Genomic DNA, 288,358 nt, shown 5'->3' with positions numbered 1-288,358 from the left:
AGGTGGCGCCTCTAGAGGGGGGAGGTACTGTCATGCCCTGATCTGTTTCACCTGTCTTTGTGATTGTCTCCACCCACCTCCACGGTCACCTGTTTTCCCCATTATTCCCAGGGTATTTATTCCTGCGTTCTGTCTGTCTGTTGCCAGTTTGTCTTGTCAAGTCAACCAACGTGTTTTTCTGTGCTCCTGCTTTTTCCAAGTCTCTGTTTTTCTAGTCCTTCCGGTTCTGACCTTTGCCTGCCCTGACACTGAGCCTGCGTGCCTGACTATTCAGCCTGCCCTGACCTCGAGCCTACCTGCCACTCTGTACCTCCTGGACTCTGACCTGGTTTATGATCTTTTGCCTGTGCACAACCTTTCTTTTGCCTGCCGATTGTTTTATAATAAATATCAGAGACTCGCACCATCTGCCTGCCGTGTCTGCATCTGGGTCTCGCCCTGTATCATTATAAGTAAAGGTTGTCTAGAGTTTTTTCCCTCTGGTTGCACATGTGACATGCTGGTAGAAATTAGGTTAAACGGATCAGTTTGTGGTGGTAAATAGACGGCTACGAATAATATAGATAGTGTGGTCTACAGCTTGAGCAATACCTCGAGACTATTAGACATCGCGCACCAGTAGTTATTGACAAATAGACGTAGCTGCTGTGTCCTGCCGATGCACGGAGGGTCCAGCCTGCTCTATATTATCCGTGTCGTCGTTTAGCCACGTCTCGGTGAAACATAAGATATTACAGCTTTTAATGTCCCATTGGTAGGATAGTCTTGATCGTACTGTAGATCGTCCAGTTTGTTTTCCAATGATTGCACGTTGGCCAATAATACAGAGGGTATTGGTGATTTACCTACTCGTCGGCAAAGTCTTACAAGGCACCCCACCCACTTTTTCTCCGTCTTTTCTTTGCATCTGACTCATTAAAGAAAAAATCTTCATCCAGTTCGAGGTGAGTAATCGCTGTTCTGATGTCCAGAAGCTATTTTCGGTCATAAGAGACGGTAACCAGATTATGTACAAAATGAGTTACAATCAATGCAAAAAAATATATATAAATAGCACAGTTGGTTAGGAGCCCGTAAAACAGCAGCCATCCCCTCTGGCGCCATTATAATATTTGTCCGAGTGTTAGTGCAAGAAAGACAAGTCTTCGTACATACGTCCCTATATTATCCAGCATTTAGTTTTGTGGAGAAATGGAGCATACGATTAGCAGCGTGCATTCGCCATACATTTAAGGAGTCGGGTTACACTGAGATTGTGCCCTTGAATCAAATGGTGCACTTTAACAGTTGTGTTTCTTTACCAGCTTTTCCCGCTAATCTGGTTTCAAGGGCTTGTCATCATCCACTCTGTTATCCAATATCCATGCTGTTTTCCAAAGCTTCAAAAAAATATGGTGTGAATTTGAAGCTCTCCGCAATTCTATCACAAGCCTTTTTGTTATGTTTTTTTCCCCCTAAAATATCTCTGCTAATATTTCCATTAACAACATTTTACAAATGTCCTGCTTTCTACTGTATGTTTGCTTCTTGGTGGATCGTTGCTACATGACCATCAACATCATGGGAGATCGCCTTTGTACTATCCCCACACCAATGCTGTCTAAGAAGGAACTGCAGAGGATGGATCAGTTGGCGATGGGGGAGGAATTGGAGATGATAGCCAGAGCCCTCAAAGTGATGTAGTTCATTAGGCAGGGATTCATTAGGATCCAAACGGAAGAAAAGGTATTGAAATATTAATTGACTACCTGGACATAAGAAATATATATATATTTTTTTAATTGCATGCCCTATTGAATACAAACCTAGGGTGACATTGTTTGTCCTCAAAACAGTATTTGCATGCAAAGTTTGCATGCAAAGAGATTGACTCTGTCAATCACCACATTCTTATCGGCAGACTCAACAGCCTTGGTTTCTCAAATGACTGCCTCGCCTGGTTCACCAACTACTTCTCAGACAGAGTTCAGTGTGTCAAATCGGAGTGCCTGTTGTCCGGACCTCCGGCAGTCTCTATGGGGGTGCCACAGGGTTCAATTCTCAGGCCGACTCTTTTCTCTGTAAACATCAATGATGTCACTCTTGCTGCTGGTGATTCTCTGATCCACCTCTAAGCAGACGACACCATTCTGTATACTTCTGGCCCTTCTTTGGACACTGTGTTAACTAACCTCCAGATGCGCTTCAATGCCATACAACTCTCCTTCCGTGGCCTCCAACTGCTCTTAAATCTAAGTAAAACTAAATGCATGCTCTTGAACCGATCGCTCTCCGCCTGTCCAGCATCACTACTCTAGACGGTTCTGACTTAGAATATGTGGACAACTACAAATACCTAGGTGTCTGGTTAGACTGTAAACTCTCCTTCCAGACTCGCATCAAACATCTCCAATCCAAAATTAAATCTAGAATTGGCTTCCTATTTCGCAACAAAGCATCCTTCACTCATGCTGCCAAACATACCCTCGTAAAACTGACTATCCTACCGATCCTTGACTTCGGCGATGTCATTTACATCTACTCAGCAAATTGGATGCAGTCTATCACAGTGCCATCCGTTTTGTCACCAAAGCCCCATATACTACCCACCACTGCAACCTGTATGCTCTCGTTGGCTGGCCCTCGCTTCACATTCGTTGCCAAACCCACTGGCTCCAGGTCATCTATAAGTCTTTGCTAGGTAAAGCCCCGCCTTATCTCAGCTCACTGGTCACCATAGCAACACCCACCCGTAGCACGCGCCCCAGGAGGTATATTTCACTTGTCACCCCCAAAGCCAATTCCTCTTTTGGCCACCTTTCCTTCCAGTTCTCTGCTGCCAATGACTGGAACGAATTGCAAAAATCACTGAAGCTGGAGACCCATATCTCCCTCACTAACTTTAAGCACCAGCTGTCAGAGCAGCTCACATATCACCGCACCTTAACATAGCCCATCTGTAAATAGCCCATCCAACTACCTCATCCCCATACTATTTTTGAAATTTGTTTTACTCCTTTGCACCCTAGTATCTCTACTTGCACATTCATCTTTTGCACGTCTATCACTCCCGTGTTTAATTGCTAAATTGTAATTATTTCGCCACTATGGCCTATTTATTGCCTACCTCCCTTATCTTACCTCATTTGCACACACTGTATATAGACTTTTTCTCTATTGTGTTATTGACTGTATGTTTGTTTATTTCATGTGTAACTCTGTTGTTTGTGTTGCACTGCTTTGCTTTATCTTGGCCAGGTCACAGTTGTAAATGAGAACTTGTTCTCAGCTAGCCTACCTGGTTAAATAAAGATTAAATAAAATAAGAAGTTGGAGCTAGTTATATTATCTGAGAACTAGAGATCCTAATTCTGCATATTCGGACTGTAATAATGTAATGGATATTTTCAATGACCAATAATGAGGAGAGACAAGGTCAGTCACCAATCAGGATATTCACTTTATTAAAAACTTATTGATAAGGGAGCTGGTCACACCACCCACAAAGTGAAAAGAGGGAGAGCCCACTGAGTGGAGTGAGCCTCTGGGTTACATACTATATAGGTGCAACATTAGAGATGACGTACAATGGTCCCAGACACCAACCCCACACATCCTGTGCCAGACCTTGGCCCCAAATACAAAGATATTGTTGTTTTGTTCAGTACTAAGAACTTAAAAGGACATTTGTTATTACTTAGTATCCACCTTGCTAAAAAGGGAACTAGGGGAGAGAATAATCTCCCCAAGGTGCAAGGAGGGGGTGACTGATGCACAGACATTGTGATTGGTGATTGGTTCCTTCACATGGTTTGCAATAGGTAAAGACATATGGAAACAATGTTTCCTTCTGACCTCCTTTGCCATATTCTCTTTCTGATATTCTGTACAGCAGCAGGGACATGTGATAGACAAGCCTGACTTCCCCCCTCTCTGGGCCCAGGTGACTGAGGCCATATGAGGAAGTGCAGCTGCTAACACCAGAGTCCAAAGGGAAACATTCTAACAAGAGTTCAATCATATAAGACATCTTAATTATCTATGTTACTTAGCTAATTCTGATACCACAAAGTCTCAATCTGAGTTCACCCCCAGTCACCTAACACCTCCTCAGAAGGAATCGGATCCTCCCATAGCGCCACAGGGAGCGAACGCAATAGACTCCACAACAGCCACACTGTCTGACACCCAGGTTTAAGCATTTTAGCAGACACTTTTATCCAGAGTGAGTGCATACATTTTCCCCCGTGGGAATAGAACCCACAACCCCAGCATTGCAAGCCCCATGCTCTACCAACTGAGCCACAGGCTACATAGCCCTGTTGGAACACTTCGTTATGGACGGGATATTAATATATGCTTATGCCATGTTTTTTTTAATCTATTTTGTGTACAGATTTAACAGCTTATCACTGCCTATCCTCTTCCGAACTTATTAAATGTCATTATATATATTGTACTTCTCTGAATTCTGTATAAACTCCTCTAGGGATGGGGGAAAAAGAGAGAAAGTTAGTATTGCAATATTATTTTCAACGATATATCGATTCTATGACTCCAAGAACCGATTCTTTACAATTATTCAGTTGATTATTTTACGATGACATTCTGAATCGAACGAGTATTCAGACCCCTTGACTTTTTCCACATTTTGTTACGTTACAGCCTTATTCTAAAATGGATTATATATATTTTTTCCCTCATCAATCTACACACAATACCCCATAATGACAAAGCAAAAACAGTTTTTTTGATTTTTTTGCAAATGTATTAAAAAAAACCTGGAAATATTACATTTACATAAGTATTCAGACCCTTTACTCAGTACTTTGTTGAAGCACCTTTGGCAGCGATTACAGCCTCGAGTCTTCTTGGGTATGACACTACAAGCTTGGCACACCTGTAATTGGGGAGTTCTTCCCATTATTCTTTGCAGATCCTCTCATGCTCTGTCAGGTTGGATGGGGCAGTGTCGCTGCACAGCTATCCATTGATGTTAGATCAGGTTCAGGCTCTGGCTGGGCCACCCAAGGACATTCAGAGACTTGCCACTCCTGTGTTGTCTTGGCTGTGTGCTTAGGGTCATTGTCCTGTTGGAAGGTGAACCGTTGCCCCAGTCTGAGGTCCTGAGCGCTCTGGAGCAGGTTTTCATCAAGGATCTCTCTATACTTTGCTCCATTCATCTATCCCTCTATCCTGACTAGTTTCCCCAGTCCCTGCCGCTGAAAAACATCACCACAGCATAATGCTGCCACCACCATGTTTCACCGTAGGGATGGTGCAAGGTTTCCTCTAGACGTGGTGGTTGGCATTCAGGCCAAATAGTTCAATCTTGGTTTCATGAGACCAGAGAATCTTGTTCCTCATTGTCTGAGAGTCTGTAGGTGGCTTTTGGCAAACTCCAAGCAAGCTGTCATGTGCCTTTTACTGAAGAGTGGCTTCCGCCTGGCCACTCTACCATAAAGGCCTGATTGGCGGAGTGCTGCAGAGATGGTTGTCCTTCTGGAAGGTTCTCCCATCTCCACAGAGGAACTCTGGAGCTCTGTCAGAGTGACCATCGGGTTCTTGATCACCTCCCTGACCAAGGCCCTTCTCCCCTGATTGCTCAGTTTGGCCGGGCGGACAGCTCTAGGAAGAGTCTTGGTGGTTCCAAACTTCTTCCATTTAATAATTGTTGGCATGTGGACTAATATGTTGTTGAGTTGTGTTCTTACACTGGTACAGTCATGCCCTATGAGAGATGTATGACTGCGCATGTGCGAAAATAAATAAAGTGCATTTTCCCCCATTCTGGTTAAGACACCAATGATGAACATGTGTGTTTATTCCTCCCTTAAGTAAACCGGTATTCCTGTCCTGAAGATGTCAGCACCAACAATAATGATGGAGGCCATTTTGTTCTTGGGGACCTTCAATGCTGCGGACATATTTTGGTGCCTCCACACAATCCTGTCTTGGAGCGCCACAGACAATTCCTTCGACCTCATGGCTTGGTTTTTGCTCTGACATGGACTGTCAACTGTGGGACCTTATATAGACAGGTGTGTGCCTTTTTTAAATCTTGTCCAATCAATGGAATGTACCACAGGTGGACTCCAAGTTGTAGAAACATCTCAAGGTTGATCAATGGAAACAGGATGCACATGAGCTCAATTTTAAGTCTCATTACAAAGTGTCTGAATACTTATTTAAATAAGGTTTATTTTTATTTTTAATAAATGTGCAAAAATGGATAACCTGTTTTCGCTTTGTCATTATGGGGTATTGTGCGTAGATTGATAAGGAATAAGGCTGTAACGTAACAAAATGTGGAAAAAGTCAAGGGGTCTGAATACCTTCCGAATGTGCTGCATACTGAACAATGTTATGAAAAAATAAGGACAGCAGAATGTATGTTTAGAAATGAGTTATCTCCTCAATGTTCAATTAGAATGGTATTTCTATAAATGGGCATTTTTATTAAAGGATCTTGTGTTATATATTCTTATACAATGCATGTTGTGTGTTAGATAGTGTAAAGATTAGGTGCAGGTGTCTAAGGCACAGTAGGTGGCAGTATAGTTAAGGAATGGACACTGTGCGGGGCCAAATAGGCGATACAATAAAATCTCATCAGATAAGATTTGGTGCCTCCACACAATCCTGTCTTGAAGGGCTGACAGTTTGGAGTCCAAAACAAAACAGTTAACTACATTCATCCTAAAATTTGACATTAGAACAATTAATGCAAAAATAAAAATAAAACTGAATGGAAAGGCATTCCCATGAATCATACGACTCCTATGAACATTGAGTTAATCATTTGATAATACATGTCAGAAAAGACCCATACTTATCCATACATGTTTTACATGTTTCTTTCTGCTTTTAATGATCCATACATGTTTTACATGTTTCCTTATGCTTTTAATGATCCATACATGTTTTACATGTTTCTTTATGCTTTTAATGATCCATACATGTTTTACATGTTTCTTTATGCTTTTAATGATCCATGCATGTTTTACATGTTTCTTTATGCTTTTAATGATCCATACATGTTTTACATGTTTCCTTATGCTTTTAATGATCCATACATGTTTTACATGTTTCTTTATGCTTTTAATGATCCATGCATGTTTTACATGTTTCCTTATGCTTTTAATGATCCATGCATGTTTTACATGTTTCTTTATGCTTTTAATGATCCATGCATGTTTTACATGTTTCTTTATGCTTTTAATGATCGATACATGTTTTACATGTTTCTTTATGCTTTTAATGATCCATACATGTTTTACATGTTTCTTTATGCTTTTAATGATCCATACATGTTTTACATGTTTCTTTATGCTTTTAATGATCCATACATGTTTTACATGTTTCTTTATGCTTTTAATGATCCATGCATGTTTTACATGTTTCTTTATGCTTTTAATGATCCATGCATGTTTTACATGTTTCCTTATGCTTTTAATGATCCATGCATGTTTTACATGTTTCCTTATGCTTTTAATGATCCATGCATGTTTTACATGTTTCCTTATGCTTTTAATGATCCATGCATGTTTTACATGTTTCTTTATGCTTTTAATGATCCATACATGTTTTACATGTTTCTTTATGCTTTTAATGATCCATGCATGTTTTACATGTTTCTTTATGCTTTTAATGATCCATACATGTTTTACATGTTTCTTTATGCTTTTAATGATCCATGCATGTTTTACATGTTTCTTTATGCTTTTAAAGATCCATACATGTTTTACATGTTTCTTTATGCTTTTAATGATCCATGCATGTTTTACAGTTGTGAAACCAAGGATGCCCTTTGAAAAAGGTTTTTCATAGGCCATCTGTAACATCACTTGCACATCACTGCAAAATCTTTCCAATCCCTCCCAGAAATGGTTAACTGTCTGTGCGCATATGATACAGCAGTCAGCAGCCAGCCAAACAATATTGTGCCATTTCTCCCATAGCATACTAACTCTGTTAGGATACTACCCATGCATAGTAGGCTATTGCATACAGTGACTGTCTCTGGAGAATATATTTTTTTATCTCCTAGATGTAATGAAGGAGAAAGACCCCAGACTGAGCAGCTCTTGGGGTGTGTAGGTGGGCGTGTGTATGCGTGTAATGGTGGGGGGTTGGAGGTGACCCTATGGATAAAAATCTGGTGATGTATCTCCCCCTCTCATTCTCTCCGTCACACACACACTTTCTGCCTCACACAAACACAGAGACACACACACAGGAGGCGGTTCTCTCCAGTCCCTCTCCATCAGAAACAACTGACAGCCAGGCAGGCTAGCTGCATCCTCTGGTAGCTATAGCAGCAGCGCAGACAGCAACTAGCCGCCTCTACTGTCTGCTGCATCTGTCAGCTGGCCACCCGATACGTGGAGCCTTTTGTGTCTCCCGAGAGTCCCGACTCCCATTGTGCTCTCTATTGCGGGGGCTAAAGGAAACAACCAACAGCCACACCAATGGACATGATGGGGAAGAAAGAACGCAGGGGCTGGGACTTCAAAGGCTTGCTGAAGAGGAACTGGCTGCTTATTGCGACCATTGTGTCGGTGCTGTTAGGTAAGTGAAAGAGAAGCCCCCATAATGTCTGCGCTCTGCTTAACGTGAAGAAGCCTTGCTTGATGTCACACTTCCGCGAGGCTGCCCGTCTGTCTCCACTCTCTCCTTGCTCTGTCAGCGGTGGTGCATCCTACCAATTTCCCCTTCCCTCTGTCCTTTTTTCCAGCAATTTATTTTCTCCTGTTTTGCCATATTTGTCATTGCTTTCTCTCCTGATGTATTCCCCTGCTGCAGTCCAGGTTTGGAGTCATCCAGCAGCCTCTCTTGGTCATATAAGGATGCGTAGGGCTGGGGGCTGGTTGATTAGAATAGCAATGTGCACGCATGTGTGTGTTGTGTGCATAATGTCGGCTTGTGCATAATGTCGGCTTGTGCATGCTGCATACCAACCTGGTCTCAGAGCATTTCGTATGATTCTGTACGGAAATCTCGAGACACTACGTTTAGTATATGTTGCGTTTTGTATGTATTAATTGTATGTATTAATTCCGAATTACAATTTGTGTTATATGTTATGAATTTACTAAACGTACAATATGTTAACATTTTAAAAAATGTATGATATATTACGAATTCTGTCTAGGTGGGTTAAGGTTAGGGTTAAGTTTAGGAGTTAGGTTAAAGGGTTAAGGTTAGGGCAAGAGTTAGATAAAAGGGTTAGGGGAAAGGTGAGCTAACATGCTAAGTAGCTGCAAAGTAGCTAAAAAGTAGTAAGTAGTTGAAAAGGTGCAAATGAGCTAAAATGCTAAAGTTGTCCATGATGAGATTCGAACTCACAACCTTTAGGTTGCTAGATGTTTGCGTTTTTCGACCAATCACCCTACTTTCATTTTTGCCTTAAGTAATCACCTGTCTAATGTAAGCAAACTAAACGTAACATACTAATTTGGGTGTTCTGGATTTACGTTTACTATGTTACATCTAGTGCACGAGACCAGGCTGTGCATGCATCTGTGTGTGTGCTTATGCTGTGAGGATGTTAGAAGATGGATGCAAACAGTGTGTGACTGTGGCTGTTCATAATGAGTGTATCTGTGTGTGTGACTTATCATTATAGTGTGTGACTGTTCATAATTGTGCATGTGTGTGACTGATCATTATGCGTTCGCAGTTTCTGCTGCTGCTACGCCATTCGTTGCCCACTCTCCAACAGAGACAGGGTTCCCTGTGCTGAGCTTTGCTGCCTCCCAGAGCCTGTCTCACAGCCCCAGTCGAACGTGACTAGACTGAAGCGGCACACTCCACTGGTTCCTTCAGTCCAGTCAGTCGGTACAGCTGTTCTGCATGCAAGGTCCTGTCAATGTGATTCGCAAATAGTGTGATTCAGGGGCCATAAATGGCTGTGATATGGCCCAGCCCACCACAGCATTTCTGGCTTATGACATTTTTGTAATAGATATAAAATACATAAGGGATAATCAACCAGGGGCTGTGGAGTCCTGTGGAAATAACCTACGACACAGTCTAGCCGTGGTATAAACTATAATATGCTCCTTTGTTGTCATTCAAACTGCTAAAATGCAACGATGAGCTCACAGCAAAAGGCTAATGGTGGTGGTGGACAATTAATCAAAAAATGCATTGTTAATTATGGAACGTATTACTTTATTATGCAGAGAAGGCTATTATTTATTTAGATTTATTCACAATCCCCCTCTGAAGCTGCCTGCGACCCCTTGTTTTTAGAAAGAATTACACACCGATTTGTATGGCCCCTGTCACCGAATTGTCCTACCCTTTAACCATTTTTGGTGCTTGCTTGGCTTCTTAATGGTTGGTCATTTATCATTTTATGAACTAAATGGACTTAGTCTCAGTGGCAGTATTGTGTCTAATGTGTTTTAAAGGCTTTCGACCAAGTAAATGATAAATGCTGACTTTGAAGTGTCCTCCACAAGGATTACACCATCTCTGCTTAAGCAGAGTTTTAGAATGTCAACATAAACCTGTGTTGGTCCAAATGCACATGGCAAAATAGATAATCCATTCCTATTTTTATTGATCTTTCTTACGTTTTAAGAGCTACAGTGGAGAGGAGTGGGGGTTAAAAGCCAATTGGAAGCCGGGGACAAGGCATATGAGGGTGCAGTGAGATACCTGATGGGTTGGACGATACTTTTCTCATCAATCATCTTGGGAAAAAAACATATACTTAACTGGAAATCAACCAATCCTCCATCGTTAACACATTGGAACGGTCAAATGCTTTATTATCTGAATGTTGAAAGTGCGTGGGCGACTGAGAGAAACAAAATGGTGCAGTTTGAGGCCATATGGCGGAGTGATGCGGGCGCTGGAGATGAGGGTGAGTCTGGGCAGGGGTGATGTTGTGGATGTTTGTGTGCATCTGTATGTTGTTTGTATAATATATGTTTTGTGTAGTTAAAAAAAATCTTCAATAAAATCTTTCAAAAATATAAATAAGGAAGCTGGGGACTTTTAGGTGGCCATAGAAGTGTCCCATTTGAATTCTGGCCTAAGTTTGAGTGTTCTGATTGAGCCTTCATTTTTCGTGAATTTCATCTGAGAAATGGCAGAATATGCCTTTAATTAACACCCCTAATTAAGTGACATGGAATCTTGAGTGACAACAGAGAAGTCAGGACCTCGTTTGGATTACATGCTGAGATGAGCACTCTTGTCAGTGTGTAATTTGGTTGGATGCCATGGAACGCCTTAAACAGAAAAGTAGTTCCGTCATTGGATGCCAAAAGTTCACTACTCCACCATGTGGCCTCTATTGCTGACCACTACTCTTTAAGAGCAAGGCAGCCCCTTTCATGCCAGTTCTGTACTTAAGTAATTACATGGGCGGTATTGTTGGACGTCATCATGTATGTTTCATTCATAAGTAAGTAATTTAGCTTTGCCAATAACTGTCCTGTTGTGGCAGTATAAAAATGTATGCACTCACTACTGTAAGCCGCTCTGGATAAGAGTGTCTGCTAAATGACTAAAATGCAAATGCTGCAAGATTTCCATCTCCACATGACCTGTATTCTCAGAGTAGGAGTGCTGATCTAGGATCAGGTCCCCCCCATCCATATAATCATATTTATTAGGATCTAAAAGACAAAACTGATCCTAGCACACATACTCTAAGACGCTTTGTGAATACCGACCCAGATCTCAAGAGATGTGCCGACTCATCTTTTTAATTAAACCATGAAAACTGATCAGAAAACGGCATGGAGAGTGCGATTCGTCATTTTTGGAAGAAGCACATTATTTGACAGAAATTACCTGATATTTACATAGAAATTGCATGGCAAAATGCTAATTACAACATGAATCACTTGTTTGTTTCAGTAGTATTCGTCTAGGCTTGTGTAATGTCTATTTGGGCATATTTGCGTAGCCTAGTGGTTAGAGCGTTGGACTAATAACCGGAAAGGTTGCAAGATCGAATCCCCGAGCTGACAAGGTACAAATCTGTCGTTCTGCCCCTGAACAAGGCAGTTAACCCACTGTTCCTAGGCCGTCATTGAAAATAAGAATTTGTTCTTAACTGACTTGCCTAGTTAAATAAAGGTAAAAAATGTAATTAAATTTGGTTCTCAGCATGTCAACATGACCCATCCAGTAGCCCCCACAACAGTTTCTAACATTAACACTAAACCACTACTATACAGTATATTCATTATGAGAGGTTTTATTTTTCATTAGGAATGATGTAACTTGTTCAGTTACGATTCGCTGTGTCATCACCTTGCACAAGGTTATTTTATGGTGGCCTGTAATGGTTGATAACACACTCAGGGTGGGGTGGAGGGGGGGGGGGGGATTTGAGAAACTCACTGTATGTGGCATTTATGGGCGAAAACCCCCACAGCGATGCGCAATGAGCCTTATAAAAACGCTAAGACAGGCAGCCCGCTTGGCCAATAAACTAATGCTCTCCAAGGCCCTTGTTGCTGCGCAGGTCAGAAATAGCAATGCTACTCGAGCAGCTTATGGCTAAAGGAAGTGTTTTCCTCAATGTCACAACCTTGAGCCAGCGTCATGAAACCCAGAGCAAGGCAAAACTTATGCAACACCTTGGCCCGTAAAACTAAAAACAAGAAAATCACAAGGGCATAATATTGTGGTAGCTTACATGGCAGCTCTGAAATGATAATGATGTTTCCGTTTTAATTTGACGTGGCAGGCAGGTCAAATATCAATATTGTTCCTTTTTGTCATCATTGTCTCTCCCTTTCTCTGTTCTCCCACTTTAAATTTCCACCGTAAAAATGCCTCATGTTAAGTGTATGGCTAGTGTGGGACACGGTCTGCAATAATAGTGTGATGTATCGAACAAGCCACACATTGAACTAACCTGTGTGAACCAACCTCTTGAATTGGCTGTCTTATTTATGTCTTTCTTTCTCTCGCTCTCCCTCCTCTCTCTTCCTCTTTCTCTCTTCTTCCTTCCATCTCTCCCTCAGGGATAGGTCTTGGGGTGGTGGTCAGGGAATATGCCTCCCTCTCCCACCTTCATAAGCAGTATTTTGGCTTCCCGGGAGAGATCCTGATGCGGATGCTCAAGCTGGTCATCCTGCCCCTCATCATCTCCAGCATGATAACAGGTAACTTGGGATGAATTGCATCCCAGTCACTCAGCACTATGTTTAATGAAGAGGGCCATCAGAGAAGGTTAAGATATCTTACTTAAGTATTAATCCGCTTAGTTCCTAGAAGAACTTGAGCTGCTTTCTTTGCCTCAGGAAAGGGCAAGAGGGTCTTCTTGAGTTCAGCGTCTAGACACCTGCGACAGGTCATGGTTGCGCCAGATATCTTAGTTAAGGACAAATGAAATAGTCATTGTCATTGAGAGGACTTGTTGACAGACATGCCTCCTTTGGGTGAACAACAGGTTAATTGTCTTTCTGTCTTGTTTGTGGTCACAGGAGTCGCCGCCCTGGATTCGGAAGTTTCTGGAAAGATAGGTTTGAGGGCTGTGGTGTATTACTTCTCCACCACCATCATCGCAGTCATTCTGGGTGAGTTAACAGGATGACTGGCTTGGTCTCATTCTCATTCAGCTGCTCCCCATCTGTTATGAAGCACTGAACAAAATGTGTAGGGTTTCAGTGCATCACGCTTCAGATTAAGTGAGTGACAGACTAACTATGTAACATGTTGAAAGCTGAATATTGACTGATGATTAACATGTTTTCCAGGTATTGTATTGGTGATGACCATCAAACCTGGTGTCTCTCAGGAGGCCGAACATATCGACAGGACAGGGACCACACCAAACGTCACCACTGTCGACACTCTACTGGATCTTGTCAGGTGACAGCTACGCTTCATACCATCATATAGGAGAATAGTTTTATAGAATTTCTACAAAAGGTCCGTCCTCCATCAGTCAGAGGTGCAGTGTGTATAGCATTTCCACATTTGTCTCACATTGTTGCCATCTCAACATGTCTTATTCCGTCCGCAGAAACATGTTTCCTGAAAACCTACTGCAGGCTTGTTTCCAACAGGTAACCATCATTGTCTGATTTGTACATTAAAGCTTTCAGTTACTAGCCTGGTACCAGATGTGTTTGCGCTGTCTTGCCAATTCTCCTAAGAGTTGACAAGACAGCACAAACAGATCTGGGGCCTGGCTATACAATCACTGCACTTTGAGGAGAAAACATGATCCTACATTCAAATGTAACCATGTCAAATGTAACTATTTCAATTCAATCTATTCAATCATTCCAGTACAAGACAAAGCGCAAAGAGCTGGAACCACCTAAAGTGAAGGGGAACACTACAATTACAATGTTCCCTCCTCTCTCTACCACTGTCATGGCAACCATTTTCCCCCCAGAGGTAGGTGTCACTGTTTCCATGTGTTTATCCACCTGCGTGTCAAAAGCTGTGATTTGATAGGATCGAAGCTGCTAAGCCTGGTTTACTTTTAATCAGAAGTGGTTTACTTTCTATACCTGATTTGAGTTAATCAGATGTGGTTTACTTTTTATACCTGATTAGTTAATCAGATGTGGTTACTTTTTATTCCCGATTAGAGTTAATCAGATGACTATCTGTCCAATCACAATCTTTGTCTTTGTGGGTTGAAAATGTGGGTCTTCAACTTAGCCTTTGTGAATCTACACCTGACCACCCACATCTAATGTGATGGATATGACCACAAATCAACTTACATTATGATGCCACTGTGTAGACGGGTCAATATGTTGTGATCTGAGGAAAAAGCTCAAGACATGGATGTCAGCCCACTGTAACACAATACTTCACAAGTGGATCTTTAAAAAAAAAAATGTATACAATTTTTAGCCCCTTTTTCTCCCCAATTTCGTGATATCCAATTGGTAGTTACATTCTTGTCCCATCGCTGTAACTCCCGTACGGACTCGGGAGAGTCGAAGTTCGAGAACACGACCAAACACGACCCTACCAAGCCGTACTGCTTCTTGACACACTGCTCGGAAGTCAGCTGCAGCAATGTGTTGGAGAAATCACCGTCCAACTAGCGACCGGTTCAGCGTGCACAGAAGTCGCTATGGAGCGTGACTCCTGCGGACATCCCGGCCGGCCAAACCCTGCTCTAACCCGGACAATGCTGGGGAAATTGTGCGCGGCCTCATGGGTCTCCCAGTCATGGCTGGCTGTGACACAGCCCGGGATTGAACCCGATTCTGCAGTGATGCCTCTAGCACTGCGATGCAGTGCCTTAGACTGCTGCACCACTTGGGAGGCCCCACAAGTGGATCTTTTGACCAAAATCTATTTCGTACTTAAACTACTTTCTTCCTTATTTTTCCCCTCTGCAGAACATCACCAAGGACTATAAGATAGTCGGGTCATATTCTGATGGGATCAACGTGCTGGGTCTCATCGTGTTCTGTGTGGCGTTCGGGCTTGTCATCGGCAAGATGGGCGAAAGGGGACGCATTCTGCTGGAATTCTTTGACGCTTTAAACGAGGCCACCATGAGGCTAGTCCAGATTATTATGTGGTATGTAACAGCCTGTTAGACGACATACATCTCTCACTTACAGTACACAACAGCTGTTTAGGTGAATTCACCCGGTAGCTGTTTTCTATGCTATAATAGATGTTATGCTGCCATTTCTGTGGTGATGATGATGACAGTGATGATGATCATAACAATGGCATTAACACTACATTCTTAGAAAAAAAGTGGTAATCTAGAACCTAAAAGGGTCTTTGGCTGTCCCCATAGGAGAACCATTTGAAGAACCCTTTTTGGTTCCAGGTAGAACCCTTTTGGTTCCAGGTAGAACCGTGTTGGGTTCCGTATAGAACCCTTTCCACAGAGGCTTCTACATGGAACCAAAAATGGTTCTACCTGGAAGCCAAAATGGTTCTACCTGGAACTAAAACGGGTTCTCCTATGGGGACAGTCAAAGAACCCTTTCAGAAACCTTTTTTCTAAGAGTGTATTGTTGCAATTACAGCTACATGCCAGTGGGGATACTCTTCCTCATAGCTGCCAAGATCATCGAGGTAGAAGACTGGGAGATCTTCAGAAAGATGGGCCTGTACATGGTGACAGTGCTGAGTGGGTGAGTCTGAGCCAGCCATCTTAGTCCCTCTTTCTCTTTCTGATACTTCGCCACAACAATGCTAGATTTATAGCTGGCATTAGGGTCCAGGTTTCCTGCAAAGATACTGTAAAAGCCCAGCTCTGTCCCGGCACAGATAAGAACCAAGGACATTTAAAACTGCTCAACCTGCATTTGCGGTAATGAGGCCTTTGGCAAACGCCTGTCCAATCCGTAAATTTAGCCGACAGAATGATGCTTCTGGGTGACCAGCAAAAGGAAACTGAGTTTAGTGAGGGGGAACGCAGTCGTGAGGGGGAACGCAGTCATGTGTGTCCCAAATGGCTATATAGTGCACTACTTTTGACCAATGGCTTATGGGCCCTGGTCATAAAGTAGTAGACTATAAAGGGAATAAGATGCCATTTGGGACGCAACCCTGGTCATTGTGTTATTATAAGCTGGAGGAGGAGAGTTTTAGTCCCCAGTTAACACCAGGGGTTAGTCAGCTATTTCTTACAACGAGTCAAAACTTGTTTGATCATCACCATTTTTTAATCAGACACTTTTTTTTTCATGGCAATGTAATGTTTTATTTCTCTCCTTAGCCTAGCTATCCACTCCACCATTTGTCTGCCGCTGATCTACTTTGCCATTGTGAGGAAGAACCCGTATACCTTTACCTTAGGGATGGCCCAGGCACTGGTCACTGCTCTCATGATCTCTTCCAGGTAAGCCTCAGTCACTATTCAGGATCATACAGTCGTGGACAAAAGTTTTGAGAATGACACAAATATTCATTTTCACAAAGTCTGCTGCCTCAGTTTGTATGATGGCAATTTGCATATACTCCAGAATGTTATGAAGAGTGATCAGATTAATTGCAATTAATTGCAATTAATTGCAAAGTCCCAAAAATACATTTCCACTGCATTTCAGCCCTGCCACAAAAGGACCAGCTGACATCATGTCAGTGATTCTCTCGTTAACACAGGTGTGAGTGTTGATGAGGACAAGGCTGGAGATCACTCTGTCATGCTGATTGAGTTCGAATAACAGACTGGAAGCTTCAAAAGGAGGGTGGTGCTTGGAATCATTGTTCTTCCTCTGTCAATCATGGTTACCTGCAAGGAAACACATGCCATCATCATTGCTTTGCACAAAAAGGGCTTCACAGGCAAGGATATTGCTGCCAGTAAGATTGCACCTAAATCAACCATTTATCGGATCATCAAGAACTTCAAGAAGAGCGGTTCAATTGTTGTGAAGAAGGCTTCAGGGTGCCCAAGAAAGTCCAGCAAGCGCCAGGACCGTCTCCTAAAGTTGATTCAGCTGCGGGATCGGGGCACCACCAGTACAGAGCTTGCTCAGGAATGGCAGCAGGCAGGTGTGAGTGCATCTGCGAAGACTTTTGGAGGATGGCCTGGTGTCAAGAAGGGCAGTAAAGAAGCCACTTCTTTCCAAGAAAAACATCAGGGACAGACTGGTATTCTGCAAAAGGTACAGGGATTGGACTGCTGAGGACTGGGGTAAAGTCATTTTCTCTGATGAATCCCCTTTCCGATTGTTTGGGGCATTCGGAAAAAAGCTTGTCCGGAGAAGACAAGGTGAGCGCTACCATCAGTCCTGTGTCATGCTAACAGTAAAGCATCCTGAGACCATTCATGTGTGGGGTTGCTTCTCAGCCAAGGGAGTGGGCTCACAATTTTGCTTAAGAACACAGTCATGAATAAAGAATGGTGCCAACACATCCTCCGAGAGCAACTTCTCCCAACCATCCAGGAATAGTTTGGTGACGAACAATGCCTTTCCAGCATGATGGAGCACCTTGCCACAAGGAAAAAGTGATAACTAAGTGGCTCGGGGAACAAAACATCGATATTTTGGGTCCATGGCCAGGAAACTCCCCAGACCTTAATCCCATTGAGAACTTGTGGTCAATCCTCAAGAGGCGGGTGGACAAACAAAAACCCACAGATTCTGACAAACTCCAAGCATTGATTATGCAAGAATGGGCTGCCATCAGTCAGGATGTGGCCCAGAAGTTAATTGACAGCATGCCAGGGTGGATTGCAGAGGTCTTGAAAAAGAAGGGTCAACACTGCAAATATTGACTCTTTGCATCAACTTCATATAATTTTCAATAAAAGCTTTTGACCCTTATGAAATGCTTGTAATTATACTTCAGTATTCCATAGTAACATCTGACAAAAATATCTGAAGACAATGAAGCAGCAAACTTTGTGAAAATGTATATTTGTGAAATTCTCAAAACTTTTGGTCATGACTGTACAATCTGTTGTGTATTGCAAAACATAGATGTAATGGCTGACTTATCTATGTATCCATCCATCTATACAATCCACCCATCCGTGCATCCATCCTTCATTAAACTTAAATACGACCTCAAGCTCTGCCACCCTGCCGGTCACCTTCCGCTGTGCCGAAGAGAACCTCCGGATCGACAAGAGGATCACCCGCTTCGTGCTGCCTGTGGGCGCCACTATCAACATGGATGGCACGGCTCTCTACGAGGCGGTTGCTGCCATCTTCATTGCCCAGCTCAACGACTACTCTCTGGATGTGGGTCAGATTGTCACCATCAGGTAAATCACCAACAGCCTACGTCAAAATTAGATTTTATATTCTATGTACATAATTTGGGCAAGTTAAAGTGTCTTAGTATACTTGTGATCAGAACCCATAGCCTTTGGTGGCATTGGACTTCAGCTGCTCTGAATGAGTATGCCACTCAGTGATGTCAGAAGAAAACATATTTGAGCTTGACAAAACTGAAAAAACTCAATTGTAATCAGGTGAAATCTGATGTCACATCAATTTATAACATCTGTCGTGTCATTATGTTAGTATCATGTATCAAGCATCTGACCTAATAATATGTCAGGGTAAGGGAATTGTAAAGATGTTAACTTACTCCAATTTCAGTATAACAGCAACAGTAGCCAGCATCGGAGCTGCCGGTGTACCTAACGCTGGACTTGTCACCATGGTGATTGTGCTGACTGCCGTTGGACTACCTGCAAATGATGTCACTTTAATTGTTGCTGTGGATTGGCTACTGTGAGTAATACCTTGTTGAGCGTAATATTGTCAAGATAAATTATTATTTTAGTGATGAATACAACAGTGCGACGTGTTAAAGGTAGCAATATAACATCACCATTCGCAGTGGTGCGACTTCTTAAGAGAAAACAACAGAATTTCAATTTGTCAAGACTGCCACTACTTTCTCTTCCCGATTTGTGCCATCCCTTGAGCAATGCCCAAGAGGGCCAGTCTTGGCAGAATACATTTTGTTGTTGTTGATGTCTGTAAGCAGGGAGTTACCCAGCAATGTATGATGATGTGATATTGCAAAGTCTACAGTATCTTTAACTAACTCTTAATCAACAGACAATAGTCACTCACCATACCCCCTCTGGCTGTTTTAGAGACCGCTTCCGCACCATGATCAATGTGCTGGGGGATGCCTACGGAGCTGGCATCGTCCAGAAGCTGTCCAGGCGGGAGCTGGAGAGGATGGACGTCACCTCGGACGTGGACGTGACCAACCCCTTCGTCCTGGAGACCACGCTGGATGACGAGGAGTGTGAGAAAAAGTCCTATGTCAACGGCGGCTTCACCATCGACAAGACCGACGCCATCTCCTTCACCGAGACTTCCCAGTTTTAGGAAGGAGGGCGGGGAGCAAAGAAGTGCCATTGCTGCTAGATGTTAGCCTGGTGGTCCCATCCTGTTTGTAGCCTGTTTCTAGATCTGTTTGTGCTGTCTTGCCAACTGCTATGGTCATTGGCGTGACAACGACTATTGGAGTTGGCGAGACAACACAAACAGATCTGGTACCAGGCTAGTCTGTTTGTGATTTAGCCAACTCCTCTCTATGTTCGTTCATTGCCATGTATACAGTGTAGTACGGCTTGACAAGGATAGAAGAGTTGGCTATAGCCAGGGGTGAAAGTCAATTTAATTTCTTCCCGGTACGGGACCGCCTATGTGTGTACGCACTTCATCACAGAATTACATATAGAATCCCTATTCATTCATAATGATCTCTGTGGGCTTAGTTGTAAAGATTTGTAATTAAGGCCTCCCGAGTGGCGCAGCGGTCTAAAGCAATGCGGTGCTTGAGTTGTCACTACAGATCCGGGTTCAATCCCGGGCTGTGTCCCAGCCGGCTGCGACCGGGAGACCCATGAGGCGACGCACAATTGGCCCAGCGTCGTCCAGGCTAGGGGACAGTTAGGCTGGCCGGGATGTCCTTGTCCCATTGCGCTCTAGCGACTCCTGTGGAGGGCTGGGCGCAGTGCACGCTGACACGGTAGCCAGTTGGACAGTGTTTCCTCCGACACATTGGTGCGGCTGGCTTCCGGGTTAAGCAAACAGTGTGTCAAGAAGCAGTGCGGCTTGGCAGGGTCATGTTTCGGAAGACGCACGGCTTTCGACCTTCGCCTCTCTCAAGTCCGTACGGGAGTTGCAGCGAAGGGACAAGACTGTAACTACCAATTGGATATCACCGAAAAAGGGGTATAAAGTTTTAAAAAAGATTTGTCATTAAAAAATATAAATGTATTACCTTTTATTGTGGCATAAACACAACCAATCATGATGTTTTAATCTGATTGTGCAACAATCACTTCAAAAGGGCTCCTTTAGCCTATTAGTGTACTCGTGCACAATCATCCACTCAAAATATATTTCCAGCCTCCAAACAGTGGTGAAGGGAAAGAGACACAAAACACCACAAAATGTAATGACATTTTGGCGATTGTCATTAGGCCAGAATTTATGCACCCACTGCTGTTCGTTAGCGTCTCGGGTGTCGGCCATTCATCTCTGCCTTGGCAAAATTTCAGTGTTCTCGTCGAACCACATCGCATTTTTGGAGCATAGGCTATCCCACCCGTTCAAGTCCATTTGCTCATTTTTCATGCCTCTGACATGTGGTAGCCTATTGATAAATAATGGTGTAATGGTCCTTGACATTTTGTTTTAAATATTGTGACAGGCTCATGTTTTACCAGTACGGCGTAACCCCACTATTTATTTTGCTGGGACGCCATACTGGACCATACCGTCTTACTTTCATCCCTGGCTATAGCACATACAGTATACGACCAGACTTGGTAGAAATGTGAGGGGGGTTCGAAGCTATTCATAAAACCAGCGCTTGTAAAAGAGAGAAAAAACATGACATGAGACACTTTCATGCTCGAACGTTAACAACATTAGCCACCATGTGTTTTCTCTAAATACTATTCCCAGCACTGTCCCTGATGATCAGCCTGCTTTTTAACCTCGAGCGGAAATCCACAGCAGCCCTTAAAATGAGTTGGAAAGTGTCTGAATTGGCACCCTATTCCCTAAATAAGCCCTGGTCAAAAGTAGTGCACTATGTAGGGAATAATGTGCCCTTTCAGACAGACCCATGCTCTCCTTTACTAAAAGCGCTTCCATCGTTATGTTGACATAATGAACACAGTCACTTTTGAACGAATCAATACTTTTGTTATTGTTTTTACATAAAGGGAACTAGGATATGGGGACTACTAGGAGTCAGAGCTTTTGAAATTCATACCTCCACCGTGTGTGTGAAGGTATGTGTTCTGGTGGTCGTTTGTATGTTTGTGTCTTTGAGAAAACGTAAATAATATATCGCCGGGCTGAGCTGTGTAAATGTATTGCAAAAAAGAGCATGGAAGAAGAAATACAACTATATTCCAGACGTTCAATATACTGTGTATTGCAAAGATTCAAACAGACTTTCATAAACTACAGTGTTCCGCTTTGTTTGCCCTTCAGAAGATAACTACTCTTTACAAATGTCTTTTAATTTTTGTCAAAATTCTTGTAAATTTTGTGTGTAATGTTAATGTTATTAAGCTTCCTGTGTCCAACTGTAGATTTACAATATGTGCCAAACATCATATTCACTCATTCATTCATTCACTTTGTATCATTCCATGCAAATTTTTTCATTGCATGAAGCAATACGGCAAAGAAATACAGTGAAACTTGTAATGAACATAGACTTGCTATACAGTATGTATTTTTCAAGTGACAAATGGCCTTTAGTAAGACAATAGAGTTGATGGCACAATAACGAGGTTTTGGAGTTACGACTTAATTGAATACTGTTAAATATTTGGAAATATTTTCATAATGAATCGCTAGAGTTAACGCTTAACCCTTGTTAAGGGGGGCTATATGGATAACTTAAGTATTTGGTCTTAGCGACAAAGGCTTTCTGATAGTGAACGATAACTATAAAAGCTTCATGATAGTTTGTCAGAGAAACAATAAAAAATGGTGGGACCTCTGAAACAATGTTTCAGAAGACCCGGCAGTAGAATCCAGGAATTCCATTGAATGCAGTTGGTACAATTCCAACTTTAACCATGAAACCTTAGTTAAATGAGATTTTTTTTAAACTCAGAATTATGAGCTCCAAACAGCTCATAAATAGGCATTATGTACGTAATCACTTTGTGTGGTCCAACAAATGTATTATTTTACGTAGCCTTACTTTAGCGATATGACCCTTTCAGAGCCTTCACATCAGTTGCAATCAAGCTGTTAACATTTTTTTTTAATTATAATAATCTCCATCAATTTATTTCAATTTTTCATCCCTTGAGGCATGGGATTATTGAAACTGCCACTCAATGTTACAGCTCATTGCAATCCACCCTCTGTGACTTGTTTTTTTGCCACAACAGTGGCATAAGGGCCTAATTTGAGGTAGTAGACAACTTTAATATATAAAATCTCTGAAGCTGGCAAGATATTGGGTGCTGGAAAGCAAATTGAGGGCAATTTGTAACATTTGGTTAATCAGATGTGACTAAAAAAAGCTTGTGAATCAGGTTCTTCTGTACATTTCAAAAGCACATTATGATGATATTAACAACAAATCAATAAATGGCTATAGTGTGTACCATTCCCAAATCACCTCAGTATATGAATCAACATGTACTAGATGTATCTAACTGCAAGCTAATAAAGACAAATCTAACTTGGGTGTTTCTCTTTTGGAGGGGTTTCAAAAATGGTTGAGAATGGAGTATTACAGAGTTGTGGACATTACTTCTTTCATTTCCTTGTTTTTTCTGTCCAGCATTGATTATTGAATGTGCATATTTTTCCTTTTTCTACTGAGAATGGTTACTGTACACCGTTTGTTTTTATTATCTATGATCATTGCTTGACTTGGGCAGGAGATCACCTCACATTTTCTACTGCTTGAGCTCCTGTTCCTCTTATAGAATATTATCTCAAAAGTATTGTGGAGCTCCTGCACCCAAATATAAACAGTACCAGCACCCAACATGAGTACCGGCACCTATTTCAGTCCAAGTCAAGCACTGTCTATGAGAATGCCTTAGCACAGGGTTTCCCAAACTTTCTTGCTTCGTGACCGAACATACAGACCAAAGAATAAGTAAAAAATATCATCTTGGCAGGAGACAGAACATTTAGCAGTTTTCAAGGTAGACGGCGAATGACGTTGCCACGAGCAAGACTTCGCTCTCAAACAGTCACTCACACACAGTATGCGCATGTGCATGGGTTCGCTTCACGCTGTTCATAGCATGGTAGCCAGGGGACCAAAAGTTAATTAACCAGGGGACCAAAACAGCGGAGAAGTTGAACCTTGCGCTTGAAAGCTATTAGTTGTTGTGGAAACTGACCCACTATGCTGTTTACTTTCAGCATCTACCGTCATATCGCTGAGTCTACCTTTAAAGCTAATTTCCTGCAGTTCTACATATTTTGCCATGGAGCTGAAAGAAATGTTTGCAGTTTTAAAGCCAATTTCCTGCAACTCTATACATTTTGCCATGGAACTGAGAGTACATTTAGCAGTTTTTAAGCTATTCTTACGCATTTTGACATGGCTAATGATGTGTTCAGGGTTGGGAAAGTTACTTTCTAAATATAATCCATGAAAGTTACTAGTTACCTGTCCAAAATTGTAATTAGTAACGTAACTTTTGGATTACCCAAACTCAGTAACATAATCTGATTACTTTCAGGTACTTTTAGATTACGTTCTCTTTAAGAGGCATTAGAAGACAAACATCCATCAAACACATTTGGTGTGTCATCAAAGTGGTCTTTGGCTTGTGTTCAGACTCGCTCAGGTGGAACAAACTTAAACTTGCACCTTTTTTCAATGCTGCATTGAATGTCATTGAGAAAACAGAGAAGTGTCATAATTACTGTTTGGCAAACATCCTTTCTGAATTTAAAAGTAATCATGTAGTTTTTCAAAAGTATCTGTAATCTGATTACAATATTTTTGCTGGTAACGTAACTGACAACAGTAAAAGTTTTTTGTAATCAGTTACTCCCCAACCCAGGTTCTTATGCTCAGACGTTATAGCAAAATGAACGGGAGCCTGATTATCTAGCTTTTGTTTTGTTGATTGTGAATTCTCAAAGATTATAGGCTAGGTTACACCTTCAGATGTTCTAAATTGAATGAAATGCCTTTGTTCTCTCTCTTATCCTGTATCCCGTCCATGGAGGAAGGTTGTATGATCAATTCTCATTTCCTAGGCTTCTAGGTGTCTTGCCTAGTAGGCATTTCTTTGTTCATGTCTTGTAAGTTAACCTTAGGATCTATATGCTTGGAATAATGCCTTGTAATGCTTGTTAATGCTTTGTAACTTAATCTTTATGCCTTGTATGTGAATCCATTAATTTAACAAATAAATGAAATACACTTGTATTTAGAATTCCATTTCTGAGACATTTCTTGATTGCCGATTACTGTAACTCAACTATAGTGTTCTTACATATTGCTATTTATCCTATGGAGTCAGATAGTTCATTTAATGGGATAACTGCTTAGTCTTATTCAGAGTCACACGTGATGTAAATATAACATGCATATATCAAATAATAATGCCCCACTACAAAGGTATGGTGATGGAATAGAGCCAGATCCCAATGTTCCTGAAGCAGCCGGTCAGTGTATATAGTCACCTCGACGGCTATAGCGCTCGCCAGCTTGTAGTCCTAAATAACAGAAATGAGTTACCTCTGATTCGTTCAGCCATTCCTAATCGGGAAAATGAATGTGGAAAGAATAAGGTTTTGGGATGAACGCAGAAAATAAGGTCTGAGGTTAACACAGGCTTAGGAGATCTTATACGTTTTGTTCTATGAGATAATATCAGTCAGTTAACATGACCTTTATGAATTATGAAGCTTTTTATGTTCTTTTTTTTTATTACAAAAATGCTTCAACATTCACGAAAAGTGACCTTAGCTGCAGTTGCGTAGGCAGAAATCAGTTGATGGCAGGGCCAGCAACAATCTACATGTGCCATAATTTGGGCACTCAAATCATTCAATTATCATAAAAGCCTACCCTATACAGCAAATTATCCAGTGTTAAATCAACACCGACAGCATTCAATTTGACACTGGGCCAGTGTCTATACAGGTCCACACTTTTGAGTGTTAAATTAACATTGTGCTTAGTGCTGACGCTATTACACTTTGTAAGTGTTAGTGAATGAACAATTTCAGTGTTATGCAATAACACCTCATATAGTATTTTTAACACTAGGAAGTGTATGTAGTTTGCACCAATGGTGTTATGCAATAACACCTCATTTATTTAACCATTACATTTTTACATTTACATTTTTAGTCATTTAGCAGACACTCTTATCCAGAGCAACTGCATACATTTCATAAATTTTTTCTCCGTACTGGTCGCCCGTGGGAATCGAACCCACAAACCTGGCGTTGCAAACACCATGCTCTACCAACTGAGCCACACGGGACATTACACCAAGACATCTGCATCTCTTGACAAGGTCACTCAGTGTTGGGTTAAGGACATTACAATAATATTTACAAGTCTTTATTGCCACATGCACTTATGTAAGCGTTTATAAAGACTTCAGAATTGGAAGCAGAGTTCCACCCATGACTGTATTTGTTAGTGACAGAGACATGGTTGTTGAATTTGTTCATTTTCAGTCCTGTGGACTTCACCAAGTGAGTTCCTACTGTAGGAGAATGGTATCATTAAAATGTTACTGTTTATGACAATACATTACATATATCATAAGGCAGTGGTCACCAACACATCAGCACTGGGTTCACACCACATCACTAGCTTAATCCCATATCTGTTTGTGATATCTTGCCAACACTTGTCACTGTCAATCTTGCCAACACCTATGTCATTGTCAATCTTGCTAACAACTATGTCATTGTCAATCTTGCTAACAACTATGTCATTGTCAATCTTGCTAACACCTATGTCATTGTCAATCTTTGTAGAAAAACACAACAGCCAAAGAGAAAGAAGAGACAGAGACAGAGACAGAGGACAGAGACAGATAAAGGGAAAGAGGAGAGAAAATGAAAGGGTGAGGGGGGATGTTTGTCTTTCTGCTGGAGTTCAAGGTCCCCCCATGATCAATTCTATCTGGTGTATCCTCCCATCCATACCAAACTCTACGGTGGCTAATTGCTAATACTTTTAATTAAATGAGTGTGATGTGACCAGAGGATGAGGCAAGTTATGACATTGTCAAAACATTGGCTTTATAACAAAGTGTAGGGATCAGGCATGACTGCAGACCTGGGTTCAAATCCTAGGCTATATGTTTGTTCTAGCCTGCCCGGCGTGCCAGATGGGCGGGGTTTGCCGGTTTACAACTATGCTATTGGTTCCATTGCGCCAGGCAAGCTCAATGAAGCTGACAGAAAAAAGTAGCCTCTAAAGGTTTCAGCTGTTGAGAACGTAACTGGGTCAATTGAAGTTACAATCTTGTCAGGGTACATTTGGGGTCAATTGCTGTTGTGATTACTGTTATGCATTCCCATCCACCCACTGCAGATGATAGTGGTGTGTGTGTGTTACTCACATGGGAGAGTCTGTGCACTGCTCTTGGGGTGATAGGGAGTCCTCGGACGCGGCGATGTACCTCCTCCCATGTGCCCTGGGAACTTGGGCGTAACCTGTCCATAGAAATCGAAATAAGAATCAGGACAGGGTCAGGCCAGGCCTCAACTGGTGCCTCCTGGTAAAAACTTGCCCCGAACCAAGTGACATGGAGGACCTTTGTCAATGGCTCCTTATAGGAGTCAAGGGCTTACGTCAAGTTAAGTCAAATAGGCTAGACATACCCATTTTGGCTCAAGCTTTTCGTGTAGGAGCGCCAAAGCATGGAAGGGATGGGTGTGGGTGTAGGGGTGTTAGCCAGGGAACATTGCTGGCTTGGACCTGGGGGGGTAGTCCAGGAGATTGTCTGTGTCAGAGGACGGGGACCGTGGGAGACGAGGAGAGGAGCCGTTGGTCAGGGTGTGTCTGGCCATGACAGGGAAGAGATGAGGTGTGGGGGAGTTGCCAGTACCGAGCCAAGGGTCCCTCTTCTAGGGACAGGAGAACACAGCAAAAAACACAATAAAGTCTAAAACAATAAAGTGAGGTAACACGTCACTTGAAGGGGTATACATAAAATGACAGGCATGAACCAAATTGATTGAGTTGGGAGTCCAAAGCCTGAAATAACCCTATCATTTGCCAAACGGAATGAAGGGTTTTGTTTTATTTGGAACTGGTGTCCAAAAGTAGACACTAGTCTTTTACATGAATTGATGATGTGCTGCTTTTACTGTCTCCATGTCCTTTGTTGTTATTGTCTAATTATTGTTGTTGTAGTATGTATTGGCTTGTGCAATCAAAATTCACCTTTAGGGGATTGATAAAGTACTATCTAATCTTACCTTATTAGTTGAGTTCAATGTCCTATTTCCTTTATCAACAATGTCATCATCTCAATAAAAGCATGTTATGCCCAGTACAGGAAATCATTGCTACATGACTGAGCAGGGCCGTGGATAAAAGACACATCTGGGAATATTCCTCATCTCTACAAATAACAGTGAGCTATTCTCTGCCACCTGCTGGCTGTAATGCCACACGCACACACAAACACATAACTGCATGTGCGCACACCCACCCACAAGCGCACACAAACCAAATAAAATAACATGAACACACATCAATACAACTATCACTTGAGCCCACTGGCTTGTCGCTGGCTCGCTGGTATGACATAGCAGAAGTCATACTTTCATTTGTCACCATGACAACTCACACCACTAGAAGTTAAATATACTAACACGGCAAGGTCAAAACTCCTCATCTATATCCCAGCTTGAACCCAAACTGAGCTGTGCCAGTCGACCCATGTTTCCATGACAACCGTCCATCTGGCTGGCTTTATACGGGGGAGAGGGAGCACAATCTGGGCATTGCTGGTGCCCATCGGGCACTGTCCCAATCTCCTCCTCAATACCCATTTCGGGACCTTTTAGTGTGTTCCTTTGGCACCACCGTCCTCTGTGAACAAATGAACGAAGACAAGAAAAGAGCAAACTATTATGGAAGCCACATGTTTGACTCCATCTCATTTATTCCAGCCATTACAATGACCCTGTCCTCCTACAGCTCGTCCCACCAGCCTCCTCTGTGCTCAGTGTTTTCAATCTTGGTCCTTGGTCCAATGGGAATAAGTGGTTAAAATGATATTCTGCACATAGGCAGACAGCTCCTACCTTGGACCAGAGACACCTCGTGCTAGGGTAGGGGACAATAAAGTCTACAGAGAGTGATAGAAGTGCCGATGGTGTAGTGAAAACATTACCGTTGGAGAACTGAGATGGGTGTTGTTGACCTTGGCATTCACAGAGCACTCGCTGATGTTGTTTTGGTGGAGAACTCTAACCTTGGAGCAATACCCTAGGGAAGATGAAAGAGTGGATGACTTGAATGGATAGTGGCCCGATCCACTAGTTAGAAGAGCAGCTTAATGCGTCAACATAAATTGTGTCCTTTCAGTACATGTACGCTGTCTCTGTATCTTCCTACTGTGACCTATCAATTAGTGTCCAGTGAAACATCCTTGTCTTACACATCTCACTGTAGCAGGACTATAGCCTACATCTCCATGGTGATGGTGTAAGCTCTGTGATGTAAAAAGCTCCTAATTACAGGGAGGCTAATGGACCATGTCATGAGAACATTTCTGACCAATCCAGAGAAGAAAGGAAGCAGTTTGGGTTCTGGGAATAGGAAGCTTCTGGTGTCCTCCTCAAAGCAGGCCAGGGCCTTCCCCACTGCAGCAAAGCATACAGTGGTCAATCATTGTGGTCCTGTGTGGGTCAGTCGGTAGGAATATGGCGCTCACAATGCAAGGGCCATGGGTTCAATTCTCGCTGGGGTCATAGAGTATACTGAAGTGTTTGCACTCACTGTAAGTTGCTTGTAAATGGCGTATGATCAACTTGCTTATTGTCTATTAGGCTACCACGTTGCCATCATGTTAAACACTTAGCCGATTGTTGGACCAAAGTCACTTCTTAACATTTAGAAGACAAATTACAGCACCTGGAGGAATCAACTGTACCAATTCAACGTTGACGGTTTCACCTAGGGAAAAATAAGCTAACAAATAGCAGTTGAATATGAGCATACAATATCTAACATCGTAGTAGCAAAAGGTATCAAATAGGCTTGTCTACAGGCACAGGTATAGAAAATAGAACTTACTCTCCAGCACCTCTGCAACATCTCCTGGGCCAACAGCATAGTGGAACACCTGAATGGGAAGAGAAACTGAACAAATCTCATTTAGAAAATCTTGTTCATACACATTCTAGGATTTCTCTGTTACCAGTGTATGGGACAACTGCATGGCGCCAAACCTCCTGGCATCCAAGAGAGCTACAAGGTATACAGGCTTTTGTTCCAGCCCTGCTCAAACCCACCGGAGTAGGCAAATCAAGTCTGCTGATGAACAGCTGTGTATTCTAGTATCTACTGTGCAAGAGCTTGGCTGGAACAAAAGCATGCACACCTGATAGCTCTCCAGAAGAGTTGGTTGGCCACCCTTGGTTTAGAATAATCAGGAGACGTGTCACATTGAGCCACCTTCTCAAATCTCATCTTCTCTTGAAACAGGAGTGGGAAGACAGGGGAGACACTCCAACTTGTGGTATTGGCTCATGAAGCACCCACTGAGGTAGATGTCATCCTTGGCTGGCAAATGCACACCAGGGCATGATACCTGAAATGCATCATTATATTTAATAACTGGTTATGGTGTCATGCCATCAGCTTTGCAAACAGTTAGGATGTATGTTCCCCATTGATAATGTAGCAATTGAAAAGGAAGATCCAACCAAATTGGGGCTTATACCGTAACTCTCCAATGATGATGGCCATCTGTGCCATAAAAGCCCTGGCCTCACGGCAGAGGCAGTAGTGTCAGTACAGTACTCAAGGCTACACAATTACTGCAAATCAAAACGATGAAGTCCGGTAAAATCCAACACTGTGGATGGATCCCACACGTACCGTATATCGCCAATGTCATTATTGTTATGCATATCCTGCATGAAAACGTACAAACTTGCTAGATATGCTTGTGTTGCAACAGAGACAGTTTATTTTATTTTCCAGGTTGCTCAAGAGAACCGAAGGCATTAGTGATAAATGGAAGTGCTAGTTGAATGGGCTAGTTTCCGGGTAGATAACGTTAAATACAACACTGTGAACGACGCTCTTCACAAAAGTAAACTACTGGGAAGCAGGTACGTTAGCTAGCTAGTTGAATTAACAAAACGTTCTTACCACCCTGAGCTGTAATTAAACTACCACTTTCATTGTTTTTCTATTCTTTTGATGTTAGCTAGCTGCTAATGTAGTTTATCAAGCCATGTATATTTAGCAAGCAGAAGCAGCGCAGGTCAGCGTCATGCGTTTCCATGGCGTTTACGGTTTCAACCAGATTATTTTAGGTGTATCATCTTTCCTTGGCCACAAGAGGCAGTAGGTCCAAATGTGCAGTGCAGTGATTCTCCTGCAGAATTACCCATTACATTTAGTGCTCCAGTGCTAAATATACCAGGCAACTTTAATTGCACATAGATGTATGTAGGTTATTTTTCCTACAGAGACCCAATTTATACCAGTAATACAGTCTGTGTAAGTCAACATGTTTTTTTAATTTAATGAAAAGCATTAGACTTGCTACAAAGCACTAATAACAGGTCAAAAGGTATAACATAGATCTGCAAATGTGTGACTTGTTCACTTAATATATGCACTCCAAGTCAAATATTTTCCATAAAAAAGCATAAATCAATAGAAATCTGATAACATAACACTGACTAAAAATTACTATAATTTTGCAATCAAAAATAACTCAAACCCGCAATTCACTAAATCAACCATTTTGCAACAGATAACAATTCATATTAAGACCCAGAAGAACATGGTAGCATTTGGGGCTATGCTGCAGTCTGCTCTTTGGGAGCCTCTTTCAACTGCAGTGTCTCCTGTCCTCCCTGTCCTTTCTCCTGTTGGTCCTGTGTGTTCGTGGTGTTCTGTATGACTGTCTCTGCTGTGTCTGAGTCTCTGTCAGAATCCTCCTCTTCCTCATTCTCTTCCGTCGCTGTTCCCTCTTGGCCCAAGGGAATGGCCCCTTTCCTTAGAGGCAGGACGGTGAAGAAGGCCTCCTGCCAGTCCCTCTTCTCCAAGTACACCAGCATGATCTCAAACACTGTGGCAGGGAACATGCACACACAAACACAGTTATACATTAAGAATTGAATATTAAAAACCTTTATCACATACCACTCATGTTTTTATTCAAATTTCATAAGTCTGTCAATGCTACACGCTACATGAACAGGCTACGGTAAATGGAGGTGGTTTCTTATCTTGAGGTGTAAATCATTAGGATAGTTCCTCACCGTGGTTGACCGCCAGCACTTTGCGGCTGTTCATTTTGACGAAGCTGTTCAGTGGGAGCTGTGCGTGGTCGATCCCCAGCTCCTGAGCCCGCTCAAAGGTGATACCCTACAGGACAAGGTAAAAGGTCAAACATAACGCTCACCAACGACTGACATAAATGGGACCTGACGAGGGCTCCCATTTCAATGGCTCAGATCTAGGTGAAGTGTCTAGGGGTAGGGGGTCGATTTGGAATTGGTTGTCTTGACTTGCAGCTTAACATACACAACATGTTGAGTTAAAAAAAATACTTATAAGACCATATATTAATCTTCTAAATGTTCTAGGTCATTCTGTAGTCCTGACCTTGTGGTGGTTGTGATCCACCAGGCCTCCGATGACGTAGGCCTTGGTATCGTCCAGCTCCGTCAGAACGTTGGGAGAGTCAGAGGTCAGGTACACCAGCTGCTCCTTGGCCACCACCTCGTGGTACGCCTCTTCTTTCACCGTTATATCCTGCCCAGGACGGACACACACACACACAAACAAAAAGGTACCAGGTGTTAATGTAAGTTGCCACCTCCTAACCTTCATAACACCCAAGGCCTAACGACATATTACTCTTCCTTCTTCACTTACAGCCGTCTTAAACCACTCAGATTGCATCCCTAAGTAGTGGGGTATTTAATGGGTAATATGGTTGGCATCTGATGGAAAGTGTTGGCAAATGTTTGGGAGAGGTGTTGACTTGTGAATGTATCCAATTGCACCCAGCTCCAAAAATCTATTTTTTATTTTATTTAACCTTTTTTTTTAAACTAGGCAAGTCAGTTAAGAACAAATTCTTATTTATTTACAATGACGGCCTACCCCGGCCAAACCCTAACCCGGACAACTCTGGGCCAATTGTGTGCCACCCTATGGGACTCCCAATCACAGCCGGTTGTGATACAACCTGGAATCGAACCAGGGTCTGTAGTGACGCCACTAGCATTGAGATGCAGTGGCTTAGACCGCTGCACCACTTGTTCCACCAGACAAAAGTCTTGCCTACCTTTCACCAGAGCTTTAAATATGGAAACCCCCATGAGACATTACTCCCCATATGTATGCATACCCCTCAAGTCATTTCCTATCTTCTCAAACACAGTGTAACATGCGCAGTGCAACATGCGCAGTGCATCTCTGAAAAACACCCCCCTAACTATTTCCATTAGTAATTTCAACATGCATTGGCAGTGCGTATCCAAACTAACAGACAGGGTACACTCACCTTCCAGTTAACCCATCCTTCATCGGTCTTATCCATGTTTTGCTTCAGCTGTCCACCAAGGCTGGTTAGAAAAAACTGGGAGATGAAAAGAGAGAAAATACAGCACTAAGATGAATGAGTCTTGAATCACTTGAGTTCAGTGGTGGTTGATGGATGATTCTGCAACGGATGATGATGATGCAAGGGGTCCTGTGGGGCAGGTAGACTCACCTGAACAGGGTGCACCGCTCGCCTGTTCACTGCATAGCATCTCTGGATTTGCTTATGGAGCTTCCTAACATCCTTCACAGGGGAAACAATACATAAAGCATGAAACACAGGATTCAACACTGTGCCATCTTCTATGTACATGGAACGTTGCAGTCAGATAGAAATGCCATGAATAGAACTGCTGTGATTCGTTACTCTACATGTCTGAGATGAATGTTTGTTCTGCACAATATATTTACATCTGAACATTCCACAACGTTGTGCCCTACTGACCACGGGTGCCCTGACAGTCTAGCTACCTTAAACATCATGAGGTTGTCGAAGCTGCAGTCTATCACCAGTCTCAGGGGGCTGCTGGGCTTCACCTCTTTCCTCAAACGCTTCCGGCCAGCCACAAACTCCCCTCCCTCCTCCCCCTGGGTCTTCCTCTCAAGGCTCCTCTTCTGCCTCTTCTCCTTCCGCTTCTGCCTGTGAAGCACACACCATATACAAAGTTAGTCAAAGGGAACTTTAAAAAGGTAAGGCAATACACGACATGATCATCATACACAAAATGGTGCTTTCTGCTTCAGGATATCAACATCGTTACAATTTGTCATGTGGGCATTCTTCAAGTTACAACTTGCCATAAGTCAATAGTGGCAATCTTGGTAGATTTGAATTATGTTGTTGTTGTTGTTTGTAAGCAGGAAGTAGTATGATGATGTCATACCGTTGAGTTAATTATTGCCCAGTATGCCCATAATCACTAAGAAGTAGCCTAAGTGAATACAGGGGGCAGTTTAAATGTAAAACATCACTAATGTAAAACACAGTATACCTAGCTAGTTAACTAGCTACTTGCCTGGAAACCCGATGTTGAATTGCATTGAATTCTACGTCGGCACAAATGAGTGTTAGGATCAATAAAGTTTCCTCTCTCAACCTCTACAAGCCAGTATGTTGAATTAAATGAAATTTAAAACATACTCTACCAGTTGTTACAACTATTGGTCCTTTTGACAGTAGGAATGTGGGACAATATATACACAGGAAAGTATAAATAAATCACTTTATCAAAGCGCTGGCAGTGAATTCAGATTTCTATCTACTGAAGCATGAGCAGAACCATGTAAACATGTGCAGGAGCTCAGCAAGTATGCATCTCTGAGGTATAAATGCGTGGCGTGCATGCATTTGTATTTTAATCTTGTACGCAAGCTTCCGGACATAGAAACCTTTGAAAAGTTGATTTAATTGTACTTTCCTGTGGATATATTGTCTCACATTGCAAAAGCATCAACCGCACAGACAACCGGTAAGTAACAATTTAATTGTATTAAAGATTCTGGCTTGTAGAGGTCGTGAGAGTAAACTTTTCTGATTCAAAAGCACATTTCTGCCCGATGTAGACTTCAATGCAATTCAACGTCGGGTTTCCAGGAAAACTAGCTAACGTTACTTACTTGCGAAGGTTCCTTTCCTCCTCCCATTTCTGATGCCTCAGAAGCTTCTTCCTCTGGTTTTTTGAGAGAATCTCTGTTCCTCCGTTATTACCGATATGTGCATCCTTATTTTCAGTGGTAACATTGTTCTCCCGGTACGGTGTCAAATCTTGGACAGTGTCGCTGGACATTTGACGTGTATTTTTTCTTCTGTTGTAAACTGAATGCCGAGTGTCTTAGACTATGCTGCCTGGTTGTAACTACTAGCTAGCTAGTGTTCAAATATACGCACGTACTACGGGAAAGTAAAGCTTACCAACCTCATGCATATAATACTTCACACACACATTAGCTAACTATTGTTTTTAATCGGAAAGTACCATCTAAGAACCTAACAAAATTGCCAAAATGTTCCCTGTCAGTCTGGCCATTCCACATGTAGCTTTTTCGTTGTCGCACAGTGTGTCGTCATCAGAAAACACCTTATTCTTCTTAGGTGGGATTTAACGGAGGTTGGCATCCAATTTGTTGCATTACCGCCCCCAACTGGACTATAGTATAAACCCATTATACTTTATGATACAAAATGGGAAAAGGGGAAATAAAAAAAACACCCTTCCATCTAACCCTACACTCATCAAAAACACACTACCTCGTTCCACTACTTTGACAATATCTTCTCCTGCACCATGCCAACGGCCTGAGGAGATGGGGCACCACCACTCAACACAGCCAGGAACTCTTTTGAAGTCAAATCTCATACACCCAAGTACTTCTCTGCAGCTGCCACCACAACATCTATTTTCTGTGATTTAAGTTCCATTTCTGCAGTACAGTTGATAACCATTGCTCTGAACACTAAGAAGCCAGCCTTACTGAAGCATATATCACTCATTAGCCTATCCCTCTATGCTGGAACAGATCTACTACTCACAGGGATCCTCTCAGGATCCCTCACCCTTGACCCATCCTCCTCTGCTTTCCTCACTACCTCAGCATATGACACCTTCTGCACTACTCTGACTGGTCACCTAACCTACCTCTCTCGCACCAGACACTTCCGATCCCCAGCAACATGGGCACCCCTACAGTTGACACACACAACTTTTTACAGCCAATCTGCACAATCACAAAAGTGTGATCATAGAAAGTAAAGTGAAGGTTCTTCTTCAACTTATAAAACAAGTTGAACTTGTTTCAGTTAAAATGAGAGAGAAGTGATATCTGACATTTCTGAAACATGAAACTCTTCACTCCTCTGTTTAACTCCAGATGCAGGTAAATTATTTACATATTTTCTGTTATTATTATTATTTTTATTTTTTTCACCATTAAGGCTAACATTCATCTCTGTCTGTTTTCACACCCTTATGTCCAGGCTTGCTGGGATTCCTACAGGTGCAATGGCTGCCCTGTCAACTGATGGATGAGAATGTATGGACAAATGCTGAGGGACACATTGAAACTAAAGGCATCTACAGAGATGCTGTGGTGCAGTTTGGCAACTCAGGAGACAGAGTTTTGTAATGGAGGGTAAACTCAGTTTACCCAGTTTTCTTTTCATGAATTGGGTTTACCTACCTATCACACTGTTTTTTATTTTTTTGCATTAGGGTTTACCCAGAGCCATTAATATGATTATATGGCTCTGGGTTTTCAATCAAAAAATATCTACAAGTTAAAGGTGCAATATGCAGAAATCACTCTGGCATTTCCTGTTGCTAAAATGCTAATATTTTGCCTAATTTCAGTTTGTGACAAAACAAACAATGTATAGTGTAGAGAATAATGTACCATCTAAACTGCTGTGAAATATATTTTCATTAACCAAAAATATAGTATTTTCAACTGTTTGAAGCTGGTGTACAAAACCGAAAGTAAAAGAAGCAAAAATAACCTTAACGGGAAGCATAGAAATAGCATGCATAAAACAGATCTACCCCTTTTTATTGCTTTCAATAAGATTGACAGATCTATAACTCATATTTCTATATGCATTTGGTCAGGTCGCCCAACAAGTTACATATTGCAGCTTTAAATCTCATCTTGCACTGGTGGTGGTTCGGAATTTCAAGCTAGATGTGTGTCTCACTCAACATCTAAGATGGATATGAGGACGTTTGTGGATGGTCCGGTTCATCGGCTGCAGTGTGAAATCCACAGGTATAGCAAAAGGATGAGCCGTGTGCGTTGACCCAGCCTGGCAGGAAAGGAGCACGACATCTGGTTCACTTGCACACTGTGGCACAATGCAAGTCTCTTCACCATCACCTCCTTCCTCAGTCACCCCCCGCCACGACCATGTTCACCTACCAGCCAGACTTCCACATCTGGCACACCATCGGAGTTAAAGAAAAGCTATGCACTTCAGGTATGGTGCAGACCAATAGATTTAGTTTGTATTGTGGGCTTTCGTACAAATACCGGCACACATACTGTAATGTAACGTATTCTTACAGTGCACTCATGTGTCTACTGGTACACAGAATTATGGCCCAGTTTTTCCTGGTCAGTTTGTGGTCATGAACAACTTCTGGCCCTACTCATACTATGGGTGTCTCATTTGATATAGTTATGTCTGCCAGTGGTCCAACCTAAGATCTGTCTGTGTACCTCCCCCCCATTGCCCTTACCTTCCCCACACTCTTCCTGTAGCCCCTGTCTCTGTGTAGCTGTTATGGTGCTTATGACCCGCTCTCCATCAGTGCAGGTGGGCCTGCAGAAGGAGCCGATCCTGCACTGTCAGTTTGCCGTGGACCACAAGGCCCCTCACCTCACAGTGGAGTGGTATCTACAGAGGCACGGCGGGGACCAAACCAATCTGTCCAGCTACTCCAGCAGCTCAGGGCAGACAGAGGGCAGCGGGGTGGCAGTAAAGGGCATTGCCAGGGGTGACGCCTCCCTGACTGTGCCCGTTACCAGTGTGAGCACTGAGGGGACGTAGGTGTGTTCCATCCATGTACCCCTACTCAGTGGTAGCCTGGACATTGCCCTGCATGTCATGGGTGGGACCTCTGGGGGTGTGAGGGGGGTAGCTCACTGTGTTGGGGTAAATTCAGTTTTCAATTCAGTCAAATCAGGAAGTGATTTGAAATGATTTGTCAATCATAAATCGAGCTGTACAAAAGAGTACAATACTTTACTTGCAGAAGTATACGTAAAGGTTCACAACTTCACATAATCCCACGACAGACACTATTAAATGATACCTCACTAACCTCTCCATAATATTGCCCGTCTTTTGTGTTTCACCCTCAGAGCCTCCCCGTGTATTCTTGACCACAGAGCGGTTTTACCCCCAGGACATGGAGATTGACCTATTCAAGGAGACCAGTAGTGGTCAACGGCCTGAGTAGCTGGAGAATATCACTTACTACAGTCACCATAAAAACAACGATGGTACCTACTCTCTGTCAGCCTTTGTCAGGCTGCGGCCCTCCCCTGAGGAGTCAGAGTGTCAATGTATTCCTATAGAGTGTCTCCTTGCCGGGCCTGTACATCCACAAGAGCATTATTATAACTCCTACATATGTGTGACCTGTACCATTTTAAGCCCAGAGTTTTTAGCAGCTTCATGGTTAAGCATGTTTGTCATAGGAAGGAGACCAAAGCACAGCGTGGGTATCGTTCCACATCTTTTATTTTAATGTGAAACTATGCAAGACATACAATAAACTATAAACAAAACAACAAACCGTGACGAAGAGGTGCAACATGCACTAACTGAAAATAATCTCGCACAAACACGAGTGAGAAAAACAACTACTTAAATATGATCCCCAATTAGAGACAACGATGACCAGCTGCCTCTAATTGGGAATCATACGAAAACCCCAACATAGAAAAAAGAAACTAGAACACAACATAGAAAATTTTAACTAGACAAAACCCCCCAGTCACGCCCTGACCTACTCTACCATAGAAAAATACGAGCTCTCTATGGTCAGGATGTGACAATGTTACTGCTCTGCAATTTGCTGTTAGTGCATAGGGAAGATTGGAGCTAAATCCAACACGGGTCAATTGTAGGGTAATTTGGGGTAAAACGCAACCCTACCTCAAAATACATTTTTTGGGAGTGACTTAAAAAATTGTGATGACATTTTTAGTCGAGCAAGAGTAGTGGCAACCAGGGAAAGTGTTGGGGCGGAAATGCCAGACATTTCTCCAGAGGAAACAATGTGTGTGGTACTATGTTATTGTTTTTAAAATTAAATAAATGCTTTTATTTAAGAATTTCTGTACTGCTTCTGGATTGTGCATTGTTTTAACAGTTATGCTATACTTGCTTCTGTCTTTGTTAATCTGGAAGACATACATGTATAGCCTATATAGTCTGATGTAGACTATAGATTGTAGCAATAGAGGTAAAATCCATAAAGTCATATTATCATTTCCAAACAGGGAGACTGGAGGGAGGGACCTCAGGAGAAGGGAAATGGCCTCTGTCAGTATGTCTGGAATGTGTTGCTGGCCAACTGGGATTAAAGGGTCTCTTCCACATCAATTTGATCCTTCCGAAGTCTGGCCACAACACTGTGACCTTCCTCCGCCTGGGATTAGCCACGATATATAAATGCTGCTGGATCAGGTCTGTCGGGCATAAAATGAGATGACAAAAGTCACTGCTATTAACCTACCATAAAATGGTCTAATTGAACACACTTCAATGGCCATCGATAGCTTTCATAGACATTTTTTTCATAGACATGTCTCAATACCCTTACATGATTTGTCTTGATCATTACAGTGTACTATACTATCTCTGAATATGTCTGTCTATAAATAGTAATAAAAGAGGCAGGTTTTGTATCACCTGTATCTTTGATCTTATAATCTTACTTCCTTAGTGAAAGCTGGAATGTTCCGCTTCATAAACAGTCATTGTTGTTAGATGACAGGCATTCCATATCCAGAGTGGCTTGCATACCTTGTTTATTTATTTTCTTTATAGGGCTTATAAAGTATGTGGCATTGTGTGCTGGGCTTGTGCCCACTGTTGACTGCATTTGACCAGTGTGGACTGTAAACGTTTGATGTCAAAGCTCCATCAATAAAAGGACAGTAGATAAATTACAGGAGTCAGGACCACAACAGGTGGTGCAGTATTTGTGGCCTTTTTGCCTGGATGCATGCCTGGTGAAGGCAATGCTTCAACTCTAGATACAATGCTCTTAGGAAAGCAAAGCAACTCTGGATCATTCATGCTGTGGGTTTCAGAATGTAATGGATGTGTGATGAGGCATCAAAAGAAATAATTGAAACATTCTATGTAATAAAGTTTGAGTCCAACAGGCTGTGGACGGAGTAGGCTGGGGCCCCCTCGACGTCCAAGTGAGGTGGATGTGCAACGTGGGGTCCAGCAGCTGTAATCTGTACGTCACCTCATTGACTCTCCGCAGGACTTTGAATGGCCCCACAAACTGTGGGCTCAGCTTCCGGCGGGGCAGGTGGAGGGACAGGTCCTTCGTAGAAAGCCAGACCCTGTCACCGTGGGGAAAGACAGGGGCCACACTGCGGTGACGATCAGCCTGCGCCTTCTGCCGGAGGACGACACGCTGGAGACAGGTGTGCGCTGTGTTCCATACCTCCTTGGGGTGCCGGAACCAATCGTCCACCGCAGGAGCCTCGATCTGACTCTGGTACCAGGGTGCCAGGGCAAGGTGATAGCCTAGAACACACTGAATGGGTTTGAGGTTAGTGGAGGAGTGGCGGAGGGAGTTTTGTCCATATTCTGCCCAAGGCACTCCCCTGGCCGGTCCTGACAGTAACTACGAAGGTACCTACCCAGTTCCTGATTTACCCTTTCCGCCTGCCTATTTGATTGGGGATGGTACCAGGAGGTGAGACTGAAAGTCACCCCCAGTCGTTCCATGAAGGCCTTCCAGACACAGGAGGTGAACTGAGGACCACGGTCAGACACGATGTCCTCCGGGACAAGGGAATAATGGGTGTCACTTTCTCCCTCTGATCCTCTGTGTCATGCACCCGGGACAACGCATCGGCCTTGACGTTGTTAGATGCCAGTCGGTAGGAGAGGGTAAAGTCAAACCTGGCGAAGAATAGGGCCACCTGGACTGACACGTGTTCAGCCTCTTTGCTGCTCTAGGTTCAGGTGGGCAGTCCAAACAAGGAATGGGTGTTGAGCACCCTTCAGCCAGTGCCGCCATGTTTTCAGCACCTTCTTTTTATTATTTTTTAATATTGTATTATTATTTTACCCCTTTTTTCGCCCCAATTTCGTGGTATCCAATTGCTAGTGTCTACTGTCTTGTCTCATCGCTGCAACTCCCGTACGGACTCGGGAGAGGCGAAGGTTGAGAGCCATGCGTCCTCCGAAACACAACCCATCCAAGCCGCACTGCTTCTTGACACAACACACATCCGACCCGGAAGCCAGCCGCACCAATGTGTCGGAGGAAACACCGTACACCTAGCGACCTGGTCAGCGTGCACTGCGCCCGGCCCGCCACAGGAGTCGCTAGTGCGCGAGGAGACAAGGATATCCCTGCCGGTCAAACCCTCCCTAAACTGGACGACACTGGGCCAATTGTGCGCCGCCCCATGGGCCTCCCGGTCGCGGCTGGCTGCGGCAGAGCCTGGGCTCGAACCCAGAATCTCTGGTGGCACAGCTAGCTAGACCACTGCGACACCCGGGAGGCCCTTCAGCGCCTTTTTGTCGGCCAGCAATTCATGATCCCCACGTCATAATTCCACTCCGCGGGAGACAGCTTCCGTGAGTAGAAGGCACATGGATGGGGTTTAGGCGGCGATCCAGTGTGTTGGGAGAGAACAGCTCCTACTCCAACCTCGGAGGCGTCCACCTTCACTTCTACACAGACCATACATGAGAGTCATGTTGCTCGCCAGTAGTGGAGTATACCAAGATGTCGTCTATGTACACCACTACAGAGCAACCCAACATGTCTCGAAATACCTCATTAATGAAGGATTGAAACACAGAGGATGCATTTGTCAGGCCGTAGGGCATTACTCTGTATTCGTAGTGCCCGGTGCTGGTGCTGAAGGCGGTCTTCCATTCATCCCCCTTTCTGATGCACACGAGGTTCTAGGCACTGCGTAAATCCAATTTGGTAAAGTACTGAGCACCGTGCATCTGTTCGATCACAGTGGGTGTGAGAGGCAGGGGATAACTGAATTTAACAGTTGCCTTATTCAGTGTCCGGTAATCGATACAGGCTGGAGACCTCCATCCTTCTTCTTCATGAAAAAGAAGCTGGAGGAGGCCGGAGTGGTGGACGGACGGAGGAATCCTTGGGCAGCGCCTCCTGGACGTAGACTTCCATGGCTTCGGTCTCTGCATGCGAGAGAGGGTAGATGTGCCCCCGCGGGAGGGTAGAACCAGGCAGTAGGTTGAAAGTGCAGTCCCATGGGCAATGAGGGGTCAGGCACATGGCACGAGTCTTCAAAAAAGCCACCTGTAGGTCCCGGTATTCCACTGGAATAGGGACGTTGGTGGCCTGATCAGGACTTTCCACAGAGGTGGCACAGATAGACACAGAGAGACACCTCCCCTGACACGCCTGCAACCAACCCAACAACCTCCTCTCTGTCCACGATATCTTGGGGTTATGCAACTGTAACCAGGGGAAATCTAAAACTACGGGGTGTGCGGGAGAGTCTAAGATGAGGAAAGTGCGTTCATGGTGGTTGTGAGAAACTGTGAAGGAAATGGGAATCATGGTCTGGCACACTAGTCCTGTTCCTAGGGGACGGTTGTCTAGGGCATAGACTGGGATAGGGGGTTGTAAAGGGCCTAAAGGAATGCGTAATGATAAGGCCACTGACCGGTCTAGGAAATTGCCTGCAGAACCTTAGTCCACTAGGGCAGGACTAGGTGGGGGGCCAGGATAGTCCGGGAAGGTGACAGGAAGAAGGACGGGCTGGGTGGACAGAGAGGAGCAAGGCACGTCCACTCCTACCTGGGAAAGTACAAGAGCGCTCCTCGGGCATGTTGTTTCCTCGCCTGGTTCTCCTTCTGGGACAGGTGTTCCAGAGGTTGTCCGACTCCCAGCAGTAGGAGCAGAGACCCTGTTGACAGCTGCGTTGACGTTCCTCTGGGGGAAGGTGCGTCGTGCCCACCTCCATGGAATCAGTCTCGCTGGAGGTTCCTGGGAGAGACCCGAAGGGCGACGACAGGCTTGCAGGAGATTTTCCAGGCGGATCAATCAATCAAATGTATTTATAAAGCCCTTCTTACATCAGCTGATGTCACAAAGTGCTGTACAGAAACCCAGCCTAAAACCCCAAACAGCAAGCAATTCAGGTGTAGAAGCACGGTGGCTAGGAAAAACTCCCTTGAAAGGGCGGAACCTAGGAAGAAACCTAGAGAGGAACCAGGCTATGAGGGGTGGCCAGTCCTCTTCTGGCTGTGCCGGGTGAAGATTATAACAGTGCATGGTCAAGATGTTCAAATGTTCATAGATGACCAGCAGGGTCAGATAGTAATATTCACAGTGGTTATCGAGGCTGCAACAGGTCAGCACCTCAGGAGTAAATGTCAGTTGGCTTTTCATAGTCGATCATTCAGAGTATCTCTACCACACCTGCTGTCTCTAGTAACTTTAAAACAGCAGGTCTGTGACAAGGTAGCACGTCCGGTGAACAGGTCAGGGTTCCATAGCCGCAGGCAGAACAGTTGAAACTGGAGCAGCAGCACGACCAGGTGGACTGGGGACAGCAAGGAGTCATCAGGCCAGGTAGTCCTGAGGCATGGTCCTAGGGCTCAGGTCCTCCGAGAGAAAGAGAGACAGACAGAGAGAGAGACAGAGAGAGAGAATTAGAGAGAGCATACTTAAATTCGCACAGGACACAGGATAAGACAGGAGAAATACTCCAGATATAACAGACTGACCCTAGCCCCCTGACACATATACTATTGCAGCATAAATACTGGAGGCTGAGACAGGAGGGGTCGGGAGACACCGTGGCCCCGTCCGACGATACCCCCGGACAAGGCCAAACAGGCAGGATATAACCCCAACCACTTTGCCAAAGCACAGCCCCCACACCACTAGAGGGATATCTCCAACCACCAACTTACTATCCTAAGACAAGGCCGAGTATAGCCCACGAATATCTCCTCGACGGCACGAAGCCAAGGTACGGCGCCAACCCGGACAGGAAGATCACATCAGTGACTCAACCCACTCAAGTGATGCACCCCTCCTATGGATGGTATGGAAGAGCACCAGTAAGCCAGTGACTCAGCCCCCGTAATAGGGTTTGAGGCAGAGAATCCCAGTGGAGAGAGGGGAACTGGCCAGGCAGACAGCAAGGGCAGTTCGTTGCTCCAGTGCCTTTCCGTTCATCTTCACACTCCTGGGCCAGACTACACTCAATCATAGGACTTCCTGAAGAGATGAGTCTTCAATAAAGACTTCAAGGTTGAGACAGAGTCTGCGTCTCTCACATGGATAGGCAGACCATTCCATAAAAAATGGAGCTCTATAGGAGAAAGTCCTGCCTCCAGTTGTTTGCTTAGAAATTCTAGGGACAGTAAGGAGGCCTGCGTCTTGTGACCGTAGCGCACGTGTAGGTATGTACGGCAGGACCAAATCGGAATGATAGGTAGGAGCAAGCCCATGTAATGCTTTATAGGTTAGCAGTAAAACCTTGAAATCAGCCCTTGCCTTAACAGGAAGCCAGTATAGAGAGGCTAGCACTGGAGTAATATGATAAAAAATATTGGCTCTAGTCAAGATTCTAGCAGCCGTGTTTACCACTAACTGAAGTTTATTTAGTGCTTTAGCCGGAAAGTAGAGCATTGCAGTAGTCTAACCTAGAAGTGACAAAAGCATGGATACATTTTTCTGCATAACTTTTGGACAGAAAGTTTCTAATTTTTGCAATGTTACGTAGATGGAAAAAAGCTGTCCTTGAAACAGTCTTGATATGTTCATCAAAAGTGAGATCAGGGTCCAGAGTAACGCCAAGGTCCTTCACAGTTTTATTTGAGACGACTGTACAACCATCAAGATTAATTGTCAGATTCAACAGAAGATCTCTTTGTTTCTTGGGACCTGGAGCTAGCATCTCTGTTTTGTCTGATTGTAATAGTAGAACATTTGCAGCCATCCACTTCCTTATGTCTGAAACATAGGCTTCTAGGGAGGGCAATTTTGGGGCTTCACCATGTTTCATCGAAATGTACAGCTGTGTGTCGTCCGCATAGCAGTGAAACTTAACATTATGTTTCCGAATGACATCACCAAGAGGTAAAATATATAGTGAAAACAATAGTGGTCCTAAAACGGAGCCTTGAGGAACACCAAAATGTACAGTTGATTTGTCAGAGGACAAACCATCCACAGAGACAAACTGATATCTTTCCGACAGATAAGATCTAAACCAGGCCAGAACTTGTCCGTGTAGACCAATTTGGGTTTCCAATCTCTCCAAAAGAATGTGGTGATCGATGGTATCAAAAGCAGCACTAAGGTCTAGGAGCACGAGGATAGATGCAGAGCCTTGGTGTGACGCCATTTAAAGGTCATTTACGACCTTCACAAGTGCAGTGTCAGTACTATGATGGGGTCTAAAACCAGACTGAAGCGTTTCGTATACATTGTTTGTCTTCAGGAAGGCAGTGAGTTGCAGTGCAACAGCTTTTTCTAACATTTTTGAGAGGAATGGGAGATTCGATACAGGCCGATAGTTTTTTATATTTTCTGGGTCAAGGTTTGGCTTTTTCAAAAGAGGCTTTATTACTGCCACTTTTAGTGAGTTTGGTACACATCCGGTGGATAGAGAGCCGTTTATTATGTTCAACATAGGAGGGCCAAGCACAGGAAGCAGCTCTTTCAGTAGTTTAGTTGGAATAGGGTTCAGCATGCAGCGTGAAGGTTTAGAGGCCATGATTATTTTCATCAATGTGTAAAGAGATACAGTACTAAAAAAACTTGAGTGTCTCCCTTGATCCTAGGTCCTGGCAGAGTTGTGCAGACTCAGGACAACTGAGCTTTGGAGGAATACGCAGATTTAAAGAGGAGTCCGTAATTTGCTTTCTAATGATCATGATCTTTTCCTCAAAGAAGGTCATGAATTTATCACTGCTGAAGTGAAAGCCATGCTCTCTTGGGGAATGCTGCTTTTCAATCCCCCGACCTCAACCCAATTGAGATGGTTTGGGATGAGTTGGACCGCAGAGTGAAGGAAAGCAGCCAACAAGTGCTCAGCATATGTGGGAACTTCTTCAGGACTGTTGGAAAAGCATTCCAGGTGACTACCTCATGAAGCTGGTTGAGAGAATGCCAAGAGTGTGTAAAGTTGTCATCAAGGCAAAGGATGGCTACTTTGAAGAATCTAAAATCTAAAATATATTTTGATTTGTTTAACACTTTTTTGATTACTACATGATTCCATGTGTGTTATTTCATAGTTTTTCTTTTTTTTCACTATTATTCTACAATGTAGAAAATAGTCAAAATAAAGAAAAACCTTAAATGAGTAGGTGTGTCCAAACTTTTTACTGGTACTGTAGATTGAGTAAAACCAGCAGTTTTGATTGCGCTGGTTTTACTACTTCAATTGCATGCTTTTCCAGGAGAAAGGAGATTTCTGAGCAGAGTGTTTGCTTTTGAGCAGGGTTACAACCTGTTGTTTTCAAGACACCCCTGAAAAGTGGGGATCGATGACAAAATTGTAGTGTGTAGCCTTGTGTTAGAGTGCATAACACCCATTTGTTTGCCATTGACCTTTTCTAGCTGGAAAGGTAGTGCTCGAGAAAACGGTGTTGTGCTAGAGAGTCGGTCCCATCAGGACCGAGGTAGTGGTGCTGTGGTGCAGAGGGTATGCGGCCTGCATATGGTGCACCTCTGCCTCTTTGGCGATGCTGCGCTCCACCTCTTCGGTAGGGCTGAGTGTGTCTGTTCCTCCACTCCTGAGCAGGTGCAGCGTGAGTCTAAACCTGGCTTCTTGGCATCTCAGTTGGGGCCCTGGATCGGGTGTAATGGTTTGGTGGTTGATGCATTCTAGGCTTTGGAATGAGGCGCTGAAGCTCCACCTTTGCTTTCTGTCCTCCTTAGACACTTGGATGTTGGCCGCTGCTTGGCCAAATGTCTGGTCAGGTGATATTTGCACACCTAGTAGTGGAACCTTCTCTTCATCAGGGAGGTTTGACTGCGCTAACCATCAGCTAACCATGAAGGCATTGGATGAGCAGGTCTGTAACTGTAGACAGTTCTTTCATGGACTCAGCATAATAGATTGTGGAGAGGCATTCCTGCAGCTCTTTATGATAGAATTGCTGAATTGCTAACATAGCCTATTGGCTGAAGCAGTGCTGTCATGTGTGCTGCATGGTCGCAGTTGTAAATGAGAACTTGTTCTCAACTGGCCTACCTGGTTAAATAAAGGTGAAATATATATATATATTTGTTTAAATAAATAAAAAATAGGAAGTGATCAGATGCCTGCATCGTTTGTTAGGCAGCTCTTGGTCTGAACTGTGACAGAGAGAAGCAGACAGAAGCAATTGATTTGTCCATACGGGCCAAAACCATTCTCAACTGCACCGTGAACTGTAGGGGTTGGGTTTGGTACCGGCAAGGGAAACCTGTCCAGGATGTGCTCGAGGTCAGACTCAATGGTTGCTATATGACTGTCCAGTGACTTAATCTCTTTGCGTATCTCAGTGTTGAGATTTGTGCCCAGGCAATGATGAGTGATGCAGTTTATTGATCATTGATCTGTGTGATAAACTCATCTGATGAGAATCCAGCGGCTCAGCCCCCAAAGCACGCAAGTCGAGATTTCAATGCTCTTGGTTTGTGAGTGCAAGAGCTGCTACCCTGTGCAGCCGCTTGAGCATGTTCAGCTCCCGAGCAAAGAACGCAAAGTGTGTGCTCATCTGAGGCTAGGAGCTGTTTTTCACACTGCTGACATGGGGGATTAATAGCAATCTCATAATGTAAAACACGTACATGTGAAGAAAAGACAGTATGTCACGCCACACTGCCTTTTATAGGGACAGGTCACATGGGTACAGTACGGGTGTGGCGTGACTGTAAACATCTTTCATATTAAGCATCTCAATCACATCGCGTAAAGGAGTTCCCATAGGACGTTTGGCAACCCGTTACAAAAACAAAAGAGAACCGAAGCCATTTACAACCTTCTCTAAACACATCAATGGCTATGCATATATGGCAAGTGTCAAGTTGTATTTGTCAACATTTTAAGGGATGAGTAGATGGACATAACCTACTGCAATCATTCTGGTCGAAGACATTCAAATATTTTATGTGACTGTGTGTGTGTGTGTGTGAGTGAGAGAGAGAGAGAGAGAGAGAGAGAGAGAGAGAGGGAGAAGGACCCCTTTGGCCTTCCCGGTCTGAGTACATCCTTGGTGAGAATGTCTTTACAAATACGGCTGGTTGTCATCTCTGCCAGTGTGTATCATCAGGGTTTCAGGAGATAGGAAGCCCACCTGCCTACTCTGCCCCCCCCCCCCCCAGCACTGTGACACCATATTTTCTGAAACAGTAAAGCTGTTGCTTGACTCAATATTGTCAAAGCTGCTAGCCATCGGTATAGCTACACTGCATATTGACTTTTTCCTTGCCATGGTTGACTGGAAATTGAGAGGCATATTAGCCAATAACAGTGTTTAATTAGTTCATTGATTTGTCATGTCCAGGTAACACAGTTATTCTTGTCATTAGAATCACTGGTGTTCAAGAAACATGTCACAATTTACATAAAGCGTTGAACTATGTTTCCTTGATAATGGTTTCCAACATTCAATTGGCAAAACTTCACTGAAGAGCAATATTTGTTATTGTAATTCTAATAGCAGAATACTTAATTGTTTTGATTAGTTTCTGGTAACGGAGTGGCACTCTAAATTTGACTGAACACAGTTTAGCAACAATGGATGTCCATTTATAGGGCCTTCCTCTGAGCAAGAGGACAAGCACATTAGAGTGTCTAGTTTGAGAAACAGACGCCTCACAAGTCCTCAACTGGCAGCTTCATTAAATAGTTCCCGCAAACACCAGTCACAACCTCAACAGTGAAGAGGCGACTCCGGGATGCTGGCCTTCTAGGCAGAGTTCCTCTGTCCAGTGTCTGTGTTCTTTTGCCCATCTTAATCTTTTCTTTTTATTGGCCAGTCTGATATCCTCTTGGTGACCCTTTCGAGATAGGATCCCGTTAACGGGATTGCTTGACAAGATAGCATGGTGCAAATTCAAAACAGCAAAAATCTAATAATTTCAATTTCTCAAACAATCAACTATTTTACAGCATTTTAAAGATAAACTTCTCGTTAATCCAACCACATTGTCCGATTTCAAAAAGGCTTTACAGCGAAAGCAAAACATTAGATTATGTTAGGAGCGTACATAGACAAAAATAATCACACAGCCATTTTCCAAGCAAGCATATATGTCAATAAAACCCAAAACACAGCTAAATGAAGCACTAACCTTTGACGATCATCAGATGACACTCCTAGGACATTATGTTACACAATACATGCATGTTTTGTTCGATAAAGTTCATATTTATATCCAAAAACAGCATTTTACATTGGCGCGTGATGTTCAGAAAATATCTGAAAATGTTTAGCCTCCAGAACTACCGGTGAATGAGCACAATGAGCACACATATTACAGAGATACTCATCATAAACGTTGACAAAATACATAACAATTATTTTAAGAATTATAGATAGACTACTCCTGGATGCAAATGCTGTGTCAGATTTTAAAATAGCTTTTCGACGAAAGCACATTTTTCAATATTCTGAGTACATAGCTCAGCCATCACGGCTGACTATTCAGACACCCGCCAAGTTCGGGGCAAACTAAACTCAGAATTAGTATTAGAAATATTGTATTACCTTTGCTGATCTTCATCAGAATGCACTCCCAGGACTGCTACTTCCACAAGAAATGTTGTTTTTGTTCCAAATAATCCATGTCCAAATACATGTCCAAATACCTCCGTTTTGTTCGTGCGTTCAGAGCACTATCCAAAGGAATAATGCGCGAGTGCGGAACCAGAGACGAAAAGTCAAAATGTTCCATTACCGTATTTAGAAGCATGTCAAACGCTGTTTAAAATCAATCATAATGGTATTTTTCTTGTAGAAAAGCGATAATATTCCAACCGGACAATAGCGTATTCATTTCAGAAGAAAAATAAGCAAAGGCGCGCTCACGTGACCGTGCATTTCCAATCTCTTTGTCCTCCAGCAGTCCACTCAGTAACTGAGCTCCTACATTCTGCCCGGTTACTGGATACGTATGAAACAACTTTTGGAGGGCTTTTGACAGCCAATGGAAGCCTTAGGAAGTGCAACGTGACCCCTAAATATTTGTAGTTTCTCTAGGGATTCAAAAGTAGAACTACAGTTCTCAGACCTTGCACTTCCTGGTTGAAATGTTCTTAGGTTTTTGCCTGCCATATGAGTTCTGTTATACTCACAGACACCATTCAAACAGTTTTAGAAACTTCGGAGAGTTTTCTATCCAAATCTACTAATAATATGCATATTCTATTTCCTGGGCAAGAGTAGTAACCAGTTTAAATTGGGTACATTTTTCATCCAGACATGAAAATACTGCCCCCTAGCCCCAAGAGGATATGGCTTTTTCTTTGCAACTCTGCCTAGAAGGCCAGCATCCCGGAGTCACCTCTTCACTGTTGACGTTGAGAAGTGTTTTGCGGGTACTATTTAATGAAGCTGCCAGTTGCGGACTTGTGAGGCATCTGTTTCTCAACCTAGACACTCTAATGTACTTGTCCTCAGTATTTGCTCAGTTGTGCACCGGGGCCTCCCACTCCTCTTTCTATTTTGGTTAGAGACAGTTTGCGCTCTTCTGTGAGTAGTACACAGTGTTGTATGAGATCTACAGTTTCTTGGCAATTTCTGGCATTGGAATAGCCTTCATTTCTCAGAACAAGAATAGACTGGCAAGTTTCAGAAGAAAGTTATTTGTTTCTGGCCATTTTGAGCCTGTAATCGAACCCACAAATGCTCCAGATACTCAACTAGTCTAAAGAAGGCCAGTTTTATTGCTTCTTTAATCAGGACAGCAGTTTTCAGCTGTGCTAACATAATTGCAAAAGGGTTTTCTAATGATCAATTAGCCTTTTAAAATGATCAACTTGGATTAGCTAACACAATGTGCCATTGGAACACAGGAGTGATGGTTGCTGATAATGAGCCTCTGTACGCCTATGTACTGTCACGTCCTGACCAGTAAAGGGGTTATTTGTTATTATAGTTTGGTCAGGACGTGGCAGGGGGTATTTGTTTAGAGTGTTTCGGGGTTTGTTGGGCTATGTGTTTAGATAGAGGGGTGTTTGTTTAGAGTGTTCCGGGGTTTTTGGTTATGTTCTATGTTAGTATATTTCTATGTTCTGGTCTAGTCTTTTTAGTTCTATGTTTAGGGTTATTGGATGGACCTTCAATTGGAGGCAGCTGTTCCTCGTTGCCTTTGATTGAAGGTCCTATATAGAGGGGTGTTTTTGTAATGGGTTTTGTGGTAAGTTGTTTTTGCACGGCTATGTGTGTAGCCTGCATTACACAGGGATGCTGGCTAATGTTGACGCCAATGCGTCCCACAGTTGTGTCAAGTTGGTTAGATGTCCTTTTGGTGGTGGACCATTCTTGATACACATTGGAAACTGTTGAGCATAAAAAAAACAAGCAGCATTGCCGATCTTGACACGAAGCAGTGCGCCTGGCACCCACTAGAGCAGCAGCACTGTGAGCAGGAGTGGACTACTCTGGGACAGGAGGACCCAGAGCCCACACAGATTAAAGAGGAACAGGAGGAACTCAGGACCAGTCAGGAGGAAGAGCAGCTTCAACGGCTGGAAGCTGATGTCAAAGAGTTCATATTCACTCCTTCCTTTGTGAAAAGTGAATGTGATAAGGAGGACACACTTCAGTCCTTGACTCTTCCCCTATTCCAGACTGTCGAGAACAGAGAGAGTGACTCTAAGCCAGTGGATCTCAAACCTTTTGACATTGTAACCCATCTAAAGGGTCTCTGCATTCCCTGTAACCCTTTAGGTAATCAAAACAATGCCTCCAGCCACAGCTCAGCCGTAAGCAATGACCAATTAGGACTTACCAGCAGCCTACCATTGGATCCCAACCCACCAATGGAGAAACACCATTCCAAACCCAGCAACACATTTTAAAAAACTCACTACTGCTGTGACTGTGGCGGAACGTTTGCTCTGAAAACTGACCTACAAAGGCATTTGACTCTCGGCAAGAACAGACCCAGCAAATGCCTCTTCTGCAAAAAAACGCTACAACTCCACCTGTCAACTGAAGGTCCATGTCAAACTCTCTCATGTGGAGAAACTCTGCATCTGCCACGTTTGTGGCAAGACTTTTAAACTCAAAAGACATCTGACCAAGCACATGAAGGATCACACTGGAGAGAACCAATTATCTGTGGGGACCGCGGGAAAAGCTTCAATGTGAAGTCAAACCTAACAGTGCATAAACTGACTCACACAAGAGAGAAATCGTTTAGCTGTGATGACTGTGTGAAAAGCTTAATTCAGAAGAGGGACTTAAGGAAACATACTGACTCACACAGGAGTAAAACCATTTAGCTGTGGTGACTGCGGGAATAGCTTCTATGAGAAGGGACACCTAGCTGAACATATTGGGACCTACACAGGAGAGTATGGCTGATCGGTCTGTGGTGCAGGATTCAAACAGAAGGCACTTCTGCTGAAGCATGTGGATAACATCCACAAAGGAAAAAATTAAGAAAATGAAGCCAAGGTGATCTTCTGTCAGAGGATTGGGAATAAAAAGGAAGGATGTAGACAACACTATTAGGAAAGCAAAGCAACTCTGAATCATTCTTGCAGTGGATTTTAGATAAATATGTGTAATGCATTTACTTTTGTAAAACATTCTATGTAAATAAAGTTTGATTTGTTTTAATGATGATGTGATGATTAAACAGTGCAGATTATTGTCGGAAACTCACAGGTCTGCTGTTCAAAGTCTGTTGTTTTAGAAACCGGAAGTCCTGGTTTGTTTTGTAATGTCTCTCAGGGCAATGAGAGAAGGGTCTGACTTATGTTGTTGATACTTTAAAAATATACCTTCCAGAAAATACTCTCCTTCCATTTGTCCAGAGGTATTTCTCATTCATTGTGTTCGAGCACTGCTCATTCATGTTTTAATTTTGTGTGAAGTAATGATATACAGTCGACTCTGTGGGGGGTTTTCCAGTCCCAATAATATATGCCATATAGCAGAAGTTGTGGGACTTGAGTGCATACATTTTAGTCCGGCTCTATCTGTTCGGGGGTGCCAAGCAAGGTTTTATTGGGCCCCCTCAACCTCACAACCCATGCAACAAGCAGATTTTCATATGGGCCCAAAACATGACTCGCGATTACGTTAGTTCATCTCTATGCTTCATGGCTAGGTCTGTCTGTGACTGACATAAGAAGGAAAACTGCTGATACACTACCATATTTCAAAATTGCACCTTGTGTTTTCTCAACAATGAGACTGTTTTGTTTGTTTTTCATCAGGGGCCTGTCATCAGGAGCCCTACACATGGTGCGTGGTCCGCATATAGGGCAAGCCAGCCCTTATTTTAGGGTTGTATGTGTGACCCCAGCGGCAATCAAACCCTCAACCCTGGCATTGCTAGTGCCACATTCGTACCAACTGAGCCACATAGGACCACTAGCATGAACTTGCTAGCTTTAGTGGCCTTTTGAAATGAATCCAGAAAGAGTATCATCTTTCTAAATGAACACCTAGATACACAGATTAACATGATGATGCCATAGCTCTTTCACTTAAAGTTCAAGGTCCACCTCATCAGTCACGCATAAACACATACTGAATAACAGGAACACATACCATTTACTGAGGTCTAAGTATAACATTTCACATTTTCCACCTTCTCTTAAAAGTTCTTAAAAGTGCATCTATGGAAGCAGCAGCTTCGTTTGTTTGGGTGATAAAGAGAATACCATTTCTTCAATTTAAAATTGTAATCAATATTTCAAATTTTTCTGGAACTCACTACCACACCTGTGTTCTGTTCACTTCATATCAACGAAGAAATGTTATATAACATACAGTATCAAACAATGGTGTAAAGTAATTAAGTAAAAATACTTCAAAGTACTATTTAATCCGTTTTTGTTGGGTATCTGTACTTTACTATTTATATTTTTGACAACTTTTACTTTTACTTCACTACATTCTCAAAGAAAATAATGTACTTTTACCTCCATACATTTTCCTCCATACATTTTCCCTGACAAGTGGTCTAATTCACACACTTATCAAGAGAACATCCCTGGTCATCCCAACTGCCTCTCATTTGGCGGACTCACTAAACACAAATGCGTAGTTTGTAAATGATGTCTGAGTGTTGGAGTGTGCCCTGGCTATCCGTAAATGACAAAAACAATCAAATTGGTTTGCTTAATATAAAGAATTTGAAAAGATTTTTACTTTACTTTTGATACTTAAGCATATTTAAAACCAAATACTTGGGTTGACTTTCACTTGTGTCATTTTCTATTAAGGTATCTTAACATTTAATCAAGCGTCACGGATCCCGCCGACCACTGTGTCATTACGTACACCTGGTGCCCATTTCCTTGATTAGTAGCTGTATTTATGTGCCCTTTGTTTCCCCCATTTGGCTGTCCATTATTGTTCCCATGTCCGTTGGTCGTGTGAGTACCTATGCGTTGTCTCAGCCTGTGCGGCGTGTTTTATGGGTTGTGTATTCGGGCCTCGTCCGGTGTCGTTCTACGAGGTTTACCCACGCTCTTTTGTTTGGGTACATCCCAGTGTTTTGTATACATGTTTGTTTTGGGTGTATTAAAAACCCAGATGATGTATCCATGCGCCTGTCTCCAAATCCTTTATATCAGCGTGACATCAAGTATGAGAATTGGGTACTTTTTCCACCACTGGTATCAAATAAATTAGAAAAGGAGACCAAGTTCTGGAAAAGTATTTCAAATTTATTAAACAAGTCTCAATGTACATTTGCTTGCAAAAACACATTCATTCGCAGTAGCAATATATTTTACACCATAAAGAAGTCTTTGTTTGTTTCCTTCAACTGCTAGTTTTCTACACTTCCTGTGGCCAGTAGAGGCGTATTCAATTTCTTTGCTGTTTCACAAAAAAAATCTATATTTTCTTTTCCGTTAGGTCCATCCATATTGTCAGCGGTAAGGAGAGACCTCAATATCTAAAAGACACATGATTTTTTTCACTCACTTTCTCTTCCTCCTTTCAACCATTATTTTTAGACTTACTCATACCCTCACAACATTCTTTAGTCCTTCTGTCCAATATTTAGTATACACCTTTCAAAATGACGCCTCAAAGGTTAAACATTTTTCTGCTGCAATATTCATCAAATGTAGTGGATTACAAAAATTCCAACCCTGAAACAATCCACTTCTGCAAATATATTTTTTCATGAAGACCTGTGTGATTTATGAAAACAGGTAAAATTATGAAAGTAAATTGTGTAAGTGTATTATCCTGCATTAAAGTAACTGTCTAGTGTTTCCAGATTTTGATGAAATATGAGTGAAATAGTTTTCCTTAAAAAAAAATTTGTAATTAAGTATGTTTTTCTGTGTTGGAATGGTCTGTGCGTACCCCAACAACAGAATGGTGTGGTCATATACCGGCCATTAAAAATATGAATGCGAGTAGACCGCAGATTGGCCAGCTCATCCTCCTCAGGAAGGTGACATCATCCTCTGAGGAAATAGCAAGTATTTTTTAATCGGTCTGTTTGAGATACAAGTTTAAAGTGTTTTTTCTCCAATTGCAGCTTTGGCCACAAATACGAGTATTGGATAAGTCAACAACAAAACATAGTCATTAAATTTGATTTTCACTAGACAGTTACTTTAAAGGCCCAGTGCAGTCAATGTGATTTGCCTGTGATTTTCTATATTTCTACACTAGGTTGGAATAATACTGTGAAAATTATGATCGTGCTCTTTTAGTGTAAGAGACGTTTGAAAAGACCGCCTGAAATGTCAGCCTGTTTTGGTGGGATGGAGTTTTGGCCTGCCTGGTGACATCACCAGGCTGTAAATCTGTTAATAATAGACAATTCAAAAAGAGAGTTCCAAACCTCTCTGCCAGCTAGTTTTCAATTTTCCCCTCCCCACTCAGACCACTCCCAGACAGTCCTAGCAAAATTATTTTTTGAGAAATTTCTCTTTGCTAAGCAGCTATTTTTGTTTATTTTTGGACCTTTAAAATATCAAACAGCAATCCCAAAACATACTCATGAAGTGAGATGGATGGACTGGCCAGCAGTTCCGAAAGCATGTGGTTTGCTGTACACATCAATATAAAACAAATACGCTTGCACATATTGTATAGGGGGTCTGGAAAGAAAACATATTTTTTAAATACAGCGAAAGCCCTATCAGCTTGTCAAAAAAACAGACTTCAACTCATAAATGTGAGATTACTCTATCCCTGTTACTATAAAAACATCAACAATACTTTCCACACTGCAAATCTTCAGCTGTGTTTTTATGAAATCTTATGAAAATGTCTAAACACCCACCTCTTACTCACAGTGCTTGCTACCTGCATTAAGAGCACTTAAATGTGACAGGGCAAAATTGTCAACACTTAATGACATTGCAGTAATAACAATACCCAAGATAAACAGGCAACAACATACCAATTTCAGTAGAAGTATATCAAACCAAACCACATACTGCATAATTTGTATTCAAGACAAGCGCTCATTCATTTTCAATAGTAAAACAATAACAAGATTCAGAAAGGAAATAGAATGTCCACCATAATTGTTTTTAGTGCTAATATTGTTGGCAACATATAGTTTTTTAAACAATTAAAACAATACAAGATTATAGTGTACTGAACTGAACTCACCAACAGGGAGAAAGCAAACAGCAGGTGGCACCGTAACAGAGAGAAGGGAGGAAGCCAAGTACAGGTTCAGATCAAGGTCAATAAAGATACAAAGAGAGATATAAGCCCTCTTCCATTCTCCTGAGAATTTAGTTCAAGTGTGCTCTCCAAGTATGCTGTCATGCCTCATGTACTTGCTAAAGAAATAAATGGGACAACCTGCACCCTTCCGGAAGTTGTGCATTTTAGAACATAAACCTCTAGTGTGGAGAATGCGACAAAGAAAATGTCTACCACATGTTTCCCAATCCATACCTAGGAACCTCTCAGTGAGCACTTATTTTTAGCCCAGCACTTGCACACCTGATTTAACTCATCAACCCTTGATTTGTTGGCACAGGTGTGTTAATGCTGGGCTATAACAAAGGGGCAATGCTGGGGGTCCCACATGAATGGATTTGGAGCCTAATCTTATTAATAACCAATGGAGGGTGGGTTTGACAATCATGCTTTTCTTATGTGAAAATACATGATTACTATTATTAATTCAATGTCCTGATTAAATTGATTATCATGACAATGCCTGCGAGAACAATTGCATGAGGTTATATTGCATTGCATGAGTATTGCAATATGAAATCAAAATGACACAAAATCAAACATGTACATAAAATATACAGCACAAGGTAAAAAACGACATTAACTAGTGGATATTTTTTTTTTACAATTAAACATTTCTGCCAAACTCCCAAATTGAACACAGAGTTGTTAAGAAAAGAAAGGGGGATTGAGGGGTAGCCTACTTCAGAAAGGTGAGGCAATAACAATCGGTTGATTGTGTTGATTGAGATGACCAAACACCGTGATGACCATGACGACCGGCATTGATGACCATGAACCATAGAGTCCAGACGGTAGGATTAGCGGCACTGGAGGGCCCAGAACACATCAGGACACGTCAAAAGTCACTCCTGTGTGGGAAACAGAACACAAGATAATGGGAGATTAGGATTAGGAAACTGTTAACTTGTCATGGTTCCTACATAAAACGTTAACACTTTAGTTGAAGAAAAAAAGGTGCTATCTAGAACCTAAAAGGGTACTTCAGCTGTGCCTGTAGGAGAACCCTTTGAAGAACCCTTTTTGGTTCCAGGTAGAATCCTTTTGGGTTCCATGTAAAACCCTTTCCACAGTGGGTTCTACCTGGAACCAAAAAGGGTTCTATCGGAAACAAAAAAGGGTTTTACCTGGAACTAAAAAGAGTTATCCTATGGGGACAGACGAAGAACCATTTTGGAACCCTTTTTTTAAGAGTGTACCTAAAGAATCATGATTATTTACTGCTACAAATGAATGTGGCAGGTATGGAAATAAATATCCTTCAAATCTTCAAATAAAGTATTCCCACCCCCAAAAACAACTGCAGGAATTACAACACAACATTTTTCTGCAATTAATGTTAATAGTCCTTGTTGTATAACCATAACCAAGGTGTATGTGGACACCTGCTCGTCGAACATCTAATTCCAAAATCATGGGCAGTAATATGGAGATGGTCCTCCCTTTGCTGCTATAACAGCCTCCACTCTGCTGGGAAGGCTTTCCACTAGATGTTGGAACATTGCTGTGGGGACTTGCTTCCACTCAGTTACAAGAGAATTAGTGAGGTCGGGCACTGATGTTGGGCGATTAGACCTGGCTCGCAGTCGGCTTTCCAATTCATCGCAAAGGTTTTCAGTGGTGTTGAGGTCAGGGCTCTGTGCAGGCTAGTCAAGTTCCACACCGATCTCGACAATTTCTGTGTGGACCTCACCTTGTGCACGGGGGCATTTCATGCTGAAACAGGAAAGGGCCTTCCCAAAACTGTTGCCACAAAGTTGGAAGCCCAGAATCGCCTAGAATGTCATTGTATGGTGTAGCGTTAAGATTTCCCTTCACTGGAACTAAGGAGCCTTAACCATGATAAACAGCCCCAGACCATTATTCCTCCTCCACCAAACTCCACCAAACCCAGATTTGTCAAGTTGGACTGCCAGATGATGAAGCATGATTCATCACACCAGAGAACACGTTTCCACCTCTCCATAGTCCAATGGCGGTGAGCTTTACACCACGTGTGGCGACACTTGGCATTGCGCATGGTGGTCTTAGGCTGCTCGGCCATGGAAACCCATTTCATGAAGCTCCCGACGAACAGTTCTTGTGCTGACGTTGCTTTCAGAGGCCGTTTGGAACTCGGTAGTGAGTGTTGCAACCAAGGACAGATGATGTTTACCTGCATCAGCATTCGGCGGTCCCATTCTGTGAGCATGGGTGGCCTACCACTTCGCGGCTGAGCCGTTGTTGCTCCTAGAAGTTTCCACTTCACTTCACAAACAGCACTTACCGTTGACTGGGGCAGCTCTAGCAAGGCAGAAATTTGACGAACTGACTTGTTGGAACGGTGGCATCCAATGACGGTGCCACGTTAAAAATCACTGAGCTTTTCAGTACGGGCCATTCTACTGCCAATGTTTGTCTATTGAGATTGCATGGCTGTGTGCTCGATTTTATACACCTGTCAGCAATGGGTGTGGCTGAAATAGCCAAATCCCCTAATATGAAGGGGTGTCCACATACCTTTGGCCATGTAGTGTACTTGGTATAAAACTTTTTAGTTGGGTAGGGGAAGTCCCGATGTCTGCTGTGCTTGCCTCCCTACTGATACTGTATGTGCCCATGATTTGTTTATGTAATGGCTGAGTGCCGGAGATGCTGGTCCACTTCTCACTTTTTCCCTTCTGCGTGACTGTGTCCTATAAAAAGGTTGACGCCGTTGCAGCCCTGCGTTGCCACAGCCAAGAGCCTTGATTTCCAGCAGCAGCTGGCCTACCCCTGTATCAGCACAACAAGTGCCTTGCATTGCACTGACCTTTCCCTCCCTCCCCCGGCCCCCTAGCTATGCTGGCCTGGCCACGCCTCTTCCCCTTCCCCAGCAAACACCGACCAATGCCACTCTGGGCCAGCCCAGGTCTCCTATCCCTGATATCATCCTCGATACCTTTAATATGGCACATAATTCGGTTACTGGAAGCAGCTAGTATACATTGAGATGTGGGTAAACAGTGTTTCTTAACTCTGTCCCTTGAACACCCCACTCCCAAGGTTGCACATGTTTCAGCCAAGTTCAAGCACACCTGATTCAACATATAAAGGGCCTGGTGTTGAGTTCAGCAGTTGAATCAGGCGTGCTTGCGCAGGGCTAGCATACAAACGTGCAACCTAGGACTGGAGTTGAGAAACACTGCAAGAGAGGCATGTCTGCAGGTGAAATGAGCTCGCCTTAGCCGAATAGAACTGTATCCTTCATCCCAAACAGCATGCTTAAAAATAGCAGGGGGTTAATGTCACTTGTTTTAAACAGAGCTGTTTTGATACCAGGTCTGGAGAGAGGTTAAAGGTCAAAAGTTTGTGCATGCTAGAGTTGTGTTACTCAGGAGGGAGTTACCACCTATTCATTCCCTTTACTGGAATAAATAACTGTTGCAGAATGCCAACAGGCTCATAAACACGGGGATTCAGGTCACCTGCAACACCTTCTGTCTCTGTCTACACACGTTATTAGCTGCAGTAGTGATATGTTAATTAACTGGTTCTAAGGGCTCCCACCTGGGAAAATACTGTACCTCTTTCACTGTAAGGACATGTTTACACTGGAACTGGTTTGTACAAGACGTCTCGGCCTAGACACATATTTTTGTAGTTAAGAAGAGGAGTATTTTTGTAGTTAAGATGTTCTTCTATTCTATGATCCCGACTTATTCATTTGAAACAGCATTATTATGTTTTTTGGACTGAAATGTCACCCATCAATCCTCCCTTAAAATAGCCTAAGACTTGACACCAAAAATCACCTGGAACAATATCCATAGATGTTTTACTCCATTATAGTGGAGGGAAAGATACATTGGTGTGCAAGTGATTAAGATCAATTATACTGTCATAATTAGGATGTAAATTACGCTGATTAGTGAGAAGAAAGAAATATAAGAAGGTCTGTCTGTCTTAATGCAGCCATACTATATGATAGAGTACTCAAAAGAAATCACTTACGTATCATTTGACAGGTCCTGCCGTTTACCTGTGCTCCACCACAAAGCTCATGGTGGTCCCATCGAAAGAGGGCGGGGCGATGATGCGTGGCCCCTGCTGGGAGGTGATGCTGATCACTGGCTGCTTCCCGTTGGAAAAGCCCTGGACCCCCGGCCTGCCCTGCTGCTGGACGTGGCCCATACTGGAGCCTCCAGCCAAGGGAGACTTCCCAGACCCTGTGGCCATGTAGTAAGGACTCTCCATGTCCATGTAGTCTGGCAGGGAGGAACCGCCTTTGTCTCCGGAGTCTTCCTGCTCCGATGGCATGGAGAGCTGCGACTGCATTCTTGTGGGGATCAGGGTAGGCGTGCTGGGCATGGCGGGCATGAAGCCTGGGTAGATCATGTAGGTGGGGCCATAGGAGCCGGGGCTCAGGGCTAAAGGCGAGATGGGCATAGGCATGGACATGGACATGGGCATGGGCATTTGGGGCATGGACATGGACATGGGAGACATGGGCTGCTGGGACATGGGCACGTCCACATACTGGCCCGTCTCGGGGTCGAAGAGGCGGCGGGTGGCCTGCTGGACGGGGGTGTCCACCAGGTAGTAGTTCCCTGTGCTGGGGTCAAAGAGCATCTTTCTCTGGGTGCGCTGGTAGTGGTCAACCTGGGGGATGGCTTGTGGGGACATGGTTGGGGAGAAGCAGTACATCTGTGGTTGGGCAGACGCCATGCTCTGAGCCATGGGCATGTGGTAGATGGTGGCAGTTGGCGTGTCCTGGGCTCTAGTCTCCATGACGATGGTGGAGCGTTTCTGTGGGGACTGTCGGGTCTCTTCCTGCCTCCTGGTGCCGCAATAACCGGGTGGGCTGGCCATCTGGGTCTTGGTGCCCGTGGCGGGGAAGGTGTAAATTGCTGTCTTCTCGCATCCACCGCCAGCGGACGCAGCGGCTTGCTTGGTGCTGGTGGCATGAGACTTGACGGGCATGGTGAGGTAGTTTTCGTGCTCAGCTGAGGCTCTGCTGAACTGGAAGGGCATGTCTGCCTTCATACTGTTGGCCGTCTCCCTCTGTCTCTCCCTCTGTCTCTCCCTCTGTCTCTCCCTCTGTCTCTCCTCTGCCTTTCTGAGCTGCTGGGAGATCTTCACTGACACCGGAAGTTTAGGAGACACCGGGCTGAAGCCTTTGCAGTAAGGTGATTGTGATACAGCATGTGGCTGTGATGATGCCTTGTTATTGTTATTTGTGGGGGGGTTTCCTGAACCCATGGAGCTGACATTAAACACATTATTGGTGCCCATTGGTGTTCCACCTAGCTGAGCCAGGGATTTGGGCACATCCCGGCTGATGGGAATGTGAAAAGTCTTTGGGGGCTCTTTCGCCTCTCGTTTGGCTGGTGTCGTTTCGCAGACAGGCAGGGCGGTCGCAGCAGGCAGGGATTTGTCAGAGTTAGGGTATGAGTCTCTCCGGATGAGCTTGTCCATGTTAAATGTTGGCACGGCCACGGCATTGGCCACATTCACTCCCTCCTCCTCTGGCCCATGCTCCTCGCTGGATATGAGAGAGAGCACATGACTGTCTGATAATATGGAGTGTGGCTCTGATTTCCTCTTCCACTCATTTCTATCAAAAACATACAACTGCTCCATGGTTTTGACTGCAGCCTGTAATTTCTCGAAGGCACCCAGGTTGGACATTTTACACTCAGGTTTTGTCTTGTCACCGAACTCAGGTGTTTTATCCTGTTTTCTAGAAGCTGTTCTGGTTTCAATTACAAGTCCAATGGGACCTTCAGACGAATCACCTTTCAGTTGTTTTGTATTGCTTAATGGCTCTCTCCATGTCGGTTGGTGGATGCCGCTTTTGGTGCCCTCTTGCTGGGGTGATGACCTGTCAACTTCAAATGAATCCTCGATGAGCCTAGGTTTAGAATAATCAATTAGATTTCCAGATTGCTTCCCATTCCCATTCCCATTGGTATTCACAGACTGACACTTTATTATTATGGGGGAAAGCGACGCAGGGTTTCGATAAGACCCCTGTTTGAAAAGCTTTTGATCTGAGTTAAGGTCGCCGGCGGTGGCGTTATTATCCAACGACACAAAGTGATAAGAACTTTTAACCAATTTACGCACGTCTCTAACTTGGTGTATAGGTGTTTGCAGCTTGCCCCTGTGGTCTCGTATGTCTCTGACCGTGAAGTGTGGTACTTTTTCGGAGGACTCACCCTTCAACGCTGCGGCGAGCGCTTGACATCTGGACTCGTCGCCTGCCTTTATCAGGTTGACTGAGTTGCAGCCTATATTGGAAGGCACCAGCTTTGCAACGTTGAACGGGTCGCTTTTGTTTTCTTTTACACTCCGTAAACTAATTTTAATTTCCGGTGATTTGGATGTTACCACTCTCCTCGGACCAGCCACGTATAGGGTGTTGTTGGCGCGTAATTTCATACCTCCTCCCTCTCCTTGATCCGCGGCCGCGCGGGTCGAATAATTCATAGTCGGCAGCTGTTTTGAAACTTCTCTCTCATTGGACAGTTGTTGGATACTTGGCACAAACAAATGTAACATTTTAGTTAGCTCACTGTTGCCTGAATCGGTGTACAAGTCCGTTTCCCCCTGGTTGTCGTTGGACGAAGACGGTTTCCCCTCCGGAGTTTTATCGTTTATATGTTCCTTTTGAAACTCTAGCTCACCGTCCCTCCAGGATCTGAATGCGCTATTTTGGCTGCGTAGCAGTGTGTTGTTGGCCGCTTCGAATGCTCCTTTTTTAGTATCGAATCCTACTTCATTTGTCGACGCTAAATTCGTTTCTGGTGCAAGAGTTAAAGTGTCTTGTCTCCGACATTCGTCCTTGGCATCGCACGAGCTTGTGTCCACTAAGTCCCCTAGTTCATCGACACAAACAATAGTTAAGTCAGAACTCGCCTCTGAGTATTTCGGGCTTTGCCTTCGGAAATCCTTGGACTCTTTCGGTGTAGCCCTCTCCCTCTCCATGTGCGCAATTTCAGGCTCTTGTTGGAGAAGGCAGTGAGATGGAGCGTGATAAGACTCGCGTATCTCCCCCCTCTCCATTTTGCGCTCCTGCTCAAACTGCATTTTCTTAGAAATTACATTTTTAAGAAGGCTCGAGGCGAATATTGCTTTCTTGTGTGTGCCTTCCATGGTTTCCCCTGCATTACAGGGTTGCTTGCTGGCCTCATTCCCCTGGACGCTTGGCAAGGTGCTGGTAACTTCATCTGTGGAACGTGATCCTGTTGCGTTTTGTGCAAATTTCGAGCGCCTTTCGCTCCCAGGCAGCCCTGATTTGACATTACAACGAATATTTAATGTTTCTGTCAGCGTGATAACTCCACCATGCCCCGTCCCAAATTTTCCCATAAGCTCAAGTTTCTTTGCTGCAGAAGATGCGTTATAGGGACCAGAAAGAGCACCATTCAAAGCAAAGAGCTTGTTCGGGGGCGGTTTAGTATTAGCCAGTGCCAAACCCTTATATCCTTTATTGTCTTTATTCTTAGCAATTTCAGAGGATGACGTAGAACTTTTATTAGACCCTGTATTTGGTTCGCGTCCCTGAGACATGTTCATGTTGCCATATTTAAGGTCAACAAAAGTTGACCACCTGTTCAACCCCAGCTCGGAGGCGGAGGACTCGCTGGAGGTACTGAAATTGATGGCATCAAAATATGGGTATGCTAAACTCTTGAACGCTCTGGCAGTCAAGTTGCGCACTTCCTTATCCGCATCGTCAAGTTCACTGACGGCGCTGGACGCACCGCTGGAATAGTCGTTAACATCTTTCCCTTTTAATTTCTTGCCAAAGTGCAAGCGTCCGGGGGCGGCTATGAAACACTTAGCACTATCACAGACATTCTCCGTATTTGCATCACCAGCTCCTCTAAAAACATAGCGACTCATGTCTCCGGCGTGCTTGGCATGATAAATAATATTTTCATTTTCTTGGACGTTGCTAGGCTCATTTATAGCTCGAGAAGTCGTTTTGATTGACAGGTGGATCTGTCCTATAACATTATTTTGGTTCTTTGACAGACTTTCATCTGAGATGGCGCACTTGTCCCTGTCCCCGAGATCACTTTCCAGCTTAGTGCTGACTGCCGCTCCGCTATTAGCCTGACCCTGATTGCTTTTCACCCTCTTCTCTCTTCCTGCCATCGTTCCATCGCCGTCAAAAGCAGCATAATCTACAAAAGAGTAGATCTGGTTATCATCCCACCCCTGTCCGATATCATTATCGACATCGTGATCTGAAAGCTCGGAGAGCTGGATCTCGTGCGTGGTTATGTAATGAGGCTCATCCTCCTCGGTACTGCAAGGCACGCAATCTTCACAATCACCGGTCAGCACCAAGCTCACATCATCATCCGATTCACTTTGCCCGGTTAACATGTCGGTGTATTGTAAATCTTCATTGTCAACGGGCATATTTTCTACATCCTCAAATGCGTCCTTTTCCGGTGTCCACTCCGCAGTGACCTCCCTATTACCAACGTATCTAGGGGATTCGGGAGAGTCCATCATGTTTTCATTCAGGTTAGGAACCTCAGAGAAGCAGACCGTTCCAAGAAACCCTGATAGATAGCCCTTGGCACACTCCTTTGTGTTAATATCCCCCTTTAATTTGTCGCCGTTGATATGATCAGTCACCTTACTCATCAGGTCTCCGTCTCCAGAAGTTTTCTTTTCTGCTCTCGAGCCACCGTTGCCCTCGTCAATCGCCATTTGGCTCCCCTCACCGGTGACAGTGTTCGTGTCGTCTGTATCTATGTCAAGTAAATCATTCAATTCAACGTACTTCGACTCGTCTTGCGTCCCAGTGGTATCCTTGCTATCTGGCATGCGCTTTTTTAACACGACGGTGGACTTTGGGTAAGTTCGATTTTTGTCGGACGAGTCCATTGTTTCCATTGCATTATGCACGCCTTTTATGCTGTCTATTTTACATTTGGCATGGGATAGAAAAGAAACAATAGAGTTAGAGGTCCCCAGGATTCCCTACTTCACTCCCTGATGTCCAGAGAATCAACCACAGGATCCTAGTGGAGGTATTGCTGTGCGCTGCGCCGCTGGCCAACAGTGGCACTCCGGACTGTCACTTCGGATGCCATTGGACACGCCGGCACTACAGACATTCCATACTGGAAGCATAAAGCATCTAAAATGATTAGCTATTTCTGAACCGGTGCGCGCTTCCACAGGCGTGAACAAAATGAACGCATTAAGCTTTAGGCCTACTGTATAATGGATATGTTTAGTTGCTCCAACTCCAAGCCTGAACTTGGGAGATGAACAGAATAGGCATTGTGTGATGGGACGAACCCGTTGCAGCTAGTCTTAACAATACACAAATATAGAAATGGTGACGAAATGTTAAAACGGCTATTTTTAACTTTTGTTATGTGCAGCGTGTTTTGTTTCACACCGGAGACAAGGCTGTCTCACAGACATACCACCCAAGTGCAAACAACTCACTGGGCACATCCGTCAATTCAACGTCTATTCCACGTTGGTTCGATTTCAATTGAAATTACGTGGAAACAACGTTGATTCAACCAGTGTGTGCCCAGTGGGAATGATTGGGAGTGATTTAGAACTTAATGTAAATGCTTGTAAACGCCTAAGTGTATTATCACACTTTTATACACAGCATTTTAAGCCACGTGATAATTATTTGAAGACTAAAAGTGAGATGCGTGTCACTGGGTGGGAATATGATAGTCACGTTGTAAGCGTTGCTTGTAGGCATATGCCAATAGGACAGTCATGTTTTGCTGATACGCACAGGCAATGGTGAATATGCACGGTTGCATCTCAATGAACCTACTCAATTGTTTTATTCTCTACTTCCAGTATCAATGAATAGTTACTTGTGTTGAAAAATAATTACATTGCTTAGGCTAATGACAGTCATTACAGACAATTTATTAAATCATGAAATGAACACTCAATATCGTATTTTCCATAAAAGCACAATTCTAACTGATTTTGTACACAAATGTCTCTTGACATGTAATATGTATCAGATTAAGGCTAGATTTCAACATACTGATTTTCAGTATAACAAAAATGTTTTGCTGTGTTCTGCTCAAAAGTGACCTGTTTAGAACCATGTCAGGGCCACAGTGGTGGACAGCTCCTTAGGACCGCCTCCGTAAATTCAATTCGCACACAAATGAGCTAGCTCTGCACTATTGGTTTAGGCTGCTAAGCATACAGTCACCTGCAAACATATTGGCACCTGTCACGGCTGTTTGAAGGAGCGGACCAAAATGCAGCGTGTTCGTAGTTCCACATATTTATTAAAACGTGAAACTGAATGCAATACACTTAAATTACTTGAAAACACAAAACAACAAACCGTGACGCAGAAAGGAAAACACACTACTCAAAAAAGAATAACCCACAAAACAGGAAGAGAAAAACCCCTACTTAAATATGATCTCTAATCAGAGGCAATGAGGATCAGATGCCTCCAATTATAGACCAAACAATCCCAACATAGAAATAGAAAACTATAACTTAATAAACATAGAAATAGAAAACATAGAACAACCCAAAACACCCCCTGTCACGCCCTGCCCTACTCTACTATAGAAAATGACATCTTACTAGGGTCAGGACGTGACAGCACCCTTCATAAAGATGAGCAAAAAAGACTGTATAAAATAAATAATTCAAATACTGTGCTATATTGTATGCAAAAAAAAGGGGAATTATTTTATTTTATACTAGCACAATTGCTCTGAGAAATTGATTTTGTTTAACAAGTAATACAAATAAATACAAAAAAGATAGGTGTCAATATTATTGGCAGCTCTGTTTTTAATACTCTAGCAGCCTCCCCTTGTGAGGATAAAGACAGCCTTTTTCTAAAATGTTTTATGAGATTGGAGAACACATTGGGAGGGATCTTAGACCATTTCTCCATACAGATCTTTTCCATATCCTTGATATCCTTCGTCTGCGCTTATGGTCTGACCTCTTCAATTCCATCCATAGGGTTTCAATGGGGTTCAAGTCCAGAGACTGAGATTGCCATTGCTAAATGTTGATTTTGTGGTCAATTAACAATTTCTTTGTAGATTTGGATGTATGCTTGGGGTTATTGTCTTGCTGGAAGATTCACTTGTGGCCAAGTTTCAGCCTCCTGGCAGAGGCAACCAGGTTTTTGGCAAAAAAGTCCTGGTACTTGGTAAAGTTCATGATGCCGTTGACCTTAACAAGGGCCCCAAGACCAGTGGACGCAAAATAGACAAAGAGCTCTATTTCCATGTCATCTGACTATAGCACTGCCTGGAGTTTGCTAAACAGCATTGGCACTTGGATTGGAACTGGTGCTAGCGTCTGCTAAATGACGTAAATGTAAAATGTAAATGTAAATAGTATAATAATATAAATTATATGAGAGCAAAATAGTCCCATAACATCAAAGATCCACCACCATGGGCCTACAGAGTGGCGCAGGTTTTTGCTCTGACATGTACTGTCCACTATTGGGACCTTATATAAACAAACAGGTGTGTGCCTTTCCAAATCATGTCAAAACAATTGAATTTACCACAGGTGGACTCCAATCAAGTTGTAGAAACATCTCAAGGATAATCAATGGAAACAGGATACACCTGAGCTCAATTTCAAGTCCCATAGCAAAGGGTCTGAATACTTATGTAAATAAGGTATTTCTGTTTTTTTTATTTAAAAAATTTGCAAAAATGTCTAAAAACCTGTTTTCACATTGACATTATGGGGTATTGTGTGTAGACTGATAACGATTTTTTATTTATTTAATCCATTTTAGAATAAGGCTGAAACGTAACAAAATGTTGAAAAAGTCATGGCGTCGGAAACTTTCCGAAGGCACTGTACATTGTTATTTATGTCTGACAGTCAAACGCAAGTCACCATAAGTTGACATCAGCTGTTTATGACATATGTTATGACAGTATTATGACAGCATTCTTAAGGATTAACTCAAGTGTTATCAATCATACTTCTATATCCCTAAAGATGCCATTTCTCTGGGTGATAATGTGATTGGTAATGGTGATATCTACAACGTGATGGTCTATAACAGGGGTGGGCAAACTTTTTGGCTCGAGGGCGACATCGGGATTTTGAAATTCAACAGAGGGCCGCATTTTTTGGGGGACCAATTGTTTGTTAAAATCAATTTGTGGTGGCCTCCCGAGGGGCGCTATGGTCTAAGGCACTGCATCGCAGTGCTTGATGTGTCACTACAGACCCAGGTTTGATCCCAGGCTGTGTCACAGCTGGCCGTGACTGGGAGACCCATGAGGCGGCACACAATTGGTCCAGTGTCATCCGGGTTAGGAGAGAGTTTGGCAGGCCGAGATTTCCTTGTCCCATCGCGTTCTAGCGACTCCTGTGGCGGGCCAGGCGCATGCACGCTGACACGGTCGCCAGGTGTACGGTGTTTCTTCTGACACATTGGTGCGGTTGGCTTCCGGGTTAAGCGAACAGTGTGCCAAGAAGCAGTGCGGCTTAGCAGGGTCGTGTTTCGGAGGATGTACGGCTCTCGACCTTCACCTCTCCATACGGGAGTCGCAGTGATGAGACAAGACTGTAACTTCCAATTGGATACCATGAAATTGGGGAGATAAAAGGGGTTACAAAAAAATGTATTAGATTTTTTTTATATACATTTATTTTTTATGTCTGGAGGGATGGATTGAAGTGCCCGCCGTACTTTGCCCCCACTTGGTCTATAGGGCTCTAGGCATGAGCTATAGGCAGTCGCTGAGCAGCTGTTCACAGGGCAAATACAGACAGGGCTCCTGGCTGTACAAACAGGCCATGGTATAGACTAGCCATTAAGCACTTTATAACATCTCGATGTAAAACGGGTGTAAAACAGATGTAAAACCTCATTCCAACCGGTGTCTATTGCACAAGTTACCACCAGCTATATCTATGACAATAAAATGCCAGTTTACTCTGTTCCATCTAACTGTGCAATCCACTATCTATTTTAAAAAAAATGTTATTGTTTATTTAACTAGGCAAGTCAGGTAAGAACAAATTCTTATTTACAATGACGGCCTAGGTTCAGGGGCAGAACAACAGATATTTAGCTTGTCAGCTCGGGGATTCGATCTAGCAACCTTTCGGTTACTGGCCCAACGCTCTAACCCCTTGGCTACCTGCTGCCTCATCAGCCCAGCTCGGCAACTTCTAAACTTGATCTCCACTATAAAAAAGCACGAATCAGCTGGCTGTCACGTCTGCTCCCGCTCCCACTCTATGGCGCTCGAGGGCGCCAGGCTGCCCTTCATTACGCACACCTGCCACCATCATTACGCGCAGCTGCGTAATATTGGACTCACCTGGACTCCATTACTTTGTTGATTACCCCCTCTATATTACATTTACATTTAAGTCATTTAGCAGACGCTCTTATCCAGAGCGACTTACATCTTATATCTGGCTGCTCCTCAGTTTGTTCCCTGTGTCAGCATTGATGTCGTTATTTGTCCCCTGTCCAGACGCTGTTCCTGTTTTCATGGTTTATTAAATGTTCACTCCCTGTACCTGCTTCTCGTTTCCAGCGTCGATCCTCACACTGGCATCATTTTTATGAATATATAAAAATAATTGTTAATTGAAAAAAGGTAAAACGAAAAGAAGTGCAGCTAGTTTGCAGTCTTTTCAGCTTCAGTTTGAAGTGATTGTGTTAGCTGTGTTGTTGGCTAGCTCCTCTGAACAACAGTAAGCACATTTTCTATGCCATGCAAAATCATTAGCTCATTGTTATGGATGTATCCAAACAAATGTAACTAGAAAACAGCTTAAAGAAATGTAAATGCAGCTACTCTGCTGTTTTTCTGGCTTCACTTTTTGACATGGCTGTAAGTTAGCCGTAGTTGGCTAGCTAGCAAGCAAGGGATAAGAACGTTGCCATCCAGTATGGCAATCAAACATTTAGAACAAACGACTGGGTCGAGTCCAAAGATGCAGAACAAAAAGACTGAAAGACTGGGTTGTGTCTCTGGCAACCGAACCGATAAAATGAACGACCAGCTGGCTTGGGTAGCAACCCTAAATTTGTGTCGGGACTACATCTTGTGGAAGGATATCAAAATAACGTTTTTTATTAAAATATGTCAATCCTTATTTAAATATGTTGGTAAACAGTTGTATAAAAGTGATAATGCCCTCGAACCCGGTGTTTAGAGGATATATTGGCACTGTTTGCCAGCCCTGGACTTCCTCTCGGGCCTAACAACACCCCTGGCAATATATCCAACAAACATCGACTTCTCTGGCATTATCACTTAAATAATGGATTAGTAAATAGTTTATTCATAATTTACTAACCATTACTCGACTTATAAGATGTGTAAATTAGATTCTATAAACCATTTCCTATTCATTAATCATCATCGTCTGTTTTCGTGGCCTCATCTAAAGTGTGGGCTATTTCTACTTTATAACTACTTTATAAATGTTTTGACTGACCTGTGTAATTTCTCACAAAAAGATTGACATGCCATTGGTAGACATTCCAGTAGTACCAGACCTGATGCTTTATACAGGTATGAATAACTTTACAAATGTGGGAGTAATGATTAATAAATGATAAATAAACGATTCACTAATGCTTTATTACTTGGAGTTATTGTAAAGTGCTACCGACTAGCCTCCCGAAACACTTGTGCATTTCTCTTGTTCATATCAATCTGATTATCTGTTATCACTGTCTCATAAAAGTGCATGATGGGGAGTTTCCCCTAGACGCTGATCTTGGATCAGTTTTGCATTTCCCTCACTAATGGTTGAGTTTAAGATTGGAGGAGGAGAAGCTGATCCTAAATATGTACCTAGGGGAAACTTCACCCCAGGGCCGGCACCTGAACGAATCAGGACGGGCCTTTGATTTCCATATGCGAGCACGTTTGAGCACCAATGTGTGCACTTGAAAAAGTTTGTGAGTTTAAAGATTGGGAAAGCTTACAATTTATCGTACCATCTACCGATCTGCGGGCCAGTTATGATTATTTTTACAAGCGCATTTTCGTGGAACAGTTTAAAAAATAACGTTTTCTGTAAAAATGGCTAGCTGCAGCTCATCTGAGTGGTCAGCTGTGAATGCCCTCACCTGCTAGTACTTATTGCTGATTGTTAACATTCTGACTTGCTAAAGGCAGACTTGGCAGACTTGTCCATATCCAGAGTTGTATTGTCTCTTGGTCACCACCACACATTAGGACACACATACACACAGAAGAAGTGATCTTTGTGATACATAGGAGTGGACTTGTGTTTTTTTATGGATGAGGTCAATCCATAACGCAGACGAAGGACATCAATTATCTTCTATGTGTGTGTCATCTGCCGACAACGATAGCAACTCTGAGATAGTTGGATGGGCCAAAGTTAAAATGTGCATTCGGGCATTCTGATTGGTGGAAACCAGGAGGCTGTGATTGACAGCTGAGAAGGGTAGAAATCCCCCTAATGGGACTGTGGGGAAAGACACATGCACAGGCATGTCCTTTTTTTTACATTTTAGTTTCTCAAAATCATTGTCACGTGGTTAATCATACAAATCTGAAGTAGGATGATAAAATCTAAAAGTTAAAATGAAACTATGGTGAGAGCACCAGCCTCTGCCATATGGACACATTGACAGACTGTGATCCATTGGCGGCTAAAGAAATTAGAGCATATAACTCAGAGATAGCCTATAGGCCAATGCAGCAGTAGGCATATAACTTCCATCATCAACTAAGTAAAATACATAGGCCTAAAGCCGACAAAATAAAAACAGTATAAAATATCCTTATGAAAATTCTGGTCCTTTCAATAACATTCATCTCTCCACTTCGCCTGCCTGCCTCCCTCCCTTCCATCTGTCTTGACTTGGCTATTGCTAGTATGAAATCATCACTGGGTCCGGCCAGAAGCTGACACATGCGAACTTGCAACATTGCATCAAGTAGCCTATTCCATGCCCTCAGAGTTTCCTGTGCCAGTGAGCTTGGGACAGACAGCTGTTTTTTTAATGACGTTTCCACTGGATTTATGGGATAATCAGATCATTATATTTTGCTCTATCACACAGGCTCAGTGATTATCGAGCCCGGGAGTGTTGGAAAGATTTTACAAATACTGAGGAACTATCAATTGCAATGGATGTTCAGAAGACAGACCTTGTTGACTTGCGTGAGGTTAACAAATCATGCTCCCTGGTAAAATATTTTGAGTTATTTCATTTAGACAGGAGTAATTATATAATTATGTCGAAAAATCTATTTACTTTAGAGCAATCCAGCATCCTAACAGTGCACTGTGCACTTGCCAACTTTCCTTTCCAATTCGCAAGAGGCTGAAACCAGATCTGTACATAATGACTAGATGCTCATGTCCCTGCCCTTAACAATGGGAGTATGTGGACACCTGCTCATCAAACATCTCATTCCAAAATCATAGGCATTAATATGGAGTTGGTCCCCCCTTTGCTGCTATAACAGCCTCCACTCTTCTGGGAAGGATTCCACTAGATGTTGGAACATGGCAGAGGGGACTTGCTTCCATTCAGCCACAAGAGAATTTGGGCACTAAGGTCGGGCACTGATATTGGGCGATTAGGCCTGGCTCACAGTCAGCGTTCCAATTCATCCCAAAAGTGTTTGATGGGGTTGAGGCCAGGGCTCTGTGCAGGCTAGTCAGGTTCTGCCACACTGATCTCGACAAAGCCATTTCTGTAAGGACCTCGCTTTGTGTACAGGGGTATTGTCATGCTGAAACGGGAAAGGGCCTTCCCCAAACTGTTGCCACAAAGTTGGAAGCACAGAATTGTCTAGAATGTCATTGTATGCTGTAGCATTAAGATTTCCCTTCACTATAACTAAGGGGCCTAGCCCAAACCATGAAAAACAGCCCCAGACCATTATTCCTCATCCACCAAACTTTACAGTTGTCAGAAGTTAACGTACACTCAATTTGTATTTGGTAGCATTGCCTTTAAATTGTTTAACTTGGGTCAAACGTTTTGGGTAGCCTTCCACAAGCTTCCCACAATAAATTGGGTGAATTTTGGCCCATTCCTCCTGGCAGAGTTGGTGTAACTGAGTCAGGTTTGTAGGCCTCCTTGCTAGCACACACTTTTTCAGTTCTGCCCACAAATGTTCTATAGGGTTGAGGTCAGGGCTTTGTGATGGCCACTCCAATACCTTGACTTTGTTGTCCTTAAGCCATTTTGCCACAACTTTGGAAGTATGCTTGGGGTCATTGTCCATTTGGAAGACCAATTTGCGACCAAGCTTTAACTTCCTGACTGATGTCTTGAGATGTTGCTTCAATATATCCACATAACTTTCCATCCTCATGATGCCATTTATTTTGTGAAGTACACCAGTCCCTCCTGCAGCAAAGCACCCCCAACAACATGATGCTGCCACCCCCATGCTTCACGGTTGGGATGGTGTTCTTCGGCTTGCAAGCGCCCCCATTTTTCCTCCAAACATAACGATGGTCATTATGACCAAACAGTTCTGTTTTTGTTTCATCAGACCAGAGGACATTTCTCCAAAAAGTACTATCTTTGTCCCCTTGTGCAGTTGAAAACCGTAGTCTGGCTTTTTTATGGTGGTTTTGAAGCATTGGCTTCTTCCTTGCTGAGTGGTCTTTCAGGTTATGTTGATATAGGACTCGTTTTACTGTGGATATAGATACATTTGTACCTGTTTCCTTCAGCATCTTCACAAGGTCCTTTGCTGTTGTTCTGGGATTGATTTGCACTTTTCGCACCAAAGTACGTTCATCTCTAGGTGACAGAACGCGTCTCCTTCCTGAGCGGTATGACGGCTGCGTTGTCCCATGGTGTATATACTTGCGTACTATTATTTGTACAGATGAATGTGGTACCTTCAGGCGTTTGGAAATTGCTCCCAAGGACGAACCAGACTTGTGGAGGTCTACAATTATTTTCAGATTTTCCCATGATGTCAAGCAAAGAGGCACTGAGTTTGACAGTAGGCCTTGAAATACATCCACAGGTACACCTCCAATTGACTGAAATGATGTCCATTAGCCTATCAGAAGCTTCTAAAGCCATGACCACATTTTCTGGAATTTTCCAAGCGTTTTAAAGGCACAGTCAACTTAGTGTATGTAAACGTCTGACCCACTGGAATTGTGATACAGTGAATTATAAGTGAAATAATCTGTCTGTAAACAATTGTTGGAAAAATTACTTGTGTAAAGCATGAAGTAGATGTCCTAACCGACTTGCCAAAACTATAGTTTGTTAACAAGTTATTTGTGGAGTTGTTGAAAAAACGAGTTTTAATGACTCCAACCTAAGTGTATGTAAACTTCTGACTTCAACTGTAGTATATATCACAGGAGAAAACATCCGAGCGAGCGAAACAGCGCCCCTCTATATGTAGCCCATGTATATGATGCTGTCTGGACAGAAATAGTATGAGATGCCATACTCTTTTGGTCCAGACACATCAGATACATGGTCTACACATACTGAGACAGAATAGCAGTTTCGTTCGCTCAGATGCTTTACCTGAGATTGATGCGTCTTTCTGTCGGTGAGCGTCTCGGTCAAATAAATGATCAATATTTCAATATTTTATTTGGACTGGCAAGTAGGAGCAGTGACTGTTGCTCCAACATACCAGGAAAACATAAGGGTGTTGAGTTAGTGCTGCTGACTATAGAACAGTGTTCTCCAACTCCTATCCTGGAGAGCTACTGGATGTGCAGGCATTTGTTCCAGACCATCACTAACACACCTGATTCAAATAATATAACTAATCATGATCTTCTATCTACACCATGATAGCTGAATCGGGTGTGTTATTGCGGGGCTGAACACCCAGGGGCTTTCCAGGATCAGAGTAGGAGCCTCTGCAGAGTCTGCTCGGTTACGCATGGGGGCATGGGAGCGATTGAGTTCAGATGACTATCATAACTGAGTAATGATCCTAGTACGGTGTCCATGTTGCTGAGATTGAGGCTGTCCTAATATGGACACCGTATCTGAGAGCTAGGTAAAGATCTAAACCAAACATGTTCAGATGTAAGTGGTATATTTTCAAAACTCTAAGCACAGAACTCTAAACTGATAATCGATCAATCAAATGTATTTATAAAGCCCTTTTTACATCAGCAAATGTAACAGATGTCACAAAATGCTATACAGAAACCCAGCCTAAAACCCCAAACATAACTCTTGTAATACCCCCTATCTTATGTTCAGAACTGTTGATTGTGCATTTGTTGGGATTTCACACATCTTTCACCCCTGAGTCATTCATACAAAATACATGTTTCCTGTGAAATATGAGCACATTTTGTTTAGTCACCAATACATCAGATAATGATAGGCTCATCATTTAGTAATTTCAATTACCATTTAAAATACAAGATACACATTTCAAAACTGTTAGTTTTGAATGCTGAATAGAAAGAACAGTAGGTGGTAAATATAATTTTCCATACAGTATTTGACTATAACTTGACATGTAATATGGCATGTTGTGAGCATGTTGAGAAATATGTCAGTTTCATTACAGTTTCTTTTTATCGCTTTGGTGCAATCTTCACAAGTATGTGGTACATTTTCACAACTCTTAGTACAAAACTCTAAACAGAATATTCAAAAAGGCAGTTGTTTCAAAACTCTAGTACAACACTCAAAATCATAGTCCATTTTTCCCCAAACTTAATCAGTGTTTTATCTAGAAATAAATGTTTCACTTGCAATACATGTTCATGTAAAGTTATTTATTTTCACAATGCAATGCTCACATTACTTTAGATATGATTCTCTTCTCTTAAAATCCATTTTACTATTACTTAATTGACGATAACTTAAACTTTTAGTAAACCTATACATTTTACATTTAAACTGGTTTGTCTACCACATATTTTGAGAACTACATAATGAAAATGTACACTGAGTGCACAAAAAATTAGGAACACCTGCTCTTTCCATGACAAAGACTGACCAGGTGAATCCAGGTAAAAAGCTATGATCCCTTATTGATGTCACTTGTTAAATCTACTTAAATCAGTGTAGATGAAGGGGAGGGGAGACAGGTTAAAGAAGGATTTTTAGGCCTTGAGACAATTGAGACATGGATTGTGTATGTGTGCCATTCAGAGGGTGAATGGGCAAGACAAAAGATTGAAGTGCCTTTGAACGGGGTATGGTTGTAGGTGCCAGGCACACCGGTTTGAGTGTGTCAAGGGTTGTTTGGTTATTCACGCTCAACAGTTTCCCTTGTGTATCAAGAATGGTCCACCACCCAAAGGGCATCCGGCCAACTTGACACAACTGTGGGAAGCATTGGAGTCAACATGGGCCAGCATCCCTGTGGAACGCTTCGACACCTTGTAGAGTCCATGCCCCAATGAACTGAGACTGTTCTGAGGGAAAAAGTGCAACTCAATATTAGGAAGGTGTTCCTAATGTTTTGTACACTCAATGTATGTCTGAAGTAGAAACATAAAAAGTATGATATACACTGAACAAAAAATATAAACGCAACATGAAAAGTGTTGGTCCCATTTATCATGAACTGAAACAAAAGATCCCAGAAATGTTCCATGCACACAAAAAGCACATTTGTTTACATCCCTGTTAGTGAGCATTTCTCCTTTGCCAAGATAATCCATCCACCTGACAGGTGTGGAATGCCAAGGAGTTGATTAAACAGCATGATCATTACACAAGTGTTCCTTGTGCTGGGGACAATAAAGGGCCACTCTAAAATGTGCAGTTTTGTTACACAATACAATGCCACAGATATTTCAAGTTTTGAAGGAGCATGCTATTGGCATGCTGACTGCAGGAATGTCCACCAGAGATGTTTCCAGATAATTTATGTTAATTTCTCTACCATAAGCCAATGTTGTTTAAGAGAATTTGGCAGTACGTCCAACTGGCCTCACAACCGCAGACCACGTGTAACCACACCAGTCCAGGACCACCACATCCAGCTTCTTCGCACAGCCATTGAAGAGGAGTGGGACACCATTCAAAAGGCCACAATCAACAGCCTGATCAACTCGATGCGAAGGAGATATGTTGCATTGCATGAGGCAAATTGTGGTCACATCAGATACTGACTGGTTTTCTGATCCACTCCCCTACCTTTTTTTTAAAGGTGTCTGTGACCAACAGATGCATATCTGTATTCCCAGTCATGTGAAATCCATAGATTAGGGACTAATTCATTTATTTCAATTGACTGATTTCCTTATATGAACTGTAACTCAGTAAAATCGTTGAAATTGTTGCATGTTGCTTTTATATTTTTGTTCAGTGTAGACTTGAATGTACTATTATGATGATGATGACTATTATTTTACTTCACAGTACGTTAACAAAATAAGTCCGATATTGACAAGATCAGAGATGTACTGTATGTTACAAATCAAATTCACACTGCTTTAGTAAAATTGCATTGGCCAATAAAAGCAGACACTTTTATCCAAAGTGACAACTGTCCACACATTTTGGTATGTGACCCCAGTGGGAATCGAACCCACAACTGTGGTGTTGCTAGTGCCATGCTCCTGTAAACTGAGCCACATACAGGACCACTACAATACATACTGTAAGTACTATACAATACTGTCAAATACAGTAGACGATTACAATATAGGTGGAAGATGTCTGGTTGCCAGACCCATGAGCGTACCATCCTCCTTCAGGCCATGGATGAGGCATGTGATGACATCAACCCTGACCTACAGAATGTCGGGCTTGATTTCGCCATGCCAAAATGTTTTTCCCCGGGTTCATGAACAATGACGATATTTACTGCGATTTCGATGAGAACCTTAAGTATATCCAAAGGCTCAAGACATACTTGATGCAAACCAGTGCCTGCTAATCGTTATGTTTCTTTCATTTCTTTCATTTGATTACATTGTGAAAGATGTCTTCAATGATCACACCTTTTTTTATTTTATTTTACCTTTATTTATACAGGTTTTTCTCATTGAGGTAACATCTCTTTTCCAAGCGAGACCTGGTCCAATGGCAGCAGAGGGAACGACGTTTCAGACAAAACAACTTACATACACTAACACAACATTAAACAAAACGATAAAAACACACATACAGTCCAATAATTACATATTACGTTAAACACACGATAGTCTTGACTAAAAACAGCTGCCCTAAAGACAATTACACTCTTCTGTGATATATACATCGACCAAGTGTTTAAACTCCACCAACGGAACTTGATCATACATGGGATAGAAATTATGGAAATTTGATGTTCAGTCAATTTGAATGGATAGTGCAAATGTATTGCCTAACGTGAAAACAGGGTAATTTACAGTAGCCTTCTGTAGCATACTACATAATGAGGGAAATATATTGTTATATACAAGCCAGGTATTTCAGCAGTGCATTGTACACTACTCTATAATTCAAAATAGTAGCGCATCGAGTGACTCATTCCACTTTGACCTATTGAAGCACACTGGCTGATGGAGAATGGTGTAGTATTTACAGCCACATCCATATATGATTTGGTTTTACCTTCTAGCATACACTACACATACAAAAGTATGTGGACACCCCTTCAAGCGGATTTGTCTATTTCATCCACACCCATTGCAGACAGGTGTTTAAAATCAAGCATACAGCCATGCAATCAGGTCAATGGCCTTACTGAAGAGCTCAGTGACTTTCAATGTGACACCGTCATAAGATGCCACCTTTCCAACAAGTCAGTTCGTCAAATTTCTGCCCTGCTAGAGCTTCCCCGGACAACTGTAAGTGCTGTTATTGTGTTGTGGAAACGTCTAGGAGCAACAAAGGCTGGACAGTGGTAGGGCACACAATCTCACAGAGCAGGGCCGCCAAGTGCTGAAGCGCGTAGAGCGTATAAATTGTCTGTCCTCGGTTGCAACACTCGCTACAGAGTTACAAACTGCCTCTGGAAGCAACGTCAGCACAAGAACTGTTCGTCAGGAGCTTCATGAAATGGGTTTCCAAGGCCGAGCAGCCGCACACAAGCCTACGATCACCATGCGCAATGCCAAGCGTTGGCTGGAGTGGTGTAAAGCTCGCCGCCATTGGACTCTGGAGCAGTAGAGATGCGTTCTCTAGAGTGATGAATAACGTTTCACCATCTGGCAGTTTGACGGACAAATCTGGTTTTGCGGGATGCCAGGAGAACACTAACTGCCCCAATAAATAATGCCAACTGTAAAGTTTGGTGGAGGAGGAATAATGGTCTGGGGCTGTTTTTCATGGTTCGGGCTAGACCCCTTCGTTCCAGTAAAGGGAAACAACACTACAGCATACAATGACATTCCAGACGATTCTGTGCTTCCATCTTTGTGGCAACAGTTTGGGGAAGGCCCTTTCCTGTTTTAGTATGACAATGCTCCCGTGCACAAAGCGAGGTCCATACAGAAATGGTTTGTCAAGATGAGTGTGGAAAAACATAACTAGCCTGCACAGAGCCCTGACCTCAACCCCATTGAACACCTTTGAATTGGAACGCCTACTGCGAGCCAGGCCTAATCGCCCAACATCAGTGCCCAATGTCACTAATGCTCTTGTGGCTGAATGGAAGCAAGTTCCCGCAGCAATGTTCCAACATCTAGTGGAAAGCCTTCCCAAAAGAGTGGAGACTGTTATTACAGCATATTAATGCCTATGATTTTGGAATGAGATGTTCGACGAGCATGTGTCCACATACTTTTGGTCATGTAGTGTAAATTGATGTCAGATCGATACATTTATGTGGTGAAAATATACATATGTACAGTGTTCAGCAGTTATCAAACTATATACAGTGCATTCTGAAAGTATTCAGACCTCTTGCATTTTTTCACATTTTCTTACTTTACAACCTTATTCTAAAATTGATTACATACATTTTTTTCTTCATCAATCTACACACAATACCCCATAATGACAAAGCGAAAAAAGGTTTTGAGACATTTTAGCAGATGTATAAAAAAAAACAGAAATACCTTATTTACATAGATATTCAAACCCTTTGCTTTGAGACTCGAAATTGAACTCAGGTGCATCCTGTTTCCATTGATCATCCTTGAGATGTTTCTACAACTTGATTGGGGTCCATCTGTGGTAAATTCAATTGATTGGACATGATTTGGAAAGGCACACACCTGTCTATATAAGGTCCCACAGTTGACAGTGCATGTCAGAGCAAAAACCAAGCCATGAGGTCGAAGGAATTGTCCATAGAGCTCCTAGACAGGATTGTGTCGAGGCACAGATCTGGGGAAGGGTACCAAAACATTTCTGCAGCATTGAAGGTCCCCAAGAACACAGTGGCCTCCATCATTCTTAAATGGAAGAAGTTTGGAAGCACCAAGACTCTTCCTAGAGCTGGCCGCCTGGCCAAACTGAACAATCTAGGGAGAAGGGCCTTGGTCAGGGAGGTGACCAAGAACCCGATGGTCACTCTGACAGAGCTCCAGAAACCTGGCACCATGCTATGGTGAAACATGGTGGTGGCAGCATCATGCTGTGGGGATGTTTTTCAGCGGCAGGGACTGGATCGAGGGAAAGATGAACGGAGCAAAGTACAGAGAGATCCTTGATGAAAACCTGCTCCAGAGCGGGGCGAATATTCACCTTCCAACAGGACAACGACACTAAACACACAACTAAGAAAACGCAGGAGTGACTTTGGGACAAGTCTCTGAATTTCCTTGAGTGGCCCAGCCAGAGCCAGATTTGAACCCGGTCGAACATCTCTGAAGAGACCTGAAAATAGTTGTGCAGCAACGTTCCCCATCCAACCTGACAGAGCTTGAGAGGATCTGCAGAGAAGAATGGGAGAAACTCCCCAAATACAGGTGTGCCAAGCTTGTAGTGTCATATCCAAGAAGACTCGAGGCTGTAATCGCTGCCAAAGGTGCTTCAACAAAGTACTGAGTAAAGGGTCTGAATACTTATGTAAATGTGATATTGCAGTTTTTTATTTGTAATACATTTTCAAAAATGTCTAAACCTGTTTTTACTTTGTCATTATGGAGTATTGTGTGTAGATTGATGAGGGGAAAAAACAATTTAATCAATTTTAGAATAAGGCTGTGACGTAACAAAATGTGGATTAAGTCAAGGGGTCTGAATACTTTCCGAACGCACTACATCATTTTGGTTCAGTATCAGTTTTGAGCACTTTGATTAAGTGATAGTTAATTGTATTGTTAACAAATAACAAAACAATCATATCAAAAGTACAGTGAATATTGCATTTTGAAAAGCAGATACTTAGATTGAATATGTATCCAAATAGAAAGATTTATTTAAAAAAAATTGAAAATGTGCATAGTTTTGAAACATGAGCAATTTGGATTATCTGTTTAGATTTTTTGTGCTTAGAGTTGTGAAAATGTACCATATACTTGTGAAAATTGCACCAAAGTGATTGAAAAAACCCGTATTAGACAATAAACTAATATGATTCATATGGTTTTGAGATAATGCGCCATGTTTGTGACAGGTGACAGAATTCGTTTTTTTTACAGTAATATTAATTATTATTTTACATTTACGTCATTTAGCAGACGCTCTTATCCAGAGCGACTTACAAATTGGTGCATTCACCTTATGTCACGGTTGTCGTTGGTTAAGGAGGACCAAGGCGCAGCGCGATTGTGGACACTCATGTTTATTACTGATAAAAACATGTAAGGTATCCACTTGAGAAAACCAAACAACAAACAATACTCACAACAGCAACAGTGTGGCAGGCTCAAACAAACGCAGTGCACACAACAATTCCCCACAACCCCAAAGACAAACACACACACCTATATAGGACTTCCAATCAAAGGCAACTATACACACCTGCCTTCAATTGGAAGTCCCAATCATCCACCCAACATTAAACAAACACAAACCCCCTGCCACATCCTGACCTAGACAAAGCAATACGCCCTCTGCTGGTCAGGACGTGACAGTACCCCCCCCTCAAGGTGCAGACTCCAGGATGCACCTAAAAAGAAAAACACAAGAAAAACCCAAGAAAATCCCCAATACCCCAACAAAAACCAACAAACAATAACCCCTAAACCATAAGGGAGGGAAGGGAGGGTGGCTGCCGTCACCGACGGCACTGTGCTACACCCTCCCTCCCCAACCCACCTATCCTGGAGGTGGCTCCGGTTCTGGCCGTTCCAGGCAGTCGGGCCACTCTGGCAGTTCGGGGCAGTCGGGGCAGTCTGGCAGCTCGGGGCAGTCTGGCAACTCGGGGCAGTCTGGGCAGTCTGGAAACTCGGGACAGTCTGGGCAGTCTGGAAACTCGGGACAGTCTGGGCAGTCTGGAAACTCGGGACAGTCTGGGCAGTCTGGAAACTCGGGACAGTCTGGAAACTCGGGACAGTCTGGGCAGTCTGGCAACTCGGGACAGTCTGGGCAGTCTGGCAACTCGGGACAGTCTGGGCAGTCTGGCAACTCGGGCAGTTCAGGGCAGTCTGGCCACTCCGGCAGTTCAGGGCAGTCTGGCCACTCCGGCAGTTCAGGGCAGTCTGGCCACTCCGGCAGTTCAGGGCAGTCTGGCCACTCCGGCAGTTCAGCGCAGTCTGGCCACTCCGGCAGTTCAGCGCAGTCTGGCCACTCCGGCAGTTCAGCGCAGTCTGGCCACTCCGGCAGTTCAGCGCAGTCTGGCCACTCCGGCAGTTCAGCGCAGTCTGACCTCTCTGGCGACTGTTGACTGGCGGGCAGCTCTGATGACTGTTGACTGGCGGGCAGCTCTGACAACTGTTGACTGGCGGGCAGCTCTGACGACTGTTGACTGGCGGGCAGCTCTGACGACTGTTGACTGGCGGGCAGCTCTGGTGATGGTTGACTGGCGGGCAGCTCTGACGACTGTTGACTGGCGGGCAGCTCTGACGACTGTTGACTGGCGGGCAGCTCTGGTGATGGTTGACTGGCGGGCAGCTCTGACGACTGTTGACTGGCGGGCAGCTCTGACGACTGTTGACTGACGGGCAGCTCTGACGACTGTTGACTGGCGGGCAGCTCTGACGACTGTTGACTGGCGGGCAACTCTGGCGACTGTTGACTGGCGGGCAGCTCCTGCCCCGTCACACAGCCCTTGTGGCCCCCCCTAAAAAATTCTTGGGGGTGCCTCTCGGTCTCCCAGTCCTTGCCAGCCTTCTTCCGCTGCTTGGTCCTGTGTTGGTGGGGAATTCTGTCACGGTTGTCGTTGGTTAAGGAGGACCAAGGCGCAGCGGGATTGTGGACACTCATGTTTATTACTGATAAAAACATGTAAGGTATCCACTTAAGAAAAACAAAACAACAAACAATACTCACAACAGCAACAGTGTGGCAGGCTCAAACAAACGCAGTGCACACAACAATTCCCCACAACCCCAAAGACAAACACACACACCTATATAGGACTTCCAATCAAAGGCAACTATACACACCTGCCTTCAATTGGAAGTCCCAATCATCCACCCAACATTAAACAAACACAAACCCCTGCCACATCCTGACCTAGACAAAGCAATACGCCCTCTGCTGGTCAGGACGTGACACCTTATGATATCCAGTGGAACAACCACTTTACAATAGTGCATCTAAATCTTTTAGGGGGGGGGGATTAGAAGGTTTACTTTATCCTATCCCAGGTATTCCTTAAAGAGGTGGGGTTTCAGGTGTCTCCGGAAGGTGGTGATTGGCTCCGCTGTCCTGGCGTCGTGAGGGAGCTTGTTCCACCATTGGGGTGCCAGAGCAGCGAACAGTTTTGACTGGGCTGAGCGGGAACTGTGCTTCCGCAGAGGTAGGGGGGCCAGCAGGCCAGAGGTGGATGAACGCCTCTTAAATTATGTAACTCTATAAATTGAACCAGTGGGTCAGTTTGTAGATTTGCTTCATAAATAGTTTGATCACAGCACCGGTTTAAATTGAATAGTGCCGTGTGTGTGTGTGTCAGTGTTGACGACCAGACATGATCAACACTCCATTCCAAGATTCAACAGCTGCATACTCATATTGCGTACTCATCCCTGCCAAGAGTTACAGCACTGGTCATGTCACAGCCAGAGAGTGGCCCTACTCAGTATTACACAAATCTCACTGATCTGGTTTGTTACAAGTCATCGTTTGTTATATCCGATATCTGGATGACAGATTTAATGCAAAATTACTGAAACATGCACTCCTGGTTGCAAACTCCTGTTTGATCAGTGATAAGCTTAAGGTAAGTAAGGCATAGATTCCATCAGATCAAGCGGCATGACGGATGTTTTGGTGGTGTCAGAGGTGGAACTGCGTTGGAGCTCTCAAATTGTCGAGCAGCTGCTCTTGTGATCATTGTCACGAAGCCACACCCGTCCCACTCGCGTTAGAAGTTTCGAACAAAATAGTGTAACGTTTATAGAAATACATCGAAAATCATTCAACGAAATAATGAGGATTTAATCAGCCTGATCAAGGTGTAGATTACATCTCACAATCCAGTGTTCAAACTCATAAATAAAGGCTGCATGGGATTTGTCTTAATGCAATGGCAATGTCCGCTTTAGGTATAATGCCAGGAGCCGCTTGTGGATTTGACAGCTCTAAAGCAGTTTCACCTCTGACACCGTCAGCTATGCAGTTGTCGGCTAATGCCTATCTGATTGAATCCTAAGCCAGGAAGGAAGGAAGGAAGGAAGGAAGGAATACATTGAAAAGGCCCACGAGTGATCAGGGCAAAGCTGCCTTTGAGGAGTCCGTGTGGGCATCCAACAAGGAGGCAGAGTTGTAGAATCTCCATGGCTCTGCAAGGCAATGGTGGCCAACAGTGTAATGTACACTGGGTATCTAGGTAACCAGAGAGGCACCCAGCCGCCAGGGAAGAGAAGGAAAGTGGGCGAAGCCCCAGATATGTCAGGTCTGCATCTGAATAACTCCGGCCCCTGCTGCATAATCCAAATGATTTCTACCGTCTGTATATTTCTGTCTGTCTGCCTATCTGCCTGTCTGTATATCTGTCACTTGTATGCCTCGGCTGTCTAGTACCAAGTATATTTACCTGACCGTCTATCTATGCGGACCTCCTTCCATTAAAAAACACCATTCCATGCTGTGACCAAGGCTAAACCTTCCTTCCCCCACTGAAACAGGGTAAATTTAGAGGGCTATTTTAGACAGGCGGGCTGGTCTGTGCAAGTCTTGGAGAGTAGATACAGTTACTTTTGGAGTCAGCTTGTTAAAACAGCAGGTGGTAAATCATGTTGGCCATTAATCGTAAATGGTTTCAAGTCCTCTGCGGGTGGTTAACAAGGAACTGGTACCCTAGAATTCACACACACCCACCCACACCCACCCACCCACACACCCACCCACACACACACACACACACACACACACCCACACACACACACACACACACACTCACACCCACACACACAGTGCAGACTTTCACTGGATTAGTGATTTGTAATGATTTATAATTTTCTCATTTTTCTTCTCACAAAACCTCTCAAAACACAATATGTCTACATACAAACACTGCTTCAGTGTATTTTAACCGTACAATGCGTCTTCACTGTGTACAGCGTCACTATATACATTTCCAAGGTGATAATTATAGCCATTGCCTAATACCTCAAGGTATTCAACACAGCACTGTATTCCCCCAGTGAATTTAGTTAGAGCTCATAGGTCATACTCTGCTATGGGTCAGTACACGCTCTAAGATGTCTTGTGAAAAGCCCTGTAAAAGCTATCAGCTATCGGGAGGCAAGGCAAGACATCTTCTTTAGCAGCCAATAACGCGTCCTGTCATGAGGCTTCCTAGATGGGCCATATCTCTCATCTCAATTCATAGGCAAGGCACACATACAGTATATGGGGCTGTATTCAAATCCAAAAAAGCCTGATGGTTCATGATATGTCTGCGTCATTTTTTTGTATGCAATGAGAGAGCGAGAGACAGACAGATAGAGAAAGTGAAACAGCTGTAAGCTCAAATACAAAAGGCCTAGAACAAAGATAACAACCCAACACGCTGGGCTGCGGAGTGGGGCAGCGGTCTAAGGCGCAGCATCTCAGTGCTAGAGGTGTCACTACAGACCCTGGTTTGATTCCAGGCTGTATCACAACTGGCTGTGATTGGGAGTTTGATACGGCAGCGCACAGTTGGCCCAGCGTTGTCTGGGGGCCCAGTGTTCTCTGGGTTAGGGTTTGGCCGGGGTAGGCCGTCATTGTAAATAATAATTTGTTGTTAAATAAAATAAACAAAATGGATCCTGGACACAGGAGGTTGGTGGCACCTTAATTAGGGAGGCCGGGCTCGTGGTAATGGCTAGAGTGGAATAGTATCAAACACATGGTTTCTATGCGTTTGATGCCATTCCAGCCATTATTATGAGCCGTCCTCCCCTCAGCAGACTCCTCTGATCCTGGAGCTTTTCTCTACTAGGTCATGTTAGCAGTGGCTGTGGGTTCACACTTCACACACATAGGAGAGAACATAACAGGGATAGGAGTGTTTTACAGGCATGGAGGTGTTGGGTAACTGACGGATGGCCTCCGAACCCTGTACCTGTAACATCAGAATGGGCCGGTGGGAGCCTGACACCCTGCGAGGCTCCAGAGGAAGCCTGGTGAACAGGCATGATGAGTCTGACCGCTTTACCATCTGTCACTATGCATTTATCAGCTAGTCAGCCAATGGGGTCAAGGCTGGAGCTGGACAGGGGATTTCCAAAGGGAGGGTAGATACTAGGTGTAAAGGTTATCTGATATGGATCCTGGTATGTTTGTATGGGACCTGGTACTGGAGCCTATATTGTGTGGGTGGTAAGCGTAATGATACATGACATTTGCATGTCAATTGCTACTTGTATAGTGTTTGTATAATCATTTTTGTATACTTGTTTTATTCAAGAAATCAAATTCAACTTTTGTTTCGTTTTTTGTTAAATTTCACTTTGCCCACCTTACCCTCAAAAAGAACAACAGAACACTCCCCATTTCTCTAATGATAGTTACTTCAATCATCAATTTTGTCATGTCACTTCTCCATTCTTGAATTGGAATTTCAATTCATTTCTACCACCAGGCCATCAGACTCCTGAACAGCTAACCCTAGCTGTCTACTTGCTCAGATGCACACCTGAGACTATTTGCACCTTAAATGGCAATTCCATCACTTTTCAACCTCATATTCATCATCTCCAGTGCCAAACCAGTGTCTAAATATGTGAAAACAGCGCGTTTCTATGATCTGTTGTTAAAAAGAAATGAACTGTCCTAAAAAATGCTTCCCTGGCATCACAGGGTATGTTTAAAAGTAGAAAAGAGTGATTTTCAAAACTTACAATGAGTTTCTATCCAGAGGGAGGGTATTTTCCTGCTCCCCACGCCACCACGAATCTCATAGTGTTTGAAAATCACTGTTTGAAAATGTTTTCACTTTTGAAGATGTCATCGAGTAAAACTATGTAACTTTATATTTGTTTCTACAAATCCTAGAAATGCGCCGTTTTCACATATGTTTACACTGGTATTGTGCTGGAGGTACTGAAAATGAGGTTGAAAAGTGGTGGAGTTGCCCTTTAAAGCTGCCACGTCCTTGTGCCATATCACAACAACAAAGAACTTACTGCAAACAACAAACAAACACACATTATTGCACGCGCGATAGAAAAGAACAATATGTACTGCAATAACAACGATGTGGGGCGGCCAGTGACGCTGTTCCCCCCTACTGCGGATTCCATCTTTAAAGATGATCTACACCTAGACACTATTTGTACTGACTCTCCTCACATCCAAAACTTACACGCACAACTATGGCAGGTAGCCTAGGGTTAGCAGATGCGTAGGTCATCGATTTTTTTTTTCCAAAGATTGCACGTATAAGTTATGAAAGCAAGACTATTTGCATTGCGAGCGTTGGGCCAGTAACCGAAAGGTTGCTAGTTTGAATCCCTGTGCCGACAAAGTGAAACATTAGTTGATCTGCCCTTGAGCAAGGCACTTAACCATAATTGCTCCAGGGTCGCCGTCAATAATGGCTGATCTCTGGCTATGACCCCACTCTCCAAGGGTGTCTCAGGGGGAGTTGGGATATGAAAAAAAAAACATTTCCACCTCTCACTTGTACATGCTGTCACGTCCTGATCAGTAAAGGAGTATTTTGTTATTGTAGTTTGGTCAGGACGTGGCAGGGGGTGTTTGTTTAGAGTGTCTCGGGGTTTGTTGGTCTATGTGCTTACGTAAGAGGGGTGTTTGTTCAGAGTGTTCCGGGGTTTTTGGTCTATGTTAATGTATTTCTATGTTCAGTCTAGTCTTTCTATTTCTATGTTTAGGGTTTGTTGATTGACCTTCAATTGGAGGCAGCTGTTCCTCGTTGCCTCTGATTGAAGGTCCTATGAATAGGGGTGTTTGTGCTATGGGGGTTTGTGGGTAGTTGTTTCCTGTTTTGTGTCTGTACACCTGACAGGACTGTTTAGTGTCGTTCGTTGTTTTGTATACGTGATTTGTTTGTTTTTCCTTCTTTTGATGTAATAATGAAGATGAGTATACACGTTCCCGCTGCACCTTGGTCTAATCCTTACGACGCCCGTTAAACATGCAGTGAAACAGGACAAATATAAGCACCCCCTATTTGACACACTGACATTCAACGCTGCTTACCTAGTATATACTGTTGATTTAACTACACTACCCACTTTATATTTGTAAATACAGTTATACTTGACATAGCACATTCAGTATCTATTCTGTACATCCTATTATGTACATATCAGCTTATTACTTTCTTTGCATACTACCTTCTTCTAATTACTTGATATTTGACTTTTTTTTTATTATCAATATTCATTATTGTAATGTTGAAGGCGATAGCATGCAACCATTTCCCTGCACCTTTTATACATGCTGTAACTGTGCCGAATTGCCTGGGATTGACCCATTCCACCAAGGCAACATATCTCTAGGCCTGGGATTAAGTTGGGAAGCAATGGAAAACATTGGGATCGGTTTGGTTGGCTGACAAATCTGAGCAGACACTGGGCCTCTCTATAGTCAACTGCCCTGACAACAAGGAGCTCATTGGGTTGTATTTAACCAGGCCTCCTTGGGACACCAGGTCTGTTGAAGGGCTGTCCGTTAGCAAACAGGCTCCTTTGGTTGTCTACAGAGAACTATATTAAGGGCTGGTGCCTTGTGGTTGTAATGGGGCCCTGAAAACAGAATATGTTTTTACAGAAACATGATTCTCGCTTGGTCCGTCTAGCAATCCATTTGGATTAGAGTTTTTTTTTTCTAAGAATATGATGCTTGGGTGACCTTAGACTCTGGAGTCACGTTTTATGGATTTGTGACAAATGCAATACAGGCATGTGTTCATACTGTATACGGTCTCTGTAATGTCATACACTAAACTGCCAGTTGAGATACAGGTTGTTTGCCTAGTATTTACTAAAATACATAGTATCCTACTTTGAGGAATTCTAGACAGTTGGTAGCAATACCTGCTACCAAATGGTACTAAATATTAATTATTTGAATTCATCACAAACGAACAGAATAGTAAATACTAGATAGTTATTACATAATAAGTATCTTAACTATTTTTTCAAAGTAAACATCAGGTAAATAGTAAAGTGTAAGATAATCAATCACATTGTAGGCAGTCATATTGGCATGAAGCCGTTTGGTTTGGAATTGTGGCGAGCGTCCTAACGTCCCCCTTCAACAAGGCATTTCTTCATCCGTGCACTGTGGTAGAGCCAGCAGAGACACAGGCATCTAAAACCTGCAAACTTGGAATGGACTTGAGTACTTCTCTGGTGTCACTTTGACCTTCCTGTATGGTGGGAAACTCTACCCAGTCCCAACAGACAGTCTTACTTTACTAAAGCCCTGTCAATGAGACATTTGTGTGATCTGAAAAACAGAAATCGTTGGGTGCTACTTTTCTGCAGTAATAAAGGGCCTGTATCTTTAAGACATGCAATGCGAGCAAAAGTGAGCTGTCATCAATACTCTTAGCCAGGCATGCAGGGTCGCTCCCTACAAGCTCCACTGTTTATTTTCTACCACACACCATTAACCCGAACCCCCACCATCACCACCACTACCCCCACTACCCCATCCTGGTGTCTAATAGCTGTCTATTTACAAACCGATGCTGGCACTAAGACCGAAAAAAATATATATTATGAAATTTATGCATTCACTACTGTAAGTCGCTCTGGGTAAGAGCGTCTGCTAAATGACTAAAATGTAAAAAAATGTAAAGACCACACTCAATGAGCTGTATAGGGCCATAAGTAAACAAGGAAATGCTCATCCAGAGGCGGCGCTCCTAGTGGACAGTGATTTTATTGCAGGGAAACTGAATTCCGTCTTACCTCATTTCTACCAGCATGTCACCTGTGCAACTAGAGGCGACAAAACTCTAGATGACCTTTACTCCACACACAGAAATGCATACAAAGCTATCCCTTGCCCTCCATCTGGCAAATCTGACCATAACTCTATCCTCTTGATTCATGCTTACAAGCAAAAACTTAAACAGGAAGTACCAGTGATGCGATTAATACGGAAGCGGTCCGATGAAGTGGATAGTAAGCTACAAGACTGTTTCGCTAGCACAGACTGGAATATGTTCCGGGATTCATCCGATGGCATTGCGGAGTTTACCACATCAGTCACCGGCTTCATTAATAAGTGCATCGATGACGACGCACCCCCGCAACCATTAATACGTATCCCAACCAAAAGCCATGGATTACAGGGAACATCCTCACTAAGCTAACGCCAAGAGCTGCCGCTTTCACAGAGCGGGACACCAGTCCGAATGTTTATAAGAAATCCTGCTATGACCTCCGACGAGCCATCAAACAGGTAAAGTATCAATACAGGACTATGATTGAATCCTACTACGCCGGTCCTGATGTTCATCGGATGTGGCAGGGAAAACTATCACGGATTACAAAGAGAAACCCAGACATTAACTGCCCAGTGACACGGGCCTACCAGACGAGCTAAACGCCTTCAATGCTCAATTTGAGGCAAGCAACCCTGAACCATGCATGATAGCACCAGCTGTTCTGGATGACTGTGTGATCATGCTCTCCGTAGCGATGTGAGTAAGACCTTTAAACAGGTTAACATTCACAAGGCCGCAGGGCCAGACGGATTACCAGAATGCATACTAAGAGCATACGTTGACCAGCTGGCAAGTGTTTTCACTGACATTTTCAACCTCAACCTGACCCAGTCTGTAATACCTACATGTTTCAAGCAGACCACCACAGTTCCTGTGCCCAAGAACGCTAAAGTAACCTGTCTAAATGACAATCACCTCGTAGCACTCACATCTGTAGCCATGAAATGCTTTGAAAGGCTGGTCATGGCTCACATCAACACCATCAACACCATTATCCCAGACACCCTGGACCCACCCCAATTTGCATACCTCCCCATCAGATCCACAGATGATGCAATCTCCAACCTGCCCTCTCCCACCTGGACAAGAGGAACACATATGTGAGAATGCTGTTCAATGACTACAGCTCAGCATTCAACATCATAGTGTCCTCCAAGCTCATCACTAAGCAAAAAGACTCTGGGATTGAACACCTCCCTCTACAACTGGATCCTGGACTTCCTGACGGGCCGCCCCCATGTGGTGAGGGTAGGCAACAACAAATCCGCCACGCTGACCCTCAACATGGGGGTCCTCAGGGGTGCCTGCTTAGTCCCCTCCTGTAGTCTCTGTTCACCCACGACTGCTTGGCACAACTCCAACACCATCATTAAGTTTGCTGATTACTTGACGGTGGTAGGCCTGATCACTGACGAGAATGAGACAGCCTATAAGGAGGTCAGAGACCACAAGGCACTACATAGAGTAGTGTGTACGGCCCATTACATCACTGAGGCCGAGCTTCCTGCCATCTAGGACCTCTATATCAGGCAGTGTCAGAGGGAGGCCCAAACAACTGTCAAAGACTCCAGCCACCCAAGTCATAGACTGTTCTCTCTGCAACCGCATGGCAAGCAGTACCGATGCACCAAGTCTGGAACCAACAGGACCCTGAACAGCTTCTACCCCCAAGCCATAGGACTTTTAAAGAGTTAGTTAAATAGTTAACCAAATAGCTACCCGGACAATCTGCATAACTTTTTTGACTCATCACATATGCTGCTGTTACTGTTTATTATCTATCCTGTTGCCTAGTCACTTTATTCCTAGTTATATTTACATATCTACCTCAATTAGATAAATAGCCAAGTTATCGTTAGTCATTGTGTATTTATTATTACGTTTTTTATTACGTGTGATTACTTTTCTATTATTTATCTATGTCCTTTCTCTATGCATTGCTGGGAAGGGCCCATAAGTAAGCATTTTACTGTTAGTCTACAACTGTCCTTTACTAAGCATGTGACAAATAAAATTAGATTTGATTGGGTTGGACCCTATGGGTGCTGTTCGCACCCGAATCCTGAGGTGTCAGAGTGGCAGGCTGCAGCTATAAGCCAGACCCCTTGGCATGTCACGCTGCACGGCTTCTGTTACACCGACATTGGGGAAGCACAACATGTAGGTCACGTGGATTCATTCCATACACTATATTAGCCGAAAGTTGACTTTGTGGAAATGTCTGGATTACCTAGTCCTGTAATACCAAACAAATGACTAAGGTTGTTTAACGTTTTACTTCAAGTACTTTAAATCAAGTTAGATTGGGTTGGTTTACAGGGTATGGTTTAAAAACAGATTATGGAGTAAGGTTGAAAACCAGTGATGTGAAGACCTCAAGGACTGAGTTTGAATTCCCTTGTTCAAAATCAACCACTAGAGGGCATTAACCCCCATATCTGACAGATGGTCAAAAATCAGCAATTTAAACCACTGGGAAAAGATGCATAACAGGGTGCCAGGTTCCCTTAGGTAGGCTAGTGCGTTCCCAGACCTCAACATTCTCTCAAACCCCTTCATGGGTCTGCTCACTCTTCGGCCGTGCGGTGTCTTCCCACTTCTGACATCAGTGTAGTGAACTGGGCGGTGATCTGACTCTGAATATCCGGATTTATGATTATCCATGCAGCATTGTAACAAAGCACTGCAGGTATGATTGAATTCTAGTATAATTCATATTCATACAAAATGTGATCAATTGTTTGTTTTTATTTATCATATTTATGGACCTTTGATTTATATAATATTTTAGGTAGAGGTATAGATAACGTAACATATGCGAGCACGCGCCATAGTGCGCATACAGAATCGGCATCATAATCATTTTTTTAGGGGGAAAAAGCACCAAACGTGACTGAATATCCGACCAACCTCCTTGACGTCAGATAGCTGCACTTGCATGAGAGAGATGTCGACTTCCTCGAATTTGGGATTTGCAAAAGCACAGGAAACAACTTCAGTACATCATTTACTTTTTCGTCCGTCGTTTCCAGGTGAAATGAGGTAAGGACACAAAGCTTTGTCTTGCCCAATTTCGGAATGAAATAAGAATTTGCAGTGTGTGCATTGGCCGCAGAGACCTCTACTTGGAGAAACTTTAGGTTGTGTTTATGTAGGGAACTTCCCCTTATCACAAAACTGCATAGAAAATCACCAAATGGTTAAAAACACTAGACGAGGGGCTTTATGTGGCTGAACATTCCGTGACTGTTAACATTCTTTTCAGTAGTCTGCCTATTATACCAATTTATTCCAACAAGTCATTAACCACAACAGGATTTGTCAAGACTTGTTGAGGAGTTTTAGGAAAACACAAGACAAAGTTAAGATTTGAGCCGCTTAGTAGGCTGTATAATGATTTGTTTTATTGCCCAAAAAATACATATATATTATTCTTATAATTATTGTCTTAAAATAATGATAATTAATTATAATTTATGTTATGTTGTATTGTCATGAGCTATTATTATGTTAAATACTGTAAAAGATGCCTTTTTGTGGAAGGTATGCAGATCATAGGCCTTCCCTGTGGCTCAGTTGGTAGAGCATGGTGTTTGCAACGCCAGGGTTGTGGGTTCGATTCCCACGGGGGGCCAGTACAAAAAAAAAAAAAAGAATGCATGAAATGAAATGTATGCATTCACTACTATAAGTCGCTCTGGATAAGAGTGTCTACTAAAATGTAAATCATACTTTTTCGTATTAGTGTGTATTATTTTCTTTTCTAGGCTCAGCATTAGACTTGCTTACCTTTTCCTGTATAACCTGCTTCAGTTCTGTGGGCACACATGGATATTTGCAAACATGACAGCCAGGTTTCTCACGTTTGGTGGAGGTAAGTTGTCGAGATCAGAGTCAAAACAGCAGAGCTGGATAGTCTAGACCAGGGATGGGCAACTTCCACTGAACCCATAACGAGGCGCTGCAGGGGTCTGCTACGGGGGTGCTGATCTCGTTAATACTGTTATTCGTAAATTTTATCATGCTTGATACTCGTGATCGGAAAACCCGGAAGCGTGCTTTAAATGTCGGTAAAGCCTATACTTCAAATAGGCTACGCGTTACATTGCTATTACTCAGATCACATCTTTATGTTCCTTCATTCATTACGCACATGCAGTCAGAGCCGGCCTTAGCCTTTTGTCATCATTTCGTTGTTGGGCCCTCCCCACCACCTTTAGAGCAAAACATTTTCGCAGCCCCCCTCTTGACAGCTGAGAGAAATTGTTTTCGTTTTTGCAATTTAGCAATTTTAAAGCAAGTTTGCTGCATTTCTACACATTTTGCCATGGAGTGGAGAGAAGATTTTTGCAATTTTATAACCAATTTCATGCAACAATTATACCAAAGGGTTCCCCTATGGGGACAAACCGAAGAACCCTATATGGTTCTACTTAGCACCTTTGTTTCTAAGAGTGGAGACTACTCTAAAAATGTTTGGCAGACAGTCAGTGACTTACATAACGAGAAAAACTGCTGCAGGCTGCCAGTAGTTGCCCATCCCTTGTCTAGACTCAAGAGCCCATTCATAAATGCTTTATGAGACTGTATAATGCAGTATGAGTACAGGTAAGTATAAACCCGAACCTAATGTTCTTGTTTCCCAGACGCGCTTGCTGACACCTTCTATGCTGTGGGGGTTGTGATGAGTCTATGCCAGCTGTTGTCCGTGCTCGAGCTCTTCCACATCGCTGATGGGATCGAGAAGGCACGCCTTCTGCCACGGTTTGTTCAAGTGTGTGCCACTGCCAAGCTTAACAATGTGTTCTGTCTCTTTGGAGTCTGGGCCCTGTTCAAATGCTACAAAGTGTACCCTTCATCCATTAATTGAGGATTTTCACTTCACCGATCAGACAAAATAGGACCGGTTAGAGCAATTCATCTCTGATTAGTGGTCCTGTTTGGTGTGTACGTGACTGTGCAAGCAACAAATGGAGATAAGTGATGCACTATGTCATTTTGGAAAGCACAGTATGTCCGCAACGACTTCTGTGGTAGTAGTTCACGCCAATATCAAAGACCTCAAAAGTAGTCTAATGCCAACGTTTCCTTATCCAGGTTATGACCAGAAACTTCCTACTATTTATGGTGATAGTCAGTCAAGAGGAGGTCCAGAGTAAACCAGTTGTGTGTGCACAGTTTTACCTGTGGAATATTCTAGATCTGTTAAGGTATGTATATTTCATCGGAACAAAGACATAAAAAGGGTTTGGGTTGCATATTTTTGTCCTAACCCAGCACTAACATCTGATTCAACTATTCACCTAGCCCTTGATTAGTTAGGCTGGAACAGGTGTGTTGACCTGGCAGTATGGTGCCGTGACAACAACCTTTCCCTCAACGTCAGTAAAACCAAGGAGATGATCGTGGACTACAGGCACAGTCGTGAAGAAGGTGCGACAGTGTCTTTTCCCCCTCAGGGTCGCATGGCGCTACAGAGGGTGGTGCAGACAGCCCAGTAAATCACTGGGACCGAGCTCCCAGCCACCCACGACCTCTATATGAGGCGGCGTAAAAGGAAGGCCTGGAAAATCGTTAAAAACTCCAGCCACCTAAGCCATAGACTGTTCTCTCTGCTTCCGCATGGCAAGCGGTACCGGTGCATCAACTCTGACACCAACAGGCTCCTGAACAGCTTCTATCCCCAAGCGATAAGACTTTTAAATAGCTAACAGAATGTCTACACGCACTGTCTGAGTTGACCCTTGTATTTTATTTTTGCACTGTCTCTATGCACACTCACAGGACTCTACACATTCTCGCTCACTGACACGCCAACACACACATAACATGCACACATTAATACTGACTCTACACACACGCCCATATAATCATAATTTACGCTTCTGTTACTCTGTTCATCATATATCCGTATGCCTAGTCACCTTAGCTCTATACATATACAGTGGGGGAAAAAAGTATTTGATCCCCTGCTGGTTTTGTACGTTTGCCCACTTACAAAGAAATGATCAGTCTATACTTTTAATGGTAGGTTTATATGAACAGTGAGAGCCAGGATAACAACAAAAAAATCCAGAAAAACGCATGTCAAAAATGTTATAAATTGATTTGCATTTTAATGAGGGAAATAAGTATTTAACCCCCTCTGCAAAACATGACTTAGTACTTGGTGGCAAAACCCTTGTTGGCAATCACAGAGGTCAGATGTTTCTTGTAGTTAGCCACCAAGTTTGCACACATCTCAGGAGGGATTTTGTCCCACTCCTCTTTGCAGATCTTCTCCAAGTCATTAAGGTTTCGAGACTGACGTTTGGGAACTCGAACCTTCAGCTCCCTCCACAGATTTTCTATGGGATTAAGGTCTGGAGACTGGCTAGGCCACTCCAGGACCTTAATGTGCTTCTTCTTGAACCACTCCTTTGTTGCCTTGGCCGTGTGTTTTGGGTCATTGTCATGCTGGAATACCCATCCACGACCCATTTTCAATGCCCTGGCTGAGGGAAGGAGGTTCTCACCCAAGATTTCACAGTACATGGCCCCGTCAAATGATGCGGTGAAGTTGTCCTGTCCCCTTAGCAGAAAAACACCCCCAAAGCATAATGTTTCCACCTCCATGTTTGACGGTGGAGATGGTGTTCTTGGGGTCATAGGCAGCATTCCTCCTCCTCCAAACATGGCGAGTTGAGTTGATGCCAAAGAGCTCCATTTTGGTCTCATCTGACCACAACACTTTCACCAGTTGTCCTCTGAATCATTCAGATGTTCATTGGCAAACTTCAGATGGGCATGTATATGTATTCTTGAGCAGGGGGACCTTGCGGGTGCTGCAGGATTTCAGTCCTTCACGGCGTAGTGTGTTACCAATTGTTTTCTTGGTGACTATGGTCCCAGCTGCCTTGAGATCATTGACAAGATCCTCCCGTGTAGTTCTGGGCTGATTCCTCAACGTTCTCATGCTCATTGCAATTCCACGAGGTGAGATCTTGCATGGAGCCCCAGGCCGAGGGAGATTGACAGTTATTTTGTGTTTCTTCCATTTGCGAATAATCACACTAAATGTTGTCACCTTCTCACCAAGCTGCGTGGCGATGGTCTTGTAGCCCATTCCAGCCTTGTGTAGGTCTACAATCTTGTCCCTGACATCCTTGGAGAGCTCTTTGGTCTTGGCCATGGTGGAGAGTTTGGAATCTGATTGATTGATTGCTTCTGTGGACAGGTGTCTTTTATACAGGTAACAAGCTGCGGTTAGGAGCACTCCCTTTAAGAGTGTGCTCCTAATCTCAGCTCGTTACCTGTATAAAAGACACCTGGGAGCCAGAAATCTTTCTAATTGAGAGGGGGTCAAATACTTATTTCCCTCATTAAAATGCAAATCAATTTATAACATTTTTGACATGCGTTTTTCTCTATTTTTGTTGTTATTCTGTCTCTCACTGTTCAAATAAACCTACCATTAAAATTATAGACTGATCATTTCTTTGTCAGTGGGCAAACGTACAAAATCAGCAGGGGATAAAATACTTTTTTCCCCCACTGTATACCTTTATCACTCCAGTACAGTCGTGGCCAAAAGTTTTGAGAATGACACAAATACTAATTTTCACAAAGTTTGCTGCTTCAGTGCCTTTAGATATTTTTGTCAGATGTTACTATGAAATACTGAAGTATAATTACAAGCATTTCAGAAGTGTCAAAGGCTTTTATTGACAATTACATGAAGTTGATGCAAAGAGTCAATATTTGCAGTGTTGACCCTTCTTTTTCAAGACCTCTGCAATCCGCCCTGGCATGCTGTCAATTAATTTCAGGGCCACATCCTGACTGATGGCAGCCCATTCTTGCATAATCAATGCTTGGAGTTTGTCAGAATTTCTGGGGTTTTGTTTGTCCACCCGCCTCTGAGGATTGACCACAAGTTCTCAATGGAATTAAGGTCTGGGGAATTTCCTGGCCATGGACCCAAAATATCGATGTTTTGTTCCCCAAGCCACTTAGTTATCACTTTTGCCTTATGGCAAGGTGCTCCATCATGCTGGAAAAGGCATTGTTCGTCACCAAACTGTTCCTGGATGGTTGGGAGAAGTTGCTCTCGGAGAATGTGTTGGTACCATTCTTTATTCATGGCTGTGTTCTTAGGCAAAATTGTGAGTGAGCCCACTCCCTTGGATGAGAAGCAACCCCACACATGAATGGTCTCAGGATGCTTTACTGTTGGCATGACACAGGACTGATGGTAGCACTCACCTTGTCTTCTCCGGACAAGCATTTTTCCGGATACGCCTATTCAATCGGAAAGGGGATTCATCAGAGAAAATGACTTTACCCCAGTCCTCAGTAGTCCAATCCCTGTACCTTTTGCAGAATATCAGTCTGGCCCTGATGTTTTTCCTGGAGAGAAGTGGCTTCTTTGCTGCCCTTCTTGATACCAGGCCATCCTCCAAAAGTCTTCGCTTCACTGTGCGTGCAGATGCACTCACACCTGCCTGCTGCCATTCCTGAGCAAGCTCTGTACTGATGGTGCCCGATCCCGCAGCTGAATCAACGTTAGGAGACGGTCCTGGCGCTTCCTGGACTTTCTTGGGCGCCCTGAAGCCTTCTTCACAACAATTGAACCGCTCTTCTTGAAGTTCTTGATGATCCGATAAATGGTTGATTTAGGTGCTGTAACGGCCGTCGTCAGAATGAGACCAAGGTGCAGCGGAGGATGGGTTCATTAATGCAAAAATGAACACATTACAAATTAAACAAAAATGACAGCCGACAGTTCCGTCAGGTACTTACAACTAAACAGAAAGCATTCACCCACAAACCCCAAAGGAAAAACAGGCTGCCAATGTATGACTCCCAATCAGCAACAACGATCTACACCTGTTCCTGATTGAGAGCCATACACGGCCGAAACAAAGAAAAAGAAACCTAGAACGCCCACCCATGTCACACCCTGACCTAACCAAAAATAGAGAACAAAAAACCCTCTCTATGGCCAGGGCGTTACAGGTGCAATCTTACTGGCAGCAATATCCTTGCCTGTGAAGACTTTTTTGTGCAAAGCAATGATGACGGCACGTGTTTCCTTGCAGGTAACCATGTTTGACAGAGGAAGAGCAATGATTCCAAGCACCACCCTCCTTTTGAAGCTTCCAGTCTGTTATTCGAACTCAATCAGCATGACAGAGGGATCTCCAGCCTTGTCCTCGTCAACACTCACACCTGTGTTAACAAGAGAATCACTGACATGATGTCAGCGGGTCCTTTCGTGGCAGGGCTGAAATGCAGTGGAAATGTATTTTTGGGATTCAGTTCATTTGCATGGCAAAGAGGGACTTTGCAATTAATTGCAATTCATCTGATCACTCTTCATAACATTCTGGAGTATATGCAAATTGCCATCATACGAACTGAGGCAGCAGACTTTGTGAAAATGAATATTTGTGTTATTCTCAAAACTTTTGGCCACGACTGTACAGTATCCTTCAGAAAGTTCAGAAAGTATTCACACCCCTTGACTTTTTCCACATTTTGTTGTGTGACAAAGTGGGATTCAAATTGATTTAATTGTCATTTTTTTGTTAACAATCTACACAAAATACTCTGTAATGTCAAAGTGGAATAAAACTTCTAACATTTGTAAAAGAGTTATGAAAAATAAAACATGAATATATCTTGATTAGATACGTCTTCAACCCCCTGAGTCAATGTGTTAGAATCACCTTTGGTAGTGATTACAGCTGTGAGTCTTTCTGGGTAATATGTCTTTAAGAGCTTTTCACACCTTGATTGTACAACATTTCCATTACTCTTTTCACAATTCTTCAAGCTTTGTCAAATTGGTTGTTGATCATTACTGGACAACCATTTTCAGGTCTTGCCATAGATTTTCAAGCAGATTTATGTCAAAACTGTAACTCGCCCACTCAGGAACATTCACTGTCTTCTTGGTAAGCAACTCCAGTGTAGATTTGGCCTTCCGTTTTAGGTTATTGTACTGCTGAAAGGTAAATTCATCTCCCAGTGTCTGATGGAAAGCAGACTTAACCAGGTTTTCCTCTAGGATTTTGTCTGTGCTTAGCTCCATTCGGTTTCTTTTTTATCCTCAAAAAATTCCCAGTCCTTAACGATTACAAGCATACCCATAACATGATGCAGCCACCACTATGCTTGAAAATATAGAGTGGTACTCAGTAATGTGTCGGATTGGATTCGCCCCAAACATAACACTTTGTTTTCAAGAGAAAAAAGTAAATTGCTTTGCCAATTTCTTTTACAGTATAACTTTAGTGCCTTTTTGCAACAAGATGCATGTTTTGGAATATTTGTATTTTGCAAGGCTTACTTCTTTACTGACTCCTTTTCAGTTAGGTTAGTATTGTGGAGTAACTACAATGTTGTTGATCCATCCTCAGTTTTCTCCTATCACAGCCATTAAACTCTGTAACTGTTTTAAAGTCACCATTGGCTCATGGTGAAATCCCTGAGCGGTTTCCTTCCTTTCCGGCAACTGAGTTAGGAAGAACGCCTGTATCTTTGTAGTGTCTGGGTGTATTGATACACCATGCAAAGTGTGATTAATAACTTCACCATGCTTAAAGGGATATTTAATGTCTGCTTTTTTTTTACCCATCTACCAATAGGTGCCCTTCTTTGCAAAGCATTGGAAAACCTCCCTGGTCTTTGTGGTTGAATCTGTGTTTGAAATGCACTGCTCCACTGATAATTGTATGTGTGGGGTACAGAGATGAGGCAGTCATTCAAAAATTATGTTAAACACTATTATTGAACACAGTCGATGCAACTTATGTGACTTGTTTACTCCTGAACTTATTTAGACTTGCCATAACAAGGGGTTGAATACTTATTTTTCATTTTATTTGACCTTTATTTAACCAGGTAGGCTAGTTGAGAACAAGTTCTCATTTGCAACTGCGACCTGGCCAAGATAAAGCATAGCAATTCGACACATAGAACAACACAGAGTTACACATGGAATAAACAAAACATGCAGTCAATAATACAGTAGAACAAAAGAAAACAAAAAGTCTATATACAGTGAGTGCAAGAGGTAAGATAAGGGAGATAAGACAATAAATAGGCCATAGTGGCGAAGTAATTACAATATAGTAATTAAAAAACTGAAATGGTAGATGTGCAGAAGATGAATGTGCGAGTAGAGATACTGGGGTGCAAAGGAGCATGATAAATAAATAATACAGTATGGGGATGAGGTAGGTAGATAGATGGGCTGTTTACAGATGGGCTATGTACAGGTGCAGTGATCTGTGAGCTGCTCTGACAGCTGGTGCTTAAAGCTAGTGAGGGAGATATGAGACTCCAGCTTCAGACACTTCAGCTTCTCATTTGTAGTTCATTTGAAACATACAATTCCGCTTTGACATTATGGGGTAATGTCTTGTAGGCCAGTGACACAAACATTTCATCAATTTTACATTCAGGCTGTTACACAACAGAATGTGGAAAAATTCAAGGGGTGTGAATACTTTCTGAAGGCACTGTAGCTTCTCACTTTCTCTTTCTTATTTCTTGTGTGTTTTTGTTCTACCTTGTGTCATTTTTAGTGCTACATTGATATTGGTTACTGCATTGTTGGGTTTTGAGCTCACATGAAAGGCATTTCACTGTTCTTGTGCACGTGACATTAAAACTTGGAACTAATGTTAAGATGGAACAAAAATGTGCACCACTCCAATGGTTGCTAATGGGTTGACTTTTGGTTCTGTCTGGCATTTGCAGGTACCCCCATGTTCTCCTGTGTTTGATGGGCACGGATTCCTTTGGCATGCTGTGGGCTCGATACACCCTATCCATCCCCATCTACATAATGTCAGTCATCACAGAAGGTTCATACTTTACTATTATTTTACATAAGGTGCACTCAGTAAGATTTCATTGCCACAGCTCAGTGATTATTACAACTATTAGGGGTTTTATAGGTTGCTTGGAATGTTATTTTTCTCTCGCAGAATTTAGTTCCTGACCAACAGATTCATTAGACTCTTTATCTACAGACTCAGGGCTCGTTGCATCTTACGGAATGCCCCTTTAAAGGGCCAATCTGCAGTTGGAACAATAACAAAGCTTCTACCCCATCACTGTTTTAGTAAAGAGATGAGGGATAGAGTTTGAGAAATGTAACCACTCTCAAATGTATAGACAGAGCTATGGATAAAAGGACTGATCATCCATGATATCAAAACCATGTTTTGAGGCTATACAGTGTTTGTTTCCATTTATGTTGTTTACAAACATTGTAGTAAAACACGATTATATTTTGGGTTCTGATGGGGTACAACAGTTGAACTAAGCTCATGAGGCATTTCTAAGGTCTTTTTTTGAGGGGAGAGAAGATAGAGAAATGTATTAGTACACTTTCACTTGGTATGTTTTAATCTCCACTCACAGCGTCTTGTTTTATCCCGTTACAGTTGGTGATGATGTGTCAGGCATTGCAATATTTAGAGCAGACAGGAAGTGAGTTGGCACAGCAGGCTGACAAAGATATCAAAGTCAGGAAATGGGACGCATTCCAACTTCTTTAGGCGCCTGTGTGTGTTTTTTAGACAGTACAGAGTACATGCATTTTGCCTAAACAACTTCTGTGTTTTAACAGTAGACCGTAGACATTTTTGCAGTTTTGCCTTTCACTTGGTCTATTTTGTGTATCGAAGAGTGTGTGCGAAGAATCTTTCTGCTTTGGTCTTTTCCAGGCATTACCATTCACCAATCACTGCCTTACTTTGAGTCATTGGGAACATACTCATTCCAGCTCAGCCTGCCTGTGTCTGCAGACATTTACTTCCCTATCCTCCTGAAGGCATACTTACCTTTACTGGCTGTTGGTAAGTTAACAGATTTAGCTTCCTTAGCAGAGCCTAAAGGCGCAGGCTGAATGAAACTGGAAGAGCCATTTACAAAAAGGGAATGTTTCTGTAACTAATTCCTTAAATGAGTTCCACTATGTCTGACGGAAACAAAACACAGCGTTCCACAGTAAGAACCTTATACCAATGTTTAAGCATGGTGGTGGTAGTGTGATGGTTTGGGGATGCTTTGCTGCCTCAGGACCTGGATGACTTGAAGGAACCATGAATTGTGCTCTGTATCAGAGAATTCTACAGGAGAATGTCAGGCCATCTGTCCGTGAGCTGAAGCTGAAGCGTAGATGGGTCATGCAGCAAGACAATCATACAAAACACACAAGCAAGTCTACATCAGAATAGCTCAAAAGCAACACATTCCAAGTTCTGGAATGGCCTAGTCCAGGTGTTCCTAAACCTTTTTGTCCCACGACCCCATTTTGATATCTGAAAAATCTCACAACCATGTGAAACAAATTCTGTACATAACAGACAATGTTTACTTTTTTTATTTGGGGCTATGGCAGTCAATTGAAAAACATTCTAACAGTATTTCTGATTGTCTTCTCACGATCACATACTTTTAATGTGTGGCTATGCCAGTCAATTGGAAATTAGTCTGACAATGTATCTCATCTCACCCACCACTAATGAGATGGGTGTGCTTAATGCATGTCGCGTCGGAGCTTCTCAAAGTCAGGGGGCGTGGTCGACACCGCACTCCTCATCTCTGCTGTCACATCCAACCTGGATCGATATTTGGTTTTAATGCAGACGATTGCACTGAATACAGCTTCACACAGATATGAGCTAGCGAAGGGTACCATGAGTTTTATGGTGCTTTCAAGACAACTAGGATACAAGGTCAAATCATGACGTTGTGATCTTCATGTCGGGAAGTCGGGAGTTCTAAAAAGAGGCCAGAGTTCCTGAGTTGGAACTCCAAGTTGGATGACCGTTCAAAACGATTTTTTCCTCTTGGAGCTCGTTTTTTTCCCCCAGAGTTCCCAGTTGTCTTGAATGCAGTGAAGTCGGATGTCAGAGATTTCTGAGTTCCCAGTTGTTTTGAACGGTGATGATTTCTGTATTTTGAAAGTTACAAATCTTGAAAAGTTCATTGCTTACAAGCAAAACATTTTGGAATTATGTCAACAATGAACTAAAGAAACAAATACAAAAATAGATTTTGGGCGGAATCTTTCATTAATGCTCAGAGGCCTACCATAGGCCAACCCTGTTCCTGGAGAGCTACCATCCTGTAGGTTTTAACTCCAACCCTGTTCCTGGAGAGCTACCCTCCTGTAGGTTTTAACTCCAACCCTGTTCCTGGAGAGCTACCTTCCTGTAGGTTTTCACTCCAACCCTGTTCCTGGAGAGCTACCCTCCTGTAGGTTTTAACTCCAACCCTGTTCCTGGAGAGCTACCTTCCTGTAGGTTTTCACTCCAACCCTGTTCCTGGAGAGCTACCCTCCTGTAGGTTTTCACTCCAACCCTGTTCCTGGAGAGCTACCTTCCTGTAGGTTTTCACTCCAACCCTGTTCCTGGAGAGCTACCCTCCTGTAGGTTTTAACTCCAACCCTGTTCCTGGAGAGCTACCTTCCTGTAGGTTTTCACTCCAACCCTGTTCCTGGAGAGCTACCCTCCTGTAGGTTTTAACTCCAACCCTGTTCCTGGAAAGCTACCTTCCTGTAGGTTTTCACTCAAACCCCAGTTGTAACCAACCTGATTCAGCTTTTCAACCAGCTAATTATTAGAATCAGGTGCGCTAGATGAGGGATGGAGTGAAAACCTACAGGACAGTAGCTCTCCAGGAACAGGGTTCCTGACTCCCTTTGAGTCAGTAACCAAAACTCGTTCTTAGAGACCTGTGAATGCATTCGGTCACGATTTTACTTACGGGCATGTCAACTGAGCCAGGATCACAGTGAAACTTCCAAGTGTTGGGAGCTGAGCGGTCATCACTCGTGTGAGCCGAGGGAAGGGGGCATGGTTCGCTTTTGAAAGACTCTCTCCAATAAGAATTCTTTCATATGAATCCACCGATTCAGTCACTCATCTGTAGAATGTTTTTTAAAATTTTATTTCCCCTGCATGCTTGCGTTCAGTACATTCAGTTTCACAAGTGTCTGTTACATAGGCAAGGATGCATTTTATTTTCATTACACATTAAGTCGACTAAGTCTTTTTTTTTTTTTTTACACATCCATTGTGAATGACAACGGTTCCTCTCAATGCGAAAAATCTTTCCAACCAGGCCAGTGGTTTTTGGGAACCACTGGCCTAGTCAAAGTCCATACCTAAACCCAATTGAGATGTTGTGGCAGGACCTGAAACTAGCAGTTCATGTTCGAAAACCCACAAATATCATTGAGTTAAAGCAGTACTGCATGGAAGTGTGGGCCAAAATTCCTCAACAGGGATGTGAGAGACTGATCAGCAACTACAGGAAGAGTTTGGTTGCAGACATTGCAGCTAAAAGGTGGCACAAACAGTTGAGTGCAAGGGGGCAATTACTTTTTCACACAGGGGCATTGGGTGTTGCATAACCTTGTTAATTAAATAAATGAAATAAGTCTCAACATTTTGAGTCATTTGTTCACTCAGGTTCCCTTTATCTAATATTAGGTTTTGGTTGAAGACCTGATAACATTCAATGTCAGAAATACAAAAATAAAATAGAGAACATCAGAAAGTAAGCAAATACTTTTTCACAGCACTCTAGCTCCTGTACGGAATATTTTATATTCAACTACTTGCCCTGCCCATGAACGAACCTGCTAACTGTGACAACCTTTTGTCTTTCTAGGGGCTTGTGTAACAGTGTGGCATTCGCTGAGGGCGAGAGAACTGCGTCTTGAGAAGTGGAATAAGAAGATTAAAAGGAAATGAGGTGGATTTCTTATTTTAGGATATATCACTTTGGGAGTTACTTAAGAAGACATGAAGACATTATTACCCAACAGCAACATCTTCCTAAGAAGCCTTCTTTGCACAACATTGCTATGATGAGGTCACACTTTCAGAATAGTTGGATGAGCAAAATGTTTATAAATGTGTTCAGTTGAGAAACTTGCTGGTCTTTTCTTCCAAGGCTTGATGTCCAATCTAAGCACTACTCAGTCTAAAATGAACAAAACATCTGAAAATCAGTTTGTGTTAACATCTCAAGTGTTTTAATGAGGAACTCATGGTTGCACAAGCGTTTTTCTCAATAACGTTAGTAAAGCAAACAATTCCACAGTACAATTGGCAGGAATGATAAGCTTCCATATATATATATATATATATATATATATATATATATATATATATATTTATTTATTATCTTGTTATGGGGAAAATAGATTGTTTCATGGCCAAACCATCCCACTGTCGAAAGCCCACCTTAAAGCCAGGGCAGGCACAGGGGTGTCTAGACTATCTCCACAAGGCCTTTTCCACAGGGCAGGAGTTTTAAAGCTAGATTACTTAGTTGCTACATCCATTTTTTATATATACCAATTGATTCTTGAAGAATGTAACTTGCCTCATGAGCATAGTTCAATTGTTGTACTTCATCACAACCCAAAATATAAGCTTGTTTTACTCCAATGTAAAAAATAAATATAAATAAAGCAAACAAACACTGTATGGCCTCAAAACATAGTTCAAACTATAATTTTGATATAATAGATGGTCAGTCCTTGCATCCATAGCTCGGTCTATGAATTTGAGAGTGGTTACATTTCTTCAGGCCCATCCCTCAGCTTTTTACCAAAACAATCAAGGATTCTAGCTTTAAGCAGGACACCTCAGAGTGGGGGAATTATAATGCTCCTCCCTCTCAAATTCCATCCCTAACCCCCAAGTCACCTCTGCGGCTGCTGCCCTGGGATACCGCCCACAATACTGCCTTGGTCTGCTTGTAGCAGTGTGAGTGTTTGAAGCGTCAAAGCTGAAGAATGCCAGGCTGGGCCGAATGGCTGTGATGTCACTTCCTGTTAGCCCAGAGGAAAGCAGGAAGTTGGCCCAGGTCACCAACCGTACGCTCGCGTCCACACCGCTTTTTTCTTGAAATCCGTGGAGGACTTCAGAGCCAGCAAGGCAGCTGTACAGAAAGGGGAGAGAAATACCAATGGGGTGTGAGAAACCAGTACTTATTAAGAGAAGTCGAGAATGGTCAGTGGCCAAAATCATTTAATCAATATTAGTATTGAGGGATAAAAGCCAGTGTACTGACCCTTTTGCCATGAAATACTGCATGTACTTCCTATTTTGCCATATAAAAGTGTCTGCTAAATGACCATATTATGAATTGGATATTGAGCTTTGTGGCGCTGTGTCTCACCTTTGGCAGTGTTGATGGAAGTCTCTGACAGACCAGTTTCCGGACCTTCAGTGATGCTGAAAAGCCAATCTATGAACTAAGAAACACACAAAAATAGTTTTCTTATTGGTAACTGCTACCAATTCACTGACATTATTCATTTTTTATTTTGTTTAGAGCAGTGCGTAGTAGTGTCTTTTGTGATCTGTTTCCACATAGTAAACCTCATTGTCATCACACAAACAAAATGATTAACGTGTGGAGGTTGGGGACCTACCTTCTGTGACTGTTCCCTCCAGGGCTCTTTAGCCAATAGCTGCCTCAGGCTGTGGGGCAATCCCAACAGGCATAGCGAGACTGACTGCTCAGCCAGCACGGAGTCACCGTAGAGAGCATGAGGTAGACCGGGCGGCTCTGACCCCTGCTGCCATGGAAACCACTGGGTCCTAACGCCCAGGAGGAGGGGCATGGTGTGGTCGCCCCAGGAGATCACCGCCGCAGCGAATACCTGGAGCAGGAAGTCTGTGGCCTGCACAGGATGATGGGTAATGGAGTCCAGGTTATTCAGCCCAAGTATATGCAACACACAAATAGACTACCTGATTAAAAGACTACACACTGTGCACTTGGCAATTAAACGACTATAAAAGCATACCAATGCTAACAAATAGAAGTCAGAAATCATACCATTCCTTGAAATACCACAGCTACAACTTCACGAGGGTCGACATTCCAAAGTAATTACTGAATGATAGCCATTCAACCAGAATCCACCCACTACAAACCGGCAGTACATACAGTGAGATCCAAAAGTATTGGGACAGTGACAAATGTTTTGTTGTTTTGGCTATCTACTCCAGCATTTTGGATTTGAAAATATACAATGACAATGAGGTTAACATGCAGACTGTCAGCTTTAATTTGAGGGTATTTTCATCCATATCAGGTGAACCATTTAGAAATTACAACACTTTTTGTACACAGTCCCCCCCATTTTAGGGGACCAAAAGTATATACAGTGTATTCAGACTCCTTAACTTTTTCCACATTGTTACTTTACAGCCTTATTCTAAAATTGATTAAATTGTTTTACACACAATACCCCATAATGACAAAGCAAAAACAGGTTTTTAGAAATGTTAGAAAATTTATTGAAAATAAAAAACTGAAATATCACATTTACACAAGTATTCAGACCCTTTGGTCAGTACTTTGTTGAAGCACCTTTGGCAGTGATTACAGCCTCGAGTCTTATTGGGTATGACTCTACAAGCTTGGCACACCTGTATTTGGGGAGTTTCTCCCATTCTTCTCTGCGGATCCTCTCAAGCTCTGTCAGGTTTGATGGGGAGTGTTGCTGCACAGCTATTTTCAAGGCTCTCCAGAGATATTAAATCGGGTTCAAGTCCGGGCTCTGGCTGGGCCACTCAAGGACATTTGGAGACTTGTCCCGAAGCCACTCCTGCGTTGTCTTGGCTGTGTGCTTAAGGTCGTTGTTCTGTTGGAAGGTGAACCTTCGCCCCAGTATGAGGTCCTGAGCACCTTGGAGCAGGTTTTCATCAAGGATCTCTCTATAATTTGCTCCGTTCATCTTTCCCTCGATCCTGACCAGTTTCCCAGCCCCTGCTGCTGAAAAGCATCCCCACAGCATGATGCTGCCACTACCATGTTTCACCGTAGGGGATTGGTGCCAATTTTCCTCCAGATGTGACGCTTGGCATTCAGGCCAAAGAGTTCAATCTTGGTTTCATCAGACCAGAGAATCTTGTTTCTCATGGTCAATGTCCTTTAGGTTCCTTTTGGCAAACTCCAAGTGGGCTGGCATGTGCCTTTTACTGAGGAGTGGCTTCCGTTAAGGCCACTCTACCATAAATGCCTAATTGGTGGAGTGCTGCAGAGATGGTTGTCCTTCTGGAATGTTCCCCCATCGCCACAGAGGAACACAGCCTAGAGCTCTGTCAGAGTGACTAATGGGTTCTTGGTCACCTCCCTGACCAAGGCCCTTCTCCCCCGATTGCTCAGTTTGGCCGGGCGGCCAGCTCTAGGAAGAGTGTTAGTGGTTCCAAACATCTTCCGATTAAGAATGATGGAGGCCACTGTGTTCTTGTGGACCTTCAATACTGCATACATTTTTTGGTAGCCTTCACCAGATCTGTGCCTTCGACACAATCCTGTCTCGGAGCTCTACGGACAATTCCTTCAACCTCATGGCTTGGTTTTTGCACTGACATGCGCTGTCAACTGTGGGACCTTATATAGACAGCTGTGTGCCTTTCCAGATCATGTAAAATCAATTAAATTTACCACAGGTGGACTCCAATCAAGTTGTAAACATCTCAAGGATGATCAATGGAAACAGGATGCACCTGAGCTCAATGTAGAGTCTCATAGCAAAGGGTCTGAATGTAAATAAGATATTTCAGTTTTATATTTTTAATACATTTGCAAAATGTTTTTTCATTGTCATTATGGGGTAGTGTGTAGATGAGGATTTGTTTTTATTTAATCCATTTTAGAATATGGCTGTAACGTAACAAAATGTGGAAAAGGGAAGGGGTCTGAATACTTTCCGAATGCGCTGTATGTGTATTAAAGTAGTCAAACATTAAGTATTTGGCCCCATATTCATAGCACGCAATGACTACATAAAGCTTGTGACTCTACACATTTGTTGGATTCATTTGCTGTTTGTTTTGGTTGTGTTTCACATTATTTATGCCCAATAGAAATAAACGGTAAATAATGTAGTGTCTTTTTGGAGTTACTTTTATTGTAAATAAGAATATAATATATTTCTAAACACTTCTACATTAATGTGGATGCTACCATGATTATGGATAATCCTGAATGAATCGTGGATAATCCTAAATGAACCGTGAATAAGGATGAGTACCAATATCTCACCTGCACGTGAACTCTAAACATACCAGCTATCCCATGTATCAATTCACACACATACACAGAAATAACACAGCACCTGTGTATGTGTTTCTGAGAATAGTGTTAAAATACTGTACTGACCTGCCTGGTGTCTCCACACTTGACAGTGGTCACTCCGTAAGCAACATTTCTTATGAGTCCCATCAGCTCCAAAAGCCACTCCATTCGTTTGGACACACCTAGAAAGTGTACTTATTATAAACCAGGGTTTCCCCAACTCTGGTCCTCCAGTACCCTCAACGTTACATGTTGTTATTCTAAACCTGCACAAGCCCACGTGATCCAACTAATAAAGATAATTGATTCGCAAAGTATTTCTAATCACGTGTGCTTTTGCAGCAAGAACAAAAATACTTTAGGAGTATTTGAATGACCAATAAATGATCAATGCAGTATATTACAAAAACTTTGCAAATACCCCTGACCCCCCTTGGCACTTCTATAGGTCTAAAGGTCAGATCAGTTCAAGCACAACGTTGAAATCCGCCAGCCCTGAAAGCGGATTGGTTGCTGGGCTGACCTGTGTTGGGGCTGGCGGCCAGACGGCATTGGTAGAAAGTCTGCAGGAGGAGCCAGCCCACCTTGTGGCTGGACCAACCCCGGAGCACGGCAGCGATGACATCGTTGAGGCCCAGGAGTGGCACTCGGCCCTGGGAGGTGAGGTGAGCCAGGATGAAGCCCGTCTTCTCCATCTGTGCCTGTAGAAGAGGCCAGAGAGCAACACGTCACTCAAAGAAGGGATGTGATCGATATCGGACAAAATGGAAAAGCAGCAGGAAAAACGACATTGGTTTTGGGGAAGGTTGATTTTAATGACGCATGGGGTGAGGCGACAATCAGTACCTCTGTGACCTGGGCGATGCGGTCGATCTCTGTGTCAGCCAACTCGGACAGACATTTAGAAACTCCCACGTACAGGTGCACCTCTTGGTCCTACAATAAACCATGGACATACATCTCAGTGCATGGTCGATATTCAATCATGCTTAGTGATCACTAGTCTCGCGCACACAGCCAATTTCTTGTCGTGTGATTGACTAAGAAGAATAACTGACAGGTGTACTTGTCTAAAAAAAAAGAAGATTTCCCTGCCTGTATGTGGTTGGGGAGTACGTTGAAGATCTTCTCTATAGTAGTACACAGGACGGCCCAGACTGTGTTGGGCGGGTTGGGGAGGGCCATGGCCTGTGCCAGGCCCCGGAGGAGGGACAAACAGATGGCCAGGCGCTGGGGCCGGACGTCCTGCTGGAACTGCTGCAGACCCAGGGTCTCCACGTAAACCTGAAGCTTGTCCTCCGACACGTGCTTCATCCATACAGAGAGGTTATCGTACAGGTGACCTCGCGTCCGCATCTAGGGGGAAGAGAACCGCGGAGGAAGAATGAATGGAGGGCTCGCACTCTTCACTTCGTTCCCAGGGGGGGTTTATTACAAGCTGTAATGTCTGGCCAATCAATAATTGACCAATTAACTTCCAGGGAGAAAATGAACCCCATAGTACTCTGACCATCCACTGACATTCAGAATTGAAAATCCCTGAATGGCATATTCATAGAGGATTACAAACTGGGTTATGGAGGACTCACACTAAGACTGTGGACCAGGGGAGGGCTCAGCCACACCCCCAGGAAGAGAGATGCACTCTGGGAAGACTGGGCTTGGTTGGATGCCAGCTCTATACATTGGTGTTGGACCACCTCACCTGTTGGGAAAATAACATGTATTTTGCTAATACATGATTGCTAGGCTTTCACTGTGTGTGTGTGTTTCATATTTTTGAATTTATCCTTTCCTACTGAGATGTACATCTCTTTTACAAGGAGGCCATAGAATTTCTCTGCGTGTTTGTGGAATGTATGACTATGTGGAACAGATAGGTGGTGAGGGTATCACAGTACCAAAGTTGAGCCTCATGAGAGGGGACAGGATGGCGCTCCAGTTGACAGGGGGGTACTGGTAACTCCCTCCCACTGTGGCCAGGGAGCCCAAGCCTGTCTTCACCAGGCTAGGGTGGGCAAACTCTGGACCTTTCTTTCCTGCCTCGGCGAGGAAGTCCACAACCGACCTGATCACACTCTTCTCTGGGAGGTAACTGAAGTCCTGGGGCACTGAGAGAGAGAGAGGGAGGCGTTTGACTAAGCTTTTTTCCATGCATTGGAAGGGGCAGAATTTACACGTTTAGCACGACTCCATTAGTTGTGTTACACAGGGCAAGCTAAGTCTACCTAAAGTATTTAAAAGAAAATACCGAGTCATGCATAGAAGTACATACAATCGTGGCCAAAAATATTGGCACCCTTGCACTTTTTTCAACTCACTCACAATTTTCACTAAAAATAAGTTGAAATTGACCAAAGTGTTTGGTCTCCACAATTTATTTCATTGTTAATATTACAGAACATTTGTTTTTCATTCAGAACTTAATATATCCAATTAAATCAGAAAATAAACAAATGGCATTATTGATACCCTAGACTTAATATTTGGTAGCACAGCCTTTAGTCACAATTACTGCAATCAAGCGCTTCCTATAGCCATTAATGAGCTTCTTGCACCTTTGTACTAGCAGTTTGGCCCACTCCTCTTCTGAGAGCTGCTTCAGTTCTCCCAGATTTGAAGGGTGCCTTCTCCCAACTACTGTTTTCAGATCTCTCCACAAGTTTTCAAATGGGATTTAGGATCTTGACTCATTGCTGGCTACTTCAGAACAATCCAGAGTTCTGTCTTGAACCATTCCTGGGTGATTTTTGAAGTGTGTTTGGGGTCATTGTCTTGCTGGAAAACCCATGACCTTCGACAGAGACCCAGCTTTCTGACACTGGGTCCGATATTGTGCTCCAAAATGCCTTGGTATTCTCCTGATTTCATGATGCAACGCACACGTTCAAGGCACCCAGTACCAGAGGCAGCAAAGCAACCCTAAAACATCATTGAACCTCATCCATGTTTGACTGTAAGGAAGGTGTACTTTTCTTTGAAAACTTCCATTTTGTTTTCTGTAAACAGAGAGATGGTGTTCTTGGCCAAAAAGCTCTAATTTGGTCTCATCTGTCGAGAGGACATTCTCCCAGAAGGATCTTGGCATGTTCAGGTGTGTTTTGGCAAATTGCAGTCTGGCTTTCTTATGTCTCTCTCGCAGCAGTGGGTTCCTCCTGGGTCTCCTACCATATAACCCCCTTTCATTGAGTTGGCGACAGATGGTGTGAGTTGAAACTGTCGTACCTTGTGTCTGAAGGTCATCTTGAATCTGTGTGGCAGTTGATCGAGGTGCTTTCTCCAACATTCAAACAATCCTTCAATGCAATCTTCCATCAAGTTCTCTTACGGCCACGTCCAGTGAGGTTGGCTACAGTGGCGTGGGCCTTAAACTTCATGATAACATTATGTACGGTGGAAAGAGGAACATCAAGGTCTCTGGAGATGGACTTGTAGCCTTGAGATTGTCAACGCTTGGCTACAATCGTGTGTCTGACCTCAGATAATTCTCTGGTTTTCTTTTCTCCGTGCTCATTGCGGTACACACAGTGACACATAACAGGAGAATGAGTCCTTTTCTCTATTCAAACTGGTTGAATGAGTGATTTTTATAGACTTTTATATTGCAGGCACCTGCAACTCACCACAGGTGAGTTCAATTCCAAAGTAAAGAAAAATCACCTGCTTGAAATCAAATTATTTCTAGCTACTTCTAGAAGGTGCCAATAATATTGTCAGGCCATTATAGGATTTATTTGGTGGAATAAGCTAACATTTTGTAAATTATTCCGATTTTTTTGTTTTGTTCAACTGCAAACCAAAGACATACATATGTGGATACCAAAATATTTTTTAATTTCAACAGAAATGGTGCATTATTTGAAAAAAGTGCAAGGTTGCCAATATTTTTGGCCACGACTGTATAGAACAGTGGTCACCAACCGGTCGATCGCGATCGACTTGTCAATCTCCAAGGAAGTTCTAGTCGATCGGCAAACATTTCTGTAAAAAACCCAACGATAAAGCCTTGTGTTCCTATTTTGTTTTATTAGTCTGGCCTGTGCGCCGGGTAGGCAAACTGTTGTCATTTCATGTGTCTGAAGGTACAAACTCTGTCTTCCCGGTGTGGCTGGAGAGGGAATTAAGTGCACTATGCTCCCGCTGGCCAATCAGATTGCTCAGATGACCGAGTCTGCAATAATGAGGCATAAAAGAAAGCTTCGGCAAAATTGATACTGTGAGATTTCAAAACGTTTAAAACCATGACTAGAGAGAGACTGTCAACGAATACAACAAAGAGCTGCTGTTTTTATGAGTGTTCTTACTCAGCACTGTCAACACTTTGTATTCAACACTTTTATAAATCCATAAAATGCGTGTTCTTCCTATTTCCACTCAGTGCTACAACAAGCAGTCCAGCAGTAATGAATGAGTAGGAAAGTGTATCTATAGGTTTGCGTTGTTATTATCATTAGCGCCTTGGGTCTTTTTTAATATCAAGGAATATTTCACTTTCTCGGTTTATAGGAGTAACAACATGAATTTGTGCATGAGGCAGGAATAACGCGGCGCGACTAGAGTTTCGCCATCAGCTGGAAGACGGTGTCCCTTTTTGGTCAGTGTCAGTGGAGGAAAGGGAGAGCGGAGGGATGTTGAGAGACGGACCCTCAGTCTGCTGCTCTCTCCCTTCGCTGAGACTGACCATCAGATGCAGGCACCATCAGCCCAGTAAAATAAAAAGCTAATTATTTAAATGTATGCTCACTCAGCTGTGCCTCACAAGTAATACAACAATGGATCTATTACCGGTGTGTTCATATAGCCTACTTCAAATGTTTAAATATAATTTTTTTTTAAATGTCCCGAACAACAATGCATTGGCAGGTCAATTCAAGCAAAGCCAGTATGCGGCGATAATGTATTGGGCCTATAGCTTACTGCACAACCTCATTTCTACAGAACTGTTTTTAATTGGTTATTGTTGCATAGGCGTACATTTTGTAAGTCATGTTAATAAGAAAATCAGAGCGGTAGTTCTCGGCCTGCATTTTGACTCAGAAAGTGATCGACTCTGAAAAGGTTGGTGACCACTGGTATAGAACCACTGAATTCTAGGATCTCTATGAAGCCACAAATCTCTAGGTATGTTAGGTCTGGGGCATGTTGTTGTGTGGTCCTTACCTGCTGTGCGACTGTGGCTGGTGGACATGTGGGCCAGGTGGAGGTGCCCCACCAGACAGGCACTGTTAGACTGCAGCCCGATGGCCCCTGAGAATGTGATGATCTACAGGTGAAAGGCAGGAGCCGTGTTAGTTTGTTGCTTGTTGTTTCTTGCTTTATGCATGTCCCTTGTGAGCGGTTAAAACAACATCCTCTTGAAGGACAGTAAACTTCATCAATCAATCAACGTTCTGACCTGTGTGATGGCCCGTATGACCTCGTTCATTCTGCTCTGCTGCTGGGAGGACTGCTCAGATTCATTCTTCAGCTAGAAGGGAGAGAACAGACACACATCGTCACTTATAACAGAGAGGAAGAGAAAGAGAGAGGCCCAACTGGGCGTAAAAATCACTCTCCCACCAACAGGTGGTGTTGTTTCGCCAAGCAAGGAGTTTTTGTATGGAGGTCAATGCGAGTGTGTCGAATTTGGTCCCCCCCAAAAAATGTATGGCTTATTTGCTATGTGAGGTTTATTGGATCTAATAGAAGTCTCGTAATGTTTAAGTTGTTACGAGTGTACTGATATAAGTAGGACACGTGACATCCTGGCAACTTTGAGAAAAAAATACTTTATATCGGAGTTGTTTCGAGATGGCCATGCATATTCATGACATGAGGTTAGTAGCAAAGCATCTCTCTCCATTGAATACAGGCAGTTGACTTCAACAACTTTCATTGAATATTCAAAAAAGGATTACAATAAATGAGATGTATCCACCAATCCAAAGAAAGGATAGGTGGGAGCTAGACAGCCTACCGTGCTGCTTTGTGGACAACGACTCCTATTGTTAGGGCCGGAGAGACATCTTGTCAGTATATCCATACTCTTTGCTTATATTCACTTAGAACACACTCTACCATTGCACATGTAAAGCCATAAATAGGTGTTTGGCTCTATCTCGGGGGAAGTTTTGGAACTGTTCATTTGGGAGGATTAACTTTTGTATTTGTACAGTACAGCACTGCACTTTTAAGTTCGATTCCACTAACCCCATCCCAAATGTAGGAAGACTCACCTGAAGGATGCCAGTCTCTGATCCCACCAGAGCCACCAGGCCGTTGACAGCAGCCAGCCTCTGCATGGTGGGACAGCCCTGCAACACAGGGGAGGAGAGCCCACTCAATTAATTACACCCGGACTCATACTGTTCATTGGCATGAATCACTTGCGATGCCAGGCCCATTGTTTAAAATAGCTTGTTTGGAACATAGGTAAACGTTTGCTCTGCCCTGGTTGTCGCTCCAGTACCTCAGCCAGTAGGATCTTGATCCAGGCATCCAGAAGGCGGGGTTGGATGTCCTCTGCCTTGCCGTGGCCGCAGGACGACAGACCATGAACAACCAGGCCAAGAGCCAATGAGAAACCTGGAGTCTGGACAACACAGGAAAGACGTATAGTTGTAGATTAACATTACACACACACAAACCTCGCACACTCATGAAAATGTACCATCTCACCTGCTGGCTCTCCTCTGTCATGCTACGGAGAGCGCTCATGATCTCCTCTGCTTTAAGGGCATCAACTACCCCTCCACTGAAGGCTGCCACCCCCACACCTGCTACAGAGTAGGCCAACACCTTGGGAGGGAGGGAGGAAAGGAATGAGGGAAGGAGATAGCATATGGACATTTAAATTATTTAAAATAATGATTTATAAAAAGGTGAGCAGACTAAATATTACCTGTTAATAAACTTTTAAATTATTTATTTAAGGGAAGACATCGTTATAAACCCTGCTTCAGGTGTCAAATCTGACCCTACACAGTAAAACAGCAGTGAATGAGATGTAAACTAATATAAAGATTTGGGCCATACCTCCTGCAGCATGCGACCCTGACTGCTGCTGTCCCCCTGTAGGGCCTCCAGCAGCTTGTCCAGGGTGAGGCCAACACGGGCCCGGTGTTCTGTCTGTCCACTGCCACTAAGGGCCCCCAGCACCAGGCCTAGGCCCAGCACACAGCCCGCACTGGAGAAAGGAGAGGTAGTGAAAAACGGAAGATAGTAGGGGAGTACATTGTTGCACAAACTGAAAGCTTGCCACCTTATACGCACGCATGCGCACATACAGCGCATTCGGAAAATATTCAGACCCCTTGACTTTTCAACATTTTGTTACGTTACTGCCTTATTCTAAAATGAATTAAAATGTTATTTTTCCTCATTCATTTACACACAATACCCCATAATGACAAAACAAAAACAGGTTTTTTGACATTTTTGGAAATGTATTACAAATAAAAAACAGAAATATCACTTTTTTTTGTCACCAGCAAAGCACCCCCACAACTCCTCCTCCATGCTTCACGATGGGAACTACACATGTGGAGATCATCCGTTCACCTACTCTGCATCTCACAAAGACACAGCGATTGGAACCAAAAATCTCAAATTTGGACTCAGAGCAAAATGACAAATGCTCGTGTTTCTTGGCCCAAGCAAGTCTCTTCTTCTTATTGGTGTCCTTTAGTAGTGGTTTCTTTGCAGCAATTCAACCATGAATGCCTGATTCACGCAGTCTCCTCTGAACAGTTGATGTTGAGATGTGTCTGTTACTTGAACTCTGAAGAATTTATTTGGGCTGCAATTTCTGAGGCTGGTAACTCTAATGAACTTATCATTTGCAGCAGAGGTAACTCTGGGTCTTCCATTCCTGTGGCGGTCCTCATGAGAGCCAGTTTCATCATAGCACTTGATGGTTTTTGCGACTGCACTTGAAGAAACTTTCAACCTTCTTGACATTTTCTGGATTGACTGACATTCATGTCTTAAAGTAATGATGGACTGTCGTTTCTCTTTGCTTATTTGAGCGGTTCTTGCCATAATATGGACTTGGTATTTTACCAAATAGGCCTATCTTCTGTAAACCACCCCTACCTTGTCACAACATAACTGATCGGCTTGAGGAAAGACGCATTGAAGGAAAGAAATTCCACAAATTAACTTTTAACAAAGCACACCTGTTAATTGAAATGCATTCCAAGTGACTACCCCATGAAGCTGGTTGAGAGAATGCCAAGCGTGTGCAAAGCTGTCATCAAGGCAAAGGGTGGCTATTTGAAGAATCTCAAATATAAAATATATTTTGATTTGTTCAATACTTTTTTGGTTACTACATGATTCCATGTGTGTTATTTCATAGTTGTTGTCTTCACTACTATTCTACAATGTAGAAAATATTAAAAATAAAGAAAACCCTGGAATGAGTAGGTGTGTCTAAACTTTTGACTGGTACAGTAAATATTTAGAATCTTTGGCAGCGATTACAGGCTTGAGTCTTCTTGGGTATGAGCTTGGCACACCTGTATTTGGGGAGTTTCTCCCATTCGTCTCTGCAGATCCTCTCAAGCTCTGTCAGGTTGGATGGGCAGCGTCGCCGCACAGTTATTTTATGGTCTCTCCAGAGATGTTCAACCGGGTTCAAGTCCGGGCTCTGGCAGGGCCACTCAAGGACATTGAGATTTGTCCTGAAGCCACTCCTGTGTTGTGTTGGTTGTGTGCTTAGGGTCGTTGTCCTGTTGGAAGGTTAACCTTTGCCCCAATCTGAGGTCATGAGAGCTCTGGAGTAGGTTTTCATCAAGGATCTCGCTGTAATTTGCTCCGTTCATCTTTCCCTTGATCCCGACTAGCCTCCCAGTCCCTGACGCTGAAAAACATCCCTACAGCATGCTGCCACCACCATGCTTCCCCGTAGGGATGGTGCCAGGTTTCCTCCAGACGTGACGCTTGGCATTCAGGCCAATCTTGGTTTCATCAGACCAGAGAATCTTGTTTCTTATGGTCAGAGTCCTTTAGGTGCCTTTTGGAAAACTCCAAGTGGGCTGTCATGTGCTTTTTATTGAGGAATGGCTTCCGTCTGGCCACCCTACCATAAAAGCCTGATTGGTGGAGTGCTGCAGAGATGGTTGTCCTTCTGGAAGGTTCTCCCATCTCCACAGAGGAACTGAAGCTCTGTCAGACCATAGGTTCTTGGTTACCTCCCTGACCAAGGCCCTTCTCCCCCAATTGCTCTGTTTGTCCGGATGGACAGTTTTAAGAGTCTTGGTGGTTCCAAACTTCTAACATTTAAGAATGATTGAGGCCGCTGTGTTCTTGAGGACCTTCAATGCTGCAGAAATGTTTTTGTCCCCTTCCCAAGATCTGTGCCTCGACACAATCCTGTCTCAGAGCTCTATGGACACTTATGTAAATAAGGTATTTCTGTTTTTATTTTATTTTTATAATTAGCCAAAATTTCTAAAAACCTGTTTTCACTTTGTCATTATAGGAATTGTTTGTAGTTTGATTTTTTAAATTGTATTAATTTAATCCATTTCAGAATAAGGCTGTAACGTTAACTAAACGTGGAAAAAGTCAAGGGGTCTGAATACTTTCCGAATACACTGTATAAGATGGTAGGGCAGTGTCAATCCAGCCATTCTCATATTTATTGAATAATTTATAGATGAAATTCAGACACACTCACTTGTACTCCAGGTTGCTGTCAAAGCAGCAGGCTTCCAGAGTGTCTAGAGAACTCATCAACAGCTCTGTGATCTTCTGACCTGACACATCACTGAACCAGAGAGAGAGAAGGAAGGAACAGAGGGAATGCTTTGGAAAAACCCAGAAACACAACAACACCCAATGACATCCAATGTCACAATACCAACAAACAAACACACAACACCTCATGAGTCAATTCTCACACACACCAACCCATCTCTACCCCCATGGCAGACCCCCTACCTGAGCCTCTCCTGGTGCAGGCAGGACAGCAGCATGCCCAGGGCCAGGCCAGAGTGGAACTGGACGGCCTGGGAGTCGTCTGCGGTGGGCGAGCCGGGAAGCCCCGCCCTCAGGGTTGCTAGGACCTGTGGCACGCTGTCCTTGTGCCAGGCAACCAGCACGGGCACCACCAGGGACAGGGCCAGGGCGGCACAGGAGCGGGCGATGGCACTGGCCGTGTTCTCTCCCGAGTAGGACCGCTAAGTAGGATCGGTAAGTTGAAGAAAATACTATTAAACAATAATACCATTCTGTTGAATGGTATTGTAGAGACATTCAACAATAGTGTACAGGTAGCCATTTCTTTTTATGATGTAACATCAATATAGCATGATTTAGCTGCCAGCATAATTCAGTGATAATTCTAGTTGTTGTGCTTGGTTGGTGTACTGACGTGTAGGAACCAGGGGAAGACTTGCCCTCTGGGCTTGTAGCTGCTGCTGACGATGCTGAGGAGAGTGTCCAGGATCATGGCCAGCCAGGTAGATGTGGACAGGATCTCAGGGCCCACCTACAGCATATACCACAACAAACATGGCAGGGGAGAGTTACAGCACCACCCAAATGGTAAAAGCTTTAGATGACTGTGGTCCTTTTTCAGTTCATATTTATTAGGACTATAACTTGTAAAACAATGGGATACTTTTAGAGACACGCCTCCCTATTTTATGGTACAGAAATGACCAGCTATTTACTTAAGCAATAAGGCACGAGGGGGTGTGGTAATATGGCCAATATACCCACAGCTAAGGGCTGATCTTAGGGACGACGCAACGCAAAGTGTCTGGATACAGCCCTTAGCTGTGGTATATTGGCCATATACCACAAACCCCCCAAGGTGCCTTATTGCTATTATAAACTGGTTACCAACGTAATTAGAGCAGTAAAAATACATGTTTTGTCATACTCGTGGCTGATATAGCACGGCTGTCAGCCAATCAGCATTCAGGGCTCGAACCACCCAGTTTATAATAAGAAATAATATGGTAAAATGGTAATTACACAGTAACAACCTTAGCATGCATTATTTGCTGTTTTCTCTTCAGATTCATTATAACAAACACTACTAGGCACCAGGGTACTAGTATCCCTTGACACCACATCATTTCCTAGTTAATACCAGGTAAGTACCAGTGCTATAAAATACAATACTCCCATAACGTGTGCAGTCTGCTCTTACCCCAAGTCCTCCCTCCGTGTCAGCGGGCATGTTGCTCTCGTATTTGGCCAGCACTGCAGCCAGACCGCTCAGAGCCAAGATGGAGTTCCCCTGCACCACCGGACTGTCCCTATCGCCACGGAGACACAGGTGTAACACCGGGTTACCATGACAACAGTAGCAGGACTCACCGCCATCATCAACCAAACAGCGTGGCTACCGGCCAGTGCTCCTCGATCCCGGTTTTGGGGGGCTTTCAGTGCGTACAGGATTTTGTTCCAGTCCAGTACTAACCCACCTGCTTTAAGGGTTTGAATGATGGCACTGACCTAGTCTAGAATAGTCCCACTGTTTTGTTAAGACCAAAGCTATCAACAGACAAACAATCGGTAAAATCCCTTACCATAATTATAAATGTAATATAATTGCGACAAGTTACATTGTTAATGCATACACTTGACACAGTGGGGAAATTCAATGTCAATGCAGAGGAGACAAACATGGGGGACAGACAGACTTACTTTGCTGCAGATTTGACAACATCAGTCAGCTGGTCCCTGACCCTGTGTAGAGGGAGAGAAGGGGAGAGGAAGACAAGGAGGATGATTTAGATTCTATCGCTGGACGGGGGGTTGAACGTTTCATCTTCTCATGTCTTGATTTACGATTATGCACTCACGCACACAGTCTCTTTTCATCTGAGCGTAGCACATCACTCACATGGCGGATGTCTGTCCCAGTGAGAGCATGCATTGACACCGATGTTCCCGCTGGTGTGCGTGTGTGTGTGGAGATACAGTTGAAGTCGGAAGTTTACATACACCTCAGCCAAACACATTTAAACTCAGTTTTTAACAATTCCTGACATTTAATCCAAGTAAAAATTCCCTGTTTTAGGTCAGTTAGGATCACCACTTTATTTTAAGAATGTGAAATGTCAGAATAATAGTAGAGAGAATGAGAATTTTATTTTTTTCATCACATTCCCAGTGGGTCAGAAGTTTACATACACTCAATTAGTATTTGGTAGCATTGCCTTTAAATTGTTTAACTTGGGTCAAACGAGTCGGGTAGCCTTCCATGCACAAAGTAGATGTCCTAACCCACTTGGCAAAACTATAGTATGTTAACAAGAAATTTGTGGAGTGGTTGAAATACAATTTTTAAATGACTCCAACCTAAGTGTATGTAAACCTCTGACTTCAACTGTATTTGGCCTGCAATTTCTGAGGCTGGTAACTCTAATGAACTTATCCTCTGCAGCAAAAGTAACTCTGGGTCTTCCATTCCTGTGGCGGTCCTCATGAGAGCCAGTTTCATCATAGCGTTTGATGGTTTTTGCGACTGTGCTTTAAGAAACTTTCAAAGTTGTTGAAATGTACCATATTGATTGACCTTCATGTCTTAAAGTAATGATGGACTGTCATTTCTCTTTTCTTATTTGAGCTGTTCTTGGCATAATATGGCTTTGATCTTTTACCAAATAGGGCAATCTTCTGTATACCACCCCTACCTTGTCACAACACAACTGATTGGCTCAAATCCATTAAGGAAAGAAATTCTACAAATTAACTTTTAAGAAGGCACACCTGTTAATTGAAATGCATTCCAGGTGACTACCTCATGAAGGACTGGTATAGTTATCTCTAGGACTGGTATAGTGATCTCTGTTGAGGTGATGGATGGACCAGTTGTTTTAATCCACCTTAGTATGCCTGGAATCTTGGCTTCAGTTAACTTTTTGGAAGAATCTGCTGTGCACATTTCCCTCATATCACTGTCAGCCATTAATAGTAGAAAGTAGTCCTATTTGGCTCAGTTGGTAGAGCATGGCGCTTGAAAAGTCAGGATTGTGGGTTACGATTTCCACTGGGGCAAACCATACGAAATATGTATGCGTGCATGACTATTAGATACCAGAATATTGTGACGAGGAGAGGAAGCTATTTTAGACTATTGATATGTAGCCCATATTCCTGGCAGATTAGCCTTCAAACGATCCCCTCATTTGAGAAGAGAGCTGTTTTAGGAAGTTAATATCTAGTTAGTAGTTTCTGTCACTGAGATATACTGGAATTACATTACAAGATTGGCATCCAAATTAGATAGTTAGATTCATGCGAAGCTATGCAAAAACTAGAAACACTATTGTCAATCTTGTAATTCCAGAATAACTCAGTGACAGAAACAAACTAGATTTATTCAGGAATGTTTCCTTTTACCCAGAGGTAAAGGGCAGAGTAATCTGTGTTAAGAGCTGAGATGTTTTTGATTATAGGGAGAGGGGTCAAAATGACAGGGCTTTTTGGTGGATGCCACAGAGGAAGTAATTCAGAAAATGACCATCTCCGCAAAGGTCAACTATGTCCTGTTGTTCCATAGTCTTAAATAATGTCATGCTGTCGGCTACAGGGACCAATGAAATGTGCAATGTTGGAAGATGGGCTGGATTATGGTGGAATAGAACGGCATGTTTAAAGACAGGTGTGTGTGTGTGTGTCCGTGTCCATGTGTGTTCTCACCAGAGCCAGGCACAGTGCTGTTTGTACTGCAGCTCCTCTGGACTCTCCTTGCCTTGCTTTTGCTGCATCTCCAGCTCTGCCCGACGACCCTAATGACCACAGCAAGCATGACCACACAGCAACCACATACACACAACCACCATACCGGTACAGCAACCATGATCGCAAAACAACCGCATTCATACGGCAACCATGACCATAAATTGACCAGGAAACTCAATACAGATAAACAGAAAGACATGCAGTATTCATACGGCACGCACTTACCTGTAGGACGGAATGGTAAGCTCGACTCATGAACCCTCGCCAGGCCTGGGGTAGGAGGAGGGCACGATGCCACTCTGACGGCTGAATGTTCACCTGACCACAGAGAAGAGAAACACTGAGTATGTATGTACATTCATACATGTACACAACCGTTCAAAGTTTTAGGGTACTTAGAAATGTCAGTGTTTTTGAAAGAAAAGCCCATTAAAATAACATTAAACTTATCAGAAATACAGCGTAGACATTGTTAATGTTGTAAATGACTATTGTAGCTGGAAACGGCAGATTTTTTATGGAATATCTGCATAGGTGTACAGAGGCCCATTATCAGCAACCAGCACCCTGTGTTCCAATGGCACGTTGTGTTAGATAATCCAAGTTTATCATTTTAAAAAGCTAATTGATCATTAGAAAACCCTTTTGCAATTATGTTAGCACAGCTGAAAACTGTTGTGCTTATTAAAGAAGCAATAAAACTGGGCTTCTTTAGTCTAGTTGAGTATCTGGAGCATCAGCATTTGTGAGTTCGATAACATGCTCAAAATGACCAGAAACAAAGACCTTTCTTCTGAAACTCGTCAGTCTATTCTTGTTCTGAGAAATGAAGGCTATTCCATGCGAGAAATTGCCAAGAAACTGAAGATCTCGTACAACGCTGTGTACTACTCCCTTCACAGAACAGCGCAAACTGTCTCTAACCAGAATGGAAAGAGGAGTGGGAGGCCCCGGTGCACAACTGAGCACGAGGACAAGTACATTAGAGTGTCTAGTTTGAGAAACAAATCTAGCAACTCATAAACAAAACACTTGAGAGGGAAGGTTGATGAACAGATTGTTAAAATAAACAGTTTGTGTAGTATGTTGAGGATGCCTTAAACTGTTACTGTAGCGTACAACTAGGGCTGTCAGCCGGTGATTGTCAAGCAAACTACTGCCGGTCTCACGGTAATTGACTGTTAATTAACATAAACACATTTAGCATCTCCTGGCTCCCACGCATAGCCAACAAGCCACTGATGCAGACCTTTGGAGTATCTACATTTTAAAAAGTCTAATAAATCCATGTAATATAGCCTACACCAACACAATAAATCCATTATTTATTTTAGACAGGTCTAAAGAAACATGATATGAAAAAAATGTAGTCTATTTCAGAAGAACAGACTAGCATACTGAGTTGTCCTTATGTTGGGCCCTGATATGGCTAAGCCATATGGCAGTGGGCTACACTAGTTAATTTAGCAGACAAGATTTGCTTAGAATTCTGTGGCATTACTTTATATTATGACGAATGCAATTGAACTTAGCTGAATAAAACAGAAAGGATATTTTCTCCATGCGTCTATTCTGTGTTGAGCGGTTAACCTCTCTAGGGTAGGGGGCAGTATTTTCACGGCCGGATAAAAAAACGTACCCGATTTAAACTGGTTACTACTCTTTTCCAGAAACGAGAATATGCATATAATTGGTAGTTTTGGATAGAAAACACTAAAGTTTCTAAAACTGTTTGAATGGTGTCTGTGAGTATAACAGAACTCATATGGCAGGCCAAAACCTGAGAAGATTCCATACAGGAAGTGCCCTCTCTGACCATTTCTTGTGCTTCTGTGGCATCTCTGTCGAAAATACAGCATCTCTGCTGTAACGTGACAATTTCTAAGGCTCCCATAGGCTCTCTGAAGGCGCCAGAAAGTGGAATGAGATCTCTGCTGTCTCTGGGCTAGGTACAGGAGCGCTGTTTGTGAGTGGTCAGGCTGGTGGCTCAGAGACAGGAGATGCGCGGCCCCGAGAAGTGGCCATGTTTTTCTTTCAGCCTTTGAACGAAAACAACATCGCCCGGTTGGAATATTATCGCTATTTTACGAGAAAAATAGCATAAAAATAGATTTTAAACAGCGTTTGACATGCTTCTAAGTACGGTAATGGAATATTTTACATTTTTTTGTCACGACATGAATCTGCGCATCACCCTTCGGATTGGGACCTGAACGCACGAACAAAACGGAGGATATTTGAACATAACTATGGATTATTTTGAACCAAAACAACATTTGTGGTTGAAGTAGAAGTCCTGGGAGTGCATTCTGACGAAGAACAGCAAAGGTAATCCAATTTTTCTAATAGTAATTCTGAGTTTACTGAGCCGGCGAGTGTCTGTTTAGCTAGCCTTGATGGCAGAGCTATCTACTCAGAATATTGCAAAATGTGCTTTTGCCGAAAAGCTATTTTAAAATCTGACACAACGATTGCATAAAGGAGTTCTGTATCAATAATTCTTTAAATAATTGTTATGTATTTTGTAAACGTTTATCAAGAGTAATTTAGTAAATTCACCGGAAGTTTTCGGTGTGTATGCTAGTTCTGAACGTCACATGCTAATGTAAAAAGCAGTTTTTTTTATATAAATATGATCTTTATTGAACAAAACATGCATGTATTGTATAACAATGTCCTAGGAGTGTCATCTGATGAAGATCATCAAAGGTTAGTGCTGCATTTAGCTGTGTTTTGGGTATTTGTGATGCATGCTAGTTGCTTGAAAAATGGCTGTGTGATTATTTCTGGCTGGGTACTCTCCTAACATAATCTAATGTTTTGCCTTCGCTGTAAAGCCTTTTTAAAATCGGACAATGTGGTTAGATTAACGAGAGTCTTGTCTTTAAAATGGTGTAAAATAGTCATATGTTTGAGAAATTTAAGTTATAGCATTTTTAAGGTTTTTGTATTTCGCCCCACTCGATTCCACTGGCTGTTGACTAGGTGGGACGATTTCGTCCCACATACCCAAGAGAGGTTAACAAAGAAACAGGTACTCCTACTTTCTGAATGTATAGTTATTTATGCAAATTTAGTTGTGATACAAATGTTGGGCCATACGTTTAGATTTTTAATACATTCTAAGGCTGCATGATGCAACTCTAATGATGATTTAGGCAGGCTGTACACACTTCATCAGTCTCTCATTCACAAGTAATAGGCTAATAGTGTCACCCATCACACCATAATTGATTTAATCTTGTCTTTACATATACTAAATAATACATGTGTGAAATTTGCTTTGATTTAGAATGGACCATTATCATGCACCTGTATCGAAACGGGCAGCGAAAAAACATACGTCATCTATGCACTTCAATAGCGAATGGAGGACGCTTTTCCCGTGGTTCATTTTCTTGTAAAGAGAAACAATGTGCTTAATATAAGAAAGTTGAGAAATAAATATAGTAGGCCTAGCCTATAGAAAGCTGATAGGATCCTCTTATTTTTAATAGAAGCAATCACTCTGTTTTCTCGTGTAATTGCATAACCTATAAAAATGTTGCGTAACATGAGCTAGTGGGTTCTCATGAAGTGTTTGATTAGATTTTGGATGGCATTTGCATTGATGTCAGTGATTAGAGGGACAATAGAGTGCTGAGTACCAGGCAGTTAGCAAGTTTGGTAGGCTACTAATGACCAGCAGCAGCATCAGAGCTTGGAGAAGCCCAATTACTGTGACTAAACAGTCACGTGGAATTTGACTGCAGTCATGACTCGTGACCGCCGGTGTGGCGGTAATACGGTCACCGTAACAGCCCTACGTAAAACCAGCTGTCAGTTTGAAACATGGCTGTTGGATGATACACGGTGGCCACCAGATGAAAGAGACAAAGTATGTATAAATGTTCAGGTTACTTTTCTCAAGTCAACCAGCCAGTGATGATGACAGAGGGAGAGAAAGAAAGAGTGAGAGGAGACAACGAGAAACAGAAAAGGTAAGGACAACAGAAAAAGAAGAGAGATAATGCGAGTAGATAGAGAGAACATGAACGAAAGAAAGATAGTGACCAGAAATATGATGGGATAGGGGAGAAATAGAAAGGCATCTACAGAGAAAGAGAGGAGACACCCCCTTGCCCCTACCAACTCACTCAGAGGGCCTTCCGTTGGCACGTGTTGCTGATGAAACTTTGAGGGTGACTACCAGAGTGGCGATGGATTCAATAAACCCATCAACTTAGGAACACACTCGTGACTTGAATGACGCAATTCGTGTTCCACTTTTAAATAATAAAACTAGCAATTCAAATGAACAAATCCCCCATTGTTTTACGAGATATAAACCTCAGTAACAGTTAAACATTTAATTTGGGAGTTACTTAAGTCTCAAAATCAGAAATACATGCACGTGGAACATAATTAGGCACGCCTCTCCATTCTTTTCTATGAAATTGCACAAACTCCAAACATATCGCAGTGTGTGTCGGGATAGCACCTCGCTCTGAAGCCTGCAGCTTTGCCGGCTCGTCAAAGTTGCTATCTGAGGGTCTAATCCACCCCTACACCCTCAATAAATTTCACTCCCTCAGCTTTGGGACACTTCTGCAAATGGCGGAGGTGCACGTGAATGCACAAATGGAGGGCTGAGGGCAAGGGGGTGATTTGGGATTCAGCCAGAGAGAGAGGTGTCACCTCGTGAATGAGAGTGGCTAACATCAGCTGGTAGCTCCGCCCCCTGCTGAGGAGGAAGCGGTTGATTGGTCGTCCATCTCGGTCGGTCTGGATGGGCAGGTCAAAGGAGAGGAGGAGGCCGGCTGGAACACACAAACATTACATCACATAAAACTTACATTTGCGGAAAACCAAGCTAAACTGGTCCTAGTCAAATAAATTAAAAATATTAATTTGAGAAATGTAACCTTTATTTTCATGAACTGTACACTAAATGCATAGTAACTCATGCAGTCAAGAATGATTCATTTTGCATACATTTAACTGACTAGCCAATTCGTGATATTAATTAATTTATCCTTATATTTCAATACAGAGGATGTCAACAATTTAGCAGGCTTATTAAGTCCTTTAAATCAGATAAAGTAATTTAAGATTTTTTTTAAGGACCAGCGGAGAAGAATAACGCCCTGTTATTGAATATTTCTCATTTATGGTGTGTGTTGGTACCTACCTGCCAGGCCAGGTTTGAGTCCAGGCTGTTTGCTCTTCTCATAGGTCTTCAGCATGAAGCCTGGAATCCCTGCCACCGTTTTCCCCTGGTCTGACCGGAGGCTCCCCCTTTTCAGGGCAGAGTGGTACACCCCACGGGGCATCTGGCTCATCTCCTGCTTCACCAGTGACGTCAGGAAGAGCTCAAATGCTGAACAGAGGGGGGTGGGGAAAGATAGACAGGGAGAGAAATTGGAAAAGAGGCGATAGTGGCAGATTTGAATTCTGTTGTTGAAGTCTGCAATGGAACAAAATAGAACTCTAAAAGTGCAAACCGCACCCATCCGGCACTCAGGAAGGCTAAATGAAACACTATTTGAAATAAAAACAAATACTATTTGAATTTAGGCCTACATACTCTATATAATGGATGCCATGATGGATGTCCCCAACCAGTGTAAGACCAGAGAAGAGTATTCACAGTTTCACACACAATGGGAGACTATGGTGTAAACACACAGTTTATTTTAACGAGGCAGAGAAGGAAAAGAGTGGCCCGGGGCGTCTGGGAACAAAGCACATCGACAAAAGGACATTGAGTGTCGGTTTACTTTTCAGAATTCCTCATCGTTTAATATAATTGACACGCTTCATTAAAATTACATTGGAGCAGGAAACTGGAGTGGGGAAGAGTTTGGTCGAAAGAGGCTGTCGAGGGATTGGGGCAGAATTTCTGATTTATTCGAGTCAACTGCTCTGTGGTGCTGCGTTTCAGCATGTAGAGACAGTCCTCGGGGGGGTATTGCTGAATAGTTTCACACAAAACAATTTAAAACGCTGCATTAAATCGAACACACTATTAAATCAAGATCCGAAAACACTTAGTCCCATCCTCAAAAGTTGGCACGGTGCTCAATACTGCTGTGATTCTAAAGAGTTGTAGTGAGAGAGAGAGAGAGAGAGAGAGAGAGAGAGAGAGAGAGAGAGAGAGCACGTGTGTGTGTCGTGAGTATATGTGTCTAACAGTACAGTAGTTATAAAAAGGACAGAAAAGGAAAGAACCAAGGTAGTTAGAGATGTGGGGTATATTAGATATGAGCAGCTTCTACCTGGCAGGACTGAGAGGGATGTGAGACCTAGGAGCTTCACATAGGATGGACCTGGAATGGACAAATCTTCTTCCTCCTCCTCCTCCTCTTTCTCCTTTACCTGTTCCTCCTCCACACTTTCAGGAAGTTTTGCGACCGGCCTGGCCTATCAGGAAGGCAAACCAGCATACCAAAGTCATGATTGGCTGACTGATTGCATTACACAACAATGATAAACAACAATATGATTAATTGTGAGTATAATGGATTAAAATCAGATTAAGATAACTTTTTGGGTTGATTGCACATAAGGTCCATACAAATTTTGACTTCGGCTTTCAACCCAACCCCTCCGATACATATACAGGTTTTTGGAGAGGTGCGGGGGGCTACCACACTGGGTGCCCGGGGCGCTGTTGCTGTGGCGGGTTAAGTGTCTTGCTGTATTTTTCAAAGAAATGTTTAAAAAAGGTATAATTTTAGTGAATGATATTATAAATAGGACTGGTGGAGTGATGTCACACATGCAGCTAACACAGACATATGGAAATGTCTGCTCTACCCAAAATTACAACCAATTAATTGCAGCATTACCCCAAAAATGGAAGAGGCAAGTAGAAGGGGAAAAAAGTAAGGAACTTGTATGTCGGCCCTGTATTAAAGAACATAAAATGGTTCAAGAAAAGTGTGATAAATAAAAACATATACCAATTTCATTTAAGGACCAAAAAACTGACAGCTGTGCCATATAAATTGCAAAATAGTTGGGAAGAGACTTTCGATGTACCCATTCCATGGCACATTGTTTATGAGTTGATACGCAAAACAACTCCGGATTCAAAACTTCACATTTTTCAATTGAAATTACGATACAAAATTCTTGCAACTAATAGAATGTTATATATATGGGGGATACAATCTTCCCAGCTCTGCAGATTCTGCTGTGAGGAGGCAGAGTCATTAGATCATTTATTTTGGTACTGTCCATATGTAGTTCGTTTTTGGTCACAGGTCCAGGAATGGCTGAAGAATTGCAACATTTGCCTAGAACTACCGCTGCAGATAGCAATACTGGGTGATTTGAAAAGCCATAGTCAATCAATTAATAATATAATTATTATTTTAGCAAAAATTTTTTTTTTAAATGTACAATCTGTAGAAGCTATGAGAATAGAAAGGTTCAATTGTTTTGTGAAGCATCACAGCACAGTTGAAAAATATATGGCAAATAGAAATCCGAAATGGATGATGTTGAGAGATAGATGGGAGGGGTTGAATGGAGCTGAAGGGTGGGACTAATAACAAGATAAACAATGTAAAACATACGGGGTCTGTAAAATGTATATAGGTTCAGAACTTTTGTGAAATAGCACAGTTACAAATAGAAATCAAACTGGATGGACAACAGAAATAGAGGAAGGACTAAAAACAAACAAAAAATAACTATTGTAAAATAGACTGTCTGTAAAATGTGTATAAGATGAATAAATTGAAGGTAAAAGCCAAAGTGTTTATTAGTTTACTCCAATTGGGGGATCGGTGGTAGGGTTTGCGGGGAATAATAATAAAGGTATATTCTTTAAAAAAGTATGTATGTCTATATAGGTATGTGTATGTATATATGTATGCATGCGTGTATGGATATATATATTTACCCCAAAAATATATGGGGGATTGGAAATGATGCAGACAATTACATTGATGGAAGCAATATTCTTTCCGCAATATTAAGCTGATCCACACCCCCCCCCCAAAAAAAGTGTCTTGCTCAAGGGCACAACGGCAGGCAATGTCATCTAGGATTCGAACAGGCAACCCTCCCGTTGCTGGCTTGCCTCTCTTACCGCTAGGCTACCTGCCGCTCCAGGGATTCATTACTACTACATAACGTTGCTAGGTGGTTGTAGGAACATTGGGAGAGCGTCGTTTATTCAGTGGGACTCTCACCTGCTCGGGGAGGTGAAGGAGCGTGTGCGCTGACTCCGAGAACTCTGACAGAGCCTTGTATCCACAACTGGCCACCTCAGGTTCCTGGAACACACAAACTCATCAAAACAAAAACATGCACAGAGATCTGGGATTTGGCTAGTCTGGGAAGCAGGCTGATTTCTCCACCAACCTTGTTGAGAGCATAGCCCCAGAGAAAGCTGACAACCTGCTCTTTGAGTTTCTGAAGGAAAACAAGCCATAGTTAAGCCATAGTTAAAACAAAACACTTGTTTGCATTGCCATGGTTAAAATATGGGCCCCAGGTGTGTTATGCATAGTCAACAGATTTGGAGGAGCAGTTGGTGTACCTCGTACTCCTCAGTCTTGACAGTGAGCTGTGGCAGCAGAGCCAGGAGCTCTCCTATGGCCTTGACCACCAGAGGTCTGGAGTCACAGCTCAGCTTAGGGCCCAAGGCTGTCCATGTGGAACCCACATCCACCACCTGGAAAAACATCATCATCAATGTTTACCACCTGAAGACAACGTTATATTAGGGGGTTCACTGAATTATGCTTATTGTAAAACGCACATACCAAGTAAGACAGTATTCATATTCAGACATCTTAGGAAATTTAGTGACTGTGCGTGTGTGCATGCGTGTGTGTGCGCGCGCGCACATCAGGGTTTCCGTTAGGCAAATGTGGCGCCGGACAACGCGACGAGAATATATCTTCATTTACCGGACACATATGCTTTAGGGCGTCCACTCACGGTGTTCAGAATCTTAACAAAACATGCAACTCCTGTAATGAAGCAGGCAATAAAACGTCCTTTTCAAACATTTGCCAAAATGCAAATCACAGGAAAAAAAGGGGGAAAATAAACACTTAATCTGCACTTGACCCCCTGTAACACCACCAGCGAAACCCCCTTTCTAGCTCTGACTCTACTGACAGCTACGTTGAGGAAAAATGTCCTTTCTACGCCTGTGATATATGGTTGTCCCACCTAGCTATTTTAAGATGAATGCACTAACTGGAAGTGGCTCTGGATAAGAGCGTCTGCTAAATGACAAATGTAAACAGCACACCTGATGCGAGCGGTATACGACAGATCTCCATTAGAAACTACGAAAGAGGGTGAAAGAAAGTTGATCTGAAAACCAATAGAACAGGTATGAAATGGCATATGAGGAAGTCTTTCATAGGCAGCTGTGTGGCAAAAGGCCTAGCTGATTATTGAGCTGCAGCTGTCAGTGAAAAGCATCTAGTGTGTGAAGAGAATACGCCTTGAGTATAATTTCAAACATTGAGACAAGAAGAAGTGGGGTGTGTGGCGAAGATAGCCTGTAGGTGTGTCTCTCTCCAAAATGTATGTGCCTAACTCTCCAGAATCCACTCCGCTGTCTCCCACCAATTCTTGCGCATTCATTGTTATATGTGAATGTATTGCCCTTTGATTGTTTATTTTTTAGAAATTCCCCATTACATCTGTCACCAGTAGTATATGTACTGTTAATCCCCGTCATTTGGTTACATTAATTTATGTTAACACATTTGTATTACTAATTAGGCCTATAGTTATTTTGCGTTCTCGTTCTCGGAGTGGAACTGTCATTTGCAGAGTTCCCAACCTGCTACACTTGTGAGAAACACGTTTTGGTTTTATTTTATAACTATCATTTACGAGTTGTCCATTTTTTCATTGTCTTTTGTTTGGAGTGCTCCATGTGAGCAATGAGCATGGGCCTGGTCTCTCTGTCTTGTTAATGATAAGGGAGCACGCCCGCCTGAGCACGTACACAACGAGCCTACCTGGCCTGCTGCCCGCAAATGTTGGAGTGCCCATTTGAGGATGTTTGCTTTCTGATTGTCTTAGTCACCACATCCACCACTAATAAATTACTGAGAAGCTCAGCTTAAGTCAACAAAGTCTGTTTTTTTTAACATCCATTGCGAATGATAGGCCTACTTTGAGGAACTCTTAGGCTATTTGGAAAATCTTTCCAACAATCTCCCCCTCGGGTAATCACCAAGCCTCCATGTGAAAGAGCAAAATATCATAAAATCGGATCATCCCATATATCCAGTGGAAACTTCATAAAATAGCCTACCTTTCCCTTGCGGGACAAACAGCCGTTTGTCCCGAGCTCACTGGGGGGAAACTCTGAGAGCCCAGAATAGGCTAGTTGATACAGCGATGCAAGTTCGCTAGCTACAGCTTTGGGCAGAACCCAGTGAGGATATGATAGGATTTTGCACTTCACTAGCAATAGCCAAGTCAAGACAGATAAGGGAGGCAGACAGGCAAAGTAGAGAGATGAATGTGATTGAAAGAATCAGAATTTTTATTAGTAGACTATATTTTCTACTGTTTTTATTTGGTCGGCTTTATCTATTTTGAATTGGTTGACAATGGAAGTTATAGGCCAACGGCTGCATTGGTCATCTCTGAGTTCCATGCGCTCATTTATGACATTTCGCAGCCAATGATTACGGTAATGTGTCCATATGGCAGAGGTTGGTGCTCTCGCATTAGTTGAATTGAAACTTTTATATTATTGTTACAACTAATATTTGTATGATTTCCACATGACCACGATTTTGAGAAACAAAAACATTATTATTGAAATGAAACTGATCCACAAAAACACTCATATGAAAATCCTAACTGACAGGCAGATTGGTAGAAATGATAAAGTGTATGCTTCCCCAAACTTGAAACTCACGCGCCACCTATGAAGTTATGAAATAATTGCCTCTATCTTTCCACAGTCTAATTTTCAAGAACGTGAAGACATGCCTCATAACATGAAGTAAAACATTCAGGTTTCAAACAATTAAGTATGTTTTCAAAATGCATACGGCCTCCAGCTCACATTGTAAAGTGATGGGTGACGCGTTGATAGCCTGCGTAACGTTGGTTTTTCTCCTGGTCAATTTGTCAGGCCACAATTAAAAACCAAAAAATTATCCGGCCAAATGCCAGCAATTACCGGCTAACAGAAACCCGGGCGTGCACGTCTATTCTCACCTCGGTGCGGCAGAGCTCGTGGAGGCCTTGCAGGGCCAAGGCAGCAGGGGCGGCCTGGTCTGGTCTGGAACACTGGGCCAGAGTGTGTGTGATTGCAGCCAGCATGTCCCCTCCGTGCTGGTAGGGCCTGGGACAGACGAGTCATTAAAACCTCTTTCTAGAAGTGAATTCAAAATCCACCCCTATCCCTTACCTCCAAGGCACTTTTGTAACTCTGAAACTTTCAAAAGATTGAACAAGTGTATATCTAATATGGATCGAAGGGTGTAGGAAAAGTGTGGAAGGGACGGTAGAGTGTAGGGCAGGGGTGGCCAACCCTCCTCCCGGGGAGCTACTGAGTAAGCGGGCTTTTGCGCCAGCCCTGCTCCGACAACTTATTCAGCTGACCTAGGTCCTGATGAGCAGCTGGTCTGTTGAATCAGGTATGTTATAGAGCAGGGACGGAGCAAATCCTGCACAGCCAGTAGCTCCCCAGGAGGATGGTTGGCCACACTTGGTGTAGGGAAAGCGAGGGGCTTAGGAAGAACCCTGAGGGGACAGACCATATAGGTCTCAGAGGAGTGTTGGAGCCCACCTCTCTCTGCAAATGTCTCTGACACAGGCAGCCCTGGCTAGAATCTGTTCCCACTGGGCCTCCTTCCCCAGGAGCACAGAGGACTTCTCGAACTGGGAGATCAGCCTCTGGAGGTCAGGATACACACGGTCCTACAGCCCAGAGAGGTACAGATAGATAGTGAACGAGAGAGAGAGGGAGAGAAAGAGGGAGAGAAAGAGACACTTAATCCCAAACCAAGACTGCCAAAGTGTCAACTCCCGCATCTGGGAAACAATGCATTGCAAATGAAACACCCTTCTGAAGGTGCAGTGTGGACAATCAGCTGGCATCATATATTGTATTGTTATTTGAATGTAAAAAAGTATTGTGTTTTGTTTGTGATCTGAAAAACAAGAAAACGTAATACAACTTTATATTGAATAGATATACACACACTAAATATCTACACTACAGTTCAAAAGTTTAGGGTCACTTAGACCTTATTTTTTAAAGAAAAGCACATTTCTTGTCCATTAAAATAACATTAAATTGATCAGAAATACCGTGTTGACATTGTTAATGTTGTAAATGACTAATGTAGCTGGAAACGGCAGATTTTTTATGGAATATCTACATAGGCGTACAGAGGCCCATTATCAGCAACCATCACTCCTGTGCTCCAATGGCACGTTGTGTTAGATAATCCAAGTTTATCATTTTAAAAGGCTAATTGATCATTAGAAAACCCTTTTGCAATTAACCCTTTTGCAATGAAAACTGTTGTTCTGAATAAAGAAGCAATAAAACTGGGCTTCTTTAGTCTAGTTGAGTATCTGGAGCATCAGTATTTGTGAGTTCGATAACAGGCTCAAAATGGCCAGAAACAAAGACCTTTCTTCTGAAACTTGTCAGTCTATTCTTGTTCTGAGAAATTAAGGCTATTCCATGTGAGAAATTGCCAATGAACTGAAGACCCCGTACAACGCTGTGTACTACTCCCTAGACAGAACAGCGCAAACTGGCTCAAACCAGAATAGAAAGGAGTGGGAGGCCCCGGTGCACAACTGAGCAAGAGGACAAGTACATTAGAGTGTCTAGTTTGAGAAACAGACGCCTCACAAGTCCTTAACTGGCAGCTTCATTAAATAGTACCCGCAAAACACGTCCCAACGTCAACAGTGAAGAGATGATTCCGCAATGCTGGCCTTCTAGGCAGAGGTCCTCTGTCCAGTGTCTGTATTCTTTTGTCAATCTCAATCTTTTATTGGCCAGTCTGAGATATCGCTTTTTCTTTGCAACTTTGCCTAGAAGGCCAGCATCCCGGAGTCGCCGCTTTACTGTTGACGTTGAGACTGGTGTTTTTCATCCGACACATTGGTTCAGCTGGCTTCCGGGTTAAGCAGGCGTTGTGTCAAGAAGCAGTGCGGCTTGGCTGGGTTGTGTTTCGGAGGACACACGGCTCTCGACCTTCGCCTCTCCCCAGTTCGTACAGGAGTTGCAGCGATGGGACAATTGGATACCACAAAATTGGGGAGAAAAAGGGGGTCTAAAAAAATTCAAACGTTCCCACAGCTAAATAAACCGGATGTGGAGGTCCTGGGCTGGCGTGGTTACATGTGGTTTACGGTTGTGAGGTCGGTTGAACGTACTGCCAAATTCTCTAAAACAACGTTGGCGGACATTCCTGCAGTCAGAATGCCAACTGCACGCTCCCTCAACACGAGACATCTGTGGCATTGTGTTGTGTGACAAAATTGTACATTTTTGAGTGGCCTTTTATTGTCGCCTGGTGCACCTGTGTTTAATCATATTCATGATATGCCACCCCTGTCCGGTGGATGTGTTAACTCGAAATGACACAACGACAAGGTTCCAGTTTAACAAAGTTTACTATACCGTATTAACACACTACCAGGTAGCCATTCCACTCTAGGCTAGGTCCATCAACCACAAGACTCCCTGCACAGGAGGGAGTCTTGACTGAGTGATAGCCCCGTAATAACAGAAAGATAGGGATACTTAAAACATGAACTTAACAATCTCCCCCTTTTCTTTAAAGACAAATAAAACATCAACAACATAATTAAATGTCCAAGTTTTATTCAAGTTCCCCATTACAAATGGGTTGTGTGACAGTTTTTATTTGTATTACTCAAGCTGCCACTTTCCATTACTGAGAGCCTATAGGAGCACAAGACCGGATGCTCCTTTTTTAGTCAGACAGTCAGCAAGCTGTTCCTTTGTGGTCGACCACAGTATCCGCTGGATTCTCTGTGCTTGAATAAGTTCCTTGATGCTGCTAATCTCAAGACGAAGTCTTTTCTCTGTGACAGACTTGGTTGACTTCACAGCATCAACTAATGAGTAGTTGTCTGTGACACAAACTACAGGTAGAATGTGCCGTTTTGTCTCACCAGTGGTAAGCTCTGAGAACAGAGTTGCAAGAAAGATCGCATTGTCAATTCCATCCGCAAGAGCAAGTGTTTCTCCAGCAAGTGTGCTTCGGACAACCCTTCTGATCCTTTTTGACTGCCAACAGATAGGTGAGAATCTTCCTCCTTCACCCATTAACACGATTAGGTGTCCACCTTGTGTGCCTCAATCTGTAAGGTTCCCTAGCGAAGCATCACAAAAGACAACTAGTTTCAAAGAGTCATCTTTTCCAACATGCTGAAACTTTAAAGTCACTTGTTGTGATTTCAGTTTACGAACAACTTCGTTTGCCTCATGAATGGTTTGTACAGTGGCGTGTTTTGTGTTAGATGCCAAGTTGCAACCATCAAACATTACATCAGGTCTACTCTGTCTAGCAACCCAAACAATTTGTCCTATCTTTAACCTTAATTGATCAGCTTCAATTCCACAGAGGGGAATTCCTTTGTACGGCTCTTGAAGAATCCATGTGAATGGGTTGAAGATTCTTGATATAGCTCTCCTGTTGCATCAGTATTGTCCCATCAACTGTTATAAACTCTATGCCAACATAACAAATGATCATGCTCCTCACGGCCGACCTGGAAAACAGCTTTGAGGTGTGGAAGCAGTTGTAGCAAAGGTCTGTGAGCCACCCCAGATAAAGTCATCAACATGACAGGCAAGTACTCCAGTCACATTGCAGTCTTGATCAAGCCAATAGAAGACTGCAGGATCCACTTGTGACATTTTTCCACCTGTATTCAGCATTGTTGCCTTGACTTTGTTGTACCAGTAGAGTGGTGCATCTGCCAGTCCATACACACACTTTTTTAGTTTCCAAAGTGTTCCTTCGCTTTTAGCTTCAGGCGGTCGGATGTGAATGTCCCTTGACAGCTCTGTTCCCTGCAAAAATGCAGATTTGATGTCTATGGAATTAAGTTTCCATTTTTTCTGCCAGATCACTGACATCAGCAATCTGAGTGACTCTGAGGCGCATGTCGGTGAGTCTTTTGGGAGTTGTTTAGCAGCCAGCTCCTCTAAACCTCTAGCCACTAGACGTGCTTTAGGCACTATTCCAGTTAAGGATTCTTTAAGGGTACACACCCACCTTACAAGGTAGCCATTCCACTCTAGGCTAGGTCCATCAACCACGAGACTCCCTGCGCAGGCACACTCTTGACTGAGTGATAGCCCCGTAATAACAGAAATATAGGGATACTTAAAACATGAATTTAACAGATGGATTATCTTGGCAAAGGAGAAATGCTCACTTACTGGGATGTAAAGAAATCTGTGCACCAAATTTGAGAGGAATAAGCTTTTGTGCGTACGGACATTTTCTGGGATCTTTTATTTCAGCTCATAAAACATGGGACCAACACTTTACATGTTGCATTTATATTTTTGTTCAGTATATACAGTTGAGGTCGGAAGTTTACATACACTTAGGTTGGAGTCAATAAAAGTTGTTTTTCAACCACTCCACAAATTTCTTGTTAACAAACTATAGTTTTGGAAAGTCGGTTAGGACATCTACTTTGTGCATGACACAAGTCATTTTTCCAATAATTGTTTACAGACAGATTATTTCACTTATAATTCACTGTATGACAATTCCAGTGGGACAAAAGTTTACATACACTAAGTTGACTCTGCCTTTAAACAGCTTGGAAAATTGCAGAAAATGATTTCATGGCTTTAGAAGCTTCTGATAGGCTAATTCACATTATTTGAGTCAGTTGGAGGTATACCTGTGGATGAATTTCAAGGCCTACCTTCAAACTAAGTACCTCTTAGCTTGACATCATGGGAAAAATAAAAATAAAATCAGCCAAGAAGTCAGAGAAATATTTGTAGACCTCCCCAAGTCTGGTTCATTCTTGGGCGCAATCTCCAAATGCCTGAACGTACCACATTCATCTGTACAAACAATAGTATGTAAGTATAAACACCATGGGACCACGCAGCCGTCATACCGCTCAGGAAGGAGACGCGTTCTGTCTCCTAGAGATGAACGTACTTTGGTGCGAAAAGTGCAAATCAAACCCAGAACAACAGCAAAGGACCTTGTGAAGATGCTGGAGGAAACAGGTACAAAAGTATCTATATCCACAGTAAAACGAGTCGCTCAGATAGGAAGAAGCCACGGCTCCAAAACCACCATAAAAAAGCCAGACTACGATTTACAACTGCACATGGGGACAAAGATTGTACTTTTTGGAGAAATGTCCTCTGGTCTGATGAAACAAAAATAGAACTGTTTGGCCATAATGACCATCATTATGTTTGGAGGAAAAAGGGGGAGGCTTGCAAGCTGAAGAACACCATCCCAACCGTGAGGCACGGAGGTGGCAGCATCATGTTGTGGGGCTGCTTTGCTGCAGGAGGGACTGGGGCACAAAATAGATGGCATCCCGAGGATGGAAAATGATGAGGATAAGTTGAAGCAACATCTCAAGACATCAGTCAGGAAGTTAAAGCTTGGTCGCAAATGGGTCTTCCAAATGGACAATGACCCCAAGCATACTTCTAAAGTTGTGGCAAAATGGCTTAAGGACAACAAAGTCAAGGTATTGAAGTGGCCATCAAAATTCACCCAACTTATTGTGGGAAGCTTGTGGAAGGCTACCCGAAACTTTTGACCCAAGTTAAACAATTTAAAGGCAATGCTACCAAATACTAATTGAGTGTATGTAAACTTCTGACCCACTGGGAATGTGAATGCTGAAATAAATCATTCTCTCTACTGATAGTGATCCTAACTGACCTAAGACAGGGACATTTTACTCGGATTAAATGTCAGGAATTGTGAAAAACAGAGTTTAAATGTACTTGGCTAAGATGTATGTAAACTTCAGACTTCAACACACACACACACAGGCCACTCGGAAAGTATTCAGACCCCTTGACTTCTACCACATTTTGTTACGTTACAGCCTTATTCTAAAATTGATTAAAAAAAATAAATCCTCATCAATCTACACACAATATCCGATAATGACAAAGCAAAAACAAGTTTTTGAAAACCTTTGGCAGTGATTACAGCCTCGAGCCTTCTTGGGTATGACGCTACAAGCTTGGCACATCTGTATTTGGGGAGTTTCTCCCATTCTTCTCTGCAGATCCTCTCAAGCTCTGTCAGGTTGGATGGGGAGTGTCGCTGCACAGCTATTTTCTGGTCTCTCCAGAGATTTTGGCTCAGGTTCAAGTCTGGGCCCTGGCTGGGCCACTCAAGGACATTCAGAGACTTGTCCAGAAGACACTCCTGCTTGGTCTCGACTGTGTGCTTAGTGTCGTTGTCCTGTTGGAAGGTGAACCTACGCCCAGGTGTGTGCCTTTCCAAATCATGTTCAATCAATTGAATTTACCACAGGTGGACTCCAATCAAGTTGTAGAAACATCTCAAGGATGATCAATGGAGAAGATGCACCTGAGCTCAATTTCAAATCTCATAGCAAATGGTCTGCATACTTACGTAAATAAGGTATTTCTGTTTTTTGCTTTTTGCTTTGTCATTATCGGGTCTTGTGTGTAAATTGATGAGATTTTTTATTTTTTTAATCCATTTTTGAATAAGGCTTTAATGTAACAAAATGTGGAAAAAGTCAATGCATCTGAATACCTTCCGAATGCACTGTATGTATATATTCACATAAAAAAGTATGCCTTTGACTATTGCTCTCCCATCACTAACCTGTTTCTCCCACAGAGCGGTCATGAGGCGCAGTGCCACGGCCCTCAGCTTGGGGGCGCTGCCCAACATCTGGAGAGTGTGGAGCACCTGGGGAAGACACAACTGACAACCACACATGTCAGAGAGGGGAAGCCAAACACACAGACACACGTCAATATAAAGTATGATGTTACGTTTGAGCCAATACACTATTCAATGACACTCGTGCATAAATTGGTACACAGGAAAGCAAGCTTTCTTGGAAGGCTTTGCGTTAAGTCTATCTTGACCATATTCAATGAGGCAATGAGATGCAAAGTCTTCTCTAAAACTGAGCACTGTCCTTTGACGTTGAGACTCCTACTACTAGTTATAGCAGCTAAAAGTATAGCATTTTCCCACTGTTTGGGGATATGACTCAGCCTTTCAAACAGGCCAGCCGTGTGCAGTAAGTACCTTGTGGGTCCCAAAGTTTGGCAGCGAGTACAGCACAGCGTGGGACAAGTCTGGGTCACACTCCTTCCCCAGCTTAAACAACAGAACATGAAGAAGGGATGGGACCTGCAGAGAGAGAGAGAGAGAGAGAGAGAGAGAGAGCGAGAGCGAGAGAGAGCGAGGGAGGGAGGGAGAGAGAGAAAGACAGGGGGAGGGAGAGAGAGAGAGAGAAAGAGGGGGGTGGGAAAGAGAGAAAGTGAGTGACAGACAGACAGACAAGACAGACAAGACAGACAGGACAGACAGGACAGGACAGATGGGGGCACACACTAGTTGAAGCATGTTTACTTGAAACACTTTTCTTCTTGTATAGGGGAGAGTGGGAGTAAAGGGGGGGGTAATATTCTACATTCTTGCCCGAGTTCTTCTCACCCACATCATTACAGGCCGCGCTAAGCTGCACACTGTCACAACCGATCCATCTCACCCGCCACCGCCACCCCCGCCGCCACACAGCGCAAGGAAGAGGCAAAGGAATCGTCGGGCTTTGAACTTTGAAAGTCGCGTTCCTGTGCTGGTGTTACCCCCCACTCCCTCCCCCGCTCTCAAGGAGCTCCTCATTCCTTAATTTCTTCCTTTCTTAATAACTTACTTCTGTCTCTCGCTTTTCACTCCCACTCGCTCTCCTTCCTTCTTTCCAACCCCCCACAGCTGACACACTGTTGTACAAAAGCAGAGTCTTGTCCCGGAGGCTTTTGCCATTCCAAGACACCTAAGTATGCCTCCTCTCTCTCCCACAAACCCTGACAAACATATAGAGCCTTGGGGGCAGAACAAACAGACAACCCCAGCCAAATTAGTGTCAGTTCTAGTGGAGGTATCATCATCATCATCATCATCATCCCAGGCCAAGACTAGAGAATATGGAAAGGGAACTGAGGGAAAATAAATCTGTTATTATAGAAAGCAATAAAGACAAATTAGGTAATGCACACACGTCCAATGTACAACCAGCCCTCCATACAGTATAGTGAAGGGGTGCCAAACAGCAAGCCCATGGGCCAAATAGAAAACTGTGGCCAGATAGGTACACAGGCAAAAATATGCTGCATTTGTTTGCTTGTTTTTGCTACGCAAGTAAGTGGAACAGCCTTGTGTTCTTGCGTTAGGTATATAAGGTATAGATGCATTGCCTTCAACACATTACTGAGTACCACTCTCCATATTTTCAAGCATAGTGGTGGCTGCATCATGTTATGGGTATGCTCGTCATCTTTAAGGACGGGGGAGTTTTTCTGGATAAAACATAAATTAAGCTAAGCCCATGCAAAATCCTAGAGGAAAACCTTGTTCAGTCTGCTGAATGAAGTTACCTTTCAGAGATGAAGTTACCTTTCAGCAGGACAATAACCTAAAACACAAGGCCAAATCTACACTGGAGTTGTTGACCAAGAAGACAGTGAATGAATTTCACAGAGCTTAATACATTTTGAAAATAAAAAAAATGGACAAATGTTGCACAATCCAGGAGTGGAAAGCTCTTAAAGTCTTACCCAGAAATACTGACAGCTGTAATCACTCCCAAAGCTGCTTCTAACAAAGTATTGACTCAGGAATATAAATACCTAAATAAGATATTTTTGTATTTCATTTTCAATAAATCAGCAAGAATTTCTAAAAACACGTTTTCACTTTGTCATTATGGGGTATTATGTGTAGATGGGTGAGGTTTTACCTTTTTTTGTCTCTTCATTTTGAATTCAGGATGTAACACTACAAAACGTGGAATAAGTCAACAGGTATGAATTCTTTCTGAAGGAACTGTAAGGCTTAATAACAACCTCCGGAATGGGAATGCTCAGTGGTTCCCTCCTAAAATCATATAGCCCCTCCTACCCCCAACAATGTAAACTGTTCTAACTTCTGAACTGAGACGGTGGGCGATTAACTCCCTGTGCCCCCCCAATAACAGGGACGTAGCCTCTGGCCCCTCCCCATGGATAGCAGGCCTCCCTATTTTGGAACATTCATGACTTGGCCAATATCCATGATCTTATGGACACCATGGTAAGATCAGGAATGTCACTTACCAGTTAGCGCAAACATTGGATGCATTGGATTGATAGAATTCCGCGTCACTGTCAGTGTGCCTATCATTCTTTACTTTCATCATTACTATACATGTTTCCATGTCTCCACCTAACTCTGTTGCCCCCTGGTTTGGGTTGAAATTGTGTGCAAATGGTTTCATCCAAAAACGTTAGCTTCAAAGGCCAGGGACTTAAGTTAAGTGCGCCGTGAAAGAGCTATTTTCAGTTCTTATAAAATCCAATTACATTTTGAGGGAATCCTCTGAAATGCCCCAATGGGCACCCCAAACGGTCGTGTCAGAGCAGAGGTTAAAGCCACTACTCCATGCCTTGCTTCCTTCCTTCTTTCCTTCGTTCCGGGAGTAAAAGAGTGAGAGAAAGGTGTCCTTCTCTGACCCTCAGTCCCCTGTCGGCGATGCCTCTGCCACTGCTATGCCTTCATTAGCATAACGCGCTTACCGCTCCCCATTCGCCCACACCTTGCCCTGTTGCCTAGCAACCCTAACATCTGCATGGCTTATCATGGGGGGGGGGGGGTCTCTCCCTTCCCGTTTTTTTGTGTGCCTTTTCGAGGGAACGGCCTCCTGTGTTCCCCAATACAATAACCAACCACCTCTGCAATTACATTAAATGCACAATCTGTGGCCATATGGTGTCAAACTACTCAGAGTAGGATCAGTTTTGCCTTTCACATTTCAGTAAGTAAGATTACTTAAACAGGGGGAACCTGATCCTAGATCAGCACTCCTACTCTGAGAAGCTTGAAACATACAGCCACAGATCTTTACAACAGTGCATTGAGTGTAACTACAGAGTTTAGATGGTGACTGAATGGTTGATTACTGTGTTGGTAATTGTGTTGTCTGTACTTCTTGGTTAAAGACTAGGTCCTTCCTTCCGTCGTTGCACCGCAGTGCCTGAAGACGCTACAAGTTAGCATTGTAGTGACAAGACAGTAAGTAGAAAACATTAATAATACTGTAGATACTAGCCTAGCGTGTTTCTATTTGTGGCTTGTAAATCTCGTGTTTGCAGCACCCTAGTGCCTGCAGGCTGAGGCAGCCGCAGTGGTGGTGTTGTGATTTAGCCTCCTAGTTACTGAGAGACATGGAGGTCGGGTGGGGGGGGGGGGAATTAGCCCACAAGCCAATGGTGTAAAGGAGAAATTAATCAGCCCATAAAAACTGGATATGGGGTGTCGACACACACACACGTGCACAAACACACTAACGACACAAACATGCTTCATACTGTACACACACACCCAGTCACTCTCTTACACACACACACACACACACACACACACACACACACACACACACACACACACAAATACCATGGGTATAAAAGGCACCAATAACTTACTGCTCCCCACTTAACTAGCAGAACAACAGGCACTCAGGGAGCAATTACAGAATCAAAAGGTGTGCACTAAGCCATCTAATGAGCGCTGCAAATAAGGGTGATATACAATGTGACATTTCTTTATTGTCTATAGCAGGTGATAGTCCTCCAGGGTCGCAGTGTCTGACAGTTTTAATCCTTTGCCTTTCAACCAGCGGTATATAGTGCATCCGGAAAGTATTTGAACCCCTTGACTTTTTCCACATTTTGTTACGTTACAGCCTTATTCTAAAATGGATTCAATAGTTTTATTTCCCCCTCATTAATCTACACACAATAACCCATAATGACAAAGCAAAAACAGGTTTTTAGAAATGTTTGCAAAAGTATTGCAAATAAAAACTGAAATTTTGCATTTACACAAATACTCAGACCCTTTATTCAGTACTTTGTTGAAGCACCTTTGGCAGTGATTACAGCCTCGAGCCTTCGTGGGTATGACGCTACAAGCTTGGCACATCTGTATTTGGGGAGTTTTTACCATTCCTCTCTGTAAATCCTCTCAAGTTCTGTCTGGTTGGATGGGGAGTGTCGCTGCACAGCTATTTTCAGGTCTCTCCGGAGATGGTCGATCGGGTTCAAGTCCAGGGATCTGGCTGGACCACTCAAGGACATTCAGAGACTTGTCCCGAAGCCCCTCCTATGTTGTCTTGGCTGTGTGTTTAGGGTCGTTGTCCTGTTGGAAGGTGAACCTCTAGAGCAGGTTTCAATCAAGGATCTCTGTACTTTGTTCCGTTCATCTTTCCCTCGATCCTGACAAGTCTCAATCCCTGCCGCATGATGCTACCACCACCATGCTTAAGCTGGAGGGATGGTATTGCCAGGTGATGAGCAGTGCCTGGTTTCCTCTAGACGTTACGCTTGGCATTCAGGCAAAAGAGTTCAATATTGGTTTCATCAGACCAGCGAATCTTGTTTCTCATAGTCAGAGTCCTTCAGGTACCTTTTGGGCAAACTCCAAGCGGGCTGTCATGTGCCTTTTAGTGAGGACTGGCTTCCGTCTGGCGACTCTACCATAAAGGCCTGATTGGTGGAGGGCTGCAGAGATGGTCGGGTTCTTGGTCACCTCACTGACCAAGGCCCTTCTCCCCCGGTTGCTCAGTTTGGCTGGGTGGCCAGCTCTAGGAAGAGTGTTGGTGGTTCCAAACGTCTTACATTTAAGAATGATGATGGCCACTTTCTTCTTGGGGACCTTCAATGCTGCAGAAATTGTTCGGTACCATTCCCCAGATCTGTTCCTCAACCCAATCCTGTCTCAGAGCTCTATGGACAATTTCTTCGACCTCATGGCTTGGTTTTTGCTCTGACATGCACTGTCAACTGTGGGAACTTATATAGACAGGTCTGTGCCTTCCCAAATCATGTCCAACCAATTTAATTTACCACAGGTGGACTCCAATCAAGTTGTAGAAACATCTCAAGGATGATCAATGGAAACAGGATGCACCTGAGCACAATTTCAAATCTCATAGCAAAGGGTCTGAATACTTTCCATATGCACTGTAGCGATAGCAACAAACAGGGTTGTGTTCAGTAGGGAGAAAATGTTTGGAAGCAGAGTGAAACAGGGAATAAGAATGCACATTTTTGTTTTCAGTTTCAAAGCGATTTGCTCCAGTTTACCGTTCTGAACAAGACAGGGCAGGCAACAACAAAAAATATTCGTAAAGTTTTTGTATTTTTTTTGCAGGATGTAACATCATACAAAATGGATGGCTGAAATTATACAAAACCTTTTAACGCATCTTTAAGTGATTCAATAAAAACTATTGTTCACCCCAAAAAAGTATGACAGTTCTGTGTTTCCTAGAGTTTAACTTTATATAGTTTTCAGTTATATATGAATGTGGGTCCTGCATGTGGTCAACAGTAACTTCAATAAAATGTGGCTTCAGCATGCAGTTTCCAGTAGCTACCTGTGCGGGGTCTGCCAGGGCGATGGCAGCTGCGGTTTTCAGGGCCAGTCTGCAGACGTCCTGCTGACCGGTGACCACCAGGTGAGCCACGGTAAGGGTGAGGGGAGAGGGGACGCGCTGGCTCAGGGGCAGGGCCGAGGTCACCGCCAAGAGCCACTCGCTAGCCGCCACCGGGTCCCCCGTCACCTGGCGTAGGACCTGGGTGGCCACCAGCACCTCACTGGACCACGGGCTGAGGGGTAAGGCTAACTGGGACACCTTCTGGTAAGGAGTAGAAAAGACAGTGGGGATAAGGGGGAGATGAGGGTTGGAGGGGGGTTGGCAGAACTATGGGTATAAAGACCATATACTAACAAGAATGCAGGGCATCATATTTACAGTATGACACACGTACTGTTAACTTGGCATATTTCATTGCTTGGCATTAATCATTGCTCCTCTCACGCACGTCATAAAAAGGTCAATCTGGAGGTAAATCCCACTTCAAGTTTTTTGGTGAGTAGGCCTTTATAGAAATTAACCTTAAGAAGTGCATTTGTTTACCTCAGCAGGCTTGGAGGATGCTCTCTGGGCATTCTGTAGGAGGCTCTGGGCCAGGCTCTGGTTGCGTGTGTGTGTGCATGGGTCCGTCAGGGGCTCCATGAGGGAGGAGCAGGAGAGGACTTGCAGGAGAGGCAGCACCAGCACCGGGGTCCCCCAGGGGGGTCGCTCACACTCTGGGGGGGCCAGACTTAGGGCTGCAGGGGGTAAAGATATCATCATTAAGAGAGTTGGGGTGTAGGGATGGAGATAGAGGGAGCGATGAGTGTCTGGATAGCCGGAGGCAAGTATAGCGGAGAGAGACAGAGAGAGGTGCATGTAGGGAAGGTAGAGAAAAGAGAAGCGAGTGTGGGGGAGGGAAAGAGCGTGGAAGAGTGAGACAGAGTAAGAGGCAAAAGGAAAGAGCGAGAGAGGTGAGTGAGTGAGAGAGAGAATGAGAGAGGTGAGTTTAGAGGAGAAGAGAGAGGGACAAAGAGAGGGACCAGTCTGTGTAAGGAGAGGAAGCTGAGAGAGAGAGTTGATACCCAGTGTAAGCAGCCCGGTCTGCTGGGACGCTGAGGCCTCGAGAAGGAGCAGAGCCAAGCCCACCATCATGTCCTCCACAGGGAACTCCTGGAAAAACACACACAGTCACACGCACGCACTTTCGAGGAAGTGAGAATACAAACTGACAACCCCCTCCTACCCCCCCAACACAAACACACACACACACCAACCCCGAGGGGTGTCGAAAACGCAGGGATCGTAAGCGCAGCACACTGAGCTCAAAAGATTCCCTCTCAGTCTCCGACCCCCGGAGGAATCTTTGGAGCTGTATGTGCTCCCAAACCAATGCTTTGAGGAGATTAGGATCGCACAGCGAGGCGGATCTGGATACACTGAGCGGGAGCTGTCGACAGAATCCTAACAAACCTCCACAGCCACAGGCAGACAAACAAGCTAAAGAGCTGCTGTGCTTTGTGTCTGTCTGTGGGGAAACGGTTTGCTGGGGATTCTTCCTTCTCAGAAATATAACATAACCATAAATAGCGGCGCAACGTCTGAAAGAGCGTGAAGCAAGAGGCTGATCTCATTAGAACCTACACAAACTGCTTCCTGATCTGTGCAGATGAAGGAGATAAGACAAGGTGAGGAAGCCATTTTAAACTATTGAGATGTAGCCCTGGTCTACTTTGGCTTGCGCGGCTGGCTCACCTCTGTGCGGGTGGGGAGGAGCTGGTGCAGTAGTTGGAGTAGTGGTCTGCAGTCTCCGCTAAGCTTCAGACTTAGCTGACAGGCACACAGCAGCTGCAGGGCCAGCCGGGCCCTCTCACTCCCCCAGTCGGCCATCTCCAGGGTCGGGATCATGGCCTCGACGAGGCCCCGCAGCTCCAACACAGCCTCCACACTGTCCACCTGAAGATGGAGACATAACACAGGCCGTGTCAATGATCATACCATACCTGCTGTGTTGTGTCTTTCACATGTGCTGTGTTGTGCTATGCTATAGTGGGTTCACAGGTTCATGTCTACACTGTAAATGGTGTGTTTCCTCAAAGAAACAAAAAGGAAAATCAATCTCGTCTCACCTGCATATGAGGAACTAGCTCGTAGAGACAGCGAACCAGGCTGTGGCATACCACAGGGCTCTGTCCCGGGTCCTCTTCATTTTCCTGGTCTTTCTTCTTTTCTTGGTTGTGATAACCCGGCTGGGGGGGTAGTAGGACCCTAAAGAGGCTGTGTCTGAGCAGGGCGTACTCTGGCAGCCGCTGGGGCTCACAGTACAGGTAGCGCAGGAAGGGGGCCAACATGGTCACGTACGCAGACTCACCCCTACACGTGTTATATGCATGCACACACACACAGACAGGAGAAATCTATGTTAAACAAACTTGCACGTCCATGTAGTAAAATGTAACTTTAAAGCATATTTAAAGTAGATAATATCACGCCTCGAAGAAGAACACAAATCAAACAGGTGAACTAGCTGACAAGCATGTCATGAGTTATGGAGGACGCTCCAGCTGTACGACCAGATGACTTGTACATGTTTGAAGGCCGAGCAGTTCGGCCTCTCCTCTAGTTGGTTCCCGGGGCTGGCCAGGGAAGAAAACCCTTTAGCTAACCTGTCAGCGGCCCGCTGGATGAAGTCGTCAATCTCCAGCAGCAGAACGGGCCAGCAGTCAGGACGGTTCTCCAAGACGATGATGTATGGATGGGGGCTGCTCCTGTAACATATTCATCTATTTGTTTGGCTTTGCTTTGCTTTGGGCTACTGGTAGGTATGCAATCTCTATGAATGTGTGAAGATGAGTTATGTTTGCTCACACGCTGTAAATAAATCAGTAAAATTAGTGTGCGTCCCAAAATGGCAACCTATTCCTTATGTGATTCACTACTTTTGACCAGAACACTATGGGCCCTGGTCAAATGAAGTTCACTATGTAGATAATAGGGAGGCATATGGGACACAACCATAGCGTCTTATAAGCCCATATGTCTGGGCAGCAAAGACACTTAAATAAACAATCATTCATAATCAATTATCCCATTTGTTTATCTGTCTTCCTTTGTCTCATTTAGCTGACAAGGCCAATGCAAAGCAATCAAGGTTTCAGGTTTCACGTCCATGTGAGAAGTGCCGGTCCACTGGAGTTTAGTTTGAAAGCTAACGCAACAAATGCGCATGAATATATAAAAAAAAACAGGGGAAAAAAGACATTTGGATATTTGGTTTCATGTATTCTGTTCCCTTATTTAGATATTTCATTATATTACAGGCCAGTGGGTAATAGTGTAGATATTATGGCCACTTCGTTGTGCTTATAGTCTTTCCCTGAATGAGTGAGTGAGTCTAGCAGAAGCCTGGCCTTGAAGAGGGGTGTGACTGACTGATGCATCTGGGCATCATCGACTAAGAGTTTCTCAGGCAAATGTTCTTCCGATATCTCTTTCTGACCCTCCACACACAGTTTTACATGTGACCCATATCAGATTTGCGCATTCACACTGACGTAGCATCTGAAGTAGCACGCAGATGCAACGCTCATTTCCTGTCCCTGTTCCTTAAAAAGTTGGTGGCTGTCATGGTAACGGCAGGTCATGTGCAATAAAAAAACACATCTGAGTAAAAAGAAAATCTGATATGAGCGTCCAGACAGAGGCCGCATATGGAGGATAGGGTTTGTATCAGAATTAAGATCCACATATGGAAGTGGTATAAATTGGAAGTCAAAAGATCAGATTCCATGTGTTTTTTTTGTTGTTGTTAATGTTTACACATTTTACACAGTTTAGATAGGTATCAGATATGCAAATAATTGCCAAAAGACCTGAATTGGACTGCTGCGTAAATACAACTTACATTCTAAAATGACCACAGAACTCTGAATTAGGTCAGATATCAGTCAGCAGCTTAATCTTTTGTCACAAAATTGTTTCACCGAGACGTGACCTATCCATCAAACAATATATAGTCACATTTAGATGTAATAATTAGCTAAGAATCTGTCTTAGTTGGAAACAAAGCCAAATAGTCTTAATATAGGGCTATTACTTTTCAGTCCATCTTTAAACAGATATTTTTTGTCATGCTGAGCCTTAAAAATGTGCATAACCAGAGGCTTTCAAATTTCTTCGGTCTACAAAGCTCTGTGTAACTTGGCAGACAAGTTCTTCTTCTGATCTGCCCAACGTGTACATAGATTCCTCCAGGACAATGGATCCACTTCTGACCCCCAAGCTTCAGAAAGGTTCATTTAGAAAGGTCCTATGCCTCAAGCAAAGGCTAATGGAGTTTAGGCCGACAAGAAAGCAGCTCACATAGGAAACCTCTCTACCCAACAAAGTCCTTGTCAATGCCTTTAAATGGCCTGGCTGTCATTGTAACATGATCTTGCCTTATCTACTGTCAGACTGGACGACAAAAGAGAGGGGGCACAAAAACATTATGAGGGGTACCACCAAAGCCAAAGAAGCCTCTTCCGAGGCTAATGCCTGCCCTCGAACCTCATCCCAGTCTTCCCCCTGCCACCTGGGGGTTGGGGCAGGGCTGGCGTCAGGCAGACTGTGCCCAGGCTAAGATCTGGCCACAGGCCGACTGGTGAACAGAGGGGCCGTGGTGCTCCTGGTCCCAACAATCCACAATGACGTTCAATTACGTCAGAAAAGAAACTCCAGTCCTGATTCTGGCGGAGTAGTTGTAAGTGGGAAATGGTTGACTGTCTTAGTGGTTAAAGAAAAAAGTGGGTAAACTCTGAACACCGGTGGAGCTGAAAGAGGGCAAAGGCTCTTTTTTGAAAAGTGATTCATGGATTACAATAACGAGGATATAGCATCCCACTCTTTAGAATCTGAATGAGTAAACCAACCTGAAGTCTACATTTCAAGAGAGATTGGACATGGCCTTTGAACAAGACAAAGGCCCAGGTTAAAACAACACACTTGTGGCAGGGGGACATTGCCTGCAGACAGACAGGCGTGATTCTGACCACTGCCCCACGTCAATCATTGCACGCGCCACTGAGTGCCTCCAACACCGTAGGAAGTACGTCTCTCTCTCTCTCTCTCCCTCCCTCTTTTTCTCTCTCTCTCTCGACTGACCAGCTTGCCTGCCACAGTCTCTTGTGGAACAAAGCATCCCCCTTCCCTTTACTTCCCCCTTCCCTCCACGTCCCATGGCGTAATCTGTCTGACTATCTCTCTATCCCTCTCCTCAGGTTCCCCGTGGTTCGTCTCAACCTCCAGTTCAATGCAGCCTATCCATCAGGCCTTCTTTCTTTCCAGACAGGCCAGACAGACCCACCATTACCTGCTTTCACAGCCAGACAATGGAGAGAGCAGGAAGCTGACAAGACTGACCTTGCTACCTTGCCATTGTTGAACTGCAAGTTCATTGGCAGAATAAAGGGCGCTGGGTTGGAGGGTTGCAGGGTATTAAAATCAAAGTTTGTCGTCTTCAGATTTTAAAAGTGGTTTGAAGTCCACATCCCACGCCATTGGTTGTGTAGATACACTATACCAGGCTATATGGCTGAAGTTATAATGAATAGAAAAGCTTTGGAAATTAGATAGTGTTTATCTTTTCCATTCATTTGTGATTGAGGCAAACAGCTGGATCTAGCCCACATAACAGATGGCGTGCAACACGAACACACCTCCCCCATTAGACCAGATAGGACACGTGTCAAACTCATTCCACACTCGGGTTTTCACTCCACCCTTGTACTTGATAGATTAATAAAGTCATTAATTAGTAAGGAACTCCCCTAACCAGGTTGTCTATGTCCAAAAACCCGCAGATACTCGGCCTTCCGTGGAATGAGTTTGACACCCGAGTTGAGGTCTGAAATTGTCAGACTCATTTTAAACTGTCCCTTTAAAGCTAGAATCCTTAAATACAGCATTTAAAAAAATAAATGTTTAAACTTAGAAATTAATGATATGTACCCATTTATTCTTGAAGAATAAATCAAATCAAAGTTTATTTGTCATGTGCGCCGAATACAACAGGTGTAGACCTTACAGTGAAATGCTTACTTACAGACTCTAACCAACAGAGCAAAAAAAGGTATTAGGTGAACAATTGGTAAGTAAAGAAATAAAAACAGTAAAAAGAGAGTGAAAAACAGTAGCGAGGCTATATACAGTAGGAAGGCTACATACAGGCACCGGTTAGTCGGGCTGATTGAGGTAGTATGTACATGTAGATATGGTTAAAGTGACTATGCATATATGATGAACAGAGAGTAGCAGTAGCGTAAAATATACTTGTCTTATGAGTTTAGTTCAACTGTTGTATCCTATCAGAACCAAAAATATACTTTTGTTTTACTCCAAAGTTTGTAAACAAACACTGATAAGCCTCAAAAAATGTTGATATAACGGATGGTCAGTCCTTGCATCCATAGCTTTGTCTATGAATTTGAGAGCAGTTACATTTCTCCAGCTCCATCTTAGTTGTTTTTTTACAAAACAGATATGGGGAGAACACTTTGTTACTGTTATAATTAAGGATTCTAACTTTAACTGCCCAATTAACTTTGAACAGTCCTTTTAAGAACCCACCAGTCTGGCAATGTGTGCCGGTTACGCTGACTCCCAGATGAACTCAGGACACACAAAAGGAGATGGGGGTTGGGGTGAGGGAAACACGACAGGGCCTCACCGGGAGAAATGTATACAAGCTTCAGTGCCACACCAAGTCGGAATCGGAAATCGTCGGACGCCCTGGAGATGCAGCTGAACTGAAGCCTGTCTGGTTAGGTGGGACCGACAAGGTTATGGGGACAGACAGAAAGACCGATCCAGGACGTGATCCTGGGAGAATGTCGCTGGTTTTCGCACCGTACCGCCTGAAAACCCCCCTCCTTCTGGTCCCGCTGGGTAGTTAAGTGGCTTAGTGTCTCTGTGGAAGATTGAGCGGGGCAGCGGCGGGCAGACGGTCAACAATGGGCACCTAGTGGGCATTCTTCATTAATCCCGCAGCATTTACAATCGCCCAGCAGAGCCAGGCGCATCCACCAATGGCGGAGCAGGGCTGTCGGCCCGGCGGCTCCACCCTGCTGCCCCAGGCACATTCATCTTCTCACCAGGGAATGACAGGGAGACGGAGAAGAGATGTAAAGAAGGGGAAAAGGTAACAATAAAATTGAGGGAAATATAGAGAAAGGGGGGGATAGAAAGAGAGATACAGGTATGCTGTGAGAAAACAAGAGGGATGGCGAAAGAAAGAGAAAAGATAGGCCTAGCTTGCATCTGTGTCTTTTTACCCACCACTCTGTAACTGATTTCGGGGGCCCCAGGATCTTGGCAGAGGTCCACATCAAAGACTGGGGTAGGGAAAATGAGGACAGGGAGGGAGAGGGGGAGGATTCTCTCTACAGGCTTTGAGAAAAGCATACATTTCTGTCCTGGATATACAGTAGCTAAGAGTTGTGTAAATTTTACAATTACATTTTTGCCATCTAGCAGACGCTGTTATTTAGAGCGACTTACAGTATAGTGAGTGCATACGTTTTCGAACCAACAACCCTGGAATCGCAAGCCCCATGCTCTACCAACTAAGCTACACGGGACTTGTCCCCAGAAGGATTCCCCTACCCTTGGTGGTTGACAGCCATTCATTCTCAAAACCTGAATAGCCATGTCCGTCTTGGAGAGTTGTATGTTGGTTAGCTGACTCGAGGTGCAGCTTACTAAAATGGCTGCGCAGATCACTATTGAAGCATCTAGTGGCAGTAGACGCTGGCCCTTTTGTACTATGACGCGATTCGACCCATACCCCCCACAACTCCTGCACCTCATTCCTGACACCTTAGGTGACGGCTGAGGTGTCATGATACATGGTTCATCACTCCACTATGAAATTAAATCAGAGCTGGGCCTTAACAACCCATCGGAGTAGGTTGATGTTACCCAAATGAGATATTAATCATTCTCTGCAGGATGACTCAGCCAGAGGACAATCCTATGGAAGGGGTCGGTATACTAACTTCCTAGCATTTCTCCACAGGGAAATAATTCTACGCGTCCCAAATTAAACCCTATAGTGCACTACTTTTGACCAGCCCTGGTTAAAAGTGGTGCACTAAGGAATAGGGTGGGATTTGGAACGCAGACATGAGCTACAGCCCCATAATTGCAGTAGAAGGAAAAGTACTCCCATATTACTGTGATATCATCACAGCATTTCTACTGCTGTACAAAAGACTAAGACATACTCCGAGTTGATATTCACGTAATAAGAAATTCCCCTTGACCACAACTTGGGGGAAACAAACATTCTTTCCCATTCACCCCCATGGTAAAATATTTTTTTTGTTATACAGAATGAGAGAAAAAAAACATCCCGAAAAGCTGCTGTGTTGTTCAATGTACATGTAACCAGGTCAAAAATCTTGTGAGAAGAGGCTTCAGGCTTGTTTAGTATAGCCCATGTGTAACTCCACTCACTATTTGTAACTGTATCGTCTGTTAGTTTGTATCGTTGGTTTTGGCTAGCTTAAATGTTCCAGTCGGTTGCTAGCTAGCTTGCACTCACTCATGTGGCTGCTAGCACCTTCATGAAAAGGGGAACGAGGGAAGCCCTACAATATAGTGTTTTTTCTAAGTAGTGTGAACTCTCTGGAGCAGGCAATGTTGAAAAGGAATCTTTATACATGTTGTACGTTTCTTAACTGTAGTTTTGTAATTGAATAAAACAAGGAGACAACAAGATAATTGCGTTTGAAAAGGGTCAAGTTTCTACTGTGAGCCAATGGGGTAACCTAGGTAGCCACAGGTTGTTTTCCCCACAGGCATTCTATCTAATACCGACTGGGACTACTACTACTCAGAAACAGTATTATGACCTCATTGTAGCATTTCCATGAAAACCCAACAAGACATTAGGCTACTAATGTACTACATCTGTAGCATTTTCATGACTTCATTAGGATCTTAGATTACTATGATGATATCAATTAAGTATTTCCACAACTAAATAACGACTAAGATATTACAATGACATTGTAGTATTTCCATGACCTTACAGCGGAGTAACTCAGATATTACTACTACAGATGCTATTATGACAATGTTATCATAACAAAAGAAAAAACATAACTACTACAGATTTTATGACATCACGCTATTATGACTATTACAGATGTTATTCTGACAGGGACAGATGTTATGACATGTTTTATTATGACTACTACAAGTTATGACATGTTATTTTGACTACTTTAGATGCAATTGTGACCACTACATATTATTACTACAGAAGTAATTCGAACAATGCCATCATGTCTACAACAGGATGGTATCATTACCACTGCAGAAAAATGTTATGTTATAATAAGCATTATTATTATTATTCATTTAATTTGTAAAGCACTTTTCTCAACCCAAGGCACACAAAATAATAACAACAATCCAAAACACAGAAAACAATCAAAGCTATATACTGTCGCCAGATCCGGAGTACATGAGAACAGAATTAGCAGAGGTCCTTGAAAGCTTTTCTGAAGTGCACGGTCTTGAGCTGTGCCTTAAAGGAGGACAGAGACTCTGCAGCCCTAATAGTGTCGGGAAGTGAGTTCCACAGCCGAGGAGCCGCCCAACTGAAAGCCCTGTCACCCATAGTTTTTAAGTCTGCTGCGGGGCTGAAGGGAGACAGAACTGGAGGAGCGACGTGTGCGTGTGGGGCAGGAGGGTAGAATGAGGTCAGACAGGTACTTGGGTCCAGAGTTGTGGATAGCTTGGTAGGTGTGAACCAGGATTTTGTAGTCGATGCGTGAGCATATGGGGAGCCATTGAAGGTTGAACAGCACTGGAGTGATGTGCTCACGGGGGAGGTGTGGGTGAGCTCCCAGCCCATAGACAGAAGCTAAAACAGGAAGCTCCCGCCCTCAGGTCTGTTCAACGCTGGTCCGACCAATCCGATTCCACGCATCAAGATTGCTTCGATCACGTGGACTGGGATATGTTCCGCATTGCTGCGAACAACAACATTGACGAATACGCTGACTCGGTGTGCAAGTTCATTAACAAGTGCATCGGTGATGTCATACCAACAGCGTCTATTAAAACATTCCCCAACCAGAAACCGTGGATTGATGGCAGCATTCGCGCAAAACTGAACGCACGAACCACTGCTTTTAATCAGGGCAAAGTGACCGGAAACATGACCGAATACAAACAGTGTAACTATTCCCTCCGCAAGGCAATCAAACAGGCTAAGCATCAGTACAGCGACAAAGTGGAGTCGCAATTCAACGGCTCAGACACGAGAGGTATGTGGCAGGGTCTACAGTCAATCACGAACTACAAAAGAAAAATCAGCCCCGTCGCGGACCACGATGCCTTGCTCCCAGACACACTAAACAACTTTTTTGCTCGCTTTGAGGACAATACAGTGCCACTAACACTGCCCGCTACCAAAACCTGCGGGCTCTCCTTCATTGCAGCCAACGTGAGTAAAACATTTAAACATGTTAACCCAAGGCTGCAGGCCCAGACGGCATCCCCGGCCGCGTCCTCAGAGCATGCGCAGACCAGTTGGCTGGTGTGTTTACAGGCATATTCAATCAATCCTTATCCCAGTCTGTTGTCCCCACATGCTTCAAGAGGGCCACCATTGTTCCTGTTCCCAAGAAAGCTATGGTAACTGAGCTAAATGACTACCGCCCTGTAGCCCTCAATTCCGTCATCATGAAGTGCTTTGAGAGACTAGTCAAGGATCACATCACCTCCACCCTACCTGAGACCCTAGTCCCACTCCAATTTCCTTACCGACCCAATTGGTCGACAGACGACGCAATCGCCATCACACTGCACACTGCCCTAACCCATCTGGACAAGAGGAATAACTATGTAAGAATGCTGTTCATCGCTTACAGCTCAGCATTTAACACCATAGTACCCTCCAAACTCGTCATTAAGCTCGAGACCCTGGGTCTCGACCCCGCCCTGTGCAATTGGGTCCTGGACTTCCTGACGGGCCGCCCCCAGGTGGTGAGGGTAGGGAACAACATCTCCACCCCGCTGATCCTCAACACTGGGTCCCCACAAGGGTGCGTTCTCAGCCCCCTCCTGTACTCCCAGTTCACCCACGACTGCGTGGCCATGCACGCATCCAACTCAATCATCAAGTTTGCAGACGACACTACAGTGGTAGGCTTGATTACCAACAACAACGAGACGGCCTACAGGGAGCAGGTGAGGGCCCTCAGAGTGTGGTGTCAGGAAAATAACCTCGCACTCAATGTCAACAAAACAAAAGAGATGATCGTGGACTTCAGGAACCAGCAGAGGGAGCAGCCCCCTATCTACATTGATGGGACAGTAGTGGAGAGGGTGGAGAGGTTTAAGTTCCTTGGCGTACACATCACGGACAAACTGAAATGGTCCACCCACACAGACAGCGTGGTGAAGAAGGCGCCGTAGCGCCTCTTCAACCTCAGGAGGCTGAAGAAATTCGGCTTGTCACCAAAATCACTCAAACTTTTACAGATGCACAAACGAGAGCATCCTGTCGGGCTGTATCACCGCCTGGTACGGCAGCTGCTCCGTCCATAACCGGAGAGACTTCTGGAGGGTAGTGAGGTCTGCACAATGCATCACCGGGTGCAAACTACCTGCCCTCCAGGACACCTACACCACCCGATGTCACAGGAAGGCCAAAAAGATCATCAAGGACAGCAACCACCCGAGCCACTGCCTGTTCACCCCGCTAACATTCAGATGGCGAGGTCAGTACAGGTGCATCAAAGCTGGAACCGAGAGACCGAAAAACAGCTTCTATCTCAAGGCCATCAGACTGTTAAACAGCCATCACTAACATTGAGTGGCTGCTGCCAACATACTGACTCAACTCAAGCCACTTTAATAATGGGAAAATTGATGTAATCAATTTATTACTTGCCACTTTATATTATTTATATTAGATGTTTCCATAACCTACATTATTCATCTCATATGTATATACTGTACGCTATACCATCTACTGCATCTTGATGTATTAGATGTATCACTAGCCACTTTAAACAATGCCACTTTATATAATGTTTTCATACCCTACAATACTCATCTCATATGTATATACTGTACTCCATACTAGAGGTCGACCGATTACGATTTTTCAACGCCGATACCGATTATTGGCGGGCCAAAAAAAGCCGATACCGGTTATTGGGGGGCCAGAAAAGCCGATACCGATTAATCGGCGGATTTTATTTATTTATTTGTAATAATTACAATTACAACAATACTGAATGAACACTTATTTTAACTTAATATAATACATAAATAAAATCAATTTAGCCTCAAATAAATAATGAAACATGTTCAATTTGGTTTAAATAATGCAAAAACAAAGTGTTGGAGAAGAAAGTAAAAGTGCAATATGTGCCATGTAAGAAAGCTAACGTTTAAGTGCCTTGCTCAGAATATGGGAACATATGAAAGCTGGTGGTTTCTTTTAACATGAGTTTTCAATATTCCCAGGTAAGAAGTTTTAGGTTGTAGTTATTATTGGAATTATAGGACTATTTCTCTCTATATGATTTGTATTTCATATACCTTTGACTATTGGATATTCTTATAGGCACTTTAGTATTGCCAGTGTAACAGTATAGCTTCCGTCCCTCTCCTCACTCCTACCTGGGCTCGAACCAGGAACACATCAACAACAGCCACCCTCGAAGCAGTGTTACCCATGTAGAGCAAGGGGAACAACTACTCCAAGTCTCAGAGCGAGTGACGTTTGAAACGCTATTAGCGCACACCCGCTAACTAATCTTGGGAGTTGACAGGCTTGAAGTCATAAACAGCGCAAGGCATTGCGAAGAGCTGCAGGCAAAACGCACAAAAGTGCTGTTTGAATGAATGCTTACGAGCCTGCTGGTGCCTACCACCGCTCAGTCAGACTGCTCTATCAAATCATAGACTTAATTATAATATAATAAACACACAGAAATACGAGCCTTAGGTCATTAATATGGTCGAATCCGGAAACTATCATTCGAAAACAAAACGTTTTTTCGTTCAGTGAAATACGGAACCGGTCCGTATTTTATCTAACGGGTGGCATCCCTAAATCTAAATATTCCTGTTACATTGCACATTGCACAACCTTCAATGGTATGTCATAATTACGTAAAATTCTGGCAAATTAGTTCGCAACGAGCCAGGCCATGAACGCAAGACCAGTGACACAATTTCATGTTAGCAGGCAATATTAACTAAATACGCAGGTTTAAAAATATATACTTGTGTATTGATTTTAAAGAAAGGCATTGATGTTTATGGTTAGCTACATTGGTGCAACGACAGTGCTTTTTTTGCAAATGCGCTTGTTAAATCATCACCCGTTTGTCGAAGTAGGCTGTGATTCGATGAGAAATGAACAGGCACTGCATCGATTATATGCAACGCAGGACACGTTAGATAAACTAGTAATATCATCAACCATGTGTAGTTAACTAGTGCTTATGTTAAGATTGATAGTTTTTTTATAAGATAAGTTTAATGCTAGCTAGCAACTTACCTTGGCTTCTTGATGCCCTCGCGTAACAGGTAGTCAGCCTGTGCCATGCAGGCTCCTCGTGGAGTGCAATGTAAGGCAGGTGGTTTGAGCGTTGGACTAGTAACCAGAAGGTTGTAAAAACGAATCCCCCTCTGAACAAGGCAGTTAACCCCCGTTCCTAGGCCGTCATTGAAAATAAGAATGTGTTCTTATTCTGACTTGCCTAGTTAAATAAAGGTCTAAAAAAATATATATAATAATAATAAAAAAAATATTTATATAAAAAAAATAATAATAATAAAAAATATTTTTTGGGCTAATCGGTGGCCAAAAATACCGATTGTTATGAAAACTTGAAATCGGCCCTAATTAAATCGGCCATTCCAATTAATCGGTGGACCTCTACTCCATACCATCTATTACATCTTGCCTACACCGTTCGGCCAGCACTCACTTATATATTTTTATGTACATATTCGTATTCATTCCTTTACACTTGTGTGTACAAGGTAGTTGTTGTGGAATTGGTAGATTACTTGTTAGATATTACTGCATGGTCGGAACTAGAAGCACAAGCATTTCGCTATACTTGCATTAACACTTGCTAACCATGTGTATGTGACAAATAAATTTGATTTGATGTGAGGAACAGTTCTGGACATATTGTAGCCTGTTAAGGCACTTGGTAGATGCGCCAACAAAAAGGGAGTTACATGGAAAAATTTGACTTTGGTCAAACTCTTGATGTGCGCCTCAAACGAGAGCTGACTGTCAAATATCACACCCAGGTTGCGAACCTCGACATCATCAATATTTAGGCTGTAGCTGGTGATGTTGGTAATGATAGTGCCAATCAGGACGACCTCTGTCTACTTGCAGTTTACCTGCAGGAAACTCAACTGCATCCATGTTTTGATGTCCTGCAGGCAGCTGCCCAGGAGTGCAGTGCCATTGGCAGTGTCAGTGTTTGTGGAGACATACAGCTGTGTGTCGTCAGCATAAAAGTGAAAGCCCAGTCCGTGTTTCCTCAAGATGTTCCCAGTGGCAGAATGTGGATACAAAACCGTAGTGGCCCCAGTACCGAGCCTTGAGGGACCCATGTCAGAGCACAACTCTGTCTGACTTACTAGGACCGATGGCTACAAAACTAATAGAGATCAGTGAGATAGAACCTGAACCAGTCCAAGACCGTGTCTGACAGGCCCTTCTCCATGTGGTCTAGCAGGATGGCATGGCTGACCGTGTTTAATGCTGCACTGAGGTCCAGCAGTCAGAGGATGCTGGCAACCCCAGAGTCAGCATTCATGAGGTCATTAGTGACCCTTACCAGGGTAGTCTCAGTACTGTGTCTAGCTCTGAAACCCAACTGGATGGGCTCAAGTAGGTGGCCAGATGGCTTTGGAGTTGGCTACAAACAGCACGTTTGAGGAGCTTAGGAAGGGCAGGTTGGAAATAGGCCTTTAGTTCTGGAAGTTGTCAGGGTCAGATCCAGGCTTTTTAAGTATTGGGGTGACTGCAGACAGTTTGAGCTGAATGAGGGACACACCCAGTGATGAGAGACTTGTTGATAATATCTGTGAAGAAAAAGCAGGTAAGCAGGTCTTGACAAGTGAGGTGGTGATAGGGTCAAGTGAGCAAGTGATGGGCGTCTTTGTCCTAACCAGCTTGGTTGCATCAGCTGCAAGTGACTGTGGTGAAGGTGGGGAACCTTGACTCAGGGAGCATAGGACTTGGTAGCTCAACTAAAGGGGCTTGGGAGGTCAGGAAGGTGCTATTAATGTTTTAAAAGTTTGCTTTGAAAGAAGCACAGGTATTGATTGCACCGTTCTGGGAAGGCTGAGGTAGCACAATTGTTCACAGTTTGGAGGTAGGGCTGTTATGGTGCCCGTATTACCACCACATCACGAGTCATGACCGCAGTCAATTTCTACGTGACCGTTTAGTCGCAGTAAATAGGCTTCTCCAAGCACTGATGCTGCTGCTGGTCATTAGTAGCCTACCAAACTTGCTAACCACCTGGTACTCAGCACTCTAGTGTCCCTTTAATCACTCTGACATCAATGCAAATGTAATCAAACACTTCATTAGAACCCACTAGCTCATGTTACGCAACATTTCTATAGACTATGCAATTCGAAAACATAGTTTTGATGGCCTCTATAAAAAAAGGAGGATACCAACAGCTTTCTATAGGCTAGGCCTAATATATTTATTTCTCAACTTTCCTAATATTAAGCACTTTGCTTCTCTTTACAACAGGAGTTTAGCCTACTTGGCTGGCATGAAAGGAACCACGGGAAATGCGTCATACATTCACTATTTAAGTGCATAGATGACATGTATTTTTTCCCCTGACCCTGTTTTGAGACAGGAGCGTGATAACGGTCCATTCTAAATCAAAGCAAATTCACACATATATTATTTAGTATATGTAAACACAACATTAAATCAAGAATAGTCTGATGGGTGACAATATTATCCTATCACTTGTAAATATCCTATCACCAGCTTGAATGCAGTAAGGCAAGAAACAGCGCATGCCTTGTTTTCCCCCCCAGACTTTTTCAAAATATAGTTGCACATGTAGCCCATCACCGGTGTGTAAAGTGGCCAAATCACTTCATAAAATGAAGCACATTAATTTGCTTTACAATGGGTGTTCAGCCTATCTGGCACACACACACACATTGCGTGAGTTTCAAGTTCGGGGAAGATCATTTTCACCATAAAAATGCATGCATAATCACATTCGCGGTCACTTTTGAGAATGGTGTTTTCCGCTAATTGATCGCATTTTGGAACATTCATACTTATAGCCTACTGCCGTGTGCGCATTGCTGCGCTTAGAATGTGAAGAAAGCCAAATAGTTAATCTACATTTTAAGCTAAATGTTCATCTGTTGCATCAGCTTCACTGTTTTAAAAAAAAGAAATTGAAGCTAGTGATTGTATTAATTTGGGATCCATCGCATCCTACAACTGTCCCAGACTATGTTTGGAATATTTCTCACACAGAATAGGTCAACTTTTGTACTATGGCGGATAATAGATTGACATAGGCTAGTGCCTTATAATGATTATATTCAGCCCAAGGAACACAACGGCCACTGGCCGGAAAGGCATGGATTTATTTAGGAGGCATTACGGTTACACAAAGGAGATGCCGCCGGGAAATTCGAGGCTTTATCAAGTGCTTGTCAAATTGTGAATGAGAGACTGATGAAGCGTGTGCAGCCTGTGCAAAAAACAAAGCAAATGCTTTTCATGCAACTTTTTTCAAATCAACATTTAGAGTTGCATCATGCAGCCTTAGAACATATTAAAAATCAAAACATATAGCCCAACATTTGTATCACAACTACAGTTGCGTAAATTACTATAAATGAAGCAAATAGGAGTACCTGTTGCTTTGTTAACTGCTTAACACAGAATAGCCGCGTGTGCGCACTCCCTCAAACCGTTGAGAAAATATCCTTTCTATTTTATTCAGCTATGTTCAATTGTATTCTTCATACTATGAAATAATGCCACGGAATTCTAAGCAAATCTGGCCTGCTAAATGAACAAGTGTAGCCCACAGACATAGCCAGACAATGGCCTAACATAAGGACAACCCAGAGGATGCTCTTCTGAAATAGATCTAAAGAAAGATGATATGAAGCAAATGTAGTCTAAAAGAAATAATGGTGTAGGTTATATTACATGGATTTATTAGATTTATTTTTTTTTTTTTAAATGTAGATGTTCCAAAGGTCTGCATCAGTGGCTTGTAGTCTATGTGTGGGAGCCAGGATATGCTAAATGTGTTTATGTTAATTAATGGTCAATTACCGTGAGACCAACAGTTATTTGCTTGACAATCACCGGCTGACAACATTTCATGACCGCCACAGCCCTAGTTGGAAGAGCTTGCTCACAGTAGAGAACAGCACCCGGACTTACCACTGCTGTTGCTGATCAGTTGGGAGCTGCATTTATCTCACAGCAAGAACGGGCAAATCTGGTGCAGTCCATGAAGAGGATATGCACATCAGTACTTAATGCAGCTGGTGGCCGCACCAGATACTGACTGTTACTTTTGATCCCCCTTTGTTCAGGGACACATTATTCCATTTCTTTTAGTCACCTGTCTGTGGAACTTGTTCAGTTTGTCTCAGTTGTTGAATCTTGTTATGTTCATACACATGAAGTTTGCTGAAAATAAACGCAGTTGACAGTGAGGACGTTTCTTTTTTTGCTGAGTTTACATCTGCGCATGTACAGTTATACGGTTGTTCTAGACGACGGCCAGTTGCTTTGAAAGAGCGTAGCTCTTCAGTGTACCAGGGAGGCGATTTGGAGAAAGACACCATAAAAGGTTTTCAAAGGAGCAACTTCATCCAGTATGGAGGCCGGCAGTGTTGTATTAAGCCAGAGTCAGTAACTGGCAGGTAGAGATCGATTTAGTAAGCTGGCCAGCGTTTACTGTTTTCAGACACCTAAACTGAATGGAGCGTTTCTTGGGCCGAATGAGTAGAGGAATAGCTAGGGTGAAGGTGATGAGTTTATGGTCGGACAGCCCTGACACATTTCCTTCCAATTTGGCGAGATCCACGCCTGTGGAGACCAGGTCCAGTTTATGGCCTTTCTTGTGGAAGGCAAAGTCCACGTGCTGTTGGTGTCCAAAGTTGTCCAGGACATCCGCCAGGCCGGTAGAGAGACTGCAGTCAGGGGAGTCGACATGTATGTTGAAATCACCAAGCACTAGCATAGCAAGGGCTCAGGGGTGTTAGTAGCTCAGATAGTTCAGCAGGAAAGTTAGGGAGGCCAACAAATTAACACAGACAGTGCTGATACAGAGCCATTGATCTTGAAAGACATTCATTCAAAACATGACAGCTGGTACTGCAGTAAAATCACAGTGCTGTCAGTCCTGCAGATTACAGCCAATCCGCCACCCTGTCCGGATATGCGAGGACAGTCCAGGTTGGTGTAGCCAGATGGAGGGAAATGGTGGAGGGATATGTACTCATTGGGCTGATGTCAAGTCTCAGTGAGAAAGAGAATGTCTAGACCTCTATCAGTGATGATACCATTCAGTAGTAAACCTTTGTTGTTTATGGACCTGAGTTTAAAAGCCTCAGTTGTGCATGATGTACTGCTCGGATTACGAGTGCACACAATAGACTTAAGTTTGTTAATTAGTCTCCTACCGCCCCGTCATCTGCATTTTTCCGCAAGATACCGTCTTGCATAAGGCTGTTGCTCAGATCCCTGCACAGGGTTGTTTTAATATGTTAACTGAGAAAATCTTGGGTGTAGTGAGTGATAGTTGCTTCCATTTCTGTATCTTTTGGTCCAGCCTTTGGTCCAGTAGATGGGAGATGAGATAAAAAGAGATGAGGATCGAGGAGGATCTGAGCTGGTACTTGAATCCAAACAATTAGCTAGTTGATTGGAGAAGTAGTCAAATACTTTTGTGTATATATATAGTGTATGTGTGGATTCATCCATTTCAGCCACACCCTTTGCTGACAGGTGTATAAAATGAGCACACAGCCATGCATCTTCATAGACAAACATTGGCAGTAAAATGGCCTTACTGACTTTCAACATGGCACCGTCATAGGATGCCACCTTTCCAACAAGTCAGTTCATCAAATTTCTGCCCTCCTAGAGCTACCCCGGTCAACTGTAAGTGCTGTTATTGTGAAGTGCAAACATCTAGGTGCAACACGAAGTGGTAGGCCACACAAGCTCACAGAACGGGACCGCCGAGTGCTGAAGCGTGTGAAAAAAAAAAGTCTGTCCTCAGTTGTAACACTCACTACCGAGTTCCAACTGCCTCTGGAAGCAATGTCAGCACCAGAACTGTTCGCCAGGAGATTCATGAAATGGGTTTTCATGGCCGAGCAGCTTCACACAAGCCTAAGATCACCATGCGCAATGCCAAGTGTCAGCTGGAGTGGTGTAAAGCTCGCCGCCATTGGACTCTGGAGCAGTGGAAAAGCGTTCTCTGGAGTGGAGAATCACGCTTCTGGGTTTGGCAGATGCCAGGAGAACATTACCTGCCCCAATGCATAGTGCCAACTGTAAAGTTTGGTGGAGGAGGAATAATGGTCTGGAGCTGTTTTTCATGGTTTGGGCTAGGCCCCTTAGTTCCAGTGAATGGAAATCTCAATGCTACAGCATACAATGACATTCTAGATGATTATGTGCTTCCAAGTTTCTGGCAACAGTTTGGAGAAGGCACTTTCCTGTTTCAGCATGACAAAGTCCCTGTGCACAAAGCGAGGTCCATACAGAAATGGTTTGTCGAGATCGATGAGGTTCCACACCAAACACCTTTGAGATGAATTGGAACACCGACTGCGAGCCAGGCCTAATCGCCCAACATCAGTGACTGACCTCAATAATGCTTGTGGCTGAATGGAAGCAAGTCCCCCCAACAATGTTCCAAAATCTAGTGGAAAGGCTTCCCAGAAGGATGGAGGTTATTATAGCAGCAAGGGGGGGGACCAACTCCATATTCATGCCCACGATTTGAGATGTTCGATGAGCAGGTGTCCACATACACTACATGACCAAAAGTATGTTAACTAATTTAACGTTGTTAGTAACATTCTTAGTTCTGTGTTCAATACTTGATCAGCTAAAAGTCAATAAAACAATGCACATAGAAAACACTTACAAATAACTAAGGATACGTTTGCAGGAGTAAACTACCAAGGCTGCCACAATGCGCCATGGCAGGCATGGAATTACCTGAAGGAGTAGTGATAAGTGATGTGGACTCAAAGACCGGCACCTCACTCCAATCAATAGCGTCTCACACTCAGAACCTAACTTGATGTTATGAATCAAAAGTAGCCTAGACATCTTTCCTCAAGTGGTCACAGTAAAGTTGAGAAATAGAGCCTTGTGTATGGTCCTATATGGCCCCCAACATCAGACCACGGGAAAGAAAAATAAAAAGTGGACTAACCTGATGGAGACAAGTGAAGTGGACTAACCTGATGGAGTGGGGACAAGTGAAGTGGACTAACCTGATGGAGTGGGGACAAGTGAAGTGGAATAACCTGATGGACTAGCGACAAGTGAAGTGGACTAACCTGATGGAGTGGGGACAAGTGAAGTGGAATAACCTGATGGAGTGGGGACAAGTGAAGTGGAATAACCTGATGGACTAGCGACAAGTGAAGTGGAATAACCTGATGGACTAACGACAAGTGAAGTGGACTAACCTGATGGAGTAGGGACAAGTAAAGGGCGTTCCTTTGTCTCGCTGGTCCGCTTGCACCTGGAGAAGCCTTCCTATCACTTTTATCAACCCCTGCACATTCCTGTTCATAAGAAGAAAAAAAAAAGAAAAGAAAAAAATCAATAAGGCCAGGGGTACAACTAGCAGTTTACAGAAAACCCAGATAGCTTAGGGCTATATTGTCCAGAGGACCTTACAGGGATACTTCGGGATTATGACAGTGACGCCCTGTATATACTTCCCCAGAGTCGGATGAACTTGTGGATACCATTTTTATGTCTGTGTCCAGTATGAACGAAGTTAGAGGTAGTTTCGTGAGCCAATGCTAACATTGCGCTAACGCTAGTTAGCATTGGCTCGCAAAACTTCCTCTAACTTCCTTCATACTGGACAAACTTTGCTGTGGGGTTGTGGAAGCTGTAGTCAGAGATTTAAGCTATCCGATTGGCCAGCGCAGTAGGAGCACTTGATTTAGCTCTCCTGGTCCGCCGGGTAGGCAGAGTTTGTTTCTTCAGACAAATAAAATAGTTAAAAATGGGAACACTTTGCCTATCCAGCGTAGGGCTTCTGAATCAAGTGCACCTACCGCCAACAGTGCAAAACTAATAAAAAAAGATTGGAGCTCAAGGCTTTATCATTGGCTTTTCTACAGAAATGTTTGGTGATAGACTATGAATGCCTTGAAGATCGACTAGTTGATCAGGATCGACCGGTTGGTGACCATTGCAGTAAGAGAAGCACACTGTACACTTACACAATGATATTAGACAGCGCATGCGATAATGTCAGAGATGGGAAAGGTCACAAGCTGTTTGGCGTTCGATTTCCTGCTGCGCTGGCCATTACCTCAGCACGATCAATAGCTCAAAGTCAGCAGTAGCAGCAGCCTGGCGAGTGGCAAAGACAGCGTGTCCCCTCCTCAGTGAAATTACTTTGTTACCATCTTATTACAGTGAGAGCAGAGGGCCCAAGGTGTTATGAGCAATGCAATGCCAACAGGGCAGAGTGTTCAGATCCCAATACACCACCATCATGCAATGTGTTTACCACTGTAACAGACCTGAATGAATTTGGTTAACAACAAAAAAGGAAATAAAAAAATTACATACTCAATGTCATACAGTGAATCATAGTGGCCATGGTTATCATTCTGCACGGATATGATCTCTAGGCCTATACGTGGGGTGCAGTGTATTTTCAATGCTACAGAACTACTATCGAAAGAGTTCCATGACTTTTAATATAGCCCGATCAACTGCTCTACAGTTTGGTGTGACAATACTGTGTAACAGGATGTGCTGATAAGTGTTCAACCACAGAGAGATAAGGGGAGGGGCTCATGTCTGACAGTATGGCTAAGCTCTGTTAAGACCTCCAGAGCGCACGGGAGGCTGCTGTAGAAGAAGAACAACGGTAGAAGATCATTTTTATGAGTCAGACTTGATTAGAGTCAGTCTGAACTCTCTGAGCACGTGTAATAAAAGGCTGTAATACACGCCGAGACATATTTTCGGAATTGTGTGCGCGCGCGCCAGGGTTTCCGTTAGCCGGTAATTGCCGGCTTTTGGGCTATAAAAAAATGAAAAAGAGAAATAAAACTGCCTCTGGCCAGGAGAGCCAGGTCCGGGAGAATAAAAAAAAAAAAATCCCATTGCGAATAATTCTTTTTAGCCTATTCATTGATGGAAATACCAGTCAATGTAAATACATTTGACTGGTCAGGCTTAGCGGTCTATAGGTTAATATGCAGAATTAAATTGGCACGTGTAGAGTATATTGTTATGTATCTTATTTATCGCACGTGTACAGCTTACAGATACTTTCAGTGGGAAATCTGCTGCTGCTACAGCATCTCAGACTGCAACGGACGGCAGGCTTCATCAACGCATCATCAGCGCATCACACACCACTTTGCAATGAGCTAGAGGCAGTATGCGTTTTGAAAACATATACTTAATTGTTTGAAACCTGAACGTTTTACTACATATTATGAGGCATGTCTTACCTTGCCAAAATATCCGTGGAGGCAATTATTTTATATCAACTTTCTTTCATTGTCCAGTAGCCAAAAGGCACAATCCTATTAGATCTCCCCTCTTTCTAATGGATATTTCCATCTCTGTCACATGAAACCGCTCGCATGTGCAGTGCTCTTTGACAACAGTGTTGTCCCCTGTAAATTGCATTATGGAACAAATGCGCCTTGTGCGCATTGCTGCGCTTATAATGTGATGAAATAATAGCTGATCAACATTTTAAGCTAAATGTTCTAATCTGTTGCATCAGATTCATTGCTTTTTAACTTGTTTTTATGTAGCCCAGGCCTACTGGTTGTATGAATTTGGGAGCCAGCAGCATACCACCATGCATCCCACTGCTGGCTTACTTCTGAAGCTAAGCAGGGTTGGTCCTGGCCAGTCCCTGGATGGGAGACCAGATGCTGCTGGAAGTGGTGTTGGAGGGCCAGTGGGAGGCACGCTTTCCTCTGGTCTAAAATATATCCCAATGCCCCAGGGCAGTGATTGGGGACACTGCCCTGTGTAGAGTGCCGTCTTTTGGTATCCTGACTCTCTGAGGTCATTAAAGATCCCACTGCACTTATGCTAAGAGTAGGCGTGTTAACCCCAGTGTCCTGGCTAAATTCCCAATCTGGCCCTCATACCATCACGGCCACCTAATCATCCCCAGCTTACAATTGGCTCATTCATCCCCCTCCTATCCCCTGAAACTATTCCCCCACATCATTGCTGTAAATGAGAATGTGTTCTCAGTCAACTTACCTGGTAAAATAACGGTAAAATAAATAAAATCTATCGTCCCAAAACGGTCAGAGAGCCTGTTTGGAATAGGCTATTTCTTACTCGACAAGCTGACTATAAAATAGGTCAACTTTCTACTATGGGGGATAGTAGACTGATATAGGCTAGTGATTTTTTGCTGTTCGTTACTCATCTTGCTGGTTGAGGAAAAGTAAATGTGGACAGTTATTCTAACATCTTCAAAGAGCACATCAGAATTCAAGAAGGACCACACATCGTTGCATTCTCAACTTGCATGTTCTGTTAATATGAATTACCATCATCTAAATGTGATTTCTGTCATTCTGAGCACCGTGTGTGGACGCCCTAATCAGGTCACGTGCCCAATGCATATGGGTCCGGAAATTTCTCAAATGTCCAGTAAATTCAAAAATGCTTCCGGTCAAATGGTGCGTGCGTGTGTGTGGACAAGCGTGTGTGTGTAATACCTGGCAGAGGGCAGGAGGTTGAGGACGCTGTTGAGTATGTAGTGCAGGTCGGCATGGGCCTGCTCTACCAGAAGCACCACGGCGTCACAGCAGGCTGAGCGCACAGCAGCACAGTCACTGCAGCACTGCTCCCACAGGGCCTCCATAGCTGGGCCCTGCAACACAGTCAGACACAGTCAAAGACACAGGAGAGGCAGAGGCACAGCCACTACGGCACTGCTCCTACAGGGCCTCCACAGCCAGGAGTCAGACACAGTCAAAGACACATGATGTGGTCGTAAACAAATTGCATCAATCGAAAACACAGCGGGTCAGTCAGAAACAAATGTTACAGCCTGAGGCACAGCTTCACACTCAAACATGATACTCAGATACACATTTGAAGGCCAGACACCTACTTGGGTGGAGGACTGGCTGATCCTCTCATTCTGGCCCTTCTCTTTCAGCACAGCCGCGACCAGACTCCTCACCGTCTGCAGACATAGACAACAGGCTTACTACAGAGTTGGATCCTGGCTCACAATAACCTGAACAGTATGACCCCCATTGCATCCCCAATCCAGAGACAATCTCTCAGTCAGCACTTTACCTGGGCCTGTATGAGCGGGCTGGGAAAGTCAAATCTCTTTTTCAAATTCTCACTCATCTTCTCCGGTCATGCCTGCGAGTAAGGGAGAAAGACCGAAAGATTATGTTTAGGATTGAGAGCACAGAAACTGGAATATTTCTAAAGAAGTTAAAACTCAAATAGAACGGAGCTCTCCTTGTTGAAAACAAAAAGTACACAACAAAACTAAGGTTATTGAAGAGGATACCTGGAAAAATCTAACTTTCTGGCCATGTTTCAAAGAGACATTTTACATGACATTTTTAGTCCTAGCTCCCAGCGGACTGACATGACGACCTACGAAAGGAGCTGAACTGCCCAAAGACAGAGTGATTCCCCAAACTCCAGCCATCTGCTGTGTCATATAGGCTACAACTAGCCTAATGTACTGTGTACCTACATTGAAGAACAGCCCCCAAGCAGGTACCTGCATCCCTTTGAAAGACGACCCCCGCGGTGTGAACTAAAGCTCTGACAGGTGGCATTGGCCACTGACATAATTTTGCATGAATTGAATGCATTATTCACGAGACACCTTCCCGAATACAGACAGATGACTGGCCCCCGAGCAGTTTGCTAGTCGCTACATTGAATACATTGAAACTTGGACCATCTCAGGTTGTTGTTCCATTAAAGAATGACAATGAGGCAGAGAGGACAGACAAGTGGACTGACTACCAGATGGTTATTGTCGGGACCCTGGCCGCCTGGCTGGCTGATAGCCAGGGAGATCTGTATGTGCTGTGTGTGAGACTCTGAACAGAGGGGGAATATGGGAGACAATGTAGCCCCCCCCTACCGCATCGCACTCCAGCCCCACCCGTTCCCCCTCTATTATAGAGCTGATAAGTGACAGGCCAACAGTGTGCAACAGCCCATTCACAGCCCCTGACGCAGCTATAACATTCACTCTCAACGACGTAATACAGCATCCACAGAAACTGCCACACTACTGCAACCCAAACGTATAGCGAGGTAAGGCTCTCATATTCAATGCTAAAAGTAGACTTCTGACAACTGTCTTCGACAAGTTGGTGTTTATGGTTGAAACTTATCGTAGGCCTTTGTGACGTGACTGACTAGGATTAAAGGATAAAATCCACCTGTCAATGCTGGTTGGTATTACACTGCACAAGGTGCTTGGTTCCATAAAATGACATTTTGTTGTGAAGGGATTGAAATGTGGCCTAAATTGTTGTGCAGTGTTATTAAATGTGTATAAAAGACAAGAGGGAATAAACTAACATTCATATTCTTTGAGAGTGTAAAAACAAAGTTGCTGTTGTTGAATTAGGCATAAGCAAGATGGCATAAAATCGTTTATGGATTGACATGACTATGTTCAAACATATTCAACTTGCACTAGTCTGACTATTGTTGAGGTTTGACACCCAGATATAGTCTTAAAATTGATGTTATTTTACTGTGCTACATGGCACATTTTCTATACTCAAAGAGGGACAATAGTCAGTGAAACATGTAAATTAAACTATTCAGGGGTTTCTAGACTGCCTTTAACTTGTTCACTAACAATGTAAACAGGCCTGTACTGCTGGCTCGGCATTGTTAGTGTAAACAATGTGACATTGTTTAAAATGCTCATTCCTGTGCCTTTGAAAGTGACAGTCCTAACGCTTGTGGATAGCAGAATTGACTATGGCTTGTTGCTTGCCCTCCAAAACGATTTTGTTACTGGTTAAGGCAGGCAGGCAGAACAGATAGCACATTATCATTACATTGTTAATGCAATGGGATACATTTGGTAGAATTACCATAAACTCTACCAACAGCGTGGCTGTCTAGCTGCTGGTGTACCTGGGGTTACTATTAGTAGAGACAGAAAACATCAATACCATCATGATGAGTTTCCTGGAACTGAGCTAGCCAGCCAAGTTCCCTGACGCTTGCAAATGTTAAACAAATGTACTGTAGCTAGCTAAAACAGCATCTGTGCATTAGAGACGTCTCTAACGCCCAGAAAGCTCCGATTCAAACTCCCATTCAACCACGAACAGGTCGGAAGCCCACAACAGCTCAACACACATTTGGAAGTGCCGAATACCCTTTTCTTTTTCTGTTGCTTTTAAAATGTAGACATTTTTTGTTTGTACATACCGGCCGAAACGAGAGTAAATGGAGATAGTTGCTCAGCGACACTGCACATTTGGTGATCAATTAACGTATTTTTACATTATAACGTTTGCAGAGCTGGTGAATGGGAGTTTGAGTCGGAGCTTTCTGAGCGTTAGAGGTGTCTAACGCAAATATACTGGTTCAGTAGCTAGCTAGATATCAAGCTACAGCTAACTTTACTGTACATCTAAGTCACGTTCACCTTCAGTTAGGTAATCATTTTTAGGGCTTGATAACTTGCAAATAACACACAGTTAGAGTTGGCATTAAGTTCGAGACAAACTAACAGAACGTCTGTTGAAATTATACCCAGCTAGCTTGCAAAGTTTAATAAGGAATTTGGTGAGCTAGCTCCTAAACTGGCCACTGCACTGAATAGCCAATAACGTTTGATTGCAGCGCGCGAAATATTATTCCACATAAAACATGCAGTATTTTAAACGTCTACACCTTACCATTACAGACCATAATACAGACTTAAATTTTCTAACTAAAAATTATCAACCAATATCTGTAATTGCAATACACTTCAAACTGTACCTCTGGTCCAGAACTGGCAAAAAACACATGGGAGTACGGCGTGCAGTAAGCGTCAAATAAGTATGGAAAACGCAATTGAATAATTCCATAACGTTCATGTCATTCAAACTTATTTGAATAAAGAATGATATCATATTTGAATAAATAAGAATGCTATTTTTCTTGAATTGATTATTATTGCATACATATATTTAAACTTGCATTCATCTGGATATAGCCTACTGATTATGATGAGGAGGAGGAAGAATCACTGGACACAGATCTTGTGCATCCTATAAAACACCAAATTGCCAAAAGAAACCTACTGTAATGTTAGATCAACATTTCACTAGCAAGTTTTTTTAATGGTTGTTTCCTTCATTTCAGCATGCAAGATCATAACTGAGATTGCCTTCTAGCTGTAAATTGCTGTTATCATTAATAAAAGCAAATCGTTTTTCAAATAACAATGTTGATAAGACTGGGACTTAGTTTTCCAGGAAATGGTCAAGTGTGAAGAAATGTTTCTATTCTATTAAATTAACTGTGCTGTGACCTTGAACAATGTGGGATGATTGCCTTGAGTTTCTGACACCACAAGTGAAATTTCTCTGTGAATGTGCTGGATTTCTTGATTTCTTGATTATTATTATTATTAGTATACTTGTTTGACATTTTACTGCATTGTTGGGAGCAAGTAACAAACATTTTGCTGCACCCACTATAACATCTGCTAAACTGAGTACACGACCAATAAACTTTGATTTGATGAGTGGCTTGGCCAAACCAGTCCTCACAGACATGATGGTGTGGATGAGTATGTAGGCTCAACTGGTGGAGCCAGTGATAATTGGTCCTAGTGTTACATTAAATGTCAAGGACACGATATAATACCAAAATTAAATTGAAACATAATGAATCATAGCCACTGTCATCCTAGGTTTGCTTGCTTGGGATACGCCTCGATCACACCGACAGCGTCATTGCATTTTGGTACACCAGAAGTACATTCATTTCCAATGGAACCCTGGGTTTGCATTGCAGCATTGCGTTGCAGAGGCAGTTGCAGTACTTTCTGTGTGGTGCATACGTTGGATTTATTGAACATCTGCGTCAAACTGTATGCGTAGATGGCTTGACAGAAATGGTAGCAGAAGGTGAATGTTGAACTTTTGTTGCACACATATCCAGATGATGCTGCGTACCATTTTGCGCAATGATGCTATCGGTGTGATCAAGGCTATAGCGTTTCTTCAGCAAACATTCTGTGTGCAATACAAATATTTCATTTTACTTGATATGATTTGGATTGGTCTATTGTGTAAGTGACTATGGCCAAAGCTGGCTTGGTTAGGTTTTTCTCTGGACTTCCTGTTTTAACAGACCGATGAGGAATCGATCCTAATCCATCCTGTCATGGCGCTTTGGTTTGGCACTGCATGCATCACCACCTCTGCAATAGGTCATCTTTTTGTGCTTGCCTCCATTCTACCGATATTAAGAGCTGTCAGATTAGGACACCACTTGACCTGATCCTCAATAAAATCATGATTACCTTTTTAACAATAATCCATGTGTTCAAGCAGAAGTAATCGCTAGTGGGCAGACTACATAAATGGTACAGTAGATCTTCCTTCAGACTATTGGCACCGATAGCTAATGAGCAGCAATAGTTCTGGTGCATGGGTTTTTCATCACTGATTATTTGGACAAATCACCATTTCGCAGATGCGCATCTTTCGAATTTCTCAAGGGGAGGGTACATCCGACCCATACGCTACGTTCGTAACCAAGGGGGAAGGGGTAATTTACCACATACCACTGGGAAAAATCCACTTTACCGCCCCTCCAGCTGGTAATTACTAGTGGAAACGCATCTATCATCCTGAGCTCCCACATGCTGACCTCTGACATCACCTACTAAGGAAATGACCACAAATCACAAGGCCAAATCTACACTGGAGTTGCTTACCAAGATGACATTGAATGTTCCTGAGTGGCCAAGTTACAGTTTTGACTTAAATCGGTTTGAAAATCTAAGGCAAGGTTTGAAAATGGCTGTTTAGCAATGATCAACAATCAACTTGGCAGAGCTTGAAGGATTTTAAATTGAATAGTTGTTAAATATTGTACAATCCAGGTGTGCAAAGCTCAAGGGTGTTATTTATTAATTCATTTATAGAGCCCCACAGTGGAGGTGTCATAATAGCCATAAAACCTAGCGGTCAAACAGGGAAATGGTTCCAATCGTTTTTCCAACATTCATTTTTCCCATAGGGAATTTTAGAAACACTTAAAATAAGGGCTATGTTTCGTGTAGGCTTACCCTGGCGTGATGTTTTGATAACCATGTAAATCTCTCTCAGACAAGGTGACATTTATCAATATATTTGGCTCTATTTACTCTGACTCTAAAATGCTAATTAGCGTCAAAATAAAAGATCATGCAAGACTACAAATCCATGTAAGCTCCTTTGATTACAAATCCCTGCAAGCTCCTACAAATCCCCGACACCTTTGCTAACAAGTATTGTCAATTTAAAACTTGCACAAGACAATTAAAAGAATTGTCAGTTTAAAGAAACGTAGCCAATTTATCCGTTACTAAATGTAGCGAACATTAGACAGTTAATCCAGAGATTCTTATTTTTGCCTCGATTCGTCAGTCTCGTCCAAATCATCATGGCATTTGTAGTTCTTTATGATAGCCACATTAGCAGCAATTAGCATTTCATTTTGGGGGGTAAATACAGGTGAATGTATTGATGAAAGTCACCTTGTCCTAAAAAGATTAGACACACAGACACGGTTATCGAAACGTCACGCCAGGGCAAGCCTACACAAAAAAAGGCCTTATTTTAAGTATATTTAAAATCCCCTATGGGAAAAATGAAAGGTGGAAAAACGACTGGAACCAAGTCCTTGTTTGACCGCTAGGTTTTATGGGTATTATGACACCTCCACTGTGGGGCTCTATTTGTCAGGGACCATGTACAACATGCCATTGCACCAGATTTAGCTAGTTTGCTCATTTTCATTTGTAGTGCCTGGGCTTAACACCTATGGACACAAAAATTATGCTGCTTTCGTAACCAAGTTGGTGTTGGGAATTTGCCAGTTGTGAAGCCGTAAATACCAGTTGGAGGGCCATTCAAGTGGATTTTTACCAGTCTAATGTGGTAAATTCCCACTTGGTTAAGAACTCAACATTAATCGAGCGGCTGACCAATTACGTGAGACTTTAGCTCTGGGCTAACCGAGATTAAAGTAGAAGCAACATCAAGGTGATTGTAAAAACAATTACATTTTTCAATGGGGAATGATGAACAGTTGGTTGGTTGTCGAATACAACACTTGTTAAGTCCATATTGTTAGGTTATCTTTCTTGTGATACTGACACAACTTAAGAAAAAATAGTTAGCCCACTGATGGAAAGTGGAAACTGAACCCTTGCATTGATATCTCAATCAGAAACTATATTGAGCTCATTAACGTCATATGTAGACATGATCAGAATTGGTATTCGGTGTTAGCCTGTAGTTCAAAATCAAGATGTTTAAAGCTGATTTATGGTCATTCCAGAAGATGCATTGGCTGTACAGCATTTACTGCTATGCGGCCTCTGCAGAAGTCAGTCCATTCATGCTTCGTGGACGAAGTTGTCAAGGAATTGAGTTTTTGTTTATACATGACCTCTCACCCGCTCCTACAGTCAACCAATCACATCAATGCGGAGCTATACAGAGCCCCTGCATTGTTAAAGCCAATTTGTGCTTGATCCAATTATGTGGTTGGACGATGTTGTAGTTGGAGGCTTCGTATTGAGGGTGGGATGCATTTTCGGAGGGTGTGATGCATTTGCGGAGCCTTCGGAGGCACAGCAATTGCGTCATACCCTCAGTTTTTAGCCCCCGGATCGCATTGCCATTGCAAGCATAAATTGGCATTTAGGTTCATGTGTGTTTTAACATGCATCTTTCTTACAATGGCTGAAGATGTAACATAAGTTTCCAAAAACACCACACAGAGAGAATGTTTGTTAAAAAAGGTGTGTATTTGAGGCATGTGTTCATACTGATAGGATCGAAAGAAAGGAAGCACTGCTCTTGCATCAGGGTTTTCCCTTTCCAATCTATTCCAATTGTCAAATTTGTATTTGTAGTCACCTGTTCCATTCGTTACGGGCGGTCCAAAAAAGACGGGTAAAAATCTTGATTTTATGTTTAGCAGAGATCGGCTGTGTATAAAGTAATGCGGAAGGTCAAAAAAAGCTTCTAACGACGTACTTAGCTGTTCTATGAGTGGTCTGAGGCAGTCGTTAATAACGAGCGTTTTCAAGAGAAACTTTAGTAACGATGGTTTTGGGAAACAGTTGGGAGATTTAACGACTGCTCCTATGAAAGATGTAATGATGAACGTGCTTTTGGGAAACCGAGGCCAGAGCTGTTGTGAATGAAGTTGTAAATAAAGTGGGTTCATGTTTATACAGGACGTACCGCCCCAACCAACCGTCAATCTATCATGTCAATACGGAGTTATATGCCGCTATACCGAGCCCTCCACATTGTTACAAAAGTTGGGAGGCGCAGCGATGTGGTACGGCGCTTGATTTGGCCTCCGCAAGCCAACGGAGGCTCCGCAAGTGCGTCACACAGATCAAGCATACTTGGGTGTCATTATGGACTGGCTATGTTCAAGGAACATGAGATGTTGGAATCAAAAAAACATATGAATAGTTATCTATTTTGGGCCTCATAATATGTTGTTTGTTTTGATATGGATGGTGTATGAATGATTGTGTGGATTCAATGACCATTTGCGGAAAGTATATTTTTGAGTATATTGTTTGAGTATATTGACATCCAATTGTAGGCTAATAGAGGATAAAAAAAATATCTAATATCAGAGTGTAGGCTATGTTTGATATATTGGATAATGTTATATTACAGTATCAAGTGCTCCAGTCAACGCTGTTATAAGACAGCAAATGTATGTTTTGACTGTTCATGCTGGGTAACTATGTGTACTCATCAATGGTTTGAAAGCCACTTGCCTATGTGGGTAAATTGTGAGGTGGATTTACTATAGCCCATGCATTGGTTGTCTGCGCGTGTGCGCTGTCTCATTGGTTCGCTTTCCCCCTGCTCGTCTGCGGCTCTTGTCAGTGCACAAAACAGCGCATGCGTCTTATTTTGCTCCTCAGCCTTTGAAACTCGGGGTTGAGTTCAATTAGGAGAGACCATGTCCGCCATCAGCCATATGCACTTCTCTATCTTCTCATTTAAAACAAATTCTCCATGAAATAGCGGTAGAACGCGGCCTCGAGAATGGCCACATCGGTGAGTACACTGCTTGCGACCATGCTTAGCAAGGGTGTGTTGCACGGTATTGTTTTCTTTGCTAGAAGAAGGCGGAATTGCCCGGCGCGACTGAGCAGAAGATTTCCAGCCATATTTCTATCGAAGTACAGTAGACACACAGATAGCTCTTGGTTAGAACTAGTTGAGCTGGGAAGCGCGTATAGAATGCCGCATATCTCGTGTATCGGAGCATTAGTGCGAAAGTGATGCTTGGATAGAAAAATAATGAAAAAAGTCTACCCTGGCAAATTAGACTTTTAATAGTTTTTCGGCGTTGTTCAAAATGACTTGCAGTTTGTAGCGTATAGACCACGGTAGCCAAAGCTACTTCATGAACATCAATATAGGGCAGGCTATAGACCCGATGCTTTCTTTGCTGAAATGCTATGCCGGATAGTGTGTATGGGATTTTGAGTAGGCCTATATCAAATCGAAATGTGTTATTCTGCAACGTGAGTGTTTTAATTGATGTATTCCACGCATTGCGTGTGTGCCTATTGAGACCATCGTTTTGCCATGGTGCCAGTCCAGCCTTCGATTGGCAACAATATCTGATATGATTTTGGATGTTACAGGGTGCTGTTCAGGTGAAACTAGAACTTGGACATCGTGCCCAGGTCAGAAAGAAACCCACGGTGGAAGGCTTTACGCACGACTGGATGGTGTTTGTCCGAGGACCAGAGCACAGCAACATTCAGCACTTTGTGGAAAAAGTTGTTTTTCACCTGCACGAAAGCTTCCCAAGACCAAAAAGAGGTAGAATTATAATTTACCCTAATTTTTATTAGATTGTTTTGGATAGTTTTACTGTCATAGAAGAATAGACTGCTTGGTTGTAAAGCAAACCCTACAACTCCGGACAAAGACTATATGGGTTGATTTGTGTGCACGAACTTTCTTAACTTTCTTTAAAAAAAACACGATGTTTTGTTATAACCTCCACTTTGCAGAGTTTGTCAATTGAAAATATTGGAATTTGTACTCCCCAAAACAGCCCCAAAACCTGCTTAATTCATTTGAACATGCCCACCTATAGCGCATACATAATTTATTGGATGAGCAATTGGAGAATTGAATACCAACATATTGATTCATTTTAGTTTAAAACAACCTGAGGTTAGATGAAAGCAATATGAATTTTTTATTAGAAGAGGCAAATTCCCGCCCCACCTGCTGCAGGCTATGAATGATTGGGCAACCCAAATTAATGTGAGTATTCTGCAAACCATAACCTGTCTAAGTGGCTTTGTTTTTAATAGCTGATCCATGGAGGGTAACTTGGGTTTAAACGCCCCCCCCCCTCCCTCCCTCCTGTAATTCTCAAACTACTTTGTTGCCAATTTTTTTCCCCCCCCCAACACTTTCCCTGGAAAAGTTTCCCTAAAAATGTAATCTTGCGTCTCAACTTTTTAAATCACTCCAACAAAACGATTTTGAGGTACATTGGTCAAATATTGGGTCGTTTACAAAAATATACAGTACCAGGCAAAAGTTTGGACACACCTACTCACTCCAGGGTTTTTCTTTATTTTTACTATTTTCTACATTGCAGAATAAGAGTGACGACCTCACAACTATGAAATAACACATATGGAATCATGTAGTAACCAAAAGTGTTAAACAAATCCAAATATGTTTTAAATGAAAGATTCTTAAAAGTAGCCCCCCTTTGACTTGATGACCACTTTGCACACTTATGGCATTCTCTCAACCAGCTTCATGAGGTAGTTAACTGGAATGCATTTCAATTAACAGGTGTGCCTTGTTAATTTGTGGAATTTCTTTCCTCAATGTGTTTGAGCCAATCAGTTGTGTTGTGACAAGGTAGAGGTGGTATACAGAAGATGGCCCTATTTAGTAAAAGTCCGAGTCCATATTATGGCAAGAACAACTCAACTATGCAAAGAGAAATGACAGTCCATTACTTTCAGACGTGAAGGTCAGTCAATCCAGACAATTTCAAGAACTTTGAAAGTTTCTTCAAGTGCAGTTGCAAAAACCAAGCACTATGATGAAACTGGCTGTCGTGAGGACCGCCACAGGAAAGGAAGACCCAGCGTTACCTCTGCTGCAGAGGATAAATTCATTAGTTAACTGCACCTCAGATTGTAGCCCAAATAAATGCTTCACAGAGTTCAAGTAACAGACACATCTCAACATGAACTGTTCAGAGGAGGCTGTGAATCAGGCCTTCATGGTTGAATTGCTGCAAAGAAACCACTACTAAAGGACACCAATAAGAAGACTTACTTGGGCCAAGAAACACTAGCAATGGACATTAGACTGGTGGAAATCTGTCTGAGTCCAAATTTGAGATTCATATTTCCAGCAGCTTTGTCTTTGTGAGATGCAGAGTAGGTGAACAGTTGCTCTCCGCATGTGTGGTTCCCACCGTGAAGCATGGAGGAGGTGTGATGGTGTAAGGGGTGGCTTTGCTGATGACACTGTCTGTGATTTATTGAGAATTCAAGGCGCTCTTAACCAACATGGCTATTACAGCATTTTGCAGCGATACGCCATCCCATCTGGTTTGTGCTTAGTGGGACTATAATTTGTTTTTCAACAGGACAATGACCCATCACACTTCCAGGCTGTGTAAGGGCTATTTGACCAAGGAGAGTGATGGAGTGCTCAGCATATGTGGAAACTCCTTCAAAACTTTTGGAAAAGCATTCCTCATGAAGCTGGTTGAGAGAATGCCAAGGGTGTGTAAAGCTGTCATTAAGGCAAAGGGTGGCTACTTTGAAGAATCTAAAATATATTTTATATTGTTTAACACTTAGTACATGATTCCATATGTGTTGTTTTATAGTTTTGATGTCTTCACTATTCTACAGAAAATGTAAAAATAACAACTCTTGAATGAGTAGGTCTGTCAACTTTTGACTGGTACTTATATATTGAACAAAAATATAAAGGCAACAATTACAAAGATTTTACGGAGTTAGAGTTCATATAAGGAAATCAGTCAATTTAAATAAATAAATGAGGCCATAATCTATGGATTTCACATGACTGGGAATACAGATATGCATCTGTTGGTCAGAAAAGGAAGGGCGTGGGTCAGAAAACCAGTCAATATCTGGCGTGACCACCGTTGGTCTCATGCAGCGCAACACATCTACTTCACATAGAGTTGATCAGGCTGTTGATTTGTGGAATGTTGTCCCACTCCTTTTCAATGGCTGTGTGAGGAAGCCGGATGTGGAGGTCCTGGGCTGGCGTGGTTACATGTGGTCTGCGGTTGTGAGGTTGGTTGGACGTACTGCCAAATTCTCTAAAATGATGTTGGCTTATGGTAGAGCAATGAACATTCAATTCTCTGGCAACCGCTCTGGTGGACATTCCTGCAGTCAGCATGCCAATTGCACGCTCCCTCAACTTGAGACATGTGGCAATGTGTTGTGACGAAACTGCACAATTTAGTGGCCGTTTATTGTCCCTAGCACAAGGTACACTTGTGTCGTGATCATGCTGTTGAATCATCTTGATATGCCACACATGTCAGGTGGCTCTTGGCAAAGGCAAAATGCTAACTAACAGGGATGTTCAGAAATGTGTGCACAAAATTTGAGTGAAAGAAGCTTTTTTTCATATGGAAAATTTCGGACATTTAAAAAAATTTTTTAGCTCATGGGACCAACACCTGACATGTTGCTTTTAACATTTCTGTTCAGTGTCTGTGTATCTCACACGCACAATATACCATTAGGGGAGCCTAAAGATGAATAATCCCCTTGGTTAGATTATTATTTTTTTTACCAGTTTTTAATAAAGTAATACAAATACTTAATGCTTGATTTGGCCAAAATGCCCCCAGGGCAATCCAAATCATCTGGAAGTTACACAATTGTATTTATTTATTTATTGAATATCCTCACCCCTTCAAACTGTGTTTGCCTAAGGATAGCCAGTATGTACATATCTAAATCTTACCAAAAAAGTTTTTTTATTTTTTTATTTTAATTTTTTTAGAAAATATACATTTCCCATAAGGTGGACGGTTTCCCCCAAGTTCCCCTAAACTAGAAAGGCAAAATGTGACCGCTACCCAGTGTATTTGGCGATGGTAAACAGAAGAAGGTTTGTTCAAACAGTGGAGAGCATAGTGGTTGTTTAAGTGTCTGGCACGGCTGGAAGGGATCAATTATAGTATTTGTTAGTTTGGGATTTTTACCCCCCCTTTCCTGCTGGTGTGTTTGAGTGTTCTTCGGCGTGACAAGTGCTGGGAAACGTGCCAAAGTCGGTGCCTTGGAGAGACCCTGTCATATTGTAATTACACGCGACTCAGATTGCCGGGGAACATTCGTCGTTTATTGGGAACAGTTGTAAGATCATGCTGTAGATCAACCAAATAAAAAAAAATTAAAAAGTATTTACTCGCCTTTAACACTAATACCCCGGACTCCTCTCAACAGTATGTTTATGAAGAATAGTCATTGCATCAAGAAAAATATGCATTAGGCAAAGTACAGAATGGGTCTTATAGAAGACATGTTTATAGGGTTCTGTTGCACCTCAGTAGGCTCTTTTACTATATAAATCAAGTCTTGAGTAGGATTTTCTTTGTTAAAGTTCTTATACTTTGGCGCTTTCACCTCCTTTTTATAATATAAATATTCTGATTTGTTGGGTATTACTGACTTGACCATTTGTATGTTAAATATGACCTGCCAGTGTCTTCCGGTTTCACACACAGTGGAAACTTGTTGCATGGGCAGTTGGACTAGACAGCCTTCTGATACATTTCACATGCGTATTACTTTGTCCAGGGTGTTAGCACAATTCACAACATGGTCATTGTCCATTTACCAACATCACCTGTAAGTGTTCAAAGATTTCCATTGACAGCAGGTAATTGTGTGCTTTCATGTTACCAATACCTATAGTAGAAGCCTACAGTGCTCTAATTCTGACTCCTATTCCTAAAATTCAAAAATGTCACTAGTATTCTCACAGTTTTGACTGAATGAATGACAACAGCCTATTACGATTTTCATTAAAATGCTGGTAGACTTGAACACAAGACAGCCATAGAACCAGTCAGCCACCATAAGGATGTTTTCATTGGTGTTGCATATGCTTGGTCCCTGTTCACTGGTGCAGGTAGGCTACAGTCTGTCGTACATGGTTGATTGTACACCCCCCCCCTTCCCCCACCCCTGCAATCCACCAAAGGCTGCTTTTGATTCTGCTCTTTGTTGCAAAGAGACAAAACAGCCTGCTAGACTAGAGCCAGGGATTGAGGTTGAGATCAGTTCAAGAGAAAAGCTTTCTCTTTTACTGAGAGAATACTGTCTCTGAATGCTGGATTACGGGTGCAAATGTTATAACCTGACTCAGTGGATTGGATGTTGTAAATCATCACAACTCAAGTATGGCTTTGATAAGAAAGTAACTAGCCCCTTGGTCTTGCAAGACAAAATGCATAAACAATGAATTGTAAGTTGCCTTCTACTTGAGTTTTGAATAAAATAAAAAAGACAGTTGCTGTTAAATGTTCATTCTTTATTCATGACACCAATGTTATGTACTGTTTGATTGGTTAAATTGAGCAATATCTGAGCTAGAGAGCTTCATTTGAACATGGTGGCGAGTATTCAAGTGGGTAAAATAGAAGTGGATGTATAGTGCACTGCAAAGCATGATGTATTTGGTTATGAATCTACCTTGTCCAGCAGTTTACTGCGAAGTCATTGAGCAAATCAGTCTTTCAATAAACTGGAAAATCTGTCCGTTTACATGCGCGTAAACAAGAAGCCATTTCAACAAGCATAAATCTATACTGTGTTAGGCAAATAGAGGAGAGGTGGTCAAGGCAAGTGCTATTATACAAAGTGTCGCTTGTACTTGACGTTCCAAAGTGCTGCTCGCATGTTTTCAATGCGTGCAGGGAATTCTTGGGGCATTTGAAACGGATCTCTTCATTCGTAGGACCACCTGACTCAAGAGTTTGATGTGGTTAGCGAAAGTACGTTTTATCACCCAGTATTCCTGATTCATGGCATAAATGACAGATCTAAAGATGTGCTCATGAGAACAGCTGAGGTGTGTGCGCACGCCTGCCTGTCTGTGTGACAGTGTGGTGAAATCCTCCCCCACTATGTTTATTTCCCCATAGCATTAAACATAAATCAAACAAGCGTTCCTGATTTGGACACGGAGCTGCTTGAGATGAGCGCTAAAAGTATGTGGACACCATCAAATTTAATGGATTTGGCTATTTCAGCCACATCCGTTGCTGATAGGTGTATCAAATCGAGCATACAGCCATGCAATAAGTAGAATGGCCAATACTGAAGAGCTCAGTGACTTTCAACGTGGCACCGTTATAGGATACCACCTTTCCAACAAGTCAGTTGGTCAAATTTCTGCCCTGCTAGAGCTGCTTCGGTCAACTGTAAGTGCTGTTATTTTGAAGTGGGAAAAATCTAGGAGCGACAGCTCAGTCGTGAAGTGGTAAGCCACACAAGCTCGCAGAACGGGATCGCTGAGTGCTGAAGCACGTAGCTTGTAAGAGTCGTCTGTCCTCGGTTGCAACGCTCGCTACCAAGTTCCAAACTGCCTTTGGAAGCAACGTCAGAACTGTTTGTCGGGAGCTTCATTAATTGGGTTTCCATGAACGAGCAGCCACACACAAGCCTAAGATAACCATGTGTTGGCTGGAGTGGACTCTGGAGCAGTGGAAACGCGTTCTCTAGAGTGCGGAATCACGCTTCACCATCTGGTAGTGCGACGGACAAATCTGGGTTTGGCGGATGCCAGGAGAACGCTACCTGCCCCAATGCATAGTGCCAACTGTACAGTTTGGTGGAGGAGGAATAATGGTCAGGGGCTGTTTTTCATGGTTTGGGCTAGGCCCCTTAGCTCCAGTGAAGGGAAATCTTAACGCTACAGCATACGATGACATTCTGTGCATCCAACTTTGTGGCAACAGTTTGGGGAGGGCCCTTTCCTGATTCAGCATGACAATGCCCCCTTGCACAAAGCGAGGTCGAAACAAATGGTTTGTCGAACGGTGTGGAAGAACTTGACTGTCCTGCTCAGAGCCCTGACCTCAAACCCAGCGAACACTTTTGGGATGAATTGGAACATACCATGGCTCGCAGTCAAATTGCCCAACATCAGTGCCCGACCTCACTAATGCTGTTGTGGCTGAATGGAAGCTAGTCCCTGCAGCAATATTCCAACATCTAGTGGAAATTCTTCCCAGAAGAATGGAGGCTGTTATAGCAGCAAAGGGGGGACCAACTCCATATTAATGCCCATGATTTTGGAATGAGATGTTTGACAAGCAGGTGACCTCATACTTCTGGCCATGTAGTGTATGTTCTGAAGAAGCTCTTTGACAAGCGGTGAGTAAAATTAGGGTTCGCTCTAGTCCCCCCCCTGCCCTTTCTTGATAAATGTGCTTGGCTAGAATAAAATGTTCCAAAAACCCAGCAGGAAGATGCTTAACCTAATTTAAATCACCTGATATGACACATGCCATGAGATCTTACCCCAGTCCCTAGGAGGTGATGGTAGTATGCAGACTTCCCTCTAATTAGAGGGAACATCGGTAGTATGGCACTTCAGTGTTTTCACATGGTAACAAATTGCCAGCCTAAGTACTTCCTGAGCTCGAAGGGTTTGGTATAAAACGTAGGCGCAATAAATTAGGATGCATGGGCAAAATGTTAAATCATTATTTTTAGGTAGTTGAAATTGTTTTGGGGTGGGCAGTGTTGCCACCTTTTGGGTATGGTGGTTCGTTAATAGGTTACCCTCATGTGAGACAGTGCGCGGACATCAAAACGTGGTGTTGCCAACAGTGACATTGGTTCTGTTTTTAGGCACGGTCATGGTTTTCAGGCTAGGCAATGGCTTTAAATGCTTTCAACCTTGGATTCTGTTTGCAAGGATGATGTATTTGCAGCTTATTGCTCAATTTGACCAATTGGGCACTCTCCTCTTAGCCTGAAACCTTCCTTAGCAAGTCCAAGCTGTATCCTGGTTTGCAATCTACTGCCTCACACGTTTTTATTCTAAAACTTGGTGTTGGCTCCCTTAACGGGTAAATGACTGGTGTTCTGATGGTACGCCTAAAATAAACAGTAAAAAGTTAGGCTACATTTTACATTTGTGGAATTGACGGACTCGAACCCTAAGATTCGTCAGGAGCAGTGTGGTATCAACGCTCTCTGTGCTCTTCTGTTGGGTACAAAATACCTCCACAACCAGTCTTCAGCTTGGCTGAAATGTATGATGCCGTTGTTTACCTGACAATCGGGCTTATTATTTTGTATCACGGGAGGTTACCCCTACCCCTCTCTGGTACCTTTTTGATCAGCATTGGGCCTCTGATGGGCGAAGCCAAAGAAGTTGAGGGCAAACCCTGCATAGACAAGCATGTTTGACAGTTTTAATACTGGTCTTGTAAGGGCACAGCTACCCCCCCCCCCCCCCCCCCCCGCAGAGAGGGAGAGGGATGTCTGTACACACACGCCTTCCAAGGATGTGTAGCTCTGAAGGTCCCACTTACTCCCTTTCTCACTTCCCTCTTTTCTTGTGAGGCGGCTAAACGCCGGCTTTACTGTTTTAATATAGCCATCCTGCAGCTGTTGTGGATTACACCGGTGCCCTCTCCTCACTTGACAGGGACGTTTTTCACTCATTTTGCTTAGAAAAATGTCTTGTGGATGGTTTACATTTTTTTTTATCCATCCTAAATGTGTACAAATCTAGAATAAAGCAGGCTATATATGAATTATGAAGACCATAAAATGACAATACCATTTGTCACAACAGGAGTGGTCAGTTGCCGTCCCCATTCTGCACTATTATGCTCTGTCTCGATTTTAAAGCTTCCGATTTTGTAGCTTTATGGCCAGCAAGACATTTAAACAGACCTGTAGAAAATGGCTATGATTGGCTGCCATGCTGTGTAGCCTTGGAAACCCCCCCCCCCCCCCCCCATCCTAAAATAAATGGACTGGAACATGGTTTAGTCGGCCATTTTTACTTTGGGCTTCACCTGTCAAAGCATAACCAATACACCCCTTTTATTAAAACATTTTTCGAGGGACTGACTTGATTCCATCGTATTGTTCTCTGAACGAGATTTCCCTATTTTACAGACGTGTTAGTAAAGTAGCCTGTTATGACTCTCTGTTAAATATATATATATTTTTTAAATGTTTTGCCTGTCATTTCATGTTCTGAAATGAGCACTTGCTCATCATATGCAGTGTATGCTCTGTCCTGTAAGGATACTCTCTCACCTGCCTCGAAGCCAGTGGGAATAGCTGGCCTGTTCCCTTGACTCCACAGTCATAATCGTAATTCAAAACCTCAGCCAACATTTTAAGGCATGATAGTAATAAATCATGACCGTTGGCTCTATGGGAAGTTTGAAGCTATTGATTTTACGGAGCTGAGCAGATCACATTTGTGTCACTCGCAAAATATATTTCCCTGTAAAAAGATGCTGACGACCGGCAAACTGATAGTTCACACTGGCAGAGACGTTAACAAGGTATTGGGCAAAACGGGCTCAGAGCGTTGTTTTAAATCATAAATATAATCCAATATTCCTATTTATTTGTGTAACAGTGCTTTTCATTTTCTAATTGTTTGGGTGGCTTCAACTACCCTTACTCCATGTTGCTTAAACTTACCTGGCCGCCGTATATCTCTTTTCAAAAGCGATAGAGAAAATGTTGTGGGGCATAGGAAGTGAACTGGAGACTTAGCGGTAACTCTGCTCTTGCGTTCCCCCACAGCTGCACTGATTTCCAGTTTCAGTCCAGGAGGGGAAGCTGCTTCTCATCGACACATTAAAATTAATGATGCAACAGTCTGTAAAGTCACAGTGCCGCCTCATTATAGGCAGCAGTTAGGCCCTGGCGTTCAGGTGTTGCCGTGGCGACGGCCACTGCCGAATGGCATCGCTGTCGTCTCGGCGGAGCGCACCAACCCTGAAGAAGTTAGCTCTGGACCGGAACCAAGAATGGGCTATTTTTGCAATCAGCTCCGATGGCACATGCTGCGTTGTGGCGTTAAGCACCCCATTTGGCGTGTTTTAATCTGGTTTTGAGATGGTAACTCTTAGGATGTGCGGGTAATATTTCATGAAAAGCGTGTCCCTTTAATGGGAGGGAATTTCGTCATTACGGGGGTGGAATGGGGGAGTTGAGAAGCATTAATGGATCTTTATGTCGAGACACAGTGAAGGGCTCTTTATTTTTCTGTAAGAAGCTCTCCGATAACCAGTTTAAATAAGGGGTGTGTGTCTGTGTGTGTGTGTGTGTGTGTTCACGCGCCTGCCTGCCCTATTCCCTCAATAGCGGTGGTTTAGCTTAATGATTGGCTCTGTATGTTGGCCCCTGGGTCTCGCCTGGGCTCCTGGAGTTGTAGCATGAAGCTTTTTTTTTTTTTTTTTTTTTGAACTTTCCCCATCCTTGCTATGCCTTTCCTAATCATTATTTTTGTGGCTGTGCACATACCACAAGTCAAGTCACTGGAGTACCCATACACGAGATCTCCTCAGGCTTAAACATGTCTTAGATGTAGTGTGGCGTTCTTCTCCTCCCTTTTGCTGTGGTTTCGCTAACGTGATCTCGTCTTGCTCTGATTATTGATGGCGATATTGTCTTTGTCTGCAATGTAGTACGTTCTGATGCATTTAGGGGAGTGCGGGTTTGGAGATGTGCTAGCCTAGATGAGCATGATTCCGTTCGTAGTCAAAAGTAAATGTTGAGACGTTTGTCTGGATATTGGGAGTGAAGGTGCATGTGTGCGTGACCCTGCCAGTGTTTACTAGCAGTTGTACAAGCTTCACTTGAATGCCATTATTTATTTACTGTATTTGTATCCCCCTCATTGTTATCGTTAATTATTAATTGGTGGGTATGATAAATGTTGTAAGCGCAAAGTCGATTTCCAGCAACGGGTTTGATTGTAGAGCCCAGAATAGACTCCTGCTTGCGGACACCAGATCCGCACACACCTCTGCTGAGATAATTGTGTCTCCAGCCCTGGGGCTTGACATGTCATCCCTGCCTTCAAACTGATTATTGCCCATCGGAGATGTGCAATGTGACTCATTCCTCTCCCCTGATTTTTTTTTTTCCCCCTCATGATTTGGGAGGTCTGTCAGAAACACTCCTCTGCCAGAACCTCATTTTGGTTTAGTTTCCCCCACTTCTCCTCCCGCTGCCCTCTGACTGCTGCTCTACCTCAGTGTCGCCCCAAGGCAACAGTCATGCCAGCGTTACATCCATCCTCCCCTCCTGCCAGCCAGCTGGATATTGGCCTTCTGATACCTTTGTTTTGCCATTCAACCCCTATTTTTTTTTTTTTACTTTTTAAAGAGGGTGTATACATTTTTACAATTCTCAAGAAAGTTTTGTAGTTGAGGCGTTATTCTTATCAGGGAGAGACAGGGAGTCGGTCTATGGTACAGGGCGTGTAGAGATTAGCAGTTGCTAGCCACTAGTTATGCCGTGTGTGTGTGTGTGTGTGTGTGTGTGTGTGTGTGCGCGCACCTTGGGTCCTTCAGTTCATTCTACTGTTTCCTAAAGACCACAGGATCTGCACTGTCACAAAGCTCCAGTATTCCTTGATGTTCCCAGCACTGGACAAAGCCCCCCTCTGCCTCTACTTCGCTGTGTCCCCCCCCCACCCCTTACTGGAGAGCAGAGGTACCATCAGCCACTGGATGTGCCCCCCCCCCCCAGCTTCTGGCCAGAAATCAAAGAGCTGCAGGAATTTGCCAGTAATTGTTTTACGACTCGGCAGAAATCATACCTACTTGTATAGGTGGAGCACAAAGGGCCTGGGCCGTGAAACGGCAGGCTGCCTGTCGCCGCTGCTGCTGGCATGAAAGGAGTGGGAAAGAGGTAGAGATGGAAGGGGGGGAGCAGCCGCTGAAAAACAGGAACTGAGCCGTAAATGCTCACTCTCCCCTAGTTTTGTCAATGAAAGGAGGGCAGAGGAAGTGCTTTATTGATGCATTGTCTATAAGGGCTGTCTGTTGGCAGGTCTTTCTCTCCTGATCCCCCGCTCACGCTCGCCATAAAACATTTTAGTATTTTCTTTTTTTTATATATATATTTTTTTTTACTTTACAGCACCTAACTGAAGCTGGAACATTTTTGTCAAGACTTGCTGCACTGTGTGAGGGCCTCATTAATGAGCCAAATGGCAAGGTGTTTGGCTTTGCTCAACTGGAATTTGAGTACTGAGTAATTGTCATCCTCTTGCGGTTTACACACCCCTGCCATACTCTGTCACCCCTATTAGTTATTCTTGGGCACTGTCTTGATGTACTAAACTGATTCTGTGTTCATGAAAGTTTAAATGTGGCTACACGATATGAAAACCACTTTGGCTCCTTTTCGTTTCGTGCGTCCTTGTTTCCATCATATTCCAATTGTTTTACTTTGTTGCATTTAGGCCATGTCAGATTGTCTAAAATATTTTAACCAGGTTAGTCTCGTTGAGAATCAATTTTTCAACAGAGACCTTGACCAAGACGGCAGCATCAACACAATCGGTTTCAGACAAACGGGCAAATGACCTCAAGCAGACGAAGATGCCTCTTACGTCACTCCAAATAATTTCACGTGTCTAAATTCTTGCTCTAGATGGATATCTGTAAGAGGGGTGAGGGACCTGATGTGGTGAGCACAGTAAGGAATTGGGGCAGAAATGCATTTATTTTAGTTGAACCTGTTCCTTGGCCTAATCTTATTGTTTGTAATCGGTCACTTTTTCAAAGACTGCTTTTAAAATAGGAGTTCAAAAAGATTAGTTTTTTCTTCTTTTTTTTTCAGTCCTCATCCGTAATTTAAGTAAACGTAATATTTTGTCGTTCACATATTTCATTCAGAATGGTTGAAAATACTTTTAAAATATGAGAAATTGACAATTTGCCTCGGTCATAAGTGCTTTCACACAGCAGCATTGTGCCTAATTTAAAAGCAATTTGTAAATGATGAGTGGACCCTTAATCTCAAGGGAGACATTTTCTAGAAAAGTGTCTACAAAAGGGCTATTGGGAAGATTTCTCAAGATTTGACCATATATTTTATGCATTGTTCGACTAGGTCTATCGTGAGCATGACACCCTTGCAGTTTGTCTAAATGAACCGTCCCATCCCCCACATGTATGACTTGTGCAGTGCTCATCTTCCCCACCTGCAGCACAAGGAGTTGAAGCCGAGTGGGAAATACTTTCTGGTACAGAGGAGCTTGGGGGTAATCCGACGGCATGGAGGCAGTGATGACAAACGGGTGATGCAACACCAGCTTTGTTCTGTTTCACGCGCTCTGTGCCTGGGTGGGCGAGGTGGTTGGCAGTGATGGCAACTGCCTGCGTTTCCTGATAGCTTTGTTGTCCTTCCATGTAATGCATCTTTAACCGCAATGCCAGTTTTTCCCTTCAAAAAAAGCCAGTAGAGAAATTTGTAGAAGTACTGGATGACTATATTCTATTAGAGGAAATTGTTAGTTGTTTCAAAGCACAGATTTTATAAGAAAAGGTTTAATATAAAAAATATACAGTGCCAGTCAAGTTTGGACACAGCTACTCATTCCAGGGCTTTTCTTTATTATTACTATTTTCTACATTGTAGAATAATAGTGAAGACATCAAAACTATGAAATAATCCTATGAAAAAATAAAAAGCCTTGAATGAGTAGGTGTTCTAAAACTTTTGACCGGTACTGTATATGTGTTATGTCCCATCATGCCTCCACTATTACAGTGGAACTACACAGGACGAAGAATCGAATGAAAACCTGGTGCAGCGCTGGTCTGGGAGAGTGCTTTTGAAGGCTGGGGGAGCAGCTTGAGCACCGGGTGTGATAGAGGGACCACCAGTGGCCTTGTTGACCGATGGCTAGCCGCCGTGCTGACAGCAAGGCTCCCTGGGTAAAATATGGCGGAGGGGGGGATTTGGCGTTCTTAAGCCTTTTACAAGCCAGGGAGCTCAGCAACGTATGCTGAAAACTATACTGTACAGGAAATTAAATCGCATTGTGAGGGAGTGAAATTGGTCGCCGCAGCCACCATTAATGGCCTTTTAATTAGAACCATAATGGAATTCTACCCGGCAACCGATCACCCTGGTATGGTGCCAATTACGGCGTGTGAGCGCCCTGTTTTCTAGTAAACCTCGTGCCCTCGTTCGTTGATTGGTGAGCTGGGGTCGGGTGTGGGGTTTTGGGCTAAAGGAATGTATCCCCTTACCATCTTGGCCCCTAATGGTCAATTACAGGGGATAGCTGGCATCAGGGAGACACTACAAATCTAAGAGGGGACTGGGTGGGAAAACTATACCCAGTTCAGTCAAGGTCCCATGCAGACTGACCTAACCCAATCTGTTTGGCCAGTATCATGCCATTGTTCGCATAACGACTTAATGCTGTTGAGAGCGTGCTGGTGTCTTTTTTGTTGTTGTTGCTCACTATAAATGCTTTGTCTTGTGTCGAATGACTTTCTAATTAATGATCTTCGTAATTAAAAACGAAGTCTTGTTATGAGTAGTGTTTTCTAAGACTGTAAAAAGAATGCTCTCGTTTGGGGTTTACTTTGAGGTCCGCCATGGACTGTTAAGCTTGGTGTTTAGTGTTTTTTTCCCCTCTGTGCTCAGCTGTGGTTGGTGAACGAGGATATTGCTTACACGTGTTCACTGTTCACCCCTTTATATCAGCGTCGGCCTGGCCGCTGAATCATCATTCAGTGCGCTCACATTCAGCTGTTTTGGATCAGTAGTGTAAAGGGGTGTATGGGACGGGAAGTTGCACCCTCAAGATCTAGGCGAGAGATCTGTGGTTGTCTATTTCTGAACAAGAGGGTGTGGGGTGTATGTGTAGGAACCATGGGGAAACCAAAAGGCACTAGAGTGAACTATTTTTAAAATGTTATGCTGTAGTCATGGAGGCCATACTATTCTCATGAGATCCAACCATCATGCCCCTAAAATACTATTTTCCCACACTGATAGTACCCGTACTATAATCAGGTAGAATAGTAAGAGTGACTTGTGTGACGTCGTAAGGGAAGCTTGAGGAAGTGGTCCACTGTATCCGAGTGACAGATGTTTATGATTTGGTTACGAGGTTGGTATTGTTCATGTACTCCCCCTGAGGTTCTCTCTCTCTCTCTTTCTCTCTCTCTCAAAAAACTGTGGGATTTCTGAGAATGTCTGAGCGCTGCTGCCGTGACACAACCCCCTCCCTGTCTTTTGGTGTCTTCCAATATGGTAGGTGCAGAATCACACCTTTTTGTGTTTTGAGTCCCCCCCCATATGGCAAGATGTGCTTTGGGGAAGCGCTTTCATCCCTGGTTCTCCCTGTCTTTTCTCGTTTTCCTTTCGTGTTTTTTGTCTGAGCATTGGACCGTCTCTCTCCACGAATTCAAACTTCCACTCGGCATTGGCAAAAGGGAGCAAATTGCCCATATGAACAAGAGCTGGGTCCTGGCAGGAGTCAGGAAGGAAACAGGCTGTATGTCTTTGATTAGCGCATGAGTTGCCGGGTCAGGTTGGTTCCTGTTGCTACAGTAGTGGTCAAAACTACACTAAACAGTGTTCAACTGTAAGGAACGTTTTGGTGCTGATGACTTTACAGGTATTTGTATAGCAGCCTGCTTGAGGAATTAGCCTTGTTTGATACAATGATAGAGAATGAGGATAAATCAACTCCCTATAGATTGTTAGTGGCGGTTCTCTTCAGATCAGTTGTGACATTCTACTTCCTTCCCCTTTTTTGATTGGACAGACTGACATCCATGTTGTGGCATTGAGGTCCTAATGAAAATGCTTAGATTAGCATTTTTCTGTAATCAGTCTAGGGCTGAGGGCTGCTCATAGGCTTGTACATCAGTCTACAGCCAGTCATATAGGTCAACAGTGCAGAAGAAAAAAGCTTGAGGGGGAGAGGAGAGCGTCGAGCCTGTGGTAATTAAGCCCATGCCTGGGACCAATTATCGGCAAACCAATTTTAATTTTGCAAATGGTTTGTTATTTCAGGTCGGCCGCTGCTTGGCCAAGTGAATGAGCAGATTTTATGAAGGCCACAGCATGGTCTACACTGCAACCCCTTTTACATGAGCATTGTGCAATACTGTCTAGAACTCTTCAGTCAACTCCTTTAAGGCCATAACCTGCCACCTTCCATTGTTTTGGCACTTGCTTGACCAGGGGATATCCTGGGTGACACCCTTTTTTTTTTTTTTTTTTACTGCTGCATTGGCTTTTTCCTAAGAGCTTAGCAACTGGCCCCCTGCGTCTTAAGTCCCTTGCTAACTCGATTAGTCCAAAGGGAAGCAGGTGACCTCTCCTCGGTTGTACACTGGCCCGTGTGTGGAGCATGGTAACCACAGGGGTTTGGGGGAGGGAAGATGTTCAGCAGCGGACTGAGGACTCACCTCTGCGGAGCATCTAATCATTACTCTCCATAGATTGAGCAGCTCACGCCACTATTAAATAGTCTCGACGTAAGCAGACTCCCTGTGTAGAAGTTTGTTTCAGGATAATGAATGTTCCTTATCACAACTTCATTTGATTCTGTAGAGTCTGGGAGTTCACGATTTGGCATGTGAACATTTTAGACCCTTTAAGCGAAGCATAACTTGTAGCCACATTAAACCGCTTTTGTCAACAGTTCTTGTTTCTTTTAAAGTTGGACCTTTTTAAAATGGACTTGAAAGCACCTCTTAATATTTTCTGTGCTGTCCTTTCCCGTTGGGAAGACGCTTGACCTTTCTGCACGGCCTGTCATTCAAGACCTCACAGCTGGGACGTTCGATTTAAAAATTGAAGTGATTCACTGTGGCTTAATGGCCTTAGACACTAGAATCTCTAGATGTTCCAATTAAATGATGCAACACAGTTAGTGCACCGTCTGCCTACGGAACAACAGGAACAGTAAGGCTGCAGATTCATGAATAATGAGTCATGGACCAAATGTCGACCAATAGAAATAGTCAGACTAATGACTGGCTTTCAAATTACTTGGGTTTTTAAACTGCAAGTGTGAGCGCTGTTGAATAGAGCTTGAAATATAACTAATTTGTATAGGTGTCAATATTTGACTATGTACCTGTTCCATCAATGTTTCTGTTGTTCCATAGGCAGATGGAGGCCCTTTCTGAGCTGCAAGCTCTCTTCTACCATATGAGTTACAATGTGGAGTATGACAGCATGTCCTCTACGAAAGCTTTTTATTCAGCCGCTTTGACGGATCAACTTGACAGATGTATTTATTTTCTCTTGAAAGTGCCTTAGGGTAAAGTTTTGCGAAGTGCAATTGGATAATCTGTATTCTAACAGTTACTTTACAGACGTTAAGTGCATCTGTTAGGGAAGAGAAAGCGTTCTGTAATTAAACCTATAGGGAAAGGGTATACATCTGACTGCATCCAACCAAAATGTGTCTTCCACATTTAATCCAACCCCTCTGAAGCCGAGAGTTGCGGGGCGATACCTTAATCAATGTCCACATCATCGGCGCCCGGGGAGCAGTTAACCATTTAACTGCCTTGCTCAAGGGCAGAACAGCAGATATTTCCACCTTGCTGGCTCTGGGATTCGAAACCAGGGACCTTTCGGCTACTGGCCCAACGCTCTTTACCGCTATGCAACTCAATGTGATGATGGCACTAATCCTAAACACGATGCAGTAAAGATATGTTAAAAATGCCTGTAACTCAGAACCTGAAGCAAGGATATGCATATTCTTGATACCATTTGAAAGGAAACACTTTGAAGTTTGTGGAAATGTGAAATTAATGTAGGAGAGTAACACATTAGATCTGGTAAAAGATAATACAAAGAAAAAAAACATGCTTTTTATTTTTATCCTTGAAATGCCACAATGTAGTATTGCAGTTTAGGTGCAATTTTAGATTTTGACCATTTAGATGGTGGCAGTGTATGTGCAAAGTTTTAGACTGATCCAATGAATCATAATATTACTGTTCAAAATGTTGTATCAAGTCTGCCCAATGTCCCCTAATTGGTTTATTGATACATTTTCAAGTATAACTGTGCACTCTCCTCAAACAATAGCGTGGTGTTATTTCACTGTAATAGCAACTGTAAATTGGACAGTGCCGTTAGATTAACAAGAATTTAAGCTTTCTGGCAATATCCGATATGTCTGTCCTGGGAAATGTGTTACTTAAAACGTCATGCTAATCACATTAGTGCACCGTTAGCTCAACCGTCCCGTGGGGGTGGACACTGATCCCATAGAGGTTAAGTTAAACACTCGCCATTTGAGATGAGGGGGTGCAAATACGGGGGGGGGGGGGGGGAAGAGGGAACATCTGATTTCATGAGTGGAAGGAGCTGTTGAAGTAGCTGCAAGATGTCGTCAACTTGTTTTTATTTTACTGTTCAGTTTTATGTCCAACTTTTGCCTCATTAATAACCAGTCTCTGGGGAAAGGGCAAATGTATTGTGACTGGCATTGTTCTATGATTGACATCTCGGCTTGATCCACGGGGAGAAAAAGTGAGTACCTTGGGCCTGCTCAATAAATAGGCTGGCCCTCAGTCTCCCTTCCAAACTTTGCTCTAATCGTTGGCAAAGTTCCTGTTACAGGTCAATGAGTGTATTGTGTACCTCGCTCTTCCAGTTGCAGGTTGTTTATTGGGATGAGTCTTGTCCTGTAGGCAGAACTGTGTGATTTCTGCTAGATGTGCCTGCTGCAAAGTCAAAATTGTCATAAACAAAAATTTGAAATTGTCTTAATTTAAGGTCAGGCATTAGGTTTATCAGTGTGGTTAGGTTTAAAATCAGATTTGTATAACTTTTGGGCTGTGCCAATTAGTGACTACTCTGCAGAGCTTCCTCCAGAACAAGATTCATTACGAAAAACGCTAACCTGCCTTCCAGTTGCTCCTTCACATGTACAGTGACCTTTTCAATTTCGAATAGGGAACCATAGCCAATATGGTACTGCCAAACTCCTCCCACAGCTCAAAGCTCAGTCATTTAATTTGCTTTCCTTCTTCCCCTTTCCTGTCTGTGACGCACACAGATGGTACCATAGCCAATGTGTTGGCTTGGTAAATCTTTTCTCATTAATTTAATGAGTTCCATTCTAGGGTCACTTGTTGCTATGATGTGTAGATTACAAGCAGTGTGCATCTAATGGTGATCTACGCTTCACAGGTTGCTTATCCAGTTTTGTTGCCACGTGAGATTTACCATGCAGCAGGGATCCTGCATTGAAATAGTGGTTCAGGCTAAGAGAGGAAATGCACCATAACATCGGATGGTCAAGTACAGCAAGCGATAGGATGGCCAAGCGCGGCCACCCACTCGCCGCAGTGTCTGAATTCTAGTGGGGAATGTTATAAATGACTTGATTGAATAGTTTCAAGACATTGGGATTGTGGCGTTTTAACAGTCTACAGAGTGAACCATTTGATTCGATATGTAAGAAACCACAACTGCTACAATGAAATGGCTGTATTCTTCATTGGTTGATGAATTCCAAACATTTACATTACAGCCCCTAATGACTTTGGGGGCTGTCAAGACCATGGTGTTTTTTTTTGGGGGGGGGGGGGTCAAAAGTCCATCCTCAGTCCTCGCTCTCCTCCGTAACCCGGAAACTGATCAGTGTCTTCGTTAGTAGACAAGCGGAAGACTGTCCTCCCCTCCTTGAGTTGAGCAAATCTAAATGAGAAAAGGCCTATGTAAGGTCATGTGGTGAATGGGTTGTTGAGCTTCGCTGTGTTAAATGATGGGTGTGCTCTTTCCTGGGCAACAAGTAGGAGACACAGTGGGAGGTAGCAGCATACCTGGGAGACCAGGTGTTGATGCTAGCTATCCCTTAGAAAACACCTTCCAGACAGTCTCTTAGGTCGACAAACCTGCCTCTCCACGTCACCGCCACATGGGGGGAAAAAAATACTGGAGGCTTAAATATGTGAAAGAGAACTGCTCAGACAGAGCCCAGACTATCCCACGCTATGTTTCTGGGTGGTGCATCTCATTCTCAACCCATATTTTCCAGGTTCTACATAAACAAGTTCGGCAGGCTACGGTGAATGGAACCTTTTAGCCGCATGTAATTGAACCTGACCCGACCACGCAATTAATCACGACCCACAATATTTGCTCAGCGTTATTGGGTTCTGGGGCAGCGCGTACCCCAGCAGTGAGGTTGACTCTGGTCTAGCCATCTGAGCCGTCAGTCACCCCGACGGTGGTGACACTTAGAGCTGGTGTAATGTGAACAACTGACTTCCTGTCTGACGTTGCAGTTTGGCTCCTTGGATTCTTCTCTCTTTGTACAAGGTTACTGCCAGACAGGACTCTGTAGGGGACGAGTACTTTTTTGACCATTCCGACACTGTTTTTTTGACGTTTCGAGAACCGTTTCTCAATTTCTGTCGGATTTGGCTAGTTTGAACGGTTGGCATACACTGGTGGAGAATGCAGTCATTTGAAAAACCCAATGTTTTGTTTATCCCCGTTGGTTGTCTGTCATGCTGTGCCCTGCCATTCCCTGCTTTTACTGCCTTTTTAAAAGACTGTCTGACCTTGACAGAGTTAGAATGACTGAATTTATACTATTACCACTCCTCCAAATGAGCTAAGGAGCCCATTGTATATTACTTAGTGCTTTATCAATGTACAAACTGAAAATTATGGTTATGCTGCACGTAAAGACGAACAAAATCTAAAAGATGTTGAAAGGGAGCTAGTAGATTCTCTTAAATGTGCCTTTCAGATGCCTTACTATCAGTAAATACACACACTGACTGAACATGCAGACTAATTGGCAGTCTTGCTGCAAAGCCCCCTGCGACGTAGAGAATGACAAACGGGTGTGTCCGAGGGGGTCATCTGACCTGGAGCGCAGGTTGTTTGTCCTGAAGAGCTTGATGGGAACCAAGCGTTTCATGTCGTGGGCTGCCAGGATTTGAGATGTATTTATATCTTATATTATCCCAGAGTTTCTGGTATCCGTGTTGCATCAGATTGGTGGCGGAAATGGTCTTCATGTTTATAATGAGATCCCAGTAGAGGGAGCGCTTTCAGGTAGTACCTTGGCAGTGTGAAGTTGTGCGCAAGAGACATTCCAATTCCCATTAGTGCCATTGTCTCATACACACATTGAGAGCTTTGTTAGTCATCAAGGTTACCTTCAGATTACAATGAAGGTTTAAATACTTTATTTTTTTTTATGTTAAGAGGAATATATTTGCTACCTTGGGACTTTGCTGTTGCTTGTGGTTGGAATTAGATTTGTTTTCTAATCACGTTCATGTCCTTTGTTTTTTTGTTTTTTTTAAGGAGCTTGTCGACTCACCCACGTTTTTAGTAAACATTTTTTTAAGGCTTTAGTGACAGACATTAAACACTGAGCGGTGAGGAGACACAGGGAGCACAAGGGATTCATATTATTTCAGAGGACTAAGGATAACATATTTACAAGTGAACACACAGCATTGAGTGAAAAGCACTTTTTTTCCCTTCCCCTCCCTCTCTCTATATTTCAGTGTGCAAGGATCCACCCTATAAAGTGGAGGAGTCTGGATACGCAGGCTTCATCTTGCCCATTGAAGTTTACTTCAGAAATAAGGTACATTTAACAAGGTTTTGACCTGTAAACATTTGGCTTAGCCTGATATGAGACCAGGATCATCCCACATTGGGACCTTTAATAATCTAAAAGTAGCATTTGAATTGTGGGTAATGGCAAAAAAATATATCCTTTTTATATCTACATGCATTTGCATAGTTCTTTATACAGAATATGATAGTTAACACTTTCTTTGCCTTTGTACGTTTTACCATTTGGACTTTGGTACGCAACTGACTTCTCTCCTTTCTTTTGTTCCTACGGATGTCCCACTGCACCTCTCAGGAAGAACCTAAGAAAGTGCGCTTCGACTACGACCTGTTTCTACACTTGGACGGCCACCCGCCTGTCAATCACCTGCGCTGCGAGAAGCTCACCTTCAACAATCCCACGGAGGAGTTCCGCAGGAAGCTGCTTAAAGCCGGCGGGGTACGAGATGACAGGACTGGGGGGGGCGGAAGATGGAAATTTGACTCGGGGTGCATCTCAATAGCTGGTGTTTCTCTTAATGGCCATAAGCATGGGCGGCCATACTGGATAGGTAGGCTTTTGCTCCAGCCTTGCTTGAACACCTGATTCAGCTGTGATAGCAGGGCTTGAGAATAGGTCTTCATATCCAGTATGGCCAACCCCTGGAGAGGTAAATTATTAAATGACAAATCAGAAGTTGAAGGGAATGTAACGCAATGAATAGCACTTTAAAAACATCCAGATGACATAAGAACTTTGATCTTGCTGGCCACGAGATATGAACCATGTCGGTTGCGTATCAGACCAGCCATTGGTAGGCAAATGGGCTTATCAGACCAGCCATTGGTAGGCAAATGGGCTTATCAGACCAGCCATTGGTAGGCAAATGGGCTTATGCTTTTAATTTATTTATTTTTCTTCCCACTGCCCTCCCGAAAACCTTGTACCCACAGAGGAATGTCCCCAAAACATTTTTGTGGACAATCGCTTCAGGAACATATGTAATTTGCAAGGTCATGAGTTTTTTATTTTAGCAGGCCACTCTCCATGCTCATTCCAGTAACACATCAATGCTTTTTGGCTTTGCACATGACATCATACACCTTAATGTCTACAGGCCTTTTCAGAGGAAACAAATAAGATTGGAATAAGACGCGCTGACTGACATGGTTTAATTAAGAAAGGACTGGTTTGCCATAGCAACATTTTATTCAGCTTACTCTGGATGTTTTGAGGCTTTCTCCAATAGAGCTGATTGGTGTGTGAGTGTGCACTAACATGCTTTGTGTGTCCTTCACAGCAACGGGATCCTCACAAAAGAAGTTCGGAAGACTCTCAAGTAAGACTTATCACGTGAACTGTAACATTATTCCAATTGAGATATTTACACAAGAATGGGTTGATACTGAAGCTTCAATGCTATTGGTCCACTCACTATGACACTGACAACGATTGGCTTTGACAATATAGACTTGTATCCAAGACCTGTATCCAATATGCACAGTTGGGCAAGCTTCTATTATTTCTGAGACTTTCCCCATGTTGTTGACCCAGTGTTTCCCCTACCATTGTAAAGGTGGAACCCACCCCACCCCGCCTAGCTCTGTTATCCCCCTCCTAAAAGAGTTTGACATCTGTTGGTTTCATTTGGAGAGAGGGTAATGGAAAGACTGAAAGGTAGGGATAGTTGTATCAAAGGAAATGCTTACTAAGTAGTTTTGGTGCTGACTCACAGCAGATCATTTCAACCTCAGAGAAACAGGCCTCATGTTCCCAGTGAAGTGTTAACCCTTTGTTTACATCTTGCTGCTAGGCAAGACATGAAAAGTGTTTATTCTTCCCTCGGCTCCTATGTTGAAGTGACACCACAAACAAACGCACCCTCAAATTTAGACACACAGGGAAGCAGCTGTGTTGTCTTTCCTTTGCTCGCGCGTGCTCACTGTCATTCCATACAAAGTAATGACTGTCTGTGAGCAGTTCCAGGAATAACGTGCAGCGTTAAGTGGACAAGTTTCTTTTTTTGAGGAGGTTTGCGGCTCTTGGCATCGACAAGAACGCTACGATAATCTGTTAGCCTCCCTAAAAAAAAATATTTAAAAAATATCCAAACGCAAGCAGCTATAATAAGCAGGAATTATGAAACAGTCCAATTCATGCGGTACTTGATATTCAAATAGATTGGTTAAGCTCTTCACTCCCAGTCCATGTGGGCACAAAATACAATAAACTGTTTTCCACATCAGGACAATATCATTCTGTTAATTTCTCTGCCCTTTTTTATTGCAGTGTATTATTACTATATTATTTTTCTTCTGTTGTAGATTTATTTCCCACAGGCTACATTATATATTAAATATGTCACTGATCTGTAAGTCACTGTGGATAAAGGCGTTGGCTAAATGACCCCGTTTTACTTCCAGGTGATGGTAATGCAGGAGGGTTCCACATCTCTGTTCGGCCAGCACCTCAAGCTGCCCACCCTCCCCAGCAACTCCCTGACATTGACCTTCTCAGACGCTAAGAAAAGCAAGGCCTTGCCAGGGTCGAAGGTCAGTAGCGGTCTCCAGGTACAGACCAGGGCTAGACCGACTTCCCCCTCTTCTCAACCTCTTCCCAAAGAACTCCCACTTCAAAGCCCCCCCCAAAAAATAAGAATAATAATAATCGCAGTGTACTTGGCTATGTTCAAAGATGTTGAGAATATTTAAACTCATACTTGGCTAGGTTCAAAGGTGTTGAGGGTATATAAACTGATACTTGGCTAGGTTCAAAGATGTTGAGGGTATTTAAACTCTGTGGATTTTCAAGATGTTCAACTCGGCATTTCTTAGCTGCTGCGAGACATGGTCCTGTTCCCAATAACTTTCAGAGACACTGGGGTCCTCTGCTACCAATGACGGTTATAGCACCGGCCATAATGTATCAATTAGGCAGCATATAAAAGCCACTTTAGTTTTAAAGCCTGTTGAAGCTTGGTACGTATCAGTGTTTCATTGTGACGCAATTGTTCTCTAGTGGTCTCAGAAAGCCAACTTTTAGATGCATATGTGGTATTATCCGTCATGGCCGTAAATCATACATGTCAATAAACTGGCATGTTGCTTCCATTTACTTGTTATTTTTAGGCCCTTTAAATGGTATCATTTACCGCGGCCTGGCAGAGCCCACTCTGGCAAGACTGGGTTACGAGAGGCCCAGTGCACATGGAAACGGTTTCCAATCCAAACAGACTGTGCGTGTGTGATGGATTACTGATGGAGCAGAGGGGTCACACATGCACAGTAGTTCTTCCACTAACGTCCAATCGCAATCCACCTACTGTTGTCTCCTCTCCCTCCGGTTCACTTGTACCCGACTTGTTTTTTTTTTAAGTGTTACTGATTGCTATGGGCAGTCTGCCAAGTTTTACTTGACTATAAGTGCATTTTTATAGGCTAAACGACCAAAACTCAATTGTTGCACATAACTACAAAACAGCACAATGCGTAAAGAACCAGTTACTTTCTCAATTGCCTTGACAGTTATAAGGTGCATAAGCAGCTTTGAAAGTAATATTCTCTGTACATAGCACTGAGTAGCAGGTGATTGTAACAAGTAGACTGCAGTAAAGTAGATGATGCACACATCCATATACTCTGGAGTGGCAAGTACCAGTGGGGGGGGATTGGGTGCTGTTTTTGTGGCCAGTTAATGTATTGGGCTGTTATTGGCGAAGCGCATCACTTTCAGACCAGTAAAACTTTCCTATAAACGGCCTTTAAAGTTTTTGGCCCTGGGGGGTGGGCACCCAGAGTGTTTGTTGGTGGGAGTAGTTTTGTGTGAGTGGGTTAGCAGCTTTACGTCCCAGGGTTAGGAACAAAATAAAAGGGTTTTGGAGGTAGTTTGTGCAGGTCATAACACCTCCTCCCCCCCGTCGTCTAGACTTGCTTCATGGCATTGATGAAATATTGACGGGGGGCCAGCAGGCGTGACCCCAGGACAAACAGCCTGTGTCGTTTAGTTAGTGAAAAGAGAATGCACTGGCTTTAGTCGCTTCCATCTCCAGGTTTGCTCACCGGCCGGGCCACTTTAAGGTCGCACTTACAGCTGTTGAGTCTTCTCTCCCTTCCCCCACATTCTGGACAAAACAAGTTCCCAGCTCTTTTCTCAAGTAAACCCTTTTCTTTTTTTCTAGAATAGACGTGCTCTTTATTGAGCGAGCAGTACAGAACCCCAGGGTGGCACAAGGGCTTTCTCAAAATGAACACAAAGTATTAAGACTCCTTTTAAAATGCCATGACCAGACCAAACCTTTTCTTTGCTCATTTATTTGTCTGGGGCGTATTGATTTGAGCATTGTAATCAAGCCTTCAGTGCTGGAAGCCAAGTAAATAATTCCCTGTAGTGTTTTTTTAATTTTTTTATATTGACCCCAACAAATCTCACTGAAGTGGCAAACCTCAAATTGCATCATCCCTAACCATTTCCCTGGATATCTAGTCAACAGTTGATCAAGACTAATTTCAGTGGTGTATATAGAAAAGCCCTTGAGGTCAAAAATGTACTTTTAGGCCCATACCGTCCGCTATGGATCGAGGGAGTTATTAGCTGAGCTCATTGACATGCTGACGATTAGCAACAAAGTGGGTCAAACAAACTAATTAGGTGTTTGCCCCATCATGTCCACTGACCCTGAGACGGGATTTCTCCATCTTCCCTCTTGCCAGTGTGCAATCCTCTGTGTTAGTTAGGGCTGAACTAACCTTTTTTCATTATGTTCGTAGCTTGTGCGGGCTGTATTTAATCCAAATGGTAGAACTTGTTATTCAGATAATCACTTAGTTAGTGAAACATATCAATAAACTGTTCAGCTATCCATTAAACCTAAAGGTAGCTCAAAACCCAACTTAACCTTAGTTGTTGCACATGAAGAGTTAAAGTTGATAGCTTGATCGACCATCCTATAGGAGACTATCCAAATAAATTGAGGCCTAATCTATGTGCTTTTTGCTGCAGGACGGCTTCAAAGGATCTGACTCTCTCCTCACCACAACCACCAGCTCATCCAAGCTCCACAAACCCTCCAAGGACTACAAGGACAAGCCTTTGAAAGAGCCCAAAAGTGCCTTCAGAGACTGTAGCAGGGAACCAAGCAAAGCCTCCAAAGATACATCCAAGAAACCCAAAGAGAACCAGCCTCTTCGGGACAACCCCCCCATCCCCAAGATGGGCTTCAAGGAGCCCAAGGCCATGTCCAAGGAGCACCGGCAGGATGTGGGCTACTCGCACGGGGCTGGGAATGGGACAGGGACTAACAAGCGACTGTCCATCACCGACAGCGAGGACCACCTGACCAAAAAGCGCAAGAAGGGCTTCTCGGAGTTGACGTTAAAGCCGCCGGGGGGCTCGTTGCTGCCGTACCCCCAGTCCCACTACTCGGATAAGAAACTGCTAAAAGACAAATCCCAGGTGCGGCCCACTAAACTGCGGGTGGACGGTGGTGAGGCGCTGGGGGAGCGCAGGAAGGCGCCGACGCTACCTCCGTTCTCGGAGTTGACGGACGCCAACGACTCCGACATGGAGGACAATATGTCCACCAAATCAGATGTGAGTGGAGCCTATATGTATTTTGTGTTTGTAGGTTTGTGCCGTCTGCCTTGACCACATTGGAAGAGTTGAATTATACTTTCATGTCTTCTGGGCTCTACTCTGTAGCTGTAAAAAGATGTTAACCTACATTTTTTTTAAATAATTGCTTTAGGGATGAGCAATTCTGGTCCTCGTGGCCAGTCTCTGCTGGTTTTTGTCCCTTCAAATCAGTGAGTGGTGAAACCAGGTGTACTTTTGGAGCAATAAAGTGTGTCCATTTTGTTTGCACTGTTACAGCTTCACATTCAGGAACAACCGATAGGAATCATTCTTCTATTTAGCATTTTTACACTTTACCATATGAGTAGGTCCATTGAGCCTACTGGACTTTTTAGTATTAGGTAGCAGAGTGGAGTTTCTGCCTGGTGCAGGAAGGTTATTGAATCCTCTGGTTTTAAAAGTGGGTATGTTCTGTTGGTCAGTCTCATCCTCCGCATGACCAGGCAATAAACATCTAATGACCGAGTCCAAGGGGGTGGCTCATAAACATGGTTGGTGTGCAGCTGCAGAGAGGCTGCTTTTGTTTGGAAGGAAACAGGAAATGGATACCTCCTAAACCACCACCCCACCTTCATGAATTTACCTCCCAGTCCCCCATTTTGACAAAGCCAAAAAAGCTGCCCATGCAAAGTGACAATGTTTGCAGGTTTAGAATGTTCTGCTAGATCCAGGTTGCATGCTCAACTGTTGCATTCTGAATAATTTTTTTGTTGACAATTTTGTTACATTTGATACTCTGTGCAAAGGATTAGAGATCTGGGAAATTATTTTTTACATACCACAGTCTAGTTCCTTTAAGTGTCAAGATGGGAATAACGGAGTCATATTTAGACCTTGAGAGAAATCAGTAGGCCTTTCAGAGTGTTGCCAGCTCCTCACACATTCAGTAAAGGATCTTAACAAAGTGGGGACTGTTATTAGCAGAAAAGCAAGCTGGGAGATTTATGGTTTTACGGCACCCAAGGAGAATGCAGAAGGACGCCAGGAATAGCCAAGAGCTCCTCTTCAATCTTTTGCCTTTTAGAAAAGAGGAAAAAGGGGGCAAACATTCTGCATTTATGTCAGAAAGCATCTCATTGTCTTTATCTGTTTGCTTTCAAATTTTCTTTCATGCCCATGGTGTGTTCACCAGTCCTGCTTCAAATACATTACACACACACAGGTGCTAATCTCCCTTAACCATTTCCCCACCAGAACCAGCAGAGCCATTGCAGCCCAAAGCCAAATGTGTGTGTGTGTGTGTGTGTGTGTGTTGGTGGGGGGAGGGAGGAATTTGCCCTACAGGAATGGTCATAAATGGGAAGTGGGGTGGGTGCAGGGCGAGTGGAGACAAATGCCAGGTGGTCGGTCCTCCACAAGCTGCCTTGACGACTCTGGTGGCCCAGTCCTGGCTATCCCTGCTTACGCCTAACGCGAACCTTCATTTGATCTGGGCTTCTGCCACGCTCTGTAGGCCTGGGGGAAACCAAGGAACTACCAAAGGGGAGGGAGAAAGTAACAACAAGAAGAAGAAAGTCTAATGAAGGCCACACAACTACACATGGGTAGATCATATGAACAGCTTGTATTTTAGGTTAACTTCTGTCATGTAATGGAAACACAGGCTGTTTCATGAATTTGTCCTTTGGTATAAGCATTGGCCTACTATTGCGCAATAGTACACACAAGTTGGTCCCTCATCAATACAAAATGTGTAGGCTGTGCACACTGCACATGTTGCATGCCTTCCTGACTCTTTCTCAGCGCAATAGGGTGGTTTGTGGTTGGTTTTATGTTTGTGGAGTGCTACATGTCCATGAGTTAAAGTCATTTTTGTTAGATTGACCTACTACATGACCAAACTGAAAGCGCATGGCACCTTAATTCACATCGAAACGACCTTGCTTGATCAACCTCCCACTGAATTGAGAGTGAATTAACTGACGTTTTGGCCAAGTCCAGCAATGTTCATCTTGTACTTGTATCTCACTTCAAATAAAATTGTATTTGTCACATGCCCAAAAATTTGCACAAAAATAAAATGGTAACACAATATAATAACAAGACTATATACAAGGAGTACCGAGTCAATGTGCAGGGGTACAAGGTAGGGTAATAAGTACATGTAGGTAGGGGTAAAAGTGAAATTGGCAATCAGGATATATAATAAACAGATTAGCAGCAGCATGTTTGAAGCATGTGAAAGTGTCTGTAGCGTCAATACACTTGTTTGTGGTGTGTGTTGGAGCGATAGTGTAATATGTGTGGGTAGAGGCCAGTGAGTATGCAAGAGTCGGTGCAAATAACTGGTGGCTTCGGGAGACTGAAAGAGAGGAGACGGCAGATTGATGGGGGCAACCTAATACTAAAGTCCTGTTTATTGTCCTATAAGAGGTCTGCTTTGGTGGCTTTGAGCAAGGCAAGACAAAAGCCCCTAAAGCAGAATGGCTGTGAGATTTACGATGTACTGAAGAAGCCCGGGCCCATAAACCAGTAGACCAGCTGCATGTTTGTTGTCGGAGGTGACGGCTATTGAAGTTTTCCTACCTTTTGTCCTCACTTCTCGCTCGCGCTCTCTCGCGAAAAGAATGGTGGATGTTTCTTTGGGGCCTTCTCCTGTCTATCGGGAAGAGAAGTTGTTAAAACCAGTTGTTTATCCTTGTTACAGTTGGGCTGATTGAAAGTTTCCCTGCGCTGCAGCACAGGTAAAGAAAAAATATGCTGCAAAGGGGACATAACCGCACCACTAGGGACATACTGTATTTAAGACATGTATTTTCCTGATTTGAATTTATTGTTCGTTGACTACAAACAAACTTGCCGCCACCAATGCGAGTTTGTCACATTAACGATGTTCCGTTGCACAAGCACTTTGAAAAGTAACATTTAAACCAAGACATCTGTAGGTTTCCTGGTTTAGGTGCAAATCAAATGCCTGCAGAAAAAAGTATCTAAAATAGGCTAATGGCCTTACGTGCTATGAAAATGGACATCTAAGATGTGGGTTTCTTACTCTGACCACGTGAGAAACCGAGTAAATGGACCTGTCTGTGTTTTTGACTCCAGCACACTAGAAGACCTCATGATTCTGAATGAAGGCTAATCTTTGGCCCTCTTAATTGACTAAGTCTTTGGATCTGAGAGAAGTTCATAAACTGTAACAAGGGTATACGGTTTCAGAGACCGGGGTTAGAGAGAGCTCTATTTGGCAGCTCGGGCCCGTACATTAAGAGGCTGTATCCCCATAGCCAGGGAGGCGATTTGTGGCTGCTCGCACGCCTCTAGAATTTGAATGAAATTCCATCTCGTATTCCCCTTGCTCTCCTGTGTAGTACAACGAATTACAGAGAAGGCTTTCCCCAGGGCTGTACCGTACTAGGCAAGCAAGTCAGTCGCTTTGGTTCGCGTTGCTGTCTAGGGTTAGGCCTTAGCCTCTACAGTCAGCAGACATAGACACACACACACACACACACACATCCTGGAAGTTGCATGTCATAGCGGGGGAAGGAGTAGATTTATCTTTACTTTGTGTGGTGTCTCAGGGCCACAGATCAGACAAGAAAATGATCTGTCATTTAGCTTCAAAGTGCCTTTCCCCTCAGTCTTCCACTTGGATGAGGTTTAAAGCTCCCAGGCACACAACCAACCATGTGGTCACACACACTGGAAACATCACGCACTTGGATGCATTGTCTGTCATAGCCTATTTCGTCTGGATACTGTATTGTTTTTCTCATGGTATTTTGTAGTCTTTAGCCCAGGGATGCACTCCTACTAGTTTCCATGTCTCCTCCCTGGCTCATACTTAATCAACAAATGCTACTGATTGGCTGGAGAGGACACAGTACTACAGTACATAGACCTCTGCTGGAGAATTGGAAGAAGTCAGTGTTGGCCTTTAATCATCAGCTCTGTTTCTCCCTACAAATCAGTTTTGGTATCTTCTGTGAAAAACCTATTTTAGCTGGGTGTGAAATGTAAATGTCAATACAATTTATTTGTTTACCCCCCCCCCCTCGTCTCATTGCTGCAACTCCCTTAAAGGGCTCGGGAGATGCGAAAGTGAAGTCACGCGTCCTCCGACCGATATTGCCATTTTTCGCGCATCGTGTTCAAATCGTTTGATTTTGCTGAGCTTCACATTCAATGTTGTATACTTTCGGATTATATGGACATGATGCGGGAAAAAGGCTTATCGATCTCATAGTCCCAGTCGGTATTAGATAGAATGACGCGGCCCTGCCCGCCTGTGGGGAAAACAACCTTTGGTCACCCCATTGGCTCACAGCAGAAACCTTTTGAAACGCAATTTTCTTGTCTGCTTATTTTAGTCAATTACAAAACTATATTTAAGAAAAGTACAACATGTCTAAAGATTACTTTTCAACATTGCCTGCTCCTGAGTGTTCTCACTACTTATAACGGTGCTAGCAGCCATATGCTAGCTACCGACCGGAACGTTAAACTTGCCAAAACCAACGACTCAATGCCTTCCTCTTGCAGGAACTGCTGACGCACTCCAGCCACATGAGGTCTAGCATTGTCTTGCATTAGGAGGAACCCAGGGCCAACCGCACCAGCATATGGTCTCACAAGGGGTCTGAGGATCTCATCTCGGTACCTAATGGCAGTCAGGTTACCTCTGGCGAGCACATGGAGGGCTGTGCGGCCCCCCAAAGAAATGCCACCCCACACCATGACTGACCCACCGCCAAACCGGTCATGCTGGAGGATGTTGCAGGCAGCAGAACGTTCTCCACGGCGTCTCCAGACTCTGTCACATGTGCTCAGTGTGAACCTGCTTTCATCTGTGAAGAGCACAGGGCGCCAGTGGCGAATTTGCCAATCTTGGTGTTCTCTGGCAAATGCCAAACGTCCTGCACGGTGTTGGGCTGTAAGCACAACCCCCACCTGTGGACGTCGGGCCCTCATACCACCCTCATGGAGTCTGTTTCTGACCGTTTGAGCAGACACATGCACATTTGTGGCCTGCTGGAGGTCATTTTGCATGGCTCTGGCAGTGCTTCTCCTGCTCCTCCTTGCACGAAGGCGGAGGTAGCGGTCCTGCTGCTGGGTTGTTGCCCTCCTACGGCCTCCTCCACGTCTCCTGATGTACTGGCCTGTCTCCTGGTAGCGCCTCCATGCTCTGGACACTACGCTGACAGACACAGCAAACCTTCTTGCCACAGCTCGCATTGATGTGCCATCCTGGATGAGCTGCACTACCTGAGCCACTTGTGTGGGTTGTAGACTCCGTCTCATGCTACCACTAGAGTGAAAGCACCGCCAGCATTCAAAAGTGACCAAAACATCAGCCAGGAAGCATAGGAACTGAGAAGTGGTCTGTGGTCCCCACCTGCAGAACCACTCCTTTATTGGGGGTGTCTTGCTAATTGCCTATAATTTCCACCAGTTTTCTATTCCATTTGCACAACAGCATGTTAAATTTATTGTCAATCAGTGTTGCTTCCTAAGTGGACAGTTTGATTTCACAGAAGTGTGATTGACTTGGAGTTACATTGTGTTGTTTAAGTGTTCCCTTTATTTCTTTGAGCAGTGTATAACACTGACAAATAATACTCTTCCTTATTTTATGGGCATGTGGTTGACTTTTAGTAGTATGTCTGCTGTTTCACTTAACTATTTTTTTTTACAATGGTAGTGGGAATTTTAAGCAGTTTGGCTATTTTGTTCTGTGTTTTATGTTTAGCTGGTGGCTGGTTATCTTGCATCTTGTCAGCTGTTGCACCACAGTTGCTGTCTGTCAGTTTTGATTGAAGTCACTTTTTCATTAGCTTTAAAAAAAAGTAATGTACCGTTACAGATTTGCTATTAATCAAGGCAGGGTGAAGGGTAAGGGATAGGCCTTGGTAATCTTCAGCTCTCTCCTTCACTCGCTCTCTTTCTCTCTCTCTGGGACACAGCACAAATGCCAGACCAGATGATTTTAACGTGGCTCTCTCCACAAGCTCTGAAATGCCCTTTATTTTTTTTACAAGTTTCTCGTTTTTGGCTGGACAACCAAAGACTGAGAAAAGCCTCTTGATTTACAACCAAGGCCTCTGACCATGCATTTGATGTCAGTGAGACACCCAGACAGACAAACAGGCTGTAAAATGCTCCAAAAAGAAAGGGAGAGAAAAAACATCAAAGATTCCCTCATGACTCTGCGGGACCCCACAGGGGGGGCTTGCTTTTAATGGGCTTACCCCTACACTTGCCAGCCAGACACTTGGCAGCATCAATACTCAGCCCAGATCTTGGTAGAAGTGAGGGGAGGAGGAGTTTTTTGTTGTTGTTGTGTGTGGTAATGGAAGTTTGTTGACTCTTCCCCAGTTTGGAATGGCAATCGTACACAGCCTTGCAGCACACCTCACAGGCCAGACGGGAAACCGAAGCCCCGCCATATCAGGCATAGATCCATCACCTGGAAATTCTCCAATTCAATTAATTACTTCTATTTGTTGCCTCAGGAAAATAGCTTGTCCTCTCCATTCAGGCCCTATTCGGTTTTTAAATCCACAGTTTCTTTGTTGCGGCAGGTGTATTCATAAGACGGCCCTATCAAGCGTTTTTATAAGCTGAAAACATTTTGTATCAGCCCTGTCCTGGCTGTAAATCACTGCTTTGTGCTGCCTTGGCTGGAGGGCCAGAACACTTCTGTGAGTTGGCTATTGTTCAGGAGACCCAGGCCTGGTTCTTCCAAGGGGTCATCTGAGAGGAATGTAAACAAATTAATTCAGATTAACTTTAATGGCTTCTTCAGATTTCCATTTGTGCAGCCTTCTAAGGAGGATTAACTTAATGGTAACTTGCAGATTTTCATCTCTTTCTCTACTGAAAGGAACTATCACCCCTTTTGCACTAACTTAAAACACAGTGGAAAAATGGACAACTTTTTGTTAGACTGACATGGATATGAATGTTGGTGTAACAGGTAACAGAACTTCTGGTGTCATTTGGAGCACAGTAGATCAGTACATCTAGGCACTCATCTTCCTCCCTGGTACTATGAGTGTCATGATATGTCCTCCTATAGAGTCTCTTTATTCATATACCCCTCCCCTTTTTGTTCACTCAAATTGTCTCGGTTATCATACTGCCATCAATCAGTACCGTTTTCAATCAGTGATTTAGCCCATACACGAAGGAAGGAGGCATTTTCAAAGTATTGGAACCAAGCCATTGCTCACCCACACATGTTAGCGTTTTTACAGTGACGGGAGAGTGAATGTTGTGCATGTGCGTTGTAAATACAGGAGCCCCTGGGAGCCCAGCCAGTAAACCTGTCACATTCTCTCCTTATTGGCCCATGCCAGGGATTCCATCACTGCCACTCATGCCACCGGGGTGCCAAGCCTGCCTACAGAGCCCTGTCTTCCTAAGGATTTAATGCACTTAATAGGCTTTCTGGACTCTTATTAGCTATTATTGCAGCCTATAACCATAAGCCCAATAGGAACTGTACTAAGGAGAAATTGAGTGGTTGGGAGAGCCACATGTCCAGTAGAGAACTTGAGGATGGCTCCTGCAGTGCTAGAGGCGTCACTACAGACCCGGGTTTCATCCCGGGCCGTATCGCAACCGGCCCGTGATCTGGAGTCCCACAGGGCGGCACACAATTGGCCCAGCGTCGTCCGGATTAGGGGAGGGTTTGGCCGGGGGGGGGCTTCACTTGGCTCATCACGCTCTAGCGACTCCTTGTGGAGGGCTGGGTGCCTGCAGGCTGACCTCAGTCGTCAGGTGAACGGTGTTTCCTCCAACACATTGGTGCAGCTGGGTTAAGCAGGCGGGTGTTAAGAAGTGTGGTTTGGTGGGTCGTGTTAATTTACTTTTTGTCCATCTCTGACTTGAAATGTATTTGTTAATTATATTTGATACTGTACCTGCACATGACTTGGAAGAATTGGGAAGTATTTGATGCTTCTACACCTCCATTGCTTCCTGTTTGCGGTTTTATGCTGGGTTTCTGTATAGCACTTTGACATCCGCTGATGTAAGAAGGGCTTTATAAATTGCTGGTTTTATTTAACCAGGAAGTTCCATTGAGGTTAGACTTCTTTCCCAGTCGAGACCAGTGATCAATATGTTTTTCACTGTTTTTCTCATTAGAATTGGTTGGTATGAAACTTAGGCAGGATGATGGCGCTGAATAGAACCAAATTCACCCCAGACCGCTTGAGTTGATATGGGCGTGCAGCCGTGTGAATGTAATATGTGGATGGGTATGTGGGAACTTTAATTGGGATTTTCTTGCTTGCTCCAGAATTGTCTTTTATGTGGAAATTGAACCAAATTCCCTTTTTTACATTGACAGGCTGCAGTCTACCTTTCAATGGTTGCCTTCCTGCCCAATTGTCTGTTTCGTGTGTGTTGAGGGGGGTGAATACTGCTTTCAACCTTGTGAAGCATTGTAAGTCTACCATCATTAGGTTTGGGTTTGACAAGCCCAGATTTACGGTGGAAGCAAGCACTGTTAAGCCTTTTTTTTCTGATCGCCAATCCCCTCGCATTTCTACGTGACACACTACCATGGCCCTCTGTGGGAATGTTATGCCGCCCTAACTGGACTTGAAGCGTTGCCTGTGGACTCAGTGTTTTGGGTCCAGTGTTTGCACCCTACCCAAGGGGCTTTGCACTCTCTGTGAGCACTGTTTTTTGTTCATTTGCCATGTAGTAGATCTCTGATAGTGTATGGGTCCCTGATCTCTCTTTCCCCCCTCTCCTCTTCCCAGTCAGAGCAGCCCAGTCCAGCCAGTTCAAGCTCTAGTTCCAGTTCAGGATTTGCAGCCAGCCACAAACGCCAAGGTAACACCAGAACCTATGCATACACACTTTTCTCCAGATCACCTGGAAATGACAATCATTCTTTTTTTATTGGCCACCCCAGATGGGGTTTAACATGTTGCATCTCTTCCCCCTCACTTCTATGTTGTGTTTTTGTTCCATGGACACAGTGGCCGAATTCGTCCGCAGGAAGGTAGGGGCCGTCCCTGCCACAGCCCACACAGGTAACCTCACACCTGACTACACAATCCATGGATGGAATCACAAGACTGGGCATGTCACTATCAAATTGTTTCCTCTTCACGAATGTTCGCTTTCTCTCTCTCTCTACACACACAGTGTTGGGTCCCCTTCGTTCAATAATTCACGACCTGCACTCCGACGAGAACGAGGATGATTCGGAGGAGGAGGACAACGATGACAACGACATGGACTCTGACCTGGAGCGACCGATGCACACGCACATGACACACCGCCACCGCCGGTAGGTAGTGCCTGGCCGTTGTCAAGGCAACATGGCTCTTTGGGGGGTCCACCCATGGTCGTTTTCAATGGGGCTTTAATGAACTGGCAACTTAAAGGTTACTAGTATTATATGCCATCTCAGGTACTACCTCTACCGTTGTGCCCTTAAGCAAGGCTCTTCATCTCAAAATAGCTTCAGGGATGCTGCTCTGACCTTGTGGTGTGTGTGTGTGGTTTGATTGGATGGGAAAAACAACCACAAAAATACATTTTCCATTTGTTAATAATGTTCCATTACCAGTAATAAAGTTGTATAGTATTCCAATAGTTGCCATCCTCCTTTTCTGCAGGGTCAGCCTGAGTGACGGCACTGAGAGTGAGAACAGCTCAGCGCCCTCTCCCCACTCTCGCCACGAGCCCCCGCCTTTAATAAACACCAGTAATAACCAGGTAAGACCAATAAAATTATGAAATTGAACACTGCTGTTATTGGTTTTAGACACTACTTGTATGGAAACATCGGTCTTATTAGCAATCCTATAATTCCCAGGATGCATTTCCCTCGTGCGCCAGCCACAATGCTACTCGTAAATAATGACCGCTGTGTGAAGTTTAAACAAAGCAGCGGGTTTCCAGTGGGTACATATGGTATTCCCTTATCTGGGTGGTATTCACTAAGAACGAAATGAAAGGAAACGGGTCAAAACTGGGAGGGGCCTGCCTGAACCTGTCTAATAAGAAGCGCTTGTTTTCCGTTGCCAAACTTATATTGCTACGTTGTGTACTGATGAATACAACCCTGATGTCTCGCAGATACTGGAGGTGAAGAGCCCCATTAAGCAAACGAAGCAGGATAAGAATAAAAACATTGACTGTGACAAGGTGAGTAGCTTCCTTGTGGTCGGGTTTTTACAGATATAAGGTCATATCAGTGTGATTGAATGGCGTTGTAGCCAGGACATTTGTTGTAGCCAGGACATTTGCAGTCCTAAAACTGAAGTCTCTGCGGTCACGCAAGGCTCTTGCAAAGGGACAGGAGACGGTCTTCCTGATAATCATAACTTGGCCCGGTTACTCTCCTTGTCATAGTCCCAGATGGTGTAAATACAGACCTGGGTCAAATACACACTTGAAAGTTTGAGGTTTGCACTTTTGGGACAACGGCGTTGGCACCGTTGCCGTCCCAGGCAAATTTTAAATCAAACCACGGCTCACGTACATGACATTTGGATTTGACCCAGTTAAAAAAAAAACGCTGATAGGCCGTGCTTTCCGTCTCTCTCTCTCTCTCTCTCTCTCAGGCTTACCTGGATGAGCTGGTGGAGCTACACAGACGACTGATGACACTGAGAGAGAGGCACATACTCCAACAGGTGAGGTCCAATAGTGTTTGTTCGTGTGCGTTTGGTGTACTGTACCTGTGGTCTCGGAGGACGAACCCGTACGTTTGCCGGGTTCATGTTTGCATGGAAGACGTCGCTTGCTAGGGTCGTTTTGTTTGGGCTTCATGCTGTATCTCTTACTCAGCACATTATAATTGAGGACTTTCGTATAGGTGTCTGGCAATTATTAATGATTTGGTTAACCTTTTTTTTTTCTCCACGCCATCTAAACGCACACGTCCTCTTGCTTATGTTCACAAGGCCTATCATATGACCGCATGAATGGAGAATCCCAGCCGCTGTTGCCAAGGAGCGGGCTCGCTCTCCTAATGAAGTTTGGCTCTGAGCATTGGTGGAAAAACTCATCCCCTCCATCATCATCATCAGCGAGCCGAGCGCTAACTCATGGCATAATCAAGCTAATCCTCAGAGCGCTTGGAGACTTCAGAGTGTCATAGCAGTGTTTCACATCCTCTGAATATGAGACATGTGAATGATTAACTTTCCAACCTCCCAATGCTATTTTGCCTCTTTTTGGAAAAACCGCAATGTAGTAATTTCATTTATTTTTTTTGAAGAAGAAGAATCAAGAAAATGGTGACGGTTTATTTTCAATATAAATGAATCTGCCAAAGTGCTGTCCTACCTGACCAAAACCAGGTCCGGTAATCTTGGTGTGGTTCCTTCTCCCCGGAAATGGGGGGAGGGGTGTGTTGCGACTCGGCTTGCAAGCATCTGAATTCTATCTTCCATGTCATAACAATTGGCCGAGTCTCCCTGCACTCCTGGTCCGGCCGGCGCTCAGGGAGGGAGGAGGAGAAATGCGTTCCACATGGAGGCCCAACCGGTGCTTTGTAGTATGAAACGGATCAGGCTAGGGTCACCCATTACGTTACAACACCGCCACGGCTTCAGACACCGGAGTTCCAGTAATCACTGCAAGATAGACGCATACACACGCACACACTTCCCTATCAGAGGAGAGCTGGAACCAATAAGACACCAGCCAAGGAAAAAGCATATTTCCTATTAGGGCCTCTCCCTCTCTGATAGAGTTCACATGCAAGGAGTGCAGTGGGGTGAATTAGGGGGGTCCCCATTTCAAATTCAGTGTAGTAAAAACCGACACTAGCCCACCCACCGTTCAATGACGCTTCCCACAAATTTGTTTTGAATTAGTCTATTGTATAGTGTGCGGTCCAACATTGTCTGACTAGGCTGCTCCCTGAGACTGTATAGGGCAGAAACGCTGCTGCTGGTCAATATACCAAACATTAGGACAACTTCCTAATTATGTTGAATGTGGATGATTTAACAAAGGAAATGTGTACAATTCCTCCGTACTTGGTAGGATTAGGGTTTACAGACTGTAGTCTAAGGGTTTGTTGACTTTCTATCTGTGCCTTCTTTCCCCTCACAGATAGTGAACCTCATCGAGGAGACTGGACACTTCCACATCACAAACACCACTTTTGACTTTGACCTCTGCTCCCTGGACAAAACTACGGTGCGGAAGCTCCAGAGTTACCTGGAAACGTCTGGAACGTCGTGAGGTCTGGGAGCTGCTGGCTGCTGCAAGGAACAATGTTGGAAGAACTTAGGAATCATCCTCTTTTGTTCTCTCCCCCACCCCCCAAAAAATGTACTTTTCACTGCAATGCAAAAAGACGACTTGCCACGGCCGGGCCCTGCCCGGGTCTTAGTGCCTGGCCTTCTGGTCAATGCTCGTTGGATCCTGTCTCTCCACGTGACCAGGGTAGCCCGTAAGCACAGACCGGAACGGTGTGTCGTGTCACCCTGGAGATTAGTCCTGTCGACCAGGAATATCACCCAGAAAGCCTTGAAAAATTCCACAGTTGACAAAAAAACGTGGTAAAGAAAGAGAGACCTTGCTTTTAAAACTAATGTGCATATTATTACCATGTATTGAATTTTTTTTGGCGTTCTTTGTGATGAATGGTGCATGTTCAACACTGCCTTACCATGTTTGTCGGTCTTTATTTATTGAGTTTGAGTTTCGTGTGTGTGCGTGTGTGAGAGAATAGCAACACTGAGTTAGTCTTGTGCAAGCACTTCACAACATGCATCTCTCTGGCTCTGGAAGGACGGTGGAGCAGCGCGTTGTCATCACAACGTTAAGATTTAAATGATCTTATGTGAGGGATGACTTGAATGGCAATCAAACGTCCCGCTAGATGAAGACGGCAAATCTACCCTCTCCAAAACAATAATTGTTATCAGTGCCCAGCGGTACGAGCTGAAGACAAATCATGGACTCAAATTGTTGAAATTAACACAATTGTATATTCCATTCTTGGTACCAAAACTTTAATTGATGTATTGGACAATGACGAGGCAAATTTCCAAAGTGTACTGCATGTTGTTTTTACAAGCGCTCACTTGTATTCCGCTGCTCAAGTTGAAACCAAGCCTAGTGTTTGTGATCAATCTATTCTGCCCTACCAAACAAAAAGGCAGTAACTGCTCATAGTGTGGAACTGATAGAAATGGCTTTTATTTACCTTGGTTTCACAGTACCTTACTGCTAACATGACCCCCATTTTCTCCAAAATACAATACAATAGAGGCAGGATACTTGTCCGCATGTATATAATGTTGCAAAAATGACCTTATTTTCAACCAAATGAGCAGTTACTGCCTTTTTTTTGCTTGGTTGGGCAGTATTGTAAGCAGGCCTGTGCTAAAAATTAACTATTTTGAATCCTGGAATTTTAGGGGGGAAAATGTACTCTTACGTATGTAAGACATTGAATCTTATTTATTTCAAGGTGACCTCAGTTGCCAAATCAAAGTTGTGCATTAGAATTGAGAGAACTGAACTGAGAATCTTCTTTTGTGCAACTCTGTCCTTTTTGCTAGCCTGAGGAGTTGAAGTTAATTTTGTCTGCTGAGAGCGATTCCTCAACAGGAATACCCATGGTTGTAGCTGCTCACAGGGCCACTCAAAGGCAGAATATGTTGCATTTTTTTCTTGACCAATGTCAGTCTTATGAGTTTGTGTATTCTTAGGACATACAATAAAAATGCTGTGTTTTGTACAGATGAGGAAATGTGCAACCTGTGGTAAAAATAGTTAGTCACTGTAAATGTAACATTTTTTTGTTTGTTTTGACTTTGTTGCAATGACATTTTGTAATTTCTCTTTTTTTTTTTTTTTTTCTAAGCCCAAAGATGTTTGTTTTGGTTGGAATATCATGATCTATTGTTTATTTGTATATAAACGTTGTGATTATTGTCATCTTTCATTTCTTGGAAGGTTGGGAAAAAAATAACATTTGGTATTTTAAACAATGGTAACTTACAATCATGTGTTTTAGTCAAAGCTATTACTGGCTTCTTTCTGGTGGATCCACAACATGCAGCAAATTGTTTTGGTTAGATTTCATCACTATACTTGACTTTCTTCTAATTAGTTCTACAATTCAAATGGCAGACTAAATGACCACACTGCTCCCCCCTATGTTTCTAATTTGGGAGGGCAACACGATTACTTCCTGTATACACGGCGTGTACAAAACATAAGGAACACCTTCCTAATATTGAGTTGCACCCCCTTTTGCTCTCAGAACAGCTTCAATCCGTCAGGGAATGGACTCTACAAGGTCTCAAGCGTACCACAGTGATGCTTGCCCGTGTTGACTTAAACCGGTGCGCCTGGCACCTACCATACCCCGTTCAAACACAAATATTTTGTCTTGACAATTCTCCCTCTGAATGGAACACGCACGTCGCAAGGCGTAAAAATCCTTTAACTTGTCTCCTCCCCTTTTATCTACACGAATTGAAGTGACATCAATAAGGGTTCATAGTTTTCACCTGGTCAGTCTGTCACAGAAAGAGCAGGTGTTCTTAATGTTTTGTAGACTTGGTGTATATGAATGCTTCTATTTGGAGAGAAGTGAGTGCTGGGAATCGGTATACAATACCAACCTTTTTCAAAGGGACGTGTAATGCTCGGGTCTGTTCAGGATGGCGCAACGTTACAGAACAATAGGCATAGGCAGTCGTTTCAGCTCTACAGTATACATTGCATCTCCATCTGCAACATTCTGAACATTTCGCTCTATTGAATGCACCCCCTCTGTTATCCTCATCTGTATATCTAGCGCTAGCAGTCATCTCAGTCTCACGTCTCTTGCCTATTGAGATGTATGGGGGGGGGGACATGAGGTTGCAATGTAGTGCAGTTTTGTGTTGGGTTGAATGTGGAACTTAATGTCTCAGTCTCTGCTGTCAGTTTGACCAGATCTGACCCATTTACTGTGTTTTCAACTTGCAGACTATTTCCTATAAAATGCACAGTTGCAATTCCTTTCTGTGAGGACATTGGTTTTGTGTGATTCAAGGTTTCACGTTCAAGGTTTCATTCATGTCACTGAATTCCAATGACAACTTGATCATTTGATAACCTTAGTTTTCTTCAACTAGCCACTAACTACTGTATAAACACCACTATTCCTTTTAAACAAAGTGTTGATTATTTCTCAGTGGATCTTCAAATGCCCAGTGTTTCAGGATGTTTTGAATCCTGAATCTTCGAGACAAAGTAAATAGGTAGCCTTTTTCGGGCCGTGGGGGAGGAGCCCACAGCATGTGCCGTTTCTGTAGCATGAGAAGTACACTCCCTGAACAGGACCCTAGTTTATCTCTGAGACATAAATGCGACTATAAAATGGGAAAAGTTCATGAACCATTTCTTTTTATACATAACACAGGTCTCAGGTCAGAATGTTGATCCGCTCTTTAATTAGCTGACACGATTTGTGTAGCACATGTGGTTTTTAGGTTTGTCAATGTAGGTGGTCGGACAAACGTTTGGAAGGCATCCAGACTCCCCATTTTGTGAAGGGGATGGGGAAGTATCATGCTCAAGCCTTTTATCAGGGAAATAACCTCTTCTTTTAAAATAGGATTTTCAGCTCTTGTTCGCTGTATTGCTCGCCAATTGAAATCCTCTCAGATTCGTTCAGAGCTCGCTGCCAAGGTTAGCTGTCCTGGGCCCTGTCCAGGAGTGTGTGCAGATAGAAATGTGTTGTCACAACCGGATATGATTTTTCTGTCATGTAGAATATGGAATTATGTCTGCTCTTCATTACATTTCTATCTGCAACACACTGAATATACTCCTGTTCGTTTAGATCCGTGTGGTTGAGAGAGAAGTAGGGAGAGGAGGATGCCACTTTAGACTATTGAGATGTACCCCCTACAACCTGCACGGTAAGGACCTTCCTGTCTGTAAGGACAACTCTCCTGTGTCCCAAATTACACCCTATTAACGATGTAGTGGCACTACCTTTGACCCGAGGCCTATGGTCCCTGGTCAAAAGTAGTGTACTATAATGGGAATAGGGTGCCATTTGTGATGCAGCCAGGGAGTAGCTGGTATAGTGTTGGACATGTGAAGGCTATGGCCACTAACGGACATGCTAAGCCAGCCAACTTAACACATTTTGAGCAGCTGTTTAATGAATTGGAGCAGGTGGACGATGGTGGTGCCAAGGTATTTTGAGAATGTGATACACTTCTAATCGCATTAACACGGCGCCATCATACTCCTTACTCTGCCATTCCACCTCGTGTAAGAGCCAGAGGCTACTCCAGTTGTCCATTGACAGTTTTCACACTGTATTTGCAGCGGTGGGAAAGAGTTAGCCCAACAAAAGTCTTAAGGAGACATTATCGTTCTAGAAGTAATTTACCAATGTCACTATTGTTGCAAAAAAAATTATCAGTTCTTATATGCAGGTTTTTTGCCTTTGGGAAGTTACTTAATAATGACAAAGAGATTGAAATGGCTTAAATAATCATAATTTATAATATTTTGTTTTTGCTGGAGTCCCTTTTTTAAAGACAATTCCACAAGCTGTTGTGTCTGTCATTCTGGTAACAAAGAGCTTGGATACACTTGTTTTGCTGGCAGACCTGTTTGTCAGTGATGTAAGAGAGAGTATACTGCTATCATATCACACCATTTAAGAAGAGGATCTTGTTTGGTTGTGGTCTGAGCAGTGCTGCCAAATGCATCACTTCAAAGATATCCGCCTTTCACTTAAGCTGCTTTTCAATGGTCTGGTTTAAGTACCGTATGTATACATGACGGTACAGGCTGCAAGGCAACAGGCCTGAGCCTCAGAGCTTGTCCAGCTGCTTTTTGTCGCACGATGATAGTTATGGATTGGACATGGCTAGATCCTTCAATCGTTCTTCAACTCCTTTCCTCAGTGTGTTTTAGATTGTCCACTTAGTTGTTTTTTTTGTTTTTCAGCCATGGTTTCTTAAGCTCTTCTCTTGAACTCTACACTCATTGTGATTCACTGCAGCTGACACCATACCCTGTGTATATAGCCAAGTTATCATTACTCATTGTGCATTTATTCCTTGTTATCTATTTCTATTTTTTTCTCTGCATTGTTGGGAAGGGCCCGTAAGTAAGCATTTCACTGTTTTACAAAGCATGTGACAAAATTTGTTTTGAAATTAGTAGCGGGGCTATGGCATATCCCTCAAAGTTCCAGAATGGGGTGAAAATGGCAGCCATATTGGTCAGGGAGAAATCCAAACCAGTCTATTTGGAATGAATGGCAGTAGAGGCATAATCCTGTTTTTACTTGTGCAGGAAAATAAAAGTAAGTCAGGTAATGTATGTAATATATTTATTGTAAACCCTTTTGTTTTTTTGTAAAGCTGTGTGTGTGCTATTATGATACAATATCAGTACTTGTTGTATTTACAAGTTACCTATACTGAGCAAAAATGTAAACGCAACATGTAAAGTGTTGGTCCCATGTTTCATGAGCTGAAATAAAAGAGCCCCGAATTTTCCATATGCACAAAAATATTATTTCTCTAAAATGTTGTGTACACATTTGTTTACATCCCTGTTAGTGAGCACTTCTCCTTTGCCAAGATAGGCCACACCTGTCAGGTGGATGGATTATCAAGAAGCTGATTAAACAACATGATCATTACACAGGTGCACCCTGTGCTGGGGACAATAAAAAGGCACTCTAAAATGCACAGTTTTGTCACACAACACAATGCATAGATGCCTCAAGTTCTGCAGTTGGCATGCTGACTGCAGGAATGTCCAGAGCTGTTGCTGGATAATTTAATTTCAATTTCTCTACCATAAGCCACCTCCAACATAATTTTAGAGAATTTGGCAGTATGTCTAACCGGCCTCACAACCACAGACCCCCTAAATAATGCATTTTATTTTGTAAAGTAGTTTCTTGCATCAAACACATTTTCAGTCACCTTAGCTGAAGGACAAGTGGATAAACCGGTTGACGTCAAGCTCTGCATGTTTTTTTCAATATAGGTCTACATTGAGCACCACACATTGGCTGCTACTGTTGGCTGAATGATATAACTGCATTTCCATGTTACAAATGTTATGGGATGCATTTTCTCCATTTGTTTTTGATTGTAGGCCACTGGTAGACCTACATTATTGTCAAATAGCCTACTTGGCCCCTGTTAAAACGAACTTAAAGCGGGTACAGCCTCAGCGTTCACAGTAAACGTGCGCTGGAAGTTGCACAGAATTTTCACAACTTTCAGGTTTGCGCTCAACAGGGCCCATTGTCGTGCCATTCATCCGCCTCCATCACCTCATGTTTCAGCATGAAAATGCACAGCCCTGTGACGCAAGGATCTGTACACAATTCCTGGAAGCTGAAAATGTCCCAATTCTTCCATGGCCTGCGTACTCACCAGACATGTCACCAATTGAGCATGTTTGGGAGGCTCTGGATCGACGTGTACAACCGTATGTTCCAGTTCCCACCAATATCCAGCAACTTTACACAGCCATTGAAGAGGAGTGGGACAACATTCCACAGGTCACAATCTACAGCCTGATCAACTCTATGCAAAGGAGATGTGTCATGCTACATGAGGCAAATGGTGGTCACACCAGATACTGACAGGTTTTCTGATCCTCTCCCCCACCTTTTTTTAAGGTATCTGTGACCAACAGTTGCATATGTGTTCGCAGTCATGTGTAATCCATAGATTAGGACCTAATTTATTTACTTCAATTGACTGATTTCCTTTATGTGAACTGTAACTCAGTAAAATCTTTAAAATTGTTGCATGTTGCATTTATATTTTTGTTCAGTAAAAATCCTATTAGCTGATTTCAGCCAGTGTATGGTTGAGGATTGACTGCATTGTTTGAATTGGGATATTGGCAGTTAATTTGGATAATTCCATACATTTTTCTAAAACTGCCTGGCTAGCAAAAAAATAAACAGTGTAGATAAATTCTTAAAATTAATTATTTCACACTATTTTATTACAGCACTGGCAAGCCATGGTTGACCATCTCCATGACCAGAATGGCTGACCTTTAACACATCAGAAAGTTCATGTCTAGTATTCTAATTCCTAATTCTATGGCAGAAACACCATTGCATCGTCCGCGGCAACGACACCATCCGGCGACTAGATGATAATCCTGCGAGAGGGACTGAGACGGTGGAGACGAGAGGAGGATGAAGAGAAGCATTACTCATTTGTGTCTGATTTCACTGGTATTCTAAAGGAGCGAGAGAACGGGGGGAGAGGGGGTGGGGGGTGGGGGGGGGGGGGTTCTGCTTTGGGGATCCTGGATTAATTTAAGCCATTTCACAATGTCCAGCCATAGAAGAGAGAGGACGGAGGGAGGACGGAGGGATGAGGAAGCGAGGGATGGGGGGGCGGAGGGGGGTTGAAACAGTTCAGTCAGGGCCAGCGACGGGACATCCTGTTGTAGCTTCCAAATACCATTTCCTCCAATAAAAAAAGAGAGGGGTGAGGGGGGGCAGTGGGGGAGAGACCTCTGAAATAATCTCCCACAGTAGACACACAGAGACATTGATTGTCATCTTGGCATGAGGCCAAGTCTGGAGAGAAAGCTCCCTCCCTCCCGCTGCCCCTCTGGAAGGCAGTCAAAAAGCACCTAAAGGAAGTCATTAAAGCTGAAGGTTGATGAAAAGTCTCACCCCCCCTCCCTCTGTCGTCCTTCTCTCCGTCTCAGCCCCCCCGCCATCCCTCCCTCTCTCCCCAAAGGCATGCTCCAGACTGTTCTCGACAAAGGACCCCTAAATGCTGACATCACAAAGAAAATTCTTCCTTTTGCATCCACATGTTTACACTGGCTCTAGAGTTGTGTTTGGTGTGACAAGAAATGACTAACCGTTTTTAGGATGATTACCTGTAGGTGTCCAATGAGAAGGCTCATTTGTGTTTTCTGTTTTACAAAGTGACTTACAATTTGGTTATTTGAATTATGCATTGCGTGCTTTGGGCATGAAATCCATTTTTATGGATTTCATGACACATTTAAGAGTTGGATATGAAAGCAAAAACCAAAAAAAATAGTTGAACCTAAGGAGTGTATAAGCCACGTCAAAGGTAATTCCAGTATATACTTTCTATTTTCTGGGAGGAAATTGATAGTGAATGGCGACCACCGAAGCATCCCCGCCTCCCATTTGCCAAGAGATTTCATCCACCCAGACTAATCTGCCATTGTCATCAAATTTGCCCCCAGTGACAATAATTCAAAAGCATTTATCATATGCTTTAGCTTAGTTGTGTCCCGTCTCTTTTCCTCTGTGTGGCCAATCTTGTTGACCTTGCTGTCAGCTCTCCTGTAGAATTCTGGGTGGCAGCTCTGTCGCCCCGAAAGCGGCATACAAATTAGCTTTTCAAAAATCAGATCAAGTTATGTAAAGAACAAAAGCAAGCAGACATCAAAGAGGATGGGGAGAAGAGGGGAGCGCGGCAGGGGGTAGGAGGGATCCCCCTAGGTCTCCATACAGACTGGGACCAGGCGAGGGCCGCATAAAGGGTTCCCAAACGTCTGGGTCCCCAGACGCCCTAGGTTTGATTATTGTTTTTATCCCCCCCTTCCCCTCCTGGCACCTCCCACCTTCTTCCAACCCCAGACCTTGCTCCATCCCTTCAAATGAGTCCAGCTTTTTTGGAACGAGTCCCAATCCTAAACCTGGTCTTTGATTTCGGTGGGGCTTGGCACTGTCTCTCTTTCTCTCTCTAGGAGGACCAGTGAGCCGTGACCCCTGGCAGCCCACCCCAGTCTGTGTGAGCCCGCAGACACTCTCCCTCACAAACACACATGTACACACACACACACAATACCCTGCCACAAAACCCCACGGGAAAGGAGGGAGAGGGGGAGACACACATAAGGGAAAAAACTAGACAAATCTATTGAACTCCAACTTTCAATGGAATCTTATCCTCTGAAAACAGATTACAGATCTGCTCTCTAATACTGCTGTATGTCTGTTCTGGTGAGTTGGATTTAGTGTGTAGTCTGCTGGTGGTACCAGGGAGACTGAAACCAGTAGAACCTGACCTGCTCAGCATTCAAATGCTACCAGCCAGCCACCTGCCACCAAACAGACCAAAGTGTTGAACATGAAAGAGGAAGAGAAAAACAAATCTTGAATTCAGTATGCCTGTTGACCGTCTTTCCCAACTGTTGTCAAACGACACATAGCTTTTTACTAACCGGTAAGCATCGCTCCCTCAAGGTGTGTTGTGGAAGGAGATTTTATAATATGGTATTTATTCAGGCAAAAAATGTTCATGTGGAGAGTAAATATATTCAGCTTATGTGGCATTATTTTGTCAGTTATAAAATATTAACAATGCGCTTTAACACCAGGATAAGTAGTCGCAAAACTGTAATGGCATGAGGAAGTTTAAACATTAACGACCTAACATACAGTACATGTAAAAAATAAAATAAAAAAGGTTATTCAACTCTAATACAAGTCTACTTAACCTATTCAATTACTCCTGTTTAAAAATGTATAATATGTTGTGTATATACTGTATAAATATATTCTATATAATATATAGTATAATTTAATATCAGTTCTGTAATACTGGATTCAAAGGTTCATAAGAGTTCAAAGGAAATCACTTTGTCTTGCACAGCAACATTTTCCTCCATTGTCAGTAGTAAATTCCCATAATCTCGTGATGACATGCTGATATGCACATTCCATTAAAGCGTCATGAACCTGAAATACTCCCTGTCCCTCTCTGAAGGCCCAAGATGTGGGGGATAGTTTCCAGCAGGGCGTAGGGAAACATAATGGGTGTGTCCCAAATGGCACCCTATTCCTTATTTGGTGCACCATTTTTTATCAGAGCCCTATGGACCCTGGTGGAAGGTAGTGCACCATATAGGGAATACAGTGCCATTTGGGAGGCAACCCGACTCTAAAGCCTCAAGGTGTGCACTGCTTATTTTCTGCAAACTAATTGAAAACAAATGAACGGCAGAGACCCCTTTATTTTTCATCTTAATTGACTTAATGGTTGAGTGCTGTGGTGCTTTGTTGGCCTGGTTCTCGGTTTGTGAACTGTGTGGACTGGATTGGTCTTGATCGAGGAAAAGACTCATTAGCCAACAAGTTTTCATCACAGATACAAAATAAACAATCAATAGGCCAATCAGATGACAATTGAGGATTAGCTATTTAAAAGAGTACATATACTTTAATGTTCTTATAGTGGTCTAACGATAACTTACCACAGTAAAATGCTTCTTACTCAGTGTAGGTGTAGTATGGGACTTGGTCTTCAATGACCCAGTGAGATTGTGAACAAACCTTTTGATCTGGCCATTTTATTCAACAGCAAATATGTAAACGCCAATCAGCCTGTCCTTCCTATTTCTGCCTCCACCACCCTCCACTAGTAAGCCTAGACAATCCACACCTCATCTATACCCTCACCAATCTCACCAGGCTGAATCATGGGGCCAACAGGCCATGCTGTCATGCCCACAGGCTGACAGACAGCTCTCCAACTCATACTCTTCTTATTCCTGCCTTGACAGAAGAAAATATATGATCATATCACTTGTGATCCCGGCAGTTTCCAGGCTATCTGGCATGCCCTTAAAGAAATGAGGGTGCCTGTCTGTGCTCATTGCTGTTAATGAATCAGTTGAAACTCTGGGACCTGGAAGATTGTAGGCAATCCTTCTTGAAGTGCAGGGTGCTGGAGGGCACACTGATGTGGCTATGAGAGGAGCTGCCATGCCATCAATGGCCCAGCAGGCAGAGTTGGGGAGTTTTTTTGTAATCTGATTTTTTTTTTGAAACTGTAACTGTAATAATATTGTAATTAGATTACATACTTTTGAAAAAAATAGATCATCACTTCTAGGATTACTTTTAAATTCAGAAAGGTGAAAAAATACATTGACACCTTTCGTTTACTCAATGACATTAAAGTCAGCATCGAAAAAGGTTTTGTTTGTTCCAGCTGAGCGAGTCTGACCACAAGTCAGAGACCACTATGATGACACACCAAATATGTTTGACGGAACCTTTTTGTCTTCATTTACTGCCTCTTAAGGGGAAAGTAATCCAAAAGTAAAGGAAAGTAATCTGATTACGTTACTGAGTTTGGGTAAACCAAACGTTACATTACATTTGACAGGTGACTAGTAACTGACTGATTACATTTAGAAAGTAACCTTACCAACCCTGCCAACAGGTGCAATGAGATGGACCCTACAAATTATCTCCTTGTTTGAGCATGTTCAAGTTAACCAAGTTTCTTATCAATCAAGAACAAAAAGAATGCCAATGGACATTGCTGTAACCACTCTGAAATTAGCCAGGTTTATTCATTAGTCAATATTGTAGCAACGAAAAACAAGTTTCTATTGGACAAATCCAGGTAGGTCCCTCCCTGTTTCATTCAATTTGCTTCTGTTTGGTTCCTAGTAAATACAATCCAGGTTGGTGAAAGAGGTAGGTGGTCAATATGATTTAGTTTATTTAGTTATTGACATAGTTAGTGTATGGCAAGGTGCCACCAAACTGTATAATCCATTATGAAAAAGTCAAATTGGAACTTGGAATTGTGCATGTTTATAACCAATTTTTAACAATTATTAACCTGTTGGGGCTAGGGGGCAGTATTTGCACGGCCGGATAAAAAACGTACCCGATTTAAACTGGTTACTACTCTTGCCCAGAAACGAGAATATGCATATAATTAGTAGATTTGGATAGAAAACACTCTAACCGTATTCCAAACAGTATCTCCTCAGGTGAGTAACTTAGTGAGAAATGTCGTCGGCACTCAAACCAAAGCCTGCCTTTGTCATACCGCACACCTGTCTAGTTACCTCACTCCCGGCCCTGTCATAACCCACTGCAAATCTGTCATTAAAGTGTCACTCCTCAAAAAAGGATTTCTACTGACATCCCTATTTCTTCCCCCCCTCAACTTGGTGCCTTTGACTGAAAAGATAGATAGGCCTACAGAACATTCAGGTGTTGGTAGATTCCATTTAACTTCAGCAATTCAAGAAGTGATCCCTTTTTTTCAAACAAGTATTCATTAATTAGATGCAAAAATCTCATGTGGGTAACTGCTATCGCAGGTTTCCCCAACTAGCAGCCCAGTTATATTTATCATTTTAATTGTTGGACATAAAAGACCAGGAAATTAGCTCCAAGTTGTTTTTATTTTGGAAATCTGTTCCCACGCATAACACACGTGACCGTAAATGTAACAAGACTTGAAATGTTTGTCAAATATGTTTGGGCTTCTTGCGGTCAATTCGAAGTCTACAGATTGTAATTATGTTCCAACCGACCAGTCGCTTAAGAAAAAAAAAAATGTATCCCACAGCTGAATGCTGGTAGTACTGTCACATACTCCATGGTGCAAGTGACACCTAGTGGACAGAATAGAAGACATTGAGCTGAATTTAACTGAACCTATTCATCAGTTAAACATTAACAAAAAAAAGATAAAAATCCACTGAGAAAACATGTAGTTTGATGCAATGTATCAAACTCAGAACAAAAGTGGGCTTTGTGTAAAGAGAGTGGCACAAATGTGCTGTCATTTTATTAAGGAGTCATGTTAAAAATAAGACTGAAATCCCACTGACAAGTTTTATATTTGAAGTGAAAAATTCTATTATGCATTTGTCACTCACAGCAGCAATATTTCTGCCATGTGAAGGCTCACCAAGAAAGCCTTTCCCGCATAGGTAGCTTTTTGATTATCTGATGCAGTGACAGGCCCCAACTGCCTGAAGCATGTCAATCGTGCACCCATACAATTTCTCCTTTAGGAACACCTGGACAGAGGCTACATCAGGGTGGGAATCATTTCAGCTCAAGGGCCACAAGGTTTAAAGATTCTGTGAAGGGCTGCACAGAGTGGTTTGTCAAAAGCAATTTGCAGGCCAGAAACAAAGTATGTCTAATTTATAATGGTCCCATCAAGATTAAGACATTGAGTGGCCCACCAATGGGCTATGAAACTTCTACCTCAGGGGGTGCACTTGAAAAAAAAAAAAAAAACATGGTACTTGATGTCATTCAAGGTTGTGCCAGCACATGAACATGCATCAGTCCACACAATCCTAGTCATATTGTCAAAAGAGCTGGAAAAGTTAACATCCATGGAATAAACATGCTTGGTGATGTAATTATATGCAAGTCAGGGACATGTAGACTACACCAGATTTATAGGGCACAAATGTTGACTAAAAGACGTAAACAAGGAACAGATGCACAGTACCGTGGCGCTTTATTCAAATACAACTTCAAACATGGAAATGCCACTGGTATGCCAAAATGTACACAATAAAAACAGCACACAACTGCAGTTGTATCAACAAAGCCAAAAATCAAAACCAGCTTCTCTGAAGCCACTTTTCCTCAGATGAGTAGATGCAAGTTCATACATTTAAAAAGTCCTAAAGTTCTACCAAGCAAAACATTGTTCAACCATTGAAGCAGAATGTCCTGAGATGACCCCACGCCACTGTTTGCAGGGTTATACAGTCTTCTGCTGTCCCTTCTTTCCAATCAGTGACTTATGGATATGAGGGATGACACCTGAAAGAGGGAAACAAATGATCAGTGGATTCAAACATGAAATATAAAACAGGGAAGTGGTACAATAACAATACCACTGGGAAACAATACAACTGCTGCACTTACCACCACCAGCAATGGTTGCTTTGATGAGAGAATCCAACTCCTCATCGCCTCTAATGGCCAGTTGCAAGTGACGTGGAGTGATACGCTTGACCTTCAGATCCTTTGATGCATTTCCTGCCAGCTCCAGAACCTGAAGTTCAAGAGCTTGCAGGTCAATATCACTGACTCGAGTGAACTGCGATTGCATATATGGCACTGCATGGTTTTGTGTCATAAACCGCAAAAAAAATGAAAGTGAGTGTTTTGAACATGCTTTACCTCAGCAGTTAGGTATTCAAGAATAGCCGCGCTGTAGACAGCTGCAGTCGCGCCAACTCGACCATGGCTCGTTGTTCTGGATTTCAGATGTCTGTGAATACGACCCACGGGGAACTGAAAAACAGGGCGGGAAACGTTATATGCATTTATTTACCCAACTGGCCATCATTAAGTTGCGAGCAAATTACACTGGTTTGCGCGACTCCCCAGCCTACTTGGCAGTTTGTTAGCAGGTTACGAACAGTGTGATCTTTAGAAAATTGTGTAGTTTTGAATTATAGATTCACCGCCACAATATTTGTTAGACGGTTAAATAGTTCGCAAATTAACACATTTAGCCTACACTACCACACGTTTATCGTTGGCGCTAGCAAGCAATGAATGAATCCACTCACCTGCAAACCCGCCCTCTGTGAGCGCGAAATGGCCTTTGTCTTAGTCTTCCCGGAGTCTTTTCCTGCCTTCCCACCAGCCTGAAATACAGTTTTATTGTATGGGTTATTTTAACGTATTAAGCAATTGCTGCAAGACAGCAGTGTGTAATTAGCCTGTTTATTCTACAGCGCGTGTTGGGGTTTTGATTATAACCAGCCAATGCCAAGGGTTTCAAATTGCTAATGTCAGTTAGCTAGCCAACGTTAGCTAAAGAAAATCACCTTTACTAGCTAACACAAATACGTGCTAATTCTCACGGTAAACCCGTTGAATAAAGTGATGGATTTAGTAACGAAGAGTAAAAAAATATATGTACCATTTTATATGATGTTCTGGCTATTTGCAGCTGCACAGATCCTCGGCGAGCACTTGTCTAGTTTGAACAACTAGTTCCGCATCAGATTGCCATGAATTTATGAAGGGGAGCTTGATCCGGGACTTTGCATGGAGGAAGTCAGCCAATCAACTCTCGAATTCATTTTTTTGGCATAGCGCTTAACCAATCACAATGCAAAAGTGCTCACTGTGCGGGAAAATGTGACACGTCATTTTTCACTGGATGTTGGATAATGTCGTTTCTATTTTATTCTCAATTAATGTTATTATAATAATCATAATAATTTCATCAGCAAAAAACAAACAGGTAATAGATCACGACAGGTCAACCAATAAAGGCCAAGTCTTTGAAAGTTTCTTCTTCTTCTTCTTCTTCTTCTTCTTCTTCTTCTTCTTCTTCGGTGAGGTTTAATCGCGGTTGGCATCCAATATGTTGCATTATCGCCCCCAACTGAACTATAGTATACATGCATTACAGTTTGTGATACAAAACGGGAATAGGGAAAAATGTAATAAAAATACAAATATTACCCTACCAACTAACCCTACACTCAATAAAACACACCACCTTATTCCACTACTTTAATCCTACCCCCTGCCAACACAGGACACTACCACTCAACACACCATGTAATTCTTCTGAATTCAAATCTCGTACGCTGAAGTACTTCTCTGCAGCTGCCACAACAACATCTATTTTCTGTGACATACGTTCCATCTCTGCGGTACAGTTAAAAAACCATTGCTATGAACGCTAAGAAGCTAACCTTACTGAAACATATATCACTTCTTGGCCTATCCCTCTGTTCTGGCACAGATCTACTATTCACAGGGATCCTCTCAGAATCCCTCACTCATGATCCACCCTCCTCTACTTTCTTCACTGCCTCAGCATGCGACATCTTCTGCACTACTCTGACCATGGCCACCTCAAGCTGCCTCTCTCGCACCGGACACCTCTGATCGCCAACAACATGGGCACCCCTACAGTTGACACACACACATTTTTCCACCAAAACTACACATTCCTCTGTCCTATGTCCTCCTGCACACTTCCCACATTTTGGATTCTCCCTCCTACACGCTGCTGCAACATGCCCATGAACGTGACACCTATAACACCGCAGTGTATTCGGCACAAAAGCTCTAACAGCATAACTCATACAGTGGGCTCCAAAATTACAGGCACCCCTGACTGGCAATGCACAAACAATACTTAAAAAAAATATAAACCATAGAGTTATAGAGATAAACTCAAAATACCAACATGTGAAAAATACTGTACTTTATTAATGTTTCAATGGAACCCAACAAAATCATTTATTGATTTAATTGAAAATCAATGTCCTGCGAATCAAGTTTTCACAATTAATGGCACCCTTAAATATTATTGTAAATAGCATCTACCAAAATTAAACCAGGAATTAAATTCCACTTATTTAAGTTTATCTAAGTGTTAAGGAACTATATTGAGCCATTACATCACTTCCTTTTTCACTAGGGTTTAAAAATGAGGTAACAGGCATGCAATATCCCTTTGTCATCCAACAACATGAAGAAAAGAAAAGAACGGGCAGTTCAAAAGGGACAGACGGTCGTAGACCTTCATAACTCTGGTAATGGCTACAAGAAGATCCACAAACGATTGAATATACCACTGAGCACTGTCAGGGCAATTGTTAAAAAATTCAAAAGATATGGAACAGTTGAAAACCTCACGGGTTGAGGACACAAATTCATTTTGCCCCCCAGGATAGGGAGGAGGATCGTTAGAGAAGCAACAAAATCCCCAAGAATCACTGTGAAAGAATTGCAGGCCTTGGTGGCGTCTTGGGGTCACCAGGTTTAAAAAACCACCATCAGATGCCACCTCCACAACCACAGGCTCTTTGGAAGGATTGCCAGAAGAAAGCCCTTTCTGACCCCAAGACACAGACGCAAGCGCTTGGAGTTTGCCAAACGTCATTTAAATTATGATTGGAAGAAGGTGCTCTGGTCAGATGATACCAAAATGTAACGTTTTGGTCAGATACAGCATCGGCATGATTGGCGTCGAAACAGAGATGCATACAAGGAGAGGCACCTCATACTCACGGTGAAATATGGTGGTGGGTCAGTGATGTTTTGGGGCTGTTTTAATTCCAGAGGTCCATAGGCATTGGTTAAGATTGATGGCATAATGAATTCCACCAAGTACCAGGCCATTTTGGCTGACAATCTGGTTGCCTCTGCCAGAAGGCTAGGACTTGGCCGTATGTGGACTTTCCAACAAGACAATGACCCGAAACATACCTCAAGATCCACACAGAAATGATTCTGTGACAACAAAATCAATGTTCTGCCATGGCCATCTCAGTCGCCGGACCTCAATCCAATCGAAAACCTGTGGGCTGAGTTGAAGAGGACAGTTGATAAGCGCAAACCCAAGAATGTGAAGGATCTTGAAAGGATCTGCATAGAGGAATGGTCCAAAATCCCTCCAAATATGTTCCTTAACCTTGTCAAACATTACAGGAAAAGACCATGCTTGTCACGACACCGACGGAAGGTGGCGCCCCTCCTCGCCCGGGCGGCGCTCGGCGGTCGTCGTCGCGGCCTACTAGCTGCCACGATCCTCTGTTTCACTTTCTGTTGGTTAGGTCTAGGTTAGGCACGTACCTGTTTTGTAATAGTTGTTTGTTGGGGGGTATTTAGTCTAGCTAGGTAGGTTTGTGTTTTGTGCGTGATTTGTTCTGTGTCAGGACGTATATCGTTTGAGGAACGAGTGTTTCCCTCTGCCTGTGGTTTTTTCGCAGAGATTATTGTGGGCTGCGTCCCTGCTTTGTGTTGAGCTGGGTTTTTGGAGCATTTGTTTTATGCGCCCTGCCCTACCTTGTTTCGTACTGAGTGGATGCCCATTAAAAGCGTGTTCGTGGATTTCTGTCTCCTGCGCTTGACTCTACCTCTCCTGCTTCCTTGAGCCAACCCTGGCAATGCTGTTATCCTTGCCAGAGGTGGTGGCACTAAGTACTAAATGAGGAGTGCCAATAATGATGAAACCTTGATTTTGGTGAAATGTATTTTGTATAAAAAAAAATTATGATTTTGGTGGGTTCCATTGAAACATTAATAAAGTACAGTATTTCTCACATGTTGGTATTTTGAGTTTATCTCTATAATTATATTGTTTATATTTTTTTAAGTATTGTTTGTCCATTGCCAGTCAGGGGTGCCAATAATTTTGTCAGGTAAAGACTCCGAATCAAAGCTCAAAAGAACAGACAGTGTCACCTCTGTTTTGAAAGCGGCATCCTCCGAAAATGGAGAGGTTAATTTGAAATTAGCAAACTTGATAGAGTTATTATGGACGTCTGTTTCTCCTGTGTGTGGACCTAACAATTTTATTGAAATTAAATAGCTACAAATGTTTTGTTCAATCAACCAAATATCTGCATGTTCAAGTTTCTTCAAATGAATGTAGTGTGAAAAATGGCATTATGAAACAAAAATGGGATTATGATTCCGTGATATTCAATTGATTCCTTGAGGGGGGAAAAAAAGCACGATTAATTACCATACAGACAGTCAACTGAAATAGGGCAACTAAGAGGATAACGGGCTACATGATATCCATTTAAATACCAATTTCTCAACAATGCATATCTCAAATAAAGGGAATGTTTATGGCAAAAGATCCCCTCCTTTCTATGAACAACTAGGCCATTGGCAAGTTGAATGTAGGGTTTGGGGTTAAAATTGTGTTAGTAGCTAAGCCAAAAACAGGTTAAGCTGATTTACTAGATCTCTTTGCTGATATCTACTTTATTGAGGAAAAATGTACTTACTATGACTGTGAAATGTGGTTAGCCTACCTAGCCATCTTAAGATGAATACACAAACTGTAAGTCGCTCTGGATAAGAACATCTGCGAAATGACTAAAATGTAATGTAAATGAAGTTATGGTATACTAATAGAGATACCTAAAGTTTCTCATGCACTCTCCAACGATCAAGCATTCAACCATTCCTCCGACCATTGTAATGCAGTAATGCACCAATGTCCTAGGCACATACACTTCAAATAAGCCACTGGTTGTGACAGACAGGGGAGGGGGTTGGGACTATTGAGAACTGCCTGCTCACCTCTGAACAGGGTCTGAATAGCTACCCATTTTGCACCCTAACCACATAATGGCTCTGATGCCAATAGCTGCCATCGTTAGGTAAGGAAGGTATTGTGTAGCAACAGCCAAACCCATCCGTTCAACCATCAGCCTGTTTATTTCTGTTAGGCAAAAGCTCTCTGACCCGGCTCCATTGGAACTGTGCAGCAAAGCGCCCGGGCACACTGAGTTCCCTCTGGGAGGAAGGAAAGTGGACCCACTCCTTCCATGAAGCCGGTCTTGCCAACATTGGTAAAATGCATAAACTTAAGACATGGTGGAATACGTGTTTTGGTGAAATAAGCAAACTTGAAACGTTGTTGTAAAAAATAAAAAATGTGGCCGCAACATTGCTTATAAAGGAACACAAATGACTTTCCATGTAACAGTCAGTTAATATATCATCTTAAAAGGGCAATCTGCAATCGCTACAGTGAATTCAGAAAGTATTCAGACCCCTTCCCTTTTTCCACATTTATTACGTTACAGCCTTATTCCAAAATTTATTAAATTCATTATTTTCCTCATTAATCTACACACCCCATTATGACAAAGCGAAAACAGTTTTTTAGAAATTTCTACAAATAAAAATAAATAAAGGCACACACCTGTCTATATAAGGTCTCACAGTTGACAGTGCATGTCAGAGCAAAAACCAATCCAAGAGGTCGAAGGAATTGTCGTTTGAGCTCCAAGACAGGATTGTGTCGAGGCACAGATCTGGGGAAGGGTACCCATTTTTTTGCAGCATTGAAGGTCCCCAAGAACACAGTGGCCTCCATCATTCTTAAATGGAAGAAGTTTGGAACCACCAAGACTCTTCCTAGAGCTGTCCGCCCGGCCAAACTGAACAATCGAGAGAGAAGGGCCTTGGTCACGGAGGTGACCAAGAACCCAATGGTTATTCTGACGGAGCTCCAGTGTTCCTCTGTGGAGATGGGAGAACCTTCCAGAAGGACAGCCATCCCTGCAGCACTCCACCAATCAGGCCTTTATGGTAGAGTGGCCACACAGAAGCCAGTCCTCAGTAAAAGGCACATGACAACCCGCTTGGAATTTACCAAAAGGCGCCTAAAGGACTCTCAGACCCTGAGAAAAGATTCTCTGGTCTTATGAAACCAAGATTTAACTCTTTGGCCTGAATGCCAAGCGTCACGTCTGGAGGAAACCTGGCACCATCCTTACGGTGAAGCATGGTGGTGCCAGCATCATGCTGTGGGGATGCTTTTCAGTGGCAGGGACTGGGAGACTAATCAGGATTGAGGGAAAGATAAACAGAGAAAAATACAGCGAGATCGTTGATGAAAACCTTTTCCAGAGCGCCCAGGACCTCAGACTGAGGCGAAGGTTCACCTTCCAACAGGACAATGACCCTAAGCACACAGAAACTCCCCAAATACAGGTGTGCCAAGCTTGTAACGTCATACCCAAGAAGACTTGAGGCTGTAATTGCTGCCAAAGGTGCTTCAACAAAGTACTGAGTAAAGGGTTGGAATACTTATGTAAATGTGATATTTATGTTTTTTTAAATTTTTAATACATTTGCTAAAATATCAAAAACCTGTTTTAGCTTTGTCATTATGGGGTATTGTGTTTAGATTGATGAGGGGAAAAAACGATTTAATACATTTTAGAATAAGGCTATAACGTAACAAAATGTGGAAAAAGTGAAGATGTCTGAATACTTTCCGAATGCACTGTACATCCATTTTTAGACTTAATACGTGATTTGGGAAAAAAAACACCTGATAAATCCCTCATGAGCTTAATTCAACTTTTGTACCCAATCAGAACCCAACATATTAACTTGTTTTATTCCTATGTTTGTGAACAAAGCAAATGTAAACAAACTCTGTAAAGCCTCAAAAAATGCTTCATACGATCATTTTGAGATCATGGATGGTCAATCCTTGCACCCATAGTCTATGAATTTGAGAGTATTTACATTTCTCCAGCATCATCCCTCAGCTTTTTAGCGAAAGAGTGGAAGGGAGGACACTTTGTTATTGTTTCAAATCAAATCAAATTAAATGTTATTTGTCACATGCGCCAAATACAAGTGTAGACCTTAGCGTGAAATGCTTACTTACAAGCCCTTAACCAAAGCAAATAAAAGAAAATTTTATTTTAGATAAATTTTATTTTAGATAAGAATAACAAATAATTAAAGAGCAGCAGTAAATAACATATATATACTGGGGGTACCGGTACAGAGTCAATGTGTCAATGTGAGGGGGTACCGGTGTCGAGGTAATTGAGGTAATTATGTACATGTAGGTAGAGTTATTAAAGTGGCTATGCATAGATAATAACAGAGAGTAGCAGCAGTGTGTGTGTGTATGTGTGTGTGTGTGTGTGTGTGGGGGGGGGGGGGGGGGGGGGGGGACAATGCAAATAGTCTGGGTAGCCATTTGATTAGCTGTTCAGGAGTATTATGGCTTGGGGGTAGAAGCTGTTTAATAGTCTCTTGGACCTAGACTTGGTGCTCCGGTACCGCTTTCCGTGCGGAGGCAGAGAGAACAGTCTATGACTTGGGTGGCTGAAGTCTTTGACAATGTTTTGGGCCTTCCTCTGACACCGCCTGGTGTAGAGGTCCTGGATGGCAGGAAGCCTGGCCCCGGCGATGTACTGGGCCGTACGCATTACCCTCTGTAGTGCCTTGCGGTTGGAGGCCGAGCAGTTGCCATACCAGACAGTGATGCAACCCGTCAGGATGCTCTCGATGGTGCAGCTGTAAAACCTTTTGAGGATCTGAGGACCCATACCAAATATTTTCACTCCTGAGGGGGAATAGGTTTGTCGTGCCCTCTTCATGTCGGTCTTGGTGTGCTTGGGCCATGTTAGTTTGTTGGACGCCAAGGAACTTGAAGCTCTCAACCTGTTCCACTACAGCCCCGTCGATGAGAATGGGGGCGTGCTCAGTCCTCCCTTTCCTGTAGTCCACAATCATCTCCTTTGTCTTGATCACGTTGAGGGAGAGGTTGTTGTCCTTGCACCACACGATCAGGTCTCTGACCTCCTCGCTATAGGCTGTCTCATCGTTGTCGGTGATCAGGCTTACCACTATTGTGTCATCAGCAAACTTAATGATGATGTTGGAGTCGTGCCTGGCCACGCAGTCATGAGTGAACAGGGAGTACAGGAGGGGACTGAGCACGCACCCCTGAGGGGCCCCCGTGTTGAGGATCAGCTTGGCGGATGTGTTGTTACCTACCCATACCACCTGGGGGCGGCCCGTCAGGAAGTCCAGGATCCAGTTGCAGAGGGAGGTGTTTAGTCCCAGGGTCCTTAGCTTAGTGATGAGAGCTTTGAGGGCACTATGGTGTTGAACGCTGAGCTGTAGTCAATAAATAGCATTCTCACATACAGTGGGGGGGGAAAGTATTTGATCCCCTGCTGATTTTATACATTTGCCCACTTACAAAGAAATGATCAGTCTATAATTGTAATAGTAGGTTTATTTGAACAGTGAGAGACAGAATAACAACCAAAAAAATCGAGAAAAACGCATGTCAAAAATGTTATAAATTGATTTGCATTTTAATGAGGGAAATAAGTATTTGACCCCTCTGCAAAACATGACTTAGTACTTGGTGGCAAAACCCTTGTTGGCAATCACAGAGGTCAGACGTTTCTTGTAGTTGGCCACCAGGTTTGCACACATCTCAGGAGGGATTTTGTCCTACTCCGCTTTGCAGATCTTCTCCAAGTCATTAAAGTTTCGAGGCTGACGTTTGGCAACTCGAACCTTCAGCTCCCTCCACAGATTTTCTATGGGATTAAGGTCTGGAGACTGGCTAGGCCACTCCAGGACTTTAATGTGCTTCTTCTTGAGCCACTCCTTTGTTGCCTTGGCCGTGTGTTTTGGGTCATTGTCATACTGGAATACCCATCCACGACCCATTTTCAATGCCCTGGCTGAGAGAAGGAGGTTCTCACCCAAGATTTGACGGTACATGGCCCCGTCCATCGTCCCTTTGATGCGGTGAAGTTGTCCTGTCCCCTTAGCAGAAAAACACCCCCAAAGCATAATGTTTCCACCTTCATGTTTGACGGTGGAGACGGTTATCTTGGGGTCATAGGCAGCATTCCTCCTCCTCCAAACACGGCAAGTTGAGTTGATGTCAAAGAGCTCCATTTTGGTCTCATCTGACCACAACAGTTTCACCAGTTGTCCTCTGAGTCATTCAGATGTTCATTGGCAAACTTCAGACGGGCATGTATATGTATTCTTGAGCAGGGGGACCTTGCAGGCGCTGCAGGATTTCAGTCCTTCACGGCGTAGTGTGTTACCAATTGTTTTCTTGGTGACTATGGTCCCAGCTGCCTTGAGATCATTGACAAGATCCTCCTGTGTAGATCTGGGCTGATTCCTCACCGTTCTCATGATCATTGCAACTCCATGAGGTGAGATCTTGCATGGAGCCCCAGGCCGAGGGATATTGACAGTTCTTTTGTGTTTCTTCTATTTGCGAATAATCGCACCAAATGTTGTCACCTTCTCACCAAGCTGCTTGGCGATGGTCTTGTAGCCCATTCCAGCCTTGTGTAGGTCTACAATCTTGTCCCTGACATCCTTGGAGAGATCTTCGGTCTTGGCCAATGTGGAGAGTTTGGAATCTGATTGATTGCTTCTGTGGACAGGTGTCTTTTTTACAGGTAACAAGCTGCGGTTAGGAGCACTCCCTTTAAGAGTGTGCTCCTAATCTCAGCTCGTTACCTGTATAAAAGACACCTGGGAGCCAGAAATCTTTCTGATTGAGAGGGGGTCAAATACTTATTTCCCTCATTAAAATGCAAATCAATTCATAACATTTTTGACATGCGTTTTTTTCTGGATATTTTTGTTGTTATTCTGTCTCTCACTGTTCAAATAAACCTACCATTAAAATTATAGACTGATCCTTTCTTTGTCAGTGGGCAAACGTACAAAATCAGCAGGGGATCAAATACTTTTCCCCCCCACTGTAGGTGTTCCTTTTGTTTAGGTGGGAAAGGGCAGTGTGGAGTGCAATATAGATTGCATCATCTGTGGATCTGTTGCAAATTGGAGTGAGTCTAGGGTTTCTGTGATAAGGGTGTTGATGTGAGACATGACCAGCATTTCAAAGCATTTCATGGCTACAGATGTGAGTGCTACGGGTCTGAAGTCATTTAGGCATTTAGTGTTCTTGGGCACAGGGACTATGGCGGTCTGCTTGAAACATGTTGGTATTACTGACTCAGATAGGGAGAGGTTTAAAATGTCAGTGAAGATACTTGCCAGTTGGTCAGCGCATGATTGGAGTACACGTCTTGGTAGTCTGTCTGGCCCAGAGGCCTTGTGAATGTTGACCTGTTTAAAGGTCTTACTCACATCGGCTGCAGAGAGCGTGATCACACAGTTGTCCGGCACAGCTGATGCTCTCATGCATGTTTCAGTGTTACTTGCCTCGAAGCGAGCATAGAAGTTATTTAGCTCATCTGGTAGACTCGTGTCACTGGGCAGCTCTCAGCTGTGCTTCCCTTTGTAGTCTGTAATAGTTTGTCAGCCCTGCCACATCCGACGAGCATCGGAGCCGGTGTAGTACGATTCGATCTTAGTCCTGTATTGACAATTTTCCTGTTTGATGATTCGTTGGAGGGCATAGCGGGATTTCTTATAAGCTTCCGGGTTAGAGTCCCACTCCTTGAAAGTGGCAGCTCTACCATTTAGCTCAGTGCGAATGTTTCCTGTAATCCATGGCTTCTGGTTTGGTTTGTACGTACAGTCACTGTGGGGACGACGTCCTCAATGCACTTATTGATGAAGCCAGTGACAGATGTGGTGTACTCCTCAATGCCATCGGAAAAATCCCGGAACATATTCCAGTCTGTGCTAGCAAAACAGTCCTGTAGTTTAGCATCTGCTTCATCTGACCACTTTTTTTTCTTCTTCACTTTTTTAACCAACAGTGCAGTTCAAGACAGAGTTAAGAAAATATTTACCAAATAAACTAAAGTAAAAAATTATAAAAAGTAACAGAATAAAATAACAATAATGAGGCTATATACAGGGGGTACCAGTACCGAGTCTATGTGTGGGGGTACAGGTTAGTCGAGGTAATTTGTACATCTAGGTAGGGGCGAAGTGACTATGCATAGATGTCAACTGCTGATTGCTGCTTTAAGCATTTGCTTTCATTTTTACAGATATTTGTCCAGATATTTTGTGTGTATTTCATTGCGTATTGCTTTGGTAGAGTAACATTTTGTATTTCAGGCATTATTCAATTGAATGGAATAATGTGGTGTTTATGTAATATTGCCATTCCCCCACAAGATGGCAGTATGAATGACATTTTATTTTCGTGTCAAATCGCCAATTGGCAACCCATCCCTTATGGGATTAATTGACACATAGACCAACATTACAATAATTCACTATGGTAATTAAATGATAATTATTCAGTATGTTAATAGTGCTTCCTGCATTGGTGAGAAGGACCTTTACTCTTTGTCTTTACTATCAATAAGAATAGAATGCATTGGGCGACCTCATATAGTTTGCCTTTACTGTCAATGGGAGGAGAATGCTTTGGGCGCCCTCATATAGTTTGCCCTTACTGTCAATGGGAGGAGAATGTTTATGGCCCTTACAGCTACACTGAACAAAAACAAATAAACGCAACTTGCAACCATTTCAAAGATTTTACAGTTACATATAAGGAAATCAGTCAATTTAAATGAATAAATTAGGCCCTAATCTATGGATTTCACATGCCTGGGAATACAGATATGCATCTGTTGATCACAGGTACCTTAAAGAAAAGGTAGAGGCGGGGATGAGAAAACCAGTCAGTATCTGGTGTGACCACCATTTTCCGCATGCAGCGTGACACATCGACTTCGCATAGAGTTGATCTGCCCAGTACAGTTTTGTAGTTTTCAGGTTGTACATTTTTTTTGCAGACATAGAGCAATGATTAAACATTATTTCTCATATGGCACTAATGCAGTATGGGGTCAGGAAGACCTAGATTCAGGGCCCCATTTTTGCAACACAGAAAAGTAGCATCAGTGTCAAAAGAGGCCGTATTACTCAAAATGTTGCATTTATCAAAAGACCTTCGATGGTGTCCAAGAGAGGCTGACAATTGAAAATGAAACAGTGCAGATACAGAGTATTTGAAGTCCATTTTGACAAAGCACAGCTTTTTTGGCACTGTCAAAATGTATACCATAGTCAGCTCGCATCATCTTCAAGACCCTGGTGCATGCCTATGGAGCAGCCAGGGGAATTGCACCTCCTTACCTTCAGGCTGTGTGTTAACAATACATCCCAACCCGAGCACTTCGTTCCGCCATCTCTGGTCTCTTGGCCCTCCCACCCTTACGGGAGGGCAGCTCCCGCTCAGCCCAGTCAAAGTTCTTCTCTGTCCTGGCACCCCAGTGGTGGAACAAGCTTCCCGCTAAAGTCAGGACAGTGGAGTGCCTGTCGATCTTTCGAAAATGTCTGAAATTGATTTGATACGATTGTGATGTGTTATTGTTTCACCTGGCTATCTTAAGACAAATGAAGTAATTGTAAGTCGCTCTGGATAAGAGAGTCTGCTAAATGACAAAAATGTACACTACATGACCAAAAGTATGTGGAGACCTGCTTGTCGCACATCTCATTCCAAAATCATGGGCATTAAAATGGAGTTGGTCCCCCCTTTGCTGCTACTACAGCCTCCACTCCTCTGGGAAGGCTTTCCACTAGATGTTGGAACATTGCTGAGGGGACTTGGTTACATTCAGCCACAAGAGCATTAGTGAGGCTGGGTACTGATGTTGGGCGAATAGGCCTGGCTCACAGTCAGCGTTCCAATTCATCCTAAAGGTGTTCGATGGAGTTGAGGTCAGGGCTCTGTTCAGGCCAGTCAAGTTCTTCCACACCAACCACCAAACTTCCACACCAACAAACCATTTCTGTATGGACCTCGCTTTGTGCAAGGGGGCATTGTCATGCTGAATCAGGAAAGGGCCTTCCACAAACTGTTGCCACAAAGTTGGAAGCATAGAATCATCTAGAATGTCATTGTATACTGTAGCGTTAAGATTTCCCTTCACTGGAGCTAAGGGGCCTAGTCCGAACCATGAAAAACAGCCCCATATCATTATTCCTCCTCCACCAAACTTTACAGTTGGCACTATGCATTGGGGCAGGTAGCGTTCTTCTGGAATCCATCAAATGTAGATTTGTCCATCGGACTGATTGACATCATTTGAGTCAATTGGAGGTGTACCTGTGGATGTATTTCAAGGCCTACCTTCAAACTCACTGCCTCTTTGCTTGACATCATGGGGAAATCAAAAGAAATCAGCCAAGACCAGAAATAAAATTGTAGACCTCCACAAGTCTGGTTCATCCTTGGGAGCAATTTCCAAACGCCTGAAGGAACCACGTTCATCTGTACAAACAATAGTACGCAAGTATAAACACCATGGGACCACGCAGCCATCATACCGCTCAGGAAGGAGACATGTTCTGTCTCCTAGAGATGAACGTACTTGGTGCGAAAAGTGCAAATCAATCCTAAAACAACAGCAAAGGATCTTGTGAAGATGCTGGAGGAAACAGGAGCAAAAGTATCTATATTCACAGTAAAATTTGTCCTATATCGACATAACCTGAACGACCGGTCAGCAAGGAAGAAGCCACTGCTCCAAAACCGCCATAAAAAAAGCCAGACAACTGTACATGGGGACAAAGATCGTACTTTTTGGAGAAATGTCCTCTGGTCTGATGAAACAAAAATAGAACTGTTTGGCCATAATGACCATCGTTATGTTTGGAGGAAAAAGGGGGACGCTTGCAAGCCGAAGAACACCATCCCAATCTTGAAGCATGGGGGTGGCAGCATCATGTTGTGTGGATGCTTTGCTGCAGGAGGGACTGGTGCACTTCACAAAATAAATGGTTTCATGAGGAAGGAAAATTATGTGGATATATTGAAGCAACATCTCAAGACATCAGTCAGGAAGTTAAAGCTTGGTCGCAAATGGGTCTTCCAAGTGGACAATGACCCCAAGCATACTTCCAAAGTTGATGCAAAATGGCTTAAGGACAACAACGTCAAGGTATTGGAGTGGCCATCACAAAGCCCTGACCTCAATCCCGTAGAAAATTTGTGGGCGGAACAGAAAAGGCGTGTGCGAGCAAGGAGGCCTACAAACTTGACCCAGTTACACCAGCTCTGTCAGGAGGAATAGGCCACAATTCACCCAATTTATTGTGGGAAGCTTGTGGAAGGCTACCTGAAATGTTTGACCCAAGTTAAACAATTTAAAAGCAATGCTACCAAATACTAATTGAGTGTGTGAAAAGCTGAAATAAATCATTCTCTCTGCTATTATTCTGACATTTCACATTCTTAAAAGAAAGTGGTGATCCTAACTGACCTAAGACAGGGAATTTTTACAAGGATTAAATGTCAGGAATTGTGAAAAACTGAGCTTAAATGTATTTGGCTGAGGTGTATGTAAACGTCCGTCTTCAACTGTACCTGTCAGCAACAGGTGTGGCTGAAATAGCCGAATCCACTAATTTGAAGGGTTGTCCACATACTTTTATATATTTAGTGCAAATGTAAAATGTCTTCTCTTGCTGCTTAGTGGCAATAATGCCTTTAACGCAACCAATAGATATCAGCACTCAATTACTTCGGAATGGTGGACTTGGAGTTACATTTTGCTGTATAATTGACCTTGTGACCTCCAAGCGCAACACACAGACGTTAGGCATTTCAGGAAAGTTATAGGTTCAGAGCCAGAGGCGTCATGCAGTGCATGACATGCAAAACATTTTTGAAGTCATGGTCAAATTTGATATCTTTAAATACAATATCTTTCTAAATGAGGACCTTACAAATCGATAAAACTTAGGGGGCCTGTGTAGTTGCAATGGGCATGACCCAGTTCAGAGGCACTTACGCAACTAACATCTTCAATCGAAAGAGCAAATCAATAGAACAGAGAAAGAGAACTAGTGCATAAGTGCACTCTCATTCTATCACCAGTCTCTTGACAACGGGCCCAATTGAATGGCTTCCCAGCAGGGAGATGTGACTTTGAACACGTGCCAAGCTCTTAATCTATTTTGGTGCTTTTGGAAAATGTTAAACTGTCTGAAGGTTACAAAGGCCAGACTTAGAAAATGTGTGATAAATAGCAGTCTAGCATTAAGGAGAATGGGAAGGTGTGCCTGCACAAGAGGGTTAAAATGTTCTACTATCCAGAATATGAGGAAATGCATTCAAGTAATGCAGTCAAGGATATGCAGGTGTCCTTTACAGGGTAAAATCTTGGTGTTAGTTGTATCATGCCTCTAACAAGGCAACTATCCCTTTAAGTATATTGCGTTACCACTTGAATCTCATATATGTGGTATATCGTGCTTTCCTGAAGGGAAGTAAACATGTATCTGTTGAAAGCTCAAAGGTAATCATCATGTTCACTTAGTAGACACGTCGTAGAATACTTAGAAACATTCTACATAATGGAAATGTACAAGGACACACTGCTAATGTTTTGTATGAATGTGCGTAGGAGTTTGGTTATTTTTAGATGCAACTTATTTTGATGCACTTGGGTCTTGGCAGCAGTGGCATACAGTGGCGCTGCGTTGGCAGGGATCATCCTCGCCGAGGTGACTTTGGGTCGAAGGGCGGCCTACTTTCAGCATTCCAGAAAAGGTCAACAGAGAGACAACGCCCCCCTTGGGATGTGTCAGAAAAACAAATGGTCCCAAGGCAACGGCTTATTGTAAGGATGGATTAATTAGGTTAACTCGTACATATTCGGATCAGTACTTTCTGCAAAAGGTCAGCGATTGGCCAATACAGGCTACATAACCGGGTGTCAATGTCCAAGCCAAGACCACCCCCCCCTCTCCCCAATGAAGAACGATCAACATCACCAGATGTAATTCCAATTTAGTTGGCAAGTGCACCTATGGGCCTATTGGGGGAAGTAACATTTAGAAGGGTGAGTAGGCATACTGTATAGTCAAAGTTGGTTAGCCAAGGCCTCAGAAGTGGGAAAAGTACCTCAAATATTGGTTTATTAATACTTGGTTGACAAAACCTTTTTTTGTGCTACGGAGAATGCATTATCTGGAGAAAAAAAGTCAAAATCTACACAGACTGAATCAAAACAAATCTCTCTTAGGCACTGATCTCAGAGAGGTTTGAAATATAATTCAGCCTCTGCTTATGTTGTAAACATGCTGCTCCTCTAATTATTGTACTTGAAACTTAATATGTCTGACATTGTGAGAAATTTAGACTGTATTTGCCACAAATGGTTGTTGTTTAAAGGTTTAGGTTCCCTTATATTGGTGGTGTGGTATGTTGATGAACTGACAGTAAACCTTACTGTCTAGAAAGTACATTCATTAGATTGAGTAAGAGTTATGAAGTATTTACATTTACATATGGCAAATAAACTTAAAACTAGATAGTTTGCAGTCTAGTTGGTGCATTTCTGTCATATCGAATGAAACAGCTGATTAGAAATAACTTACAACTCTGTACAATTTCAGACAGTAACACATACCAGCGCAATAGGCAATTGTTTAACTCCATGTTCTATCATTAATCTGGAGAGGCGGTATTCTGAACTGCTTTGAAGCTGAGGTGTTGTAGGGTGTTTGGGGTTGTGTGTTGTGAGCTGTGTATAGTGTTTGGGGCTGTGTAGTTGTGTGTTTTGGACAGCGTGGTTGTGTGTTTTGGACTGTGTGGTTGTGTGTTTTGGACTGTGTGGTTGTGTGTTTTGGAGTGTGTGGTTGTGTGTTTTGGACTGTGTGATTGTGTGTTTTGGAGTGTGTGGTTGTGTCACGTCCTGACCATAGTAAGATGTTATTTTCTATGGTAGAGTAGGTCAGGGCGTGACAGGGGGTGTTTTTCTATGTTTTGTATTTCTATGTTCATGTTCTAGTTTTGTATTTCTACGTTGGTTTTGTTTGGGATGATCTCCAATTAGAGGCAGCTGGTCCTTGTTGTCTCTAATTGGAGATCAAATCAAATCAAATCAAATGTATTTATATAGCCCTTCTTACATCAGCTGATATCTCAAAGTGCTGTACAGAAACCCAGCCTAAAACCCCAAACAGCAAGCAATGCAGGTGTAGAAGCACGGTGGCTAGGAAAAACTCCCTAGAAAGGCCAAAACCTAGGAAGAAACCTAGAGAGGAACCAGGCTATGAGGGGTGGCCAGTCCTCTTCTGGCTGTGCCGGGTAGAGATTATAACAGCACATGGCCAAGATGTTCAAATGTTCATAAATGACCAGCATGGTCAAATAATAATAATCATAGTAGTTGTCAAGGGTGCAACAAGTCAGTAACACAAAAGTGTTAGTTGGCTTTTTCATAGCCGATCTTTGAAAGTATCTCTACCACTCCTGCTGTCTCTAGAGAGTTGAAAACAGCAGGTCTGGGACAGGTAGCACGTCCGGTGAACAGTTCAGGGTTCCAGCAGGTCTGGGACAGCAAGTCTGGGACAGGTAGCACGTCCGGTGAACAGGTTAGGGTTCCATAGCTGCAGGCAGAACAGTTGGAACTGGAGCAGCAGCACGGCCAGGTGAACTGGGGACAGCAAGGAGTCATCAAGCCAGGTAGTCCTGAGGCATGGTCCTAGAGCTCAGGTCCTCCGAGAGAGAGAAAGAAAGAAAGAGAGAAAGAGAGAATTAGAGAGAGCATATTTAAATTCACACAGGACACCGGAAAAACAAGAGAAATACTCCAGATGTGACAGACTGACCCTAGCCCCCCGACACATAAACTACTACAGCATAAATACTGGAGGCTGAGACAGGAGGGGTCAGGAGACACTGTGGCCCCATCCGATGAAACCCCCGGACAGGGACAAACAGGTAGGATATAACCCCACCCACTTTGCCAAAGCACAGCCTCCACACCACTGGAGGGATATCTCCAACCACCAACATACCATCCCGGGACAAGGCCGAGTATAGCCCACAAAGATCTCCGCCACGGCACAACCCAAGGGGGGGCGCCAACCCAGACAGGAAGACCACGTCAGTCACTCAACCCACTCAAGTGACGCACCCCTCCCAGGGACGGCATGGAAGAACACCAGTAAGCCAGTGACTCAGCCCCCGTAAAAGGGGTAGAGGCAGAGAATCCCAGTGGAAAGAGGGGAACCGGCCAGGCAGAGACAGCAAGGGCGGATCGTTGCTCCAGCCTTTCCGTTCACCTTCACACCCCTGGGCCAGACTACACTTAGTCATAGGACCTACTGAAGAGATGAGTCTTCAGTAAAGACTTAAAGGTTGAGACTGAGTCTACGTCTCTCACATGGGTAGGCAGACTATTCCATAAAAATGGAGCTCTATAGGAGAAAGCCCTGCCTCCAGCTGTTTGCTTAGAAATTCTAGGGACAATTAGGAGGCCTGCGTCTTGTGACCGTAGCGTACGTGTAGGTATGTACGGCAGGACCAAATCGGAAAGATAGGTAGGAGCAAGCCCATGTAATGCTTTGTAGGTTAGCAGTAAAACCTTGAAATCAGCCCTTGCCTTAACAGGAAGCCAGTGTAGGGAGGCTAGCACAGGAGTAATATGATCACATTTTTTGGTTCTAGTCAAGATTCTAGCAGCCGTGTTTAGCACTAACTGAAGTTTATTTAGATCATACTTAAGTCGTTTTTTTTCCACCTGGTGTTGTGGGATCTTGTTTTTGTATTGCTCTGTAAAGCCTGCAGAACGTGACGTTTATTGTTTTTGTATAGTGTTCTGAGTATAATAAATATATATCATGAGCACTCAACATGCTGCACCTTGGTCTACTCCTTACAATGAGCGTTACAGGTTGTGTGTTTTGGACTGTGTGGTTGTGTGTAGTGAGTTTAGTAGAGTGTTTTTGGCCCGTGGGTAGTTTAGTGGTGTGTTTTTGGCCTGCGTAGTGCATTGGGCCTTTGAGAGGAAAGAGTGAGCGTGATCTTGCTCTCCTGTGTGAGGACCAGCTCTGGCAGACATTTCACTGGTTCAGCAGACAGTCCTCAGCACCAGGGTCAGGGAGCAGCTGCTGTGCATGCATGCGCACTCGCACGCGCACACGTACACTTACAAAGGCACAGATGCATACAGAGGCAAGCACACGCTGAGACACACACAGAGTGAGACTGCAAAAATAATTCACATTGGGATAAACATAAACGTTTTTGGGATACTGGGCTGTCCTTTTTTTGTAAATCCCAACAGCAGCTGTACAAGACTGAGTGAAGGACTGAACAGTGATTGGGCCTGATTGTGATGGAGGAGGTATTGGCAACTGTACTAGTGCACATCGAGCTGCCTAACAGGGTGAGAGCCTGATGATCACTCAGGAAAAAGAGGAGTGTCAGCACCACCGGTAGAGAATAGTTCTTTACCGTGCCATTGGGCAATTTGCGAGCAGTGAGCACCAAAAGCTTTTTAATGCGGAACCCAGACAGACACATCTTCCTTTGTTCACAGCTAAAATTGAAGGATTTTGATGGGGATTTTTTTTATTATGCTACTTTATTATGCTAAAAAAACGATTTAATCTATTTTAGAATAAGGCAGTAGTGTAACAAAATATGGAAAAAGGGTCTGAATACTTTCCGAAGGCACTGTACTTATTGTAGGCCGACATTGTAAATAACAATTTGTTCTTAACTGACTTGCGTACTTAAAGGTAAAAAAAAAAGGAATTGTAAGATCCAGTCAATGGACTGATCCAAGCAGAGACTGCGTGTGTACATATCAAGTGATATAGAATTACTGTACAGTTGAAGTCGGAAGTTTACATACACTTAGGTTGGAGTCATTAAAACTCGTTTTTCAGCCAATCCACAATCTTCTTGTTAACAAACTATAGTTTTGGCAAGTCGGTTAGGACATCTACTTTGTGCATGACACATTTTTCCAACAATTGTTTACAGACAGATTATTTCACTTATAAGTCACTGTATCACAATTCCAGTGGGTCAGAAGTTTACATACACTAAGTTGACTATGTCTTTAAACAGCTTGGAAAATTCCAGAAAATGATGTCATGGCTTTAGAAGCTTCTGATAGGCTAATTGACATCATTGGAGTATATTGGAGGTTTACCTGTGGATGTATTTCAAGGCCTACCTTCAAACTCAGTGCCTCTTTGCTTGACAGCATGGGGAAATCAAAAGAAATCAGCCAAGACCTCAGAAATAAAATTGTAGACCTCCACAAGTCTGGATCATCCATGGGAGCAATTTCCAAACGAATGAAGGTACCACGTTCATCTGTACAAACAATAGTATGCAAGTATAAACACCATGGGACCACAGCGCCGTCATACTGCTCAGGAAGGAGACGTGTTCTGTCTCCTAGAGATGAACATATTTGGTGCGAAAAGTGCAAATCAATCCCAGAACAACAGCAAATGACCTTGTGAAGATGCTGGAGGAAACAGGTACAAAAGTATCTATATCCACAGTAAACGGGTCCTATATCACAATTGAATATATATATATTTTTTAACCTTTATTTAACTAGGCAATTCAGTTAAGAACAAATTCTTATTTTCAATGATAGCCTAGGAACAGTGGGTGCCTTGTTCAGGGGCAGAACAACAGATTTTTACCTTGTCAGCTCGGGGATTCGATCTTGCAAACTTTCGGTTACTAGTCCAACGCTCTAACCACTAGGCTACCTGCCGCCCCACATAACCTGAAAGCCCGCTCAGGAAGGAAGAAGCCACTGCTCCAAAAGCTCCATAAAAAAGCTAGACTACGGTTTGCAACTGAACATTTGGACAAAGACCGTACTTTTTGGAGAAATGTCCTCTGGTCTGATGAAACAAAAATAGAACTGTTTGGCCATAATGACCATCGTTATGTTTGGAGGAAAAAGGGGGAGGCTTGCAAGCCAAAGAACACCATCCCAACCGTGAAGCACGGGGGTGGCAGAATCATGTTGTGGGGTGCTTTGCTGCAGGAGTGACTGGTGCACTTCACAAAATAGATGGCATCATGAGGCAGGAAAATGTGGATATATTGAAGCAACATCTCAAGACATCAGTCAGGAAGTTAAAGCCTGGTCGCAAATGGGCCTTCCAAATGGACAATGACCCCAAGTATACTTCCAAAGTTGTGGCGAAATGGCTTAAGAACAAAAAAAGTCAAGGTATTGCAGTGGCCATCACGAAGACCTGACCTCAATCCTATAGAAAATCTGTGGGCAGAACTGAAAAAATGTGTGTGAGCAAGGAGGCCTACAAACCTGACTCAGTTACACCAGTTCTGTCAGGAGGAATGGGCCAACATTCACCCAACTTATTGTGGGAAGCTTGTGGAAGGCTACCCGAAACGTTTGACCCAAGTTAAACAATTTAAAGGTAATGCTACCAAATACTAATTGAGTGCATGTAAACTTCTGACGCACTGGGAATGTGATGAAAGAAATAAAAGCCAAATTCACTCTATTCTGACATTTCACATTCTTAAAATAAAATGATCCTAACTGACCTAAGACAGGGAATTTTTAAAGAGGATTAAATGTCAGGAATTGTGAAACTGAGTTTAAATGTATTTGGCTAAGGTGTGTAAACTTCCAACTTCAACTGTATATACAGGATTTGGCCTTGATAGCTGAAGTTTCATCTAGGAAATGTATCTTTGATGAGATGTTTGCACCACTGTAGTGGCCTGGGAGTGCCTGGTTCTGTACAATGTAGGCTCATGTAGATACTTACAGCTGATGATTCCTGTTGACTCATGAGGGAATCACAACACGTTTAACGACCAGTTCCTTACACAACACTAGACACTTAGTGTAACATTCAGTTAATTAATGGAGTCAAAGTCATCCAAGCAATCACTAGCCTATGGATGGCTGACAAGTCGTGACATAAGCATGTAAAGGACAGTTAGTAGCCAGCAACTACTGTATATGGGTTAATCATCCCATAGACACATTGCAAGTGTGTAACCCTATTGCTTTGTGTTTAGTGTGCACACTTTCATTGCATTGAGTGGAAGGCCTGATGCATGGTGTAAGTGGTCCTCTCATTTATATAATACACTGAAAAAAAATAAACTTCACACTGCATGGCACAAAAGATGTTAAGCTTTTGATGACAAGATTTCTACTTCGAACCAAGTTCTGTAGGTTGGGATTATGTTAGGGGTACGTGTTGCCCAATGTATAATTTGTCTCAACATTACAGGTCACAAATAACAATTTGATCATAAGGTACTCCAACTGCTATACCTTTGCAATATGTTTAGTACTGTAGTGGGGAAAAATGACATACTGAAGAGAAATATAAATGCAACATGTATGGTTTTGGCACCATGTTTCATGAGCTGAAAGATCCCATGAATGTTCTACACACAAGCTTATTTCTCTTTACTTTTGAGCACAAAGTTGTTTACGTCTTTGTTAGTAAGAACTACCCCAGTCTCATTCATGGCACCAGAACATGCAGCATAGCTGGCTTGGTGACAGATTATCCAACATCTCCTGTACAAAAATGATAATTTAATAAGTTTTAGGAAATTTAAAAATGGCAACCAAGTTCAGGAGTGTAGTGCATCTGAACAGATTAAACACATTAACACTTGACAAGTGACTCAAGGTAGGTTTAAAAAGTTTTATTGTCAAAAAGACAAGATTGCCTTTAACAGGAATCTCAACAAAACAAATCCTGTTGCTTAAACAGCCATCAATTGAGAAAGGTACAAAAAGAACAAGCCCTGAAGAACCCCCATGGAGCTAAGATCTAACAAGTGCAAGAAAAAAAAACATTTAGTTTTTTCTTCAACATTATCTAAATGGCAGTTTAAGGCATCCATCAAGGTTGGAGCCCATCAATGAGCAGCATGTTCACAAGGACAAACATTCAATGGCTCGCTAACAATCCCATACCCTTCACATACCCTCAATTCAGCATTGAACACCTACATTATGGCCCCCTGAACTTTTCCAAGTCCTGTTCCTATAGCCTATAGGTGGGTTTACTTTGCTGCACAGCAGTGGACAAATCTGAAAAAACAGATTGCCAAAGTATGTTCAAATATTGTGAAGTCAAAAGTTATGCTAATCTTGTTTAGGCATTAGACAACCCATTACAGTAACCAAGCATTGTCCGTCCATTTTGAATAATCAGTTGTAGAATCCTGGACGTTGGAACAGACAAGCTGGACAACAACCTTTGTCATGTGAACGAGTAGTGTTGTACAAACTATTCATTCAAAAACATGTAGAAAATAAGACCCCCCTAGGAGTGATCTTAACATTCAGATACTCAAGTGTAGAAAAGCACTGTACATGCCACCAAGGACAGCCGACTGAACCATGGTGACCCACCTTCCTCAATTCCCCCTTCTCAGTAATCTTCTACCACGGTACCAGCCAAGGAGGAGTAGAGCTTCTTCTTGATGAGCCGGAAGCCAGGGCTGAGTTTGAGCACATGCCTGAAGCCTGGAGTGAAACAGGCACCGATGTGCAGGAAGTCCCTGAGACTGGGCCAGGCGCTACAGTCCTGCTTGAACACCAGCGTCAGCTCAAAGGTGGGCACCACGTCCGCGTTGTACACGATGCGCTCCAGCTGCTTACAGCACTGTTCCTGCTCCAGGTGCACGTAGAGTACGCAGCCTCGTAGGCCGCACGGCTCGCCCGACGACAGGCGCAGGACGTCGCGCGCTATCCTCAGAGTCAGCTTCTCAGGGACCAGCACCTTAGAGCAACGCATCGTGGTCTTCTTGGCCCGTGACAAGCAGTTCTCAAACATCTTGGCCAACTGCTGACACGTCCTGTCCTCAGACAACTCCACGTTCAGGTGGGGCTCAGGCAAACAGTGGTCCCAGAAATCCAGCTCTGACGGAAGACAAAGACAGTAGTTGAGTGCTGTTTTAAAGACAAAGCAAAAGTGCATACTATGGGATTGTCAAATACAAGAACATTTGATAAAGTCAGGCGTGTAACTTGAGGGGGGAGACAGGCCAATTTGACCCAGTCAATAATAAACCATGAGAAATTTGATGATTGGAAATTCCCACTGACATTGCACAGCAGTAAGCTGGTTTATTTCTCCTTTATACATCTCTTGATTTCAATATGGATATGAAACCAGGTACTGGTGTTTGTATACGGTTTCTTGAGTAAGTGGCGTTCTTATATCATTTGTGCAACAGTAGCAGTTCGTTCAATTGTGTAAGTGAAGGGGCATAGACCGTTTCCCCATGACTGAAAGTTTGGGACAGTGATATAGCTAATGATTAGCACAAAGAGAGATGGCCAACCCCATGAGTCTGACCATTTATTTATAACCACAATGCTGAATCAGTTGGGCTAGAGATGATCATTCTTATTGCTCAAAGACCAGCCTGATAATATGGACCAATTTGAGGGGGAAATTATATATTAATGGTGTCACAATTTGATTTCCATACATTGGAGTCACCAGGGCTGCATTCAGTATGAAAAAAATCTAAAATATGCAACAAAAGGTTGTGTTCCACTGCTTAGACATCGCCAGGTCTTAACACCAGGATAGGCAGTTGACCTATCAGCTAACCACATGTTATAGCAATCAGTCAGTCGATGACAGTCTTGTGGCACAAAGGCCCCCCAAAGTGTCATGTCCTCTTCACTGCCCGAATCCACTGATCGCCTAACCACCATAATGCTTATTGGCTTTCACCTATCCAGTCCTCAGGTCAGTGAGAAGGAAATTAGACTTGAGCCAGAGTCATGATGCATGGACTGTCGTTAACATCTTGTCTGCACTCAATCTTTGTAATTGTCAGGTGAGGTATGGGACAATTCGATTTCGATGTTTCATAGAAGTTAGAATTTTAACTACAGTACAACATCGACAGTCATTATGCAGTCTGTGTGCATTCAAATCTCACATTGATACATGCCAACAACTTTATTTGAAGAAACGGAGTCCTGTAGGCTAGCATAGAGCATATGATAAAAGATGACTTCATCTTTTGACTTCACCATCCCCTTCCTCCCACCCTTTCCATTCTTCCCTGCAACTACGCACCAATGTTGGAGTAAACAAGCGCTGAATGAATGGATTGGAGAATTTAGAAACGCCCAGTTGCAATATGCCCACATGCACGTATACATTGTATGAGAAAGAGCTCAAAACGCTTACCATTTTCAATACAAGCCTGGTCGCATCTACGGCCAATCAATTCTGATGTGCATTCCGGGTTTTTACTCTTCAGTTTGCTTGTAGCAACCATGGCGAGAATCCTTTTGTTCCTTTTTAAAAAGGGCTGTAAAAATAAAAGTTCGCTTTTTTTTTAGATTTGCGCATTAATTCACAAGCCAACTTCGCATAGCCTACACTTTGATAGCTAGCAAGCATTCGCCAACTTGTCATCAACACAAAGCTTATAAAAATGTTCTAAGTAAGCCAATTTGCATCTAGTTACTGTTGCTAGGGGTGTTCGTAAATTCAATCTGGAGTGCCAGAGTGCGCTCTTACAAATTCAGAGCGTTTCACAGTGGACGCTCTGGCCGAGGAGTAGGGTTGATCCGAGCGTTCTGACCTCAAACGGCAGCCAAGCACCCAAGCTAACTGGCTAACATTGGCTAGCTACTGCCAGAAATGAGAGAACACCTCTGACCATTTTAGTCGCTCTAGCAGAACTGGTTATGTTCAAGTTATCCAGAGCGTTGGTGACTAACTGCGCTGCTGACAATTTAATTACGCTTTTTTTTGCAGAGGTGTTCGTAAATTCTGCGCTCTGGCACACTGACGAGTGCTTTGAAATCGGAGTAGATAGAGTACATTTATGTACAAGCCCTAAATATATGTTTCAAAAACTTCTGTATAACATTTTTTGGTTAGTCCTAATAATGACACAAAGCGTTTGCTTGCAGCGTCACAACACTCAACAAGTATAGAATAAAATAGCTTACCTTGATATAGCTATGTTTCGTAAAAATAAATTAAATATATTTTTATAACTGATTTCTTATAAATACTTTCCCCACATACAAAGGATACAAACACACCCCCCACAAACATTAACACTGCCTACAGCTAGAGCAACGCGTTGGGGGTATTTATACTTTTCTCCTAACAGCTCACGCTGCTTTGTCCAATCGGAATCAGTTTATCGTTCTGGAAATTGCTGAAGTTAATCACGCGTTCAAGCAACACACCTTGCGCTTTCCAGGGCTCTCAGAAAACGTCTGCCCCGAGGCACATGATTGGCCACGGAATAAATTGCGTCAACCAATAATCAAGGAACATTAATTTGTTGCTACCTGCATTTTTCAATCACTCACGTGCGATAATTCTTCTGTCAAAAAGTGCTAGTAATCAAAGTGCCATATTCAACAGGTAGTCTCCTAAACGTATGGCTTTCTTGTACGCATCTGTCTTTTCCCCAACTCGGTTAAGCCAAAACCACGCCCCGTTATTCAGAGGGGCGTTCTACTACGCTCCCATTGGCTAGCTAGCGTTGTCTCAATCACAGGCGATCAGCGCAGAGACAGTGACCTTTCAAGGTAGGGATGGAAAGTGTAATTTAACAATTAGCTGCCTACCATAATGCAGGCCTATTATTATTATGTTTGGTAACATTTGCCCATGTATTTATTTTCAGAGTTTCAATGAGTTGTAAAAATGTCTCAGATAACTCTGCTGAATTCCCTCAATTGAAGGTCAGCTAAGTTAACCTAGGCCACTTAACGTTACTAGCTCAGTATTTTAAGTTGTTATATTATCATCAGTAGTCTATTATCAGGTAAAAGCATATGCTTATTATTCATAATTTCTCAAATATTTATCAGCTAATCATTCAGTCGAATACGCTATGCTACAGCCATTGAATCCGTCTTTGAGCGTTAAGGGACGTTAATGGCTAGCTCGGTCCACAACATTGTTATTATATTTTTCAATCTTGAAATACAAGGGCAAATGTTATTAATCAGTGACTGAAATTTTGTGCTACGTGATATTCACTTCCGGACTTGGAGAGACCTCAAAGAGTTGTAGAACGCCCCGTTATTCTGAATAACGGGGCGTGGTTTTGGCTTAACTGCGTTGGGAAAAAGAAAGACGCTTCTTGTACTTCACTGTTCAGAATTTAATGAGATGCGTGCATATCATAGAGGAAGATAGAGGCCTCAAGTGGCCAAAAGGTCATTTTTGCATGGGCAGCACCCTAGAGCCCCACAGTAGAGGCACAGATGGAACAATAAAACAGATATTTCACTGGATGTATAAATGTGAAGTATCCCGTTGGCGTTTCCACTCACTACCATATATGGTCGTGAGAGGAAGCCCACTGGCGCGCAGTGGGAGAAGATGGAACGAGATGGATTTTGGCTGATATGCTGCACATTTTCTCATCGATTAAACATTTGAGCTCAATAGTTTTCTGTTCCCAAACTAGAATTTGTTATGAACAGAGTGGACTAACCTTTGTAGACTTTACCCTTTTCAAATGTTTTTAAAAATCACGCTGTTTAGAAGGAGCGCAAAAGCAAATTGAGTTATTGCACATGCGCACCTCACAGAGTAGGAGTTCCGTAACGGAAATATGCAGATTCATACTAGAACGCCCCAATAGGATATCTCTAGCGCATGCTTGGCTCTGTCCACCTCCTTGCTTGTTCTGCCCACTATGACTCGTTTGTATCTTGGTTAAGTTATAAAAATCTTTGGTTGAAGTGTACCCATAAAACCTAGCGGTCAATCATTTTCCCACCATAAATATTTCCCATAGCTCTGTCAGGTTGGATGGGGAGTGTCGCTGCACAGCTATTTTCAGGTCTCTCCAGAGCTGTTCGATCTGGTTCAAGTCCGGGCTCTGGCTGGGCCACTCAAGGACATTCAGAGACTTGTCCCGAAGCCACTCTTGCTTTGTCTTGGCTGTGTGCTTAGGGTCATTGTCCTGTTGGAAGGTGAACCTTCACCCCAGTATGAGGTCCTGAGCAGTTTTTTTTAAAGAATGATGGAGGCCACTGTGTTCTTTAGGACTTTTAATGCTGCAGAATTGTTTTGGTACCCTTCCCCAGACCTCTGCCTCATCACAATCCTGTCTCAGAGCTCTACGGACAATTCCTTCGACCTCATGGTTTGTTTTTTTGCTCTGACATGCACTGTCAACTGTGGGACCTTATATAGACAGGTGTGTGCCTTTCCAAATCATGTCCAATCAATTGAATGTACCACAGGTGGACTCCAATCAAGGTGCAGAAACATTTCAAGGATGATCAATGGAAACAGGATGCACCTTGATCCTGACTAGTCTCACCAGTCCCTGCCACTGAAAAGCATCCCCACAGCATGATGCTGGCACCACCATGCTTCACTGTAGAGATGGTGCCAGGTTTCCTCCAGACGTGACGCTTGGCATTTAGGCCAAAGAGTTCAATCTTTGTTTCATCAGACCAGAGTATCTTGTTTCTCATGATCTGAGAGTCTTTAGGTGCCTTTTGGCAAACTCCAAGCGGCCTGTCATGTGCCTTTTACTGACAGGTGTGCCTTTCCAACTCATGTCCAATCAATTGAATTTACCACAGGTGGACTCCAATCAAGTTGTAGAAACATCTCAAGGATGATCAATGGAAACAGGATGCACCTGAGCTCAATTTCGAGTCTTATAGCAAAAGGTCTGAATACTTATGTAAATAAGTTGTATCTGTTTTTTATTCATAATATATTTGCAAAAATGACTAAAACCCTCTTTTGCTTTTTCATTATGGGGTATTGTGTGTAGATTTCGGAGGAAAAAAATAGAATAAGGCTGTAACGGAACAAAATGTGGAAAAAGTCAAGGGGTCTGAATACTTTCCGAAGGCACTGTACTTGATATACAGTCTAAAACATAGCGATGCAAAATCGTCAGAAGTTTTCCTTACAACAAATGTATGAGAAATGCATGACCGGATGGATTGCATGACCGGATGGGTTGAAACTTAATTTTTCACTTGGGGTAGGCCTACTTTCATGCTTGGAGCTCTCCTAAATGCAATTTTGAAAACTGAGCATAACATTTTACTTATCCCACCACATCTACTTGTGTATTATTTTTTCATCAGACCTCCTGTATTGCGGCCTAAACTAACCAGATTATACAATAAAACAGTTCCATATTCAATTAGCTTTTGTACTAATTGATCAAAGACAATATTCAATGTTCTCGAAACAAGGCCATCCTGGTCATCCTGAATGGCGAGTGTTGCTTCCAGATGCCTCTGGAAATGCAATCTGGGGAGCCTCACTGAGCAGCTCCCACCGAAGTCATGGTGAAATTGGTCAAAGGAGTAATAGAAGCGATCAAGGGCCTCCTCCCACGTGAGTAAGGTAAGTGCATATCATCGTTTTTTTTGTATGTTGTGTAAGCCTATGTGATCGACCTGGTCGAACTATGTTAGCCCACTGAGCTAGCCTGGTGTTACTTTGGGGAACTTATACTAGCCTTCATGTCTCAGGCACCAGCACGGCTAACTCATCACGTGAGCATGACTCACCAAACCACCTCAGTTACATTTCACCCCCCTTTGCCATCCTCCTTCTCAGAGACCCATGCAGGTCACGGAACCAATGTGACAGACTGGGCTTGAACCTGGGTGTTCCGCACGGCACAAGGTTAGCCCACTGAGCTAAAGCCTCGGCTCAGGGGGCAATCACCAGTCTTAAGTTCTCAGGCAAAGTTACTCATCACAAACTTGTGGTTCACTGAACCATGTACAGGTATTTTACGGAAAGGCACTGGAAGATGTGTGTGCATTGTTTAATAACAGGGTAGGTAGAAGACTGATGTTTAACACTGTACCTGCATTTAGTGCTGAGCGATTAACCAACATTTTGGTTTTTCTTCATTTTTTTAAACAACTAATTGATCAGCATCGTTTCTATTATTTGAATTCCATTACTCTTTATTTTTCTGTGAGGTTAATGCTCAGTTTCACTAGAGATAAATCACATCAAGTCCGAACTGTGTGATGTAGTAGGGAGTTGTACTTTCCAACAGACCAATATTCTTCATAGTTTAGAGCAGAAAACGTGGTAATTAACTACAATGATCACAATCCATTGCGCACCTACTTGTCCAGTCTGTATGGGGCAGAAACTTAGAGGGAAAGAAGAGACAGAAGAACACGCGATCGAGAGGGATAGAGAGCAGTTGCTTCGTGAGGTATCTCTACCTGAAAATACATGATCTTCTAAGTGATCGATAGTTGGTATTCAGCAGTCATGCCTTATTTACTTTGAAGAAGTACTAAAATAGTTATTTTGTCAGACAGTATAGGTAACAGTTCTATAGAGATGAGGACTTGAAATGAAATGATAAAGTAATCAAATAAAATAAATGTAATATACACAACTGAAATATTTTTATAAAGTAATGTGAATAAATTATCATTAATAAGTGATAAGCAGTGATGGGCAGTCTCTATCATCATGGGACTTTTATTCATTGTTTTATTCTGTGTTGTTACAGCACTCAACCTGCATAATGTGCATTTTAATGTAAAAATAATAATAATCAAAACCGAAATCGAAAATGTGATTTTCTTTAAAAAATCATGAAACCGATCTCAAAAAGCACTAATCGCTCAGCACTAGCTGCAGCAAACAGCCACACTCAGGGAACCCATTATCATTCCCTCTCAACAGCCATTTGATTTCCCCCATGTAATCTGACTCTGCAGGCATGACCCTCCCTCCATACAGCTGAGGGTAATGGAATCCAGCTCACCAGGGAGCTCTCTGCTTTGCTCCCACTGTCACATGGATAGAACAAGATACCCATAAGAATGTCACGTGTGTTTGCCAGTGCAGCCGACTATTGCCCATCTGCCAGCTGCAAACTAGAACAGCACCTGACAACCGCATTTCCCTGAAGTGTTGTGAGGAGAATTCATCACAAACAACCTTTTCATGTTGCATTAGCTTCAAGTCAATAGTATTTTCAGCAAATGCTAAAAAAACAACAACCACATCACAGACAGCGGCGTTATTATCAAAAGCATCTTGAAAAGTTAAGTTGTTAATATTTGTGACCGACCGCCTTGATTCGATCTTATGTAACAAAATTTTAAATTGTGTTTTTTACATTGGATAAAAGCAGAGACACAGAGCTACAAAATGGTATATCATACACTGCATTTGAGGAACAATGGGAAAGCAATTTTGCTTTGAAAGTTGATAAACTTGTAACCACACTTTTGAGAAAATGGCCCTTGAATGTTTTGGTACACCTACTGGAGAGTTCTTCTTTGTCTACACCCATTCATTATCATTCACCCCCTCTTAAACCAGCCCCACCCATCTCTTTAAGGATTCACATGTGAGGTCATGTGCTAAACAGAGAGTAGTGTAGTAAAGATTAAGACTAAAAGTGGTAAAGTAGTAGCCTACAAGAAGGAAAAATTCCATGTATACTGGAAGTGTCCAGATAAAAAATATTTTATAAATATTAGATGATGCTTACCCAGACACGCTTGTCTAAATTGATGGGTCATGTGAAATAAATGCTGTAACCCCCAGCCAAATCTTGCTAAGTGGATGGGTCTTTACAGAACGTGTAAACGGTACAGCGAAATAGTTACTTGCATAGTAGCAATATCAAAAAGAGAGAGTGTCAATATAAAGAAAAAATAACAAGTGTCAATGCCAGTAGAGAAAGAACAAAATAATATACAGTATGTACAAGAACAATATCAATAATGATATCAGTGATTTTAGTGATAGATGAGGTAGTTATATGCATACAATCAGGGGTAAAGTGGCTGAGCAGCAGGATAAAAAGAAATTGTAGCAGCAACGTATGGCGTGTGTATTAGGAGAGAGTCATGTGAATAGAGGCACTGCAGATAGTGCTGATGACTGGGAACTCGCCCCCAGTGATAAACTGGCCCATCCAAACCACGAATGAACAAGGGAATCTATATTCGGAGAGCTTGTTTCTGTCCTGCCCTTGACTTTGGTGCAGGGCATGTGATGTCCACAGCCTCTTCGTCGCAAAACTCCCTGATTTTCTCAAAGCTAAGTTTGTCTAGCTGTGTCCAGTCCAGGTGGTGCTTGTACAGGCAAACCATCTATGGGAGGAAGGATGTCAGTGTTGCGCAGCAGCTGAAACCTGGTCCTGACTGAGTCTGAACGTTCCTTGGCGACAACAACACCAGGCTCTAGAGCATCGAAGCTGTAAAACAGGAAATAACAAACAAATTGAGAAGACATTACAACCTTGCATAACATTTATTCACCTCCCAAGTTTAGATAAGAAGAATAACCTCATACAATGCAATGGAAATTATATTCACCTGAAGTGCTGGTTCTGCTTGATCTGTGGCAGCGGCCTGAAGTACGGAGTAAGGTGTTGTTGCCAGCTATGGCTTTCCACCAGCACCGTACCATCCTCCAGTCCAACCAGCTGTGGGATGTTGACCCCTGTCACAGTGTTGTCCTTCACAACTGTCACGTCCTGACCAGTATTAGGGATTATTTGTAGTTGTAGTTTGGTCAGGACGTGGCAGAGGGTATTTTGTTTATTTGGTTCGGGGTGGTGGTTTATTTAGTAGGGTGTTTGGTTAGTTATTTCTGGGTTTTGGGGTTATGTTCTGTGTTAGTATTTCTATGTTCTTTTCTCGTTAGTTGTATATCTATGTCTAGTTAATTGGGGTTGGACTCTCAATTGGAGGCAGGTGCTTTCTAGTTGCCTCTGATTGAGAGTCCTATATATGGGTATGTGTTTGGTTTAGTGTTTGTGGGAGATTGTTTCTTGTTTTGCCGTGTGTGCCTGACAAGACTGTCTAGTTCGTTTGTGTTTTTGGTATACGTGTTTATTTTGGTTTTTCCTTCTTTGTCCTAATAAAGAAGATGAGTATACACTTCCTTGCTGCATTTTGGTCCTCTCCTTACGATATGCGTGACAGAATCTCCCACCAATCAAGGACCAAGCAGCGGGGTAAGGAGCAGAAGAACAAATATATGGACTAGCAGGAGAAATGGACCTGGGAGGAAATTCTGGACGGGGCTGGACCTTGGCACCAGGCTGGGGACTACCGTCTCCCTCCGGAAGAAATCGAGGCAGCCAAGGCGGAGAGGCGTCGGTACGAAGCTATATACTCGCCGATAAAGCACGAGAGGCATCCCCAATAATTTTTTTTGGGGGGGGCACACGGGTAGTTTGGCTGGGCCAAGGATGAGCCCTAAGCCAGCTACCCATGCTTATAGGAAGGATCGTATGGAGTGGAGAGCGCCATGTTTTGCAGAAGTGCGCACGATCTCGCCCATACGCACGCACAGTCCAGTGCGAGTTATTCCAGGCCCTCGCAGATGCCGTGCTAGAGTGGGCATCCAGCCTGGTAGGAGGATGCCTGCACAGCGCGTCTGGTCGCCGGTACGCCTCCTAGGACCAGGCTACCCTACTCCCGCTCTACGCACGGCAACCATCAGGCCCCTGCACAGCCCAGTTCGCCCTGTACTAGCACCCCGCTCGTACAGGGCTGCTAGTTCCATCCAGCCAGGACGGGTTGTGCAGGAGGTGCGTTCAAGACCGCCTGTGCGCCGTCATGGCCCAGTTTTTCCAGTTCCTGCCTCTCGTGCTGACCCGGAAGTTCGAACCCCTAGTCTGGCACGTCCAGTACCAGCACCACGCATCAAGCTTCCAGTGAGTCAGCCCAGTCCAGTACAGCCTGTTCCTGCTCCTCGCGCTAGCCCTGAGGTGCGTGTACCTAAACTGGCATTTCCAGTAGCAGCACCACGCATCAGGCTTTCAGTGCGTCAGCCCAGTCCGACTTGGCCTGTTCCCGCTCCCCGCACTAGCCCTGAGGTGCGTGTCCCCAGACTGGCACATCCAGTACCAGTACCACGCATCAGGCTGCCAGTGCGTCAGCCCAGTCCGACTCATCCTGTTCCCACTCCCCGCACTAGCCCTGAGGTGCGTGTCTCCAGCCTGGTACCTCCTCTACCAGCCCCACGCATCAGGCTTCCAGTTCGTCAGCCCAGCCTCAAGAGTCCAGAGACAGTGCCCCGTCCAGAGGGTCCGGCAACAGTGCCCCGTCCAGAGGGTCCGGCAACAGTGCCCCGTCCAGAGGGTCCGGCAACAGTGCCCCGTCCAGAGGGTCCGGCAACAGTGCCCCGTCCAGAGGGTCCGGCAACAGTGCCCCATCCAGAGGGTCCGGCAACAGTGTCCCGTCCAGAGTATCCGGCAACAGTGTGCAGTCCGGAACCGAGTGAGTCTGCATACAGTCCGGAACCGAGTGAGTCTGTCTGTGATCCGGAACCGAGTGAGGTTAAATATAACTTTGAACTGTGAGTCTGCCTACAGCTCGAAACCGAAGGAGTCTGCCTACGGTCCGGAACCAAGCGAGTCTCCCTACAGTCTAAAGGGTAGAAGACCGGTGCCAGAACCACCTCCAGTTTAGGTGGGTTGGGGAGGGGGGTGTAGCACAAGTGCCGTCGGTGACGGCAGCCTCCCTCCCTTCCCTCCCTTTTTGTTTAGGGGGATTTTTTTATTTTATTTTGTATTTTTTTTGGGGGGGGGATTAATGTTTTTCATGGAGGTGCATCCGGGGTATGCACCTTTGGGGGGGGGGGGGGGGGGGGGGGGGGGGTAATGTCACATCCTGACCAGTATTAGGGATTATTTGTAATTGTAGTTTGGTCAGGACGTGGCAGAGGGTATTTTGTTTATGTGGTTCGGGGTGGTGGTTTATTTAGTAGCGTGTTTGGTTAGTTAGTTCCAGGTTTTGGGGTTATGTTCTGTGTTAGTATTTCTATGTTCTTTCTGGTTAGTTGTATATCTATGTCTAGTTAATTGGGGTTGGACTCTCAATTGGAGGCAGGTGCTTTCTAGTTGCCTCTGATTGAGAGTCATATATATATGGGTATGTGTTTGGTTTAGTGTTTGTGGGAGATTGTTTCTTGTTTTGCCGTGTGTGCTTGACAAGACTGTCTAGTTCGTTTTGTGTTTTTTGTATACGTGTTTATTTTGGTTTTTCCTTCTTGTCCGTAATAAAGAAGATGAGTATACACTTCCCTACTGCATTTTGGTCCTCTCCTTACGATATGCGTGACAACAACACCAGCAATCTCAGACAAAGTGTTCACTCTGGTCTTTTTGAAGCGCTGCTTGATGAGGCTGAAGCACCAGTTGGGGGCAAACTTGGTATGGCCTGCGATCAGGAAGTGGTCCAGACTGTGGTGGAGCTTGTGCAAGGTCCACCAGGCACAACACCAGAGCACAAACTTGTTATTGTTTTGGCCACTGCAGTGATCACAATTCAGGTCCACACGTGTTTTCCCAACTCCGTAGTTGGTGAAGAAATAGTGCATGTAGTTGATGACTGCGCTGCTGCCTTTGCTGGATGACATGCCTTCATCAATCAAGTAGTTGACTTGTTGTGGTATTCCATCACAGCAGACAACAAACAAGCCACACTTGCGAGGAGTTAAAAAGTAGATGGGACCTGGCTGCATAGGGTTCGAAGGATAGTGTACTTTCAAACAACAACAAAATAACATTTAAGAAATTAAAATGAATTCTCACCCCTGTCAGTCTGTCTTTACACAGTTCAGTGAAAGGCATTTGCCTGCTTCCCATATATACAGTCGTGGCCAAATGTTTTGAGAATGACACAAATATTAATTTTCAAAGTCTGCTGCCTCAGTTTGTATGTTGGCAATTTGCATATATTCCAGAATGTTATGAAGAGTGATCAGATGAATTGCAATAAATTGCAAAGTGCCTCTTTGCTATGCAAATTAACAGAATCCCCCCAAAAAACATTTCCACTGCATTTCAGCCCTGCCACAAGGACCAGCTGACATCATGTAAGTGATTCTCTTGTTAACACAGGTGTGAGTGTTGACGAGGACAAGGCTGGAGATCACTCTGTCATGCTGATTGAGTTCGAATAACAGACTGGAAGCTTCAAAAGGAGGGTGGTGCTTGGAATTATTGTTCTTCCTCTGTCAACCATGGTTACCTGGAAGGAAACACGTGCCGTCATCATCACTTTGCACAAAAAGGGCTTCACATGGAAGGATATTGCTGCCAGTAAGATTGCACCTAAAGATTGCACCATTTATCGGATCATCAAGAACTTCAAGGAGAGCGGTTCAAATGTTGTGAAGAAGGCTTCAGGGCGCCCAAGAAAGTCCAGCAAGCGCCAGGACCGTCTCCTAAAGTTGATTCAGCTACGGGATTGGGGCACCACCAGTACAGAGCTTGCTCAGGAATGGCAGCAGGCAGGTGTGAGTGCATTTGCACGCACAGTGAGGCGAAGACTTTTGTAGGATGGCCTGGTGTCAAGAAGGGCAGCAAAGAAGCCACTTCTCTCTCTCCAGGAAAAACATCAGGGACAGACTGATATTCTGCAAAAGGTACAGGGATTGGACTGCTGAGGACTGGGGTAAAGTCATTTTCTCTGATGAATCCCATTTCCGATTGTTTGGGGCATCCGGAAGAAAGCTTGTCCAGAGAAGACAAGGTGAGCGCTACCACCAGTCCTGTGTCATGCCAACAGTAAAGCATCCTGAGACCATTCATGTGTGGGGTTGCTTCTCAGCCAAGGGAGTGGGCTCACTCACAATTTTGCCTAAGAACACAGCCATGAATAAAGAATGGTACCAACACATCCTCCAAGAGCAACGTCTCCCAACCATCCAGGAACAGTTTGGTGATGAACAATGCCTTTTCCAGCATGATGGAGCACCTTGCCACAAGGCAAAAGTGAAAAGTGGCTCGGGGAACAAAACATCGATATTTTGGGTCCATGGCCAGGAAACTCCCCAGACCTTAATCCCATTGAGAAATTGTGGTCAATCCTCAAGAGGCGGGTGGACAAACAAAACCCCACAAATTCTGACAAACTCCAAGCATAGATTATGCAAGAATGGGTTGCCATCAGTCAGGATGTGGCACAGAAGTTAATTGACAGCATGCCAGGGCGGATTGCAGAGGTCTTGAAAAGAAGGGTCAACACTGAAAATATTGACTCTTTGCATCAACTTCATGTAGTTGTCAATAAAAGCCTTTAACACTTATGAAATGCTTGTAATTATACTTCAGTATTCCATAGTAACATCTGACAAAAATTCCTAAAGACACTGAAGCTGCAACCTTTGTGAAAATGTATATTTGTGTCATTCTCAAAACTTTTGGCCACGACTGTAGATATATATACACACACAAAAAATGATATATAAAGGAGGAAATGTTGCTTACTTGTTGAGCAAACTCAAAGCTGTAATGCATCCATGCTTGCTGGTTCAGTAGGGCCCCTCAGAGACAACTGCAGATCTTGACAGGTGGTCTTGCAGTCAGCAACCATCTTCTGGTAAACAGAACGCTTACTCTGAACAAGCAGGAGATGCGGCTCTTCGTTCTTCAGCTTGGCTGACTTAACACCTTCTGGCAGATTGGCAGATCTGAAGACCTGATAGTTGTTTCTCTGGCACTGCCAGCACAGGTATGTCCTGGGCTTAGTGCTTGAGATGTGGGGCAGCTTGCTTGACCCGTTGTGTGAAGTCACTCTGGTTCACACTGAGCCTGTGCAATGCCATAAGAATCGTCCTCCTGAAAGTAGTCCTGAAAGTGGTCAATAGCGCCTGATAAATTCAGGCAGAAATGTTATTGAGAGCAGTAGAAACATATTTGCAGTTCTCCATGGCTAACGTTATATTTTTCGGAGAAAAAAAACAACAGTAGATGCTACACGGCAGACCAATCTGAAACTCATGTCTCAGCATGTCTGGCCCATTCATTATCTCAGCCAATCATGGCTAGCAGGAAGGACTTTTTGATAAAAATTTTGATAAAAAATATAATTAACGTTGGTGTTATTTTCTCATGTGGCACACAGTTCATATCATTTCATAAATGTTGCAGGCCATAAAACCATGTTTTGCCCGCAATTGACCCATTGCCAAGTCCCGCCCTCAATAGTTCCTGTTTGCGAGGTTGGACACTTTTCCCCGTGCAAATAATATTATTATAATTATTATTATCTGTGCATGTGCACAGGTGCTCCTCACACTGCTACAATGGTGATAGTTATGGGACCAAAACAGCTGAGATCTGTATCTCTCTGCAGGCATACTCGGGCAGATCCTCTACATCTCTCTTATCAAGCCCTTTTGTTCTTGCAACCTCCTTTCTTCTCCTCTATCTCAGCCTTCCCCATGGCCACCTACTCTCTTTTCTCCTCCACTGGTCACTGTAGCCATGGCAATGGTCATTGGTCCATCACCTCTCCCTAGTGCTGCAGTATGGTTCTAGGTCTGTGGACTGGTGTGGACCAGAGTTAGAACAGCACATTTTCACACCACTTCTCTATTTCTTCCTTTGTGCTATCCACTCAACATGTTTTGCTTAATTTCCATTTTCTTCTATAGATCTTTTGGATCTTCTCAAGGAGCTCCCACAACATAGCCTGGGTGTCTCCCTTTATCTCTCTGCAGGCGTACTCAGGCACACCCTCTCCATCTCCCTCCTCTAGCCCTCTTGTTCTGGCAACTTCCTCTCATCTCCTCATTGTTTACATTTGAGTAATTTAGCAGATGCCTTTATCCAGAGCGACTTAGTTAGTGCATTCATCTGTAGATAGCTAGGTGAGACAACCACATATCACAGTCGTAGTAAGTACCTTTTTTCCTCAAAGTAGTTAGCAGCAAAGTCAGTGCTCGTAGGAAAATAAAAGTGCATCTGTGCCTTCACCCTGGCCACCTCTCTCTCTTTTTTCCTCCATCGGGGCCTTCACCCTGGCCACCTCTTTCTCTCTTTTTTCCTCCATCGGGGCCTTCACCCTGGCCACCTCTTTCTCTCTTTTTTCCTCCATCGGGGCCTTCACCCTGGCCACCTCTTTCTCTCTTTTTTCCTCCATCTGGGCCTTCACCCTGGCCACCTCTTTCTATCAATTTCTCCTCCATGAGTTGTCCATGATGTGATTCGAACACGCAATGTTTGAGTTGCTATACCTTCGCGTTATACGCCCACCCATTCTCCCCGACCAACGTCCCTCCTTCCTATCGTTTCTGTCTTAAGTAACCTACTGTTTTCATTTGTGATTGGAATTAACTGTATATACAAAATCGTGTGCCTATCGTGAATTTCCAATAAGTAATTTGTGTCTATTTCACAATAATCTGTGATAGTGGGTTGTGTGTTGCAGTATGGTTCTAGGTTTGGGGACAGAGTAAGAAAAGCACATGTTCACATCTCTTCTCTGTATCCACTCAACTTTCTTTCATGAATTTCCACTTTCTCTTTCTGTATCTTTTCAAGCAGCTCCCACAGCATAGCCCGGGTCTCTCCCTGCAGGCATACTCAAGGACACCCTCTCAATCTCTCTCATACAGCCCTCCTGCTCAATTTGAGGATTTTTACAACTGGACACTTCCTTCTCTCTTTTCTCCTCCATCTCATCCTTCACCCTGGCCATCTACTTTTCTGAAATTAGCAGTTCTTAATAAGAGGCATAGCGGTTACGACATGAACTGCAGAAATATGGCAAAATAACAATGTTTATCTCTGCGGTTGAATCACAAAGAAGAATGGGTTTGGGTGCACTCTGCACTTTCTCGTTCAAACAAATGACTAGCAACGTTTTAAATTCCAAACCACATGTTGTGTTAGAGCTAACATTGTGGATGGCAGTTTTCAGGTTACATGTCACATGTCACAAAATAGTTTTAAAACAACTTCCGGTGGCTTAATCCGAAGCATAAATTGGAAAATTCATCTTTAGAGGCAGGCCTGGATGAATCCAAAATGTTTAGGAAATCTAACTTTTTAATGGACATAATGGTCACAATGGACTTTCAATGACATTGAAATGGCTGTAATGAGGGCAATAGTCTTCAGGCACTGTGTCTGCCTGTGACCTTCAGTTTAAAGGGGAGCACTACCAAAGTCTGCCTGTGAAATATTCCCATCTGTCGAATCAGCTTCCCTGAATGAGGCAAAAATATGACTAGTTGAGCTTCACATTACTAATCCAGTGCAACGGAGGCGGATCCTCTGTCCTGTCCAAGGGGCCTGGTATGCTGGCACCCATAGCCTCTCAGCAATGCATGCTTCATATTGCACCCCCTGACCTTCCTGTGGAATCTAAATCAGGTTGCATTTCTCTTCCACAGAATCCCCAGCTACATAGTAGTTGTCACTAGTTCACTATAATAGGCAGGTCATGTCTAAGAGGCAATTTGTTACCTGAATTGTTGAATCGAGTCACCGGTTTCCTGTTTTAAAATTGGAAATGTTGAAAGCAGTGTTGCAGATGGTGGATTTCATGATTAAACTGAAGGAAGGCGCCACCAATGAAACTAAACCGTCATCACATCTTAAATGGGGTCATACATGTATACAGTTGGCACTGTGCCGACCGCTTCACTGTCTCTTCAATGTAAATGTGCCGGAAATCTAACCGCGACCCCCTCTCGCCTTTCAAATGCCACCTGCTCATTAATCAACTGAAGAATTGAGGTGACCCAGTGCCATGTTGAAATGGCAATGAGAAGCTAAGCTCCCCGGGGAGGGAGAAATGGTAGCTGATGAGGTCTCCTCTGGATTGTTGGTCTGGCTGGCCTTTCATAGTGTTCCTAGTCAGAATTCTTGGGGAGAACTGGAGTGCATCTGAGTAGTTGCTTATGTTCAAATCGAATTTTATTGGTCACGTACACATGGTTAGCAGACGTTAATGCGAGTGTAGCGAAATGCTTGTGCTTCTAGTTCCGACCATGCAGTAATATCTAACAAGTAATCTAACAATTTCACAACAGCTACCTTATACACACAAGTGTAAAGGAATGAATAAGAATATGTACATATAAATATATGGATGAGCGATGGCCGAACGGCATAGGCAAGATGCAGTAGATGGTATAGAGTACAATATATACATATGAGATGAGTAATGTAGGGTATGTAAACATTATATAAAGTGGCATTGTTTAAAGTGACTAGTGATACATTTATTACATCCAATTTTTAATTATTAAGTGGCTAGAGATTTGAGTCAGTATGTTAGCAGCAGCCACTCAATGTTAGTGATCGCTGTATAACAGCATGATGGCCTTGAGATAGAAGCTGTTTTTCAGTCTCTCGGTCCCAGCTTTGATGCACCTGTACTGACCTCGCCTTCTGGATGATAGCGGGGTGAACAGGCAGTGGCTCAGGTGGTTGTTGTCCTTGATGATCTTTTTGGCCTTCCTGTGACATCGGGTGGTGTAGGTGTCCTGGAGGGCAGGTAGTTTGCCCACGGTGATGTGTTGTGCAGACCTCACTACCCTCTGGAGAGCCTTACGGTTGTGGGCGGAGCAATTGCTGTACTAGGCAGGGATACAGCCCGACAGGATGTTCTCGATTGTGCATCTGTAAATGTTTGTGATTGTTGTTGGTGACAAGCCAAATTTCTTCAGCCTCCTGAGATTGAAGAGGTGCTGTTGTGCATTCTTCACCACGCTGTCTGTGTGGGTGGACCATTTCAGTTTGTCCGTGATGTGTACGCCGAGGAACATAAAACTTTCCACCTTCTCCACTACTGTCCCGTCGATGTGGAAAGGGGGGTGCTCCCTCTGCTGTTTCCTGAAGCCCACGATCATCTCCTTTGTTTTGTTGACGTTAAGTGTGAGGTTATTTTCCTGACACCACACTCTGAGGGCCCTCACCTGCTCCCTGTAGACCGTCTCGTCGTTGTTGGTAATCAAGCCTACCACTGTAGTGTCGTCTGCAAACTTGATGATTGAGTTGGAGGCGTGCATGGCCACGCAGTCATGGGTGAACAGGGAGTACAGGAGAGGTCTGAGAACGCACCCTTGTGAGGCCCCAGTGTTGAGCATCAGCGGGGTGGAGATGTTGTTTCCTACCCTCACCACCTGGGGCGTCCCGTCAGAAAGTCCAGGACCCAGTTGCACAGGGCGGGGTCGAGACCCAGAAGACGTCTCTCAAAGCACTTCATGATGACGGATGTGAGTGCTACGGGGCGATAGTAGTTTAGCTCAGTTACCTTAGCTTTCTTGGGAACAAGAACAATGGTGGCCCTCTTGAAGCATGTGGGAACAGCAGACTGGGTTAGGGATTGATTGAATATGTCCGTAAACACACCAGCCAACTGGTCTGCGCATGCTCTGAGGACGCGGCTAGGGATGCCGTCTGGGCCAGCAGCCTTGTGAGGTTTAACACGTTTAAATGTTTTACTCACATTGGCTGCGGTGAAGGAGAGCCCGCAGGTTTTGGTATCGGGCCATGTTGGTGGCACTGTATTGTCCTCAAAGCGAGCAAAGAAGCTGTTAAGTTTGTCTGGGAGCAAGACATCGGGGTCCGCGATGGGGCTGGTTTCCTTTTTGTAGTCCGTGATTGACTGTAGACCCTGCCACATACCTCTCGTGTCTGAGCCGTTGAATTGCGACTCTACTTTGCCTCTATACTGACGCTTAGCTTGTTTGATTGCCTTGCGGAGGGAATAGCTACACTATTTGTATTCGGTCATGTTTCCGGTAGCAGTGGTTCATGCTTTCAGTTTTGTGCGAATGCTGCCATCAATCCACGGTTTCTAGTTGGGGAAGGTTTTAATAGTCGCCGTGGGTACATTCGCTCACCGAATCAGTGTATACATCAATGTTGTTGTTCGACGCTATCCAGAACATATCCCAGTCTACGTGATCGAAACAATCTTGAAGCGTGGAATCAGATTGGTCGGACCAGTGTTGAACAGACCTGAGCCCGGGCGTTTCCTGTTTTAGTTTCTGTCTACAGGCTGGGAGCAACAACATGGAGTCGTGGTCAGATTTCCCGAAAAGAGGGCGAGGGAGGGCTTTGTATGCGTCGCGGAAGTTAGAGTAACAATGATCCAGGATTTTGCCAGCCCGGGTCGCGCATCCACCAGTCCAATAAGAGAGTATTCCTTGGAGTCCACCCTTTCCATCAGGGCCTGCACAGAGAGGTTGAGTGTCTGGATGGACAACAAATCTACAGGGGAGGACATTGACTTGGAACATCTCTGCCAGTGGAGGCTGCTGAGGGGAGGACGGTTCATAGTAATGGCTGGAATGGAGTCAATGGAATGGTATCAACCACATGGAAACCACCATTCCAGTGACTTCATTCCAGCCATTATTATGAGCTGTCCTCCCCTCAGCAGCCTCCATTGATTTCTGCGTAGCTTTGAGAAGACGTACCGTACATACAGTGCTTTCAGATAGCTGTGTTACTGCCTGAATGAAAAATGTATTAGATTGAGCCTTTGTGTCACTGATCTACACACAATACCTCATAATGTCAGGAGTAAAAATGTGCTTAACTAATTGCATAATAAGTTGCTAGTGGTTAACATTATATTTTAATGAATACCCAATCTCATACAATTATCTGTAAGGTCCTTCAATCGAGTAGTGAATTTCAAGCACAGATTCAACCACAAAGACCAACCAGGGAGGTTTTTCAGTGCCTTGCAAAGAAGGGCACCGGTTGGTAGATGTGTAAAAATGTTTAAAAAGCAGACACAGGAATATCCCTTTGAGCATGGTGAAGTTGTTGATTAGGCTTTGGATGGTGTATCAATACACCCAGTCACTACAAAGATACATGCATCCTTCCTAAATCAGTTGCCGGAGAGTAGTGCTGAGCGATTAGTGCTTTTTGAGGTTGTTTTGGTTCGATTATAGAAATTATTTCACGGTTTTCCCATTTTAGTTTCGATATAATATTGTTTAACATTAAATGTATATTGTATTGTAGGTTGAATTCAGTTGAATTCAGTAAAAACACAGAATAAAACAATGAATAAAAGTCCAATGATGGTAGTGACTGCCCATTACTGCATATCACTTATTAACCATTTATTCACATTAATTTACTTTTTAATAAAATATTTCAGTTGTTCTGTATCTTACATTTGTTTTATTTGATTACTTTATTTAATTCCAAGTCATCTACTCTCTATAGAGCTGCTGCCTATGCTGTCTGATAAAATCACTATTTTGTTGTTCTTCAAAGTAAATAATGCATACTTTTATGACTGCTGAATACCAACTAACAATCACAGATCAGTGGTTGTAATAGTAAAATGCACTTTTTCAAAATTGGGTAGTGCATCATCAGTTTTCCTCTTGTCATGTGAGTCATTGCTGTGTCATTGTCAATTAGTTGTCATTCCAGTGTTAATTTGCTAAATTGTAATTACTTCTCTGCTATGGCCTATTTATTGTCTTACCTCCTTATGGCATTTGCACACACTGTATATAGATTTTTCTATTGTGTTATTGACTGTACTTTTGTTTATCCCACGTGTAACTCTGTATTGTTGTTTTTTGTCCCACTGCTTTGCTTTATCTTGGCCAGGTCGCAGTTGTAAATGAGAACTTGTTCTCAACTGGCCTACCTGGTTAAATAAAGGTGAAATAAAAAATAAATAAAAAATTGCATACCTTAGAGAGCTATTTATAACTTGTCAGAAATGTTCAGATCAACTAGCCCATGTCAGCTAATGTTTATTAGCTAGGTTTTTAGCCCATTGATTTTGTTGTAGTGTTTAAATCACTCAAATATCACATGAATACACATTAGACATAGCAAAATATAAAGAATTGCATGAAATAAGCTTTAAACCTGCAAAATTCTCTCCACGAACAAGAGGGGGGTGAACAGTTTGTGTTATGAACAGTGCTTGTGTCCATAGAAATAGACGTTGCGCACGCTCTGAGGGACCGCTGACTTATATCATGTATTTTCAGGTAGAGATACCTCGCAAAGCAACAGCTGCTCTCGATATCACCTGACGATCATCGCGCATTCTTCTCTCATCATTAGCAAGCGTAAAAGAAACACAGACCGAACAAGTAGTTGCGCAACGGATTATGGTCATTGTAGTTAATTACCAAGTTTTATGCGATAAACTATATAGAATATTGGCCTGTTGAAAACGACAGTTCCCTACTACATCGCACAGTTCAGGCTGGATCTGAGTTATCTCCAGAGAAACTGGGCGATGTGCGCATTGAGCTCACAGGAAAAAAAACAAATGAAATGGAATTCAAATAATTGAACTGATATCGGTCAATTAGTTGTTTTTATAACTGAAAAATAACCAACAGTTCGGTTAATTGCTCAGCACTACAAGAGAGGAAGGAAACTATGCAGGGGTTTCAGCATGATTTTAAAACAGTTACAGAGTTTAATGGTTGTGATATAATGGATCAACAACATTGTAATTACTCCACAATAGTGAAAAGAAGGAAGCCTGTACAGAATACAAATATTCCAAAGCATGCATCCTGTTTGCAACAAGGCACTTAAGTAATACTGCAAAAAATGTGGCAAAGAAGTAACCTTTTTCTCCTGAATACAAAGCGTTACGTTTGGGGCAAATCCAACACATCACATCACTGAGAACCACTCTTCATATTTTCAAGTATGCTGGTGGCTGTATCATGTTATGGGTATAGTTGTCATCGGCAAGGACTAGGGAGTTTTTTTTAGGATGAAAATAAATGGAATACAGACATAAGCACAGGAAAAATCCTAGAAGCAGACACTGGGAGACAAATTCACCTTTCAGCAGGACAATAACCTAAAACACAAGGCCAAATCTACACTGGAGTTGCTTACCTAGAAGTCATTGAATGTTTCTGCCTGAGTGGCCTAGTTACAGTTTTGACTTAAATCGGCTTGAAAATCTATGGCAAGACTTGAAAACAGTTCTCTAGCAATGATCAACAATCAACTTGACAGAGCTTGAAGAATTTTTAAATGAATAACGAGCAAATATTGTACAATCCAGGTGTGCAAAGCTCTTAGAGACTTACCCAAAAAGACTCACAGCTGTAATGGCCGCCAAAGGTGCTTCTACAATGTATTGACTCAGGGGTGTGAATACTTACAGTACCAGTCAAACGTTTGGACACACCTACCCATTCAAGTTATTTATATATATTTTTTTACTATTTTCTACATTGTAGAATAATAGTGAAGACATCAAACTATGAAATAACACATATTGAATCATGTAGTAACCAAAATAGTGTTAAACAAATCAAAATCTATTTTATATTTGAGATTCTTCAAAGTAGCCACCCTTTTCCTTGATGACAGCTTTGAACACTCTTGGCATTCTCAGCCAGCTTCATGTGGTAGTAACCTGGAATACATTTCAATTAACAGGTATGCCTTGTTAAAAGTTAATTTGTGGAATTTCTTTCCTTCTTAATGCGTTTGAGCCAATCAGTTGTGTTGTGACAAGGTAGGGGTGGTATACAAAAGATAGCCATATTTGGTAAAAGGCCAAGTCCATATTGTCACGACTTCCGCCGAAGTTGGTCCCTCTCCTTGTTCGGGCGGTGTTCGGCGGTCGACGTCACCGACCTAGCCATCGCTGATCCATTTTTCATTTTCCATTGGATTTGTCTTGTCTTACATCACACCTGTTGTGTATTTAACCCTCTGTTTCCCCTCATGTCCTTGTTGGTGATTGTTTGTTTGTATGTGATCTGCAAGTTATGTTCTGGTGCACGACGGGTTTTGTACCCACTTTTATTATTTTGTATATTTTGGTTTTCTGAGTTTTGTGAGCACTTATTAAACGACTCCATTTATACCAAGTTCGTTCTCCTGCGCCTGTCTTCCCTGCCACCAGCATGCACCCATTACACATATTATGGCAAGAACAGTTCAAATAAGCAAAGAGAAACGACAGCCCATTATTACTTCAAGACATGAAGGTCTATCAATCCGAAAAAAGTAACAGACACATCTCAACATCAACTGTTCAGAGGAGACTGAGTGAATCAGGCCTTCATGGTTGAATTGTTGCAAAGAAACCACTACTAAAGGACACCAATAACAAGAAGAGACTTGCTTGGGCCAAGAAACACAAGCAATGCACATTAGACCGGTGGAAATCTGTCCTTTGGTCTGATGAGTCCAAAATTGAGATTTTTGGTTCTAACCGCAGTGTCTTCGTGAGACACAGAGTAGGTGAACGGATGAACTCCACATATGTGGTTCCCACCGTGAAGCATGGAGGAGGAGGTGTGATGGTGCTTTGCTGGTGACACTGTCGGTAATTTATTTAGAATTCAACGCACACTTAACCAGCATGGCTACCACAACATTCTGCAGCGATACGCCATTCCATCTGGTTTGTGCTTAGTGGGACTATCATTTGTTTTTCAACAGGACAATGACCCAAAACACACCCCCAGGCTGTGCAAGGGCTATTTGACAAAGGAGAGTGATGGAGTGCTGCATCAGATGACCTGACCTCCATAATCACCCAACCTCAGCCCAATTGAGATGGTTTGGGATGAGTTGGACTGCAGAGTGAAGGAAAAGCAGCCAACAATTGCTCAGCATATGTGGGAACTCCTTCAAGACTGTTGGAAAAGCATTCCAGGTGACTACCTCATGAAGCTGGTTGAGAGAATGCCAAGAGGCAAAGGGTGGCTACTTTGAAGAATCTCAAATCTAAAATATTTGTTTAACACTCTTTTTTGGTTACTACATGATTCCATATGTGTTATTTGTTGTTATGTATTGTATGTAAATTAGATATTTATGCATTTCATTTTCAATAAATTTGCTAACATTTCTAAAAACATGTTTTAATTTTGTCATTATGCGGTATTGTGTGTAGTTCGGTGAGAAGAAAACAACTATTTTATCCATTTTGAATTCAGGCAGTAACACAACAAAATGTCGAATAAATCAAGGGGTATGAATACTTTCTGAAGGCACTGTATGGCAGAGTCCTGAAAGCTACATAAGCTTTGCACCCTCCTCATCACCTGTTGCACTAGCAGCTCTTTTCAGTTTTTCACCCCCTTCATCACCGCTTCCTTCCTGTTCGCTCCAGTGAGAATAATGTCCAGTAAAGGGACCATACCCTCTTTGGTGTGCTTTTCATCGGCCTTGCAGTTCTGAAACGTTTCTTTCCATAAAGCTACCAGGCTACATTAGCTATATTTTTCCTTTGATTAGGAAGTAGACAGTTTACGGTAGGCCAGTCAAGTAGGCTCTACACTCATATGATCGTTTTTTTTGTAGTAATGCTATGCATCTGAGAAGATTACTAGGCTTATGTTATAATATAGTCCATTAATATGGTTACTCAGACATTCAACACTTCATCCAGGCTCTGTGAGATCTGATAATCTGTGCAGTTTGACTGCAAAGAAAAACAACTTGTCTGGAACTATCATTGCAAACACTCAAAAAGCCATGGGGGCAGCTGTGCCTGGACTTTACAGTCCATTAAAAACTTGTCTACTGTATGAGAATATGACACACTTTTAAGGTCTGCTTATTTGCATACCAGTACTAACTAATGGTGCTGAAGTGGAGGACCTGTTGGACTGTATATTCTTAGGGTTTTCTTAGCACTTAATATGTTCTCTCCCAGGTACTTGTAAGGGCACAGATGACAGACAGGTAGGATTCCAGTTGAGGTGGTTTAATACCGCTGATTCACATAGAGCAGGAATGGCATAGCACAGCACAGTGTATGGGCTAAGGCACTTTAAGGTATGGCTTGACAACTGTTTTAACCAAGAGTTTGTGTGGTTGTGAATGTAAAAGGGGAAAATAAATACAATAGTAAATGGCAGGTATTAGCTTAATACAACCTCCAATTTTACTTTTTTAACCGCATTGTTGGTTAGGGGCTATACTAGTTCATTTAGCAGACAGAATTTGCTTATAATTCATGTGACATTATTTCAGAGTAACAACAATACATTGAACATAGAATATACAATATAACATAAAATATAAATGAACATTTTCCCAAACGATTTCCGGGGGAGTGCGCACATGCAGCTATTCTGTGTTGAGCGGTAAACAAAGAAACAGCTCCTCCAATATATTTAATTTTGAGTTATTTATGCAACTTTAATTGTGATGCAAATGTTAGACTATATGTTTTGATTTCTAATGAGAGACAAGCGCTCTGCTCGGTTTCTTGCGCAGGCTGCACACATTTCATCAGTCTCTCATTCACAATTTGACAAGCAGTTGATACTGTCACCCATCAGACTATTCCCAATTTAATCTGGTCTTTACATATAGCCTACTAATATACAGTACCAGTCAAAAGTTTGGACACACCTACTCATTCAAGGGTTTTTTCTTTATTTTTTACTATTTTCTACATTGTAGAATAATAGTGAAGACATCAAAACTATGAAATAACACATGGAATCATGTAGTAACCACAAAGTGGTAAAACAATCAAAATATATTTCAGATTCTTCAAAGTAGCCACCCTTTGCCTTTATGACAGCTTTGCACAATCACCCAGTGAAGCATGGTGGTGGCAGTATCATGGTGGTGGCAGTATCATGCTGTGGGGATGTTTTTTCAGCGGCAGGGACTGGGAGACTAGTCAGGATCGAGGGAAAGATAAATGGAGCAAAGTACAGAGATCCTTGATGAAAACCTGCTCCTGAGCACTCAGGACCTCAGACTGGGACAAAGGTTCACCTTCCAACGTGACAACGACCCTAAGCACACAGCCAAGACAACGCAGGAGTGGCTTCGAGACAAGTCTCTGAATGTCCTTGAATGGCCCAGCCAGAGCCCGGACTTGAATTTGATCGAACATCTCTGGAGAGACCTGAAAATAGCTGTGCAGCGATGCTCCCCATCCAACCTGACAGAGCTTGAGATGATATGCAGAGAAGAATGGGAGAAACTCCCCAAATACAGGTATGTCAAGCTTGTGTCGTCATACTCAAGAAGACTCAATGCTGTAATCACTGCCAAAGGTGCTTCAACAAAGTACTGAGTAAAGGGTCTGAAAACATACGTAAATGTGATATTTCCGTTTAAAAAAATAAAATAAAAATTCTAAACCTGTTTTTGCTTTGTCATGGAATATTGTGTGTAGAATGATGAGGGGGAAAAACTGTGTAATCAATTTTAGAATAAGGCTGTAACGTAACAAAATGTGGAAAAAGTAAAGAGGTCTGAATACTTTCCGAAGGCACTGCATTTCATTAGGCTCTGTTGGCTATGGGCTCTCCAACCGTGTTCCAGGGGTCTTGGACCTATAGGCTACATTTGGGCTTCGAATTCAGGATACCCTCCAAGTGTAGAGGGCAGTCTTAACGGACTGAATCTCTCTCTCTCTCTCCCAAACTCCTCAGAATTGCGGTGCTGCAAGGGGGTTGAAGTAGAAGGCAATCTTCTGTTTTGCAAGCTGTTCTTGCAGGTTGGTAGACAAGTCATCGAAGGCCTCCGCAACTCCTTCTCTCCTCCCCGGAAGTTTGTTCCCTGGTCGGAGCACAGCTCAGCAGGCCTCTCTCTGCGGGCGATGAATATTCTAAGGGCTATCAGGAGGTCTAAGTGTACACCCCTCATGGTGAGACACTTGAAGATTATCCCCTATCTCTTCTCGATGCACCATCCCAGTTTGACCTGGAAGGGCCTGAAACATTACCCGCTTGAAGAGGTGCAGGCGTGCAGCTGGCAGGTCAGCCATCTTGAGGACAGCAGGTCTGGATTTCCATTGACAGCCTTCTGTGCAAGTGTGCTGGAGGTGACGGATAACTTCCCGCCCATAGAGGATCCAAAAAGTGCGGCGGATCTCTGCGAACATCCTCTCAGGGCCACGTAACCCCCTGCACGGAGATCTGTTAGCTCTTGAATCTTGAGCCACCTTGGTGCCTACAAAAACTTTGAAGTGACAAGCCACATCAGCATGGTTGAGGAATCTGTTCATAGGATGGTCTGGTCGATCTTCAAGGTAAGCTCTTCCTCTAGTAGCTTGGCAAGCTGCACTCCAGTCTTGGCATGGAATGTAGTTGCTTATGAGCAACTCTGAACAGGTAGGTCTTGCCATGACTATCTTCTGTTCACAGGTACGCAACGAACACTTAGGCTTTCTCAGAATACATGGACATCTCTGGTGACACTCGACTGGTCGACATCTGTAGGTACGTAGCACCTAGACAGGGTGATGCATGGCAGGATCTGTAGCTCTCCTTCCCAATCATTCAAAGCCTGAAGTAGATTTTGAGGGAGAAGAAGGTCATCCCAGTGTTTATCCCAGAGGTGCTGGACCAACACTTTGGCTTGAGGGGTGTACTGCAGAATGAACCCAAGGTGGACGTACTGGCTGGCGAAAACCTTGTACACATTCCGCATGGTCGGCACTTTGTAGTCCACGGCTCGATCCTTGTACTCCAAGGTTTCCAACTGGCAATGCCAGCTGAAGCTTAGGGTAGACTCAGGTAAATCTTCTTCCTCCTCTGGGGCAGGCCAAAGCTCAAGGCTGTCTAATCTGCACACCCAAGAATGGTCCAAGCAGCAGGGACTCATTGAGGTTGAGACCCTGGAACTGGGAGGAACAGTTGAATACGATGCGATTCTTGCCGTTGTGACTCACCATGTGGTGGGGGATGTACCACGATTCTCCTTCTTGAGTATGTCAGGGCTTAAACTTCTTACCTGGGCTTGCCTGCATCAGCTTCTGTATCTCGGCACTGTAAGCTGCAGCTCTCTCTGGGTCCTTAGCAAGCCGTCTCTCCGTGCTTCTAAAGCTTGGCATCACCTCTTCCTTTGGGACTTGGAAGCAGGGCGTGTCTCTCTTGCGCATTAGCAGGGTGACATAGAGAAGCACTACCTCCACGTGTGCAGTCTTGGGCTTTGAGCAGGTCGACGGCTTCCTGATCCTGCCTCGGCTGGGTCACCTCTTCCTCATTCTGGAACGGTAGGGTGTCAATCTGCCAGAGCTTCTTGACGTTCCTGAACAGCACAGAAGTTGGGGGAATGATGGACGTCAGTAGGCACTTCTGTGGCCAGAGGTGTTGCTCCACAACCCTTGCCGGACCCTGAAGCGTCCATCCAAGTCTGGTCCAGACGGTGATGAAATGGGGATAATCTGCACCGATGAGGACAATAGGCCTGGCATTTACAAATGGCTGTATGAGGTAACCAACCAAGTATTTGTACCTCTTCTGAAGGCAGGTCACTGGATAGGAATGGTCTGCTACTCCAAGACGAGTCACTGTGAAGGCCCATTGATCTGGAAACTGGTCTTGGGTTGCGAGGTTGGAGAGATGCTTAAGGTCACTGATGCACCACAGAGGGTCTGCACCAGAGAGGGTCTGAAGGGCTAGTTCTTCAGGGGTCCCCTGTAATTCAAGCTTCCATGCAGCGTCTGTAAGAAGCATGGTACGCTTGGACCCATCGTCCAGATTGGTGTAGGTGTCCAGGGTACGGTCTCCATGGAGTAGGAACACTCTGATCACCTTCAGCAGGACACAATTGCAGTTAGCTGGTCTGTCCAGGTAAAGCACGTCTGTGGCTGTGCTTCCCAGACAGCTTTGCACTTTTGGTGCCTCTGTAGGGTGTCTGGCATTGACCTTGTGAAGGACTTGTAGATGCGTTACCCGGCAGAGATCGCAGGGCTTCTTGAGGGTGCACTGGGACACCTGATGGTCCCTTCCACAATGCAAGCACGTCTTGCTGATCCACTCTATTACTTGTTCCTTGGTGAGCATCTGGATGGCTGAACACTGGTTGAGATAGTGCTCAGAATTGTTGCAATAAGGACAGTATGCCTTCACCTTGCTTTTCTTCTTGCCAGCAGCCGAGCTGTTGGATGCTGTGGCAGCGGCTCCACTCTCCGGGCTGCACGTTTCCCATGGCCCCCTTTTGACTTCTGCCCAAGCCTGTCCTTATGCCCTTTGCTTGATGACTGGCCATTGTTGTCTTCACACCATGAATCATACTGTAACCACTCTGAGAACTCGAGTATGGTCTATGTGGTACCTGTCTGGTGAAGAAGCATGTGACGGTGGAAGTCACGGGTGGTAGCTTGCTGAAAAGGCATTCTACATGAGACTCACACATCAGCTCTATGTTGCCATATGGACCCAGTGTCCAGAGCATTCTCGCTAAGAACTGGACCTGTATTGTAAACTTGTTGAAGGCAGCTGTATCTCCACAGCATACATCGGGAGAGTCCATGACACTGGCTATCTTCTTTAGGGCGACATGGTGTGGCTCTCCAAACTTCTCGTTTAGGACTGCCATGGTGTCTGAGTAAGGCGTGGGGGTGTTGAGGTAGTAATCTGTCACTAGGCAGACTTCTTTTAGATTTAAGTGATACACCAGGATCTGATCCTTGAAGAGCTTGTTCCCATCAGCTGGCAAGGGGTTCTCTAGTGCGACTCAGTGTCTTGACTCCTGAAGTTAGGGATGGTTGGCCTAGACCCTCTGTAGGTCCTGCACTGCTGCAGCGGCGAAGCCTCTAGGGGGTGGTAGATGGGGTTGAGGGTCTGGCCTAGGTAGCCATGGAACCTGGCGGGTCATAAGCTGCTGCATGAGGGTGAGCCCTATGAAGGAGAGACTGCTGGGTCACTGCACCAACTTAGTGCTGTGAAAGTGCAGCACTGGCCTGGTGAGGATTTTGGCGATAGTCCCCATCAGGGTGCTAGCTTGACTCTCTGGGACAGGGCAAATGTGTAGCCTCTCTTGGATGGTGGCCTGGAGGCAGCAGCGGATGTTGCCTGATCCCTCATGACTTTGAGCTCACTCATCATCTTGTCCAGGAGGTCTACTACTTGTTCTTTCTCTGGCTGCTCTGGTTCTTCCTTTGTAGTACATGGGGGTGGATCAGGCCATTCACCATCGCCAAATTCCTCTTTGTTGTCATCGCACTCCTCACTGTACTCCTCGCTGAACTCTTCTTCTAGCTCAGGTGGGGGAATGAGGTGGACTGGAAGGACTGACCCGAGACGTACAGTGGGGCCAGACAGTTGTTGAGTAGACTTTGTGGGGGTGTAGCTGGAACTGGCTGCAGTTGGGTCAAGGGTTGGCTGGAGACTGATGGTCCCTTCCACAATCTTTTCCACAAGTTTCCTCATTTACTGTTTAACTTCGTCAAGCTTAGCGAATTCTCTCTGTACAGCTAGTTCAGGCATATGCAGCTTCTCGTTCTCTTTCTGGATCTCCTATGGAGCTTCCTGTGTTCCTGGTAAACGTAGGGTGTGGAGGGTTAGTATCTAGTATTTGATTAGGATCCCCAATTAGCCAAGGCAGTGGCTACTCTTCCTGGGCTCCAAACCTCTTCCTGAGGTCTGCTTTCCTCTGTGCTCTCTTTTCCTCTGCCAGCTGTAAGGTAGCTGGGGTTATGAACCATACCCTTTGTA

At 43.4% G+C, this 288,358-nt stretch overlaps 8 protein-coding genes and 1 pseudogene across 26 annotated transcripts; 4 read left to right on the top strand and 5 right to left on the bottom strand.

The window, feature by feature from the left end:
• Positions 1-8,172: 8,172 nt before the first annotated feature.
• slc1a1 (solute carrier family 1 member 1) lies at positions 8,173-20,261 on the top strand. Its single transcript, XM_029753737.1, has 12 exons — positions 8,173-8,550; positions 12,978-13,118; positions 13,440-13,532; positions 13,713-13,827; positions 13,982-14,024; positions 14,251-14,361; positions 15,327-15,511; positions 15,975-16,082; positions 16,670-16,792; positions 18,473-18,667; positions 19,008-19,142; positions 19,514-20,261. The coding sequence occupies exons 1-12, from the start codon at positions 8,451-8,453 to the stop codon at positions 19,752-19,754; spliced, it is 1,590 nt and encodes a 529-aa protein (XP_029609597.1). The 5' UTR covers positions 8,173-8,450; the 3' UTR covers positions 19,755-20,261.
• Positions 20,262-31,100: 10,839 nt separating this feature from the next.
• Positions 31,101-35,223, bottom strand: trmt10a (tRNA methyltransferase 10A). The gene is made up of 7 exons (XM_029753738.1): positions 34,780-35,223; positions 33,634-33,802; positions 33,335-33,406; positions 33,125-33,199; positions 32,218-32,367; positions 31,872-31,977; positions 31,101-31,678 (listed from the first exon to the last, which is right to left on the bottom strand). Exons 1-7 carry the CDS (start codon positions 34,947-34,949, stop codon positions 31,407-31,409), a joined length of 1,014 nt encoding a protein of 337 aa, XP_029609598.1. The 5' UTR covers positions 34,950-35,223; the 3' UTR covers positions 31,101-31,406.
• Positions 35,224-36,811: 1,588 nt separating this feature from the next.
• LOC115194935 (uncharacterized) lies at positions 36,812-40,433 on the top strand (annotated as a pseudogene).
• A 14,314-nt stretch (positions 40,434-54,747) lies between these two features.
• c5h4orf54 (chromosome 5 C4orf54 homolog) lies at positions 54,748-66,243 on the bottom strand. Of its 4 annotated transcripts, XM_029753735.1 has the most exons (3): positions 62,965-66,217; positions 60,758-62,657; positions 54,748-57,636 (listed from the first exon to the last, which is right to left on the bottom strand). In XM_029753735.1, exons 1-2 carry the CDS (start codon positions 62,991-62,993, stop codon positions 60,782-60,784), a joined length of 1,905 nt encoding a protein of 634 aa, XP_029609595.1. In that variant the 5' UTR covers positions 62,994-66,217; the 3' UTR covers positions 54,748-57,636; positions 60,758-60,781. The 4 variants fall into 4 exon arrangements, with proteins under 4 accessions (XP_029609595.1, XP_029609592.1, XP_029609593.1 ...); XM_029753732.1 differs by having other exon boundaries at positions 60,758-66,217; XM_029753733.1 differs by lacking the exon at positions 54,748-57,636 and adding an exon at positions 59,447-60,387 and having other exon boundaries at positions 60,758-66,219.
• A 27,401-nt stretch (positions 66,244-93,644) lies between these two features.
• hacd4 (3-hydroxyacyl-CoA dehydratase 4) lies at positions 93,645-107,087 on the top strand. 3 transcript variants are annotated; one of them, XM_029753729.1, is made up of 8 exons: positions 93,659-93,835; positions 94,018-94,188; positions 94,914-95,020; positions 95,793-95,920; positions 96,244-96,356; positions 102,895-103,001; positions 103,869-104,000; positions 106,825-107,087. In XM_029753729.1, exons 2-8 carry the CDS (start codon positions 94,085-94,087, stop codon positions 106,905-106,907), a joined length of 774 nt encoding a protein of 257 aa, XP_029609589.1. In that variant the 5' UTR covers positions 93,659-93,835; positions 94,018-94,084; the 3' UTR covers positions 106,908-107,087. The 3 variants fall into 3 exon arrangements, with proteins under 3 accessions (XP_029609591.1, XP_029609589.1, XP_029609590.1); XM_029753731.1 differs by lacking the exon at positions 103,869-104,000 and having other exon boundaries at positions 93,645-93,835; XM_029753730.1 differs by lacking the exon at positions 96,244-96,356 and having other exon boundaries at positions 93,664-93,835; positions 95,793-95,910.
• Positions 107,088-107,168: 81 nt separating this feature from the next.
• focad (focadhesin) lies at positions 107,169-175,979 on the bottom strand. 2 transcript variants are annotated; one of them, XM_029753717.1, is made up of 43 exons: positions 175,910-175,979; positions 173,219-173,290; positions 173,028-173,102; positions 172,630-172,784; positions 169,366-169,464; positions 151,260-151,361; positions 150,723-150,966; positions 150,349-150,549; positions 149,679-149,766; positions 149,158-149,351; positions 148,615-148,872; positions 143,226-143,330; positions 142,791-142,892; positions 136,721-136,851; positions 136,147-136,273; positions 133,481-133,615; positions 133,303-133,353; positions 133,131-133,214; positions 131,205-131,349; positions 130,118-130,306; positions 129,625-129,746; positions 125,173-125,265; positions 124,906-124,994; positions 122,905-122,946; positions 122,405-122,513; positions 121,619-121,735; positions 121,186-121,424; positions 120,923-121,012; positions 118,276-118,426; positions 117,919-118,038; positions 117,710-117,832; positions 117,477-117,554; positions 116,657-116,728; positions 116,422-116,524; positions 113,163-113,372; positions 112,851-112,966; positions 112,357-112,617; positions 112,108-112,197; positions 111,785-111,962; positions 111,346-111,443; positions 108,602-108,853; positions 108,346-108,421; positions 107,169-108,105 (listed from the first exon to the last, which is right to left on the bottom strand). In XM_029753717.1, exons 2-43 carry the CDS (start codon positions 173,273-173,275, stop codon positions 108,032-108,034), a joined length of 5,445 nt encoding a protein of 1,814 aa, XP_029609577.1. In that variant the 5' UTR covers positions 173,276-173,290; positions 175,910-175,979; the 3' UTR covers positions 107,169-108,031. The 2 variants fall into 2 exon arrangements, with proteins under 2 accessions (XP_029609577.1, XP_029609576.1); XM_029753716.1 differs by having other exon boundaries at positions 148,615-148,875; positions 175,910-175,978.
• On the top strand, positions 174,126-223,389 carry mllt3 (MLLT3 super elongation complex subunit). Of its 10 annotated transcripts, none has more exons than XM_029753728.1 (14): positions 174,126-174,211; positions 181,824-182,004; positions 202,760-202,842; positions 203,107-203,271; positions 204,113-204,151; positions 205,236-205,382; positions 207,811-208,401; positions 217,158-217,230; positions 217,380-217,433; positions 217,549-217,693; positions 218,025-218,124; positions 218,488-218,556; positions 218,976-219,047; positions 220,477-223,389. In XM_029753728.1, exons 2-14 carry the CDS (start codon positions 181,908-181,910, stop codon positions 220,606-220,608), a joined length of 1,767 nt encoding a protein of 588 aa, XP_029609588.1. In that variant the 5' UTR covers positions 174,126-174,211; positions 181,824-181,907; the 3' UTR covers positions 220,609-223,389. The 10 variants fall into 10 exon arrangements, with proteins under 10 accessions (XP_029609588.1, XP_029609586.1, XP_029609585.1 ...); XM_029753726.1 differs by lacking the exon at positions 174,126-174,211 and adding an exon at positions 181,091-181,227 and having other exon boundaries at positions 203,128-203,271; positions 205,236-205,364; XM_029753725.1 differs by lacking the exon at positions 174,126-174,211 and adding an exon at positions 181,091-181,227 and having other exon boundaries at positions 203,128-203,271.
• A 10,254-nt stretch (positions 223,390-233,643) lies between these two features.
• LOC115194220 (histone H2A.Z) lies at positions 233,644-235,211 on the bottom strand. Its single transcript, XM_029753715.1, has 5 exons — positions 235,092-235,211; positions 234,736-234,813; positions 234,341-234,454; positions 234,083-234,212; positions 233,644-233,977 (listed from the first exon to the last, which is right to left on the bottom strand). The coding sequence occupies exons 1-5, from the start codon at positions 235,092-235,094 to the stop codon at positions 233,916-233,918; spliced, it is 387 nt and encodes a 128-aa protein (XP_029609575.1). The 5' UTR covers positions 235,095-235,211; the 3' UTR covers positions 233,644-233,915.
• A 21,642-nt stretch (positions 235,212-256,853) lies between these two features.
• Positions 256,854-260,606, bottom strand: LOC115194219 (DNA damage-inducible transcript 4-like protein). Of its 4 annotated transcripts, none has more exons than XM_029753713.1 (3): positions 260,533-260,606; positions 259,388-259,511; positions 256,854-258,096 (listed from the first exon to the last, which is right to left on the bottom strand). In XM_029753713.1, exons 2-3 carry the CDS (start codon positions 259,476-259,478, stop codon positions 257,606-257,608), a joined length of 582 nt encoding a protein of 193 aa, XP_029609573.1. In that variant the 5' UTR covers positions 259,479-259,511; positions 260,533-260,606; the 3' UTR covers positions 256,854-257,605. The 4 variants fall into 4 exon arrangements, with proteins under 4 accessions (XP_029609573.1, XP_029609571.1, XP_029609572.1 ...); XM_029753711.1 differs by having other exon boundaries at positions 260,512-260,533; XM_029753712.1 differs by lacking the exon at positions 260,533-260,606 and adding an exon at positions 260,161-260,331.
• Between the last annotated feature and the right edge of the window lie 27,752 nt (positions 260,607-288,358).

Source organism: Salmo trutta, chromosome 5, assembly GCF_901001165.1.
Source record: "Salmo trutta chromosome 5, fSalTru1.1, whole genome shotgun sequence".
Lineage (NCBI taxonomy): Eukaryota > Metazoa > Chordata > Actinopteri > Salmoniformes > Salmonidae > Salmo > Salmo trutta.
Note: the sequence above shows the minus strand (reverse complement) of the source record. Positions and strands in the feature narration are given on the sequence as shown.

Bases quoted from the DNA above. Each gene is read 5' to 3' on its own strand.
- slc1a1 (XM_029753737.1), top strand. From the start codon at position 8,451: ATGGACATGATGGGGAAGAAAGAACGCAGGGGCTGGGACTTCAAAGGC. The intron at 8,551-12,977 runs GTAAGTGAAAGA...TCTCTCCCTCAG, and splicing joins CATTGTGTCGGTGCTGTTAG to GGATAGGTCTTGGGGTGGTG. The intron at 13,119-13,439 runs GTAACTTGGGAT...TTGTGGTCACAG, and splicing joins CATCTCCAGCATGATAACAG to GAGTCGCCGCCCTGGATTCG.
- trmt10a (XM_029753738.1), bottom strand. From the start codon at position 34,949: ATGTCCAGCGACACTGTCCAAGATTTGACACCGTACCGGGAGAACAAT. The intron at 33,407-33,633 runs GTAGCTAGACTG...TCCCCTGTGAAG, and splicing joins ACAACCTCATGATGTTTAAG to GATGTTAGGAAGCTCCATAA. The intron at 31,978-32,217 runs GTCAGGACTACA...CTTGTCCTGTAG, and splicing joins TGGATCACAACCACCACAAG to GGTATCACCTTTGAGCGGGC.
- c5h4orf54 (XM_029753733.1), bottom strand. From the start codon at position 65,662: ATGGAAACAATGGACTCGTCCGACAAAAATCGAACTTACCCAAAGTCC.
- hacd4 (XM_029753729.1), top strand. From the start codon at position 94,085: ATGAGAGAGATGTCGACTTCCTCGAATTTGGGATTTGCAAAAGCACAG. The intron at 96,357-102,894 runs GTATGTATATTT...TGGCATTTGCAG, and splicing joins AATATTCTAGATCTGTTAAG to GTACCCCCATGTTCTCCTGT. The intron at 103,002-103,868 runs GTTCATACTTTA...GGTCTTTTCCAG, and splicing joins AATGTCAGTCATCACAGAAG to GCATTACCATTCACCAATCA.
- focad (XM_029753716.1), bottom strand. From the start codon at position 173,275: ATGAGTGAGAATTTGAAAAAGAGATTTGACTTTCCCAGCCCGCTCATA. The intron at 118,039-118,275 runs GTATGGCCCAAA...CTCCCTCCCAAG, and splicing joins AGGGTCGCATGCTGCAGGAG to GTGTTGGCCTACTCTGTAGC. The intron at 116,729-117,476 runs GTGAGTCTTCCT...TCTCCCTTCTAG, and splicing joins CAGAGACTGGCATCCTTCAG to CTGAAGAATGAATCTGAGCA.
- mllt3 (XM_029753718.1), top strand. From the start codon at position 181,635: ATGCCGGATAGTGTGTATGGGATTTTGAGTAGGCCTATATCAAATCGA. The intron at 205,383-207,810 runs GTACAGACCAGG...TTTTTGCTGCAG, and splicing joins AGGTCAGTAGCGGTCTCCAG to GACGGCTTCAAAGGATCTGA. The intron at 217,694-218,024 runs GTAGGTAGTGCC...CCTTTTCTGCAG, and splicing joins ATGACACACCGCCACCGCCG to GGTCAGCCTGAGTGACGGCA.
- LOC115194220 (XM_029753715.1), bottom strand. The intron at 234,455-234,735 runs GTGAGTGGATTC...CCTGTTTTTCAG, and splicing joins CACAGAGGGCGGGTTTGCAG to TTCCCCGTGGGTCGTATTCA. The intron at 234,213-234,340 runs GTAAAGCATGTT...CTTGAACTTCAG, and splicing joins TTGAATACCTAACTGCTGAG to GTTCTGGAGCTGGCAGGAAA.
- LOC115194219 (XM_029753711.1), bottom strand. The intron at 258,097-259,387 runs GTAAGCGTTTTG...GTCTTCCGTCAG, and splicing joins CCAGGCTTGTATTGAAAATG to AGCTGGATTTCTGGGACCAC.